The sequence below is a fragment of the Engystomops pustulosus genome, chromosome 1 (genome assembly GCF_040894005.1).
Source record: "Engystomops pustulosus chromosome 1, aEngPut4.maternal, whole genome shotgun sequence".
In the NCBI taxonomy this organism is placed as follows: domain Eukaryota; kingdom Metazoa; phylum Chordata; class Amphibia; order Anura; family Leptodactylidae; genus Engystomops; species Engystomops pustulosus.
In genome coordinates, this window is record NC_092411.1 from 250,973,339 (window position 1) to 251,217,131 (window position 243,793).

Here is a 243,793-nt window from a genome sequence, read left to right on the forward strand (position 1 = left end):
AGGCCAACAATTGATGCTGTACATATTTTGGTAACATTGTATTAAATTTTAATAAAACTTTAAAAAAACTTTAATGTGAAAAACAATAGGGCTTATTCACATCAATGTGCTTGGTCCATAAAACAGAAACTGTATGATGGACACTAGAGATGAGCGAGCACTAAAATGCTTGAGTGCTCGTTACTCGGGTCGAACTTTTCCCGATGCTCAAGTGCTCATATCGAATAACGAACCCCATTGAAGTCAATGGGAGACTCGAGCATTTTTCCCTGAAAGAACACATTGAAAGAACACTGAAGAAGAACACATTGCAGATGTTTGCAGATGTTTTCACTGAAAGAACACATTGAAAGAACACATTGCAGATGTTTTCACTGAAAGAACACATTGAAAGAACACAGTGAAGAACACATTGCAGATGTTCCGTACATCTGCTAACTTATCCGAAGACATGAGTGCCGAACGGTATGCTTCAGAATAGTATGTGAAGAACAATATGTGTGAAGAACACATTGCAGATGTTCCTTACATCTGCTAACTTATCCGAAGACATGAGTGCCGAACGGTATTCTTCAGAATAGTATGTGAAGAACAATATGTGTGAAGAACACATTGCAGATGTTCCTTACATCTGCTAACTTATCGGAAGACACGAGTGCAGAACGGTGTTCTTCACAATAGTATATGAAGAACAATATGTGCAGATGTGCAGATGTTTGCAGATGTTTCCACACACATGTTCTTCACATATTCTTCACACATAATGTTCTTCACATACCATTGTGAAGAACACCATTCGTGCCACTTATTTGGCAAGCTTTGTGTAACACTGCTTAATCTGTGAGCGCTATATAAATAAAAAGGAATTATAGGAAACAGGATGATGGTATACTAAGAAAAGCAGATGTGTGAATAAGCCCTGACTACGATATTTGAACTCCCGTCCTTGGAGCTTTGTTCATTTGGCGTTACATGGACCATACACATTCATGTGAATCTGCCCTGACAGTTTCAAAAACTGAACTGATATTGCCATCTCTGACCAAAGCAAAAAATTTTGACCTGTAAAAATGTGTTGATCATTGATACACTTTTTGTATTAAACCGCGACTAGGAATTGCTAAAAAGTATCCTGCTCCTAGGGGACACCTATCGCCATACAGAAGTCTGGAGAAGGGGTGGATGTAACATTCTAGTTTTTGTTCTATAAACATAAATTCTATGTTATTCTTATATTGATACAATTATTATTTTTTTCTGATCAGAAGCCATCTTCATTTAATTGGGGCACAGTAGCTACCCAGCTTAGAGGCTACGCACAGCGGCCGGCCGGCTGGCACAGGGCACAGCTGTGTCCTCAGGAAATGTCTCGGAAGCAGCTTAGTTATCTGCAGACAAGTACCTTTCTATGTCCTCTGCAGATTTATGATGCTCCTTCCACTTCCACTTTTACACATGTATAATAACATGAATGATTACAAATTGCCCGGGCCAGCAGACTGGTAAGGCCGAAGCGTGGGAAACCAAACTAGTGTGGTTTATGGTCATCTTCTCCGCAGCTTTTAAAAGCTTTAAAATCCAAACACTCCGACCAATGCAAACAGAAGAGCGATCCCTAATAAATATGTTCGGATGGAATTGCAACATTTCCCAAAACATTTCAGCCAGGAGATTTTATTAAAGGATATTATGGATGGTGATAAGATCATGTGGGTCACATAGAAAAGACAGATATATCTAAGGAATAGTCTAGAGAAATTCAAAGTGAAATAATTTTCAGAACAGACATTACACACAGTGGACTAATGGATCTGTACAACCAGGTCACAGAAAATATGAGCAGGGGTCCTACATTTGGGACTATCATGATGAATAGTGTGGGGCTCATGATCCCCATTCTCTTTCTTACCTGATAAGTAAGACCCCGACCCTGCTGCAGCATTAGAATTTCATGTAAGTGATGGAAATAGACAAAACTAAGAATTTTTTTCTAATTGAGAAAATTACATTTCAGGAGGGAACTCACAGGCACACACTTCCTGTTGGCAAACAACATATTGTGAGGAGAGCTACAAGCAACTGGCAGATAAGTTCTTTATCCGGGGAGGGGGAGTGAGGCACAGGAGATCTCATAGTGTGTGAACAGATATGTAACAGAGCTGACAGTGTGTAATATGCATTTCATGGATCTCAACATCTCTCATCTCTCTTTCTATGTGTCAGATACTAGTACAATGTTCAGAAACAAAATGAAAGTGTATATAAACCTGCTGCCTGATAATCTAACCACATTGTCAGCTCCCAGCACTAGATGGATCATAATGGGGGTCATTTATTAAGGGCCCGATTCGCGTTTTCCCGACGTGTTACCCGAATATTTCCGTTTTGCGCCGCTTGTACTTAAATTGCCCCAGGATTTTGGCGCACGCGATCGGATTGTGGCGCATCGGCGCTGGCATGCGCGCGACGGAAATCGGGGGGCGTGGCCGAACGAAAACCCGACGTATTCGGAAAAACCGCCGCATTTAAAACCCGAAAATGTGTCGCATAAGGACCGCTTACCTTCACCTGGTCCAGCTCGGTGCATTCCGGCGCGATGAGTTTACTTTCAGCGCAGCAGCGCCACCTGGTGGACGGCGGAAGAACTACCTTATTAAATCCCGGCCGGACCCGAATCCAGAGCGGAGAAGCCGCCGCTGGAACGCGAATGGACCGGGTAAGTAAATTTGCCCCAATGTGTCTGCTTAGAGAGCACGCTGGAATTTTGCACTGACCATCACTGACGGTCTTGAGATTTGAGAATTTTCTTTCATGGGAAAACCTCTTTCAGTCTAGCCACAAACATGAACTTTACATTTTTCACAGTCTTGCTGCTACTAACAACACACATAAAGGTGTGGTACCAAAGATCTCCAATGCTGTTACCCAGCACTGCCTGCAACTTTGTATGGACAAAACCGAGAACAGAATCTCTATAAACTGAAAAGCCAAAAGTAGCTCCAGCATATTGTTAGTGTAGCTACTCTCCATGGCCAGTAACAACTTAATTTTGCCGGTAATATTGAATTGTAAATCAATCTTCATTGTAAGAGTAAAAGGTGGACAGACTGGATGAAAGAGTTCATTCAACAATCCATGGCCTCCTTCCTTTTAATATCAACTTTTACAATTTTGTTAAAATGCTCTGACAGAGCGCCTCTGTGCTGTAGCTTCACAGGCTGTTACACAGTCTTCCCAAGCTCCCTGGCACTTTCCCGCTCCCTCTGTCTCTGTATACAGTGGTTAGGGGAAGGGATCCTGCACAGTGTAACAACCTTTAAAGAAAATCTACCGTTTGATTTGATGCAGTATGAACCAAACATACCTTGATAATGCTGTAGCTACACTGATGCAGAATCATATCTTATTTAATCTCTCTGCTGAGTGGTTTTGCCGAAACAACAGTTATAAAATTCAGGATAATGAGTCTCTGTGGCTCCTTTGCTGACAGGCAGAAGTAATCAATCGCTGCACCATCCCCCAGATGCTGTGTATGAGTGATCCAGCTTGATTAGTCCTGTCTGAAAAGTTCAGGAAGCTCTGTGTAATATGTTTATGTACTGCAAGAAGCATGCAATCCAGCTTTCCCAAGGTCCTGAATGTCATAATTGTTTTTTCAGCAAAACCACTCAACTCAAGGATTAAACAAGATATGATGCATCAGTGTAGCTACAGCATTCTCAAGGTATGTTTGCTTCATAATGCATCAAATCAAATGGTAGATTTTCTTCAAATCTGCAGCACGGAACGGTTCTGCGAACACCTCAGAGCCTTTCAGGGTCATTAGCATAATTTTAAAAGTTGATATTAGAAGAAAGGAGGCCATGGATAACAAATATAAGAAGATTACCACAGTCATGGTGCCTGGATCTATAAGTAGGTTCCCTGATTTATCATACTTGACTTTGACGGTAGATTTATTTTAATAAAGTTGTTTTAAGTATATTTTTACTTCATTTTTAAAGTTTTCTTAGCATATGCAAAAATTATAAAGGATATAATAGCAGTCAGAATATCAGTTACAAACATTTAGCTACTAGTTTCATGTTCCATATTGTATGACGTTTGATGTCTGACATTTGGCATTGCATAACATGTATGTTGGACAGTCAATAATATGAACTGTGTCCAGGTCAGGGAAGTAAATAACTTATATAGAGTCACTTATATTGATGTATCTGACACTATGGGGCACATTTAGTTACCTGGTCCTGTCGTGATCCCCGCTGTGCATTCCCTGACGATCATGGACTCCAGCGCGATTCACTGTGATCGTACGCCCGATATCCTGCATGTGTCGCTTCCCCGCTCAGGTCCGCCGGAGTTCACCTTCTTCTTCCTGGTGCATGTAAGTGCATTGTCTTGCGATACAATTTGAATGTTAAATCCCGCGCTCAGTCTGAATCCGTTGGATCGTCTGTCGGCCCGCTCCCCATTTTCTGTCGCATGAAAGCCGGCGCGTGCGCCACAATACCCTTTTAAATGTGGTGCAAAACGGTAATCGGCGGAATATCCAACGTTTGTGCGGTCCGCTGACCCTTAGGGTGCATTCACACGCGGTATGCCCGCCGTTGTCGTCTATGGAAACGTCTATGATTTGCGGCCGCATGTATGTCCCCGCAGTCGGCCGTGTGAATGAACCCTTAGTAAATGAGCCACTATTTCTCTAGAATCCCTCAAGGGAATAAATAGGTGGATATAGAATTAAAGAAGATATCGCCCTCTAGTGGAGAACACTGCACTTCACACTTGAATCTAATTCATGTAGGTAAGTGCAGTTTTGAGGCTAGCTCCCTATACCTGGCATCACACCCCCTGATGTATCAGTCATGTGTTTTTCCATGCAGTGCAATATCAGATCATCCATTTACTGTAATGTAAAAGTGAAGGAATATAAGTGAAAGCCTCCGGAGACAGAGACTGAAGTTGACTAATTGCTGTGAACTTTCAGTGAGCCGGTATCAGCTGATGTGATGATATTAGTTCCAAACCCTTCACAATGCTTTTTATCACAAAAACAATAAAGCAAATGCACAACATTAATCCTGCATGATAACATGACAAGCGCAGGAGATACGGCGGTGACCCCATAAACCTGGGAAACAAAGATTATTCCAATAATGATAACAGTGTTGGACAATTCATCCTTTACTCTAAATTGATGTTTTATATCCATCTGTTAAACGGGAACGTGTCTTATATAATTATGGCTTTTACCAGTACTGCATTGTAATATGAGAAGAAGAAGTGTCACAGGTCATCATTGTCAATGCTGCTTTACTCCTAATCTAAATATTCACGTGTGTTCATAGATATACCTTGTATATAGACATACAAAAAGCATGATAAACTGCTGCAAAATTGCAAATAATTGTGTAAATAACATATAAAAGCAGCCACTTAAAGGGCATCTACCACCAGGATAAAAGACTGTATGCAAATAAGCCCTAGGGGCTCCAGGCTCCATTAAAACATATGAAGCTTGGAGCCCCTTAGGCTCATTTGCATACAGTCCTTCATCCTGGTGGTAGATGCCTTTTAAAGGGCTTGTTCCAAGTTTTCAAGTTATTCCTTATAACCATTGGGGTAAAACTACACACAATATACCATAGTTAGGTATGATTCTAGGAGCCCCTGCATCCCTGAGGGAATATAATGATGTTAATAATCTTTATTTATATAGCTCCAGTGGCATCTGCTACGACCAGGCCCGGCGATGGACCTGGGCCTGCAGTCTGCGGGGTGCGTCACAGGTGAAGAGAATCAATTGTATATAAAGTGTAAAAGGAGTGTATATGTGTAGGATAGGTGGCAGTGAGGGTTCAGGTATAGTGCCATCAAATTCCATAGCGTTGACAGATTCTGGGAAACATGTACAAGTAAAATAAGACATTACAGAGTAACAACAGTCATATGGAACAATAGTAGTGAGGACCCTGCTTGCAAGAGCCTACAGTCTATGATGATGAGGGGGTCCAGCCATTTTAATAAGGGAATGGAATAAAAATGATGTTATAGCTAAAAATCTTCTGCTTGAACCAGCCATCAGCTGTCCAAAGTAAAGTCCAAAGTAAGCAGGACTGCAGAGAAGAGACAGGGGGAATACCCTGTATTGGTTAATAAAAAGGCTTGCCTAAATAAATGAGTTTTAAGAGCAAGTTTGAAACTTTGGGGGTGAGTATTAGTCCGATAGTCCAGGGTAGGGCATTCCAGAGAATTGAAGCAGCTCAAGAGAAGTCTTGGAGTTGTGAGTGGGGGGTTCGAAATTAAGGAAGAGAATAATCTGAGATCACAATCAAAAAGCGTGGGTTGAACGATAGAGTGAGATAAGAAAGGAGAGGTAGGGAGGTGCAGCATTGTAAAGAGCTTGCGTTGAGTATAAGTCCGATAGTCCAGGGTAGGGGAATTCAAAGAATTGAAGCAGCTCGGGAGAAGTCCTGGAGTTGTGAGTAGAAAGTTCGAAATAAGGAAGAGAATAATCTTAGACCACCAGCAGATCGAAGAGCATGGATTGGACTATAGAGTGAAATAAGAAAGCAGGGGTAGGGATGTGCATCATAATGAGGATCTTTGAGGCACCATACTTAAATCATGTTTTCAGTACAGTGCTATGTCCCACAGGGACTCTGTAGAGTCCCTTCTCTGAAGAAGTTTCTGGTCCATGAAATGAAGCAGCTGTTTCATGGACTAAATATTATCACGTGAAACAAAAGGTAAGGGAAAAGAAACTCATGCCAGTCTAACATGAGGCGATTTTGCTGTTTTGTCAGTATGGAGCAATATACCAGCTGGATGGACAAGGTGTTTCTGGTTTGGCTTGTTTGAAATAGATTTCTCTCTGTTTCCCATACTCACTCCTGAAGAGTGGCCTCTTCATTAAATGCAGAAGCTTGGCAATTTTGGAAGCCCAAGGTGCAGAATTGCCCGATGAGTGGCCACATTATATAACTTAGTTGAGGAAAGATACGGTAGGCTTTCCTCAATCTTTGATGATGGTAGGACATTGATAAGGTCTACAATACACTGATCCTTTATGACAAGGTCTACAATACACTGATCCTTTATGACAAGGTCTACAATACACTGCATGCTTGTAGACTTATTTTTCACTTAGGTGAACAAGAACACAGTCTCAAGTTTCCAAAAATGCATATGTGGGGAAAAAAACTTCAGTTTTTTTGTCATGCAGTGGCTTCTAAGAAAACAAGTTGTTGAACTTCTATATAGGAAATGCGGCAGCACATCCACCCTGTGTGTCCTCAGCCTTAATGTGGCTTAAAATGTATATCTTCATTCCTCCATGTCACAGGTGCTCCTGCGACCCATCGCCAGGGTCGCAGGCGCACCCGTGCCCCTCTCCACTGCCCTCGTCTCACAGTGAGTCACTCACCTTGCCGCAATCCAGCGCGCCACACGCCTCCTGGGGCAAGATCCCCACACTCAGTAAATTTAAAGGGCCAGCGCGCCATTAATTTTTAGAAAAAGTACTTAAGCCTGCCTCTTCCTGCCAGATCTTTGTGCTTATGCCATTGAGAAAGCTTCCTAGCGACAATTCTTGAAGATTCCTCCATTCCAGTGTGTTCCAGCTCCTGAGTCCTGTGTTGCCTTGTTCCTGTGTTACCAGAGTCCATCCGCGTTCCTGTGTTACCAGAGTTCCTACGTGTTACTGTGTTCCTGCGTTGCTGTGTTCCTGTGATCCTGTCTCCCTTGTGCCTGAATTCCCGTTCCCATCTGCTTGGACCTCCCGTTGCTGACCCCGGATTGGACTTGACCTTCATCTCTGCCGCCTGTCCTGACCCTGTGCCTGGACCTGACCATGAGACTGTCTTCCGTTAAGGTACCTCGACCTCGGCTGCCACCGGGGGCTAGTCGCACCTGTGGAACGACCTGGTGGTACCCTGCCGCAGCAAGTCCAACCCGCTTTGCGGCAGGCTCTGGTGAAGACCAGATGCCACTTAGGTGTCGGCTAATACCACCTCCTGCGGTGGTCCAGAGGATCCTCTGATCCCGAATCCTGACCCTCCACACACAGCTACTTCATGTAGACTCCCCTTTTAAGATGATCAAGGTAATTGAAAAATATCCCTCCAGACATTTAGATAAACCTAATAATAGTAAATGTAAGAAGACATCTGCCTTAGTGGGTTCCATAGGATTCTCTTGAGAGTTATGAATGTGAATTGCCGGGAATACTGACTAAACCATCTGCTCAGAAGTTACCTCCTACTCATCAGATCTTGTAAGATAATTCTGAACACTTGCTCAAGTCTTGCAGATGGTTGTAATTAATTATTTTAAGCCTAAATCTAATTTAATACATATGTAGTATCCTGCAAATAGTACAATAAATTTACTGATACATGAGGAAAAATACCAGATCTTGGAAGGTTCTGATGAAGTTTGCTACAATGGGATCTAACTTATCCACATCCATTGTTTATCTATAGCAGATGTAGATTAAAGTGTTTAGCCGCCATGGACCTGTTAACATCTATTCCACTGGGATGTACAGAAGCAGCTCACTGGATGGGATTTTGTCAATCTTATCCCAATGTTCAGTGTCCCAGCCATGTTTCCTGGGTGATGGAGAAGTTGTAGGCAAATATGTTTTCCAGGATGGGACAAGGAAACACTGCTTCTTTTAGCTACCTGGTCTTACTAACTTTACTGTACACAGTCTCTATGTGCTGAAGTTCCATTTAGCTACTGGTGTCCCTCGTTTGGCACCTTTGGTTAAAAGTGTTTCTCCTTCAAGCCAATACCCCCATGGATCCTGTAACTTTAGGCTGCATTGTGGCTCTTAAGCAGCCCTTTCTGGGTCCTTTTGCAGCTTTTACTGCTAGAGGATTCTCGCTGAAACGTAACATATGCTCACCTGGCCATAGTAGGGCGAGCTTGAGGCAGCACGCTGCGAAGGGTGTATAGCAAAGGGGTACGCATCTTGTCACCGCGCATACCGGTACATACCACTGCCGGGCGCCTAATGCCATCTATGGGGATGTATGTACGTCTCCACATGGTGAGTGTGAAAGGGACCTTAATGGAGGTCAAAGCACATGGACAAGGTATCTCATCAATTGTGGTGTCACTATTTGGTCCCAAAATTACTTTGGTGTTTTCTATAAGGGGGTAGCTGTATAGGCACTCCCTTTTTTTAGAACTCTACAACAAAAGTCTGGTCATATACAAAAGGGGATTGTGTATATGAGTTATCCCACCGGCAACATGAAGGACTGACCAATTAGGGAGAGAGATGTAAATAAAAAATGAAAAAAATGTTTTCCAGGATGTTTACTAAAACCATGCCTCTTTTAGATACCTTGTAAGGCAGCTCCCTCAACATCAAGCATGACTTTCAAGAAGCCTAAAGACTCTTACCCAACCATAGACAGTACTATTTTAATGTATTTGTCAGTATAGTGTAGGGAACTAGTGAGAGGCTTTTGATTAGGGTCAGGAAGTAAGAGTTCTCCTTCCAGAGACATTTCTAATTAAGGCCACTTTGCAAGCAAAGTAAGGAGAGCTCTTACTTCCCAACCCTAGTCAAAAGCCTCTCACTCAGTTAAACCAGTTCCGTACGCTGCACTGATGAGATGCAAAGATATACTGGCTTTTATCCGTATCAAGTCATTAGGCTTTTTGAAAATCATGCGTGATGTTAAGGGGGCTGCCTTACAAGTTTACTAAGAGGCAATGATTTCTTTATCCCATCCTGAAAAACCTATTTGTATATTTCCCACAATCGCCCAGTGGAGCATCAATGGCTGTAGGTCTCCACACACCTGCAAAGCAGCCTTTATTGGCAAAGTCTCTGTAAAGAGAGCTCTTACTTCCCGACCATAATTAAAAAAAAAAAAATTTAAAAACTCATTGAGGTTTGTATAAAATTGCTTCAGCTCAATTCAGCCGAACATAATATACACATGCAGATCTGGTCGCCAGCAGCTAACATTTTCCAAAAAGACCAATTACTATTCAGATGATTATTATTTTGTTATACTATTATGACTAGTATTACTAGATATCGAGTAGTGGTGGTTTCCATAGCACACATTTGCTTGCTGTGCTGTGTGTGTGTGTGTTGGGGGGTGGAGGGGTTGAGTGGTCAGTATACCCACCCCCCAGATTAGAAAGGATGTGTTTCATATTAGTGACTTTCTGAAGGGTCATACCCTCTGGGAAAGCTTTATTCCACAAACAGGCAGCGTGATTAATGGTTTATTTACAACACTGACATCCAGACTGTCAGAAGCCTTCAGCAGCCTTTGATGTAAAACACACTAAGATGCACAGGGTCATCCTTATCGGAGAGCAGGCCTGGAATCAGACATGAAGAATGACATGTTAGGATGAACCTTCTGCTGCTCTGATCCTTGGTGATGCCAAGAAATGGAGACAACAATGATCTTAGTATGAGGATCACACCTCTTCCACACACAATGTCACCAGCATCCATAGCATTAGGCACTGCCTTCCCTATTTACTATCTGGGAGTCAATAGAGCCCAGCGCTGAGGGTGACTTATAGGGGTCTTCAGATGTCATCGGTTTCACTATCTTATCTAAAAATAACAAATTCACTGCAGAACAAGGAGAGAAAGCAACACAAACAGTACTAATATTAGCAGGAAATAGGATTTGTTACTTCTCCTATTAGTTCTAGGGGTCACTTACGGCCGGGCAGTTTGTATAATCACTCTATACCTGTGCTTACATTACATTATATTAGATTACCACAGAATGAAAGATTTGTCTTCTGGTTAATTTTTTTTATATAATAAAAAATCAGCCTCTCAGTTTCGTGGCTAAAAGTTTTGCACATGTGCATGAAGGGTTTCAATTGCTACGTAATAATACTAATAATCTTATTAGTATTCTCTAATATTAGTATTCTGTATTCTCTGATATTAGTATTAGTATTCTCTAATATTAGTATTCTGTATTCTCTGATATTAGTATTAGTATTCTCTGATATTAGTATTCTCTAATATTAGTATTCTGTATTCTCTGATATTAGTATTAGTATTCTCTGATATTAGTATTCTGTATTCTCTGATATTAGTATTAGTATTCTCTAATATTAGTATTCTGTATTCTCTGATATTAGTATTAGTATTCTCTGATATTAGTATTCTGTATTCTCTAATATTAGTATTAGTATTCTTTAATATTAGTATTCTGAACTCTCTGATATTAGTATTAGTATTCTCTGATATTAGTATTCTGTATTCTCTGATATTAGTATTCTCTAATATTAGTATGCTGTATTCTCTGATATTAGTATTAGTATTCTCTGATATTAGTATTCTGTATTCTCTAATATTAGTATTCTCTAATATTAGTATTCTGTATTCTCTGATATGAGTATTCTCTAATATTAGTATTCTGTATTCTCTGATATTAGTATTCTCTGATATTAGTATTAGTATTCTTTAATATTAGTATTCTGTATTCTCTAATATTAGTATTAGTATTCTTTAATATTAGTATTCTGTATTCTCTGATATTAGTATTAGTATTCTCTAATATTAGTATTTTGTATTCTCTGATATTAGTATTAGTATTCTCTAATATTAGTATTCTGTATTCTCTAATATTATTATTCTGTATTCTCTAATATTATTATTCTGTATTCTCTAATATTCTGTAGCACTTTACAGATCAGTTAATTAAATATTATCATTACTGCTATAAGCACCTTTAATCAGTTTTCTGGTATTACATTATTAACATTTCACATCTTATGAGTAAAATTTTACAAACTCCTTGCCATGAAAGAATTCGTTACATTAATAAACTGTAATGACAAACATAGCCAGCCATGCTCAAAACTATAAAACATAGACAATGGTATTCAGCCAAGGTCATACAATGTCGTCCTGAAGTCAAGACTGATACTGCTGAAAATTTACAGCATTCACTCCAGGCTCAACAGTTTTGGACCAATGGTTCTGATCCAGCTCCCTTCTGATAATTACAAAAACAACCCCACTTTTTATCATTGTACAACACAGAGTTGGATTGGATATTTTGTACCTTGTTAGCCAATGGCAAAGTAGATTTTAAAAAAATGCCGTCAAACGGGAGATGGAGCTGTTTGGCACACTTGTGACCCGAGCACAGGGGCCAGAGCTACTGCTAACCCCTGGTTGGAAGGTGTTCATTTGAGCTCACAGAGCATGGACTTGTCACCAGGAATGTAATTTTTAACTGGTGACAGTTTCCAGTAGCCTGCTGATTTTAAAAAAGCCTTTGTCAGCATTTTGATTACTGTTACTACTTTTTAAAACTTTAGCTTACATTACCTGGTTCCCAGCCAGCAGTGGGGGATGGGGACAGCTGCAGCCTATGTGTGCCTGTGTCTCAGTCACTCTCTTCCTCTCCTTCACACCATTCCCCTCCATTCTCTGCTCAATGCACATGACAGGAAGAGGAGAGTGACAGAGTTAACTTGATGAGTGTGGATGAGAGGAAGAATGCATGAGGGGATTGAGACATGAGGAAATGTAAAAATGTTGGATTGTCATAAGAAGCAGGATTAACAATAAAGCTTAACTGCAGACACCTTTGATAATAACTATTATAGCTCTTTATTGAATCCTAAAGCTAAAGTACAGTAAATTACCAATTACCAGAGGTCTGTTTGTAACTAGGGGTTGCCTGTAAGTCGGGTGTTCTTAAATAGGGGACTGCCAGCACTTCAACACTGTAGTATTACAGTATATGGTAGGATCGACCAGACAATCTATGGTTAAAAGTACACTAGAGGGTCTAAAAGAAATAGCCTAAAAAAATTATAAAAATTTCAAATCTTCCCTTTTCCTATAACTGATATAAAAAAATAAACAGTAAAAATTACAAAATCCGTTCGGTATCGCTGCATACCAAAATGCCCAATCAAGAAAAAAAAAATGTTATTGCCGACAGTGAATCGCAGTCCCTTAAATGGTAGCAATGAAAACATCACCTCATCTCCCAAAAAATTACACCTCGCACAGCTCCGTACACCAAAGTATGAAAAGTTATTAGGATGCGAAACAATTTTTTTTTTGTACACATTGTTTTACTTTTTGAAAATGTATTAAAACACAATAAAACCCATGTACATTTTTAAAAAGATTACAAAGTGATCATGCTGAATCAAAGAATAAAGCAGAGCTGTTATTTGGAGCACATAGTGAAAGTTGTAAAAATGCATTTTTTCGCCAATTTCACCACATTTGGATTTTTTTCCCAGCTTCCCAGTGAGGCATGAAATAATGAATAATGTCACTGAGAAGTGAGATTTGTTATGCAGAAAATAAGCCCTCACACAGCTCTGTACACAAAAAATAAAAAAGGTATAGCTTTTTGAAATTAGGTAGCAAAAAGTTTACAAAAAATCACTGCCACGCTAAGGGGTTAATATAAATCTGCAAAATAAATTTTGAAAATATTTAGGAATTTTAATTTTTTGTGGCTTCTCATTTATACTGTAAATAAACATGATTGAACTAAAAGTGGAAAGCCATTGTTATACTACAAGGCAGGCCTTTAAGACTACTAACAGGGTCATATATGTGGCTGCAATCTACCACTATTCCTTTTTTCCTTTTTATTTATATAGCACACACAGATTACACAGAATTTGCCAAATCAGTCTCTGTCCCCATGGGGCTCACAATCTAATCAACCCACCAGTATCTTTTGGAGTGTGGAAGGAAACCGGAGGACTCGGAGAACATACAAACTCTTTGCAGATGTTGACCCTGAGACTATGGGGCAGATTTACTTACCCGGTCCATTCGCGATCCTGCGGTGGATTCGGGTCTTCCAGTGATTCACTAAGGCAGTTCCTCCGACGTCCACCAGGTGTCGCTGCTACGCTGAAGTCCGCCGAGGTCTGCCGGAGTCCACGATCCATTGCTGGGTGAAGGTAAGCGCGTGTCCAGCGACACTTTTTTTTTAAAATGCGGCGGTTTTTCAGAATCCGTCGGGTTTTCGTTCGGCCACGCCCCCAAATTCCGTCGCGTGCATGCCTGCGCCGATGCGGCACAATCCAATCACGTGCGCCAAAATCCCGGGGCAATTCAGGAAAAATCGGCGCAAATCGGAAATATTCGGGTAACACGTCGGGAAAACGCGAATCGGGCCCTTAGTAAATGACCCCCTACTGTCTATTTAATCAAATTTGTTATCTATAGATGTGATTTATCCATCATAAAAACGTTGTTGGCTATCTCCCCTAGATATGAACTTCTTTATCAAGTTTATGTATGGAAGAAATATTATCATGGGAATATCATTATATGGTTATATGGTTATATAGCAGTGGTGGCGAACCCATGGCACGGGTGCCAGAGGCGGCACTCAGAGCCCTTTCTGTGGGCACCCGGGCCATTGTCCAAGCACATCAGACAGGACTCAAAGAATCTTCCTGCAGTTCCAAGTAACTTGAAAGATGCTGCTTTCAGTCATATTTTGATACTTACTTTGTTACTAGGGACTGTAGGAAGAGGGAGAATGAGTAGACAAGAACGAATTATCTTTGGAGGACCTCCTGCTGGCCCCACGATTCTGTGTACAGAGGGACACTGGAAAGAAGCTAAAATGATGACATTTTTCCATCTTTCTACTGTGTTTCTCTCCTCATATGTTTGAATGTTGTTGAACAGGGAGCAATAAGTTACTGCTTTAATTTTTGGTTGGCACCTCACGATAAATAAGGGGGGTTTGGGTTGCATTTTGGGCACTTGGCGGCTAAAAGGTTCACCGTCACTGCCCTATAGGAACACCACTGGTGCCTGATAAAATGCTGTATGATACAGCAAGCTAAAAATATTCTGTGAGTGATACAGAAATCAGTTAGAGAGGAGGGAAATGTCTGGGGGTGGGGGGCAAGGCTAACAGGAGGTTCAAATGTTCATATGATGAATCTGTTTTTGAAATTTTTTTTCTATTATCTTTGCTAATAATAATCCTAACCATTGTCTTTAAATCCTCCAGACCTTCCTGTTTTGAAAGATTAATCGATAGTTTTATCACTTGGCAATATTACAAAATAAGCTTATAACTTACTGCTACGTAGCTGGAATCAAAAGCCTGTTCATGCCTTCACAGCAGAGGTCACTAGCCTATGAAAGATGTGATCTAGTGAGGAACATTCTTGGTTTAGAATTAAAAATAAAACAACTTTTGTTTCTACAACATCTATGTAAGGTGAAAGAAAGTACGATGGGAGGGTCAGACTACATAGGGTATGTTTGTAGTCTGTTACCATAGAGACACAGAAGCCTGCATAGTCACACTTTACAGGAAATATACCATCAATATCAAGTGTGAGAAATCAGGGACACTTACTCATAGATCCAGGCACCTTGGCTGTGGTAATCTTTGTATATTTGTTATCTATGCTTAATTATGCTAATGAGCTAGAAGGGCTATCCTAGTTCTTCTGTAATGTGACTTTACAGACTGTTAAACCGTCTCCCCCTCCCCCTACTCCTTCAACATCATTTCTTTTTTACTATTCTTACAAGGGCTATAGAGGGGAGGCTGAGACAGTGTAACAGTCTGTAAAGCCATATCACAGAGGGGCTATGGTAGCCATTAGCATGATGTTAAAAGTTGATTTTAGAAGGAAGGAGGACATGGATAACAAATATAAGAAGATTATCAAAGTCTCTATGATTGGATCTTTCAGTAAGTGTCCTAGGGTGCAGCTTCAGGGGCACAGTTATCTACTTCAAAGCAGGATCTGCCACTTGGGGCACATTTACTTACCCGGTCTAGCGCGTTCTCTGAAAGTGCATTCTCTGATCGAAATGCACTGTGCCACGATTCACTAAGATCGTGCGCCCAATATCCTGCATGTGTCGCTTCCCCGCTCAGGTCCGCCGGAGTTCACCTTCTTCTTCCTGGTGCATGTAAGTGCTTGGACATGCGACACAATTTGAATTTTAAATCCCATGCTTAGTCCGGATCAGTCGGATCGTCTGATGGCACACCTCCCGATTTCTGTTGCATGAAAGCAAGCGCAGCTGCAGCAAAATCCGATCTCATGCAACACAATCCCCTGCTAAATACCTGTCACGGCTGTGCAATCCCCGAAAATGTCAGAAAATCCGACTAAAGTGCGACAATGCATGGAGAACCCACTTACTAAAAGATAACCTGATTCGTTACTATTACATAGAGTGGAGAGGGCGCCATTTTATAGCTCACCTCAGGCAGCAGAGAGTTTAGGTTCACCCCTGAGTGGCTGATAGTTGACCCTTTCTATTAGTACAGAAACATAGTAATAAGACACTGTGCTGGGAATCTAGAATTTTTACTAAATCCAATACATGTTTTTGTTATGGATTGGGGAAAGTAGAAGCTGCACAGAAGAGGCCCAAGAGATGTTTGTATATTGGTGTAGAGAGAAGGAATATTCAGAAGCTCAAGTGATTTATGTAATATTAGGGAAGAAGATGCACAACTATAACAATGCAGTAAAATACTACAGTAGAAATTATAATATAGCAGAACTTTAACCCCGGAAACAATGTTTAGATAGACCGCTACTAGAACATTCACTGTGTGTTGTGTATAAATCAGCTGCTTCATCATTAACAAAATCAACTATTTACTCTTTCCATAAACAGGAATCCGACAAATAATTTCCCTCTAATGTCCACCTGCATAAATATAGACCTACAGTGTCTTTCTTCAGGAAGTCTTATTTTTCCTGCAGTATTCTGTATATAGTATATCTCCAAACATTTTCATTCTGTTTTGCTTTCTTCTCGTTTTCCAGCCTTGCGCTAAATAATCACCGTTAATTATACCACAAGTGTCCAGATGGTTGTCGTGTTTTCATTAAACAATTTGTGTAAAGAAGTTCCTAATACTGAACATTACCGTAATATGCGTTACGACGAATCCTTGTGGTAATAGGCAGGAAAGAGGAGTAGGCGTGGATGTAGTCATCATGGTCCATAACACATTAGAAGACATTTATATGTAGACTTTGTGAAACATCTGTGAGGTTCTTCTATTTTAGATCTCATTGAGGTATGTGTTTGTATAGAATGAGTATATTCAGTCATATCCAACGAGCCATGTATTTGATTGTTTGCTTAGGTGGCTTTTTGCACCCCTTGACCATTTGTATGTAAAAAGGTCATTCAGCCAAGTTACACATGGTCAACCTACCTACTGAGCCGACATATATCATGATGTGAAAGATGGCAAAAGACTGAAAATACTGAAATACTGTTCCCCTAACACTTCTGTTTTAATAAATCATATGATGGAATGTCTCTTTAAAGAGCATCTTTATATTAAAATGTTGTCCCATGCTTTTTGTGGAGTCTACCACCTCCATCAAGCCTCATTATCTGTTGGCAGCATGTTACAGAGAAATGTGCAGTGATTTCCAACATACTGTTATCATTTCAGTGCATTATGCTCAAAATATTCATAGTTTAAGCCATATGCTAATGAGCCATTTAGTGCACCAAGGTTTTGTCCTCTAGTGATGAGCAGACCCATTAGTATCCAGGTCCTGCGATTTTGCCTGAATCCAAACCCAAATCCAAACACATGAGATTGGTGCTGGCACTGGTCACTGGTGTTATCCTTTCATGTCGCAGGCAAAGCCAAATGCGTGTCGCACTTTTGGCAGCGATTTCTTGCTCCCTTGATGACATGGGAGCAATGGTCCTCAGGAAAATGGGGAAGGTCATGCTCACCACCATTTTAGCTGGGATTTGGCCAAGGCTTTGCTCACAGTATGGAAAGAATAACAACTGCCAGAACCGATAAGAAGTATAATCAGTGGGGATTGAACCGAACCAGGACTTATGACTGCATATTGCGGTTCTTCCAGTGTCACCCCATGATTCTCACAAGACAAATCTGTTTATCTGATGGATAGGGTAGAGGTAAATTTATTGTGCAAAATTAGCCATCTAAAATAAGAATACCTGCTTGTAGATTATCACTTAACTAACCTAGTAATGCCTTTTATACTTCTGTTCTCATTTGTTATATTCCTGAATATACATAGAGGAGGAGATTTATCAAGCTGCCTGTGCTACAATTCTGGAGTATTTTCTGCCAAAACATATCTAAAATGCCTTACTCCACACTCATAAAAGATTTTTTCATAGTTTTAGGCACTTTTCTGACTTGTCTGAAAAAGGGACGTGGCCTCGAAACAAAACGGTGTGACTTTGCTGAGAAAACTGCAAAAATCTATTAATTTGGCGCATTAAACTAGACCAATTAACCACCAAAGCACATCACCACAGTCTTAAACTACTCCAGATTTCTCAACCACCATCAGACACAGTGGTATATCTGGAGCAGCAGCTAACTGTCTAGGCCTATTCTGCATTGGTCTACTGTTTGATCTAACTTTGATAAATGTCTCCTAATGACTCAGAAGTGCTTCAGATATGCCTACCGCTTAATCACGACTGTCTGCTGATTCTGACGTCACCCTTAAATCTAGCACTTGCAGAATTCATCCATCTCTCTCCGGCAACTTCAGCGCATGTGGAATGTAGTCCAAGAATAAACTGGATACACCAACTTCCACCAACTGTGACAGATGTAATACCCAGAAGCAGGATTCCTCCTGAAACAGAGGAGTAACGTTGGCATCAGCAGGTAATTCTAATTAAACAGTGAGCATATATAAAGTGTGATGGTGGGGGTGTTGATTATGCCCTGAAACCTGGGTGGACTCTGATAAGGCCCTTCAGAGCACTTTAGAGTTATATGCATGTTTTCAAAAGCCGACTTTAGGAGGTATGCAAAAAGAGTTGGGAGGCCCCACTGCACAACTAAGCAACAAGACAAGTACATTAGAGTCTTTCGTTTGAGAAACCAACTCCTTACAGATCCTAAACTGGCAGATTCATTAAATATTACCTGACAAACACCAGTATAGACCTCTATAGTGAAGAGGCAACTTCAGGGCAGAGTTGCAAAGACAAAAAAAAAAAAGAAAAAGCCATATCTGAGACTGGCTAATAAAAGTTATTATCCCCTTAACGCTCTGCGCCGTAGCTCTACGGCGCAGAGGTATAAGGAATGTATGAAGAGGGCTCACGGGCTGAGTCCTCTTCATACAAAGGTGGGGGTTTTTGCATATTAACCCCCTAGTTGCCGCCGGCAAAGTCGCCGCCATCTTTTTTCGATCGCCGCGCCCCCGAACGTCATCGGGGGGGGCGGCGATCGGTTGCCATGGTAGCCTCGGGTCTTCGTTTGACCCGAGACTATCTGGCATCTGCAGATTCGTTACGATGAGCCAGTGGCTCATTGTAACGAATGTGCTGCAAAAATGCCATATATTGCAATACAGAAGTATTGCAGTATATGGTAGCAGCGATCTGACCATTTAGGGTTAATGTACCCTAGATGGTCTAAAAAATAGTGAAAAAAAAAAGAAAAAAAAAGTTTAAAAAATAAAAAAAATTTATAAAATATTAAAAATTCAAATCACCCCCCTTTCCCTAGAACTGATATGAAACATAATAAACAGTAAAAATCACAAACATATTAGGTATCGCCGCGTCCCAAAATGCCCGATCTATCAAAATATAAAAATGGTTACGGGCGGCGGTGACCTCCGAGGCGGGAAATGGCGCCCAAATGTCCGAAATGCGACTTTTACACCTTTTTACATAACATAAAAAATGAAATAAAAAATGATCAAAATGTCGCACAGACCTCAAAATGGTAGCAATGAAAACGTCGCCTCATTTTGCGAAAAATTACCCCTCACACATTTCCGTGCACCAAAGTATGAAAAAGTTATTAGCGTCAGAAGATGGCAAAAATTTTTTTTTCTTTTTTGTACACATTCGTTTAATTTTTGAAAATGTATTAAAACACAATAAAACCTGTATAAATTTGGTATCACCACGATCGCACCGAACCAAAGAATAAAGTAGGCGTGTTATTTGGAGCAAAGAGTGAAAGTCGTAAAAACTGAGCCCACAAGAACGTGACGCACGTGCGTTTTTTAAAATTTTTTTCCACATTTGGAATTTTTTTTCAGCTTCGCAGTACACAGCATGTTAAAATAAATAACATTACGGGAAATAAAATTTGTTACGCACAAAATAAGCCCTCACACAGGTCTGTACACGTAAAAATGAAAAAGTTATGGATTTTTGAAGTTGGAGAGCGAGGAATGAGCCGAAAAACCCTCCGTCCTTAAGGGGTTAATATAGGCAAAAGATCACAGACTTTAGACAGAGGAAGATTGGAAGAAAGTGTAGTGGACAGACGAATCTAAGTTTGAGGTGTTTGGATAACACAGAAGAAAATTTGTGAGACGCAGAACAACTGAAAAGAAGCTGGGAGATTCCTGACGCCATATGTCAAGCATGGTGGAGGTCCTGTGATGGTCTGGGGTTGCTTTGGTACTGGTAAAGAGGGAGATTTGTACAAGGTCAAAGGGATTTTGAATAAGGAAGTCTATCACTCCATTCTGCAATGTCATACCCTGTGGACAGAGCGTGATTGGAGCCAATTTAATCCTACAACAGGACATTGACCCAAAGCACAACTCCAAATTATTCCTGAACTATTTAGGGAAGAAGCAGCAGCTGGTATCTAACTGTAATGGAGAGACTGCCCAGTTACCAGATCTCATCCCCATTGAGCTGTTGTGGGAGCAGCTTGACCGTATTGTACGAAAAAGTACCCATCAACCCAATTCAACTTATGGGAGGGGCTTCTGGAAGCATGGGGGAAATTTCTCCAAATCATTTCAGCAAATTAAGGCTACATGCACACTGCCGTGAACCCGCCGCGCTGTAGCATGGCGGGCACATGGCAGCGCGGGGAGAGGAGGAGGAGGAGGTGAGCGCAGCTCACCCCAGCCCCTCTCCATAGCGATATATGGCCACGGCGCCGTAATACAGGAAAAGATAGGACATATCCTATCTTTTCCCGGGCTACGGAGCGGTACGGTGCCGCACGTGTGCTGCACCGTACCGCTCCCGTAGGGCGCAGTGAGCCCATAGAAGTGTATGGGGGACGTATATCGGCTGCATATACGTCGGCCGTATATGTACGTCCCCCATACTGTAGTGTGAATGTAGCCTAACAGCTACAATGCCAAAGCTCTACAATGTTAGAATTACAACAAAGGGAGTGATCTTTGATGAAAGCAAGGTTTGAAGAAGAAAATTATTATTTCTAATGAAAAAAATATATATTTCAAACCTTGTCAATGTCTGGACCATATTTTCTATTCATTTTGCAACTCACTTGAAAAATAAAACTAGGAGTTTTCATGGAAACACAAAATTATCTGTGTAACCCCACACTTTTTGAGTGGTAGTGTATATATACATATATTGTAATGTTTTTAGGTGTTTACAAATCATTTTATATGCTTTGTCAGATAAAGTATTTTAATACTGATAGCATAAGGACCTTGTTGGATCCTTGATACGTCTGTATACCGTAAAACAACTTTCACAGTAAATAGGCAGAACTGCACTGGTAAATAAACTTGGTAAGAGATTTGCAAGAAAATTGTCTTGTGGTGCCCTTTGACCTCACATCTGTCCTCGTAAGCCTGGTTAGACAGATTTATAGGCCAGGCTGGAAGCAATAGATGTGGGTTATGACTTGGTTACTTGTACAGTGAAAAATAATGTGGTGTTGCGTAAACCTGTAAAATCTATGTTAACATCACAAATCCTTAGACCACAAGAAACCTTTTAAAAGAAAATATTTCTTGCATACATTTTATGTATCTTATTAAAAATCCTTGTGCCATAAAATGGTTGTCAGTTGAGAGAAAAAAAATTCTAAAATGACCCATCAGGTTAAGCTAAATTTAATAAATCCATACACCCCTCCCTGTTCCCCCAATGCTTCCAACATTGTCCACTTCCCCCACATTCCAACACTACTTGGTACTGGTAGTGATGACATCTCAACACAAGGACTTGTTATCCCTACAGCCAATTACTGACAGTAGTCGTAGCTAAATTCAGTCTTCCGTCTATAGTCTACTAACTGCAACAACAAGATTGGGTAAAGGGAATTCTGTTTTTGAAATCTGCCCAAATGTGGCAGATATTTAAAACATATTGAGGTAACTTACTATGTCTTCTCTGCCAGAGAGAAGACATATAATAATCCCCTTTACCACTAGTTTCAGTGGTTTTCTGACCCGCACACTATTTTGGGCTTCACAGCGCGGGTGCGGGTGTGAACACCGAGCTGCCGTGATTACTATGGTGTCTGCCGGAAAACCAGCGGAGACTATAGCTGAAATCTCCATCATGTAAGACTTCCGGATATACTTAGTTGCCGGAGCCGACCAGCGGATGGGTAAATTAAGACTGGCATTCAAAATGGGGGGTGAGACAGTGTAATAGCCTTTGAATCTAGAACAAGTAAATGCTCTTTGAACCGCACTAGTAGCCTTTCAGAGTTATTAGCATAATTTAAAAAGTTGCTCCAGTGTCCCTGGTTTATCCATGCTTCATTTTGATGGTAGACTTCCTTAAAATATGACAGCTAAGGTCAAGACAGGTTACTTAAGGTCACCTTCCATTTATTTTAATGGGTGCTAATCTACAGTGACTCGATTCAACCACTAGAAGAAAAACTGAGCAGTATGCTAGGACTTATAACCTTTCCTATCACCTTTACCTTTACTGAGGCCTGACAACTACCGAAACAGGTTCAACCTTTCATATTTTGCCCTATTCTGGTCACGGGTTAGTGCCCCATCTACTGTATATCACTCATATAATCAATAGGTGGGTATCATTTATTACTGGGACTGGCCAGAAGTGGTATTCCCAGGGTATATAATGCTGTGACCTCCTTGATGTCTCCAGTGCACATCAGTATCTGTCGACACCTGGGCCATCCGTGAGCGTGGAGACATTGGATACAATGCATGCGAGCATAGACCTTTCTACATGCTGCATCACCTGGATGTCCTACACTACCTCTAGAGCTTTAATATCTGTGTAAATATTTAGGTAATACTAATAAGAGTAAGATAGTTTAGAGAACCGCCGCAGTGTTTACTCAGCGAGACAAGCATTAAGCAGTCTGCTCGAGTAATTGTGCGCACGGGAAGCAGCGCCTTTTACCACCTAGAATAAATATTTATTGCTTGTATAAACTGGAGATAAATCTGTCTTCCTTTAAAGCCTTGTACCACTTCCTCCTCTTCTTCTATTTGTCATATATTACGGCCATTAAGGTTTAGAGTAAATTATTTGAAGCGCCTACAACATTAATTTCTCCTATTATAAATCCTGTTTAATAGAGACAAGGAAAATACTGTACAGGAAATGGGCAAGATAAGAACAGGATGAAGATGAGTAGGGAGTACACTCAATAACATATAGGCATAACATGAAAATGTACAATATGGGCCCCAGCCTATCATGTGCAAGGTATAATAATGGTATCTTTTTCTAAAATAGTGGGGCCTTTTTACCACGAAAGTTGGGGACACATGTATTGGAATTGCTGTGGATAAAGTGAAGTAATGTACGCTGGCTGCACAGTGGATGGGATACATAGGGGTTGCGCATAAATAAGAAATATTACCAGGGTGATGCATATTGTACTTACCCAGGACATCTTCCCCCTCCTTCCCTTCAGATCCTTGGGTCATGTGATCTAACTGCATTTGTTTTTGTGACTTCCCCTGACTTCCCGTTTTCTGCAGTCTCTTGGTGCTTCACAGGATATCCCAAATGCAGCTCCAACATCACAAAAGGAAAATTTACCAGGGTAAGAACAATATATCTGACCCTATTAGGGTATTGAACTTAACCAATACATGCCCAACCCCTTTGACAAAAGTCCCATCCATTTGCGTTAAAAAACTGTAGTGCAAAGATTTTTTTTGATTATAGGGGTTGAAAGCCATGGGGGGGACACAGTGGGGCAGATTAAATCAGTCCAATGTCTTCAACTGCACCAAATTTATCACAGTGTCTAAATATGGAAAATATTAAGGGCTTATAATTGTGCTGAATTTACTTCTGTTTTTTGTTCAAAAAGCTACAGAAACATCTGTAGCATATAGGACGTGAGTGCTGTATCTGCTGCAATTCCACCCAATAAAATGGGACCCTATAAGCAATGTACAAATGGGACATGTTGTGCTATGTGCTGATACATAGGATATGTGTCAGTCTCTTGTGAAGGTGTATACTGGGTACTTTTCTCGGCATATATCTCAAACAAAGGCCATTATTATTATGTGAGCAGGATCCACCAGGATCCAGGATCCATTGAATAAAATTTTTTTGATTACTCCTGAATGTCCAATGATAATGATTCTGCGAGGTAGAGCTAAAAAAAATCAAATGCATTAAAGCTTCCAAAAATATATTTTTCACATAATCCAAATATAAATTGTATTAAGGCCAACACTTTTTGACTAATGTGACACACCTACCATTTGACGTATTTTTGTACTTTCTATGGCATTTCCTAGTTATAAATTGCACACAGATGGCCACAGTTTTTAGCAGTACAGAGTTGAGTGCCATCTGGTTAGAATTTTAATGCTATTTTCCACAAGAATCATAGTCATGTATAAAGAATGTCATATTCGGGGCCGTACTGATATTCATCTAGTTACAGTTTACATTTTAATTACATTTCTCAGAACGTTGGGTAATTGTAGATGGAAATTATATGCTGAGGGCAGAGGGGTTGTCATCTATAAGTGTTTTTACAGGTGTCAACATACCTCCTAGGAACCCTTGGGAATTGAGCGAGACTTTTAGGGGTTCTGTGAGTAAATTGACAAAATCTAAGGCTTTAGGGAATTTACAATGTCACAGAGAAAACTGGTCTAAATAAGAGATTGTCTTCTCTAAAAGGTGACGGTTTAGAGAATATTCAAATGCGTCTCAATAAATTATAATTTCATCAAAAAGTTTATTTTTTTTTAGTATTTCAATTCAAAATGTGAAACTCCTACATTATAAAGAGTTATTACAAACAGAGTGAACTTTTTCAAGGGTTTATTTCTGTTAATCTTGATGATTGTGGCTTACAACCAAGGAAAACCCAAAGTACATTATCTAAGAAAATTAGCATATTATATTGGCCAAATGAAAAGTTTGTACAGTAAATGCCCTCAATACTTTGTTGGGGCTCTCTTTTCATGAATGACTGCATCAATGTGGAGTGGATCAGCTGATGGCACTGCAGAGGTGTTACGGAAGCCCAGGTTGTATAATTGCTGGCTAATCAAGCACAGTGATACTGTGGTTATTAAACCAGGTACTGGAGCTTTTGGCAATGTGAACATGTGTCAAGTCCGGCTGGCAAATACAAATTTCATCTCCAAAAAACATGTCGGCAGAGGGAAGCATGAAGTGCTCCAACATTTCCTAGTAGACAGCTGCTCTGACTTTGGTCTTGATAAGACACTGTGGATCAGCAGATGACTCTGCACCCCAAATTTTTACTGATTGAGGCAACTTCACACTAGATCTCAATCATCTTGGATTGTGCCTCTCCACTCTTCCTCCAAACTCTGGGACCTTGATTTGCAAATGAAATGCAAAATTTACTTTCATCTGAAAACAATCAACAATCCGGTTCTTTTACTTTTCTTTTACTCCTCAACCCAGGCAAGACACTTCTGTCGTTGTCTATTGGTCAGGAGTGGCTTGACACATGGAATGTGACACTTGTAGCCCATGTCCTGGATACATCCGTGTGTGGTGGCTCTTGAAGGTCTGACTTCAGTAGCAGTCCACTCTCAAGCAAATTTGTGAATGGCCTTTTCTTAACAATGGCTGTGGTTATCCCAATTGTTCATGCAGTTTTTTCGTGCACACTTTTTCCTTCCACTCAACTTTCCATTAATATGATTCAATATGGCACGCTGTGAACAGTCAGCTTCTTTAGTAATGACTTGCGGCTTACCATCCTTGTGGAGTATGTTAATGACTGCCTTTTGGACATTTGTCAAGTCAGCAGTCTTCCGCATGATTGTGTCCCTTAGTAAACCAGACTAAGGGAACTTTTAGAATGCCTAGAAATCCTTTGCAGGTGTTTTGGGTTAATTATTAAAATTTTCTAAGATACTGTGGCACATTTACTAAAGGCTTTGCGTCAGTTTACTGTCAGACTTTCCACGTTCTTGGTATTTAAGAAGTGCCGTTTTGTGCCGCAGTTGCACTAGCCTCAATGCAACACAAATTAGGGGGCGTTCCGGTGCTCATTCGGACTGTGCACCATATTTAACATGCAAAGTCTGTCACACGCCCTATGTTTAAGGTGCACCACAAAAAGTTGGTGAACTCTGTCGGGCTAGTGTGGGGAAGCGACAGATTCATGATTTCTGGGGCACGATCTTAATGAATCTTGTGCACCAAGCATTATACACGGGCAGGGCACTTTTAGTGCACTTTCCTACAATTCTTAGTAAATGTTTAACATTCTGTCTAAAGACTGTATAAGATATGAGTTTCACTTTTGAATTGTATTACTGGAAAAAAAATCCTTTTTTTCTAATTTATTGAGAAGCACTTGTGTGTGTATACCTCAGTGCTTTATCTCTGTTAGAAACAATATTAAAGTCGAGGATTATACTTTCATCTTTTACCTAAAATCATCTTGTGACATTTCATATTAGTAATTGACGCCACCATCACTGCATTATAAGTCAGACCTAGTCTTGAGAGCCATATGTCTAGTATTAGGTAATCTGTGAATTCCTAGGCATGTGAAAGGCTCCATCCTCATAAACTGCACATTAGATGCAGTGAGAAGGTCCCTAGCCAGGGTTTCCTGTGTCTTCCTGGTTACTTCGAAAATTAAAAAATGCTTTGGATCCTATATAGCTTTTAACTCCTGCCAAAAAACATTGTATCCGTCAAATTTCTCTTATAGTTGTTCCAAGTGTTGAAATATTCAGAACACTAGAACACATGGTTAAATCTATGGGGTTGCTCATTGGAGTGATATAAAGAATGGAATTGACAAGCGTTGTATACTAAATCTTTTTATGAGAATGAGCTTTAAGATGGTGGTAGAAAATTATATAAGGTTAGGTTTTGTTTAGATCTCATTTTCATCTATGCAGAATATACTTTGTTGTTGCCCACATAGTATAATGCCCCACTTCCTTTAGCCCCCAACTTATATTTCCCTGCCACCACTTATAGTATATCTGCTCTGAATCCCCCTCACTCTGTTGGAGTCTCACTTACAATGTCCTTTTTCTGTAGGTCCAAAAGTTTATTCTCTTTTCTTTACCCCCCAAATTACAGGCAGTCCCCGGGTTACATACAAGATAGGGTCTGCAGGTTTGTTCTTAAGTTGGATTTGTATGTAAGTCGGAACTGTATATTTTATCATTGTAATCCCAGAGAGAACTTTTTTGGTCTCTGTGACAATTGGATTTTAAAAATGTTGGGTTGTCATAAGAATCAATATTAACACTAAAGCTTCATTACTGACACCTGTGATAACTGTTATAGCTGATCATTGTAGCCTAGGACTAAAGTACAGTAAGCTACCAATATCCAGAGGTCCGTTTGTAACTAGGGGTCGTATGTAAGTCGGGTGTTCTTAAGTAGGGGACCGCCTGTACACTGTTCTATCTACAGCTCCTCCAATTTATGCGTCCCTTTCTATAACCCCCCAACTTATGTTACCCTTTCTGTAGCCTCTAAATTCTGCTGTACTTTCTGTATACGTGCTCCCCAACTTATGTCCTCCTTTTTGTAGCCTCCTCAATCTTATGCCTCCCATTCCATACCATCCACCTTATTCCGACATTTAGGTGGCCCCTCCCCTTATGTTCCCATTTAGGTAAGTCGCCTACCTTTCCTTTACCCCCCTGGCTCATCATCCCACCATTTCTTGTCTTATTTGGTCAAATAAAAAGCATATACACACCTCTCCTCATTCCCTGTGCAAACCTTTGAAGTCGATAGGCACATTAATGTCTTCACACTGTACAGGCTCTGCTGTATGATGACATTTATGGGCCCAACGTGCTGAAAAGTTGTTATTTTGACATATATTTGGACAGTATGGGGCACATTTACTTACATTGCCGCTAGAGTTCCCAGAAAGTGCATTGTCCCTCCATAATGCACTGGGCCGCGATTCACCAAGATCCTGCGCCCAAAGTCATGAATGTGTCGCTTCCACGCTCAGGTTCGACAGAGTTCACCATCTTTTTAGTGGTGCATCTAATTGCTAGGGCTTACAACACAATTTAAAAGCTCATTCTGAATCAGTCAGACTTTCCGAACGCACGTCCCCTAATTTGTGTTGAATAGAAGCCAGCATGCACTAAATAGAAGGATCGCGTGCACTAAAATCCAAGCACAGACAGAGTCCGACAAAAGTGCGTGACCCTTGTGTCAAAATATGGTTTACAGTTTATCAATTTTGTCAACATACAATAAGTAGATGTAGAGATGAAGAGGTAAGTAGAGGTCTAAACACAGTTTTACTCTGGCTTTTTCAGTCCTTGAAATTGGGACCATATTCCCTGGATGGAACTCTGCCCATCAATTTATAGCATCACATTTATCTTTACCTGTCCCATCAAGTTCAATTATAACAAACTTCTTACAACACACAGCTCTAATTACTCTGTGTGATATAACGAGCCGTGGACCTGTGTGATATCACATGACCGGGACAGATTTCTATCCACTGAAAGTAAACAGAATGCCAGCAAGCAGAGATCAAGAAAACTGAGGAATTGATACAGAAAGTATATTAGAAAATTGTATAACTTTTCATTACACAAACAATATCAAATATATGCTGAAAGTGGACAATCGCTTTAAGGCTATACTCATACTTGCAACAAGATCCACAGATTCAATCATATGAGAAAGATAGAAAAGTGTAGTGTGCAGCACCATTTACTATGTGAAAATAATCCCTGTGTGCCGTGAGATTCTATGTGCTAACAATGTGCTTAGATTATCAGGGTAAAGGGTTAATCTACACTTTTATCTAGTATCTTACAAAAAGAGAGATGAAAAATCAGATTTATGAGATGGATACAACACACAATGACACACTCCAGCTCTGCTAACACCTAGTCAGCTCTTCTATAACTCTTTCCCCTCCCCCTCCCTAGGATAATAATAATAATAAGATAAATACCTTATCTTGTCTGCATGACATTGCTTGCAGACAGAAAGTGCTTGTGTCTGAGCTGGTCTTGCAATGAAGGGGGGAGGGGCAGAAGGCAGAGAGAACTGCAGCGTGCAGACAAGGGGAACTAATCATGAGAAGAATCCAACCATAGTTAGAAGATTTACGGTTGGATACAGGGACAACCAAAACTGAAAATACCAGGACTGATAGAGACAGGTTGGAATTAGATCTGTAAAATGCAGAATTTTTGTTAATAACAGTGAATAGGAGAATGTGTTATATTTTAAAGAATCTTGTTTTTGTGGGAATACCCCTTTAAAGACCAAACATAAGTTTACAATATCTTTCAAGCAAAGATGTGAACAAAACATTTATTCAAATATATGAAAGTAAAATAAAATTTCAAGCATGTTAGAGATATATTTCTCGACAGATGCCATTTTGTCCAGCCATGTCATGATTCAAACTTTATTTTGTGTGAACTGTTTAGAAATGACTTTGTCTTCACTATTGCTACCTTATCTTTTCTGCAGCTTCTCTGTTTGAAGGCCATGTTGTGACTAATACGGAGCTAACACAAGGACAATTAGTTTAAACATTCTGTTTATATGAGAACAAGGCCTCTGGAAGAAACTGTACATAGTTCATCGACATTTTGGAAGAATGACCTAAAGGGGATGTTCTGGTATATTCAATATGGCCATTGCAGTATTTTATCCCCTTTTCACGCCCTATGCAGATGATTTTATGTGTTTTATATATGTGGCTGCGGCTGCGCTAATAAAGATTGTGAGTCTGGTGTGTCTTGGTTTCTGCTCTCATCCTTGTACCATGAAGTACTTTTTGGCTAAAAGGGTTAATTTGAAAGTCACCTTACAACTGAACAGCTTTTACAAACATGTTTTTACACTCGTAAAGCTATTTTTATCAGATTTAATATTACAGATAATAAAATATAATACAATGGTTTCTTTTTTTGAGAACATGAGTCCCAAGATGTTCCACCCTAATGTTTCCTTCTAGGCTTACTGATAAGTCACTTCAGCTCAATTTAAAGCCATTTTTGCCTCAAACAAGAATATAATTACGGTACTTGATGTGGCCTATAATTAACACAGCAAGAGCCCTAAAAATAGTTTATTTTTTGACGGCATCCAGCCAAAACAGGCCATGATAGAAAATCATTTCTATAGAGAACAGTACACAACTTAAAGTAATGTGGTCTGTGTGTACAGATCCATCGACCACCAGTCTAAAAGGAGGCTAATGTGGCTGGTGTTCATCAGGGCTTCCCTACCGTTATGAGGGGGGGGACTATTTTGGGGGCAGAAAGTAGTCAGTAACTTGGGAACAACATTTTAAATTAAGATGTTCTTAGAAGGTTCCAGATCTGTTAACATTAATGCAGAATTATAGCTGTGCTAATGCTTGTGGTTGTTAATCACAGACCGTGCAGTGTCCATTAAAATTTAAATTACATTTCAGTGCTGCTAATTTGTGGGAAAGAAGGGACTCCTGTAATGATGTATGGAGTTTCAATGTAGTGGTTGGTCAATGAAACAGTACACGGCATGGCCTGTGATTCACAGACTAACCATGGCCATATATTTTAGAACTACCTCTTACCTCTACCTCTTAAAGCCACATCCATTTTACATGAAGCCATGGTGCATTACAAGGCAACACCCTCTTTATGGTAAAAATATCTAAAAACTGACTAAAATATTTGTTAAGACTCAAGGATATAAGGCAATTTTGGCGTAATCATATTCATAAAAATGCCTAATTTTATATGTCCCATCTAAGCATTTCAGGCCTTTCGAGGTCTGAATAACATACATCTCATGAAAGAATAAAAATAAAGTTTTAAAGTAATTCTATGGTTTTTGGTTGTGTAAGTTCCAAAACAAAATAGAGTAAGAACAAACCATTTATATATTAACCAGTTTATCTAATAGTGTCTATGACATAAACTATAGACTGACGTCCTCTTCTTCATGATATCCATCTTATAAAATATATTATTTATGACCAAATTTAAAGCATTGTCCAGCCATATAATCCATAGTTTCCCCTTCATGTATACAACCTATATGTGTAGTCTGGAGAGCCCCTTAGTGTGGTAAACACCAGTACAACAATCACATATCCTTCTCCAACTGCTTTTTTTTAAAATTATCTTTTATAGTTACATCCACTTTTTTATTATTACAATGTTTGCAGCTACTATTATTATGACGTTATCATGTGTAAAAAGTCCTGTACACTTTGGGACAGTGATTCCCAAATTTCAAATAGGAGGGATATGGGTGGTTTTTTAATTTGAAATAGATGCAGGACGGAACGGTTTCCCCATGGAGTGGGTCCTTACTGGCCACTCCCATGGGACACTGCTCTGCAGAGAGAAAGGTAAACTTTCATCTAACTTTTCTTTTTTATTGGAAAAAGACAGTTTTATTATAAAACACTTTGGCAATGGGCACACCATTTTCTATGGGGAAATGGGGGATCCAGAAAAAGGGCTCCTGATGACAGGTTCCCTTTAAGAAAATCATGAAATGAGTGGCTGTGCATAATGTATGGCTCTTTCCATTAACCCAAGCCAATCTCTTGCTAGGTGCAGGTCCTAGAGGTGAGACCTGTATTTATCACATATATTTGGTATAAGTTCTGAATATGCCATGAAAAATGGCAATACGTATTACTGGTGAGGTCAGTAATAATATATGCAGTGATATGTTTGTTTGTTGTTTCATATGAAGCAAATTTAGCAAAGAATAATTCACACTTGCTTCCATCTTCCACATTATAAGAAACTTTTTTCTCTCATTAACATCTCATATGCTAATATATTCTTTTCTTCTGAGAACCCGTTGAAGTGATTCTAGTCCTCTCCATCCTTGTGAGAATACGACTTCCCCCAGAGTAAACAAAGAGCCTTACAAGTTGCCTGTGTGCCTCTAACACTGCTAGATGAATGACTTATTTAGTGTGTCAATCTAATCCTTCCCTCAAAACTGAAAAGTAATTAATAAATCTGTAGAGGCCTCTGTGTTTTAATAGGAACTGTGAGGAACGGGGTCAGGACCGGCCAGGTGCAAGGTTTAAAGTGTGATCTCCAGGCTCCGTTCTCTCTTCTATCTGAAAACAAGTTGACTTTGAGAGAGAATACACAGAGGGCCTTCTTCATGACTGTGTAACCTTCTCAGATATTTCCTCCCCGCAACAGTGGGGCTTGTGTGAATAATACACAAGGCGCTATGTACATCAAAAATATACTTCCTGTTGATGTCTTAATCAGCATACTAGATCAAGATGTTGAATATTCAGTGTTGGATCTTTCAGGGATTCTACCGTAGAGTTGCATCTCAAATATCATCCGAATTGGCTGCAGACACAATATGTGATACATAAACATGACAAGCTTACATAAGAGCTGTGACCGGTCAGTATAAAGGCTGTGTTGTGTATAATACAGAGTGTAAATTCATTTAAGAAGGCCAGAGAACCGGGAGAGATAGAAAATTACCAAAAATACCTCATTCTGAATATAAGAATAAACAAACAAATATGGGTATGGTTAGAAGAGTTTTCCGGGATTGCAATATTGTTGACTTGTTAAAGGTAGGAGGTGATCTGATGCTTGTGGCTCCTAGCTATCAGCTTATTATAATAAAAACAATAGATGACTAAGTCACAAGTGGCCACCATGGGCATTGTAGCTCACCTCCTATTCAATAGAGATAGAGCTTAACTGCAGTACCTTGAGTCAGCCACTATGCAGACAATAAAGTTGAACTTCCATCCCCAATACTGGTTGCTATTCCAGCACCAAAGGCTGTTGAACTGTTTGGTAGGGGTCCGATGTGCCAGACTCCCACTGATATTTATGAACTATTCTGCAGATAATTAATCAGTGTTCAAATCTTGAAAAATTCCTTCAAAACTTGTATCTTACATATTGGGGCACATTTACTTACCAGGTCACCGGAGTTCACTGAAAGTGCATTGTCCGTCTATAATGCAGCATGTGGCGGCTTTTCACTAAGGTCATGCACCCGATATCCTGCATGTGTCGCTTCACCACTCAGGTCTGGCAGAGTTCACCTTCTTTTTTGTGGTGCATTTTAAACATAGGGCATGCGACACAATTTAAAAGTTAAATCCCGCTCTCAGTCCGAATCAGTCTGATTGTCCGACGGTACGCCCCCTTATTTGTGTTGCATGGAAGCCAGTGCAGCTGCACCACCGAAGGGTCGTGTGTGCCACAATCCCAGAGCAGACACTTCTTATATACTTGTGCATGCCGTTTTAGCCTTGAAAAAGGTGCACTAAAATGTCCAGCGCGACCCATAGTAAATGAGCCCCGTTGACTAAATTTGAGTTTAGTTCACTCTGAAAATGTCAAAATTTGAATAGATCAATAGTATGTAATTAACTTTGTAATTAAAGGGAACCTGTCATGTAAACTAACTCATAAATATCTTTGAAAATTACTGCCGGTATTATACAGCAGTAACACTATCCCTCTACTGTTCCTTCCTATGCCTGAAAATTCCATTTGTAAAGTTGAGTCATCATCCGTACTAATGACCCAATGTGAGTCTGATCATTATATTTTCTTTAAGCTGTGTCCGGTGTATTCAAGTCCTCTCTGCTGAACTGCACCTCCTTATTCCCCTCTCTGAAGAGAATTGCTGAGGGAGGGGTGAGCTGATTTCTCAGCAATCACTACAACCAGTGTCTCAACCCCCCACTTCAGCAGTCACACAGCCAGCACATGAATTATGTAGCAGACTCGAGTTCACAGATCTGAATAGAAAGCAGGCTCATTGTCCATATCAGGCGTGGAAAGAAAAACCTAGGACAAGTTGAATTGCCGTGTAATGCCTGTTTTAAAAGATATGTTTAGTTAGTGTGAGTTAATTTAACTGACATGTTTCATTTAACAGAGAAGTGCATCTTCCTTCACAAAACAGGCTCATTTTCCCCTTCTCCCCCTTACTAGCATTTATTCTGAAATACAAATACTCTACACTATGGGGGTTATTTATCCCCAGGAAGGCTCCTTGTTATAATTTTATGACTGTCTTTGGAACTCCGCTGCCCTTCAGATTTATTTAAAGGGAACTTGTGATAATTATTATTATTGTCCCCAATGCCCATTACAGCTGGATTGCAAATATGCCTTTGTGCTTTCCTCAAAGCATTCACATTACAATATAATTGTGTGTTATAACTTACCTTGCACCCTGACAGAATCCTCTGTGTAGCCCCAGGGTTGGGCTTTGGTTTGGATGCATTTCAGAGAACAACACGTGACTTGTCTGTGCTGCAGACTCTTCAGCTCTCAGCCCCCACCTTTGAGCTCCTTCACAGGAACATAAATATGGCTTTACACAGCGTTGCACTAGCAGTGGTTCTATGATTCAACCACTATTTATGACTTGTAGGAAAAGGCCCATGCAAAAAGAATTCCCTTTGCGATTGTTTTTACACTTTTTTACGCCAAAGATAAATAACCTCCTATGCCTTTGTCTAGAAAGACAGACTGCACCTGACAGAGTATCAGATGACATTGAATTTAAAGTAGTAGTGTTGGGAAAGTGTGAAGAATTGAAGTGGAACAGAATAGTTCGTATCTCACCTGAAGTGCTTTATTCACGTTTGCGTTGCTGGGTTCTTCTCTACAACGTCCTAAATGCTAGGACCACCAACTATGCTAGTCGTCACCAACAATTCACAAAGAACTGAAAATTAGAAATAGAGTAGGATGGTATTCCTTCATTACACAAATTATACCACTGATTTATGTAATGTTGGAATGCTTAGGGATACTTTTAAGCAAAATAGGCCATTCCCTATAATAGAAAATTACCTAGAATCCCTTAAAGGGGCTGTCATGGATTATAAAGAATAGCTGCTTTCTTGTTCGCAAGTTGTGTATGATGTTATAGCTTAGCTATTGCTACATTGCATTGCTACAAGACACAATCTTTGGACTATTTTAGCAATTTATTTTACTAATGCTGCCTACATTCCACAGTTCATATAACCATGGAAGAGAATCACTGGCCTCAGCATTGGTGTGTGTACAATGGCTGAATTATGTTAGCGACTGTCGTGGTCACATGATGATGGAAGTAGCAGGACACTAGGGACCATAAAAAATCAGACACCAGTTTACTGGTCGGGGAACAGAAGACAATGAAAACGTGAGTAAAGTTTATTTCTTCATTTAATTCATACAATTTATTGCTGTTACGTCATTTTATCTTTAATAAGTCAGAAAACCTTTTTCATTTTCCACAATTTTTTTTTTCTTTCAATTCACCGACAAATGGAAAAGTAATAAACATTTCTGTAAACAGGTGAAGTTTGGTTCCTAAAGTGTAGTCTCAATACACTGGATACACTCCCAATATAACCATGCAATAATGGTATAATAACTTCTATAATAAACTGTATCATTCTCAACTCACAAAAACATTGTTGCTACTCTGCCTATTGATATGCTAATGGTAGAGCGTGCTTGAAGTGCACCAGTCACGTCTCAGCTGTCACAGATACAATGCCGGCAGTTTTACCAATTAATTCCATTGACACACACTAGAAGTGATGCACCTGGGCCGAGAAGAAACAGACATCTCAGAAACGTCTTACCAAAAAAGTAGATGGTTCCTAGGCAGTACACTGCTGCATTTATCTCCCAAGCAGGAGTGAACCTAGCCTCGGCGAACCAATTAATACCTTTAAAACAAAATTTAAATCTTTTGAGAAAAAATTTCTGTTTCACCATATTCTGACAACGATATCATTACATACTTCTGTTTACAGGCGAGTAAGTTACTGAGTAAGGTGTTATTTTATGTGGGATGAGCTGAAATTTGTATATGGCTATCCTTCTGGGGGCTATACAAACTTTGAATCACTTTTGGCCAAATGTTGAAAAATTCGCAACTATTATGAAACGCGTCGATCGTTTAAGCTTTAAGTTGTACTATGTTCCTGAGATGCTAATACAGATGAAGACTTTTATCTACATTTATCAGGGTGGCCTTTCATGAGTGCTGAAATACTTCTTCTGTTTCGGGACTTCACGGTGGTCTCGTTCGTATTGTGCACCAAGGCTAACACCAAAGGACATAGGACCATCACATCGTGGGGTGAGCTGAACTTTTACCCGACGGGTTTTGTGTTTCAGATTTTATTACCTTTTTCTGTTAAAAAGTTAACCCTATAATTATTTATATATTTTAATAGATCTGGCATTGGACACTGTGAAAACTGAATTTTTTATGATTATAGGGCCGCACCTCTGCTTCTATCATATGGTATTAGATCATTTGTGTATAGTAACACTAAAAAATACATTTATGTGTAGCCTCATCTCTGCTACATCTGCCCCCCATGTTTCCTCTTTTCTCACACAGCCCCTCTTTGTCCCCCCTCTCCTCACACAGCCCCAGTGATTCCCAACAGATCCAAACAGAAGTAACCTGCGCCCCCCACCTAACCAATCCCTGCAAGTCCCATCCACAGACTAAACATCAAACTGCCGATCATTGCTTGTCTCTTTTTTGTCTTTTTATCCCCCTTTTCTTTTTGTTCATTTATCCCTAATATTATTGTTGTCATAGTTTGTACTTCACTCTCTGTACCCTCTCTGCTGCTGTAATGCTGTGAATTTCCCCACTGTGGGACTAAGAAAGGATTATCTTATCTTATATATTTCGACCATATGGCCGTGTGAATGTAGCCTAAGGCAAAGGTATCAGGGGACAAGTAAAACCAGCAAGGTGTAATGGAACTGGGCAGATATATAAAGGAGTTCCTGGACACCACCTGTCTGCTAGACAGAACTGAGCTGCAGAGGAACCAAGTGTGGTTCAATGAGTCCCAATACAGCAGCAACCTTAGCCACAGTTCACACACACAAAATACAGAAGAAAAATAACACCTTCTAATTGTCACGGGTGGTCCCGCGATCCCCGTTGCGGGCTCACCCGTGCCTTCGGTCCCCCGCCAGCGTGCCGCAAGCGCCACTCACGGGTCCCGGCTCCTGTCCCGCCGGCATCGGCTCCGTCCCCTCTGGCTGTGTGCCCGTGTCCCCGACAGCTAGGGTGCGCAGCAGGTTCTGCAAATTTAAAGGGCCAGGGCGCCACTAATTGGCGCTGGTCTTTCCCCCTTAAACTATTTAACCCTGCCTCTTCCTGTTACCCTTGCCGGATCTTTGTGCCTTGCGCCCTAGAGAAAGCTGTATTTGATGCCTTGTGCTGTTCTTGAGATTTCCTGTTGTGACCCCTGCTCCGTTTCTGACTACGCTCCTGTGCCGCCTGTCTTGACCTGTTGCTACGACTCTGACTACGAACCTGTGCTGCCCGTCCTGACCTCCTGCCTGACCCCGACTACGAGATTGCCTGCCGATTCTGTACCTCAACCTTGGCTGCCACTTCGGACAAGTCACGCCTGTGGAACGACCTGGTGGTACCACGCCGCAGCAAGTCCAACCCACTTTGCGGCGGGCTCTGGTGAAAACCGGGTGCCACTTAGACTCCGGTCCCAGGTAGTGGCTTGTGCCATCGTCCGCAGTGGCTCAGAGGATCCACAACCTCTAAGCCTGACACTAATTCACATTCTGGGAACAGGGGAAAATGATAGCTCGGATGATACACCAACAAACCCAAATCAGATAGGACAAAGTATTATAACAACAGAAGGACTTACACTTACACTTTTGCTTCTATACAGATCTTGGATTTGATATAGGAAAATCACAATGTGATAGAAATATTAATACTTGTCTATATACAATACTATATGTCTCTTACATTAATCATGTTATAACAACACCAAAGAAAGGAAGCCAAACTTATTCCAAACTGTATCGCTACAGCTCTCAAACAAAGAATACAATACACAACTCAAACAAAGAGAGCTGTAAAAAGCCGTCCATAAAAATGCATAATATATTTTATTAAAGTAATAATGTAAACAATACAAAATATATATCACGTGATAGGGAGGACAAGTGGCCCCTGATGGAAATGGGGCAACCATAGGAAATACAAGCACCCTCAGAAGACCCCCCAGAGCCTAAAAGTCAGTAAATAACAATGCAGACAAGTCTGACCATTGGTAAGATGCAGACAGGAATGTAAACAAATAGATGACCTATATCGGTCCTATGTAAAGTGGAGACCGGAGGTACCTTCCGGCTCCCACATACATATATATAATTAGTGCTTACCCGAAAGGCTTACCTGATAGGCTCAGTGGGGAGTCCTAAGGGGCCAGTAAACAACACCCTGACGCGCGTTTCGCTGATGCTTTGTCAGGAGGGGGACTTTTAGGCTCTGGGGGGTCTTCTGAGGGTGCATGGTTGCCCCATTTCCATCAGGGGCCACTTGTCCTCCCCTTTTTCCTCCCTATCACGTGATATATATTTTGTATTGTTTACATTATTACTTTAATAAAAAAATATTATGTATTTTTATGGATGGCTTTTTACAGCTCTCTTTGTTTGAGGTAATCATGTTATAAGCCTGTAAATAATATAATTAATTGGGGGAGTTGCATCTAATAAGTAAATTCAGGGGGTTTGTAGTGTATATCATTATAAAACTGGTGTGGGAAACTGTGTATAATTAAAGGGGTTGGTCTACTTTCAGCAAATAACTGATATTGTTTGTGTAATGTAAGTGATACAATTTACCAGTATACTTTCTCTATCAATTCCTCATGGTTTTCTAGATCACTGCTAGCTGTATTTCTATAGAAAGCTTCTGTGTTTACTTCCACTGGATACAAATCTGTCCATGGTCTGTGATCGACACTCAGGTGCACGGCTCATTAATATCACAGAAAATAATCAGAGCCGTGCACCTGCATTTCCATCACATGAACATGGGCATACTTCTATCCAATGGAAGTAAGCACAGAAGCTTTCTATAGAATGGCAGCAGGCAGAGATCTAGAAAACCATGAGGAATTGATGCAGAAAGTATATTGAAAAATTGTATCATTTTTTCCTGCACAAACCATATCAATTATTTGCTAAAAGTGGAAAATCCCTTTAATTAGAGGCACACTGTATATTATTAATTTAGGGGCATACTGTACATAATAAAATTATAGCAGGCTCCTGTGTAAGTACCAAGGCGGTTAGATGACTTCACTGCACCACCTGCGTTCTGGACATAACTTGCATTCTTAAGAGCTACCAACACTTTCATAATAAATTGTATCTGTGTGTCAAAGACACAGATACAATTGAATATTCCAGGAGCATTAGGAACTATATACTGCAGTGGCAGGGAGATGGCTTCTTGTCTAGTTTGCTCCCTCTGTCACCAGCCCTGCATACATTTTGGAGTTTAGATCTCCGTGTTGGAGAATCACAAGGGGAAGAATGTGCTTTTCATACTTGATGTTATTACCTTGTTTCACCGGGAAAACAAAATGTTCAGCCTGGGAATAAAACATTGCATTAGATAGCAAAATGATTTCATTATTTATATACAAACACTTTATAGATGCTTACAGATGTAATCCTGGCAGCCAGGAAATAAGACCTTGCGCTCTGTTTAATGAGAATTCATGCTGTGTATGAAGAACGAATAATTACCCACAACACGACAATCAGCACATGCACTAGAAATGCTATCACTGGGTAGATAAAAGCTGCAAATAGCCGCTTCTCCCATTCTGGATCAAGAGGCTTTGTAAGGTTGTGTTCACACTTTGTTTTTAAAGAAAAGCAATAATTAAAATCATAATCATGGTAAAATATTTAACTTTTTAACATCTCCAAAACGTAAAAAGGTTGATTCTATGGAGCAAAAACCTGCTCCTATAGCACCAGATCACAAAATAGCTTGTATTCATGAGCTGCAGACTTTGGAATGAAAACTGCTCTGTGATTGGTTAAAAAACCCAATTTTTATTTTAAAAAATTTAATTTCAGGCGTCCCTGCCCCCCCAGCACTGCTAAGGGAAATCCATATTCAGCATATACTGTATACTCTATGTACTCCGCATGAAGAATCTTCTGCCACTAATCTCCTTGTTTGTTTGCCTCTATACATCACTATTTATCTATATCTGCCACTTTACATAAAATCTATCCCTTCTATGTGATGACCAGCATTAATCATGGGGCCATTATTGATCACGCAGGCAGTAAGTGAAATGTTCAGCTCTCTCATAGATGGGATAGTTAATATGTAAAGTGATAGACACAGGAACATAGCAAGCTAAGGAGGTAGATCTTAGCAGCAATCTATTAGGCTCCAGGTTTTTGGGCCTAGTAGGCATCCTTACACGATTGAAGTCTGCTTTTAGGCCACTGGCTCCCATGGCACCCCCTTGACTTAGGCGGTGAAAGAAGAAGCCCTCCCCCCACTAATTCCATTAATGCCATGATCAGTAATTTTCTTGGATTCTTTCGCCATTCCCATGTGACCTCACAGCGTGAAGAGTAAAAATAAAAATGTCTGAATCGCCACCTTTTGTCATTTTTTTTCATAAAAATTGGAATAAAAAGTAATCAAAATATCATACAGTCCCCAAAATGTTCAAAATTGTAATGAACACTGTGTAAAATGCCAGTATTATTGCAGTATATGATAGAAACGATCAGACCACCTAGGGTTAATGTACCCTAGAGGGTCTAAAACAATAGTAAAAAAAAACATAATGATAAATGAAAAAACCTAAAAAGTTAAATCGCCTCCCCTTTCCCTAGAACTGATATGAAACATAATAAACAGTAAAAATCACAAACATGTTAGTTATCGTCGCGTCTTAAAATGCCCGCTCTATCAAAATATAAAACAGGTTATTGCCGGTGGTGAAGCGCATAACGGAAAATAGCACCCAAATGTCCAAAAACGCTACTTTTACCATTTTACATCACATAAAAACGGCAATAAAAAGTGATCGACAGATTGTGTAGTCCTCAAAATGGTAGCAATGAAAATGTCAGCTCATTTCGCAAAAACATGACACCTCACAAGGCTCCTTACACCATATTATGAAAAAGTTATTAACGTCACAAGATGTCAAAAAATTGTTTTCGTACATATTAGTTTCATTTTTAAAAATATTTTCAAACACAATAAAACCTGTATACATTTGGTATCACCCTGATTGTACCGAACCAAAGAATAAAGCAGAGGTGTTATTTGGACCGCACAGTGAAAGTCGTAAGAACTGAGCCCACGTTCTTACGCACATGCGGTTTTTTGACAATTTCAACACATTTGGAATTTTTTTCCAGCTTCCCAGTACACGGCATGGAATAATAAATTATTTTTAAAGGTGGAGAGCAAGAAATGAGCAAAAAGTCTGTATCTTTAAGGGGTTAACATACAAGTGAATGAAGCACTGCATCCTGACACTCCACCCATTCATGAGAATAGAATCCCCGTTCTATGGATTGCTGGGGGTCTGTTCTCTTGGTCGGCGGGAGTTCCAACAGTTGAACCCTTACCGGTCAGCTTAACATCCCCCAATCCTGTGGCTAGGGGATAACTTGTAAGCTTGGTACCACCCCTTTTAACTCTAGTGCTCTAGGTGTACAAGCCACGATAAATCAGCCCCTGTCTATATGTCCCGCAGCCATAAGCCGAAGCATCTCTGTAGTAAATCTTCAAATGAGCCAATTGTCAACTGCCAAGGATTTTGGGAGTCGGACCTGTAACCTATGAAAGTATTGCCACTATTGGTCCCATATGAAAGCTTATCCTTGATTACTAGAAACTATTAAGGTTCTAGTAATAGTTCACTGATTCGTTGCATAATTCTCTTCATCTACTGGAAAATTCCTTTAAATACAGGTGATGAATTGGCTGATGTAAGTAATGACATGTCAGATTAAGTTTTTATTGCTACTGTTATTATAGTATCATTACAATACACAAGTTATAGCTATTAATTGTAAAAGCTCCATCTGTTTTTACAACTCGTGTACAGAAAGCTGAGATCTATTCTAAGTATCCAGTATTTATGGCTGCATGTGGAGTTCTTATTGGGGATTGTGCAATGAGAAATTAGGTTACTTTCCAAATATAAAATGAATATATTGACAGCCCTGAGCTCACATGGAGCAGTGGGAGCTGCTAGATTTACATATTTTGCCCCTCGTTATTTCTCTGGCTTACTAAAGATAGTTCAGTATGGGAATAATATGACTCCATCACTTTTAAAGCTGCCAAGTAATAAGATATCCCAGTAAGTAAGATGTCACATTTATGACAGTATAAGTAGAGGAATTCTAATATTCAGTCACATATTAAAAAGCTTAATTGATGGTGAAAGGACCCCCCAAAGGGGGCTGACATTATATATAGTTATATATATATATATATATATATATAAACTCTTGTCTTAGAGATGAATAGAGAAGAATATGCAAAGCCCCCACTTCCTTCATCCTATCTAAAAGAAGCCTTATTACAGTGATTTGAAGGTAAGTATCCCCAGTTCTAGAAATGGGTCCGAGTGATGTGATTTCCACCAATAGGATATGTAAAACACAAGGATGCCAAGAAAGTTTTTGAAACCCCAGGAAGCAAACACCCAATTGAATATATAATGAAAAAATGATGGTGCAAAATAGTTATTACAAAGTATTATCAACAATTGTTATATTATGGATACAATAGTTTTTAAAGACCCATTCAGAGAGGGAAAAGATCCTCTTTGTAATTGTTTTTCTTGCAAACCATTGGCTTCTATGGAACTTTTAGGATGTCTTACAAAACGGCTCATGCCAGAAATCCTTTTTCTTTTCTCGGTAGGGGATCTTGTGATCCTCCATTCCGCTAAGCTCTGTGGGTACCAACAGTTGTACATTTAGCCCCTAAAACACACTGGTAGGTTGATTAGATTGTGATCCCCATTGGGGACAGAGACAGATTTGGCAAGCTCTGTGCAGTGCTGCGTAATCTGTGTGCGCTATATAAATAAAGGAACTATAATTATTGTTAACCTGTGGAAAGGGAGTAAATGTATTTATAGGAAACCTACCACTTGAAGTGATAGGTATAAGAAGGAAATACCGAGCACCAGCTGAGGGTGAGCTGGTGCCGGAGCTTATTTTTGTTAGTGTTTTAAACCGCTGTATCGCGGTTTAAAACACTTTTTAAACTTTATAGCCGAAGCTGCTTCGGCACAGGGAGGTACGCGCTCGGCGCACAATGCGTGCGGCTACATAGGAAGTGAAGGAGAGCCATACGCACGGTCGCGTGCATGATGCGCCGAGCGCGTACCTCCCTGCGCCGAAGCAGCTTCGGCCATAAAGTTTAAAAAGTGTTTTAAACCGCGATACAGCGGTTTAAAACACTAACAAAAATAAGCTCCGGCACCAGCTCACCCTGAGTTGGTGCTCGGTATTTCCATCTTATACCTGCCACTTCAAGTGGTAGGTTTCCTTTAAGAACAAATTTGCAAATTATCCCCTAGGACAAGCTGATTCCAATATTTAAAGGCATGGTACCAAATTTGCAAGTTATCCACTATCCACAGGATTGGGGGTATGTCATGCTGATTAGTGAGTGTCTAACTTGAGGGACGTCCAACGATCTAAAGAACAAGACCCCCAGTAATTCGGGTGGAACATACATCCTAACACTCTATTCGATAGTATTGGAGTACTGGGAATTGCTAAGAACAGCACTCAGGTATCTTTGGAACTCAATTACACAGTGAATGGGAGTACTGGAGATAGCCGAGCCGTGTGCTACAGTGTGACACAGTAGGAAGCAAAATCATCCTGACACTCCCCCCATTCATGAGAATAGCATCCCATTCTATTAATTGCCGGGGGTGTGTTTTCTTGGTTGGTGGAAGTTCTAACTGAAGGACCCTCACCGGTCCTGTGGATAGGGGATAACTTGTAAGCTTGGTACCAACCCTTTAAATATTACAACTCTAGTGCTCTGATGAAGCAGGATAGGCTCGCCATAGACCATACACATATTGTGGATAATGTTCTTCATTCTGCTCTTCATATTAGGGCTCTTCCCAAATTAAAACTGATAAATCCAATATGGTTTGAAACTTTAGATGTAAATTATGTAATACAGAGCAAACTAATTATATGCACCAACTGTTCAGTACAGAACCAGTTTAGCAACATTACTGTCAAAATGTGATTGAAACAGGTTAAAAATAGTTAGCGGCAATGCTTTCCATATTTCTGAAAGATACAGACAAAGCCAAAGTGGATGTGGTGAGTGTTTTTGCATCTTGATATGTTTTCATGCATTTTTACTGGAAACTGAAACCAGACTTCTGATCGGAAGATATTCAGGCTGTTTGAAAATCAGAGAAATTAATGCAAAAGGTAATTGTTGGGAAGAAGAATAACAATAAAACATAGAAAATCAATTTTTAAAAGAACCTCAACAGGAAAAATATTCTACGCATATGTGCGTGCAGCGGAGAAATGACATACATATGAGCAATAGGAGATCCAAATTGCACAATACATGTTACAGCCTGTTTATTGTTCATACATCCTTTGTATGTGGGTGGAAAGTAGAGGCAGCCAGAATAACAGCACATACAAAGCTATTCCCATGTGGAAACTGTAACAGAATGCAAATGATAGGAATTTACAGGATGGCTGATTCTTCAGCAAGTTATTTTACATAAACATTTTACTGTTTGCTGGCAGATTTTGCAGAAACTTCTGTCACAATCAAAAGAACAAAGCTGAAAGTGGTGAAGTGAATAAGTCATCCATGAGACCTGTTAATTAAAGAATCCCTATCACCCCTCTGCCAAGTAATAAGCAAAGGACACCGGACATGTTGGGGCCCTGATACATATTTGCATTGAGGCTAAGATGCATTTATACAGATGTCTTAGGTTTAGAGGTGTCTTGACTATTTTTTTACCAAATGGCTTTGCCATAAGGGGCATGATCTAAATTGCACCAAAAGTACACCAATCAACTAATAGGAGGTGCTAAGTTTACTACACAGTAACAATAAATTTCCCGCAACGGCAGTGTGAAAGTGCACTCAAAATCAGACCTCATTTGCTGTGAGCTAGTTGCACAAATGGGGCAAGCACATTTTGACTTCTACCAGCCGTTCATGGTGCATGAACCATGTCACATGGCCAAGCAACAAATTTGCAAATTGTGGTGCAGGTCCTATCCCTGTCCAGGTTTGTGGTACGGACAGTTATTTTCAATGGACATTGGGGGGATGATCACCGGTCACCTGCTGTTGTGCCGGCCATGAGCAACAGCAATGTTTGTGTACATGCAGCCTTACGTCATATTCACAAGGCCATTGGCCGTCGGATATATGTTCCCCATGGGCCGGCACCGTGCCGTTCCATAGCCGGGAGAAAGATAGGACATGTCCTTTCTTTCCTCAGAATACTGCGCCGTGACCCATGTTTCTCTATGGAGAGGGGCGAGGGTGAGCGGCGCTCATCCCCACCTCCTCTCCCCGGCGCTGACATGTGCCTGCCGTGCTATGGTACGGTGGGCATACGTTAGTGTGAATTTAGTCTTAATGTGACCAGCACTACCTGTCATTAAAATAATTTTTTACAGCTACTCATTAAGACATGATCAATGGGGCAAGGGATTATTTCACCACTGATGTGCACAATGAACCTGAAAGCACTTTTGGTCTCACAGGACTGGGAGCGATGGAGAATGGGAGACACTGCTCAATGCCTTGTGGCACTATGAAGAAATGTTTCTATTTTTGTTTTCCTGTTTTTTTTTTTTCAATTCTGGTACTGCACCTTTGAAGATCTCAACAGAAAATTGATTGTCCTGCAATCTCTTCTAAAGTCACTAGACCTAGCAATAGACGGATACTATTTCTGTAGGTGTTTTCTCTGCAGCAGTCATCTCACTTACATGACAGACAGGATCACAATAGAAAGTTGAAACTTCTATAGAAAACACCATCATTACATCATACTGACAAATAGATGATAACACAACATATCTACCTCTCATATCTACACATAACGTTCCTTATTTATCAAAAGTGAGGCAAACTAATAATCTCCAATTATCTTGCCAATTATCTGGCGCATCCTGCAATGCTTGGGAAAGTGTTCACCTTCAATTTTAGGTGCATATTTAACAAAGAGCGTGAGACACAATTCTGTTGAATCCCAGATTAAATGTGACACAAGCTGTGACTAAGCACACGACTAACACGTCCCTTTAGGGGCTCATAAGGGTCGCGCACTGCTAAGAGTCGCGTGCTGTACTTTTGTCGGACTGTTAACCTTTTTCGGGGCCATAACAGCTTGCGCACCCAACCCTTTTTGTGGCACAGCTGTTCTGCCTTCCATGGGACGTGCCGTTGGACGGTCCGACTGAATCGAACAGAGTGCGCTATTTAACTTTTAAATAGTGCTGCAAGCCCAAGTACTTACATGCACCACAAAAAAAGATGGTGAATAGTCGCACGCTCCATTATAGACGGACAGAGCACTTGTAGTGAACTCCGATGACTGTAAATGTAATGTAAATGTGTCCCAGTGCAGTCACAACATAAAACTGCCTGTTCTTTTCAGTGCAAAGCAGGACAGAAAATTGGCACAGTCAGAATAATAGATCTGGACCAACATGTCTAGAAATCTCTCCATAGACCTCAAGTCCATAGAATATAAAAACATTAAGAAAAAATTATATGTTTTGTTATCTTTTTGGGTCAGAACAGCAACACTTTCCCTTTAAGAGAGAGAAACTGCTGCAGCACCCTGTGTGCCTGTGTCTCAGTCTCCTTATGCTTTCTTCCTCACCACTAACCACCCGACTCCCTCTTCTGCCTGCTCAATGCACATGACAGGAAAAGGGGAGGGAGAGAGGGAGCTGCATGAGTGTGGAGTACAGGAACAATGCATGGGTAGACTGAGACATAGGCTGTCACAGATGCCCCGCCTCCACGACTCACCACAAACTTCGGGCAGGGAGTCAGGTTATGTGAAATAAAGTTTTATAAAGTAGTGGCAGTATTCAGAATACTGACAAAGACATTTTTAAAATCAGTATAGACTAGGCTATTGGAACCTGTCACAAGCTAAAAATGAAATTTATGGTGAGAGGTTCACTTTAATGTGTATAGAAGGCCTAATGTCTACAGTAAGCTCTACATCATCTGGTAAAGGACATACATTTTATTAATGATTTCTTGTTAACCTGGGACCTAGGCCATTCCCAGATTTGTCGAGATTTGGTCTTCTCCACTCTCCCAAGGATATAGATAGCTTCAGTAGCTGCGGTATATAAGGTGCATGGACCGTGATGATGCAATGTTCAATCCCATTTATACATTATCTTTAAGATAAGATCCAGCTTATTGTGCATTACATCAAGTAGTCATCGCACATTCCTATCTCCTTGGAAACAGAATAAATAGGCTCCGGTGTGTAATTGATTTGCATTAGTTTTTTCTTTATCTGTCCTCTCCATCAATTCATTCATCCATGTTCAAGTACACTAGAAGTGTTCATATACAGTATCGACACAATTCATTTGGCCTCATTTACAACAAGACTCTTATAAGGCAGGATGCATTCACAGCAGCTGTTTTGCTGCGTTTTTACTGAAAGCGATTTAATAAAATATTATTAATTAAAAAACACTTATTTTAAAAGAAAATTGTTTTTTTCTTCTTTTTTAATCATCTTTACCAAAGCGAATAATATTAGTCTGTGTAATGATTTTTGTGCAGCATAGATCAGACACTTACTTTGTGGCACTTGGTTCCTGGAGCTCTTCAAAGAAAATGAACCTGATGTCCTACTAGTACATTATGGGAACATGTCCTAAATGATACTGTTATCACTGTGCATGCAGCCATATCACTAATGCATTGTAACAGGTCATTTATCACTCTGTTCCAGATGAATTGTCCTCAGCTCTAAGTGATTGGTTCTTAGTAAACTGCAAAATTTTATTCCTGGACCATTAGTACCCATTATTATGTGACTAGCTTTGCCCTTGATCCACTTGTGCTAGTTCAGTCCTGGCTGCTTCCTTTCATTTTACTATTTTTAGTCACTTGCAGTTTTTAAAATTACCAGTAGTAGAAGACGTACCTTACTGTAAGAAATATTCCAGAATGAAACATAAAAAAGGAGAAATATATTTAACACCAATTAAAAATTCCATAGTAGTCACACACTGCTCTGCTACATACACGCAGCTTTGCTGCATATACACAAGAAAAGCTCTGCTACATACACACAAACACAGCTCTGCTGCACATACACAAGAACAGCTCTTCTACAAACACATGTAGCCCTGCTATATACACAATGCAGTAGTAGAAGACGTACCTTACTGTAAGAAATATTCCAGAATGAAACATAAAAAAGGAGAAATATATTTAACACCAATTAAAAATTCCATAGTAGTCACACACTGCTCTGCTACATACACGCAGCTTTGCTGCATATACACAAGAAAAGCTCTGCTACATACACACAAACACAGCTCTGCTGCACATACACAAGAACACCTCTTCTACAAACACATGTAGCCCTGCTATATACACAATGCAGAGGCAGGGAGAGAATGGTGCAGACACAATGTTCTCTTAGAGATCAGGTGAAATACTTAATCAGCGCTTCACCAATCTTCAAAAAAGTGGTAACTTGGGTCTGATACTGCTGGATTTACCAAACTTCAGACTATAAGATGCAAGTATATTGTAGCAATAAGTGAGCCTTATAGACTGAAAAATATTGTACTTTATCTGCAATGGCTAAGAAAAAAAACTCTAGACCCTGGATGAGACAAAAATATTTTAAGGGGTTCTCCAGCCTAAAAAATATTAATAACCTATCTATTGGATATCATCTGCATCCATAGTGCATGACAGCGGACTGGTGTGGGTTCTGTGTCTCACACCAGCACTGATCAACTACAGGCGGTCCCCTACTTAAGAACAGACGACTTACAGATGGCCCCTAGTTACAAACGGACCTCTGGATGTTGGTAATTTACTGTACTTTAGCCTTGGGCTACAATGATCAGCTGTAACAGTTATCACAGGTGTCTTTAATGAGGCTTTATTGTTAATCCTGGTTCTTATAACAATCCAAGATTTTTAAAATCCAATTGTCACAGAGACCAAAAATATTTGTCTGGGGCTACAATTATAAAATATACAGTTCCGACTTACATACAAATTCAACTTAAGAACAAACCTACAGAACCTATCTTATTCGTAACCCGGGGACTGCCTGTACTAATAACCTATCCATACTATAGGATAGCTTTGGGATGAAAAACACTTTTAAATGTTTTATCGCATAAGAATCACATTTCTTAGTCATAGCAAACTGAAGGAATCATCAAGGAAATATTACAAATGAAGCAGGAATGTTATCCCGAATACAATCCAATAACTAATAAAAAAACACATCTAATCCGTGCCAATATCCTTGGTGTGAACTGACCCCTAGGATAGTTATGTGCCTTTTTGGCAAATCTGTGCAATTCGATATCCTGGACATCCCTGGGTAGCACAGTCTGTGCTGTCCCTATAAAGTATTGCGGGTCTCATCTCCTCCTGTACATTAATTAAAATTAAGATGAAAGCTCAGGATATTTAAAAACATTAGTAAAAACATTTCAACGTCCACGGAAAATGCGAAAAATGATATAATTAGTGCTTGATTTGTTATGTAACATTCTATCCTTGCAATCAACTAATGAATTTTCTCCATTTTGCAGGCTGCTGGTAATCCTCCTGGCATCATACAATAAGTATAACTTTTGCATCGAGCAGGTTGTTGATTATTATCCAGTATCAGACTGTTTTTCCAACAATAACAGAAGAAGGTCCTCAACCTATAATATCAAATATGACGTCTTTTCATTACTTATATCCATCTGGCGAGAGCATCAAGTGACATCTGAAGTGCCTTATTTTGGAAATGTAGGAGGCAGAAATGTGTTTTATTTCAAGGATGAAAAATTTCATGCGAGCCGTGTCCTTGCGTTGAAGGTAAGACCTTCTGGTGTGGCTGACGTTCATGCATAGTCATTACGTGTCCTGTTCTTTCAGTGACTCAGTAGGTAACATCGTAGGGCAGCTACACTCTGCATCTGGAATGGGACTGAATGTTTGACAGATCTATAAAAAAAGCAGCTGTGGTTGCGTGTTTGATTGTGCACATTTGTATTCTAAAACATTGGATGATTTATCAAAGTCCTCAGTGCTGGTAATCTGATGCTGTTTCCTGTATGAGGTTCGTAGCCAGAAGACTCTCATGAACATGTTCCAAGAGATTTTAGCTACGTTTCCACTTAGCTATCTCATAATTAATAATTTTCTAAGCTTTCACCACAAGTGTTAGCCGTATACCGATGTATCCATAACTCTCACTATTCGATAACACTAACCTATGCCACAGCACTGTACAAAGAATCAATCCACACCCTGATGGATCTTAGAATGTATTGACTCTAAAGCCGTCACACAATCCAGAGCCAATGCTAGAAGATATACAGAGAAAGTGTTGGCAAAGATAGTGAGAACGTATAAACCCCATGCGGATGATGAGGTTGGATTGGATTCCAGGACCGCAGTGTACAGCCATTACATATAAAAAATTATAACTCATTCCCAATCAGCCATGTTTCCATATCTCAGCACTTACAAATACATGGAATTTTCTAGGTAAAACTCCCAGGACATGGGGTGTTTCACTAGAACTGGCTTTATGTTGTATGGCCTAGCAGTAGATACCATTGCCACTATCCCTTCCCCGTATAGTGTACTATTATACAGTGTATAGAAACCATACTGATGAGCATCTAATTATTAGCCAAATACAATATGGTGCCCTAATTACTACACAATTACAACTATGAATGAGCAATAATTTTCCGATCCATGCTGTATATTGCGGGTTCAGGTCCCCAACCAGAAGTTTGTGTTCACCATTCAGACTCACACCAACGATCGGTTCCAGTTTTATCAATGGCATATCAAGGGTTAACACCAGGGGTGTCCCAGGGTCAACTGTTTGTATGTTGTCTCTGTGTAAATAACAGTAAAACCCCATAAATTACCCCACTATATAAACTACACCCCTCAGCATATGTAAAAAAAATTCTATTAAGTCTATTAACCCTTTAAGTTTATCACATGGGTTAAAACAAAATGGAAGTGCAATTTAGAAACTTTTGACTTTTTTTGGAAAGTACATTCATTTAGGCCAAAAATGAAACCTTTATAATGACTAAAATGATGAAATGCTCTGCAAAGTTTGATTCACAATTTCTCCCGAGTGTACTGATACCCCACATGTGGTGGTAACCTGCTGTATGTGTGCACGGCCGGGCATAGGATCAAGGCAGCGCTATTCAGTACAGATTTATATTGTCACAATGTACAGGTAATGCAAATATATGAGGGTTTATAATTTGCGAGGTGAGATACAATGTATAGATATTTAATTAATGAGGGACTATAGTTTATTCATGAGATTTTATTAACTATCCATTTTTATTTTGGATATTTAGCACTTTTTTTCCACTGCTCGCCATAACATAAAAATAATATTTTATCTTTATTCTCTGGTTCACTACGATTATGGTGATACCTCATTTATATAGTTTTTCTTATCTTTGCTAAATTTTACTGAGCAAAACCAATATTGGAGAAAATCGCTAATCACTTTTAGGGGTATAACTTTGTATTTTTCTGTTGAAAGGTCTAGTTGAGGGCTTATTTTTTGCAAAAAGAGTTGTACTTTTCAGTCGTATCACATTAGGGCATGTAACCTTTTTTTGATTACTTTTTAGAACATTTTTTGTGATGGTATTTGATTAAAAATTGTATATTATGGGAAGTTTTTAATTTTTTTTTTACATCGTTCACTGAGCGGGTTCAATATTGTTTTAGATTTATTGTACAGATTGATACGGACGCGGTGATACCAAATATGTACATTTTTGTGTGGTTTTTTTGTGTTTTATATACTTCATTTGTTTTTTATAAGTAATTGGGCTGATTAGGGGACTTTTATTTTATTTAATTATTATAAAATGATTTTTACTTTTTTTTTTAACTTTTTTTTACATTTTTCACTTCTTGGCTTGAACAAGCGTTCATCTGATCGCATGTTCAAGCCATTACACTGTAATACAGTGCTGCACATGCTCAGTTACATAGTCGGGTCCTGCCAGGAGGCGGGGCCCCCACGCAGACAGGAGCCGGCAGACTCGGGGCACTTGCTGGACCCCGGGGCTGCGGCAGAATGGATCGGATCACCCGGTAAGCGCACCGGGTGGGTCCGATCCACGTGGGGACACACCTGCCACGGTCATACTTGACCACGGCGTGTAAGGGGTTAAACACCCAGGATTGGAGATTTTCCGAACTCGTGTGTTAGTGCTGGGTCTGGGCTGTGATTTCACAGTCAGACACCGGCACTTCCAGTACCCGATGGCCCAAATCCTCTTCTGACGCGCCGCCGTAGACAGGCGTCACGTTAGAACAAGTGTCCTTAATGACCAGCGTAGAATCCTGATAGGGTGGTCATTAAGGGGTTAAGGAAGCACTGGCAGTGTGGACATAGGATGGGATATATGACATATGCCTGTTAGCATTGGATCACTGTTGGCACAGATATGTTGTTAAAGAGGTAGCATAGACTTGAGATGATGTGCGAAGTTCTGTGATCATCATTTTTTCCAACTCCCGCCACCTCTGCCCTGTACTGCCCTACAGTAGAGCGTATGTGTCCAAATATTTTTTTTTTCTTTTACTTTGTAAACAATAAAATTTTATGTTCTTTGATGATAGAAACTGTGGTTAAAGCCTGGCTTTTTTCTATGTAGGATGTATATTTAAGTGCCAGTTTAGGTAATGCGATACTATGGAGGAATAATATACGTAATGGTGATGAATGTATATAGACAGATACACTTTATCCTCCATCTTGGGATCCTTCCAATTGTCTTGATTCCGGCACATTATAACAGATTTGCAGAAATGACAAAGCCTGGAGATTTATACAGACTCCAAACTTTCAAGGCGGCGGATCTTTGCGTCCTGGAGCAACAACCACAGCTAAGAGGACGGTGCCCCTGAGGCTTTTCCATAAACCCCGTGCCACATGCCAGTGTATTATTACATTGTGGCAAGGGGTTTAAAGATGAATCCAAATACTTGTATTTGCTTCAGTGCCTGAAAAATGGTAGATTCGTACCAAATCTACAAATCAACGATGAGATTTGCTGATCTGTAGTTCGCTGTTTTGGAAATTCATCAGTCATCATACACAAAGGAGCTTTCTGTAGTCTTTTTTCCCACTACTTAGTATGAGCAGGATTCTTGATTTTCATACCATTTGACAATACACTTTCCCGGCTGGATTCTCTTTTTGGTATAGTTATATTTTTATGATACAATGTATCGTTGAGCAGAGTTTTCTCATGGAAATGATTACATATTTTAATGTGTTTAAGATGTGACTGGATGTAAAGAACTCAGATTGCAAAATGTATTTTCGCCCCTCACAATTCACTGCAGCTTTTAGCCGTCTTCATGACACGTAAGCCTTATGCTGTTGTATCTCGCCAGCAAGAATTTCGAGATTGAGGTGAGTCATCTGTGTTATTTCTGCTGCTGGAGAAATTACACTTATTATGGTCATAGAAAAAAAAAATAAAAGGACATAGAAAATATAAAGTGAAAAAGCAGCAACACAATCTTCCCACTGGGTAATTGGCTCTGGACGGATCTGAAGGAATATTAAAATGTAAGCTGTCACAAATAATCATGTATACGTGATATTGGGGAAAATACAGTTATTTACTGGGTACAGAAATGTGTATATAGTCATTGTAACAGCAGATGACTTTCCCTTCACCCGGTTGTCATGGCTTTTAATAATAATAATTCTTTATTTATATAGCACCTACAGATTATGTAGCGCTGCACAAAGCATGACAAATTGGTTCATGTCCCTATGGGGCTCACAATCTAAACAACCTACGAGTATGTTTTTGGAGTGTGGGAGGAAACAGGAGGACCTGGGTGAAACCCACGCAAACTCTTTGCAGATGTTGACCTTGGTAGGACTAGAACCCAGGACTCCAGTGCTACCCACTCAGCCACCATGCTGCCCAGGTTGAAAAACATCTTCCAAAAACAGCTCCTCACCTGACCATGGTTTGTACTGGTATTGCAACTTATCTGTACAGACATGTATGGAGCTTAGTTTCAATGCCACATGTTACACATGGTCAGGAGATGAGGTTGAAGGTAGCCATGTTTTACAACTGGTGGAAAACCCCTTTAATCCCATTTTTGATAGATCCCTTTGATGCAATGGGTCCATCAGGTTTTAAGCAAATAATGAATGTTCTATAACCCTTTAAAGTAATGGAAATGTGAAACATCATCAAAAGTGTGAACAGTAGAAGTGCAAGATAAAGGGTCTACAAAAACCCACCATGCCCACTCGTGTTCGGTTGTCCCCCTGGTCAATCTGAGCCATGGCTAGTTACTACAGGCATTAATTTTCTAGATTGTCTGTTTGGCCGCCTCTCTGGCACTACGTCTGGGTCACACAGCCGAACCCCAAAGGGAATGTCAGATCCATTTATTTCCAGTTACAAGTGGATCCTAGTCATTTCTGTGGAAAAGACAATTTGTTGCAGGAACCTTCGTAAAGGGGATGTCTAGGATGTTGATAAATTGCTGGAGGTGCATTAAAACAATAAAAATCCTATTTACCTCTCTCCTCGCTCCTGTTCGCCAGCAGCACTGCCCCTTACTAGTAGTCTTTGTCTTTGGTGCATGTAAGTGCTTGATCTTGCGACACAATTTGAAAGTTGAATCGCGCGATCAGTCCGAATCAGTCGAATCTGGACATGCCCCCCCGAATTCTGTCGCATGAAATCCAGCGCAGCTGTGCTACAATACGATCCCGTGCGACACAATCCCCTGTTAAATACCTGTTACAGTGGCGCAAATCCCAAAAACATCGGAAAATCCGCCGAAAGTGCAGCCGCGGACCCTTAGTAAATAAGTAAGTAAGGTTAGTTAACACTTTCAGAAGTTTCTTCTCTTTTTGATGAAATGTGTTGGTAAACATCCCTCAAGTAGGGTGTAAAGTCACCCATAGGTGTCACCAGCGAGATCGTCTTGCGTACTTTGCATATGTCTCTTAACGACAGCCAATGGTTATTCATGCGGTTGCCAAGTAACCACATGATTTACTATTTAGTAACTATAATTTGAGTAGATGTAGTTACATTTACTGAAGTAATCACAGAATTCAGCACCCAGCAGGGTTACTCCAGAAAACAACATGCAAGACAAAGGAGGAAAGTGCAGGAACATGTAATTGTCCATATACTTTTATGTTAGATGGACAGCTCCTCCATTCTTATTGTCCTTTCTGGATTTTATTGTTGCTGGAGATCTGTTTATTTTTGTGGCCTTTCCATGAATAAAGAGATTTATTTAAAGCAGATAACCTCTTATACTGTACACATGGCTCTACCAGAATGTTTTGTTAAGAAGAGACATTTCTGTACAAAAGTTTATTCTACCTGCTCCAGCGGCTGCAGGTCTCACTTGTTACATGGAGAATCAGAGTTAGCATGGGTCCCAGCTGTTTAATCCCTCAGGGGCATATCAGGGCCCCATTGTAGACTTCTGAATTGGGCCCCCTTCCCCTTCAAAAAATTCACAATTCCACACATTTACACACACACCATATACATATAGTATACACCATATATACACACATACATATAGTACCATGTACATTCATAGAGCATAAACACACCATATACACACCTATAACAAATACAAACATACATACATTACCACATACAGATATACAGCATATACACACATACAGTATGTACACACACAGCATACACACACCATATACACACATACAAAATATATAAATCACATATATAGAGCATATACACATCACATATACACACATACAGTACCATATACAGACATAAAGACATATAGACACCATATATATAGACTCAAAAAGTATATATACACCATATACTATATACACATGAAAAATATAAACACACATATATACACATAGAGTAGAGTATCCTGTGGATATGTGAAAAAGAGTATGCATTAGCATACCTTTTTAAAGGTTTGTATGCTTTCCATATTTGCGTGGGTTTCTTCTATGTCCGCTGCGTAATTTGTGAGTACTATATAAATAAAGGAATTATTATTCAGGTTGCACCTGATTCATTATTTGCCGAGTACTGCTCTGACAACTTTTTTGGTGCACCTTTACCATAAGACATGCAACACTGTTCTGTTGGACTCTGCATGATAAATGTGGCACTTGGTCCGACGGTGCACCAGTACCCCAGTGCAGAATTTTGTGTTGCATCGGGTATAGTGCAGCCGTCACGGACACTTTATAAATACATGTGCAAGCAGTTTGCACCGAAAAGAATGTGCAAAGTCAGACAAAATACTGGTGCAGGGGCTTTAATAAATGTGGGTCACAAGAGGTATGTTTTCTTTTCAGTTACTGTATGACTCAATTCAACTCCATCATGTCTCCCTTCCTCAGGAATGAGGGAGTTGAGAGAGACGTTGGCTGTGTGTGTGACTTGATGAAGAGAATTCCCGAGGGAGGGGGAATGAGGGAGCTGATTTCTGTGTATTCCATCGTAATCTTTCATGTGATTGAAGGCAACATGGAGCTTGCTTTAGCAGTGCAGCCTGACCATTGTGTTTTAGGCATAGTGCAGTCCAATTTGTTATAACAAGTGAATCTGAATTAAATACATTAGTAGACTCAGCCCTGCATAGTGATAATGTACAAAACCTTTAGAGTCTAGAAATGCCAGTGCTGTATCACAGTGAATACGTTACTGCGCTCGGCTTCCAGGATTTCATATATTTTAAGCCATAGACCTTTCTATGATGACTGTATAAAAAGGCAAAGGCTCCCTGTAGAGATTTACTCGCCAGATACTAATCAGCCTTCAGTTAGGTGTCAGCTTCTATTACCCAGCACATTTGTCACCAGAACAGGAGGAAGGAGAAGCCTCTGCTTGTACATACTTTGCCCTTTTCCATACAATCAGGATAGAAGCAGCGGTAATTCTCCAGATCAGAAGCCGGTCACAGTTATCTGATCGTCTGGAATGTAGAAACTGATCTGCAGACAGCAACTAATAATATCACAAGCAGAAGAAACAAATCAAAAATGACTTCAATTTCCTCAAAAAAATAATGTTTTGCTTGCTGTAGTAAGACCGATAGATTTAAGACTCTTTCAACCCAGTCTACACAATAAGCTCGCGAATTATTCAAGAAGGAACCAGTCTTAAAGTGCATTTCAGATGATCACTGAAAAGGCTAAAGGATTTTTGAAACCGAAATGAATATTTCAATGTTTAAATTACATAAATTATGTAATTGAAATTTTTTGGAATTCTGCAACATAAATTTAAGGAACCTGAATTAAAGGGAACCCATCATCAGGATTTTGCATTTGACCCCATAACAGGTTCCCATAGATTGTACAATACTAATTATCAATCTATTTTTATAATAAATATTCTTAGTTCCATTCACTTTTAAAAGTATATAAAAGTTTAGCTGACTCCCTGCCCTGAGAATTGAGTGACACACAGGCTGAAAGTCAGTATGTCATCACTGCTCTCCTAGTTCTCCCTCCTCCCCCCTCCCTCATGCAGACGTGGGCTAATAATAATAATGATTCCTTTATTTATGTAGCTCACACAGATTACGCAGCGCTGCACAGAGCTTGCCAGATTGGTCCATGTCCCCAATGGGACTCACCATCTAATCAACCTGCCAGTATGTTTTGGTGTGCAGGAGGAAACCGGAGGAGCCAGAGGAAACCCATGCAAACAAGGAGATACCACACAAACTCTTTGCAGATGTTGACCTGGATGGGACCTGATAGGGATTTGCTGGTAGTACAGGGTCAGTTGAGGTTCGCATGAGGGAGAGGGGGAGCTAGAAGAATAGTGATGACACAGTGACTTGCAGCCTTAGGCTACATTCACACGAATGTATGGGAGACGTATATACGGCCGACGTATATAGGGCGTATATATACGTCCCCCATACACTTTTATGGGCTCACAGCCCTGTACGGGAGCGGTACGGTGCAGCACACGTGCAGCACCGTAGCGCTCCTTAGCCGGTAGAAAGATAGGACATGTCCTATCTTTTCCCGTGATACGGCGCCGTGCGCTGTATCTTCCTATGGAGAGGGGCGGGGGTGAGCTGCGCTCATCCCCTGCTTCTCTCCGCAGTGCCGATGTATGCCCACCGTATTACGGTGCGGCGGCCATACATCGTGTGAATGTAGCCTTACACAGATGCCCCCATGACTTGATCCTCTTTGCTGGCAAGAAACCAGGTAGATTTTTATATACTTTTCAAACTGTTTGGAGCTAAGAATGAGAGCTAAAAGAAATGTTATCAAAACATGTTGCGCAAAAACTACAACATAACTTAACATGTAAAATGGTGACAGTACCAAAACCAATCTTACTAGTTACTGAAGAGTGAGTACAAAGATACAGAACCAAGAAAACTACATAAAAACAGCATTGGAACCAAACCAGAACAGGAACAAAACCAAAATGACTACATAAATATCTTACCCAATTACTACACAGATAGGTTACCAGAAACAAGTTTACTACACAGCAATAGAATCAGGCTTACTACATAGACATGGTAACAGAACAAATATTATTGCATAGATACATTCCAAGAAACAAGGTTGCTAAATACATACATTATCAGAACCAAGCCTACTTCATAAAAGCACCAGCACCAAGATTACTACATAGACAAAGGACCAGAAACAGAGTGAGACAGACAACAATCAGACAGTGAGACATACAGCAGCAGATTTATCACAGTGTCTGATGCTGGATGATAAATCTGGTGTAGTATAACACTACTTCCATGTAGCTTACCCTAAAAGGAGAAAATAACAGTCACAGCACAGGGGAGATGCTAAAAATTGCGAGCTTGAGGGTAATGCCAGCACTTACTGGGAATCTGGTGACAGATGGAGCCTTTGATCGGAAGAGTTATTGTGAGCTCCTTCCAGGAACGATTCATTTCTGCAGATTTAGCACCGCAAAAATGTTACCAACTTCTTAACAAAATCTTAATATTATTCTGCTGCTCCCATAGAGATCACTGTTATACCCCCATAGTAGCTTATAAAGTAACTCTGCCCCCACAATAGCCAATATAGTCACAGTTCCTCCACAGTACCCAATAGTGTCCCCCACAGTAGCTAACATAGCAATATTTTCCCCAAAAGTAGCCAATACAGTTACAGTGCACCCACAGTAGCCAATATATTCATAATGCCCCCTCAGTTGCCATTATAGTAATAATGTCATGAACACCATGGCCCGCTGTATTCACTTTAGTCTCCACTGAAAAACTGGCAGAAACTATAGCAGAAATCTCCAACAGATCACACCTAGTCTTAGTTCTGACCTGGCAGAGATTGTGCCCGAATGTTCTGAGAGTCCAGAGCGGTTCAGCTCCTCTGACTTTATAGCATGCCGTCTGCAGACAGGACACTATGTACAATTTACTCAGGTATTCCTGCTCTAAAACATGATACCTGCAGATAGGACACTGCATGTAAGCTCCTCTTTCATTATAACATGCCACCTGTTGATTAGATATTATGGACAATATATTATCTGGACTTTCCCAGTGAAAACCCATCATGAAGTTGTTTAAAAAAGACAAATTAAAATTTCACTGCTTTATGTGGCTTGAAATTAAAACATTTTTCACGGAAAATCACCTCTCATTTAATATTGGTACAAGAAGTCAGCCCATGCCATTCGTGTTCAATGTAAAGTACTCATGTCTTATATATTAAAGGGGTTACAGGTCCTTCTGCAGACATATGTCTGAGGTTGCACTGCTCACCCTGTACCCCCTGTACCCTGCACCCCCTGTAGCTGTACCTTTGATATGAGGTTTTGTTGAATTTCTGGCCTATATAGATATAAATCCTGCTTAGTTTGATACATGACCTGTTCACCATAGCTTAGTCATTGGGTAGTAAATCTAATGGACCTGAACAGCAGATCTTATGCTGAAACTAATGTTACTATTAACACCCTGAGTAGTAGCATATTATGAGCTGACAGGTATAGGTTAATGATTCCCAACATTAACATGTGCAGAAAGTGCATAATGGCAACCTGAATTTGTATGTGGCACACACCTCATTAACCTTACATCATGATCAGGAATATGAACGTCTGACACAAAAACCCATGATGATATAAATAAATGAATACAACAATACACAATGTCATTAGTCACAAAACGGAGCTTAAATTATTTGATTTGATGATTTACAAAATTTTATGGCCTCTCTAAAGTAGGTGGAGTTATCACTAAGATGGCCGCCACTGGAAACTACAAGTTCCATGATCCTTTAGTTCTCAGTAACTCCTCCTCCCTCCTATGCTCTGCTCCCAGTGATGAAGTAACAGACTGTGCTGCTCTGTTACCATAGTAATGATGTGTAACTGCCATCACTACACATCACCACAACACTGACCATACTGGATGCGCTGCAACCAACCCACTACAGCCACACATAGTGGTGATCACATAACCTGCACAGGCAGGGGGAGGACATGTGATGTGGACATGTGACCAGCGGCCATCTTCTGTCCTGTGTATGCTCTGTAACTGACCGCTCGGAGGAAATTAACGGACTGATTAAAGGGCCAGTAGCATTTTAATTCTTCATTACAGTCTATGTCATGAGCATTTTTTGCTAAGCGGAGCAAAATTTTAAATAACAACTAATTACATATTAGCTTATATTTTGAGTGCCCATTTGTATATGAATTATGATGATTCCTGGAATACCCCATTAAGAAACAACAATGTTGCAAAAACAAATGTACTTGCAACCTCATCCAGGATCGGGAATCAAAATGTATTATTTTATTATATTAAGAAGTGGGCCACCATTAGAGCCACCATTCTTATAAAAAAATAATTGATACCCTCTGTTACTAAAGATCCAGTCATGGAGGTGGAGGGCTTCATCATAGAGTCAATCTTCTCCACCTCCTAACTGCTGCTGACACGGCCCGAACTGGAATGAGGGAGGAAGAGATAAAAGTTTTCTATGTATGACTCGCTTAAGAAAATTCCTGCAGAAGGGGGAAATGAGGGAGGTGAGAAGGACGTTGTCTGTGTGCGACTCGCTGAAGAGAAATCCACTCCCTCATTTTCTCCTCACTCAGGAATTCTCTTCAGAACATTAATAAAATAATGGGGGCTCTAATCCCATGGATTAGACAATATTCTTTAATATACTTAGGATAACAAAATAACACATTGGGGCTCATTAACTAAGGGTCCACGGAGGGCACTAGCTTCGTGAATCGCGCCGGACTTCTTCTTCGTCGGACTGTCTGAATCGGGGATCGTGACAGGACCAGGTAAGTAAATTCATATCATATTCATATCTAATTCACTGTTATTAACAAAAAACTGCATTTCCCAGATATAATTCCAACCTGTTTCTATCAGTCCTGCTGTATTGGTGTACAATTTTGGTTGCATTTACAACCATAAGTCTTCTGATTATGGTCGGAATCTTCTCATGAATAGCTTCTCTTGTCTGCATGATGAAATGTGCTCTTTGCGTACTGCACCTCCCTCCCTGTATTACAGACAAGGCACTTCTTGCCAGCAAGCAGCATCTGCAGAGATTGCTCTACTATCTACAGACAGATAGGGTCATTAAAGTAGAGCTGTTTTATAGGGGAGTTAGCAGAACTGAGAGTGTCTTTGTGGTCTGAGGTGTGAGAGTGTCTGAGGTCCAGAGCACTCTGGAAGAGGTTTTCATCCAGGATATTTCTGTACTTGGCTTCATTCATCTTTCCTTCAATTGCAACCAGTCATCCTGTCCCTGCAGCTGAAAAACATCCCCATAGCATGATGCTGCCACCACCATGTGTTAATGTTGGTATTGTATTTGGCAGGTTATGAGCAGTGCCTGGTTTTCTCCACATAGCACTTAGAATTAGCACCAAAAAGTTCAATCTTTATCTAATCAGACCAGAGAATCTTATTTCTCATAGTCTGGGAGTCGTTCATGTACTGAGGAGAGGCTTCCATCGGCACACTCTGCCATCAAGCCCGACTTGTGGAGGCTGTAGTGATAGGTGACTTTGTGGAACTTTCTCCCATCTCCCTAGTGCATCTCTGGAGCCCAACCTCAGTGATCTTGTGGTATATCTTTACCTCTCTTACCAGGGTTCTTCTCCCACAATTGCTTAGTTTGGTTGGACGGCCAGGTTGAGGAAAAGTTGTGTTCATCCCAAACCTTCGTTCAAGGATTATCGAGGCCACTGTACTTTTAGCAACCTTGAGTGCTGCAGAAATTCTTTTGTAATTTTTACCCGATCTGTGCCTTACCACAATTCTGTCTCTGGGCTCCTTGGGCAGTTCCTTAGACCTCGTGATTCTCATGTGCTCAGACATGCACTATGAGCTGTGATGTCTTAAATAGACAGGTGTGTAACTTTTCTAATCAAGTCCAATCAGTTTAATTAAACAAAGCTGGCCTTCAGTAAAGGAGTAGAACCATCTCAAGGAAGATCAGAAGGAAATTGACAGCATGTGAGTTAAATATGAGTGTCACAGCAGAGGGTCTGAATACTTATAACTCTCTTTTTCCATTATATCAAATTGTTATTTCAGTGCATAAAATTACACATTCTCAATGTAGTTTTCTACCATTCTGATAATGTATGTCAATGTATAATTTATTTTACCCTCCTGCTTCTGCTACTCCACACCTCCAACATGCAACTTTCTGTTTCTTTCCCATTCTTGCTATTTTTTGTGGGCTGTAATATAGTCAATGTATATAATTATAGTGTACCATTCTATGATTCATATTTCTGCCATGATTCATGCCATGGGATGTTGTATTGTGGAGAATATGCTATTCAAAGCCTTACAGTTCCTCTGTACAGGTGAAGCATAATGGATCTTACCACCAGTTAAGCTGCCCTTGTTACAATTAATAAAAACTCAACATGGAAGGTTATAGTGGTCCAGACAGTCTCTGTAGCTACACTGTGTGGCACTGCAAAGCCGCCTGCACACAGTTACCGCCATGAGTCTGGAACATATGAATAAGTGTTGTATTCACACATTGCATATATTATCAGTAACAATTCTTGTGAATAGATATTCTGTGGGTCTAACAAGTTGTGTATCACATGTGCAGGGAATTAATCTACTGGGCATTACTGGTGGGATAAAGTTTGGGTCTGGGGGAGCAGAACTGGCAAAGTCCGGTACAAACCTGAATTCTTTGATGCTTGGGTTCTTATCATTAACATAGCACAAAAATAATTTACCAGTACTGATGTGAATAAAAACACCAGGGGGGGGGGGGATTTATCATGGCTAGTACAAGTCTAGTTCAATTCCTAGTGCACAACAAGTAGTTAGGAGGGTGCGTAGGAGACAGGAAATAGACTAGGCTGGGGACACCTCTGACCAGCGTATTTGGCACGGGTCATATCATAATTTTGTGCCAAACAGAAGCTGACTTCGAATGAATTCAGGCTGCAGCCTCTTAGTGTATCAGATATACAAAAAAATGCAATGAAGCAGCACTCCGGTAAGTATAAAGGTGATCTTTAGTCACTCATGGCAAAATAAGGTGCAATGTTTTAGCTCATCCATAGAACCATTATCAGGCTTGGATGGATGAGCTCTATTGATGAGCTGAAACGTTGCACCTTATTTTGCCATGGGTGAATAAAGATCACCTTTATACTTACTGAAGTGCTGCTTCATTGCATTTTTTTTGGATATCTGACCTTACAAACCGGCGGGTGGATCGGGTATGTTGGAGGCGTGTACCCACCATTGAACTTGATCCATTATACTCAGTGTGCTTGCTCTTAGTGTATCAGGTACATCATGGATGGGTGGAGAGAGTATCATAATTGGTGCACATTGCCCCCAGTTGGGTTAAATACTCCCCCCCCCCCATGGAGGGAATTACAAAGTTTACTATTACCTGCAGCTATCTCTCTCCTCTCTCAGTAAGCTCCTGCTTACTACTCCTCCTTCTCTACTCATAGACATCAATGTAATCCGACATCTTTGCGACCATCTTTTTAAGAAAGACAGAATTCAGAGCTTTCAGAGTCAAAGTCAATTTACTGGAGGGGTAGTGCTGAAAAAAGGTCTGATATGATGTGGAGATTAGTGAAAATGACCCCTAGAGACTCCTAGAGGTCATTCACACCAGGTGTCTACAGGTGTCTGTGTCAGATTAGTCGGTGCAAGTAAAATTTTATATAAATGAGAACTTAGAGTGAGGGAAGATCCTTATTAGCCGTATTACCATAATTTTAATATATTCTGTGTTTTGGATAAGATGAGTCACACTCTGCAGTGACTCAGGGACTAAAAGTCCTCACATAATGTAGTCTGGTGCTCATTGTAGTTAGTCTGGTCCTTCAGGAAATTCAGGTTCGTCCAGCAAAACATGGTAATTAGTGGATAAGTCTGTTAATATATTTTAGGTAGATTGGAGCATGTGTTATTGTTATTCCAGACTTAGCATGCTGGACTGAGAGGTAAGTATATAAAAGGTATTGTGTAATGAAAATAACTTATGCAGGTAGTCCCCAATTTTAGAACACCTGACTTACATGTGACCCCTATATACAGATGCACGTCTCTCCCCACTGCGACCTGTGGGGAAGATCTCTGGATGCTGATAATTTACTACATTTTATCCTAAGGCTGCAATGATCAACACAAGAGTTATGGAAGGTGTCTGCTGTGAAGCTTTATTGTTAATACTTGTTCCCAAAATTATGACTATACTACTGTCACAGGGATGAAAAGATACTGGCGGGCATTTATTAATTTAGGTTCAGAGTGGTGCAAAAAATGTGCTAATATTTTCAGTGGCATGTAAGTTTATGGCGCTAGGGATTAATGATTTGGTGCACAAACAAAAAGGTTCAGAGCTGTCTCCCCATTCATGAAGGTGAAATAGGACTCCATGGACCAGCTTTTAGCTGGTTTAATTGTACGTCAAACATTGCTCCAAAAAACGAGTTGGAAAAATAGATGTGTCGGAAAAGTATTAGATTCCCAAGTGGTGGCAACATTTTCAGGCCAAAAAAGAACAGGTTGTGAGTGTCGGAAAACCACCAATATTGTGGTGCAGCCTTTTCAAAACAACAGGCCCAGCAAGGGGAAGAAGAAATTCAGCCAATTTTCCATTTGAAGGTTGATAATAAATGGCCCCCACTTTTTCTGGAGCTTTTTCGACTTGTATACAAATTCATCTTAAAGGGCACCTACCACCCCGATTCTACCTATAAAGGTAGAAGGGGTGGTAGGTGGATGGATGGGACGTGAGGATAGCCCTTACTCCGCCTACCAGGTAATCTTCGGCGCGCAGCTCCTGGTAGCTGCGCGCCCTCGTCCGAGTCCCCCGGCTACTGCGCATGCGCAGTAGTTCCGGCCTCGGAGCCACGGCCGCGCAGCCGAAGGCCTGCGTTCTGCGTGCCGGAGATTACCTGGTAGGCGGAGTAACGCGGCTACTGGGGCGTGGAGTAGCCGCGACTAGTAGCCTCATGTCCAACTACTCCACGCCCCAGTAGCCGCATAAAAAATTTTGCATATACCTGCTATAAAGTTTTCTAAAAGACACCCGGGACGTGGGGATTAGCCCAAAAAAGGGCTATCCTCACGTCCCATCCATCCACCTACCACCCCTTCTACCTTTATAGGTAGAATCGGGGTGGTAGGTTCCCTTTAAAAACCAACCTACAGGTCCTATATCCTTTAATTCTTTATTTATATAGCTCCTACAGTTTACGCAGCGCTGCACAGAGCTTGCCAAATTGGTCCCTGTCCCCATGGGGCTCACAATCTAAATAACCTACCAGCAGTGGCGTAACTTGAAGCCGATAGGCCCCAGTGCAAAGTCTGTGCCAGGGCCCGACTATAATGTATGGTTTATAGTACTAGTCTTCTCATTTGGGAAAGTGACACCTTATGGGCCCCCAAAGCCTCTTGGGCCCGGTTGCGACCGCACCCTCTGCACCCCCTCAAGTTACACCCCTGTTTTGGAGAGTGGGAGGAAACCGGAGGACCCGGATGAAACCCACGCAAACATGGAGAGAACATAGAAACTCTTTGCAGATGTTGACCTGGGTGGGACTTGAACCCAGGACACCAGTGCTGCAAGACAGAAGTGCTGCCCACTCAGCCACCATGTTGCCCCGGGGACTGCCTATACTCGATCCACCAGAGGATAAGGTACAGATCGCTTGGGCTCTGCCAAATGATACACAAGTGAATGGCAGAATGGCAGAGTCACTGCAGTTTCACTGTGAATAGGGTGCAAGTGTGGATGTGAATGCCCAACGTGAGTGTGAATACAAAAATCAAAAAGAACCACATTTACAGGGAGACTTACACCAAAATTCCAACTATTTGTTGACGGTTTCCCTCTTTAATCATTCTGATGTTTTTCAAGCAAATCACATACATTTCAAAATGATTTAAAGGGCTGGTTTTCCCCAGGATTGTATCTGATCCGGTCATTTTATAATTGGGATGGGTACTACCATTGAACCTCTCTGGTAAAAAAAAAAAATTCTACTAAATTAAAACTAATCTATAAATTTTGTTCCTCACTTGTATACACGCAGACCTCCCATGTAGTGACAAATGATCCTTTATCATCACAAATATCAATAATATTTATTGTCGGGGACATGCTGTTTGTTTGTCCTGTCATAGCCAGCAAGGTGGAAAGAGAAAGCTTCATTCAGCCATTCATAAGAAAGTATAATGTTCTTCTCTCAATAAAATAAACATGATCTGGACTTGACAGTGATTCATGCGAATGTCCATTACTCATGAAAGCAACTGGCAGGATACAGTGAAATCAGAAAAATTACATTTTCATGGTTGGCTAAAGTTGGATAAACTAAGCTATTTATAGTCAATTTTAGAAAATTTTAAAAAGTCAATGGGCCTTATCTGTCAACAAAATACTTCCCTGTTACAATAAAGTCCTGAAAGGCCCTAGTAAAGCAGGACTCTAACTTTGGTTGAAGAACCTATCTTTAGGTGGGCTAATAACAATTACCATAGATATGATAGGGCTAATTTATTAAGCTGCGGTGCGAGGTCTGTTTTCTGGCTGTCAGGATTCAAAAGTACAGTATTTTTTGGACTATAAAGCACACCGGATTATAAGGCGCACCATCATTAAATGCCTTCTAAAATGTCTAGGTTCATATATAAGGCGAACCGGATTATAAGGTGCACCTGATTAAAAGGATGAATGACCAGCAGGTGGCAGACCTGTGTTCAAGGCGTCTGTAAGTAGGTTCATATATAAGGCGCACTGGACTATAAGACACACCTTTGATTTCAAAATTAAAGGATTTTTTGTGCGCCTAATAGTCCGAAAAAATATGGTACTGGACCCACTGTTGTGTGTCCATCTTGCATGTAACATAGGAACCCTTCTTTGATATCACCTTCACAATTCTTGCATCCATTGAACTTGTGAGTTCTTGGAGAGTTTCTGCTTGAATTTCTTTACATGATGACAGAATAGCCTCCTAGAGCTGCTGTGTTGATGTGAACTGCCTCCCACCCTCATAGATCTTTTGCTTAATGATACTCAAAAGGTTCTCTGTTGGGTTGAGGTCAGGGGAAGATGGTGGCCACACACCATGATTTCGGCCAAAAACATGACTCCGCCACCTCCTTGCTGGCGTTGCAGCCTTGTTGGGACATGGTGACCATCCAACAACCATCCACTACTCCATCCATCTGGACCATCCAGGGTTGTACAACCATCATCAGTTAACAGCAGTGTTTGAAAATGTGTCTTTATGTATGTCTGGGCCCACAGCAACTGTTTCTGCTTGTGAGCACTGGTCAGGGGTGGCCGAATAGTAGGTTTATGCACCACAGCAATTCTTTGAAGCATCCTACGCCTTGAGGTTCACAGGACTCCAGAGGCACCAGCACCAGCTTTAAATAATGGTTTATAATGGAACTAATGCTGCAAATTTCTACAAATGACCATTTTCAGTTCTTTACAATCTCTAAAAGAATATGAAGAATATACTGTTATCATTGGGAGGTTTGTTTAATGAAATTCAATTTATACTCTAATGGGTGATTACTTTTATTATACTGTCATTTGCACTGACCATTCAGAAAAATCATAGATACAATACACAACCTGTGGGCAGTTGCTGTTCTGAATTCCATCCATCTTTCTAATCCTAGGTTACATCTTTAATGGGGTTTTCCCACAAAACAAGTAGATCATGTGGATAGGGCCTAACTTGCTGATCGGTGGTCTCATAATTGGAACCCCCGTAGATGATGAGAAGGGGCGTCCGATGGGGTCCGATGTACTGCACTTGGCAATCTTCGTCCGCTCCATAGAGATGAATGGGCTCATCTCGGGGATTGACAAGGGGTCTGACGGAGGTACATCGGACCTCATTGGACCCCCCTTTCTCGTGATCTGTGGAGGTCTCATCACTGAGATCCGAACCAATCAGCAATCCTGTGAATAGTGCCTAACTTGTTTTGTGGGAAAACCCCTTTAAAGGGGTTGACCCAAGTTTAAAGGTTAATGCCTATCCACTGAACAGAGAGTAACAAAGTAATTGTGAGTCCCCACAGATCTCATGAACGGGATTTCCAGCAGTGCAGAGAATGGATGTCCTGTTCTTACTAATCGGTGAAGAAAGCTCGTCTCCCCCGATCACCATCTTACCCTCTATCCTGTAGATAAGGGATAACTTATACACCTGGGACAAGCCACTTTAATTGATGTCCTGATCTATTATGAATTAGTGCAGCACCACTGCTCTACATGGAAGAACTTGAGAACAAGAACGATGGGGCATGTTGCATTTCAACATGTCCAATTCTTTGTTACCCAAGAGATAAGTGCTGGGTGTACCATAAATGTCAAGGAAACTAATTGCTAATAATATGTAAATAATACCTATTTGTAATTCAAGTCCATATCCAGGTAATGTAACATCACATACGGCACATATATTGTGTGTGTGTGTATGTATATATATATATATATACGCACACACATACATCTATACAAATGTAATACAAATGTAAGTTTACCAATGCACAGATGCAAACTGAACAGCTTGATTTATCATAGGAAATACTTCAGAGAAAACAATATTCAGCACAAACATAATATATTTATTTACATAGTTATAAACTACTGCTCGCAGGAAACACCGGAATAACAATCCACATCTCCCTCCTGTTTGTCTTCCATCTGGGGCTGAGTGGCCTAAATCTTTCAGGAAATACTAACAAATAAAGATGACCTGCTAATAAATTCCAAATTAAATGCTGAAGGAAAACATGACATTTCATTCCTAATCGCCATCTGTAATCTGCGCTGCTTACCACATAGGCTGAGCAAACACAGTATTTCATATTGACTGCTGTTAGGATTTAGCCACCAGTTCACATACCTATCTTTATTTCCATTATACTTTTCTGCTAACCAAGTTCTCCCACACTTTTCATGCTCCATTTTTTCCCCATTTCCTTCCTGTGCTATCTCATCACACGTCCATCAACTCCAACTTTTTGAAGCAGTTTTCACCATACAAAGCTGCAGACATTGTTAGCTATTGACCCTTTATATCCGTCTAGCCATAACTTTATGTATGTTATTAGTAGCAGGAAAACTGTTCAAAATGCATATATTCCAGGATAGTAGCTGGACTGTTTCACTGGGGTGAACCCGGTTTTGGTCTGTTTTTAAGCAGTCCGTTGAAAAACGCATCCGTTTTTTGAAAATGCATCCATTTTGACAGGTTTTACCAATTATCTTAACTAAAACTGGTCAAAAACAGATGCAATTTCAAAAAATGCATGAGTTTTTGGACAGACTGCTTAAAAACGGACCAAAACGGGTTCGAAACGCCATGTGTGGCATCCCCCAAACGAACAAATGAACCAGAGTGCTCCAAATCCAGCTGTAATCCTGGAATATAAATGCATTTTCATACACCTGCTGCTACTAACAACACGCACCCTCTTCAAATTTTGGATCCATGGAGTAATTTCAATATGTCCATACCCCTCTTTCAAAACTATGCACCATTTCACGAGGCCATGTCTCTTTTGTAGGCAGAGTCTGAAAAAGGCCAAAAAATTGGTCTAAAAGCCTTCATAAATTTTTTGGAAGGCATTTTAGTGTTTTTTTTACACAGATCCGTCAGTTTCTGGCGTAGGAGCAATAATGAATCCCTACCCTTTTTCTCAAATAACTATAATGCTTTTGCGATTTCAAATGCATTGAAAACGGATGCATTTATCGCACATGAGTTTTTCAAATGTTTGCTTGCTTTTGCGTTATCAAAAACGCAATGCTTGATGAGCGGTAATTGCACACAGCTGTGCCTCTTGGAATTTGTATAATCGCAGTCATCTTCTTCTCCCCGCTGTTTGTGCAAGTAATTGTATGCATTTAAAAAGCAGTCAACAAACGCATGCATTTTCAAAAATGCAACCACTTTGAAAAGCGCAACGAAAACCCAGACAAAAAAACGCAGACAAAAAAACGCAGGAGAGAAAATGGCAAGTTAAGACACTTAAACCTAAAACCCATTGAAAAAGCTATTATACAAATATGATACGTTTTTCAAGGATGCAAAACCGCAATAAAAAAAACACAGCAAAATCACCATGTGTGTCACTGATCTTAAGTCCATGAAATGTGACCAGCACACAGTCCATTAAGGCTGCGTTCACATGTGGCGTCTACAATGGGGGACATTTACTTAAAGTGTCGGTGTCTGCATTGGCTTTGTTACCGACCTGCTCTGGGAAAGAAGACACACATTTAATATTGTAGAGCTGTGCAGAGACATTTCTGTCCCCGAGACCATTTTCTGTCCCTGGGACCAAAATCTGTCCCGAGCACCAGAAATGTGTCCAACAGTCCCTGCTAGACCAGTTTTCTTTTGGTCTACTTTCCGCCAGTTTTCAGTGCCCAAAAATGGCTGCGACACATATTAATTCTGTCTGAGTTTCCACTCCGCCAAAGCCACGCCCCTTTTCGGAGAAGAGTCGGAGCAGACGGAAAAAGTCATTGGGGGACATTTACTTAGAGTGTCGCTGTCTGCATTGGCTTTGTTACCGACCTGCTCTCGGAAAGAAGATACACATTTAATATTGCAGAGCTGTGCAGAGACATTTCTGTCCCCGAGCCCATTTTCTGTCCCCGAGCCCATTTTCTGTCCCTGGGACCAAAATCTGTCCCAAGCACCAGAAATGTGTCCAACAGTCCCTGTTAGACCAGTTTTCTTTTGGTCTACTTTCCGCCAGTTTACAGCGCCCAAAAATGGCTGTGACACATATTAATTCTGTCTGAGTTTCCACTCCGCCAAAGCCACGCCCCTTTTCGGAGAAGAGTCGGAGCAGACGGAAAAAGTCATTTTTTCTGTCCCCGACAGCTAATAAATAGGTAGGAGAGCAGAACATGTGGTGAGAGCGCCACAAAACTGGTGGAAACACCATAGTAAATGTCCCACATTTTTTCTGTCCCCGACAGCTAATAAATAGGTAGGAGAGCAGAAGATGCCACAAAACTGGCGGAAACACCATAGTAAATGTCCCCCACTGTGTTTTAAAACACAATACAACAGCTGAAGAGAGGAGATTTGCCTAATTACATAGCTTTTAACATTTGTGTCTACAAAACGCAACCGTTTACACAATATTAACTTTTTGTAAATGCAAATGTTAACAGAAATACATCTCCTCAGCTGTTATATTGCGTTTCAAAAATGCTATTTAAATGCCACATGTGAACGCAGCCTCAACAAGTTTGTGTGAAACTAGATGATGCCGCGGTCACACGATCCGCTAGGCGTCCGTTCATAACGCGACGCTAGTGCACAGGGGGCGGATCAATCGCATGCGTTTCCCTGTTGACGCATGTGCGGTCGGGCCGAGGACCGCCCCCCTGTGCGCTAGCGTCACGTTATGAACGGACGCCTAGTGGATCGTGTGACCGCGGCCTGAGGGCGCGTTCACACGTTGCGTTTTGGTCGCGTTTTCATTTCGTTTGAAACGCATATACAACAGCTGATGAGAGGTGATTTGCCTAATTACATTACCGTTTACGTTTGTAAACGCAATGTTAACGCATGCGTTAACGGACATGTTAACAGTGATGTAATTAGGCAAATCACCTCTCCTCAGCTGTTGTAACGCATGCGTTTTGTTAACGCATGCGTTAACATTGCGTTTACAAGCGTAAATGGTAATGTAATTAGGCAAATCACCTCTCATCAGCTGTTGTATATGCGTTTCAAACGCAATGAAAACGCATCCAAAACGTTTTGATCGCGTTTGCCTAATTACTTTAGTGATTTGCCTAATTACTTTACCGTTTACATTTGTAAATGCAATATTAACACATGCGTTAACAAAAAGCATGCATTAACGCGTTGTTAACACATCGCGTTTACTATGCGTTTTGTGAACGGAAATGTTAACAGTGATGTAATTAGGCAAATCACCTCTCCTCAGTTGTTGTATATGTGTTTCAAACGCAATGAAAGCGCAACCAAAACGCAACGTGTGAACGTGCCCTGAACGTGGAAACACAGCAGTGATTAATGGCGAGCAAATATCCTGTGATTAGAATATATCATATATTATAGCTACTAGAATATTCTCAGGCACAGATACACATCAGAGGGGGGGTAAAGCTATTGTTAAAGGGATAGAGACGTATATCGGAATCCAGTGATTGTTGACAAGGATTTCCCTTCCTGGAGCCCTTTTACCATAGATCCAGGTGTATTCCCTGTCAGGTGCTGGCAGGACCTGATCTACATATGAATAGCATTCTCCTGCAAGGCTTTACCTGCCAGCTGGGGCGGGACTATGAGGTCACTGAAAGCTTCGTGTGAATAACCAACTAATTCATTTACAGGAAGAGTTTTCACCTTGTGACGGAACCCAACAACTTTATACTATGTAACAATGGCTGCCCTAATCCCAATGGACAACAGGCCTGGCGTCTGCCCCTGAAGGTAATAAGGAGCATTTACATGACATGTTATAAGAGTACAGAAGCTGTGGATCAGATATAGTTTGTCTCTAGAAAGTTGAATTGGGGTTTTGGAAAAGTAAAGTAAACCTGTGCGGGACTTCACTTTGTTGTACTGATAGTAAGACTTGTAAGGCAATTGTATATTTTTACTGTATGCTATAATGTACTCTACACTATACTGTATGCTGTAACGTATACTACACTATACTGTATGCTGTAACGTATACTACACTATGCTGTGTGCTGTAATGTATACTACACTATTCTGTATGCTGTAATGTATACTACACACTACTGTATGCTGTAACGTACACTACACTATACTGTATGCTGTAATGTATACTACACTATACTGTGTGCTGTAATGTATACTACACTACTGTATGCTGTAACGTATACTACACTATACTGTGTGCTGTAATATATACTACACTATACTGTGTGCTGTAATGTATACTACACTATACTGTATGCTGTAACGTATACTACACTATACTGTATGCTGTAACGTATACTACACTACACTATACTGTATGCTGTAATGTATACTACACTATGCTGTGTGCTGTAATGTATACTACACTACACTACACTGTATGCTGTAATGTACTCTACACTATACTGTATGCTGTAATGTATACTATAGTGTGTGCTGTAACGTATACTACACCACATTATACTGTATGCTGTAACATATACTAACTATACTGTATAGTAGATTGATAAACCATATATAACAATATGCTTGTATAGTGAACAGTCTTAAAGTTCAGTAAAAGTTTTGTAAAAATCCAAATGTTTAGTATATGTCAGCAAAGCTAAATTAGGCAGAAATGTTACCGTCTTATAAGCAATTTTTAAGTTCAGCAGAAGAAAGCGGGCTATTGACAGTCCCAGCATACCTGGCTTTGAACATGGGACTGCCGGAGCGCTGTATAATGTATACGATTGTGACCTCATTAGCAGTCATCAGTTTTGTTGCAGGAAATTGAGAATAGAGAAAGTCTACCTGAGTGTTTCTTATACACTGACAGATGGTAGTAAGGTCACAGAGCCGAGCGCTAACCAGACAGCATTAAAAATAGTTGTAAACACCTTCTGCTAAATTTACTGATCACAACAGCCGTAACATTGTGGGAAAGGTCAGAATACTGGCACTGTAATGGCACTGTCCTGTACTCACGGGCACAGACTGGTATGGGCGCTTCCATGGACCTTCTTCTTGAAAATAATTATCCCATAGAATTCCCTGCTTATGGTGTAGTGAACATCTTCTTGGGAAAGTGACTTACATTTTAACTTATAGTAACCCAAAAAATGTAGTTTTTAAGGCCATGTATGGTATTTTGTGGTCATTAAAGAATGATAGATGCCAACAGTCTAATATGTGTAAAAATATTTCTCTGCATTTTTTCAGTAGTTGGGTGCAGCCATTTAAACTCATTGGTATAGGGCTCATACCTAAAACTTTATTAATGTTTTTTGGGAATTAAAAACATAGTTGAAACCCAATCATAAAAAAATGATACTGAACCTCACCAATCCCAATCGGAGTCACCACTAGTCTCCTACTTCCTGGTACACACAGGAAATGCTTTCTATACCAATAAATGGATACAACGCTGACCAAAATTCCAAAGAATGTTTCTGCCTGTCAAGACACACAGTGTGGGGCATTTATCAATTGGAATGCTGGGTCCGTATTTTTGGTGCACAAATTGTGCTATAATTGTGATGTAAGATTGTGGCGCATGGGGTTAATGAATTTAACGCAGGACCCAAAAGGTTTAGAACTGTCTTCACATTCATGAGGGTGAATTCCAGGGGCAGAACTTGAGGGGGTGCAGAGGTTGCGATCGCACCCGGGCCCAAGAGGTTTAGGGGGCAGATAAGGTGTCACTTTCCCATATGAGAAGACTATTACTATATACCATACATTATAGTCGGGGCCATGGCACAGACTTTGCACTGGGGCCCATCAGCTTCTAGTTACGCCACTGGGGAATTCTGTAGACCAGCTTTCTGCAGCTCAAATTGTGTGTCGGAAAACTAGATTTGCAGTAAAGTGTCAGGATTTCCAAGTGGCGTACAAATTCTGCACCTAAAAAAAAAAAGAAATTCTTGAGTGCTGGAAAAGCACCAATATTGTGGCACCGACACTTCATAAATATAGGGCAGCAGGCGCAGCAAGGAATAAAACATCATCTAAAAGGCAATAATGAATGCCCCCCAGTTAAGTAAAAAACCAGGGATCTCTGTGACCAAATCAGTACCCGAGCACTGGGATTGGTAAAGGGTGAGAAGCAGCTTTTTTCTTGGGTACCCCAGCAGCGACCCTACACTACAAATATCCCATGTTGTGCAGTTTCATAAGTTATTACCCATAGTATATGGACAGATAAAACCAGATTTAACCAAAGTCATACAAAAAGTTCTGAAGAGGTTACAAAATAATAAAAGATAACATAAGCTATAGTTATAGATACATAAATAGGATTAGCAAGATGTTAATTAGATGACTAATACCTAGATAAACCTGATACAGTGCATGAATACCGCATACCTGCGTGGAACTTGTTTCCTAAAAATAAAAACCCATAGGAATGTGTAGCAACCTGTGAATCCATTATAATTGCGCTACATGGCGTGTGCTATACTGTATTCACAGTGTCACTTTATATCAGCTAAATAGTAGGATAAACCATGTCTCTCCTCATGTCTCTTAGAAATTACACAAAATTACACAACTGCTGGTATAAAGACAGTAATAACCACTGAATAGCTAATGGATATACTTAAGGAGATTTACATGGGGCTTTTCAGTGGTTTGACCCTACTGTAGGGATCCCACCGAGGGGTGTAACTAAGAGAGGATGGTCCCACTTAAGAATGAATATCACGTGCATTTACCTTCACAGAAAGGATGAATCTTATATAGGCATCTTAAGGGGTATCCACAATGTTGACTTCTTGACAACCCCCCCCCCCCTAACAAACGTTAATGCCAAAATAAGATTATGGAGCAAGCTATGTATATATAATAATTATATTTCACTCCCCACTATTGTCTGCTTGTTACACTGAGATGATGGGGCCCCCACCAGTGACAGCTTGGGCCCCATAGCTGCTGCTACAGTGGTAGTCACCACCATGCTATAGCCCCATGAAAGAACGTTTTGTGCGCTACCTCTCCAAACTCTGGATGTAGCCAAACTGCAAAGAGAACTCACCCAGACACATGAATATTTCTTTAGGTGCAGCAATGAAGGTGTTATTGTATGGTATGCGGCGTTACACAAGGCAAACATGGTCAGTATCTTGCTACGTTATAGAGGACTGGATGTTTATGGGGTCAGATACACATGTGGTAGGTGATTTACATTGTTATGGATCATAAATGAAAGCCCATTGCCCATGAACGAGTTTAGTCATGTGCTCCATGTGCTGCGAAATTTACTGTAACAAACCTAAAATCGCTGAACTGAACAGACATCCTGAGCTCAGTTCAGTGATTCTAGGTTCAGTCTGGTAAATCTCACAAATTTGTTGGCCCAAACTTGCTCATGGGAAACGAGCTGAGGGTGGTGGCACACGTGGCGTTTTGAATCCTTTTTTAGGCCGTTTTTAAGCAGCCCGTTAAAAACGCATTTTTTTTTTGAAAATGCATGTTTTTGACAGTTTTTTTCCCAATTATCTGAATTAGGATAATTGGAAAACGAATTAAAACGGTCAAAAAATGGATGCATTTTCAAAAATGCATTTTTTTACGGACTGCTTAAAAACGGCCTAAAACGGGTTCAAAACGCCACGTGCGCCACCACCCTCAAGGTCCAGGAGCAATAGGCTATAGGCAATGATCCTTTAGTATCAACCTGAAGTTTTAACCCCATATTGGGATCTTGTTAATGTTCTACTATTTAATGGCAGAGACATTTTAGCTGAGGATAGAAGTTCTCCCTTACACTTATTATCATACTGGATTTCATGTGCGGTGCAGGAAACATAATAGTTATAATTTATAAGATTATGTCATCTGAGTCTGAACGGTGGGAAATTTAGTCATTCATAGAAGAAAACATGAAGATGATTATCAAATTGAAGGAAAGCAGAAGGAGACAGACGCAGAACTCATTTGTCTCTATCTTCTGTGTTGTCAGCAGTGGTTCGTTTTGTCAGTCCCAGAGATGGAGTGGCTTAATCGTGTTTTATTATCATTGGGTCAAGGAGCAGAACTTGTAGAACTGACTTGGTTTGTTTGTCATTTTCAACCTGCCCTTTATGTAATGAAGAATTAGGAATCACAATTAAAAGTGAAATCTGCCAGTATTATATGTTATGTTGTATTGTATGTATGTGGTACTTTGATATCAGTAGTCTGTGCTACCCCACACTTGGTTATTGCTGCGGCTTCATGCTGTTTGAGCAGGTAATCTTTAGCATTATTAGATGTCATGCATGGATGGCTATGCACATTCTAGTACAGAGGAAATTCTTCTCTCTATAAAGCTTACAATATATATATATATATATAATCTAAAAGGCCAAAACTACACCAGAGAGTTATTCTCATAGAACTTTACTTCATATTAGTGCCCATAAAATATATACAGGCAAACTCCAAAGACCATGATAACTCCAAAGTGGTCTTTGGAGTGTGCCTGTAATCATTTTATGGACACTAATAATAATAATTTTTATTTTTAACCAACACTGTTGTGGAGATCCTTCCTTTGTTTATCCATTGAGTACAGCGCGGCGTCTGTGTGGATCCCCGACACGTGTGGAGTATCGGGTCAGTCTGCTGTATATACGTTTTTTCCCTGTTAGTTATTCTCAGAGACTGTAAGCTCTTGCGATCAGGGCCCTCACTCCTATTGTTCCATATGACTGTATTCTGTACTTTGTAATGTAATATTATATTTGTATATGTCCCCTATGGTTTGTAAAGCCCTACAGAATATAATGGCGCTATATACCGTAAGTAAAGATTATTATTATGCAGTACCAGGGAAAGATCTCATATCGCTGGATTATGTCATACTTTTGGTCCACCTTTCAATTATATTTGCAAAGCTAATTTATTTTCTATTCAAAAGAAAATAAACAATTTTTTTTGTTTCCACCAACCCTGCGGCCCGGTGAGTAGCTGCGTGAGTAGCACTTCTGCCTTGCAGCGCTGGGGTCCTGGGTTAGAATCCCACCCATGTCAACATCTTCAAAGAGTTTGTATGTTCTCTCCGTGTTTGCGTGGGTTTCCTCTGGGTACTCTTGTTCTCCCACACTCCAAAACATAGTGGTAGGTTGTTTAGATTGTGAGCCCCATAGGGGACAGGGACTGATTTGACATGCTTTGTGCATCGCTGCGTGATCTGCGTGCACTATATAAATAAAGAATTATTATTATTATTATTTATTACAAGAGTGGTCCAGTTAGCACAGAGCTCCTCAAAGGGACTATTTCACCATATTTTACCCCATTAAACTAAAAACCCAAGGGTAGGGTATAAAATGTCATTTCTAGAATTGTAAATGCAATGTAAACACCAATGTAATTAGGCAAATCTCCTCTTCTCAGCTGTTGTGATGCGTTTCGAAATGCATGCGTTAATGCCACGTGTGAACGCACCTTAAGTGCCTAGGTCTAAACGCATCTGCCTTAGTGAGTAACTCCCCGATGAGCTTGAATTGTGTTTCAAAGTGCAACGTGTGAGCGCCACCTTAAAGTGCTGTGAAGGTTTATTTGCTGAACTGTATAAAAGTTAATGTCAGATGTAGTCCGATATTATCTGTGTCAGAGGTCCACTACGTGATATGCACAGTGACGATAGAAACTCTACAGCCTCAGGCCAGTTTCATTGTCTGGGGATAGTGACAAGAAACCTTAGCTTGTACTGGCTTGTCTAAAAATGTACAACAGGACGATTAGCTACAACATGTTTACAAACCTCTCCCATGCATATTTGTGCTCTACCTGAGTGGAAATATGTGTCTACATATGTTATGGCAGATAGCACTGCTCATGTCAGTGTTTAATGGTCACGATTGCAAAGCACAGGGTACACGGGGTATTTAAAACAATTGGGGGAATTGAATATCATATATATACTTTTTGGGGGTAGATTTATCAGAAGTGTCTGAGAGCAGAACTTTTCTAGTTGCCCATTGCAACCAATCAGAGCCCGGTTTTCATTTTCCCACAGCTGTTTATAAAATGAAAGCTGAGCTCTGATTGGTTTCCATGGGCAACTAAACCAGTTTTACCTCAGACACTTGTGATAAATCTCCCCCTTTGTGACTATTTTTCTGAGTATCACTACAATAGCCTGCATAGACTGTTTCTAGTGAAGATGCATCTAGAAGAAACCTTATATGGAATAAACTCCTTGTCGCCCATGTGACTACTGCATATGTGACTCCTTGGACAATATTAAAGGGGCTGTCCACTTTCAGCAAATAATTCATATTGCTTGTGTAATGAAAAACGATACCATTTTCCAACAAACTTTCTGTGGGATTTCTAGATCTCTGCTATTGTTTACTTCCTGTGGATAAACAATGGCCCCTGGTCATGTGATGTCGCACAGGTGCGCAGCTCGTTATATCACACAGCTCTGATTTCTCTCTGTGATCTTTACATCTTTGTGACATCAAATGATCAAGGACTGGATTTTATACACAGATACCAAAGATGAATCCTGATGAAGGGCAGCAAGCAGAGATCTAGCAAACTGTGGGCAGTTGATAAAGAAAGTATATAAAAAATTTGTGTAGCTTTTCATAAAACAAAGAATATCAATTATTTACTGAATGTGGACAACCCCTTTAACTATCCTATATCTTATGAATAGTGTGTCAATTTTTATTTTACTTTCTTTGGAACATGACCTCATTACAAACAGCCATGTTATACACACTATAGAAGTATCAAGTGCTATAGACACCACTGTAATAATGCAAAAGTAATGTCCTTTCCATTGCCGCTCGTCTTGAGGCGGATTTGGGAGCCGGTAGGCTTCTATTAATAGGAAAGTCCTACATACAAATGGAAACTTATTTCGTGCATGTCCTGTCACAGTAGGTGAAGCATGTACGTTTTTGCAGTTATTTCCTTTGAGTCATAAAATAAACACAGCTTTAGTGTTTTCCACTTTCTAGGTCTTAGGTTGAATGAATGAATGAAAATATATAAATCCCTTTGTGATAATGATCTCAGATGTCAACATTTGCATTAGAACAATGGATGTAAGGATACTTGTACCTGTTTTTATTGTATGCTAAATTCAGGATCATCAACTTACAATTTTTTCCATTTTTTTCCACGAACATCCCATATTTTTACATTCTGATATTCAACATGACTAAAGCCATAAAGAAAGTACAGTAAACTTAGACGTTCGAGTGGTTGACTGTATGTGATCTCACCACATCTCCCAGCACAACTGATGATGGGAGATGCAGTCTGGAAAATGGAAAGTCTCGTTACCTAGACAACTACACAATTCCCGAAAATTGTGCAGCCGGACTATCTGCTCTTCATTCTGTGTCCTCTGAGGTCAAGAAGCTATATAAATTTAAAAAAAAAGTGCTAGGGTACAGCCAACTTTGGATCTTGTTATAGGAATACATGCAGAGTAGTAACTAGTAGATCTATTATTGACGCGTTTCGGGTCTTTCACCCTTCTTAAAAAGTACAGACAGAACAGAAGTACTGGTGTCTGTATTTTTAGGGGGTTTTATACCTGAGACATGTCAATAAAACATCTTCTAGCCATGACTCTGGACATATTCCTTATTAAGATCTACTGTTGGTTAGGACTTAGTACCTGAAACGCGTCAATAGCAGATCTTCTAGTTACTACTCTGGATCATATCGATCCACCTTCAGTTGGCGTCATACTAGAACTTTTTTCTTTTTCTGTTTATTGCTTCTCTGGCCAAGGTAGAACATACAATTTTTTTACTATACGCCTCTGTTTGTAGATGTGTTATAAGAGGCGCCCTCCTCCTGCTGGTTTTTCTTTGCGTTCCAGCTGATATCATGGAGGAGCACCCCACTATGGAGAAGCACCTCACTCAAAAGGACCAGCATTAGCTCCACTTATCAGTGGAGTATGACTTGGGATTGACATACTGGGGTTAATTTTAAGTTTATCTATATGAAATGTAATAGGTTTAAGACTTTTCACCAGTCTAGAATTACATTGAGTTACCCGAGAGAAGAAAAGATGATGACGTCATTGCTGGTAAAGTAATGAAAGACCAGGAAGAATGCCAGGTTATATTTAACTCCAGTCCAGGATCCCAGTCTCCTGTCAATAAAAACAATGACCTTTACGAGACACTTGTGCTCCCTACTGTAAAATCCTCTTTTGATTTGAGGACAGAAGAAATATTCACAGAGAGATTTGTATCCTTCTGTTTTGCCCCAGATTGATTCTCCTGCACAGGCCAAGCATAACGATGCTTTTCGTCTGTAGCACAAATCCCTGTGGTTATCATTAACGTCCTTTTCAGTAGCACGTTACTGCAGAAATGGGAACGATCCATTATTCTCACTGTTTGATATGACACAAAGGGTAAATCTTACGTTGGATAAAAACTACATCTGCCGTCCTTGTAGCCTGCGCTTAGATGCGCTGTTTATGTAATTTCTGAAAGCCAATTGCTTCAATAGCTGAGAGTAATGTCACTGAGTACAATGGGTGACTGTCATCATCTTTTATATTCTGAAAATTGACATATAATTAAGTCTTGTTTTTTTTTCACATTGCAAGCTATTAGAAGCACACTTTCTTCAGCTATATGCAAGTTGTAGCTGGTGTTATTGTTGCAAAAGGCAATATACGCTATGTACAGAACAAAAAGTTTAAAGGGAACCTGTCATCAGGGACGTAGCTTGTGCGCCCGATTTCCTGCATCTGTCGCTTCACCGCTAAAGTCCGCCGGAGTTCACCTTCTTCTTCCTGGTGCTTGTAAGTGCGCGTCTTGCAACACAATTTGAATTTTAAAACCCATGCGTAGTCCGAATCCATCGGGTTGTCCGACGGCCACCCTGGACAGTTCAGAAAGCTCCATATCATGCGTTTATGAACGGCATCCTGCATGCAACCCAGCGTTCCCAAGGTCCTGAATTTTATAATTGGTTTTTGAGCAAAACCACTTGAATCATGGAATAAACAAGATATGTTTCTGCATCAGTGTACCTACAGCATTCTCAAGATATGTTTGGTTCAAATCACAATGGTAGATTTCTTTTAACATCATTTTGAGGATAAGTAGTAGACCATAAAAACTCTAATATAAGGCCAGATCCTGAAACAGGGTGCAAAGTGGATTCGGTCAGTAACACTGTTTTATAAGAAGTGGATATGAAAAAGAATTTTGTCAATAGTCTCCTATTGAAATGTGCGCATATGGTGGCAAACAGTGTTGGGCTGGGTGTCTATGACCTACCTGCTTAATTCATACTGGGGACCCACTATAAAGCTACATGTAATCATTATCTGAGGACGTCAGAATACTGCATGCTACAGTGTGTACATGCACAGGTTATACAGGGGATAGGGGGACATAGGCTAACACTGGATCTCCTCAGTCAACATTAGAACTGTAGGTGGCAAATGATTGGAAAGTTTTAAGCATGGCTATTGGATTAGTGTCCCTTGTGAACCTTGAATTGAAAACCATATGACTACCACTACACCTCCTACAAAGGTCATAAACTGCTTTTATAGACTCCAAAATGACAGTGCTATATCCCAACTATGCATGTGATAGTAATGCTGTGTTACCCCTTTCTCTGATATATTTGTAAAGGTAGTAGGATGATGTAAAATAGTTTGTTGGAATTTAATACTTGTGTGCTTTGTCTATGACAGTTTGTTCCACTCCAGTCACCTTTGGACGTGCAAGAATCTGGATTTTGGCCATGGATAACAGTAATGAGATTGAAATGTTGGACAATGACGCCCCCGAATCTTTATGTTCTGTGTGTGGACAACAGCACTCTGCTGAAGAAAACCACTTTTACACCTACACCGAAGAGGTAGACGATGACCTTACCTGTCACATTTGTCTACATGCCCTGGTTGAACCATTGGACACTCCATGTGGTCATACATACTGTACCCTCTGCCTCACTAACTTTCTCCTCCATGAGAACTTTTGCCCTGTGGACCGGAAATTTATCATGTTGCAAACATGCAAAAAGTCTACTGTGCTGGTAAAGAACTTGCTGGATAAACTTCTGGTTATCTGTCCTTGTAAGGAGTATTGTCAAGATGTTGTTCAACGATGTGACCTGGAAGATCACCTACTAAATAGGTAGGTAGAGGTTTACCATACAGGATACTGCACATTTCCCTACTGTATCATCATTATTATTGTCCTGTCTAATGTGCTTGACAAATATTTATTTATGTGACTTCAAGGAAATGCTGAAAATGATATAAACCGTTTTAGAAAAACATTAACCGAGAGCCAATGATTTTTTTATGTTTGTATTTTTCATTGTTGTCCTCTAAAACTCCTAATATCTTTTTATTTTTTCTTACATATCCATATGAGGGCTTGTATATCATAGAAAATACATTTTTCCTATGTATCATTGTCCTAATGGAACCTATTCATTTTTCATTTGATAGTACTGCAAACTAGAAAAGTGAAGTAGAATGGGGGAAAAATATGCACAAAACGGTGTGAGGGTAAGGCCCCTTCCACACTAGCGAGTGTGATGCGATGAACTCGCATCACACTCGCAACGCAAGCTGCCGGGAACGCACGGCCCGAACCCTGCACCGCGGGAGTGAACTGACATGCTGAGTTCACTCCCGCGGTGCAGCGTTCGGGCCGTGCGTTCCCGGCAGCTTGCGTTGCGAGTGTGATGCGAGTTCATCGCATCACACTCGCTAGTGTGGAAGGGGCCTTAGGGAAAAAGTAAAACTGGTGGGGTGGGAGAGATTCATGTGCCTTCTCCACCAGAAAAAGAAGGCATAATTAATCTCAATATGTAAAAGCTGCTCTGGCACATGCAATGAGGCAATGAGGTTTGACACCCCTTAATAGCTATGCCTTCTGATAAAGGGTTACAAGTCCTCCCCATATCCCCTAAAATTAGCTGCCAGTGGGGCACTGAATTTTTTTTTTTATCTAAAAGTAGGGTGTCAGTCAGTTAATAGAGCTCTATAGGAACCTGTCACTGGCTGTATATGTGCAAACGTGGTGACAGGTTCCCTTTAATGACTATACAGTCTAGTAGGATGGCTCAATAGAAATCAACAGAAATTTCACAGAGAATATCCGATTCTGAAGGGAGAAGGCAGGACAGTAAGAGCCAAAATTAGAAGAAAGCAGTTTCTATTATTCACTTGTACTACTGATTTATGCAAAGTTGGATAAAAATGTAACGACCAGTTAAATAGAAAAGTTCCAGATGAAAGTGCTAGTGGTTTAGGCATATTAAGGGTGAGTGATAGGTCCATGAGCAATGCAGTGATAAACTTAGATACAGCATTTTAATTTTGGGTTTGGGCATGTACCCTGGTGACACAATGCAATGCTTTCAAGGGTTTCTACTTTGCTTTACAGAAACATAAGATTATTTTGGATTATTCGAGACATTAAAGAGTTTTTGCTCATGCTGTAAACTATCCATTCTTTGTGATGTGGTTTACATGTGGTTACCTTTGCGTGCGTTGCGGCACCTGCTTTGTGTTAGGTGTGTACAGCAGCTCATGTATTTTAGATCTAAAGAGCATTAAGAAATGCCATCACATGCTTAGTTTGTTGCAATATTCATACAGATGTAAAGCACCTTGATTTGCCATTTTTGTGATGCTACTGAGGCTGAATGTTCTGAATGTTCCAGACGCTCTACTGTTACATCGTATTGTTCTGTCCTTTTCAGCATCCTTACTTAACTGGAACATAAACTGGAAAAAATAAATGTTGAAATGTATTCAGTTACACTAATATCATAAATATTTCTAAATACATCAGGCTTTGATCTATTCTTAAAACAGTAACCTAGACATCTTTTTCTTAAAACTCTGAGCAATTGAACATTCTGGTTTGACGGCAACTCTCACAGATAGAAAGAAAGCTGTTGTGTTCTTTAGGAGGTTGCTTAGAGAGAAATGTCATGTCTTCAGAAGACAGGATCCTAGTGGTCTTGCCTCCAATACACAATGAGGGCCTGTACCATTCCCTTTCTGGAGTAGTACGATGTTAAATACTTGTGTAAAAACTACAAAAGTGCTTAAGGAATGATGTCTTTATTGGGTAACCTTTTGGAGTAGTGAAAGGCACAGTCCATTTGTTTGTGTCAGAGCCTAGTACCACCAGAGGATCCTGTAGTAGTCTGTGGCAATCTGAACCTACTATTGATGTTCTGTACTTGTACTTTCCTAAGATATGTTGAGTTAGGTCACTGTATAACAGTTCTGAAAACAAAATGGACAGGGAATTATCCCTCAAAAACAACTCCCCCACCCATCAAGAGAAATAGGTCCAGTTCTCACAAATTGATGAGGTGGCAGCTAGAGAATGCATCCTGTTGCTCAATTCAATACTATAAGCGTGCCTTAGGTAATCCCTTTAATAGCAATCCCATCTCCATATTCTGATCTTGAGTAGAGATGAGCAGACCAGAACTTTAGGTTCAGCATTCTCAGTTTGTGGGCTCTGCCTAACCCAGACATGTTGCACGATGGGCTGCAGAGCAGGCAATCAGGTGGCTTTATGCCCCTCACAACTAAGAATGGTTGTGATTGGCCAGGTGGGTACCTGGTGGAAACACCAGGCCAATCACAGCCTATCAAGGAACATCTCCAAGTTAGGCGGAGCTGCCGAACGCTATTTTGGAATACATCATAGTACACTTTATAGTTCAAATTGAATGTCAAAACCTTAAATGCACATGATGCCACTGATAGATGCCACTCACCCTCATTCATAATCTAAGAAATCTGCATTAAAAGAGAAGGGGGGGGGAATTAATTAACACTGGCGTAATCGACCTCTTAGTATATCTGATGGTGAGCACCGCTGCCGTGATAAAATCGCCAGATTAGACCTCCTCCGTTACATAGCTTTCTGGTGGAGACTGTAGGAAATACAGTGGGCTGGAACTTCAACATCCGCCTCCCCTACGTGGTCCGCCTAATTTAGGAGAAGGTGGTGTGCGGGTCAGGAAACCGAGAAGAAGTCGCAATTTATGCCCATGTGCCAAGAATTGTGACTTATCCCATCCCTTGTCTGCCAGCTTTCATAGGAAATGTCCCCCAACTTGTGTCTCCTAATATGTCCATTTTAATAAAGCCTTGTATAATGTGACTATTCTGGAGTATTGTGCTTTTTATTTTAACTCAAAATGTATAAATATATTGACAACTGAGAGTTACCAATTTTTCCTTTCTTTGCCTGCACTGATTGGACAATGTCAGATTGTCTAGAGACGTCCCCCTAACTGATAACACCCAGCTGTCAATTTATTCATAAATATCCCGAAAAAAAATAACACAATATAAAGTGCTTGGAAAATATGTTCCAAACTTTTAATTTCTTATGGAATATAAGTCATCAGTAAAGCTGATCTATCAGGAACACTGACATGTTCTCTTCAAAGTGTATTTTGCTCTCAATAAAAGAGGAGCTGTCATTCTGCCACGCATGATCTCCTTACATAAGCTTCTTTTATCTCCTTCCAGTTGTTATCATCCTACTAACACCTCCTTTTCCCCTGGCTCCTAGTTCAGTCAAAAGTGTTGTCTGATGGTTGAGCAGTCATGAATCTCATGGGTCTGTTATTTTACGTCAGATATGAGGTGATCTGCGCAAATATGGTGTCCGCATAGTACTAATTGCTTTGTATCTTTGATTGTTACACTATAATGTAGACCAGTTATATATGAAGCTCTACACTAAACCATCTTGGATACATTATATTTCTAATGTACATTATTTATAGCATCTAAATTGACTTTTATTTATTCCTGATTGTAATCTGGAATTCTAGCTCCAGAATCGCACACAGATTATAACATCTGTACTACACTCTTACTTAGAATATGAGGTAGGGGCAAGTTTGGGACAATGTGCAACAGCTGCTGATGTTGTATACATAACATAAGAAACATGTTTTGTATAGCTGAGATCAAAATCTGTGGATTAATGTATAACATATATGTCAGAAAATGATCATTAATGATTATGGCCATTATGGAAACACATCAGACCAATTATGACAGAGCTGCTCTCCCCACCCCCCATCCACCACTAAAAGGAGCTTTTTGTATAGAGAAAATTACAAACATGACTAAGTCCTGGCACACACATGTTAGGCAAAGAAGAAAGGGTATGGGTCATCAAAGGTAGAAATCTGCTCTGCTATCCTAAGATGACATTGCTTTAAGAATTGATGTAAGATACAAAGCATCGAGTTGTGTTTCCTCATCCTTCTAATTTATAGTCGGCCTTTAAGTATATGTACAAATATTAAGGAAGTCAGCAAGAAAATGTACAGCAGAAGAGAGGACAAAGTGGGGAACATTTACTATTGAAGATGTAGCAGAATTCTGGAACAACATGTGCAAAATAAGAACTAGACTACATGCCTTACATTACAAGTATCAGTTGTTTGGGATACTTTATGCATCCTGTTTGACAATGAGGCAGGAGCGACAAAAGGTTGGGGGCCAGATGTGTATTATTATATGGTAGAGTGATTTATGAATGTTATACTGAAAGGGAAACTTAGCTGTCACCATTACCTATTGGTCATGATGTGATCCAGTGTTACCCACCTCCATCTACCTTGCATTGTAATCTTGTCATCTGAACAGATAAAATGTCATTCTCCGGAAAGACACCAGAAGCAAGTGTGAAAATTCTACACAACTAATACATATATGCCAGTGATATCCAAAATCCATGTCATAATTGGATGTTTTAATCAGCCTTTCTTAGAGATCTGGCTTTGTGGAATCAGCATAGTGTTTTTCCACGTATAATTGTACATTACAAAAGCTGTTCTTACCATCCACACATCAGCATCAGAGAGAGAGGGAATCAAGAGTCGAGAAAGTTCGATCTGTATCTCTTTTGCGGATCAATGTGATTTTCTCTAATGTGATCACATATATTGCTGACTTTACAGCATTTTCATAATCAACTATCATTCGGTGCTCATTATATTAACAGCTAAAGTGGGCAGCGTTTTAGGCAATGTGTTTCAATACATTAAAGGGGTATTCCCATTTTGGCAAATTATTGTTTTTATGATAAAGAGTTATACAGTTTTCTAATATACTTTCTGCATTAATTTTTCATTTTTCACAGTGTGCTAGATCTCTGCTTGTTGTCCTCCTATAGCAAGCTTCTATGTTTACTACTTGTGGACAGAAATCTGACCATGGTCACACAAGTGCACGGCTCATTATATTACAGACACTAATAAGAGCTCTGTGAAATAATGAGCAGTGCACCTGTGTGACCATGGTCAGATATCTGTCGCATTGTTAGTAAACATAGAAGAACAGCAAGCAGAGATCTAGAAATCCGTGAGGATTTGATACAGAAAGTATATTGGAAAATTGTATATCTTTTTATCATAAAAAGAATGACATAAATTTACTGTAATGGGAATACCCCTTTAAGTTGGTCTAAAACCACCTTCTACCATATATAAACAATAGTATGTTGCTGAATTAGTGCATTTCTTTATATCAACTCAAAAGTTTTTGACTTTTAATGTAAATTAGCTACTTGGTGCCACCGGTGCATGGCTGGTTCCCAGAGCACAGTTCTTGATTATCTCCCTGTCCTACCCCTCTGCTTTTGCAAATGCTACCTCTCTTATGCAAATTAAATTACTTGGTATTGTGAATACAACGGCACATTGATCCTGCACCTGGAAGAGGGCAGGACCTGTCCAAACTATATACATTTGTCATAAAGGTCTGTTTAACTTCAGCAGAAGGTGCAATGTCGTATCATAGGATTGGTTATGTATAGATCAGGAAAGTTATAGATTCCCTAAAATGGCCAATTTTCACCATGAACATTCTTTGGGTGGATTTTGTTTTAATAGAATATTTATAGGTAGAACAGAAAGTGATATGCAGTGAGTTTCCAGAGAATCTTTAAAGGAAGACTTTAAGGATGCATGCTGGACTGCTGCTTCATCCTGGCACGGGGAATTGGGACTTCTACCCTTGTGGTTTGTAGGTTTCCCAAACCTTGTCTATAAGCACCAATGAGAAGGACTCATACATAATAAGACTGCTTTACAGTGATTTTACAAAGAGTATCATCAGCCAAACCTGTCTTATGATGACGACTTGCCGACCTGCCGTTCCCATTTCGGTTCCGCGTCATAACACGGATATTTCACCGTATTGGCCAATCTGGCTAATTTATGCCCATGACTATGACTGGCCAGTCCCCCTGAGCGCTATTGAATATCTGAGGGATCTTTTGTTCTTGTGCGATATGAGCCACTACCTGTCTGGCAGCATCTTAATTCACTTTCTCTATGCAGAACATAAGCATGCCAAGTGTGCATGTATGGGGTGTTTAGGATTGTAGGAATAGCTGTCATCTGAGCAAGCCTTCGTCTGCCAGTGTGCTTGTTTGTATGGTTGGCCTTAGCTGTGGCAAAGATCATTTCCATAATGGAGATAATGAAATGCACTAGGTGTGCCCTGCAGAGATTACAGGGCGATTGTTTGCCACGGTTAAGCCGCATTATATAAAATGTTTATCATGTGATGTTAATATTCCATTCCTAATGAGCAATACCTAAGGTTAGCATGAAGATCTAATCTAGAAAACGCGCTGCAAACACCAGTAACACGTGCAACTGAAAAAATATCCTGTAGCCTAAAGACATGACACATGACAATGAATTACTATCTATGAATAAAATCCATTCCCGAATCGGAGAACATGGCTGGGAAATGGCTATTTTTAGCCCCTGTCTGATTATTGTTACAAATGTTCGCCTGCAGTTCAGAATACACAAAGCCGGTCCCTGCAAATGTAATTACAGGACAGATGGGCATGTTACAAGAAGAGCTTCCCATCCCATAATACACATATCCCCCTGGAGTATCCACTTGGATCTTATAGTATGTGTTTGTTTTTATGTACACCACCATTGATACAATTCTTTTTTGTGCATAGGAGAATCCACTATGTACATATTACCAGCTCCTCTGGACCATTATATTTATGGCTTAGACATCTTAATATCTTACTCTGTGAAGAATATTCCCTAAAGAGTAGTGTTGAGGTCATGGCCAAGTCAATCCGACTGCCTGTGTTTTCCTTGAAGATAACAAAGGAATCTTGAGTAGCATCATGTCCTTGTGTATTAACGCGAACTCTTGGCGCACATTATTTTTGGGTTTTCTTTTACAAAATCATTGGACAAATATTTTCAATATTAAAGATTTGTATAATGTACAGTATACGAGAGCTTATATAATGTGTTTACATGATGTAATATTCATTGTGAGCCTACATAATGTGCTTGTACAACTGGAATATTATCCCTGGTTGTGTAGGAGCTGATGCCCGTCTCTGCCTGTGTAGTGATGTGTGTAGACCCTTATTGGATGCTGCTGATGTCATGACCTATTTACAGCATAGCATCACACTATACAGTCTCCAGTTGTCTCTCCAATTGAAAAATGTAGCCGCAGTCTATATAATGGCATAATCCAATGCCATAAATTTGGATGTAATACCACTGGATGTAGACATCAACTTGTTATTTTAGACTGCATTAATAACAACCAGTAATAACATTATCTGAGGGGTGAAAGATTAAAAATTCTTTTTAGTCAAAGTTTATTTGTTGTAGCTTTTGGGTAAAGGAGAACATGTATGCGGTTGATTAAGAAAGAAGACTAAGAACCATCTATCTGCCATATTATTTCTCCATTTATGAACAACACTTGTTTTTGGCTTCAAAAAGTTTTCCAAGTTCTAATTATGGTAGGTATGATTCTAACATCCCCCCCAGCCCCCCCCCTGCCGGTGATGACATGATGAAGGCTAGGAGTATGGTAATTACATCTTATAACTCAGGCATCCTATAAACTTGATCACACTTCCATCATACATACTAATCAAAATGATATCAGCACTAATATTTTGAGAGTTAAGTAATTGCTGAGGGGCCCGTGGGACCTAAGGTTTGCCTTTGACACAGTCACAGCAGAGAGGTGAATGGAATTATTAAGGAAAGGTATGTGGCCGAAACCTATATTATGCTACATATTGATTTGAGGTGTAAGGCAATAGGGGTTGTGACCTGGGAGATAGGGGCTACTACCTCTTGTTGACCTTGTTACTGAACATAGAGAGAATCTCATCCACACGCCATTAATTTTACAGTAAAATCTTGGACCTGGCTTTATAACCCCAGCATCCTGGTTTGGGTAAGAGGAATTCTAGAGGAATTTCGGAGAGGAAGGGGTGGCCTATCACTCTTAATTTTGAGATATCTCTATTTCTACTCTACAGACCACCATACACATAACATGGTCTTCTAGTCCTGCCAACCTAGGTAATTTTTACATGTTTGTGTGGACTTTCATGACAACTGGTGAAACCCAAAGCTTGATACTGCCCTGTAGAGATAATACAGACAGAGAGGCCTTATGTATGTGTTCTGGCTCTTGACACACATGTATACAAGAACCTTTTCAAGACCTTTTAAGATGATCCAAACATCCTTAAACTGCAGAAGCTGACAGAAACCTCCACCCTCCTTTCCCAAGAAGATTGGTTCTAGTACTGTCATACCATTAATAAATATTTGAATTTGGGGGGGGGGGGGGCAGTGTTGATCCATTTCTTCCTATGTCTCACTATGTTCCTGCAGGTAGAGTTCAGAGAAATGGATTCTCCACTATTCCATCATGGTGAGCCTTACTTTTCTCTCCATGTGATGGGTGGCTTCACCGTGTGCTCCAGAGTACTGTCTGAAGCCGACCTGGTTTCTGCTAAAGACAAAAGAGTGTTTTCTTTAGACACTACAACTACAGATTTTGACAACCAGAACCAGTAACTATATATACTTGGGTGACAAATATGTCAGACAGAATCATATCCCTTCCAATGACCAAAAATATATCTAATAGAGTATGCAGGATTCTATATATAGTCTTTGGTTGTTAAAGTTTTTGGGATATATAAGACAAAACCCATGAAAGTTATAAGGTGCATACTGAGCACCTGTGCATAAGACCTAGACAGAAGAACTTAAATCGCTTCATTGAAGATTGTCAAGGTGGGATGAAACATTTTTGATTTTGAAGTTGAAGTGTTGCAAGCAGGAAAACTGGGCAAACAGAATCTGAGCAATTTTGAGGTCCAAATTCTGATGGCAACAGTAGATCTTGTGAAGTGAAACATATAGGGGCAGATTTATCAAGCAGTCTGAAAGTCAGAATATTTCCAGTTGCCCATGGCAACCAATCACAGCTCAGCTTTAATTTCACCAGTGCTCATGAATATTTTAAAGGGGAGCTGTGATTGGTTGCCATGGGCAATTGGAAATATTCTGACTTTCAGACTGCTTGATAAATCTGCCCCATAGTGTCAAGAACCTACTAAACCATGGTGGAACAAAGAGACAATGGTGAACGGGCAACAGAATATATTACGGTATAAAGTTGGTCGTGGTTGATCAATGTACAGTTTGGAAAACTGGATTTTATGCAAAGATATCCATAAAGTTGACTTTAGTGCTTATTCATTCAGTTTTTATTAATGTGTTTGGTGTGTGGTTGAACCATTATACAGATTTTTCAAGAACTTTCTAAAACTTTAAAAAAAATGAGAGCACACTGGTGGCATCCATATGCAACATCCCCCACCGGGGCCTAGCCCTTGAGGTGAGGCCTGGAGACAGCCGGGGCCCGCTGTACCGGAGTGGCTGGCGGTTGCGGCCTAAGCACGCTATGGTCACGGTGCTTGGTACGGGGTAACCGGAGGGCTGTCCTACAGCCTGGCAGGTCTCCAGCAGGGTGGTGTTGACAAGAAAAGATGAGGGAGAGGCTGCTATAGCGGATCTCCCTGGGGCAACCCCTTAATGTCCCGAGTGTGAGTCTCTGGGTGATGGACAGGGTGCCGGTGATGAAGGCAGCCGTATTAGCAGGGACCAGATGGAGACAGAAGTTGAAGAAAACAACTTACAGTTCTTTATTTGAACCGGCAGGAACCGCAGCAACGTGCCTTTAACAGGTAGATGGAGTGCTGAGATGTGAGTTGGAGGGAGCCTCAGGAGATAGTTCACCAGCCTGGATGTAGAGGGCAGGCTGGGAGGCAGCTGTGTCCTGGTAGGAAGCTTCAGCTTGTCCTGTAGGGCTTCAGGTATCACCTTTAAAGGTAAGATAATACCCCTTTCCTCACTACACTAACCCTAGTCTATTAGCTCCACTCTTCAGAGGCAGGGGCTAGGCTCTTCCTGCTCTGGTATGGGCTAGACAGAGATTACTCACTCACTCACTGATCTCTAAGATTCTCCTCTTCTCATGAATCTCTCTGAGAGAACTCCAGAAAAGACTAACTCCAGAACATTCCTGGCCAGGGGGTTTTATTACCTCCCTTTGGTCAGGTGGTGGCTGCTCCTCCAATCACATCTCAGCTTACAAAGGACAGGATGTAACACATATCATTGGATAACAGCATCTTGCATTATACAAAATACTTAACCTCTGCCTTGCCAGGCAGGATTCACCACTGCAATACCCCTATGTCCTATCAGAACCATGTTGTGTAATGGGATTACATGCAGGTGGGACGTATTCGCAAACCCTCCCTCGCCATTGCATCGGCGAGGGTGTTGCACATACTTGGCAGACATTTTTTTAATTGACCCATATACAATTACATATACAATCTCAAGATTTAAAGGACACCGAGTTGAAGATAGTATATTTCTCTGTAAATTTTTTGCCATGTTTGAAAAAAGAAAAAAAAAAGATTCATGCAAACGATTTGTGTTCACCCATGTTGAATGTGGGTAACATCTTCATGTGGAATTTGTGTGGACAATATCAGGATTAGTCACAATTATCACTAGAACCTTTGCTTTTCTAGTCCAAAATATAAAAGCTAAAGTAAAGTTGTTGTGAATTCTACAATACCAGGCTTATTATTTGGCAGCTGTATGTTCTGTTTTTCAGTATCTCTCTTCTTTGTGACCACAAGCTCTTGTGTAGAGTGACATGGATTTCAATGGCTGAACTGAATTAACCAATTCATGTCTTGCTAGCCTAACGCTGCACATAACGATCCACTTTGACATTTCACGTCCCTCTGCGTGAACTCTGTGTCTTTAAAGGGATTGTATTGTGAGAGCAATATATGTAAATGACAGTCTAGGCATTGTACGGCATCAGAGTCAACCCTCTTTGGCTTCCTAAGCTCTCACAACCCATCTGCTTGTAGCCAGTGATGTAAATGTACCAGCTGTTTGTAAAGAGCCACTCTGTGTAGTGCAGGAGGCTGGTCCCTTTACCTTACATCAGCCTGTTTCCCAGCATAAGTCACTGTCTCGCCATCCATGCTGGCTGCATTGTCTCTAAACCTTCCACATCTCTACCAATCTGACATCCAAATGAACTAATCCTCTTACATTTCAATGATTTTTTTTTCTCTCCAGCATTTGCTTTAGTATGAAATTTCAATCAGATTCATGATGTGCTACATCTGATTTAACCAAGAAGCGAACCATCTGAAAAATAACACTTATCTATCATAGAAGCTGGAAGCCTTTCTTGTAATAGCAGCAAAGAAATTGGTTGAGGAGGAAGCCATATCCACGCTGTGCTCAAAATGAAGGCTCTTCTGTTATTGGTTCTACCTTGGCTAAGCCCTGCCAACTATATAGACAATATGGGCAATCTACATTTCCTCTATTCTGAACTGTGAGTACTCACAGTGAACCTGTATGTGTGTCTGTGTGTTCTGTCCACCTATGTGTTACTACTTGACGGAATCCTCGAAGGTAAAGTGTCTTTTATACTTTACGTACGTAGGTCATAAAGTAAAGACTTGCACACATTAAAGCGGAACCACCTGCAATAAAGTCTTACGTTGTGATTGTTGTGTGGGTTGTTGGGTGTTTTGTGCTTGTGCAGTGGCTAACAATGAGTTAAAACTCTAGGGACTGTGTTAGTTCTTGACGTGCAGCAGCCATACAGAGATCTGGGCTCAGATGAGTCAGGATACACTTGCTCCGACCTTCATTGAATGGCATTGCATTGCATGAGTATTCTTTTGTACGCTGAGATCTGACTGTCGTGCAGTATTTGTATTTCTTTTTGCTTTTGATTCATTTTATACCATTATTTTTAAATACACCCCTTTCCCTTTAAGAAGCCTCATTTGTATGCCTGGGAATTGTAATTAGCCTCCTTCCATTGCAGAATCTTAGCGTTTGCTCATGAATTAGCAATGAAAAAAAATTCATCTGTTTGCTGGCAGCGAGACGATCCATTTCTTTAGAGATTAACATGGATGAACTGTTAAGTGTCCGGGATTTGTATTTGTGTGAAATGCCTTTATGATAAATTCATCTCTCCGGTGACTTTTGTTTACTGCAAAAAGCATGAATAATGTAGGCCATAATTGTAATAACCTTTCATCCGGTGACTAAGCATCGAGATGATGGATTAGTCCTGCTGACTGCAACGACTGGGTTAAGATGTCATTACGGTACACTTGGAACCCAGATCACAACTTAAGAGCGAGCGCCTGGTCCTACCCATGAGCTTGTCGTAGATGTCTCGTGACGTCTATGCACCGGGTTAATCGTTAATTAATATCTCAGTAATTGCTGGTGACATGGCTGACTATGATACGGTACAAGCCTTGCCGCTCCTTTAATTAGCCTCCGCAAAGTCTGAATCAACAGATATTCCATGTCACGTGTCCTTATGTTTACATTTAGTGATCCACATTGGAGATAGTATGAGGCACAGGCACGTATAGGTGTAAACGTTGTAATAATCCCACATCCCAGACACAGATTAAAGATTATCCAGCACACAGTGGACTCCACTGTGTCAACAGATTAGTAAGTGAATGGCCTGTCAGGGGAATTATAATGGAATAATCAAATAGAAGAAATACTAAATCCCAAATCCACAGATCACATAGTTAATGATCTGCTGTTATGTAAAAGTTTTGATAGGAAGACATCTTTCTGCACTTGCTGTCGATCATCCCAAAAATACAGTTATCCCACACTTGACAACCTTGAAGGATTATCAGGAATGTAACAATAGAAAATCACTTCTCTTCTTGATTCTCAGAAGGGTAAAGGGAGTCTGGGATCTACTTAGCAGAAGATGAGATCTTGAAGAAGAAGGAGACCCATCAGGACATCCCTTTAATTATTCTCTAGATTGATTCTGTTGGTCATGTATATTTCATGCATGGTAGTAGTTTTTCACTATTGCATAAAAGACAAGTCATCTCATAGTAATAAAAGGATTTGGTTCAAAATGAGGAACTGTCCCTTCAAATCAAGGAACACATGATTGGTGGACATTTGCCAATTGCCTTTCCCCTGGAATGAAGACGTTGTGTGGCTGTTTTCCTTTCTTTATGGGGCACTTTGGTTGACACTGTTTATGGGGTACTCTCTGGCTGACGCTGCTTGTTGGTCACTCTCTGGCTGACGCTGCTTGCTGATAATTTTCTGGCTGTTTTTTGTTTTTGGTCATTCTCTGGCTGACGCTGCTTGTTGGTCACTCTCTGGCTGACGCTGCTTGCTGATAATTTTCTGGCTATTTTTTGTTTTTGGTCATTCTCTGGCTGACGCTGCTTGTTGGTCACTCTCTGGCTGACGCTGCTTGCTGATAATTTTCTGGCTGTTTTTTGTTTTTGGTCATTCTCTGGCTGACGCTGCTTGTTGGTCTTTCTCTGGCTGTTTTTTTCCTTTTGGTCATTCTTTGGCTGACACTGCTTTGTGGCCATTCTCTGGGGCACTCTTGTTTTTATTGGGAACTCTCCAGCATGCATCACCTAGGGTCAGTCTTTGGCTACCACTGTTTAAGCATCTTTGGTTCAATTAATTGCAACCATCATTATGTTGATATGCCATTGTTTATTTGTAGGGGGAATTGGAATTGCACCAGTTGCAAGAATGGAGGATTCTATTCCTTTATTCCCTACAGTTGGTTGCAAATGGGAAGAGGTTAATGGAACAGTAGCTGAATATGCATCAACCTTCCCATACAAAGGTGTGGGTTACACAATACCAAGTGATCCAATGTACCAGTCATCCTTGATATAAAAGCACATATTTGGTGCAATGTTCACGATCCCAATCGCAAACAAAGAACTCCTTCAATCTTTCAATCTGTACAATTTTACAGCAAATAAAGCAAATAAAGATAGCCATGACAGGACCTTTGGATCTTTGTTGAACCTTTGGAATAGGATTGTTGTTGATAAAATGGATGGGAGTGTGCGATATTAATGTATTATTATACCTACGGTATGTGGCCTTCTTTAAGATCATTTGTCCCAATTTTTTTACATCCTATTTTACAATGATTTATATAGGAATATAAGATAGATAGAATTAATAGAATGTAACCTTAGCCCCCACAGATTAGACAGGAATCTCAGATCCTGTGGGTTAAGTCCAAGGTTGGTTCACCTGTCTTAACCTTTAAACTGTGAGTGGGACTGCCGAAGAGATTCTGAGCACTGCACTTGACCATCTCTGGCAGTCTTATAGAGTCAATGGGATGTACTTATTATTAGGTCAGCTCCTTGGGACAGTTCTCTTTCTATTTTTAGAGCTCTGCTAAAAATCAGATTAGTGGCTTTGTCCCTTTAATAAATGTTCTTATGATATACTTTCTGTCTGGGATTTTTTGGGCGAGTTTACTGGAGTTACTGGAGACTTTTTTGAGACCTTTTGGAAAAAAGTCCCAAGTCACGAATCTGGCATTGAATGGTGCAATAGCAGTAGTTCTATGTTTTACGGCGGATTAATGAAGTGGCGCATATAGTCCTGTAAGACTTTTTAGTAGTGAAAACCTCAGTGCCACTCTTTTGAGACTTTTTTAATGCCAAAAAAGCCCAGGAAAACCAATGATAAATAACCCCCACCTGTGCATTCAGACAGGAATACAAGAGACCCTCTACTTCTGAGGACCTAATTTCTAAGGACCCTGGCAGTTGGACCTCCACCGATGAGGCACTTTAATGTGTGGAAAATCACATTAAATGATGTCTTTTTGTCTCACTGAGCCACTTCTCTGAGAATTGCAAGCACATGGGAATAACACCAGAGTCTTTAGACTATAGCACGAAGACTATTTACATACAGATTCTACCTGTCTCAGTCTCTGTTGCTGTGCAGAGATTTTCAGGTTACATGACGAGCCAAAGGCACGTGATTGGCCTCTATGTACTGCACATGTGCTAGACTTCTCTGTCCATTAGCTTTCAATGGAGGAAGATAATGGGGCTTATTTACTAGGGGTCCGCGGACGCACTTTCGTCAGACTTTCCAACATTTTCCGATTTTGCACGGCTGTGACAGGTATTTAACAGGGGATTGTGTGGCACACGATTGAATTTTGGCGCAGCTGCACTGGCTTTCAGGTGACAGAAATCAGGGGGTGGGCAGTCGGACGATCCAACTGATTCGGACTGATCGTGGGATTTAACTTTCAAATTGTGTCGCAGGAGCAAGCACTAACATGCACCAGGAAAAAGGTTGTGAACTCCGGTGGACCTGAGCGGGGAAGCGATGCATGCAGGATATCGAGTGCACAATCTTAGTGAATCGCGGCAGAGTGCATTATCGGCGGACAATGCACTTTTCTATGAACTCCTCCGGAAGGGTAAGTAACTGTGCCGCAATGTATAGGATAATGTCAAGAAGACATAACTTCCCAATTTAAGGGATCAGAACTGAACTTGTACGAAGATTATATTAGTAGACTGCACAAATGACGTTACCAACCCCCTTTAATTATCTAGTCAAAGGGTCAGACAGGGACAGGAACCATAATGAATATTCATGGGCAGCCATTCTGACTAATAAACATCGATAAGATGGATGACGGATAGATAGCGTGGAGTAAAATTAATTAAAGATGATATCCCTTCAGTTATTTCTTATGTCTGCTAAACGCATAGACCATTTATAATAAAGAACTACAAGCACAATCACTTGCCATTCCACCAGAAGATAAGTATTTCAATTTTTTTTACATGGACTTCATGCATTTTACCCATGCCTAATAAATTCAATGGTGCAGCGAGCACCTCTACAATTTCATCTATTCAATACATTGTATGGATATTAGAAAATAATTCTGAGAACATAATTGTTTAAGATTTAAAGTGTTGGTATTCACTATCATATCCAAATTTTATTTTATTAATTTAATTCATTTTATTCTAATTGTGTGGACCTACATGAAAGATTTAGAGCTATTTTCAAAGGTGTTGTATATCCCGATAGTCACCGGGAATTTTGACTTCTCTGCAAGGCAACCACCAGGTTGCTACCTCTTGTATTTGTCTTGATGTAGAGACAGTTGACCTCAAATTAACCAGCATAGGTCCAGTGGAAAGGATAGAATAATACCTAATAATACCCCTTAGAGGGGGCATGATGACAGATTATAAACTCTACAAACACTTAGTTCCGCCCACTTCCAGGCCTGTTCTGCAGGATGTCAATGGCTGGAAAAGATTGGTGAGACGTGGCACCTGATTATCATTTAATCATCAAATAAACAACTTCCGAGTAAATGTCGTAACTTGGCTTATGACTTAAAGGGTGCACGTACACACATACCACTAGCACTACGTTTACAGGGAGTGGGCCCCGGCTCAATCGCATATGCTTTGCTATGCACCTTGCATTAAAACAATGCAAGGCACCAGGTTTTGGTTACCGATCACTTGCGTTTCCGTTTGTAAACTCAGCGCTAGCTGTACACGTGAGGTACGTGTAAGGCTGCATTCACATGTTGGGTTTCAATTCAAATAATACAAGACACCTGGTCCTCGTTGCTAAGCAAAACACATATGCAATCGGGCCCAACACCCTCTGCATGTGAATTACATTTCCAAAAGCAATTGAAACACAAAGTGTTGTCGCAGCCCTAGTGACCTAGGCTCAAAACTCATGAGTCTGGTGTTCCTGATCAACTCCATGACTGGAATACTCCCAGGTCCTGTGGCTACAAAAGAATATCAAATTAACCTCCAGGCTCGACAGGTAGTATGCGATGATTTGCTGTAATTGTCATTTTGTACATCATGTCCAAATTCCTCCACTTTGGCATTGTCGGTCCAAAAAAATTGAAAAGTGCCATTGTAGCTGTGTTCTTTAAATGTACAGAACAGTGGTCTTAAAATTCTTACTAATCGTTCCATGTTGGCTTCTATAAAATCATCTTTAATAACTTGCACTAGGATCAGGGCACAGGCTGTAGTAAATTTAGTGGGCAGGGTCATCCTTGTACCCTGCTCCATCACGCCCACTTTTTCAAAAATTTACAAACAGGAGATCTGGTGTACAAAGCATGATAAATGACTCATCATTTTTTCTCTTTAGCATTGTGTTTAAGCACAACAGACTGGCAAACTGCCAAAACAACTGGTTTGGAGGTGGTCATACTTGCTGATAATCAATTAATGAAAGGCATTCAATGATTAGCACCTGTATGAACCTAAGGACCAGATGTTTCTGTCCTGATATGAGAAGCAATGTAATTTAAAGACTTTTTCTTATGACTGCATGTCAGCATTTAATTTATGTTTCTGAAGATGAAAGGTTGGTTAAGCTGTGATGGTAATTGATATTAATTAATACATTTCTGTAATCCTGTTTACACATTTAACCACTGACTTTGTAAAATTGCTAACTAGCCTCCCGTGAAAACCATCTGAAAAGTTGACATAAGATATTTCATATTTTCTCACTCCTTGCAGTAGAAGCACACGCGAGCCTAATTACCTTTTGGAAAGGAAGCCATTCCAGCTGCTAGTGTTGTGGCACATAGACTTCATTTGTGCACCTTTCACACAGTCCCTTATTAATTGCGTGGGTAGACTTTTACTTCAGCGCTTGTCTGGTACATTGATAAGCCCATGAATACGGGAATACTAAGTCTTCGTTTTGAAGTTGCCATATTAAATATAGAAGATTTCCTGCACTTTTATCCTGAGTCCGTGGGAGAGATCCTGCACATCTTTCCCTATAAAAACAAGCACTAGAAAAAAGCATCCTATCTAACTAGTTCATCTGAGTAACAGAATTGCTTTGAGTTCAAATGCACTATAATTTTTCACTCTGTTTTTATAGGAAAGTTCATAAATCAGATATGATGAAGCCAGACATGGGATGAAAAATGGCAGGGAAATTATTCACCTTAAAGAAAATCTACCACAAGGATTGTAAACCAAACACACTTACATACTGGTGTGTGCCCCCTCTGACAGGATCTGCTCTTTTTTAAACTCCTTATGCCCTTGTTTTTACGGAAAAAAAATTTCTTTCAAATTATGCAAATGAGCCTGAGGGGCTCTGGGTTCAATTAACAGCTATGGTGTCCAGAGCCTTTTAATACCTGTTTTTGTAGAAACAAGAGCATACAAAACTAAAAGAAGAGCGGAACCTGCCACAGGGGGGCCACACCAGCATGTAAGTGTGCTTGGGTTACAATACTTGATCCTGGTTGTATATTTCCTTTAAACAAAGAAGGACAAACAAATATTTCAATAATATTGAGGTAGGCTGAATGGCTTTAAAAAAATGCATGCAAAACTTATAGTAATACTATACTTATAGTACCTACATAGAAAACCTGCTCTCTCAGGCTTAAGTTAATAAAAAGAAATATAAAAATTGTAGATGCTCAACTCCTAAAACAGTCATCAAGATGAAGATGGTGCAGAAGATTATCACTTCTCACCACCCTTTGGATGGGAATAGTATCCTAGTATCCTATTTCCAAATTGAGCTGCAGACTCTGATCAACCTTCGTGTCTAAACGACATCAGGAGGACACAAAGCGCAGATGATACTGGTATAGAAATAATATACCCTTTATGATGGTACCTTTTATATTATATTCAAATGGAGATCTAAAAGCATACATTATTAAAAAAAAATAGTTGACCGGAGTCTGCAGATCCATTTGGATAAGGAGAATTAGACACTGGAAGGATACCCTGGTGAGAATTAATAGCACAGAAGGTTATCTCTAGTCTGTGTGGCTCAACTTCTTTTCCCATTTGGACAATTGTCCATGCTTCTATAAATATGTGAATCAAAGCCCCAAGTTAAAAGATCCAGAGAATTAATATTTTGCAATGTAATAATATATAGTATATAAAATATACCATTTAACTAAGTTCTGCTGAGTTGATGGGAAATTTGTTTTTAAAGGTGGTATTTTGCCATAATCCTTTGGATAGAAGATATCTATTGACTGTCCAACATCTCGCAACCCCACCAATCATCCGTATCATGTAGAAGTGACACTCTAGTGAGCACCACTTCTCATGTCAGTGGCCTCACATCCATTGATCACATGGCCTATTTACAGCTCAGTCCCATTCAAGTCGTTTAGAATCTACTCAGCTTCTCATGCTTCCTATAGATAGGACATTGGTCCACCATACAGTGGCAGGAGCCAAGCACCTTGTAAGCAATCTTTTTTTTCGTCCTGTTTTCACATTCCCTAATAGCTGAGCCCATTGATGGGTTGGTTCTCAAGCAAAAATTTGGAACAAGGGACAGCCATGAAGAAGATTTTCCCAAGAAAAGAGAAACCACATAATCCAGCTCTCCGACAATAAAAATTACTTCAAGTTGACAATTGGAGGAATATGAAATAAAGTCCATCCAGGTAAAATATTGGAGACCACAAGTCTGCTCATCACAAGGTCTTGCAGGACAAACACAGTAGTGTTTCATAATTTTAAGATGACTCTCTGCAACGTGCATTACTCAATGCACGGTGAAGACGCCTTGACTGCGATATCATCATGCAAAGCATTAGCTCCAGTTTACAAAAAGTGAACAGTGGAAGATTGGAAGATTGGTAATTGGAGCAATGAGATGAAAGTCAATAAATTGGGCTATAGTGGGTGCACATGGGTCTGGAAGAATCAAGGGAAAAGAGGATTAACAGATTGAGAACTAGAAGGCATTATCAAGTATGTACCAACATTGGGAACATGTACAAAAAACCTGGAACCAGACTTTTGTTGAAGCATGCTTTAGAGCATGCCCACAAGCATTCAGACGATGTTGAAATCAAATGTGGATTTACGAATGATTAATTTTAAAAAATTGTTAAAATTAAAATCTAGATTTTTAAAAAGCAAAGCTGTTACATTGTAGGTACGTCACAAGAATCTGCATAACTAAGCATATGCTAAATAGTTACAGGTCAATTTTGCGTATGAGATGGCCAAGATCTTTATCTACAAAATAATGGTAGTCTCATGTTCAAAGCTGTTGTGGATGGTGCGTTATGAAACTTTAAAGTCAAACAGCTCAATACACTTTTGCTTGTCAGTGTATATTATTTAGGAGCGAAGTGAGGCTCACAGTAGTTATTCAGGGGCAAAATATTGTATGTGACTGTGGTATTTTTAGAGTAACAGTGTGGAGTAAAATGAAAATTAAGCCTTTTCTAACCACTGATTTTAATAGTAATAATGTGATACGTGTCTTAATCATGTTGTTTAGTCTGACTCTTGCGGTTAAAAACATCCTGCCTTAAATCTTCCATTTCAAGTGGTTGTTTTCAATCTAGAATGAAAGGAATTTCCTACTGTAGCTGTAAGAATATTGCATTTTGGAAAGCTGGTCAGTTTAACTGGATTAGACATCTGCAAAGGCATGCTGTTCCCGTCATATGTAAAGAGAGGGAACTGGATTTGTTTTCAATATGTCTGGATCCAGTCTGTCAGCACATTTTATACTAACTATTTGTTGCAACATGCAGGACACAAGCACCAAAGTCCCTCAAGACGCCATCATGTTTACTACTGATGGCCTAAGGTCACCAATGACTCCTTAGATGATGTGTGTGATTTCTTCAGAGGATAACAAATACAGTAAATGGTTTTGAAGGGAGAGCAAAACAGAAATTTGAATAGTTTTGGCCCAGTATTTTCCTTTGTTGCTTATGAAAAAGTACTTGTAGGAGATGTTTACTCCTAGATGTTTTGTGGCAGTGTAGTCTGTAAGATTAGTCATCTACACTGATACACTGTGTACCAACCCATTTCCTCATTCCTTTTTTATATTTAATTTTAGCTATGATGAGATTGAAACAGACTAGGACAACCTGAGGTCATGTAGATCTTTTTTAATTTTGTGCAAATTTTCAGTTGAGACAATTGTACACCAGAAAACTGATGGAGCTACAATAGTAAATCCCCCCTAAATGGTCTTCCACATGTCTATAGACTGGACAAAATAAAGCCACCACTTTACTAATCGGGGTTAAGAAAACCTAGCAATTAGATCATATTATCTATGGGTAGTTGGGCATGTCTTGTGATGGGTGATGATGTTAGGAAGGTTTATGGGGTGTTTGGATGCCATATAATACTACTATTTATTCTCATGAATTGCAGTACAGGCCGTCCCTGGGTTACGTACAAGATAGGTTCCGTTGGTTTGTTCTTAACTTGAAGTCGAAACTGTATATTTAATAATTGTAGATCCAGACAAAAAATTTTTTTGTCCCAGTGACAATTGGAGTTTCAAAATTTTTTGCTGTAATGGGACCAGGGATTATCAATAAAGCTTCATTATAGACACCTTACAGCTGATCATTGCAGTCTGGGGCTGTAGTAAAGCATCGAGAGAGCTTCACCAGAGGTTACAGTGGGCAGAGGGGTCCGTCTTTAATTAGGGGTCGTCTGTAAGTCGGGTGTTCTTAAGTAGGTGACTGCCTGTACTGTACATATACAGGCGGTCCCCTACTTAAGGACAACCTACTTACAGACAACTCATAGTTACAGACGGACCCCTCTGCCCACTGTGACCTCTGGTGAAGCTCTCTGGATGCTTTACTATAGTCCCAGGCGGTAAGGTGTCTGTAATGAAGCTTTATTGATAATCCTTGGTCCAATTACAGCAAAAATTTTGAAACTACAATTGTCAAAGGGACAAAAGAAAAAAATTTGTCTAGAACTTCAATTATAAAATATACAGTTTCGACTTACATACAAATTCAACTTAAGAACAAACCTCCGGACCCTATCTTGTATGTAACCCGGGGACTGCCTGTACATGGTATGACTTTCACTGTGGCAATTGTTCATGTTTGATACATTGACTGCTGGTTATATGTAGATGGTAGCTTTAGGTTATAGTCCAAAATCATTGACTATTTCCTGTCTATATCATTTTTAACTATTAAAAATTTGGGTTTTCTTTGTTTTGTAGGCTTCAATAAAAATTGGTGACCATATTTTGCATAAAATAAAATGGTTTGCATTTATACTTTCTGTGCTATATTGTAAAGTTATGAGTAAAATATCTCTCTCTAGGCATAGGATGCATAGGGTGCATTCACAGACAAACGAGGGAATCCAGCATCCATGCAAAAATCGTGTCAAAAATTTAATAAAAACATTTCCTTTAATAATTCAGGTTAAAAACATCCAAATGGCACTAAGGGCACATTCACAACGGGATCAGGATCCTCAAGGGGCCTGTAAGGTGCTTTGTTTCTATTCAAAAAGAGCAGAGCTATAAACTATCCATTGTACTTAAGGGCTGATACAGGTTTATGGCAGCAATGCTGAGTCTTATATCGTATTAAAAAATTAGATTTTAATAAAATCTAAAAGCTAATAGTTCCAGTGTAAAGTCTTCATAGATATAAGCCATTGGTTGATCCCGATAGTTTCTTCACTAGAGATGAGCGAACACTAAAATGCTCGGGTACTCGTTATTCGAGACGAACTTTTCCCGATGCTCGAGTGCTCGTCTCGAATAACGAACCCCATTGAAGTCAATGGGAGACTCGAGCATTTTTCAAGGGGACCAAGGCTCTGCACAGGGAAGCTTGGCCAAACACCTGGGAACCTCAGAAAAGGATGGAAACACCACGGAAATGGACAGGAAACAGCAGGGGCAGCATGCATGGATGCCTCTGAGGCTGCATAATCGCACCATTATGCCAAAATTATGGGCAACAGCATGGCCATGACAGAGTGACAGAATGAAGCTAGATAGCATCTAAAACATCCAATAATTGACCCTGACACTATAGGGGACGGCATGCAGAGGCAGCGGCAGCAGGCTAGAGAGTGTCATGGCGACATACCCTAAATGGACTCAGGCTTCAAACCAATGGGTGGCAGAGAGGAACCAAAGGAGGTGAGCAAGAAGCGCTCAAATAATATCGGTACATGATAAAAGTTTGCCAGTATATTTTGTGGATTACACAGCAGGGTGGCGACAAAGTTAACATGGAAGCCATGAAAACAACCCAAAATTCTGCCTGACACAGCTCGTTTGATAAGGGGACCATGTATGGAGGCAGTGAACTAGTAGTAGATTAAAGGTGCTGCAGTTAAAACTATGTTAGTTGGATCTTGGCATGGAGCTGGCGCTCCGCTGCCAGGCGAGCTTTCGCCAATCCAAGCCCCTGTCTCTAGGCTACTCCCCAAACAGCACTTCTAAGAACCTTTTGTATAAGATCAAGTGTAGTAGCGTTCTTATAAGTTTAGGATATGCCGGGTGAGGGGAATGTAAACAGATGCGCAAGAAGCGCTGAAATAATATCCCTAAATGGTAAAAGTTTGCAAGTATATTTTGGGGATTACACAGCAGGGTGGCGACAAAGTTAACAACTTTGATGTGGAATGCCCTGTAATAGCTCTTGGGCGGTGTGCCTTTTATCGCCTAGGCTCAGCAGTTTCAGCACCGCCTGCTGTCGCTTAGCGACGGCACTGCTGCTGTGCCTAGAGCTACCGACTGATGGCGCCATGCCCACGGATGGTAATTCGGAGGAGGAGGAGGTGGAGGAGGGGTGGGAGGAGGTATAGTAGGCCTTTGAGACCTGGACCGAGGTAGGCCCCGCAATTCTCTGCGTCGGCAGTATATGACCAGCCCCAGGGTCAGACTCGGTCCCAGCCTGCACCAAGTTAAGTGTAGTAGCGTTCTCATAAGTTTGGGATATGGCGGGTGAGGGGAATGTAAACAGATGCGCAAGAAGCGCATGATGCGCATGGAGCTGGCGTTCCGCTGCCAGGCGAGCTTTCGCCAATCCAAGCCCCTGTCTCTAGGCTACTCCCCAAACAGCACTTCTAAGAACCTTTTGTATAAGATCAAGTGTAGTAGCGTTCTTATAAGTTTAGGATATGCCGGGTGAGGGGAATGTAAACAGATGCGCAAGAAGCGCTGAAATAATATCCCTAAATGGTAAAAGTTTGCCAGTATATTTTGTGGATAACACAGCAGGGTGGCGACAAAGTTAACAACTTTGATGTGGAATCCATGAAAACAACCCAAATTTCTGCCTGACACACCTCGTTTGATAAAGGGACGATGTATGGAGGCAGCTATATGGACGACTTTTGGAGGTAGCAATGGAGACAACGTGTGGAGGCTGCTATGGAGACAATTTAATTTGGATAGTGCCTGTATGTGGCAGTCCCAAACATTTTTCAAACCAGAGGAGCAGGTAGGTGGCCCTCCAGTAAAATGGGATAGATTGAGTGCCTGTATGTGGCAGTCCCAAAAATGTTTCAAACCAGAGGAGCAGGTAGGTGGCCCTCCAGTAAAATGGAATAGATTGAGTGCCTGTATGTGGCAGTCCCAAAAATTGTTCAAACCAGAGGAGCAGGTAGGTGGCCCTGCAGTAAAATGGAATAGATTGAGTGCCTGTATGTGGCAGTCCCAAAAATTGTTCAAACCAGAGGAGCAGGTAGGTGGCCCTGCAGTAAAATGGAATAGATTGAGTGCCTGTATGTGGCAGTCCCAAAAATGTTTCAAACCAGAGGAGCAGGTAGGTGGCCCTCCAGTAAAATGGAATAGATTGAGTGCCTGTATGTGGCAGTCCCAAAAATTGTTCAAACCAGAGGAGCAGGTAGGTGGCCCTCCAGTAAAATGGAATAGATTGAGTGCCTGTATGTGGCAGTCCCAAAAATTGTTCAAACCAGAGGAGCAGGTAGGTGGCCCTGCAGTAAAATGGAATAGATTGAGTGCCTGTATGTGGCAGTCCCAAAAATTGTTCAAACCAGAGGAGCAGGTAGGTGGCCCTGCAGTAAAATGGAATAGATTGAGTGCCTGTATGTGGCAGTCCCAAAAATGTTTCAAACCAGAGGAGCAGGTAGGTGGCCCTGCAGTAAAATGGAATAGATTGAGTGCCTGTATGTGGCAGTCCCAAAAATTGTTCAAACCAGAGGAGCAGGTAGGTGGCCCTGCAGTAAAATGGAATAGATTGAGTGCCTGTATGTGGCAGTCCCAAAAATGTTTCAAACCAGAGGAGCAGGTAGGTGGCCCTCCAGTAAAATGGAATAGATTGAGTGCCTGTATGTGGCAGTCCCAAAAATGTTTCAAACCAGAGGAGCAGGTAGGTGGCCCTCCAGTAAAATGGAATAGATTGAGTGCCTGTATGTGGCAGTCCCAAAAATTGTTCAAACCAGAGGAGCAGGTAGGTGGCCCTGCAGTAAAATGGAATAGATTGAGTGCATGTATGTGGCACTCACAAAAATTGTTTCAAACAGAGGACCGGGTAGGTGGCCCTCCAGAAAAATTAAATGCATGAAGTACTATAGCAAGAGCCAGTGGGCCCTGTCAAAAAATAGCCAGTTTCCTCTGCTTTACTGTACAAAGAGGAGGAGAAGGAGGAAAATGAGGAGGAGGAGGAGGAGTGGATCAATTATTCAGGTTGAGCTTCCTTCACCTGGTGGAGATTGGAAATTCTGAGAAATCCAGCCTTTATTCATTTTAATAAGCGTCAGCCTGTCAGCGCTGTCAGTCGACAGGCGTGTACGCTTATCGGTGATGATGCCACCAGCTGCACTGAAAACCCGCTCGGACAAGACGCTAGCGGCAGGGCAGGCAAGAACCTCCAAGGCGTACAGCGCCAGTTCGTGCCACATGTCCAGCTTTGAAACCCAGTAGTTGTAGGGAGCTGTGTGATCATTTAGGACGATGGTATGGTCAGCTACGTACTCCCTCACCATCTTTCTGTAAAGATCAGCCCTACTCTGCCGAGACTGGGGACAGGTGACAGTGTCTTGCTGGGGTGACATAAAGCTGGCAAAAGCCTTGTAAAGCGTACCCTTGCCAGTGCTGGACAAGCTGCCTGCTCGCCTACTCTCCCTCGCTACTTGTCCCGCAGAACTACGCACTCTGCCGCTAGCGCTGTCAGAAGGGAAATACTGTTTCAGCTTGTGCACCAGGGCCTGCTGGTATTCATGCATTCTCACACTCCTTTCCTCTCCAGGGATGAGAGTGGGAAGATTTTGCTTGTACCGTGGGTCCAGGAGAGTGAACACCCAGTAATCGGTGCTGGAATAAATTCTTTGAACGCGAGGGTCACGGGATAGGCAGCCTAGCATGAAATCTGCCATATGCGCCAGAGTACCAACGCGTAAGAATTCACTCCCCTCACTGGCCTGACTGTCCATTTCCTCCTCCTCCAACTCCTCCAACTCCTCTTCTTCTGCCCATACACGCTGAACAGTGAAGGACTCAACAATGGTCCCCTCTTGTGTCTCGCCAACATTCTCCTCCTCTTCCTCCTCATCCTCCTCCACCTCCACCTCCTCCGATATGCGCTGAGAAACAGACCTCAGGGTGCTTTGGCTATCAACAAGGGAATATTCTTCCCCCGTCTCTTGTGACGAGCGCAAAGCTTCCGACTTCATGCTGACCAGAGAGTTTTTCAACAGGCCAAGCAGCGGGATGGTGAGGCTGATGATGGCGGCATCGCCACTGACCATCTGTGTTGACTCCTCAAAGTTACTCAGCACCTGACAGATATCAGACATCCACGTCCACTCCTCATTGTAGACTTGAGGAAGCTGACTGACCTGACTACCAGTTCTGGTGGAAGTTGACATCTGGCAGTCTACAATCGCTCTGCGCTGCTGGTAAACTCTGGATAACATGGTCAGTGTTGAATTCCACCTCGTGGGCACGTCGCACAACAGTCGGTGAGCGGGCAGTTGGAGGCGGCGCTGCGCTGCCCTGAGAGTGGCAGCATCTGGGCTGGACTTCCTGAAATGCGCACAGATGCGGCGCACCTTCGTGAGCAAATCAGACAGATTGGGGTATGTCTTGAGGAAACGCTGCACTATCAGATTTAACACATGGGCCAGGCATGGCACATGTGTCAGTCTGCCGAGTTGCAGAGCCGCCACCAGGTTACGGCCGTTGTCACACACAACCATTCCCGGCTTGAGGTTCAGCGGTGCCAGCCACAGATCAGTCTGCGCCGTGATGCCCTGTAATAGCTCTTGGGCGGTGTGCCTTTTGTCGCCTAGGCTCAGCAGTTTGAGCACCGCCTGCTGTCGCTTAGCGACGGCACTGCTGCTGTGCCTAGAGCTACCGACTGATGGCGCCGTGCCCACGGATGGTAGTTCGGAGGAGGAGGTGGAGGAGGGGTGGGAGGAGGAGGAGGCATAGTAGGCCTGAAACACCTGGACCGAGGTAGGCCCCGCAATCCTCGGCGTCGGCAGTATATGAGCAGCCCCAGGGTCAGACTCGGTCCCAGCCTCCACCAAGTTAACCCAATGTGCCGTCAGCGATATATAGTGGCCCTGCCCGGCAGCACTCGTCCACGTGTCCGTGGTCAGGTGGACCTTGTCAGAAACGGCGTTGGTCAGGGCACGGATGATGTTGTCTGACACGTGCTGGTGCAGGGCTGGGACGGCACATCGGGAAAAGTAGTGGCGGCTGGGGACCGAATACCGAGGGGCGGCCGCCGCCATGAGGTTGCGAAAGGCCTCGGTCTCTACTAGCCTATAGGGCAGCATCTCCAGGCTAAGCAATCTGGAGATGTGCACATTAAGGGCTTGGGCGTGCGGGTGGGTTGCACTATATTTGCGTTTCCGCTCCAGCGTCTGGGGAATGGAGAGCTGAACGCTGGTGGATGCTGTGGAGGATCGTGGAGGCGACGATGGGGTTTTTGTGGCAGGGTCCTGGGCAGGGGGCTGACTAGCAGCTGACACAGGGGAAGGAGCAGTGGTGTGCACGGCCGGAGGTGAACGGGCTTGTTGCCACTGAGTGGGGTGCTTAGCATTCATATGCCTGCGCATACTGGTGGTAGTTAAGCTAGTAGTGGTGGAACCCCTGCTGAGCCTGGTTTGGCAAATGTTGCACACCACAGTCCGTCGGTCATCCGGTGTTTCCTTAAAGAACCTCCACACTTCTGAAGATCTAGCCCTCGCCGCAAGAGCCCTCACCACGGGAGCTTCACTAGTTGACAGTGGCGCTGATGCACCAGCTCTGGCCCTGCCTCTCCGTCTGGCCCCACCACTGCCTCTTCCAACCTGTTCAGGTCGAGGACTCTCCTCCGTCTCAGAAGCACTGTGTTCACCCGGCCTCTCAACCCAGCTTGGGTCTGTCACCTCATCATCCTCCGATCCCTCAGTCTGCTCCCCCCTCGGACTTCCTGCCCTGACAACAACTTCCCCACTGTCTGACAACCGTGTCTCCTCATCGTCGGACACCTCTTTACACACTTCCACTACGTCAAGAAGGTCATCATCACCCACAGACTGTGACTGGTGGAAAACCTGGGCATCGGAAAATTGCTCAGCAGCAACCGGACAAGTGGTTTGTGACTGTGGGAAGGGTCCAGAAAACAGTTCCTCAGAGTATGCCGGTTCAAATGCCAAATTTTCCTGGGAGGGGGCAGACTGGGGGGGAGGAGGCTGAGGTGCAGGAGCTGGAGGAGTGGCGATTTCGGTGACATGGGTGGACTGCGTGGAAGACTGACTGGTGGTGGACAAATTGCTCGAAGCATTGTCAGCAATCCACGACATCACCTGTTCGCACTGTTCTGGCCTCAACAGTGCTCTACCACGAGTCCCAGTAACTTCAGACATGAACCTAGGGAGTGTAGCTCTGCGGCGTTCCCCTGCTCCCTCATCAGCAGGTGGTGTCTCACCCCGCCCAGGACCACGGCCTCTGACCCCTGCAGTAGTTGGACGCCCACGTCCCCGCCCTCGTCCTCTACCCCTAGCCCTCGGGTTAAACATTTTTAAAATGAGAGTTATAACTTTATTTTTTTTTTTACTTTTTTTTGTTTTTTTTTGTGTTTTTTTTTTTTTTTTGTGTTTTTTTTTTTTTTTTGAGTTTTTAAAACCAAACAATGCTATCCTATTGCTATGGCTATTTTCTAGCCAAGTATCAAAGGAAGCACAGTACTATGCCAGATGAGATGACACTGAGTTATTGCCTAATAGAAATCCAACCCCTACTGAATTTTGCCACTTCGGCCTTTGCTATGGATATGTGCGCCACTAAGCGCAGAACACAGCGGTCGCAAGTCCCACTACAAATTGCTCAGAATTGGCAAGTACATGCACTGCAGAAACTACAGCCACCAGCAGATCAACCAGAAATCAAATATATAGAACGCTACTGTAGGCTTCAAGATCAAGAAGCTGTTTGTATTCTCCTATGGCTATTTTCTAGCCAAGTATCAAAGGAAGCACAGTACTATGCCGGATGAGATGACACTGAGTTATTGCCTAATAGAAATCCAACCCCTACTGAATTTTGCCACTTCGGCCTTTGCTATGGATATGTGCGCCACTAAGCGCAGAACACAGCGGTCGCAAGTCTCACTACAAATTGCTCAGAATTGGCAAGTACATGCACTGCAGAAACTACAGCCACCAGCAGATCAACCAGAAATCAAATATATAGAACGCTACTGTAGGCTTCAAGATCAAGAAGCTGTTTGTATTCTCCTATGGCTATTTTCTAGCCAAGTATCAAAGGAAGCACAGTACTATGCCGGATGAGATGACACTGAGTTATTGCCTAATAGAAATCCAACCCCTACTGAATTTTGCCACTTCGGCCTTTGCTATGGATATGTGCGCCACTAAGCGCAGAACACAGCGGTCGCAAGTCCCACTACAAATTGCTCAGAATTGGCAAGTACATGCACTGCAGAAACTACAGCCACCAGCAGATCAACCAGAAATCAAATATATAGAACGCTACTGTAGGCTTCAAGATCAAGAAGCTGTTTGTATTCTCCTATGGCTATTTTCTAGCCAAGTATCAAAGGAAGCACAGTACTATGCCGGATGAGATGACACTGAGTTATTGCCTAATAGAAATCCAACCCCTACTGAATTTTGCCACTTCGGCCTTTGCTATGGATATGTGCGCCACTAAGCGCAGAACACAGCGGTCGCAAGTCCCACTACAAATTGCTCAGAATTGGCAAGTACATGCACTGCAGAAACTACAGCCACCAGCAGATCAACCAGAAATCAAATATATAGAACGCTACTGTAGGCTTCAAGAAGCTGTTTGTATTCTCCTATGGCTATTTTCTAGCCAAGTATCAAAGGAAGCACAGTACTATGCCGGATGAGATGACACTGAGTTATTGCCTAATAGAAATCCAACCCCTACTGAATTTTGCCACTTCGGCCTTTGCTATGGATATGTGCGCCACTAAGCGCAGAACACAGCGGTCGCAAGTCCCACTACAAATTGCTCAGAATTGGCAAGTACATGCACTGCAGAAACTACAGCCACCAGCAGATCAACCAGAAATCAAATATATAGAACGCTACTGTAGGCTTCAAGAAGCTGTTTGTATTCTCCTATGGCTATTTTCTAGCCAAGTATCAAAGGAAGCACAGTACTATGCCAGATGAGATGACACTGAGTTATTGCCTAATAGAAATCCAACCCCTACTGAATTTTGCCACTTCGGCCTTTGCTATGGATATGTGCGCCACTAAGCGCAGAACACAGCGGTCGCAAGTCTCACTACAAATTGCTCAGAATTGGCAAGTACATGCACTGCAGAAACTACAGCCACCAGCAGATCAACCAGAAATCAAATATATAGAACGCTACTGTAGGCTTCAAGAAGCTGTTTGTATTCTCCTATGGCTATTTTCTAGCCAAGTATCAAAGGAAGCACAGTACTATGCCAGATGAGATGACACTGAGTTATTGCCTAATAGAAATCCAACCCCTACTTAATTTTGCCACTTCAGCCTTTGCTATGGATATGTGCGCCACTAAGCGCAGAACACAGCGGTCGCAAGTCTCACTACAAATTGCTCAGAATTGGCAAGTACATGCACTGCAGAAACTACAGCCACCAGCAGATCAACCAGAAATCAAATATATAGAACGCTACTGTAGGCTTCAAGAAGCTGTTTGTATTCTCCTATGGCTATTTTCTAGCCAAGTATCAAAGGAAGCACAGTACTATGCCAGATGAGATGACACTGAGTTATTGCCTAATAGAAATCCAACCCCTACTGAATTTTGCCACTTCAGCCTTTGCTATGGATATGTGCGCCACTAAGCGCAGAACACAGCGGTCGCAAGTCTCACTACAAATTGCTCAGAATTGGCAAGTACATGCACTGCAGAAACTACAGCCACCAGCAGATCAACCAGAAATCAAATATATAGAACGCTACTGTAGGCTTCAAGAAGCTGTTTGTATTCTCCTATGGCTATTTTCTAGCCAAGTATCAAAGGAAGCACACTACTATGCCAGATGAGATGACACTGAGTTATTGCCTAATAGAAATCCAACCCCTACTGAATTTTCCCACTTCGGTCTTTGCTATGGATATGTGTGCCACTAAGAGCTAAACACAACGGTAGCAAGTCCCCCTGCTAATTCCTCACAAAATGGTAAAAGATGCAAATTAAAATAAAAAAAGTAGAACGTTATTGTAGCCCTAAGAAGGGCTGTTGGGTTCTTTGAGAATCACTCCTGCCTAACAGTAAGCTAATAGAACACCCTAACGCTTTCCCTGAGCAGCAGCAGCTCTCTCCCTAGCAGCATCCAGAGACAGAATGATCCGAGCAGCGCGGCCAGCGGCTAGTCTATCCCAGGGTCACCTGATCTGGCCAGCCAACCACTGCTATCGACGTGTAAGGGTACCACGTCATGCTGGGTGGAGTGCAGAGTCTCCTGGCTTGTGATTGGCTCTGTTTCTGGCCGCCAAAAAGCAAAACGGCGGGAGCTGCCATTTTCTCGAGCGGGCGAAGTATTCGTCCGAGTAACGAGCAGTTTCGAGTACCCTAATGCTCGACCGAGCATCAAGCTCGGACGAGCATGTTCGCTCATCTCTATTCTTCACCTTTGAAATAAGTGGATCATTTACATTACAATTTACTTGAACTATGTAGGTTTGTGAAGTTTTGCTTCAAGACAATAATTATGTGATTTTATTATATACTCTGTATATGTAATCTCTTATCCCATGGAGTAATAAAGTAATGGAGCTCTGTTTTGTCAGATCATTGACCGCTTGTAAGACCTTGAAAAGATCATGTTGCCTTTCCCTGTTGTACATATTTGGGACGTTTCATGAAGGTCCAGACTAATTGGAGCCTTGAAATGAATTGTGATCTTTAGAGGAAGTGCTTGCTGTCTAACATCTCTGTCACTCTGTATACATTCTGACGCTATACGCTACATGAATTGCCTCCAGCCACAGACATAACTTGTAGGGAAAACTGTGGCCGCTTGTTTAGCTCATTAACTATCCCAAAGGCATCCATCCTAAATTGTATAGGTATTATACACCGCAGTGACCTGTATGTCCCTGAAGTAGTGTTGTTTTAGCCAGTGTCTCGGTGTATTTAATGACATATTATGTGACAATTTCATGACCTTTTGTGTCGCGATCTGTCATGTGATACATCATTACTGCTGACTTTCTTGCTGGATAAAAATATACCACTTGACCAAAGGAAAAGTGATCCCCTATGCCAAGTATTATGGGTTAAACGAAAATTATTTGGCTATCTCTACTGTTAAGGACACTGATCTGGGGCATCCTCCTGTATTAAGTTCCCTCTATATCTCAATGCCTCCAGTATTAATGAAATTCCCTCTATATCTCAATGCACCTTGATTTGTAGTTATTTACAGTAATTAGTAGAAATCTATAACCTCAAAGGTTCCGCTAGACATAAAGAACTAAGCAATAAGAAAGTGTTTGGGAAAGAATTGGCCATTAATAATACAATAAATGATAACAATCTTGCATGAATAATGACATATGATTTATTAAATGGCAAAATAAATGAATACATGCTCTACGACAAACTTGCGCTTATGATAATTCTACTAATAAAAGCAAAAAAAAGAGTAAAAAAAGAGTAACTCTAACAAAAAACTACTCCTGTGACAACTAACGCTTCACTTTTAATTGCTGCTGTGATAATTACATCCTTTTATTATCCAAATGAACCTAATTACAGTAATTGTTCTAATAAATTGAAATTAGAGAGAATATAAAGTGCGATAAAATGGTATTTCAGTATGAAAGTCCTTAAAATATGCAACATTAAATTTCATGTGTTTAGCCAATTGACAGTTACTAACCTAAAGGGGTAAAGGGATTTTCTAGTCCCCCACTATTAATTGCAAATGGGCCCCACAAGTACATGTACAGGCAGTCCCTGACTTAAGGACACCTAACTAACAGACGACTCCTAGTTACAGACAGACCTCTCTACCTACTGTGACCTCTGGAGAAGCTCTCTGGATACTGGTAAGCAAACCAGGACCGAGCTTCTAATTCATTTCTGGGTAGGGTCTGGGGAACCTGAACCTGCAAAAAATCTGTTCCAACTTCCATACAAATTCAACTTAAGAACAAACCTACAGAGCCTATATAGTATGTAACCCAGTATGTAACTAGTAATGGGTGTAAGAATTAGAAAATAGTGCTCCACAACTGAAAATATAAGCGCTCAAGAGAATTTAAAGGAAATCAACAGCTTGCAAAAAAAAACAAACAAATATATATACACACAGTATATATATACTCTCCTAGACTCCTCTTCATCTTGATCCCTTGACACGCCGACTGTTAATTATGCACACACCCACACCTCCCTCTCCCAGTATGGACTTGAGGTCACCTCCCTCTACCAGCATGGGAGAAGGAGGTGGCAAGGGTGTGCATAATTAGCAGTCTGGAGTGCTGGACATCTTGTCCTTTCACTGTGTACTGCTAATTATAAATTTGTAAAGACTAGCAAAGGACAACGCCGGGATCAAAATGAAGAGGAGCGGAGGAGAGTATTTCTAGGTTTTTTTGTGTTTTTGCAAGTGGTTGATTTCCTTTAAGAAATTAGAAGACCAAGAGTTTTAGATGTTTCATAGACTAGAAGATATTGGTTAACCCCTAGGCGCACCAGGACGTTATCGTACGTCCCTAAGGCTACATTCAGACAAACGTGTGTCCACCGCGCTGTTGCCCAGCACACGTCAGCACACGGGAGAAGAGGAGGGGGTAAGCGCTGCTCCCCTCTGCCCCTCTCCATAGAGTTATATAGCGCACAGCGCCATATTACGGGGAAAGATAGGACATGTCGCTGCATCGTGTGCTGTACCATACCGGTCTGTGTGCCCATTGCCAGCCAATGGGGCACGTATATTCGACACATATACGGCGGACGTATATACGTCCCACAACGACCGTGTGAATGTAGCCTAATATGAACGGACAAAGGTAGAACCTCTGAAGAGAATTCTGGAGCAGCTATATTTTTTTTTAATTTGCTGGTAATTTACGAGAATGAATTTATTAGGATCAGTTTTTTTGAAGACCATAACATACACGTTTTATATGAAGAAAATGGCTTTCACGTAGCAAAGAGTTATTTCATTACATAATGTGAATGTGATTTCAGTGAAAATACAGAAAAAGAGCAATTTGGTGGCAGATGGAATATCTTTTTAATTACATCTTGCAGGTTCAGGTTCCAATGCTTTTGCGAAGCAAGCAGGAATGAGTCCATACTGAACAGTAATCACTAGTCGTCAGTTAATTTCCAGCCCACGTAGGTTTCTAGCTGTGAAGCTAAACCTGAGCACATGACAGACGGTGAATGCAGAGACGTGTGAATTGTCAGGTACATATAGACAGATGCAGTGCAATCGATGGATGTGTGATTGCTGCAGTAACATTATATAATGCCCCAATGAACTAATAATCTGTAATACCTGTAAATTCCTAATAAAGTAATTGGGGGACATTAATCATTTTGAGTCTTTCTACTTGTTGTTTGTCTTGTTTCATTGATTTTTCTCTTCTATTGGGTGACTTGTGGTGTTTTTAAACAAGGTGAAAGTTTGCGTTATTCTTTACTTTATCGTAAAAATCATATGAAAGGTCCATGTGACTTATGCAGTGGAGTGGATTTCAGCAGAAATCTTTGTGCAATTTTTAGAATATGTGCAATATGTAATACATAGCCAAGCAGTGTGGTTATCTAGATCATTGAAAGGCAGCACCCTCTCCTCTGTATTAATTAGCGTTCTACATGGTGAGCTACTCTATTTAACAATATTCCTCTGTCTGTTTTTGTTGATGAGCATACCAGTTAAAATTCTGCCAAACCTGAATTTAAAAATCTGTTCCCGAACCGGGACCACCACCAGTAGCACCCATCTTCAGTGCTGGCACAAATCAAAGGTGTTAACTATTCAAATGTAACAGTCAGGATGTAATCCACTACAGTGCAGGTGCAGAGTAAGATTCCAAAATTGCTTTATTGATGGGGGACCCAATGGTAGAGAAAAAAATTGAATGGAAATTTAATTTAAATTTCATCTAGAAAGCCAAAAGGACACAATCTGCCCCAGTGTGTACATGTGGTTACTGAATACTGTCACATATTGTTAAACTTGGCTCCCAGTGCATTTCCCTAAAAAGAAAATTATGCTAAACATCAAAAAGACCCTAGATATAAAGGCTTCATAAAAGTTTGCAGGTGAGAGGGTCAATTTGAGGCTCAACTCCATGCCCCAATCGCCGCGCCCTCCCAAAAATGGCAGAATGCACACGGCCAAAGCAGTTTCTAAGCCACTGAAGCGGCATTTAAACTGTTAACACCCACAATCGGTGGCAGCATCGTGCATGGGTGTTATTGGCTTTAGTCCAGGTTCGGTATCTGAAAAGAAATTTACATTTTGGAATTGGGTTCAATTTTAAGGGGTCCGCTCATCACTAGGAGGATGATTCTTTTAACTGAGGCTGGAATCCAAACATCTAATAGTCTGGACGAAAGGCAAACACATATCTTATGTGGACAGAAAAAAAATGCTACTAAAAATCTGTTCTGGCTGCTTTCCAAGATCATCTCATAACTAATTTCATGAAAGTGTAATCTGTATTTCATCAGCTTGTAGTGATATTTCACAGATACGATGGCTTCACTGCGTGGATGACAATTCAATACAGAGAGCCCTGCAGTGATTTACTAAGCATCAGCCTCCTGGAGGTAGAAGGAAAACAGATGTTTAGGAGTGACTGCAGACCACGGGGTGCGGTAATACTTTCTAGGGTTCCTCTTACATATACAAGGACGTAGACTTTTACTATCGCAAATTTTATGTCACCACTTGGTTTAGTCAACTTTATCAACTGGTACCAAACAATTAGGAGGGGAGTTATTATCATTAGGTAGGCTCCGTACATCAGTACTTCGGAACTCTTCTGCCACCAGAATTAATATTAGGGGCTTACACTACATGATACATTTCATATATGCCACAGAATAACAATGGCCGGAGGGAATTTGTACAAGAAAATGTGCAACTTTTTCAATAGTCGCACTTCATAAATCTAACTTGTTCATCTGCATTGCCTTGATATATCTGCCATTAGGAGAAAAAGTTGAAAAGTGTAGTAGGTTTTCAAAAGTTGCAGAAAAGGCATAAATATTGCACAAAACAACCAATCCTTTGACATTTATTTGCCAGAAAACTACCCACGATAATAATAATCTGGGCTGCACGGTGGCTGAGCGGGTAGAACTTCTGCCTTGCAGCGCTGCAGTCCTGAATTTCAAGTCCCACCCAGGTCAACATCTGCAAAGAGTTTGTATGTTCTCTCCGTGTTTGCATGGGTTTCCTCCAGGTCCTCCGGTTTCCACCCACATTTCAAAACATACTAGTAGGTTGTTGAGATTGTGAGCCCCATAGGGGACAGGAACAAATTTGTCATGCTTTGTGCAGCGCTGCGTAATCTGTATAAATAAAGAAATATCATTATTATTATATTATACCCGCTCCTAATATATTGATGATACAATGAGCAAACAGTCTCCCTGTTTCTTCTCAGTGCACAACCATAATGTGGAGGAGAGGTGGTAGAGGATGGTGCCATCATCTTCTACCATTTACACTGAATGTGACTTATATTGGGAGTTATGTTTAAAATATAACACACAAGAGATGAAGAAGCCAATCTGGGAATGTTTTATTTTTTAACTTGCTGACAAAAAGAACAGCAATCTTATTAGTTACTATTGTTTTTCAAGTTTTTTATGTTAAAGATATACAATATTGGAGGAATTTAGTGTGATTCTAATTTTATGTTTCATATTTAAAAAATCCTAAATCCAAAATTTATTTCAATGGTCACTAAACCTAATAATTACACTTACATAAAGTACCAAAAGTAGAGAAAATAAAAACAGATTAAAAAACAATATGCAATTCCTTGTTGAGCTTCGGGTAGACTTCGTAGCAGCCACCATTAAAGTTTGAATTGCTTTTTATGGCGCAAATATTGCATCTGTCAAAATGATGGAAACGTCAACGAGGCCCAGTCTGACCTTTCTCTAATGAGGTCATTTAGCCACCATAATCACCCATTGCATAATGTATCCAGCACAGCACCAAATTATAAAGAGAAGCCATGATTTTGGTTTTAAATCCCTGCAGGTCTATTCGTCGAACCCCCATGATTTACATACTGATGACCTATCCTGAGGAACAGTAATCAGCAATAGTGGTAGCCTGGGGCCCAAGCCCTGGAGGGGACCCATGGACACCAGAACCACTCACAATACTAGTCATACTAGCCCTGATATAAATGCACCCCCCCCCCCCCCCCCATGTGCTCATGTTTGGAGAGAATTCACAAATGTTTTTGAATGTAGCAAAATCAGATTTCACAATTTTGGAGATGAGTCGTTTTGATTTGCAATAATACATCCCCCAACAGCAAATAGCCAATATAACAATTCTATCTCTTACCGAAGTAAAACTATTTAACAAAGGTAAGTAAAGTAGAAAATGGAATCATCAGTCTGCTCGCCTTTAATTCTTCATAGTTTGTAGTCTGAGACTTGTCACCTTGTAAAGGCTGCAATAAACTGCGTTCACTTTCATATGACCAGCTGCGCTCACAATTCTGATCTCATCCTAGTACATCACTTTTACTTTACTTTTAACCATCATATAAATAACCTATTAAAAGACATATGGTAGGTTGCGTGACCAAAAACGTATAAACCCTGATAATATATAGCTCTCTGCAGGAGAGGGACACTAGAATGTGGAGAACGGCTCAGTTCAGCTACCGGAGGTAGAAGATGAACTAATACTGCTCCACAACTTACTCCATTCCAGGTGAGGCAGAGGATCTCTACAAAGTCTTCCCTTTTCACTTTGACAACTACATTCATTTTATGTTTTACAAAGAAAAGAAATGTGGTTATATAATCAGAATTATTAATGTCTTTCACCTGCATAATATTCCTGTCTCCAAACTCTCCTCTGATATGTGTGCAAGTCCATTTGAGATATAATATATTTTAGGATTGAAGAGACTGGTGGTAACTCCATGAAATATTCGTACATGCTCATATTATTTCTGTACTTACATAACCATATAATAGTCATAACACTAAAATGCATTGGGCATTGTACTAAACTATATTTATCTAAATATTTGCAAACAGTATTTTTCTTTTTCAAGTTACAATCTTGGTTACGGTTTGTTTTTCCCTATAATATCCGATTTGCCTCCTCTTCGTTATTTACATAATTGATTATAATTCACGTTAGAGCTGTCTCTAGAGTTTATACGTGCAGAACTTTTTTTTTTTCCTAGTTAGTAATGTGCCAGATGTTGATACCCATTAAGGAAAGATCGTCCGAAAGCGACATGGAAAATTTACAATGCAGATCCAGCATTTACGAAATTCTCAGCTACGCAGTAAAGGCCAATCAAGAAAATTATTGTGACAACCTTAAGCAGCCAAGAGCTCTATCCCCTAAGAATCTATAATTCGCTAAAAGAAGCTGTCCATTGCCCGGGCCACTTGATGCATGGTTGGCTTCTACTAGCTTGGAGGCGTCTACAGTTCATTAGTAGATTATGTACAGGAGAAAACCATTTTCACAGTGGAAACGCGTGACAAGATATGACATAAGTCACTGTAAGAAACTTTCACAAAAAGGCAAAAACAACAAAGCAAAAAATGCACCAAACCGCAAGATTACAAACAATCGGTATAAATAATGACTGTTAGATAATACATTTTTGAGTTTTAAGATTTAATCTAAATTTATCATCTTTAAGGCTTCTAAGTACATGTCCTTATGTAGCATTCTCTTCCTATGGGCAAGAGACACCTTATGGACCACCTAAGGCTCCTGAGCCTTGGTGTGAAACCCAGGCTTTCCGCTTAGTAGAAAGACGATATGTTGAAACAAGTGGAATGAGATGACCAACTTTAAGCAATGTTTTGCATCATTCACTTCAGTTCGTCCATGCTTTTTTTCCAAAGCTAGGTTTTGTTTATCCAAAAGAAAACGTAAAGAAGGACACATCTTGTATGCTATAGAGTTAGAGTTCATGCACATATCTAATATATGTTGTAACTTTTGGAGCATGATCTGAGCCTAAGGCAGGGGTGTAACTTGAGGGGGTGCAGAGGTTGCGATCGCACCTGGGCCCAAGAGGTTTAGGGGACCCATAAGGTGTCACTTCCCCATATGAGAAGACTATTACTATAAACCATACATTATAGTCAGGGGCCTGGCACAGACTTTGCACTGGGGCCCATCAGCTTCTAGTTACGCCACTGGCCTAAGATTTTAGCTTCACACAACCTCTGATTTTTATTCAGCTGCAGTTTTACCCATTGGTTCTTGAGGGGCTCTATATCATCTCAAATGCATCTAATTTCATGTATTCCCCATCCCTTGCTTGTTTCTCAGTCGCATTGTCCATTTCAGAGACACCCTATGGCAACACACAGGACTCCATAATGAATTTACTGATATATAGTACAACATAAGTTTTACTTTTAGGATTTCTAACCAGAGTTTCACCCTTCTCCGTTATTTATACTGTACAAGACCATGGATACTATATTTGACCACCGCATATGCACTTCTCAGCAAAATGTACAGATGACTGTTTCCCATTGAGGTGACGAACCCACAAAAGCAATTCACTGGCCGCCTACATGTAGATAAACAGTACTTTATCGAATAAGAAATACTGTAACGCAAACAGGGATGTGCCCTATTCCAGTGCTATAGAGGGACGTGTCCTGATGAATTATATCTGAAGTTCAAGTTCCCAGATCTGTACACTGGGGAACGAAACTGCCGAAATTTTCTTACAACACAGGAAGATAAATGCATTTCCTGACCCAGTTAACTTACCTTCAGTGTGTGACCTCTGCTGCACTAAAATAGAGGCTTTCACAGCCAAAGCAGAAATAGAATATAGCAAAAGAAGGGTTTTATCAAGTTTTTATTGCTATTATATTAGACAATACATTAAGTGTTTGCATAATTTGTATTACAAAGAGTGAACACTGGCATAGTGTAAGGCTATTGTCTACAATGGCAGGAGATGTCCTTTGGGAAGTCTATCGGGATGCTGCCATGTTGTTACACAATGTAGAAACAAATGCAATTAAAAAAAATATCACAAAGCTTACAATTATTACTGTCAGAAACCACATAGTTATGGAATATGAATCTAAAATATTAAAGGTAAATAGAGAAGTAGCTCATAACTTTCAGAAAGTGTACTGGGGAAGAAGTGGAAACTGTTAATGCCTTAAACCACTCCGCTTATCTGCCCCTAACCTCACCCCATAATGTGCCCGCACAGTATAATATCCCCTTAATAGCCTCCACACTTCCTTTGGCAACAAACACTGTATAATGTGTCCTTCCATGGTGGACTGCTCACTTACAATGTCCTCCATATATCCCTTTTCGTGTAGCCCCCACTTGTAATACCCTCAATTTCTTTGGGCCCAGATATATAATTCACACACCTATAGCAGGACTCCAAAATCCAGCATCGCCCTGCTGAATTGGGGGTTGGGAAGTATAATTGAATATTTTCATTGTAAACCACAATATTCACGGTTACTGGTATTTATAAAGATTGTTAATCCTGGGTTCTGGATCTCCTGTAGGGGAAGAATTTTTATTTATTTTAATAGCACTTTATGGTAAAGTGGGTGTCTTAAGGGATTGTCCTGACTTAAGGACACGCAATTTACAGACGACCCCTAGTTACAGGTGGACCTCTCTACCCACTGTGACCTCTGGTGAAGCTCTCTGGATGTTACTATAGTCCCAGACTGCAATGATCAGCTGTAAGGTGTCTGTAATGAAACTTTATTGATAATACTTTTTCCCATGACATCAAGAAATTCTGATAATCCAATTGTCCCAGGGGGACAAAAATGTTTTGTCTGGAGCTTCATTTATAAAATATACCAGTTCTGACTTGCATACAAATTCAACTTAACTACAAACCTAAAGTACCTATCCTGTATGAAACCCAGGGAATGCTTGTACTAAGTCTTTTTTAACCCATAAGCTATCCATAAATGATGTACACGACGTAACTTAGACTTTTATGGAACAGAATAACTGGTGCTTCCATATCACCTATTAATTCTAAGGTCCATTGTGAATACACAGCCAATGGTTTGGGCACTAGTCAGCTATTGAGTTAACGCTCACACAAGTTTATAAATTATAGAGGTAAAAATCTATTTGGTTCCCCCAGGGAGGTATCCAAGGTTCCTCTGTTGAATAAGAAGAAACAATTATAAGACCAGACATTGTTTCAACAGCTAAAACACAAATTTATGTATTTCAATGGCCTCATACACAGCCACTCACCTGGACCACGAATTATAGAGAAGGTCCTATTCCTGCCTGAGTTTGCTACACTAATACACACAGGCCACAGGTCTGTTGCAGGTAACCTTAAAATATAGCTCCATGCAGGTAGAGAACCCTGTTACAGATCTTGGAATGGGCCCAGAAGCTCACAAAGATGTTACTACTGTATATTCTTAAAGATGACCATGTATCTGTTCAGTGTTGTTTTAGAGCTCCAATATGACATTTGATCATCTACACTTGTGTATTAAGTCTTTTTTATTAAATTTTGTTTGAACATTTGCACTCTTAGTTGTTGGAACGTGGGTCGCGGGGCCACCTGTGACAGTGAGCAATGTCAAACACCCAAGACCCCTATGTAATAGGTTCCAAATTGTAGTTTTATCCTCTATTTGCATATGTTTCATATTATTGTTGTGTTACTGTATATTCCCCCAATGGACTTCACCAGTTTTCTAAAATCATTCTGGTATTCTGTGTCACATTCCTGCCTGTGGTAGACATATACAATACAATACAATACATGTACAGCCGGTCCCCTACTTAAGAACACCTGACTTACAGACGACCCCTAGTTGGAGAAATGGACCTCTGGATGTTGGTAATTTACTGTATTTTAGTCCTATGGTACAATGAGCAGCTGTAACAGTTATCAAAGGTGTCTGCAATTAAGCTTTTTCATTAATACTGTTTCTTATGACAATCCAAAAATTTTAAAATCCAATTGTCACAGAGACCAAAAACATTTTGGCTGGGGTTACACTTATTAAATATACAGTTCCGACATACAAATTCAACTTCAGCACAAACCTGCAGAACCTCGTACGTAACCCGGGGATTGCCTGTACATACATTTACGAAAGGGACAAGGTGTTCTTTTATATCTGAGCACTTGTGTTCCAGGTGTATTCATAGATTTTATTGTAGATCAATTTGCATAAGAATATTGCAGAGAGGCCGCTCCTGCAGGGACACTTTAAGATATAATAAGATAAATGAATATTGCTCAACCAGGTAGAGCCAGAATATCAATGAGTAGAACTGTGTCTGCCGGCTAATCTGTCATGTGTAGTTTAAGTTGTACTTTCTCCCAACAGATAAAAATACCTTGTGCATATTGCTAAAAACTTGCCGAAAATGTTAGCGTTTTATCATGGATTTCTTTTACTTTATTCACTTGTTAGTCACATCATGCATGATTTACATAACTATAAGCTATATTCTTTTTTGGCTCACCATCTCTTCCACAATGGAAGGTTCAAAACTAAATAAAAATCTACCCTCCCCCGAGAAAAAGACACATACCTCCGCTTGCTGTCGTTAACATTTCCTTTGTTGCACATACAAGTATTAAACTGGTTTACTTTCCTCCTCTGTCCCCCTCCTTTTGTTGATTTTTGGAACCTTCTACCATGAGACCAAGAAGCCTTGTTTAATCTTCTATTTTATTATTGTAGCTTACCCAGATTGCATGACACGGACAGCTTGTGGCTCCCAGATTGTCTGATTGAATTTATAAGACTTTGTGTGCACAGTGTACATCTTGTTATTGTCAGCTGGCTAAATAAATGATAGAAGTTTTTTTTAAAGAAATCAAGTGTACATTAAATTAAGCTAACAAAAATACAGTCCTAGCGGATACTGGATGTGGGATATTTGAAGGAAAGCTACCACCTGGATAAAGTATTGTAAACCAAGCACACTTGCATGCGGCTGTATGCCCCCTCTGTATGCCCCTCAGTATAATTTGCATGAATTTTTTGGTAAAACAATGTTATAAGAAGCTAAAAGGAGAGCAGATCCTGCCAGAGCAGCACACACCAGTATGTCAGTGTGCTTGGTTTACAGTCCTTCATCCCGGCGGTAAGTTTACTTTAGCTGTTGGACCCTCTTTCCTAATGTGTGGCCTGGTAATCCTTGTTTAGGAAGGATATTGATCTCCTGTCTTCAGAAGTCCATTCAAACTTCTATAACTACATAGTACCAATGGGCTGTTCACCAGCATATTATATTTTAGAATCTGTCCTGTAGTATTACCAGTAATGCATGGTGTTAGTATTGCACATCTACTGAAAAGACACGTTCTTTTGATGTCTGTAAAAGCCTTTTGAAATAAAGTGTCATTATCGACTAGTCACACAACCCGTGTGGTTCCTGCTGGCACCTAGCTAATATCTACAATAGTCATTAGATCTTCTAGTCAACAAGTCCCAAAGCAGTTAACCAAGCATACTTGGATCAGTGATTTGCTATCACTATAGCAACAACATCATCATACTCCTCTGCTACCTCTACTGTACATCTATAGCATTCCAACAATGCCACTATCAGGATATCACTGAGCCAACACTACAAATAGATCATTATCACTGAGCTGACATGACATCACTGAACCACCTAGCGGATTCTAAAATGTACTTTAAAATCTGCAGGTCACACTTCAGCTCATTTCATCCAGAACTTTTTTGATGGCGAATCACTGCCGAAATCCACGCACCATAGACTATGTACATAAAGATGGCGGCTTGTGACTGCTTGTGCAGCATTTTATTCCTTCATTTCTCCTGATACCTGATAAAGAGTGAGTTGACCATTGTAAAGTACAAGCACTATCACCTCCTGTGTCACCTCTTATGTCACCCCTTCCTCTTTATAAACTGTAAGCCCTTATGAGCAGGGCCCTCATTCCTATTGTTTCAAGTGACCATGTTATTACTCTGAAATGTCTTATTTTGTCTGTATATGTCCCCCATGATCTGTAAATGAGCTGTGGAATATTATGGTGGCGTAGAAATCATTATCTATTATTATTATTATGGTAGTAGGGTATTTGAATAGGGTTCATGTAAACCACATGCATTTTCCACATGAAAAAGATAATCTTATAGCAGGTCAGGACCAGATAACCTTTATAGAGCAGACCCTTATATAAGACTCATGACTAGAGATCATCCAAGATTCGATTAGTGGAAGCTACACCAGAGATTCAATTCAGGTCTATATTGGTCCGAACCAATGTTGCTCCGATTCTCCTGGAAATTGGTAAATATCTACCTCTAGTCCACTAAAAAACAGTTATTTTTTTCAGAAATGGCTGCCAACTAATTTTGTTAAATTTTTACAAATGTTATAATTTTCCCTTGTCCTTCCCCCTCTCTAAGGCCGAATTCACACAGCCATGCACGGGACGTATGTACAACCGCGCCGTAATACATCCCCATAGACGGCAATAGCCGCATGGGATAGACCAGTGAGCAAATCACATGCTCATCGTACCGTTCCATAGCCGCAAAAAGATAGTGCATCTTCTATCTTCGGCCGTATTTATGGCTGTGCGGCAATTTTGTTAATAGAGAGGGGAGGCGTCACCCCTCCTTTTTCCCAGCACGGCTCACGTATACCTGTCTGGCAGGCATAGGTTTGTGTAAATGTAACCTTAGTCTGCCATGAATGACTGTATTACCTAAACGCCATTTCAAAAGATTCCTATTTCAGAAAGGATTGGATTTGCTTCCATTCTTTAAAAATGGAGATTGGTACCGAGTCTACGAACAAGCAACCAGATTCACTCCTGTCTACTCGGACCAAATAAAACATGGACGAAAAACCTTTATATAAAGACACGCAGGACCGGATAAAACATGTAGAGCAGAGCTTTCTATAAAGACACCCTGAAATAGATGAAGACAGAAGGAGACTTTTAATACGTGAAACATTTCTATAAATGTCACTAAGAAGCCGAGCTATGATCCTAATACAAATCTGTCTGTCCTAGTTCTTCTCTGCCATGTGCTAACAGTGGGTAGCTCGAATCTGTATTTAAAGACAGCTGCTTGTGGCTGAAACGTCCTATTATAATAATACACTTCAGCTCCGTTTAATACATGGTTACAACGATGTGACAAAGACTGGAGATTTGTAAAACAAAATCAATGATCAAAGTCGTGTTGCCATAATTACAAAATATTGCGCTGCCTCCTCTCCTATTTATGTGGCGGAGCGCCTGCATGGTAGTACGTTACTCTTGTGACACGTCTTTTATGTTGTAAAGACAGTGCTACCTTATATAGAAATGAATATTGTCATAATAGGCAAAATGAGACTGTACAGACTGAAAGAATTAGCTGTGAATGTAACTGGGGAGCTGAAAATTTCTAGTCTCTGCTTATTGAGGCTTTGACGTACAACTCAAAATGTGATATAAATGAGCGCAGAATTCAGGGCTAATAGCTGTTGCTTTGATAGTTCACAACTGGTGAACACGTGTTAACTGTAAAAGGATCCCTCGGACTATGTATAATCAATCATCTGACAGTAACCAGCTCTGTTTGTTATTAGTAGGTTACAATCCTATAGGACGCCTCCTTTCTGTGCACAATGTTCCTTTATAGAATTTACCTGAACAAAGAAGAAACAGACCACAATTGTATTTTCTTATATCCATCAGTTGATAGTTGATGATCCTCCATAACACTGTTTTAGAGACACATTGTTAGGGTATAATGTGATTTTAATGCACTGATTTAAGGTAAAGCCGGAAGGAGCTCATATGAGCTGCATTTTCATCAGTCTGTATATAAATAAACATATAGAAAACATTTGTGTATGTATATAACAGCTGAATCAAATATAATGTATGTGGGGAAATGTTAAGACCAAAGTGGTTGTCCATTCAGGAGCTAAAAACTATGTAAAGCTCAATTATCTGCTGTGTATTTTCCCATTGCTTATAGATTTATATTTGTATCATCTCCATTAGGGTAGAGTTGCGATATGTGACTACAATGGGGCAGATTTATCAAGTGTCTGAAAATCAGAATATTTCTAGTTGCCCATGGCAACCAATCACAGCTCAGCTTTCATTTTACCAGTGCTCATTAATATTTTAAAGGAGAGTTGTGATTGGTTGCCATGGGCAACTGGAAATATTCTGACTTTCAGACACTTGATAAATCTGCCCCAATGTGTCTACAGGGTTCATACTGGCTGTTCTGTGTAACACAAATCCAGGGGCTTAACTAAACGAGGCTGGGCCCTATAGCAGTCATCTGCATGGGGCCCTCAATTCCCCTTAAAAAAAATATAAGCATATTTGTACACATATGTTTATACAATCACTCACAATTATACATTCATACATATACACATTTATATACTTATATACACACACTCATTCATACTCCTACACAGTTAAGCAGCCTGCTTAGCTGTTTACTGGGGATTATATGTACTTTTACTCTATATACATATTATGCTTAACAGTGTGTAATGGTGCACATTCTCCATAGTGTGGCAAATCGAGAGACCGGGCCCCCTGACACTGCGGGCCCCAAAACAGCTGCTATGACTGCTATTCCTGCACAAGTCTATGACATGTTCACAAAGATGAGCATATATGCACAGTACACAATATACACTATTCATAAGGGTTTATTATTAGGTTGTTGCTACAGATATAGTATATGGAGGGAAATAAAATTTAGAAAATGAACCAGAATTTTGTCACTGATTTCTATCGTAAACCAAGCCCTCAAAGTTACACTAGACACCAGATTTATCATCTAGCATCAGACACTGTGTGATAAATATGCTGCAGTATAAGTTGGTCTAGTCTGACTTTGTTGAAGCTAGGAGTCCCCAGTAGAGAAGATGAGGAGACAAAGAAAGTGCACTTGCTTCAAGGGTAGCGTACTCTAAAGGTCATGTGACCAATAGTAAGATAGACTGATGAATGAAATAGGTATTTTCACACGATCTTTATGTCCATAGGACTAGTATGCCGTCTAGAGCTATCACAATGTTCAAAGAACAAAGAACATTCCACTGCATACATGTGGAAGTTGTATAAACTGGTTTGTTTTATTGCACAATACGTTTCAACTCAGTACCTGGGTCTTCCTCAGGTGCATACATCCATGGGTTTCCATAGGTTTCGACCCATACCTGGTTTTTCCTCAGGTGCATACATCCATGGGTTTCGCCCCATACCTGGGTTTTCCTCAGGTGCATACATCTTTGCACCCACAGTGCAAAGGTTGAAACACGGTACACAGGTACTGGGTTGAAACACGTCATGCAATAAAACAAACCAGTTTATACAACTTCCACATTTATGCAGCGCCTATTTCTTCACATTCACTAGGATTGAGCCTTCTTTGAACTGTCTTACTCTGAGACACTTTTGATAAATCTGCCCCACTGTATAGTTTAATTGAGGTCCATTCACACAGGAGACATATTTGTAAATATCACACGTAAACACATTGCAAGAAATATTTGTTTATACCCTAAATTTTAGCATATGAATTTTACCTAGTACACATATGCCTTAGACAAGTCATCATTATGTATTTGAGATGCAGTCAGAACGTACAATTCTAATAAGTTCATTATTTCCTTACTCTGTGTTGCTGCGATATATGTTAGAACTGCATTAACATAGTATCAAATAATAATTATAGGCTCTTTCCAACAAAACACCACATTTGCAAGTCTCTCCATTATGCACTTCAGATAAAACATTGCTCTTCACTGCAGTTCTGATCTGATCTGGTTACATTAATTACACTGGTTGTGTGATAAAACAAACACAATGAATCATAACTTGGCGTGATGCGCCATGAGAAAACATGTTTGATGTGCTTTGTATTTTGTGCAGACTTCTACGCTGTCTGATATCCCAGCTTTATCTGACCAGGAGCCACAGTGATGAAGTTTCTCATAATAAGTATTATTCAGCGTATACTGAGGATATAGAACAGACCCTAACAATGCTCATTTGGAAAAGTAATATATACAACAAGCCATAAACATCTTATATTCACTGTACTTATATAATTACAATGACTCCCCAGTACTACAAGATAGATGCAATATATGACCATATTTACACAAAGTTATTACACAAAGTTTACACAAAGTTATACAAAGTTGTTGTAGGCAGGATTAATATATGTAAGGAATGGGCTAAGGGAGGGTAAACATAGCTTGTTAATGTTTTCCAATGTTTCATTTTGTAAGCACAGACCTAAACAGATTGTCATGCAAAAATATAGACGCTGAGATGCTGAGAGTAAGACCCCAAGGGGCCCACAGAGGCTGTCGCCAAGGGACCTACTGAAACCTAGAGCCGACCCTGGGTAGGGTCACAGAATTTGCGGCACAATGTGCTCACCCCGCCTTCGGGCCATGTGTACGAAGCCTAAAACAGGTTTTCTGGGCTGGTATTTTATAACCTATCCATAGGATGGGCTATTACATTGAGGCTTTAGTGGACCATTGAAAAAATTATAAGTGACATCCACTAATCACATCTATAAACCAGAGAGCGCCTCTACAAACATATATAACTGGCCTAAATTTTCCATGTATTTTTGTAATGACTAAAGGAATTCTTTTTAAACTGGTAGTGGATGAAGAATTATCCACTCTTCTCTCACTCTACACCAAACAAAAATGGCCAAATCACTTGCTTGCTCTATATAGCAAAAATTCTTTATTTACCTCTAAGACCTGTTTCAAATCCGTTATAATAATTAAGGATATCCTTAATAATAGTCCAGGTTTCCAAGTGGAACGTGATGACTTCTGAAAGTGACTGTCCTATACCCAATAAATATGCATTGTAAATTCAAAAAAATATCTTCCGGCACCATAAATCCTGGAGAAATGTATCTTTATTTGGAGCTTTAAAATCCACATGTGCGTTCGTATACCACAAATAAAAACGACTATAAATATGCATTCAGTGTTGGGCTATAATGCAAATTTTTAACTAAATTAATCAAACTTTGAACATGCAGCAAATAGGGCAGTGATGGGAAACCTATAGCATGGGTGCCATAGGTGGCTCTCGTAGCACTCTCTGTGGGCACCCAAGCTGTCACCCCATCAGAGTTTGGGCTACATGAAACTGCATGGGAAGCAAGGAAGTATGGGCAGGGCTGGACACAAATAGCATTGCAGCTATTGCCCCACATTTTACTTTTCAAGGGGACCCTGGAGGGAAGCTACAATGATAAACCTATTTCCCCTCCTTCTTTAAACTGTATTGGTGTCCTCAAGATGCCAATATGATTGATAGCTGTGATAGAGCAGGGAGCAATAAGTTGCTGATTAAATTTCATGTTGTGATAAATAAGTTTTTTTTTTACTGTAGTTTGGACACTCAATCTGTTAAAAGTTCACTGTTATGGGGAATTTAAAGGAAACCTACCATAAGGAATCTACCATCAGAAGTAGATGTGATGGTAGATTCCTCCTGCCTCTTCCCTAATCTGTAATTTAATAATCCTGAAACCTAACTTGTTAAAAACTATATTTTAGTAATATGTAAATTACCTGCAGAGGCTTCTGGGGTGTGTACTAGCCTGGCAGGGCACTGGGAGCTAAGCCTACTTCACACCCCAGTAGCCTCTGCAGTTACTTTACATATTACTAAAATAAAGTTTTTTTAACAAGTTAGGTTCATTTCCAGGATTATTAAATTACAGATTAGGACAGAGGCAGGTATAAGGAATCTACCATTAGATCTACTTATGATGATAAATTTCTCATGGTAGGTTTTCTTTAAGTCTCTGAATATTGTGCTTTTGCCTCTGTTTCACCTCTGCTAGAAATTGAATTCTTTCCTTGTATGTCATGGAATCTTGTACAGAAAATCTGGAAATGTTGACATCCCTTCCTTACATAACCCATATACAGGCAGTCCCCGCTTACGATCAGGATAGGTTCTGTAGGTTTGTTCTTAAGTTGAAATTGTATGTGAATCGTAACTGTATGTTTCATTATTGTAACTCCAAACTATTTTTTTTGTCTCTGTGACAATTGGACTTTAAAAATGTTGGATTAACAATAAAGCTTCATTACAGACACCTCTGATAACTGTTATAGCTGTTTATTGTAGCCTAGGGCTAAAGTACAGTACATTACCAACATCCAGAGGTTCGTTTGTAACTAGGGGTCGTCTGTAAGTCGGGTATTATTAAAGGACACCTGTCATCAGGTCTGTGTCACTTGTCTTGTCACTACTACCTGTTGGAGCAGCTCACAAGGATCCCATCCCAGCCTTTATCTAGTTATTTCATACATTATTCATTGTAAAAGCATCTGTGTCTGTGTGTAATGTATAGTAAAGCATGGCTAGTGTGTGTGCTGCATCTGCTGACATGCTGCATCCTCCTAATATACAGGTGAGAGACACAGACATCAGCTACACATGAATCTGACATGTTCTGCTGTAACATGGCTGCCTGGAGCTGCTGTATCTCTCCTATACACACACACATGCACACACAGGCTGCAGGGGGCGTGGCCACCAGCACCAGGAAGCACATCATTATACAGCCTCACATCATTATACAGCCTCACACCATTATACAGGCTGTCAGTCAAGCACTGGGGGTGTGTCTGTGCCTCCCACTCATGAATAGAGTGGACAGCTTGAATATGCTAATGCTTCATTGGACATTTCACAGGTCATTTGCATACAGCTTTAGGACCTCATTGCTTAGGTTTACAGGCTTTTAGAGGGACAACGAAGGGATAGAGGCAATGCTCTCTAATGCCAGTTTATGAAAATATATTTAGTTTAGGGGGTTATTTTGCATGACAGGTTCTCTTTTGATAGCCAAAGAAATATCTGCTTACTATAAGTTATAATCTCAAGGCGTTAATTTTGACCAGAGGTTAAGGTGCAAGGTAAAAGCTATAAAATGTCGCAAAAAGTAGTAGATATGCAGACTGTCCACTACACATTGATGCCATCTTTCAGCTATTCTAATTATTGTTCTCATATATACCTAATATTGTCTATTAGTGGCTATACAAATATATCATCCAAATCATCAACTGTATAAACTCTGGGTACCAGGCATTGTATCCCTTTAATACGCCACACATCTCTTTTCTAGCATTGCTTACCTGTCCTCTAATAGGTACTTACTCTGTGGATACTCTAATGGGTACTAATAAATAGTTACTCCTCTGGGTATTTATGTACCTTTATGTATTTATGTAGCTTCCCAAAAACTACTAAAGCAAAACTCCAGGAAAATATTTACACTTTATTACATAAAGTCAGGTTACTTGTTACAAAATTACTCTGAAAATGAAAATGTTCTCGTTATTTTGCTTCTCTTACATATGTATCTCCACTTTTCATAGAAATTGAGTTTAATCCCAATTTGTGTTTCCACTTCACAGGTGTAAAGGTGCATCACACTATGGCCTTACTAAAGAGCGCAAAAGACGTTCACAAGACGGCTCCCCGGACTGCAGCTCGTCTCTAGACTTAACCGTAGCAGCGGTGTCTTCTGACTTATCTGCTGCCTCTGGTGCAGCCCTACTGCCTGATGAAACGGGTCAGGATAACCCTGTATACAGCTCACCCACAGGAGACAGCCATTTGGGAAGCGGATCTGATGAACATTGCAGAATTAACCGGAATAGGAGTAAGTCAACCTACACTTTATAGCAATAATTTATTATTCATTCCACCTCTGTAGTCATTTTGCATTAACAGCTATTTACTAGACTGTGAATAATGTTATCTCAGCTGAGACTTTCTTAGTGAAAAAAAATAATTTCCTTTCCAAATAGTGAGACATACAAGATCAACCCTTATAAAAAGAAAAAACTGTTGCTACATCAGGTGATATTATTGCTTTTAACATCCAGACATCCAGGCCCTTATTTATGAACAAAGTATCAACCATCACAATACCCTGTAGGGGAGAGTTCCATATTCTTACTGCTTTATGGCTAGGGTCCTGCTCCAGTTTTCTATATCCATATATTCCATATATCAAACTTATAAGAGCCAATATAGAAAAAATATAGATACATCCATGTATGTGTGCATCAAATATTAAGTAAATGGAAATTCAGTGGGGAACCCTATTATTAAAAATAAATGTATGCAGAATTTTCACTTATTGCCACAGAACAGTCACTAAAATTTTGAAAGGTGGGTAGAATAGTGTTGCTGCTATGCTAAACATTAAAAAAAATCATAAAAATTCCTGTAACAAGCAGCATTTGTGAGTTGGGTAACCTTTCCAGTGTTAGAATTTTAAAAGGTCACTAACTTTTAACAACCTTTGAATGAATCAGAAGTCCATACACAAAAGTATAATGTTATTATAAATTATTCTTATAAAATTGCTTCCTTCACTTACTTCGGTGCTTATCATCTTGTGCTCTGAACAGTTTTTCAGTTGTAAATTTCTGATGCATTCTGTCTAGTTAGCAACGAGACAGCAGTACATTTAGGAATACATCTTAACTCAGAGGAAAGGGAATTAAAAGCAGTGAGTTTAAGATGGCTTTCCAACCAGCAGTTCAGAACTTACCTCAAACTAAACCCCCAACTGATGAGATGAGAGCAGACACATAGGGGATCATGCGGTGGCATATGATAAAATCCACGCCACCCCTGTGTCTCGCCGGATACATCGAGAGGCGTAGGCAGTGCAACCAGGGCAAAACTATGCCCTATCCAACCTGTTGTAGTTTTGCCTAAAAACATGCAAAGAAAAGTTAGCAGGTTTTTAAAAAGTACCCAGGTCCGGGGCAGGAACACCCTGTATCCGCCCACTTCGTTGGCCAAGCCCCTTTATGCCCCCTCCACACCCACATGGTGTAGTTGCTATTATAATCGCTAATTCTTTCAGTACGTGTAGCATGGTGTAAATGGTATAAATGGTGTAGAAGCAACAATAAATCTCCCCCACAGTGCCCAAAAACAGTGTTATTTCTCATTTACACATGCTCGACTTCTGATTTCTGCAAATCTTGTGAAAAATTTATAGCTGTACCAAATCCGTGAAACATAATGTGACTGTTGACAAAATTAGGAGCAAATGACAGCATTGGAGGTTCCAAAAAAACAGACTTTAGAAATTGCCAGTGAAATATGTCACACCATTTTGAAAAATAAGTGACCTTTGGTGTCGTGGTCCTCAATTATGATTAAATCTGTAATATTTTAGGAGACTTTGCAGATAAGCCAGAAGCCTCATACACTACAACCTATTAAAGGCAGAAAAGGGTATTGTAGAATGTTCACAATTAGTCATCATGAAAGTGAAGCATATTTTCCTCTTGCAGGTCGTAACTTTGAGCGTTCCACTGTCAGGAGTCTGTCATTTAAGAAACTCAACCGAGCACTCAGCGTACTGCGGAGAACAAAGAGCGGAAGCGCTGTTATGCATTCCGCGGAGAGGGAGCGAGGAATCCTGCAAAATGCAAATGTCACTGAAGATTGTATAGGTTGGTTTATCTACGGTCTGTTATGTGCACAATAGGAACTCATTATGAGTAGACAGAAACAGGCCATCTAAAATACATTATGAGCTATTTACCTAATTATGTTTCTTCGCCAGGAACTGTGGTTGGAAATTACACTGACACAAAAGGTCTTATTTATCAGGTCTTTTGCGCCACAAAAGTGAAATAATTGCAAATGCTAGCGTATTGGTAGCACTTGAGATTATTTTCTCCTTTCAACGTGGAGGGTGTGTAGGGTACACGGCCATCAGGCTTGTGGGCCAGCGTGTGGCATTCTGTCCTCATGCCGGTGCACTCGCTGAAGCCAGCGATTTCTCAAACGTGACAAATCACCGGCTGCTAAGTAGGATCTGGCATAGAAATAAAATGCTGCATAGGCCCCTGCTGGATTCATCAAGAGGTCAAAGCCTCTTGATGTATCTGGCTGTGCCTGTGGGTCTTCAGGGCTATTAGAGGCCTGCACATACTGGCGCCTGATAAATACCCCCGAAAGTCCTTGTCATATCCAGGTAATGAGGACAATGGAGAGATTTATCAGAGGTGTCTGAGGTAAAACTGTTCTAGTTGCACATGGCCACCAATCTGACCTCAGCTTTTAATTTAAAAACAGCTATGAGAAAACGAAAGCTGACCTCTGATTGGTTGCCATGTACAACTAGAACAGCTCTCAGATACTTGGTAGAAATCTCCCCCAATGCATTTAGATAAACTGTATCTAAAGCCTCAAAGGGTTAAAGGGTTTTATGGAAATGTGGGGTAAGGGGAGAAAAAGAAAGTGTACTTGCCTTGCTTCGGTTCCAGTGTTGCTCCAGTATTTCCGCTCTATGGACAGAAGGTCTAGGGGCAAAGGTCACACTTCTGGCAATGAGTGGCTTTTTTCATTGTCAGTTGACCGTGACCTTCTGGCTGGTCAAAGAGCAGAAGTACCAAAGTAGTGAAGTAACCGGAAGCCAGAGCAGGGGTAAGTATACTTTCTTCTTTTTTCTATTTTATTACACCCCCAGCTTTATCAGCTTTAAACAGTCTTATGGTCCAAGAAGGTCCACTTTTGTTCCAACACAGCAGAGAGCTTCTGTGACATGGACAAGCCCTTTAATAATTGTTTCTGGCTGGATGTTTGAACCTTACTCCTAAGATCAACTCCACTAATGTATTAGACATGCTCAGGTGAAAACTTGTAGGAATAATAGCTGAAATTGTCCATCTGCTAAACATTTCAACATTACAGTTATAAACTTAGAACCTACGTTCTAGGCTGCTAAAAGTTCCTGGCATATTCTTTTGAAGAATAAAGCTTATATTTGTCATTACACAGATAAATATATAAGTAATGACATAACCACACGTGGTTCATATTTCAAATGAGAACTGGTAAGTCTTATGGCAACATCAATTTTTATTGCTTAGATGTAACTTGGGAGGGTAAATGGAAAGAACCAACAACCCGAGAGGTCAGGTGGATCCTGGAGGGGATATCTAGCTCATAGCTTAGACAATTATTTAAAAGGAATCCCTCACTTTCTTTCTGAGGAGAACCTAAGATGTAAACTCTCATTCTTTACTTTATTGTTATATAAAGATAACATTATGAATATGGTTACATAGCTAAAAATATTCCTAAAATTGATGATCATTTTATTTATTTTCAGTACTGCCAAGTTTGTCCCACCTTATTCCAGATGGAGAAATCACTTGTATTAAAATCAATCGCTCAGATCCAAGTGAATGTCTTGGCGTCAGGATTGTGGGTGGGAATGAGACTCCTCTGACCCAGATCATCATACAACACATCTACCAAGATGGGGTCATTGCTCGAGATGGGAGACTTCTTCCAGGAGACATGATCTTGAAGGTAAACTATATTTGTAGGTTCAATTTCCAAGTAACAACAGAAAGTTGTTGTACTGGCCACAGGTCATAACTAGGAGAGGCTGGGCCGCATAGCAGATTTCTGAATTGGGCCCCCCTTCCCACTTAAAACAATATAAATTATATCCTCACATAAACACACATTAATATATTTATAACAAACCACACATACATGCATACAGCATATACACACATGTAGCATATACACATAACATATACACACATAAATACAATACCATATACAGACATACAGCATAAACACCCACATACAGAATACACTTAAAACACACCTAATATCCCAGATGCCGGGGCTCCCTCGCACTGTGGGCACCATAAGGCTGCTACCACTGTCTTCCTGCATGAACCTCTGAGCCATAGTAAAAATATGCCTAAGGCCACCACTTTATAACATTATTGCTTTCAATTTCTTAAGACACGTACAGTAATATTGGGGAACATGAATGAATAAATTTGTAGTTAGAGGACTGTAGAAGTCAGTAGAGAAAAGAAACTATGGGACATGTGGTTAAAAAGCACATACTTTTCCTAATAAATACCTGGAATTACTTTCGAGTAAAATTCCACTCATGGCCTCTTGATACATTTGTTTTCCTTTTTTCTTTTTCCGTTTCTTAATGTTTTGGTTGCTCTCAACTGCTACACCTGGGGAGATTCCCCTAGGCCAGTGGTGGCAAACCTTTTAGAGACCGAGTGCCCAAACTACAACAAAGACCCGCTTATTTATCGCAAAGTGCCAACACAGAAATTTAATTTGTGATTTATACTCCCTTCTCTGTCACAGTTTTCATTGATACCAGCACTCTGAGGACACCAATAAAGCAGAAAATAGTCCCAGGTAGAGCTGTCACTTTAAAATAGCTCTGTGCACAGCAAGTCCTGGGCTGTCTGGGACTGCAGGAAGATACCTGGAGTCCTCTCTGGTGATGGCCTGAGTGCCCACAGAAAAGGCTCTGAGTGCCACCTCTGGCACCAGTGCCATAGGTTCGCCATCACTGCCCTAGGCCGTACTTTAGTTACTTATTTACTGGATTTACATATACTCATCCCAGTTTCCCTATTTTGTGGCAAGATTTAGAACATCAATTTTTAGAAACATTTGGGTAAGCCTAAAAGTAAGAATCATGATTTTAGATCATATGTATAAAAGATTCCATCAAGGTTTTGGGGTTGTTTTGACAACAAGAATATTATTTTTGGAATAAAATGGCTAACTGGAAGGTGTAGATCCTATTAAAGTGAGTGGTACGGTATTTGTCAGTCCCCTTTAGAATCATCATAAAAAAAGGCACAGCCAACTTCTATCTATCTTTTAGGGGACCCCAAAATGATAACTTACTAATGATATGGGGCAGATTAGACCAATTTAGAGTTGGTCTAAAGTTTTACATGACATATATTTGGTGTATAAGAAAAGGTTTTGGCATATTCTATAAACAGTATAAACACCAATAAAATCTGAAGACTCACTGCATGTATCCTCCTGCATATTTGGTGCATTTAAAGATTGTCTAAGCTTGTGCTAAATAAATTGGCACCATTGATACATCTAGGTTTCCATTCCAGATCAATTAATAACACCTATACAAAAAAAAAATATCTGGTACCTTTGTATCTTGGTGTCATTTCTCCATTATGTTTAGACATTTCTGGTTAATAAGATTCCAGGCTTCAGTTTTAATGTACTATTCTTTGAAGTTAATGAACAATTTCTACATTATGGACACATCCAGATTAACATATTGGTTCTCTATAGCCAACATCATGTCCTTTATTGTGTGCTTCTGTTTTGACCTGTTTTGGACATGCCCAAATGTAATGTAATTTAAAAATCTGAAGATTTTGTACTTTATAGAGGATTAGGAACAGTTGTGTTATATATTGAGGACCGTAAAATGCTGACGGTGTATCTTTACAGTGTTCCTCTCCTGTGGTATATGGTGTACTGGTTTTTGGCTATGTATCTGGAATTAGGGGGATATGTCTGTGTAGTGTTATACATTGTATGAGACTTCAGTGTCTGCATCTACAAGGAACAATGTTAGCTTCATTTTTATTGCTATTAGATCCAGACACTCTTTCTCCACGTGCCTGGGGTTTCTTGTCTTAAATATTGAAAAGATCATCTATCTGTGAACCAGAATGTCTGGTACTATCTGCCCTTTTATCCAACTTTTTAAAATTACTCTTGTAAAAATGGGCATCCAAAATGTTACAATAGATTAGCATGAGTTTTTTGTTTTTCCTAAGTGCAAATAATATTCAATAAATGCCTGTATATACCGTACAAATATTTCATACCACCTTCTGATAACTGCTTACGCGAAAAAAGCCAGATCAAAACCTAATATCACAAGTTCATATAATACCGCTATACTTATCATAAAAATATTATACTTAGGGCTCTCTCACACTGACATTGTCTTTCTCATCTGTGAGTCTGTGATTTTCATCAAAGCCCTTCTGACCCTTTATTTTTTATTGGTGTTTTAACATTTCCGGTTTTTTTTTCAAATGTTGTCCGTGAAAAAAAAAATTTGGAACCTATCCTATTTTTTTTTCCATTCTTGCTGATCACAGAAGCCAATAGAAGTATGTGGGTCTGCAAAAAAAAAATACTGATGACAGTCCACTGATGCTGGGGAACCAGGTGTTATGTTTTCTAACCAATGTTAATAAAAATGGAACAAGTGAAGCATAATGGACGTAAAAATAAAACGGATGCGCTCATAAAACAGCAGCAGAACGGAAAACAAAATGCATCAGACACACAACACGCCAGTGTGACTCCAGCCTAAGATCAATATTTCAACCAATGACAATAGTAGTGGAAGATACTAATTCTATATGAGACTCCTACACCCACATTTTACATGCCCAAATTAATAAATAATATAATGTTCATTTAAAAATTCTTGAACAAACTTAAACAAGGCACATGCAATAAAAAATGGTGGTTATTCCAAATATTAAAGCTTAAGGGTTCCTGTTATATGGGGAAAATGGCTGTTTACGTGTATCACTTTCCATTTGGGTTTGGGATTCGGGTGCCCCCGGCATGACATGGGGTATATTGCTGTATTTGCTACTAACCAGCCAATCCGGTATATTTACACCGCTAGCAACAAACTATGACTTTGATTGGCCAGTGGTGTCCACTTCGCATATCACAGCCATGGCTAGTTGCTATGGGTGTTAATTTGCTAGATTGGCTGTTCGACAGCGAGGCACACCCAAACCTGAAATGTACAGGTCTGCTCATCTTTAATCACAGAACATAATCAGAAAATATAATTATTGTTAAAAAAATATAGTGGTGCAGTCTCATCCATTGCCATTATTATGCCAAGTGTTCTCTATAGGATGAGCGTTTATCCTTTCATGCCCGATCCTTCTTTCCCCATTCATAGTCTAACGTGTATAGCTACCTGCAATAATCATGCCACTGACTGTTCTCTTTTCCTCCATTACAATGAACTACTATCACTGCAATGTATCATACACCAGGGGATCAGACCAATAACAATCCCACTAGACAATGAGAAGTGAGTAGGAGGGATGAATAGACCAAGAAATATCCCAATCATCTTACGTCAACCACACGATGTATATTTTTACAGAAAATATTCCGTTTTGGGAGTCATTTTTGTGGTTCCAGATCAAGCTTGGAGGCAAGAACACCTGGAGATCCACACAATATATTATATTCTAAACTCATCTGAATTTATTATATTAAATCATCCAAGAAAATTCTGGGCACAGGGCTCATGTAGAACACAGCTTCCCTGAAAATCAAAGTAAGGTTCACTTTGGGTTTTCTGATAGCTTCCATGTTTTAGGATATTTCATCATTTTTTCTGTGGGATTTAAAAGCCCTATAAAAGTTATTTAATCATTCGAGTATGTGAGACATGAGCGGCTTTATATCTTTACCAAATTTGCAGACTGTTGAGATTTTCTGATACATAAGTGAGTTATAAGTGAGAGAATGACCTTGGTAATCTGCAAGTTGAACACATATGGAAAGTATGACAGCACAGGGGCAGGTGAGTGTAACATCGGGGGCTGCGAGACTTAACTGGTTAGTGTCAACTAAATATCCATGTACGTAATTAAGGTCCCTCGGCATTCACCAATCACATATTTTACAATCCTTATCAATCTATACCAAGCATCCAAAGAACTTCACCAAAGCTCACAGTGGTCAGAGGGGTCCCTCTGTAATTAAGGGTTGTCTGTAAGTTGGGTGTCCTTAGGTCGGGGACCGCCTATATAAGAATATGTACTAAAAATAATGAGATTGTAATTAGTAGTACATTCTCTGTTTATTTTGGTGTTTTGGAGTCAAGTGAGAGATCGAAATGTGTCACCGTAACAATGATGACATCATAGAGGTACCATGCCCATTGCAAAGCTCATGATTTTTCATAATCTTCCAGGTAAATGGCATGGACATCAGCAATGTGCCTCACAGCTATGCACTGAACATCCTCAGACAGCCCTGCCAGGTGCTGAAGCTTACCGTTCTCAGGGAACAGAGGTACAGATGTAGGAGCAATGGTGTCACCATAGACTCGTACTCCCCTCGGGATGACAGCATACATGTCGTGCTAAGTAAAAGCAGCCAAGATGTACAACTTGGGATAAAGCTGGTACGCAAGCGGGATGAGCCTGGAATATATATATTTAATTTACTGGAAGGAGGAGTCGCAGCTCGAGATGGTTATTTGCAGGAAAATGATCGAGTTTTGTCAATTAACGGTCATGATGTCCGAAACGGAACCCCAGAAATGGCAGCTCAACTTATACAGGTAAAGAGTCAAATATTGTAGCGTCTCGGCTATTAGATGAATAAATGTTTCATTATGTTGTTGACCAAGAAAGTGTTTTGAATTATTGAATGCAGCTTATAAGTAAAAATACTCAAGGATAAATCACTAAAAAAATACTCCAAACTCTAGCACCATTTTGCTTTTAGTTACATAATACCAATATATTGTGCAGCATCCAAACACCCGAATCTCAAGCCTCGAAATGTAACTGAGCTTTTAGTACTTGTAATAGATCTGTTCCATCTTTCAGGTCATGGCGATAAACAACGGGGAGGGAATCTTTTAAGATTAGCGTTTTGAACGCCAGTCATAATATTCTCCCCTGCACACGGTGTGCCGGATCTACAGTAGGCACAATCCCCGTCAGGTCAGACCTGTTTGGATCAGGTCTGATCTAGCAGAGTTTTCAGCTATAGGCTTTGTTCTTCTTGCAGCATGGAAGTGGGATTTTTTTTAAATTACCATTCACACGGCTGCGTAAGTTAAGCCAAATTTACAACTACACCTCTATAAGGCCATTGTAGGGTTCAAGTCTTTTAGACAAAGAAAGTCATTCTTACAGAATAGTGTCTGAAATATAAGGGACTTTTATATAACATTGAGATTCCAATGAAAGTATGACCAGGTCACTCAGGGAGCAGGGGAGAAGCTAAGGGAGTGTGGGAGGGAGGGCCATGAGTGAGCAGGGATTGGGGAGAAGATGACTTGTGCCGCTTTAACTTCCCACCCCAAGCACTACAATAATTATATTACTAACAAAGGCATTTTTTACATAAACACGCCATAGACTATTGGAACCTGCCTTTTGGTAAAAAGTAACTCCCTGGTGACAGGTTCCCTTTAAAACATGGTACATGAAACTAGGAAAAGCCCTATAAACATTGCCTTTTTTTGTCTATTTCATTGCATTTTGTTTTTCATTTTCTTGGATTTTTTTTTAAAATGCATCTTACACTGGGTCTGTATATAACATTGGAAATCTTTTTAAAGGGATATTCCCATTTGAGCAAATAAATATTTTTGTTTGAATAATAAAAAGTTATACAATTTTCCAAATCTGACCATGGTCACACAGGTGCACGGCTCGTTATAACACACAGATCTGACTCTCTATGATACTAACGAGCCGTGCACCTGGGTGACCGTGGTCAGATTTCTGTCCACTGGAAGTAAACTTTAGAAGCTTTGACAGAATGACAGCAAGCAGAGATCTAGAAAACCATGAGGAATCGATACAGAAAGTATATTTGAAAATTGTGTAGCTTTACATGCTACAAACAATAACATAAATTTGCTAAATTGGGAATACCCTTTTAAGGCCCTTTCAATATAAAAAATGTAATTCAAAGACTATTGGGCACTGGTTCAGGAGTGTCTCAAAATTTTATTTCAGCAATGTTGCACATCTCTCGGACAAATAATAATAAATCTTTGTTTATATAGTGTTGTCACCGTTTGCAGTTCTGTACAGATCATGGGGGACATATACAAATAAAATAAGAAATTACAGAGAAATAACATGGTCAGATGGAACAATAGGAATGAGGGTCTTGCTCGCAAGAGCTTACAATCTACGAGACCACTTTACTTCTACTCAAACATAGTGAAGCTAACACAAGACCCCCTACAATTTGCAGTTTGCAAAAATTGTGTCTGCCTCCAGAACACTCCACATTGCTGGTGTATATCTATCCATGTTTTCCCCCCTATTTTCTCAAGATGGACAATATTTTTGCTCTGCATGTACCGTATACAGCTAATGGAGAGCTTCTAACTGGTGCCATTGTATAGTATTATTGCATTTATCACTCGGTGATGATGGTTATACCCCCTGCTTAAAATGCAGAAGCACGAAACCAATATCTGTGCATTGTACAAAGCTTCATGTCTCATTGTGTTAATGTATCACAGATCTCTTATGTTACCCCCTCAGTGTTAAGAAATCTGCAGTGAATCATCCTGCGTGTGATGTAACCATCTGGTCATCTCTACTACTCCAGCATGTACTCCATTATAAAGACAGAGTTAGATTTATTTCTTCCATTTTACTAACCATTTAATAGCTATCAATTGTGACTCTGCCCTGTGTATTATGTGCAGCTTGTAGTTTAGTTTGTGTTTTTTGCCTTGTGTCATTTAGCGACTTAGTTTGTGTTATGGCCATTTTTAGCTAGTGTTTTTTTGCCCTTTTTTTGTTTTGGTAGTTTATTTTGTATTGCACCCTACTTTAGTCTGCGCTGTAGGTGTTGTGCAGTCTAGATGTTTAGTTTGTAGTGTTTGCTTTGTAGTTTAGGCTTGCGTTGTGTTTCATGGTGGCTTAGTTTTTGTTTCGGCTTAATGTTGCACTGTAGTAGATTAGTGAATGTTATTTGCCATGTGTCATGCAATTTGTGTTGTGGGATTTATGTTGTATAGAAGTTTGCGTTGTGGGCTGTTTTTTTTGTTTAATAGTTTGTGTCTTGTGCTTTGTGTTGTGCAGTAGTTTGTGTCTTGGGCTTTCTGTTGTGCAGTAGTTTGTGTCTTGGGCTTTGTGTTGTTTAATAGTTTGTGTCTTGAACTTTGTTTTGTATAGTAGTTTGTGTCTTGAAGTTTGTTTTGTATAGTAGTTTGAGTCTTGAGCTTTGTGTTGTGTCCTATGAAAGTTTTTGTCGCAAGGTTTGTTTTATATGACACTTTTGTGTTCAGGGTTTTGTGTTGTATGGTATATTTTTTTGTCCCGTGCTTTGTGTATTCAGTTCTTGGATTGTTTTAGTGATTTCTGTTGTTTGTATATTGTGCTGTTATCTGTAGTATATTAATTATAATATAACATGTTATTCAGCTGAACAGCTGTGACTCTTTTCGCATCTCTTCCTACATAACAAAAGCTAATCTCACTGTTATCCAAGCTCCAGGCTCCAGACTTCTTGTTTAATGCAGGATGCTTAAAGCTTTACTCCCGCCAAGGACAGGAGAGAAATGAAAGCTGGAAAACCATTGGGATCTGGTCTTCTGACACATACTCAGCAATGCAATTATAAAATTCCTTCTCTCATGAAAGCTGTCCAGAGCCAGTGACATAAAGCAGGGCCAGTGGGGCTCTCATGTAATATCTATCACTGCCATCACAACCATTCATTCTGCTCACCACTGACTCCGGCAATCTCTGACAAGTTGCCAAGAAGGCATTTGTAATTTGTTGAGCACAACACCTGAAAGTGATTATACAGCTTATATGTGGTGCCTCCTCGCAGAGTCACCGAGGTTAAGGAGGGGACAATGAGAAGATGCAGTCCTAAGAAAAAGTTTATATTGAAATGTGAATGACTTTCAGGTTTATGAGGATGTATAAACTCTACTTTATTGTTTCTTGCATATATAAAATAAATTTCCTTGTAAAAAAAAAATAAAAAATCTATTAAGGTTGCGAAACTTCAAGGAGGAACTCTCTAAGGAACGGCACGTATCACAAGATATGTCATCCTCCCAGCTGCTTTATTATGCCCCAACTGCATTTACAACTCTACAAATTTAGTCCGACTCAGCATATACTAGACAGGGGAAATTAAAATTAAAGGGGCTGTCCACATTCAGCAAAAATTTGATATGGTTGTGTAATGAGAAGGTACAAAATTTTCCAAAATACTTTTTGCATCGAGTCAACAGGGTTTCCTAGATCTCTGCTTGCTGACATTCTACAGGAAGCTTTAATGTTTACTAGTGGATATGAACCGGTCCCTGATCATGTGATGTCACACAGCTGCACGTTACTGTAACGAGCCATGCACCTGTGTGACGTCACATGACATGGATCATTTATGTATCCACAGGAAGTAAACAATGAAGCTTCCTGCAGAGATATAGAAAACAGTGAGGAATTGATACAGAAAGTATATTGGAAAATTTTACAACTTTTTATTGCAGAAACAATATCAATTTTTGCTGAATGTAGACAACCCCTTTAAGTTCTGTGCACAGACATCAGAACAACACGTAATAGATCAATAGGTTTCTTACCATGTTTACTTATGTATCTTTAGATCATGTAGTAAAAACTGTTATCCTACTTTATTAACATCTTTATTTTGGCGTTTAACATTTAATATCCGATGTGCTAGGACATGCATGCTTGTCTTCTGTGATCACTGTAGGAGGAAGGGTATTTGATTTTGCCACACTCAACAAGCATCAATAATGCTGAAATTTCAAAGTACATGCAACCCTTCTTTTCCCCAACATTTGCCATCATGTGAGCATCAAGACAACCCCATACACAGAATATCAGTCCTTCCTGCCATGGACGGCTCAAGGTTTTAGTAGGCCCCTGGGCGACAGAGCCTCATTGGGCCCCTTTTCAGTAAACTCATCTGACGACATTATAAATTCATAAAGTATTATTTTATATACAGTCCCCCCTCACCAGACACTGCCAGGCTGCTGGGGACTAAGATTCAGCCATTTGGACCCCCCTAGCAGCTCTGGACCCTGCCACTTGCCCAGGTATGCCTGGTGCTTGCACCAGCCCTGCTTCTTGCCATAATGTACTGTATATGGCCTACTTACATTTATTCCTTTTAATAGGTCAAATAAAATAACCTTCTTATGGTCGTGATACCTTTAAATGGCTAACACAGTTCATTGTCACTGTAAAAGGGATTGTCCGAGAATTGGTAAATAAAGGGATGTGGGATGCCAGGTTACCATGTTTATAAGATTATAAATAGAACTTCTTTAATACTGTCCCACAAGATCCCTAAACACCATGTGAACCAACCAAATATTTTCACAATGTCTATAATAACTATAATAATCTCCCAATGAATCTTAGATTATTCATTTACAGAGAGCCAGTAAGACTAGGAGTAACAGGTGGGGTCCAATGTGCTACTACAGGCGGTCCCCTACTTAAGAACACTCGACTTACATACGACCCCTAGTTACAAACGGACCACTGGATATTGGTAATTTATTGTACTTTAATCCTAGGCTACAATAAACAGCTGTAACAGTTATCACAGGTGTCTGTAATGAAGCTTTAATGTTAATCCTGGTTCTTATGACAATCCAACATTTTTAAAATCCAATTGTCACAGAGACCAAAAAAGTTCTGGCTGGGATTACAATGATAAAATATACAGTTCCGACTTACATACAAATTCAACTTAAGAACAAACCTACAGACCCTATCTAGTACGTAACCCGGGGATTGCCTGTACTATCAATAAAGTTGTATCACTATCTGTTCTACAAGGACTTACAACTCTTTGGTTACACATTTTCATTAGTGTTACCGTTTCTATTCAGATCATAATGTGTCATCAAATTAACATTAATATTACACAGCTGGGGTTCATTGTATCAGTGGGTTTTAATACTCTTCATTTATACCATAAAACACAACAATGCAGAACGTGACTCATAATACAATGTCACGTCCTCAACCATTCGAAATAGTCACTGTCTCACTCCAATAGGAAACATGTTTGAATAATTAACATATAATTTTTTTTTTACGGTCATTATTTTTGCAGCGGGTTGAAGCATTTTTGACCCACACATAAATCAATAATATATGGTATGGAGAGTTTTTCTTACCAGCTGATAAATCAAGAGGGGCCAGGTCTATTATATACAGATGTCTCTACATCACAACTGTAATCTCACTCTGTGGATAGGATTGAGAATATCTAAAGCACACCTACTATCATAGGATAAGGTAAAGAGATTAGGGTTTAGAAGGGAACCTACCATCAGATCTACCTTAATAGGTATATTTCTTATGGTGGGTGTTCTTTAAACAGTAAATCCATAATGAAGAGGGATGCTATATTCTGGAAATTGAGAGCAAAGTATAAGGAATGACCTAGCCAGCCATTACAAAGTAAGCCAGGCATCTCGGTACAAACGTAAGAATATATTTTATCTGCATCTTTAAGATGCATATACGATTGGTTAAGAGATGCAAGGTTCTCAGAAACATTGCACTGTGTTAAGCGTAGCTTTTCTGTGCAGCATAATACAATGCATATCCACTGCAAATGTTGATTTTGTAGCATGTCAAATTTTTGACAGGCTTCAGAGCTAAACTCTCCCAGAATTCCCTGCCCTATGTTCAGAGCAGGTTCAGAGTAGGAACTGTATAGTAATCTGATGATGTGTTAAATTATTTAACTAATGGATGGATGCAATAAATTAGGGCATTTCTAACATACCTGTTATATTGTTTGTCATCGAAGAAAAACAACAGCCCTTGAACTGGTAACCATTAATCATAGCTATTCAGTACAGAACTGTGACTAACATCCAGATTGCATAAAGAGCGTGACATGCTTTACATGATAGGCGCCGTGTGGGATTCCTATGCTATAGCTTTAGTCTTAGTAAAGTCAGACACAATGGAGGCTCTCTTTATGCTATTGTTTTCTTTTTCGTTACCCTCACTTGACCCGTCCTAGTAATCTATGCAGCTAATACTTGTTTACATTGCTTTTATGTGGTCATTAAGGAAGGGATCTGTTCCAATAATATGTGCACAGTAATATGGAGTGACATCAGGAACAGACTATAAAGCAATATAAAAACAGCACAAACCCATTATATGAAATGAATTACTTTATTGTTGTGTGATAATAATTACTTTATTTATATAGCGCACACAGATTACGCAGCACTACACAGAGTTTTGCCAAATTGCTCCCTGTCCCCAATGGGGCTCACAATCTAATCAACCTACCAGTATGTTTTAGAAACTATATCGCAAATCACTGGACATGGAACAGAAACAATCCCGGCACTTATCCACAGATTCAGAAAGCGTGGCTTTATAAAATCTTCTTATTGAAAGTAGAAAATTAAAAATAGAACACGTATCCAAAGAGAGCAACAGACGGACCTGTTACGCCTTATTCATGGTCTCAATATGTTTTAGAGTGAGGGAGTAAACCGGAGGACCCGGAGGAAACCCACGCAAACACGGAGAGAACATACAAACTCTTTGCAGATGTTTTCCCTGGGACTTGAACCCAGGTTCCCAGTACTGCAAGGCTATAATTCTAACCACTAAGCCACCAACATATTTACTTATTATGAAATGTAAATATGTAAGTAATGTATGAGTAAAATAATTTTATGTGCTCAGTATAGATCTAACAAGCCCATATGATGAAGGTGTTTTCTGTCTATTATCAATTCTGGTGGCCATAGTAAAAATAGTGTTTATTACTAATATATATGACATGCAAAGTTCTTTTACAAAGTTTAAAAAATCTTAAAACATATGTTCAACGTAAAACTATGTAATTTTCCTTTAATATATAGATATATAGTCTGTTCCAGAAGTTACTATGTACTACAGAACTATTAGAGCAAATTTCTTCCCTAGTGACCACATAAAAGCAATATAAACAGACAATAGCTGCATATACTAATATGACAAGTCAACTGAGGCTAATAAAAAGAAAACCATAGCAGAAGAGATAATAATAATAATAATAATCTTTATATAGCACCATTATATTCTGTAGCGCTTCACAAATCATAGGGGACATATACAAATATAATATTACATTACAAAGAACAAAGTGTCATATGGAAAAATAGGAGTGAGGGCCCTGATCACAAGAGCTTACACTCTATGTTTTATGATGGACGTTACCATATTCTGTGAAGATGGCCACATTGAACAAGCTGTTATATACCTTTGTATTTGACAGTCCAACTGAACCACCCAGTGGACCCCAGTTTATCACAATTTACACTATTCTACAAGCATATCTGCGATGTGGAAATTAGATTATTGACCCCCATTGGGGACGAGGACTAATCTAAGTAATAGTAACCAGCCTACAGAACTACGGTACAAAAAATGATTGTCGCCCACTTCTGTGTTACTTCTTTTCTTATTACAATCAGAAACGTTTTTTTTTAAAAAGGAGGCCAAGACAGTAGCGAATAAATAAATGTAATAAATTTGAGCAAATTATACAGTATTATCTTGTGTAATTACACTTAAACCTTACGTCCTATTAATAGCCAGCAATTTGATATAGTTTCATATTTCATCTAGTTGCCATGGGGAGTCACCTTCTGTATAACCTACTATTTTGTATTGGACACTAAAGCCTGTGTGGTTCTCTGAATCTATTGATCTCTGCTCTAAATCAGATTAGTATAATGCATGCGCCTGAAGAATCACACAGACACCCACAGTCTTTATGGAGATTTTTGTAACTGACTATGCTGGGTTGTGATTGGCTCATCCTTATATGGTCATGTTTCCTCAGGTGCGCATTCACACCACATATCATGTGTAATGATGAGAAGACCCGAGCTAGCAATGATCAGACCCATGTCGAACACTGCAGTCAGAAGCCTAGGTTAGGGGTAGGGTTTGGCTCATCCCCTTCTACACACACCATTTAAAACCAAAGTCACTGGGGGCATTTAAATGTAGACAGGACATGAGCACCACCCACATGGCGTCTTCTCAGTTTTGCCAGCAGAAAAAGTCAATAACCCAGCACCAATTGTGGGTGTTAAAGGAAATGTACTATTAAAAAATCCTGGCTGTGTTTTTTGCTAAGCTTGAGACGCCGGGATCACCTAGAAAAGAGAGATATAAAAGGCAGCACAGAGTGCGGGAACAAGATGTCCGGGGCTCCGGGCTGCTTACTATGCACATCCCCTTCGTAACATCACATTTACTCTCCAACATAGGAGAGGGAGGCATCTATCACATTTGAGGCGTGAATTCATGCCTCTCGCGTGACATCACCATGCTGGGAGAGGGAGGTGCCGGGGCATGCATAATTAGCAGCCCGGAACAGCAGACATCTTGTCCCCACTCTTCGAGCTGCTCATCATAGGTTTCTTTTCTAGGTGATCCCAGTGTTTCGAGCTTAAAGCAAAAACACCAGGATCAAGATGAAGTGGAGCGTAGTTGGTGTATGTAGGATTTTTTAAAATTTTTTTAAATGGTTGATTTCCTTTAATTAGCTGGGTTGGAGTTCGGTCCATTGGAGACCCAACTATATGATATGTGCACATCTGTTTTACATGGTGGTTGACAAAGAGATTACACTATCCAAGATACTTGAAGAGATGGTGTCTCTCCAAGGTCATTACAAAGTTACAACCCCTTCTTGAATAGCTTAATTAGAAAATCAATTCATATCCATAACACTATTATGACACAATAAATAGAGTAGTGATCCTAGTTACTATAAAAAACCCCTTTATACCTTCCATACTTCACACACTGGACAAACATGGTATTTCCCATCACTTTTAAAAGGCCTTTTACCCTTCGCCATCTTTATGAAGGATGAGCTGTCATTTTGATCAACCAGGTGCTGTGGAAATCTCCAGCCGCTCCTACCATATTAAATTACAACTTGATGATTTCCTTGAAGCTTTATGTATTTTTACTAGATGAGAGTCTGGCAGGAGATATGTAACATGAGTCGGTCTCCTTGCAGCTAAGTCATAGAAGCTCTTAATCACCGATAGGTTAAAGTTCCCCATCACTACGGATTGCCTGTACAGCCTAGGTAATAGCCGACACAAAATGGACCGATAAATCACCTGCTTATGGTGTCACTATACTTGGTCAATGATTCAAGGTCTGTGAACATGATTGAATAATCCACTGATCTTATTTCATATGTAAAAGTCTACATTTTACTGAATTATTTAATAATTAAATCCATTGGAAAGACAATTTGTCAGATCATATTTCAGACATAAAAGTAAAAAAAACTACTTGATCGTTATTTAGGATTTACATATGGCACAATGCATCCATACCTCTTATTGTTATAGTATATTGTACACTGTAGCAGCTTGTCTCAATGACCTATGTTTTCTCACCAACACTTTTAGACTTCACCTCCTTAAGACATTTTCATATATTTTTACTCTACATCTTAAGTACATCTACATGTTTGTCAGCCTGACCATGGGTCTGCTTTCCCAAACTCATAGATTGCTAGATGAGGTCAGTAGAATCACAGTCAGGTCAGGACACTCATCTGTAACGTGGATGCAAAATTACACCTGTCATACCTTAGGACTCAATCAGTTGAACGTTGTCATTCCATGGATTGCTGACCATTCAATTGCTGGATTTCGCAGAACAACCACAGTTCCAAAGTAAAGACTCAAAGCATCAGAGTGACACATGATGCAAGGAGTCCCTTGCACCCTCCGAAACAGCAGCTCCAAAGTAAAGACTCAAAGCATCAGAGTGACACATGATGCAAGGAGTCCCTTCCTCCCTCCAGAACAGCAGCTCCAAAGTGTAATCGTGTTGGGATTCCTTGAAATCGTCTCCTGTTCATGGCATTGTGGTCAGTCCATGAAATTCAACCGGTGTGTGGTGCCTGATTCATGGACCAACCAAAGCAGTGTGTTTTTTTTAAAACTAAAACTGGCCTAAGGTGTTGTTCAATGAATAAAACTTCCTACCCATCCACCTGATCAGTCCTATATACTTTAGGGCTGACTGGTTGAGAGCTGTAATATCTCCTATAATTTAAGAGCAGAATGCATAGGCAACCATCACTACATTCAAAGCAGGACATGAGATCAGACTCTTATCACCTATACTGTGAATGGCTGACAAGCTGTAATAAAATAAAAATATACAGCAAATATAAGAACAATTTTTGAACAAACAGTCACCCATGCAAAATAGCGCCACTGAACCGTCGTTCTGACAATAATTTAGTCCAGAGACCAGAAGTTTGGTTTAAGTTTCTTCGCAAAATATTTAATTTCTGAAATTGGATAAGAACGAATTGCACTCTTTTAAGTCAGACTAAACTTATTCAAATGTTGTTTTTTGGCTCAGTGGCTGTAGTTTTCCCTCTTTGTGATCCTCAAGAGACATCTTAAATTATGGGCTAGATGTTTGAAAAACTGACTAAAAATATAAACTCTGCTACGGGGCAGTGCACCTTAAAGTCGGCCACCGGGCTGAGACACAGATTGCCTTTGAATCTGCTTGTTTGTCTAAACTTTTAGGGTCAGCTCATGATAGATTGCTTACATTCACATCACTTTGCTTACGCCAGAGTGCATTAGTGTATGGAGTGGGCACACTTTAGTCAGATGTGGCCGATTATATCACAGGGATTGTGAAGAGTCAACTATTGGACAGAAGACATTTGTTTTCTGACAAATAAACGCACTTCATTTCACAACAGTCCTCAACAAGTTATCACGTACAGTCCTCACGTCAAACTCACTCAGGTTTAGATGTATAAATCCATTTTAGACACAATGTAAATATGTGAGATCAGATATACACATCTATATCCATATCCTTCATCTTTAATAGAATCTGTCTCCATATTCAGAAGTTTATGGAGAGAGAAGGGGTGGGGGAGCACACTGCAGGTTACTTGGTGATTTATTGCTTTGTGCTAGAGAATTATGTTACAAAACACATAAGAACATGTTATTTACTAAGTAAGGCTACATTCACACTACAGTATGGGGGACGTATATACGGCCGACGTATATACGGCCGATATACGTCCCCCATACACTTCTATGGGCTCACGGCCCTGTATGGGAGCGGTACGGTGCAGCACACGTGCGGCACCGTACCGCTCCGTAGCCCGGCGGAAAGATAGGACATGTCCTATCTTTCCCCGTATTACGGCGCCGTGCGCCATTAATTCCTATGGAGAGGGGCGGGGGTGAGCTGCGCTCACCTCCTCCTCCTCTCCCCGCGCTGCCGTGTGCCCGCCGTACTACGGTGCGGCGGGCTCACGGCAGTGTGAATTTAGCCTAAAGCAGAGTTTGCCAGTTGCAGTAGATGTGTCTCTTCCAGCTCCTCCTGAACATGTTATTTACTAAGTAAAGCAGAGTTTGCCAGTTGCAGTAGATGTGCCTCTTCCAGCTCCTCCTCCTCTCCCTACACTTCTATATTAGGAGCAACTGTTAAGGAAAGAAAAAGAAAAGGGCACAAAAATACTCCTAGAAACAAAACTTCTTTCACCATTTGTCAGGTCCCTGACTTGTATATTTGTTAATTAATACTTTTTCTCTTATGTACAATAATAATAACAAATCTTTATATATAGCGCCTTCATATTCCGTAGCGCTTTACTCAATGGGGACATATATAATAACCTGGTCAGATGTAACAATAAGAGTTTACATGATAGATAGGTAGATATGGGGGTATGCTTTAAGGGGGCGATTTATCATTAGTCCTATGTAGCTTCTTGGTGTATAATTGTTGCCAATTTTGCGCAAACATCATTTTTGTGGGTTTTTTTAGCGAGAAAAAAACGCAACTCTAAAGTCAGGCAATGGTGGAAAAAATAAGAGTGTGCAATACCGCATTTATCAACTGAGAATTTTCAAAAGAACGCAAATTTAATTGCAAAACTTCACCACATGGGAGGGGGTGTATGTGGATACATTGCTACTACAAGGGGAAGTTTTTGCTCAATTTTATGTCCTGTGCAAAAACATCGCAAAAAGGAAGAAATTGAGCAGATGTTAAACATACATGCGACTGGTGCAGTCTATTTGTACACACAGCTGATTGTTCCATATGACTGTTTGTGCTCAGCTCCTTCCTTCTAAAATCAACTTTAAAAATGATGCTATTGAACCTGAAGGGCTCCTGGGGGTTCCAGATTCACATGCTGTTACACTGTGCCAGAGGGCTTCTCCCCTCCCACTGTGTGCTGAAATGTCCTCTGCTGCTGTGATATTACATCAGGCAGAAGGAGAGGGAAGTACTTAGCTTAAAAGTTGATTTTAGTAGGAAAGAGGCCATGGTTTACAAATATAAGATGATTACCAAGTAAGTGCCCCTGGTTTATCATGATTGATTTTGATGGTAGATTTCCTTTATGCGTGCATATACATCATATTTTTATCTAAAAAAAAATGTATCTTACAAAACCCCTTTTAAGGTTATATCCAATACACATTAAAGTCATAATGCTCATTTTGCTTGTTTTCTTGATCAACAATATATTCATACTGCTATCCCCATGTTCCATATTCTGCTGCGCATGTGTTGTAAAGATCTACTTTCCTGTTTTTGCTTTGGCTTCCAAAACCAATCATATTTAGTTTTGCTTGCTAATGAATGAAGAAGTATGTTTTCCTTTATGCAAATTTGCTAAAGAAATGAGGTACTTATAGTAGATGTTGTCATGCCAACTAAATTATTTAATGTATGCTCGATCTTGTGTGTGGGGTACTGGTAAATGAATGCCATTAGATAGATGGTTACAGAGTGGCAGAACTGTATGTTAACCCTTACACGGTACTGACATTGCTGCAGTCTGATTTTCTGTGTATTTGATCTAGGTACTAAATACACGTAACAAAATTCCCAAAAATATGTATCTGATCCCTTTCCCTCCTTCCATTTAGGAATTCTTTATTTACATGTTCAATTATTGTGAGTAGAATATGAGATTCTCATATTCTCATAATCATATAATGGGATTTGGTTCTTCTTTATTCAGATGACAATAGTCATCATTTTCATGATCAATGTGGCCATTACTAATCCTTTTGTATCTCATAATATATAATTGAGCGAGACGAGAAAAGTATTATGAAACATACAAAAATGTTGCACTCCGAGGGTTTGGCTACTAAAACAAACCTATACCAGCATGATGACCATAACATCCTAATAAACCACTGGCAGCAGGACTCAAAACTTCCTGTAAAGTCCTGTGTCCTGCTGACATCCGCTGGTTAGAGATGTAGTCATTACAGTCATAACCGTTATAACTCCCATATGATTGGTCGGAGCGTGTGTGAATGTCCATCTAATCACTGACAGTAGTTATCACAGAGGGGTGTACACACAGTAATGTCTTCACAGCCGCCCATCAGCCAGATGCCAGCAGGGCATGGAGCGGATCAGGTGACCTTATTGTCTCGGCTACTACACAGAGGTTTTGTTAATGTTTTGGATAAGTGGAAACCCCTTTTAAAAGCAAATAATTTACCAAATTATTTCCTATCATATAACAAATCTGGATGATCTTTTCTTAGAACATTACATTGGTCCATTCACAAGTCCTTAAAATGAATACATTAAAAGACAATTGGGTGTTACCAGCTGGGGATCTGTCCTATACAGTGTCACTGTCCAATCAGTGCTGACAATGGGGACACACCTGTAACAGTATTGTCCAGTTGTAAATTTGTTTTAAGGACAAATATGAGAAATATGAGGAATGGCATAGAAAAAGAGCCTCAGAATTGTAATTTTGGAAATTTGTTAAAACACACCCGTCAGGAAAGATGATCTTCTTAAAGGAAACCTACCATGAGATCTACTTCTGATGGTAGATTCCTCCTGCCTCTGCCCTAATCTGTAATTTAATAATCCTGGAACATAACCTAACTTGTTAAAAACTTTATTCAGTAATATGTAAATTACCTGCAGAGGCTTCTGGGGTGTGTACTAGCCTGGCCTGGCACTAGGGGGTAAGGCTACTCCACGCCCCAGTAGCCTCTGCAGTTAATTTACATATTACTAAAATACAGTTTTTAACAAGTTAGGTTCCGGGATTATTAAATTACAGATTAGGACAGAGGCAGGAGGAATCTATCATCACATCTAATTCTATTGGTGGTTTCCTTTAAAATTGTATATCTACCTCAGCCCATCTGTTGTTGCCAGATGGAAACATTTTGATGGTTTTGGTGTAGCCTGACTAGACTAGAGCCCCCACAGATGTGCCTTATGTACCGCTGTGAAGGAAGCTTTGGAATATAGAGAACACATATGTATTTCATATATTGGTCATTTTGCTATGTATATGTCAGCATGATACATGACAGCCAAAAATGGTCACTTCATCGTAATTTAGAGAACCAAAAACCAAAGATTCACATTCAATATTTTTCTGAATTGATGAACCTGAAGTTCTTTGCTGCCAAATAAAACCCCAAGAGAAATGTCATCAACCAACCAGGAGATGGGAGATCTTGAAGTGTACTGAAATATAACTATTAATACAAAGATATTCTCAATTATACATAATGATCATTAATTGCCATGACACTGTCCTTTTTTTCTTTTTTTTTTTGACTTTGAGCGCAGGATCATTGATATGTTAACCCCTTCCCTCCTACAGCGATGCCTAATGTGTAGATGAATTGAGCTAAATCATAACTTCTCTGATCTTGTTGCTGTCTGGAGCAGCAAAACAGCATTGACCTCTGTCTTTCATCACACAGGCCAGCGAGGAAGGGGTTTACTTTGTTGTTTCACGACAGACCAGACACCAGACCCCTGATATCTTACAGGAGGCAGGATGGCATAACAACAGCAGCCCTCCATCATGCCCCAGTGAGAGAAACCAGTTTAACAAGGTATTTCATTCATACTTCTGGAAATATATCCATCTCATGTTATCATGTTTATCAGAATACAGTGCTGTCTATGTACGTAGCATGGCAATGTGATGGTTAACATGAAGTGTCACAATCATAATGTCTGCATTGATGGCTGGAAGGAGTATACAGGCTGGAAGGAGAAATGAAAGAGTTGTAGTTTTTTGAAAGAGCACCACTCTTGTGTATAGGTTGGGTCTGGTATTGCAGCTCTGGTGCTTTCTGATCACATTCTTTTACTTTAATATTCATGACAATGTTACCAAGGAATTCTTTAGGAAGTGTAACCATGGAAATTTGAATCAGACTTTAGTGGATGAGGGCAGAACCTCAATGATATCACTGTCTACCAAGCAGAATATATTGACTGCCTCCTGAAAGTTCACCTACAATAGTCCTCTATCATATGCCGGAGTACTACATAATGTTTTATTAGCATTTCACAGATTGGGAAAGTTTGAAAACAGGAATATTGTGGGATGGCACAATGACAGGGGTAACAGGATACGTGCAGATAAGAGATGAGCAAATCTATTTGGTGACTTGTAGATAGACAGAGATGAATCCAAATCTTTTCTGATTTGCTTTAGATGAATCTTTCAAAGTGGCAGCTAAACTAATACTATAATTCATCCCAGAGCTTAGGGAGGGAGGACAGGCAAAGGATTTTTTTAAAGAATTGTACACAAATTAACTAAACAAGATGGATACTTTTATATTTTTAAAACAAGTTGTGTTTTAGATAATGACAATTAGAACAGTATTGGTTCTGATCTATTTGATTCTGACCCAAACCGATTCTTTTGAAAAACATGAAAAACCTTCTACGAAATGATTTGCTCATCTCTAGTGTTGGATAGAGGATACATTATAGTTAAGTGCCCTCATATACATTTTACACATTTTGGATCCAGCATCTGCAGCTTATGTCTCTGCTTAATGAACTTTCCTAATAATACTTTTTCATATGTAGAAAGTCATTAGGAAAAATGATCCCTTTAGTAGCGATAGCATTCCCATAATAAATGTCAATGGCCTTATGGCTTCCTGTATGGCCTGTCAGCAGACACAGCCTGTTTTACAACCATGTCTGCAACTCCGGTGACAGAAACCAGGCTGCATTCTGCAGTTTGGACCTACAGGGCATCTACAGCGGATCTAAATCTCCAGAGCACTGCAGTATTGTGAGGTCACAGCTACGAAGAGGAGAAAGTCCAACAATAACGTTCTACTAATATTATAGAATTACTATTAATTCAATTTCCCAATACACAGCGAGAACAAACTTAGGTGCATTGCCTGTTAATGCAATGCACACCATAGTCTAAGAGCAGAATTTCCCATTTTCTCTTAAATTCCCTTAAAATATCAGACTACCGCAATACACTGTAGTCAGATGAAGCCTTTTAATATTAGTGGGACACCCAACCATCTAACAAGTAGGATGGCATCATGTGATAAATGGATGGGGCATGCCCCATCCATTTGTATCCAGAAGAGATAAACCACTGGTCTGGTCTGGTATTGGCATGTTCTCCTCTCTCCATTCTAAAGATATACACATATGAGCGTCAATTACACTTTACATATTCTAGATCGCTAGCGCCATCTAGTCTTTTTCAGTATCTTCAGTATAGTTCTGTAGGGTGACAAATCCTGAAAATAACTCTGGCTTTATACAACTCATTTACACCTCCCACTTCCTGCTGAAGTTCTAACAACCTAAACTTACCAATCTATTTTTATTGTCCGAGTTTGTGCCCTAAGTATCTGAAGACCAATATTCCTTATTCACCGATGGTAGCAGAATAAATTTGGGCAGAAATGGAACACCAGGCATGGGTCCAACCCAACTTATCATGGAACCATTTACCACTCAAACCTGAAATAATGTGTCATGGTAATAACATGTAACATGTATGTACATTTTCCATGTAACATGTATGTACTGTAATGTGAAATATCTTATGCTGTATGATAACACTATCTTGAAGGAAAGTTCTGTTACACTTATACTAACACAAGTGTTTGTTTATTTAGTAATTAATATTTCTTCCTAGGCTTTCCCTATTCTTGGTAAGTATGGAGTTATATCCTGTGTGATGGATGCTTCTACCCTCTAACTTGTTATGCTTGGCAGAGAACTAAAACACAGATAAAATACAATCTATACTAGTCAGTCAACATAACAGCACATGTTAAATGAATGCCGTAAGTGCTCTGCACGATCTATATCTATGGGTTCTGTTATTTTAGCAGAACCCAAGACCATTTACTTGGTGAATGGTGGTTTTCCAGACTGCGTAGTGTTAAAGTCATGGAATATACTCAATGGAGCACATGTATCAAACATTTGGGTTGTCTTTTACTTACATTTTTGAGACTTTTCATGGTTCTTGTGCTCATTTGCGGGTTTTTTTTTTTTGCACCTAAAGCAGTCTCCCTTCAAAGTTCATCTTTGTCCACTTTTCTGCAGTGTTCCCTGAGTTATTACCTGAATCAAGATGCAAAAGGTGCAACTTTTTTTAAAAAGTAGCTTATACCTGATTGCAACTTGTGTTTCAATAAAGTCACAAATCCACCACATGTATCAATAAGGAAAAACTGCTAAGATACATCTGACCAGTAGAAAAACTAAGTCCCAAAAAATTGACTGACAAAGCCAGACTTATGATACATGTGACCCATTGAGTTCAGGAAATAAACTTGCTTTGATATATGAGCAGAATACAAATAAATTACCCAATGGTAAAGGTTTAATGGAAACATCGAGGAGTGTTGTTCTTTTACATTAAGATTTGGATTCCATATAAAACCACTCTAGAGGTGTGGAGGGTTTTGTGCTACCTCAGTGTCCTATGTCAGTGTCCTATGAAAATTTTTTTATTGGTGTCTCAACAGCTCAACGCGTTTCAGAATCTCAAAGGTTTTCTTTTTCAAGTGGAAAAAGGAAACCGAAACGCGTTGTGCTGTTGAGACACCAACAAAAAAATTTTCCTTTGTAGACCTCTACCGACTCTGTTCATCACCAGTGTACGCCATATCGACAACAACTCCCCTACTGACTATACTTGATCCAGACTGGTGTTGCTACTGTGTTCTAAAGATCCAGTCGACTGGCCGCACCATATGCTACCCCGCCCCTGCGCATTTTGGTCTCTCCCTGTCTGCCTTTTCTATGAGTGTCCTATGAAAGCATGCAGATGCTTTCAAACTAAGATGTTATTCTGAGAAGTCTTATTACGGTGTTGGCCCCTCTTCAAATTGTTACATTTCTTCAACGATCATCAAAGTGGAAAGCGGGGTGGGAACACCCAGCCCCCCCCCTCCCACAGAGACTATAGTCTCTGCTGGAAAACCTGCGGATACTGTAGCAGGATAATTCCTCCAGTTCAGACCTGGTATACAGGACTGAAGTTGCGGAGCCTGCATCCAATATGGATGCAGAACAGCCAGCAGGGGGGGGGTTCATTAATTCCCTCCAATGTGATGATAAGTCCCCCTATAATTTTTAGAGGTGCCATTTTTTATGCCAAAACTTAAACTACTTCCCTTTTTTTTTTTTTTTTTGAATCGCCAGGGGGCTTTAGGTCAAAAACTGATTTTAGCATTTCACTGAATACTGAAATACTATTGAATAATAATAACTATTCCTCTATGATAATGAACAAGTTTCTATATAAAGTAAATCATTATTGGCGTGAAGCCCCTGAATTCAAAGCAGCCAAATATTACCAGTGTAGTGTATTGTAATCTCCTAATTCTACATCATGAGCAGCTTTCTTACAGAATGGAGCAACAATCCAGTAGCCTCAAATTGTCAACTCCACCAACAGCATATAATTAAGGAACCACGGAGGGCAATAAGGGATATAATTGATTTACACAATCATTGCGGGACAATGTGAAGTTTTTCTCTGCCTCAGACTGCCAAAATATGACCCAAACTGTATACTCAACCCAATCTCTTATAGCACAATGTAACTTGTTAGGATAACAGCTGTCAGACTTAACTTCTCTGCTATGTCTGGATTAAAGCGTAGATCAAGAACCCTGTGACCACATCCCAGCATCTGGTTCCTACCACCCCGACTCCTCATACTATCATTCATCTTTACATATAAGATGATTGGTTCTTGTAGGAACAAATGTTAGAGCACGGCAGTGATTTGCATGCTGAGATCTGGAGTGCACAGCTGGGTCACCAATCTGTCTGGACAGGAGGAAGAAATGTCTTTCCCTAATGACGTGTTTAAGCAGCCACTCTTTAAACAAAGATACATCTGGGCAAACTGTTGATAGAAGCGAATGTTACACTTGTATTAAACTGACCTCAATAAAGCATCCATGTAATCAATGTGGTAAGGGAGATATAAACAGGACGGTTGTAAGCGGAGAAAAGGCTAAACTACAAAATAAAATAGGATAGAAAACAATGAGCTTCAAAATTGTGCAATTTCCATTAATATACATTAGGGATATAAGAGCCTAATTGGATGAACGCCTTTGATTTATAGTTTATGCCAGAAACTTTGGTAAAATTTGACCCATCCAAATCAACAATACTCCTTTTCTGTGCTAGTTTTGCAAGGCTCTAAAAAGTATATAAACACTTAGATTATGTGGTATAAGGAATATTAGGGGGGGGGCAAACGGGGTAAGTGTGTTAGGTAAACCATGGTTGATGTGTATTCCAGCTTATTATTTAAACTCAATGCACAGAGTATAAACATAGCTAAGATGTAGTGCCTGGAATTATTTGGACTCACAGCCCACAATAATAATAATTCCGATTTCTTTTAGATTTATATATTTTTTCTGGATTACATTGCACCATGTTCTGCCTATTTAATTGGAGTTTTCTGGATTTCAGGGTCCGCATTGCCTCTTTGTGCAGGTTATTGGTCCATCCCTGGATGGATACTAACCTAATTACATAAGTTCAGTGCTACATTTTTGTTTGGAAAAAGGGACTTCTTGCCTCATATATCACTATGGTGCTCGGAGTCCTATCTTTGGCATTATGGTCAGTCTGTAAAATCTGGTCAGCACACATTCTGTTATTCATGGACTAACCACAATCGTGTTCTTTTAGCCATAGACATCCACAAGATTCTATAATCCTTATCATAGATGTATAACCCCAGCTTAATACAACTGCTGAATGACAACTGGTATAAAAGCCAGTGACAAATATTTGGGAGTTGTAATAATCTAATAATAGATATTGTCTATTGTTCTGTGTATTGTTAAATGTAATTTGATACAAATAACTACACTTGGTGTCAAAGTGATTATTCCCAAAATACGTCACTCAGGACACCAGAAGGACTCGATGATACTTATAAAAAGTCTCCTTTATTGGCGTCATCCAGGTTGCAGAATACAGGATACCAGATACTTGCGCAGATTATCAGTCACGTGTCCATGTCAGTCAGTGTATCAGTGAGGATATGTTCTGTAATGGCCGGGAGGTTCCATCTCTTCCCGTAGCTCTTCATATGTCGTGGTACATTACACCTGTTGTATCTTCTTCATGTGTCGTCCGAGATGTGAGAGCAGTAGTTTCAGTTGTGAGCGTTGTCCAGCTGTTGTAGCCTTGATGTATCAGCCCCGATGTCTGTCTATCTGTCATATATAGTCCTAGTAGAGCTGTGTCCTGTAGTGTTGGACGTTCTGTGTCCCTATATATGGTATTCATATATATTTAGGCTTTATGTAATGTACAGTAGCTCATCCCATACACTATATGTCACAGCTCGTGTACATCTCGTGTACAGCTTGTGTATTGCTATCAGTTTAACTCTTAATGGTCTAGTACAAGTGAATATTGTGATATATACTTTTTAACAGAAGTTCGGGATACAGCAGAATTCCATGTGATGCAGGATCTGGCAGTGAATTCACCCAGGCACCCAGGGCTTCCACGGTTGGATTAAGACTGCCATGGGCCCTGGGCTGTATGAATATTATAGACCCTACACGTCTGAATTCACTTCCTACATATGTACTATAATCAAGTTTCTTAGGAAATGGAGGATGCGTACCTTCTTCTGCTTTTAATTTGTGGTTTCAGGACCTTAGGAGGACCAACAAATGTCCTGAAATGGATCTTGTGTACTTGTGCATTGAGAGCATGAACAGATATATGAGTGAAGGTCCTTTACAGTGTAAAATTTACTGGATGGTTTGGTGGCCATGGCACCCCTAGATTGGTAAGGCCTCGGCCTACTGCCCAAACCGTCTAAATTATGATCCACTACTGATGATCTCTGTTTGGCCCATCGTGCAACCGGGAAGAGGGGGATATCACAACTGGAGCATAATGTACCCAGTCCTGATAAATCCTCCCCAAAGAATTGGAGTTGGATTAGGTGGTACAAGATTCCCTTTAAAGCTCTTAATGTTTGATGAGAGACTATCTTAGAGAAATTTAGTAATGAAATTGAGCAATGACTTTAGTCAGACAGTAATGCATTGTTAAAAGCTCATTACATGGAATATGACAGAAGTAGGTCAACAGCATCAGCAAAGATTTTTCTTTTTTGGATCCTTTACCAAATCCCTGTGATTTGCTGAATGAATAAGCGAGTGAGATGTAGCCCGGTGCTGTAGTATGTTCTGTGGCTCTCACGTGTTCTGTCAGCCCGGCAGCTGGAAGGAGCGGTCCGATCTGCGCACATGCAGCTGGGGCTTGTGTGTCAGACACGTGTTACTACTTCCAATCTGATGGAAACATTCATCTGGCAGTAAACATGAAATCTAGGCGCAGGCTGTATGGTGTTGTGTGTCAGGCCTTGAAAGGGTCATTTTAGAAGGGCAGCTGAGCTGCAATGTAAATGTAGCCATAATGTAAACTGATGATAATGTTTATATCGCAGAGGATGTGTCATCTCTGGTGACTTCTATTTTTCTAGACCTTTGATGTCTTTAAGGCCATTATGTACAGACCTATGATAGTTGGCAAATTAACTTTTAGAAATAACTTTTTTGTTGTAGAGGGGGTTTCTGCCCCTTTTTTAGTGGCCTAGCCTCTTCCATCTATACCTGATGAGTTAAGGAACAAAGTCCCTATCTGTTTTGTAATGGGACAGAAGAGCTAATTCCCTGTCACCTTCCCTATAGTATCCATGTCTACTATTATATAACTTTTACATCACTGCCTAAATACACAGCGACATCATTACTGCATGCGAAAACAAGTTTTTCAGTACTGTGTTGTTGTTAAAGTGTAAAGTTTTCCTTCTTCTCTGTATTATCCCTGTACTGTGACACCACTACTTGTAGTATCCCTGTACTGTGACATCACTGTGTGTATTAATTCTGTACTGTGACATCGCTGTGTGTATTATCCCTTTACTGAGACATTACTGTGTGTATTATCTCTGTACTGTGACATCACTGTGTGTATTATCCCTGTACTGTGACATCACTGGGTGTATTATCTCTGTACTGTGGCATTGCTGTGTGTATTATCCCTTTACTGAGACATTACTGTGTGTATTATCTCTGTACTGTGACATCACTGTGTGTATTATCCCTGTACTTTGACATCATTGTGTGTATTATCTCTGTACTGTGACATCACTGCTTGTATTATCTCTGTACTGTGACATCACTGTGTGTATTATCCCTGTACTGTGACATCACTGCTTGTATTATCCCTGTACTGTGACATCACTGTGTGTATTATCCCTGTACTGTGACATCACTGCTTGTATTATCCCTGTACTGTGACATCACTGTGTGTATTATCCCTGTACTGTGACATCACTGCTTGTATTATCCCTGAACTGTGACATCACTGTGTGTATCTCTGTACTGTGACACCACTGCTTGTATTATCCCTGTACTGTGACATCACTGTGTGTATCTCTGTACTGTGACATCACTGTGTGTATTATCTCTGTACTGTGACATCACTGCTTGTATTATCCCTGTACTGTGACATCACTGCTTGTAATGTCCCTGTACTGTGACATCCCTGCTTGTATTATCTCTGCACTGTGACATCACTGTGTGTATTATCCCTGTACTGTGACATCACTGTGTGTATTATCCCTGTACTGTGACATTACTGTGTGTTTTATCTTTGTATTGTGATACCACTGTGAATATTATCCCTGCTCATTTACTTACCCGGTCCATTTGCGATCCAGCGGCGCGTTCTCCGATTCCATCGATTCACTAAGGTCGTGCGCCCAATATCCACCAGGTGTCGCTACTGCATCGAGGTCCGCCGAGGTCCGCCGGAGTTCACCATCCTCTTCCTGGTGCATGTAAGTGTGGGTCAAGCGACACTTTTTTTTTAAATAGCGATTTTTCCGTATCCATAGGGTTTTCCGACGGCCACGCCCCCCGTTTTTCGCCGCATGCAAGCCGGCGCCAATGCGAAACAATCCGATCGCGTGCACCAGAAACCCATGGCAATTCGGCGCAAAGCGGAAAAATTCGGAAGATCCGACGGAAAAACGTGATTTGGACCCTTAGTAAATGTTCCACATTATGTGCTTTATTCTTTCTGTACTGTGACAGCACTGTGTGCATTATCTCTGTATTGTGATATCATTGTGAATATTATCCCTTTAATGAGATATCATTATGTGCATTATCTCTGTACTGTGACGTCAATTTGTGCATTATCCCACTGTTGGGACATCAATGTGTGTATTATCGGTGTACTATGAGAGCCCTGTCCACATTCTCCCTGCATTGTGACATCACTGAGTTAATTCCCTGCGCATTGTGACACCAGCTGATCATTATTCCTGTATTGAGACAACATTGTGCATGTTGTCCCTGTACGGTGACACCACATTGTCCATTTTTTTTTTACTGTGAATTCCCTCTTCTTCTGTATTGTGACATCATTGTGCATATTTTTCTTATGCAGCGAAAATTTCTATTTATCTCTTTTCTATTTTTGTGACGCGGTGTCATATTTTTTTCTGTACTGTGACATCACTGTGACCATTTTATGGTTTTGTATTTCGAATTGAAGGCGTTTATGGTTAAATGGGGCACCATGAATACTTATTTTGACTTTTCCTAGACCTTGTTTGGTTGAAAAGTAGCTGTAGAAATAGTTACTTTCCATTTAAGTTTAAAGTAGTTAATTATATACCATAGGATAATTTTAAACATACTCTGTATTAACACTTATAAAATCATTATACATTATAATGTAATATATCATTCCCTCCACCTTCTTGTGTCCACCTATATCCAGAAATGGACACGCATGAAATCTTTCTTAGTTCATCACCTCATCCTTGGTGGTAACGAGGTCTTATATAACGGTAACGTGTGTCTGCTCTACTTGTCGGAGGAGAAATCCATCGAGCATATCAGGTTAAAACACAATTAAATGTTGGATAAACCAGGTCTGGATATAGGCATATTAAGTATTCATTGGGCCCCACTTGACCATGACCACCTTCAGGTTAGAACCTAAAAAAGCAACACCAACCTGTATTTTATATAACATCAGATTGATTTGCCATACTATTGCTTTATGGGTAAATTATCTACATTTCATGTTTTTAATGTTTATTATTTCTTACTCTTGAGTTTTTGTTCGCCCTTCCTAAGCTTCGGAACCTTTTCTTTGAATCCGTGTTTGACAATGGCAATCTTCTTCAATGACTATATTTTCTTTAATATGTATTTTATATGGTTAGACACAAATATGATTTGTAACCAATGTTTTTCTACTGGCAGTATTATAAAGTGCAGTATACAGTCGTAGGGACGTTTATGTGCAATTGGTTTGTGGTGGCTTATTTAGAGCCAGCAATCAATAAAATAACTAGTATTGGTCTGCCACAAATTACAGGGACTTCCGAAGAGTAAATCTTAATGTTACTATCTGATGCTACACAGATTATAAAAGTGTGTTTTGCTTGGATTTTCCTTCAAAATATCAGGCAGCATAGACAGGGGAGATTTATCAGAAGTGTATCAGAGAGCAAAACATTTCTGGTTGATCATGGCAACCAATCATAGCTCAGCTTTCATTTTATAAAGAGCTGTAGGAAAATGAAAGCTGAACTCTGATTGGTTGCCATGAGCAGCTATAACAGTTTTGCTCTCACACTTTACCCGCCAAGCAGGGGAAGGGAGGGGGAGGGGGGGTGTTGGGAGGTCTTTGGTTTATACTGTTAAATGTTAAAAAATGGAAAACTATATTGCTGGTTTTCAATAAAAATTTTATTTGATCCAAAAAAATAACAGTTTTGCTCTCAGACACTTCTGATAAATTTTCCCCATATATGACTAATTCATAGTAACATAACACAGTACATAAGGTGGGAAAAAGAAGCCCATCAAGTCCAATCTACAAGTGATAATCCAGAGGAAGGCAAAAAAAAAATTCTACAAGGCTGATGCCCATTGGCCAAAAGTAGAGAAAAATTCTTTCATTACCCCCAATATGGCAGTTATTGGACACATTGCAGTTCAGGACCGAGCCCGAATCCCAGCTAATTACAACACCCGTGATCAGTGTGTCCTCTTTAAATGGCAAAGTCAAGAGTATTTACATGGGTGGCGGTGCCTGCACACCGTCATTTTCTTGAGGGTCGTTGCTCCCCATGATGAACTCACGTAAAATGGAAACACGCAAGTGCGGTCTGTATTTGATGCCCCCTCCCCCAACTTTGTCAGGGGGCATTTAAGAGTTAACACATGTGATTGGTGCCATCACCGATTGTGGGTGTTAGATGGTGGGGGAAGAGCCATACCCCAACAAATGTTTGGGTTCACCGGTTTCGAACCCATGATGTTTAGCACAGATCCGAACATTTGTGGGTTCGTGTCCACTCCTCCCTCCTTCCTGGATCAATATCAATGAATATCTGTATGTTAAATATATAATTGGTTTCTAGTTTTGTGAATAATAAAATAATTCAGGCCGATGTAAGTATGTTAGTTCTAGCCATTAGAAATGCTACAGTTGCCATAAGTATTTAGAGATGAACCAATATTCCCTTTTTTTTGGTTATCAAGATGACACATATCTATAATATATAATGGAATATTACAACAAACTGCTACTTAGTTCTTATATCTCACTAAAATAACTATATCACTTTCTTACCAGAATTCTAATCGAACTGTACTATGTGTGGAGAAAGTTGTGAACATTGTAAAGGACCATACGGAGTCATTGGGAATGACAGTGGCAGGTGGAGTATCGAACTGGGAGTGGGACCTGCCTATTTTTGTCACAAGTGTAGACCCTGATGGAGTCATTGGAAGAGATGGGAGAATAAAAACAGGTAATCTACTTTATGAAGCCATATATGTTTACATGGAAATTATGATGTGCGGAGTAATCAAAAATTTATTCAGAAACTAAATGGAATATATATCAATACCCCTGCAAGTAAAGGATGAGGGGGCCTATGTTTTAGGATATGTCCAGGACATGACATCATCTGGAAAGCCGCCTTATTGGATCAAGGGCAACTTTTTATAATAGAAGGTGGTCATGTAACATATAAAAGATTAGACTTGTCTCAGAAATTGATTTCTATAATCAAATTTCTTGTTGTTTATGAGTTGTCCAATAGTTAGGAAACCGCATAGGAATGTATGGAGAATCTTTTTCTTAAGAACTTTTAATATTCTCTCCCATTACTTTCCTGGGTTTTTAGATATGTAATAATTCCTTTTGTTTCTGAAATGAAAGGGTGTCCTGGGATTTTGACTCCCTGTATATTACTTTTAGGTGAAACCAAATGTTTAAAAATATTTAGAGAAAACATTATAATCGTCATACAGGTGTAGTCATTACAAATGGAAACACCCACTTATTATTCATACATTTCTAGAAGGAAAAACCCAACAGAAACAGAAAAATACAGAGTTTTATGTTAGTAATATGTACAATATGCTCTGCAATGGTGAGACTATGGGAAGAGATGACAGGTCCTCCTTAAAGTGTCTGTTTATAGCTTGTTCTGTAGGTAGCACTTGTGTAGTTGAAATATATAGGAACATAGGGAAATAAAAGTGATGAAAAGATTGTCTCTCCCGAGTTCTCTTCCTTTCCAGGCTTTCTTTTTGACATTTCGGTTCCAATTAGAATCATTGTCAGATTCCTCTGGCTTAGTGGCTGCTGGCTTCCATCAGTGAGCAGTACATTGCCGGGTAAAGTATGTGTGATGGGGTCCTGAGTCACTCACTTATCTGTGTTGTGTGCACATTCCAGATTTCCCACGACAGGCCCAGTTCTGAGTACAGTCTCCCACTTTCCTGTAAACTCTGTCAAACAAGATGTATCATCACACAAGTGACACGACTTTTTTTGTTACTGGAAGGGTCATGCATGCTCCGCAGTAACTACTTTGTTGCTCCTTTCGTGTGCTGCTTGCAGATTTGGGGGGTGGATGTTTTGTTTGCGGTCTTTGTGGAATGTTTACATGTAGCACAGAGCTGCTTCCCGCTGTCATAAGGCAATGACACGTGTTCTGACACTTATGAGTCTGGCAAGAGTACAAATCTATGGAATAAGCTTCCGTTACAGAACAGTATATTGGGACATGTATCTGAATAATATGAATAATAATATGTGACAAAAAACAGGCTGCTGGCATGCGATGCACTGGTTACATTGAAGCTAGCAATGAGTTTCATGAAATGTTTACTATGAATCTTTTGGCACCTCCACATTGCAGTTCATACAGGTTATGGGAGAGCACATTGGGTTCCCCCAGTGTTGTTCAGTTTTACATGAAAGGTCAGTGTTCCGTAAAAAGACAATGCGGAATGTAATCTGTTGGGATACGTGACCCCAGGTCCCTACTTACATCCTGCTTTGCATAGACCATGTACAGACAGCAAAGCAGTGTGTGTGCTTTATGGTAGCTGAACCCAATAGAAGGTCATTTACCAAGAAAGATCATAGTATATTACAGCTTACAGAAAATATTAGGAGTGCAGACCCCTCCTCCCCTAATGGAGACCATGCACTAATATGAATGAAAAGTGTTACTATCCATGCATCCAGCTAAATGCTACCATCTGCATTTACTTATTCTTCCCCAGTCTACACAGCAAAGCTAAGGCAAGAGACTGTGGCATGACTGTGGCCAGTATGTGAATCCTGGAGCATGATGTCTGGATTTCACAAACACAGTGCTGAATGCTGAATACTGAACAACCACGCTAAACTGTTAACACGATACCAGTGTGGTGCTGCTGATTTTGGGGGGAAGAAGGGACTTCACTATCACTTTAAAATATCACTATGACCCTTGATTGATCAAAGAAATCTGCCACTTCACAGTCCAGGATCAACGTATACCCACCATGGTGGTATGTCTCTGGCCTTACAAGTGCACTGAAGAAAATAGATCAAACTACCGTTCAGCTCTAGTAGACATTTTACTTCAATATATCAGGATACTTCAGATGCATTATTATTTAGGTGATTTGAATTAACATGCCCTAAAACAAAAAAAACGACCCCTAACACTCCTGTTCTGGGCACTGGGCGAACCTGGGCAAGTGCTGCAGGGGGGGGGGGCCACATAAGAAATCCATTTGGGTGAGGGGGTTTTGTCTATTGAATCCATAGGGCTTGAGGTGGGTTTATATAAAATAAGCATAAAGGGGGCTGTTTGGCATGAAAAACTATGAAATATTTTAGGGAACAGGAAACTGTTTTAGTTTCTAAATTTTGAATGCTGCCACCTGAGTTAACTGCAAAGGGGCTCTGTCACCCAGGGGTCTACTGAAACCTGGAGCCGACCCTACCTGCATCCCACAACAATTCTGTCTATCCTGGCTTCTAGTGATGATGGTTTGACATGGTCAAGTGGGCACATGACTATTTCTCTGTAAATAGACGTTAGCTACAGGCCAGGATAAAGAGACTAGAGGAGATCCAGCAAGTAGTGGCACTGGAGTAATGGAGTTAGGAGTATGAAATAATTTTTTACTTTACAGAATTTTAAAATGTTATCTTAATGGATTGTTTTGTACATTTAGTTTAACTGCCTATGTTAAGATGTGTTTTGTTTCCTTGATTCATAGGTGACATTTTATTAAATGTCAATGGTGTAGATCTAACAGGAGTCAGTCGTAGTGAAGCCGTGTCACTACTAAAAAACTCTTCCTCCACGTGCGTGGTTCTGAGAGCCCTAGAAACAAAAGAGTACGAGCCAGAGGAAGACATTAACAGCGACTCCCTGCTCATGGAGCCGGTCCAAAATGGCTTTGAAAACGGAGAATGGTCGCCAGTCTGGGTCATGTGGCTGAAGCTGCCTCGGTAGGTTTTGACATCTCCTCTTCTACTAGAGAGTGGGTGGAAAAATGTATGTTTCTTGGGCTGATCCCTCCTCTGGGTTATTATTCACTATGTTGATGTCTCCTAATTGATGCCAGATTTGGCTTTAGAACTTTGCATAACAGCGTGTTTTCTTTTTCTAATTGGATGTGTATTGGGCTGTAGCTACAACTCTGCACAGGAAGCACCGGGGATGATGAAAAAATATTCCCATTCGCGAGGTCTTGCTCATATTCTGCTGCCATTCCTCTGTGGCTGTGCATTTGTCAATTGATCTAAATGCGCCTGCAGCAGCAAATTTGTAGCCTGCCAATAGAGTATTATTTTATTGTAGCTAGATTTATTTGACAGACAAATGCTACAAAAGCATGCTGGAAGATTCTTCTAATACACTGGAAATGAAGTAATAAAAAGATGGTGAGAAAAAAAACTTGTGAAAGAACTGATGATGGGTAATACAAAATTCAACATGATCCGTTGACAGATCCGTCGTGATACATTTCTTTTAAAGAGAATTTGTCTCTCCTGACACGTTTCAGTGAACACTTATGTTTTTCATGAAGTTTTCATCCTAGAACACTGCTTACTGAACTTCAGTGTTTCTAGCTTGTACAGGCAGTTTACATACAAGATAAGTTCTGTAGGTTTGTCCTTAAAGGGAACCTGTCACCAGGGACCTCATTTTCACTAAAGACAGGAGACAGGAGCCCATTACAGCTGCAGTGGACATATGCCTTTCTGCTTTCTCTAAGCATTTGCATTACAATATAATTATGTGTTGTAACTTACCCTGAACCCTGACAGAATCCTCTGTGTAGTCACAGGGGTTGGGCTTTGGTTTGGATGCATTTCTAAAAACATGTGACTTATTTTGACTGATCAGTTCTTGGAACCCACCTTTGTACTCCTATACAGGTCTTTCTTCTCCTACTGATCTCAGCTCAACAGGCTGTGAGCTCTGTGAAGAAGCAGGAGGGAGGAGTTGTACAGGAGCACAAAGGTGGGGGATAAGAGCTGAGCAGTCTGCAGCACAAACAAGTCACATGTCATTTTTTTAAATGCATCCAAACCAAAGCCAACCCCTGTGACTACAAAGAGGATTTAGTAAAAATGAGGTCCCTGGTGACAGGTTCCCTTTAAATTGAGTTTCTATGTAAGTTGGAACTGGTATATTTTTCAATTATAACCACAGACAAAGTCCCTGTGACAACAGAAATTTCGAGCCATCATGGGTACAAGGATTAACAATGAGGCTCCATTGCAGATATATTTGATAATGTGGACTACTTTAAGTCTGGGGCTAAAGTACAGTAAATACAGGGGTCGTCTGTAAGTTGGGTGTCCTTAAGTTGGGGACTGCCTGTATATGGCATAAGTGATGTCATCATATTCAGGTGGTGTCATGTGGGTCTAGATTACAAATGAGGGAATCTATTTCTTGGCTTGTAGATTTGGTAAGAATCTGGCATTTTTCAGGCACCAAATGAAATCCAACTCTTCATCATGGCTTTAATAATGGCAGCTAGGTGATACTGTCATTCATTCCAATGCTTAGGGACGAGTGAGGTAGAATGAAAAAATTTATGAAATTAAATAGGAGCTTTTTAGAGCACTAGAGGGGGTTATATATCAATTTCAATTACCAGGACAATTGGAGCAATGTAGATTCAGACCATGATACCCTTTTTATTCTCTAGCCATGCTCTGTTCATTATTCTATGCCCGATACTCCCCTACATTCTTTAAAGAAGTTCTAGTCTATCCGGGAAGGCCCCATACATCCAGCACAGAAAGGGTTTCCTACTAATTGCCTGACACAGCCCAGATGTTCCAGGAGAATTCCGGTAAGGAACTTGCTGTGTTCTTAGAACCCTTGGTTTTTATTCTTTCTCTCTGTATATGTATTTTTTTTGCTCAGGAAGCAGCTGTGTGTTTGTAAATCAGATCCCACTCCAGTGTATTGTAAAACTAAGCAGTGAATTCATGGACTGACTGCATTGGGAGTGAAGCAGCTTGAATCCCTTTTTCGTATTGTTATTGTTTTAAAAGTACAAAATCTTCAAAATGTGCCCCTTTATGAGCCAATGATCAAAGGATCTGAGTGTGATGTGTATATTATTTATGTTGTGTTGGGGGGGAAAAAAGTGTAAAAGTTTTGTAAGCTTATTGTTAAAAAACCTGAAAATGTCATTTGTTTCAAACATTGGGCAATTCTGCATTTTATATGTGTTTTTTATGGTACTCACTTTCACAGTAAAGGTTATTGGTTTCTTGTTACCAGGATCTTTATGCAGTTTAGTTGACAGTGACACAGTGAGACTATGAAAGTCATTATCCGTCAGCAAAGTAGAAATAGACTGTTGTCTGTTCCAATCACAGGTGGCAGCAGGTAGGGGGAGAAAGAGAGGGTCCCCTTCTTTTTTTTTGTTTGGGTGGGATATGAGGGGGTGTTGGGTGTGGTATTGTGGGAATAGATCTTTGTATACATTTTCTGCCCATTATGGAAATAAGGAAGCGGAACCGGGTAATTCATGGATAGAAAATGTTTAAGACTTCCCAATTTTTTGGGGTGTAGAGTTCTTCTGATATTTGTGGAATAATGTAGAAACAAAAGTTTTATATTGCATGGTTTGTATGTCTTGTTTGATTGACCAATAAAACATTTAAAAAAGGGAAGGAAAAAAATGAAACATTTTAAACCATAAAAATCTACTGAGAGTATAACACCCCTTTAAATTTTGTTGAAAAGGTAGAGCTCTGCTTTAAGAAATGGCTAGAAGAAACACCAATGCGGACTTCAAGTAAGTGAAACATCAAGTTCCAAAACAACAGTGAAGAGACTTTCATGACTTGGTTGGGCAGAGATATCAGATACATAGAGAAGTCGGAATAGTATCAGCCATAGTCTTTGGTTTGGATCTCCGCCTTGTTGGGATTTGTTTCCAGACAGTGTCACTGGCAGAACAACACAAGAAACAACTCCGCGTCCCGTCATCCAAGAAAGTGTTTATTGACACTCTGAAGATGATTGAATGAGAATGGCAGAAATGATGCTGGAGACAAATATTGTTACAGCTTTCCTTCTTCTCAGGTTCATAGCAGTGGGGAGCAGGGGAGCCTCACCGCCGACCTACATCAGTCCTACTTATGTGTTTGTGGAAGGAAATGACCCAGCTTCACTTGTACACACACGTTATTACCAGGGCAGCACGGTCCTGTCATGTCACTGTAGTGGAGATTACTTGTGACTGTCCATGCGGTTTCCTTCTGTTATAGCTAGTGTTTATTGTCAAAGGCCCAGTTCTACTCACAATTACCTCCATTATAGTGTTACTGATATTGCTATATTATATTACTGAGGTTTTATGCTCCAAATAGGGAAAACAACTCCTATAGAGCATGATGATAGATAGAAGAGGTGTAACTAGGAGAGGCAGGGCCCCATAGCAGACTCCTGACTTCATAATATATATATTACACTCATATATCATACCTCCCAACATTTGGGAAAAGGAAAGAGGGACAAAATGGTGGCACGCGTAGCGTGCCGCGGCGAACCCCCTAAGCCACACCCCCAATCACTCCCTGGCCACGCCCCAAATTTTAGCCATATTAAAAATAATAAAAATCATAATTTAAAAAAAAAAAAAATATTATCCTCATTGGGATTTGAACCCAGAACCTGCAGTGTCCATGTACAATAATAACACAGCGCCTCAACCCACTGAGCTATAACCTCTGTGATTAACAAGTGGAGAATTTTGGTAACTAAGAACTATATACTGCCTTGGTATATAGGGAGGGATCTTCTCAGATTATTGTAATTATTGAGACTATTATTATTATTATTATTATTATTATTATTATTATTATTATTGAGATGATTATTATTATTTTTACCATTATTAATAATCATCTCCATAATAATAAAATTTATAATAATAATAATAATAATAGTCTCAATAATTACAATAATAATCTCTGAGAAGATCCCTCTCTATATATCAGTGCATTAGTCTGTGTCACAGTGTAAATGGCAGATAACACTTCTTAGTTACCAGAAATCCTCAGCTCTCTATCACTGGGCTTATAGCTCAGTTAGTTAAACTTCTGTCTATGGTGCAGAGGGTCCCAGGTTCGAATCTCAGCCTGGCCAAAACTTTATTTAATTTAATTATATAAAGAGCTTGTGTCTGGGGAAGACCTGGAGACCATATATGGACAGATGCTGATCTGACCTGATGACGTGGTCCCTGCTCTGCGCTAAGCCGACACTTCTCTGAAAAGGATTCCCTGCCCGATGTCTGCTCTGGGGAACCCTAGGAGATGCAGTGACCATATATGGACAGATCTGAAGCTGATGACGTGGTCCCTGCTCTGCGCTAAGCCCGACACTTCTCTGAAAAGGATTCCCTCCCGATGTCTGTAGAAGCCATTCTGTACTGTGATTTCAGACTTTCAAAGTATTTACTATGCGGACACAGCGGGACCTGGGGGGAGAATCCGTGACAATATCATAGCTGCCCGTGACGCGGGGCAGAGGTACGAAAAACGGGAAAGTCCCGTCAAAATCGGGACGGTTGGGAGCTATGATATATACACACGCATGTATATCCCCTACTTAAGAACACCCAACTTACAGACAACCCTAAGTTACAAACAGACCTCTGGATGTTGGTAATTTACTGCACTTTAGCCCCAGTCTTCAATAAACAGCTATAACAGTTATCACAGGTGTCTGCAATTAAACTTTGTTAATCCTGTTTCTGATGACAACTCAACATTTTTAAAAATTCAATTGTCACAGAGACCAAAAAAAATTTGGCTGGGGTTACCATTATAAGTATACAGTTCCAACTTGCATACAAATTCAACATAAGAACAAACTTACAGAACCTATATTGTACAAAACCTGGGGACTGCCTGTATACATAAACATACATTTTTTCACTCATACACACACATTTATAAACTCTTACACATATACACACACATACAGTGCTATATACAGATGTATACAGATATATACACACATATTCACATACAGTATATAGACATCAGATATAAACATACACAACAGACATGCATATTAAATATCATACAGCATGTTATATACATATTATCCTGTACAATGTGCAGTATAATATGCATATAACAGTGCACATCCTTCATTCTTTAGTGTGTTAGGTCAGATGGACCCCCTGACACTGCAGGCCCCATAGCAACTGCCACTGTAGTTATGCCCCTGATAGACATTACAAACTATAATCATTAAATAGTTAAATGTGGGGAGACTAAAATCCAATTCTAGGTATCTGAGCATGAGTTATACATTTTATACATAGCTGGGTTTATATAAAAAATAATATTTGTTTACGAAAGGCAAGTAGTTTTTAACAATTCAATTTTGGGTGTTTTCGGTTTTAGCCAAAAATGTACTTTTCCCAGTACAACTAAACATTGATGTAGTCCTTCTCATATGTTTATGAATAGACCGTCCTCATGTATCTATTTGGGATGTTTTGGTTTTGAAGCATTTTGATTACAAATTATAATGCTTAATTTTAAAGGGGTGGTCTACTTTCAGCAATAAGACCCATTCCCTGGTCATGTGATGTCACACAGGTGCATGACTCGTTACATCAGATAAAGTAATCAGAGCTGGATGTTATAACCGTGCACCTGTGTGACATCACATGACCATGAAAAGATTTTTAACCATAGAATGACCACAAGCAGAGATCTGGAAAACAGCGAGGAATTGAGACTGAAAATATATTAGAAAATTGGATAACTTTATATGACACAAACATTATCTTTTTTTTTTTTTTTTTTACGTAATAGCCATGTGTGATGGGAATATGTGGTACAACAGCGGAAACCTCTGATATTGTCCTTGGTCTTATTTTAAAACCCAGTATCCCAATGCTGCAAACCAATTGTGCTATAGTGCTAATCCCTGTTAAAGGGGTTGTGCCACTAAATACAGGTATTGCCTATCTCAATAATAAGGGTCTGCAAGTTCCCTAAAAAGGCCCAAAAGGAATGGAGTGCAAGTGTGAATGCCTGACCCTGCACACCATTTACTTCTATAGGGAAGCTGTTTCCCGAAACTTTATAGAAGAGTATGTTGAGCAATACACTGGTGCCATTCCTTATAAGGGGGCAAAGCAATGGATCCCCAGTGATCAGATATTTATTCTCTATCCTGTGGATATATAATATGTGTCCTTACTGACACATCCTTCTATGGCCCCCCAACTATTCACATTTTTCATGTCAAGGTTTAAAACACTTGTTTCTGATAGTTGTTTACTATAGAATAATTAGTACAATTTATAAAGAAATTATAACTTTTTCTCATAATTGTATATATGTATATAAGTTATATTTATAATTGAACAGATTTGGCATTATGTTATTGTTAAAGGGGTTGTCCACTTTCAACAATTTGTGTAATGAAAAGTTATACAATTTTCCAATATACTTTCTGTATCAACTCCTCATGGTTTTCCAGATCTCTGCTTGCTGTCCTTCTATAGAAAGCTTCTATGTTTACTTCGGGGGAATAGAAATCTGTCCATGTGATGTGATGGACATGCAGGTGCACCAGCCGTTATTATCACTGAGCTCTGATTACTCTGTGATAATAACGGCTCTTGTACCTGTCTGTCCATCACATCACCATGGACAGATTTCTATTCCCTGGAGTAAACATGGAAGCTTTCTATAGAAGAACAGCAAGCAGAGATCTAAAAAACTGCGAGGAATTGATACAGAAAGTATACTGGAAAATTGTACAACTTTTCATTCAACAAATAATTGATATTGCTTGTGTAAAGTGGACAACCCCTTTAGGTATCCAGACTTGGTTCACACGTCCTATGAAGTCATTTGAACAATTTTAAAGAAAAGCTTTAATTTTCTATCTTTATGTTTCTTAGGGGACACAACAGATCAATTGAATGCAAGTAATCCATTGCAGATTTGCCATGCAGATTGAGTTGTTGTGGATTTCGTTCTTTGCTTTGTAAAATATGTAATCTGTAGTGCAAGTACACAACAGAAATTAACATACTTTGGGTTTAGAGTTTTCACTGGATGTGAATTTGTTCATGGATTTATATCCTGTAATGTGTACATGACATGAACAAAACACATTCATATGAATGGAACAGATGTGTTACAGAAATTGTGCATATGCCCTAAGGGGATTTCTATAATGGCAAATGTATTATTTTTTTCATCTTTAATGAGGAGATATTCAATGTTATTTTCTCTGGAAGAATAACATTGGTAACGCCTAGATAGTGAGTAATAGGATCATGGTTTGTCTAGAGGAGAGGTGGATCTACCATCACCATATACAGGGGCATCCTCTGTACATAGAGGAGAGGCGATTTTACCATCACCATAGACAAGAGCATCTTCTACACCTAGAGGAGAGGTGGTTCTACCATCACCATAGACAGGGGGCATCCTCTACACCTAGAGGAGAGGAGGTTCTACCATCACCATAGACAAGGGGCATCCTCTACACCTAGAGGAGAGGGAGCTCTACCATCACCATAGACAGGGGGCATCCTCTACACCTAGAGGAGAGGCGGTTCTACCATCACCATAGACAGGGGGCATCCTCTACACCTAGAGGAGAGGCAGATCTACCATCACCATAGACAGGGGCATCCTCTACACCTAGAGGAGAGGTGGTTCTACCATCACCATAGACAGGGGCATCCTCAACACCTAGAGGAGAGGAGGTTCTACCATCACCATAGACAGGGGGCATCCTCTACACCTAGAGGAGAGGCGGTTCTACCATCACCATAGACAGGGGCATCCTCTACACCTAGAGGAGAGGTGGTTCTACCATCACCATAGACAGGGGGCATCCTCTACACCTAGAGGAGAGGGAGCTCTACCATCACCATAGACAGGGGGCATCCTCTACACCTAGAGGAGAGGCGGTTCTACCATCACCATAGACAGGGGGCATCCTCTACACCTAGAGGAGAGGCAGATCTACCATCACCATAGACAGGGGCATCCTCTACACCTAGAGGAGAGGCGGTTCTACCATCACCATAGACAGGGGCATCCTCTACACCTAGAGGAGAGGAGGTTCTACCATCACCATAGACAGGGGGAATCCTCTACACCTAGAGGAGAGGTGGTTCTACCATCACCATAGACAGGGGGCATCCTCTACACCTAGAGGAAAGGAGGTTCTACCATCACCATAGACAGGGGGAATCCTCTACACCTAGAGGAGAGGTGGTTCTACCATCACCATAGACAGGGGGCATCCTCTACACCTAGAGGAAAGGAGGTTCTACCATCACCATAGACAGGGGGCATCCTCTACACCTAGAGGAAAGGCGGTTCTACATGCACGGACCTGTCACTGCAAGGGATCGGCTGGCTATACACTAGGGCAGTGGTGGCGAACCTATGGCACTGGTGCCAGAGGTGGCACTCGGAGCCCTCTTTATGGGCACCCTTGCCATCAGCCCAGGATAGAGTTTGCCAGACAGAACTCAAGGCCTCTTGCAGTCCCAGGCAGCCCACGACCCCAGAAGGAAGCTACAAAGATAATCCAAACTTCTTCTCCTTCTTTCTTCTACTGTATTGGGGTCCTCAGGAGCCTATACAATTTAAACATGTGACAGAGCAGGGAGTAATAAGTTACTGCTTAAATTGTCGCATTGGCACTTTGTGAAAAATATGTGAGTTTTGGTGGTAGTTTGGGCACTCAGCACCTAAAAGGTTTGCCATCACTGCACTAGGGGCTGGCTGGCTATATACAGGGAACTGGCTGGCTATATACTGTGGGCTGGCTGGGTGTATACATAGTACTTGCTGGCTATATACAGGGGCTGGCAGTCTATATACAGGGGACTGGCAGGGTATATAAAGGGTCTGGCTCGGCAGGGAGCTGGCTATATACTGGGGCAGAGGGCTAGCTATATCCTGGGGCTGGCCATATACTGGGGGCAGGGGACCGGCTGGCTATATACTAGAGACAGGGGATTTTCCCCGTTTTTTTTTTTTGTGGTAAAATTAGGGGATGCACTTATATTCAGGTCGGCTTATACTCAAGTGTATACGGTTGTTGGCACTTTGCAATGTAGATTTTGGTTGTAGTCTGAGAACTTTCTTAAAGGTTCGCCATCATTGGTTAATTGTAATTTCATGCAAACCTAGACTCCCACAAAAGCATTGGTGACCTCTGCTGTATTTTATCCGTGGTATATTTTCAGATTTTTTTGATTCTTTTAATATAGCTCTTTCTGAGTAGAGTACCTGTGGTGCAGAATCACTAGTGAAAGGCAACACTAGTAGCTGCTATGAAACCAAAACATGCAATCTATTTATCCATGAAGCCAATTAGGAAACCATGTCTTACTGTTTCACTCGGGGAAGTGACCTGAAGTGAATGCAGGACTTGTACGTTTTAGCCCCTTTTGCTTCCAATGGGAATTAACTTCCATTGAAGTTGGTAAAACTCTAGTACTTTGTTGTACCATGAAGGTCAGAGATGGGGATATTCTACTTGTTTTCTACACTACTTTTCATCACTATTGTTATGAATGGTCTTATTATTTTGAGCTTAAGGTACAATATTTTTATGAAAGCTATTTTATTATAATTCTGAAACTTTGAGCCTGTACAGAAGCCAAATGTATAAACCTATGCTGACTTTCAAGAAGTGCGGAGAGTATTTAAAAACTTACCCATTACCAGTCAGTGATTATAGGCTGAAGGAACAACTCATTTTTACCAGAGCCATGGATATCACAATAGTTTTTTCAGTTTAAGTTTTTTTTACCATTATGAACAGAATTGAAGATGATGAGAAATGTCTTACATGATAGAATAGTGACCCATGAGACTATTACGTCCTATGTGTACAGTGCTCTTTCATTGTTTTTGCATCTCTGCAGTAGAGTGTAGGGAACTGATTTGGTCACGTGGCAGTCTGTGGACTAGGTTAGAGAAGTAAGAAGAAAATAGCAAATCTTAGTTTTTAGAAGGGGAAAGATTCGTCGGAGGAGCAATTAGACAGAGAACACTCTTACGTGTGCTCACAAATGCATGGAGAAAAAGTCAAATGTTCCACTCCTTATCGGAAAAAAGACTGTTCCGTCCTGTTAGAAGTCACTCTCACCACTAAAGAAATAGAAGACTCTTAGTGATCCTTCCAACGATAGCCGATAGCGAAGAAGGAGTAAAAAATTCACTGTTATTAACATAAATGCAGCATTCACTGTTATTAATAAAAATGCAGCATTTCACAGATACAAGTCCTACCTGTCTCTATTAGTCCTGGTGTACACAATTTCAGTTGCCCCTAGACACTACCCTATACCTTCTGATCTTTAGTGTGTTGACATCGCTAGGGGATAGAAATGTGAGAATTTTCTTTTGTGTGAAAACCCCTTTAATGACCCTACCCTGTGCTAAACGGATGCAAACACATTGCAATAGTGCTGTCTACAGTTGGGAGTTTGTTCCTTATGGAACTGGTTTAAGCATTATCCTGCATCATGACATTAAGCTTTCAGACAAACTCATGTTTGATGTATAGGGGGCTGCCTTACAAGCTAGCTACAGAGGCAATGTTTTCCCTATCCCATCCTAGAAAACTTATATGCATATTTAATTTCCCAGAATCCCCAGTGGACCCTCAATGACTGTAAGTCTCCACGTGCCTGCAGAGGTGGCTGTAATGGCAAAGTCTCCTTTAGGAGTCTTCTAACTTCCCTTACCCCATCGTATGCCATTTTAATGCGCTAGAACTATAGTGATCCATAATCATGGCAGATGTCCTACACTAATACAAGATGTAGATGTAGGCTTGAACGCCATTTATACGTTATCTGTGGCATTTTTTTTCTTAGTCTACTGTATGTTAAATTTTAAATTTCCTTCATTCCATTTTCTTCCTTTTCATTGTTTCCATTATGGCTCCATTAATGGTCTTCTACTGTTGTAGAGCTTCACAGAACTTCGGATTATTGCCATATACTCATTATGCACAGTATTCAGAGTTTCATTTCATAATTAGAAAATTTCATAAGGGATTGTTAGTACTTATGAACTGTTAAGTTATTAGACATGTCTGTTCCTATGAAAAATGACTCCAATCTTCTAGTTACTAATGAGCTCCTAAAGTATAATATACTGTACATGGTGTTTATATCCCTGCTTTATATCCTTTAGAATTTCCTTTGAGTGCACACATTTCAGCTGGTATACGGGTGTCTGAAATGTTCTCCCCCTATATTAAAGGGGTTGGCCACTTTTCAATAAACCTGTTCAATAAACAAGCAGACTTCAGAGATGTAAACAAATAAACATGGGGGATCTACAGAAAGTACAAAAGTAAGTAGCAGGAATGCTGAGTCACTTGATAAAAAACATTCAGGGATTATCCAAAAGGCAGATCGCAAACCAAAATCAACAGGAAGACAAGCTCCTAGCTCCACTGAGCATCACTTTTCATTGCAAGTCTCCCCCCCTAACTGGACACAAGTGTCATATGTTGCCCACTGATAAGTCCTAATGGACAAAACCTGTAAGGGTTGCAGTCTGTTAGGGTTTACTAGCATAATCTTGCAAAGGAAAGTATATGCCTTGGTACTGCCCTTGTAAGGGTGGGAGTCATTTACAGTGGGGTACAGGAGTGAGCCCTAGGGTGTATTTGTCTGTGAAAGTTGCCCATATAGACTCTGGCCAGACTCCGCACCTTCCAACAATCAGTTTCAGTCTACTGTGTACATGACGAATAACATTGTTGCTTGTATTTTGCGACTTGCAATCTTTGTTTTGCCTCATATATTTTATATATGTCTGTGTGAAAAGTTGCAGTCCCCCTGTTGGTGGGTGGAGAAGTAGCTGCTGTGACTCACTCATCCCCCTCCCCTCTGCATAGAGCTTCTAGGTAATCTGAAAACGCAGTAGAGTCTTCTGTCCATCTTGCTAGCAAGACCAAATTCTTCAGAAATTTAAGTGATTAGGAAGAAGGAAGGATGATGACAGCTGAAGTAAGTGAGGAGGGAGCATACTGTTCTGATTATATATTGCAAAGTTTCTTCTATTCTTTTGTACCACTGATCTATACAAAGATTGTTCTATAAGGAGATGACATGCAATCATTAGGTAAGTGCAATGCTCACGCTCAACGAATTAACTAACACAAACCTTATACTGTGTGAATTGTTGTCATCTTTTTTTTTTTTTATTTTATCGTCACCAAATGTTCCTGACTCATTCTGGTGCCTGGTGACCTTGAGTGTTAACTTGTGTGACCTTGCCGGCCTCAGATTCCACATCTGGAATTCCTTTCAGTATTCCTGCCAAGAAGCGCATTACAGACTGAAAACAAGTCATTTTTCCAAAATCCAAACTCCTAATCCCTCCCATTTACATACGGTACATTCTTTAGGGACCTTTTATTATGGTTTCCAGGCTGTGAATTTGATGTCCCAAATTTATAAGAAGTTGTTTTTGCTGGAATGATTTTAACCCACGTGATACATTTATCATCTGTACATTGCTTGGCTTGATGCTTGGATAAACAATGGCTTAGCCCCTCTGTGAGCCATAACATACAGAGGAGCCTGTTCCTATAGGGATGTCCTCCAGCCATAAGCCTCAGAGCTCATTTATGCTCCTTGCTGCCCCAGCCAGCTTCTTCTGGAAAATAGTTTGTGTATTAAGTAGGGAACATGAAACTTTTTATTGTGTATCAGGTCATAATTATAACCGTTGAAAATTTTCACTTTTTCCAGATTTGCATGTCTTTAACTATCCCTTAAAAATGAAAAATGTGATCCAAAGAGCAAAAAATATTAAAATGATTTGCCTATTATCTATTATAGTGGCATCATATCCCACAATTATATTCAGTGTAATGTAATGATATATGTTGTTTACTTCTATTGGTTGCCCCAGGGGGGATACAAAAAGAGTTTTGGTTTGCAAAACAAAATATAGATAATAAAACGTATAATTTATAATAATAATAATAATTTTATATGTATATAGCGCCATCATATCCCGTAGCGCATTACAAGTCATGGAGTACACATACAAACATACTGAGTAATAACATGTTCATATGAAACGGTAATAATAATAATTAGTTCATTTATATTGCGCACACAGATTACGCAGCTCTACACAGAGCTTGCCAAAGTGGTCCTAAGACCTTGCTCGCCAGAACTTACAGTCTCTGGTACTAAATTTTGGTAGTGACTACCGTATGTAGGCACTAGGAGCTGCTGCATACTGATATTGTTTAATTATGAAAGCTTAATTATTGTCTTCATGCTACTGATATACATGGGGGATGTCTAAGCTACTGAACCAAGTCCTCCCTTTTTATAACTGCACCAATGCCAGGGAAGCTTCCTGCACAAATCCATATGCAGGTTCAACTTTATAAATAAATGATGTTGTTATATTATATGTCATTGTACAACTCATTCTGACAGTTTGTTGCTGTGTAAAGAAGGGGCATGGATCCAGAAGTCATTAATTAGATTTTTTTTTTGTATAAGTCCAGGTTCTCACCACGTTTTATGTATACGTTCAGTGTAAACATACATTAATATTGACAAATGAGGGCTTCGTTTTTGCCTCCCCCTGTCCAGTATACATTGCATACTTTGCAAAAAGCAGGATTGAAAAAAGCAGTACAGATGCTTATTTCTATCCTGCTGCCTCCTCCTGAGCAACGTGTATACTCAGCAGAGGCCATTGAAGTTTTTGGGGGGCGGATGTAGGAGTACTGCATCTTCCTCCGGCCTCTGCTGAGCGTACACCACTGTCCGTACAAGGCTTGTGAAATCTCTGTGGAAATATGTATGAATGTACAGTGGGATACGTTTGTGCCATACGTTGTATTAAACTTTTTTCCTGAAAATATTATCAATATTTTTATTTCCCCTTTTTATAAAATTATCATATCTAAATCTAATTCGGATGCTTTACTCATACACATATTTCTGAAGGTGCCGCAGCACAATTTCTGTGTAGCCGATAAAAGGTTTCTTTTTAAGGTGCCTTTGCCTGGAGTCAGACCTCACTTTGCCATTAATATTCATCTCCAGTTTCATATCTCCAGAGTCCATGGATAGAGCAACGTTCCCTTCCACTGGCCCCAAGCTGTCAGGAGTCATTATCACTGCACTGTAAATGAGATTTCTAGGGTACTCACCTCACACACATACATATTCAGACCATAAACATTTTGATATGTTGGGTTAAGATCAGGCAAGAAACTGCAGGGAACATTCATCATTGGATTTTTACCCTGTAGAATCATATCTGACTATTCTTTTACCATTTTAAGAGCTCATTCACAAGCCGCTGTTACAGCATTATCCTATCATACTTATCACTTCTATGTGACAACCATATCCCGAGACCAACAGCACCAAGGATATATATATACACACTTTGGCGATACCCAATAGGCGCTGGTAACCTGCAGTAAGGGCACTTGGCTGGCCATAGGATGGAATGAGCGCCATCCAGAGCAGATTTGCATTGTCACATTTTATTATTTCGGCTGTTCACTATACCATAAAAATAATACGTTCATCTTTATTCTATGGGCATAACAATTACGGTAATTCTGACTTACGACAGTCCCTGACTTACGAACGACCCCTACATACAAACAGGGTCCTCACCGGCGCATGCGCTGCCGAGGACCCTGTTTGTATCTAGGGGTGGCCCGTTACTCGCATGTCCTATGCCCTATTTATGAAATGCATACTGTGCCCGGTAGAAGCGTTTCCTGTAGCGCTTCTTTGTGTCACTGTTATTGTGATCTTGGTGGAGGTAACTAAGGAAGCAGTCACACAAAACCAGCGGCTTGTTCTTTATGTGCACAGAAGACCTGTACAAGCCGCTGGCATCGCGCAACTGCGTCCTTAGTGATACCAGCGGAGGACGGATACAGTGTTTTTTTTTTTATGGTTGACTTGTTTTGCAGAATACAGAACTCTTTTAGTGAGAAATGTACTTGTTTTTGCACTGCCCTGTTCTAAGAAGCATAACATTTACATTTTTTGTTTTTGGTAGCTACACTTTTTTTGGTATTATTTAATATTTTTTTCACCGGGTAAATGTTGCTTTTTGATCACTTTGTATCCTATTAGATTTTTTTTTTCTTTCACCGTACGGGTTCAGTAACAATTTTATTTTATTGTATGGGTTGTTACAGCTGCGGTCATGCCCATTATGTAATGTTTTTGATGTTGTATATGTTTTTCTACAAAGGATGGGGGCTTTAGGGAACTTGTATTCTTTTTTAATAATTTTATTTCTTTGCACTTTTTTGTTTGCTTTTATATTATCCCAATGTAGGACATGAACATGTGATCATTTGATCACTTGTTCAGTTTAATACACTGCAATACTAATATAAGATTGGTCAGCATATAAGATTGGTCAGCCAATGCATTCTGCATAGCCTAGCAGGCACACTGTTAGGTCGTGCTGAAAGCACGATCTAACAGACATGTTCTGAAGGTAGCCCTGGGGTTCTTCAGCAGTTTCCGTTGCAGCCCTGGGGTCCATCAACAACCTCCATGCCTGGCGCGGAGGGTGGGGATTGGCCGGTACTGCCCTGTAGATGCCGCTGTTACCATGACCATGGCGTCTATAGGGTTAAACATCCAGGATTGTAACTCGATCCAAGCTGTAGCTGCAGGAGCCCTGTTAAAGGTTTTTTTTAAAAAATGATTAACAAAAATTAACAAAATGCAAAAAAAATGCCCTTTTTCCCTTACTTACTTTTTGTAAACAGGAAAAACATGGGTATCTCCAAATAAGGGTATCTCCAAATAAGGTAAAGAAGAAGAATTGTTCTTTTACCCTTACTGTGATGAAAAATAAAAATAAAAAACAATGCCAAAATATTTTTTCATCCTGTTCCCCAAAATAATGGAATAAAATGCAATCACTCAGTGCCAGGTTTAGTGTTCCTATAAAATGGAAAGAACTGATAATTTGTTGCACACATGTATCTAATCTCGCCTTCTTATGGTATTCCTGCTCTTTAATATCTGCGATCCTCACTATAAATTACTATTGATGGTTCCAAGAAGCAGTAGGTGTGCCACCCTCCATGCAACCTGAGAGGGCCCTGTGTGTTAGTTTAGTACCAGCGTTCAAGAAGACCACAGGGGGGAAGAGGTGGGAGGTCAGGCCCCTTGTTCTGCCTTAACACAGAGCACATGTAGCATACATATTGCACAGATAATAAAATGCACTATGAAACATATAGAAGTAATGTCTGATGTCATAAGGCTGCAGCTGATACTTGTTGCTACTTGAGGTTTGGGGATAATATTCCATAAAATTTCCATTCTCAGTTATTAAGATCAAACTCTGACAGACCTGATCATCATTCACACAAACGTGAGATTTCTCCAGTCCTGTATTTCCATGCCGTATCAGCCCGTATCTACGTGACGTTTTTCCATCTGTATGTACTTTATACGTCCCCATAGACTTCTAGGGCATACGGAAATGAAATATGGAAGAAAATAGGACATGCTCTATATTTTTATACAGCTTGTATACAGTACGGTATTAACAATGGCGATATAAATGGTTGGACGTATTGTTCATTGAAATGAAGGTGGCGTATGTAACCCGTAAAAAAAAAAACGCTGCGGTACGTGTAGCATGCGGCCATTTTCATACAGTCGTGTGAATGCAGGCTTAGGCTACATACATCGGCGCTGCGGAGAGGAGCAGGGGATGAGCGCAGCTCCACCCCGCCCCTCTCCATAGGCATATACAGCGCACTGCGCCGTATCACATAGAAAGATAGGACATGTACCGTACCGCTCCTGTATGGTGCCGTGAGCTCATAGAAGTGTATGGGGGGGGGGGCGTATTTTGGCCGTATATACGTCGGCCGTATATATGTCCCTCATACATTTGTGTGAATGTAGCCTTAGCCTGGCCTATATATGTCCCCTTAGACGGCATTGGGCGCACAGCTCCATATGGGAGCAGTGAGGTGCAGCACACGTGCAGCACCTTACTGCTCCATGCCCGATGAAAAGATAGGACATGTCCTATCATTTCTCGGTGTACGGCGCCTCCTCTATGGAGCGCTCACCTCCTCTTCCTCTCCCCAGCACCGCTGTGTGACCGCCATACTATGATACGGTGGGCAATGGCAATGTGAATGTAACCTTAGGACGTATTTGCACCTTTTTGTAAGTAACTTTTCTCGCTTCTGTGGATGTACCGGTATTTTTATAATCGTTGAATGAACATTTCTGTGTAATAAGTTCGTTCACCAATATGGTTTCGGAATATACAGTGAGCGCGTCTTGAAAGATTTTCATCCTTGGAATGACAACTTAAGTCTGCCACCTAGTCCTACGAGGACCATGTTCTCCTGTATTGCCTATCTCTGCTCTGCTGTCCAGTGTTGGCTACGTGTAAGATTCTTTATAGTATTACCGCTAACAGTAGAGAAGGAATTGATACTAATTCTGTTAATATTACTTATATATTTTCTTATTCTAGAAATAAAATCAACTTTTAAAATACTTTGCTTTTTACTTAGATCATGATTTGGATGATGGTTCTTTGGCCCACCAGATTAAAATGGTTCAGGCCCAGCTTCTATCAACCCCTAGGAAAAAGATTCTATGGGGGACCATAGGAAATAATCCCTGTACCCACTCGGCTTCCTGATATGTCTGGTGGGGGTCTGCACATGTACAATCATGGGGCTGGACAGTAACATCGGCCTACTCTGCCGCCAGTGACACCCCCTTTCACACCCATTAGAAATTGGCCAATTTCAAGGCTCTTAGGTCAGTTTTCAGGCATGCAAGCCCTGATAGATCTTACCCCAATGATCTCGAAATTGGGTTGTGTATTATTGTGTTTGAGCTTGGGTCCACCAGAAGACTCTGTAAACATGCTAAATATTTATATAACATATAAATTGATATGGTGTGTGTAAGGAAAAGTTATACAATTTTCCAATATACTTTCTTCATCAATTCCTCACTGTTTCAGCCGCACTAGATCCCTGCTTGCTGTCCTGCTATAGAAAGCTTCTTTGTTTACTTCGACTGGATATAAATCTGTCTATCTGTGGTGGACAAGCAGGTACACGACCCGTTATATCACACAACTCCTATTATTCTCTGATAATAACTGCACCTGCAAGATCCATCACATGACCATGGATAGATTTCTATCTACTGGAAGTAACCAGCAAGCAGAGATCTAGAAAACCATGAGGAACTTATAGAGAAAGTATATTGGAAAATTGTACACAAACCATATCAGTTAATTGCTAAAAGTGTACAACCCCTTTAAATGTCTGATCGTTGTGGTGGGCCCTATCGATCAACAGAATGGGGGTTCCAAACTTTCCTTCCTTTTACCTTATTGTCATTGTAAGAAATGTGAATAAAGCAGAGGTTGAGCAGATGTCCTTGGGGCTGAAGAAAGCCACATCCATGTTTTGGAACCATTCCTATCAGGAAGGAGTGTCAGAAAATCTCCATGTGAGATACAGGACTCAATGTCAATTAAAGACTGATCCTTATGTGAAAAAGACCTGGGAAAAGATCGTAAATAAATATTTTTTACCACAATAAATAACTATTGTTTTTCTGTATATCAGATTATCAGTAATATATTTGTGAATATGTGAAGTTGATTGATTTTCTCTTCAGGCTATAATGTGTGCTTTCTTCTATAAAAATATATCTATTTTTTCAATTCTAAATTTAAAATCGAATTATAATTTACGCCCAGAATTCTATGTTACGCCCAGAATAAATCAGATACTGGCCTAAATACCCAAGCCAAGGGTTTATATTTTCTCCAGACAATTTGAAAAAGTAACCACCCACATGTCTTTACGGACTGATAGTTTAGTTTTCCAAACTACCTAATGTACTCAGTCCATTGCTTTTGGGGCCTGCGCAATCATTCATCGAAGCTACTGGTGTACACAGCGGCTTCACTGCACATGTGCCTTAACTATGGTAAACAAGGACCTGTAGATGGTTTAAGGTCCGAAATTGCCCTGATTGCTGCTCTTTAAAAGGAACGTGTCACCAGGAATTTGTTTTTTAACTGGTGTCAGGTTCCTATAACCTATGTTATGCTGATTTTAAAAATGCCTTTGACAGCATTCTGAATCATTTCATTAGGTTATAAAAGTTTATTTCACATTACTTGACTTCCTGCCAGCGGTGTGTAGTGAGTCCCTGGGGAGAAGCCGCTGCAGCCTATGTGTGCATGTGTCAGTCTCCTCTCCTCCACACTCATCCAGCTCCCTCACCCCTCCCAACTTCCTGTCATATGCATTGAGAGGAGGAAGGGGGATAGTGTGATGGAGCAGAAGAATGTACGAGGAGATACAGGCACACACAGGCTGCATCTGCCCCTCCCCTGAGTCTCACTACAGGCTGCTGGCAGGGAGGCAGGTAATGTAAATCAAGCTATTACAAACTACTAAAATCATTCAGAATGATGATAAAGGCATTTTTAAATCTGCAAAGTAAAGGCTATTGGCACCTGTCGCCTGCTAAAAATTACATTTATGGTGACAGGTTCACTTTAAGTTATATTGGAGCCGACTGAGGAATCTCACTTTTTTAAGCAAAATTGAGCTGACAGCAGATCTGATGTGTAATAGAGGAAGACAAAGTCATTAAACAAGTGAAAGCACTTAATATTAAGACGTGTGTGATCCAAAGCAAACAATAAGACAATTGAAGAGGGTTTAGGAGATGTATAAACACTTCCATTTCTCTGTGTTTAGGTATTTATACAGCTGCAGAGAAATAGTGCTGAGGAGGAATACAGCGGGGAGCCTGGGCTTCAGCTTTGTAGGAGGTTCAGAGGATTGCAACCGGAACAAGCCATTCTTTATTAAATCCATACTAGAGGGCACCCCAGCTTACCATGACGGCAGGATAAGGTAAGTCACTTTACATGTGATATCAATGCACTAGTCGATTTTTTATTTATTGACTTCTCAAAAAACCCTTATAAGTGGAACTTTAGATATATTATGTAGAGCTCTCCAAAGATTTCCAATAGTCCTCAGATCTGGTTGATATTTTTTTTTGGGGGGGGGGGGGGGGATAGGGAATTTATGATTCTTAAAGTGCAAAAATGAAAGTGTTTAAAGTTCACTAAAATTTTTGTCTTTATTGTAATAAATGTCACATCCTACATAAACATAGGGAAGATTGTCAGCTCACCGGAGATTCACCTAGGTGCAGCCTACAAGCACGGACAACCTTGGCCACAGCTAGAAAAATTTACTTGGTGCAAACAATCACATCCAGTTCCAGGAAAAGCTTCAATAGTGATAACCTTTATTCGACTGATCTATAATAATCCATGGTCCTGAGAGGATAAAAAAGACATACGAGGCAGACAGAGTCTACTTATTTTGGAATATATCGCTATACTTGGCAAATCATATAATATCGCTAATCAATCTTTAAGCACACACCCGGGGTGCCATGTGATTTGGGTTGTCGATGATATTGTATTTGCATTGGCATGAATAAGAACAGACATTCAAAACACATAGGATAAGTCCTTGTATTGCCTACTTTCAAGTGGTATGAAATAAAAGAAATCATTTTTATATGGAAGTGCAGTAGCAATATTTTCCTTTCTTCTGTCATTGGGAGACAATGTTGTGCACAATCATGTAAGTTTCCCATGAATCCAGATACACCCATTACATCCTACCCAATGCAACATCAAAATTGCAATGATTTTTTTTATCAATTGCAGACACTAGATCCCTAGCCTTACATTCACCAGACAATGGGGGAGATTTATCATACACCGTTACTTGTATGTGGCTTATACCTCCTGATGTATCCGGCAGGCGGTTGTTTTGTGCAGAAATCATGTGAACATTGAAGGTGCGTTCACACATTCAGTTCTTCAGATGCAGTTTTTGATGCCCAAACCAGGAGAAGAGTGAAAATAGAGGAGGAGCAGCACTTAATGATATGTTCTCATCCTTTGTGATCCATACCTTCTTTTGGCTTCAAAAAATGCATCTGAAAAACTGAATGTGTGGCTGCATCATCAAGGTGAATATTGCAGACACTGAAAAGGAAGGAACACCCAGCACCAGCCCACTCTGCCACGGTGTGATGTCTATATAAGATGATCAATTTCTAAATATATATCCTGACATATGGGAATAAAAGTACCCTTTTTTTGTTTTTTGAATTTTGGAGTGCTGACATTTATCTTTATATTTATACATATATAAAATATATATACTTTCTGCATATACAAATAAGTCTGGTCGAGACCCTAAGGCTACATTCACACAGCCGTTGGGGGTTGTATATATATGTCCACTATATGTACGTCCCCCATGGGCTGTCAATGGGTGCAATGAGCAGTACGGAGCGGTGCGGTGGTGCATACGTGCAGCATCGCACCGTTTCGTACTCGGGAAAAGATAGGTCATGTATCTCTATGGAGAGGGGGGGGCGAGCAATGGCAGGCACACGTTAGCCTAAATTTGTATTTATACACAGCAGCCAATCTGAGTTTACAGAACTTCAGGGGGAGGGTAATAAGACATAAGACAGGGGGGGGGGTGTGTCTCAGACTACTTGTAGCTAAGATGTAGTCATAGATTACAGGATTACATCTCTGCCCCATCTAAGAAATATAAATAGCAGGTAGTCATTACTTGTAGCTACTACATTTTTGAGCTTCTGATTAAATAATTTCTTTGTTATACTATTTCCATGAATAGATTGTATGCCATAAAATATAACATATACTGTGTCTTTCTACAGATGTGGTGATATAATCTTGGCTGTAAATGGGAGAAGCACGTCTGGTATTCCCTACAACCTCCTAGTAAGGATGCTAAAAGAACTGAAAGGAAGAGTGGTACTCACCATTGTGTCATGGCCAGGGTCCTTCTTGTAGAGCGTGACTGTCACTTATCTTACATTCCACATGACGTTCCTCTTCTCACGTGTTCTTAATACCGGTATTAGATTTTTTTTTAACCACTTGTTTGTCATTTTTGGGTGTAAATGACCACAGATGTGTTTCTCATGCATGCAAAAAAATGTGTTCTTAAATCTCCAGAGATCAAGCACTTTTCCACCATCCTCAAGAGGAATCTAACTGTTTAGATGTTTGTTGTCTGTTACGTGACAGATGTTACCTGTGTGTTACTCCCGGTATCTGTGTGTTACATTAACATACTGTATACATCATTCAGCCACCAGTGCTGATGTGATCACACATAGCGGAAACCGATACAGTCCTAGAGCCATTTTTTGTGGAACCATCTTGAAAGTCCATTTGTTACCCTGTTCTTCATCATTGACCTATCTCTTATCTGGAAGGCAACACAAATTTCCTTCAGTTTCCTTCAGTTCCCAAAGCCATTATTACCTAACTGATCAGTCTGATAAGTCAAACTCAAGATTGATGACCTTTGCCGAACTGTTGGAGGCCTCTGTGTTATACCGTTTTCTGCCTATTTGCCAAATAACCAGAGATAACCAATTTGGGCCAAAGTGTTTATCTTCATATTGAACATACACCGCACTTTATATGTCATTTTAGAAAGAAAATGCATGAACTGAATGAGGATGGTGAAATCTACAAGCTCAGTATAGGCACAATATGTGAATGGTAATGTCTCATATGGGTGATCCAACTCACTGACCAGTGTCTGGACGTTGGATATGATGAAGCTGTTAAATTGTAAGACATTAAGTAATGCAAATATGGTGCAGTTTTCACATCTAAATTCGGTTAATCCAGTCAACTTTTTCATTGGTCTTAGCCAAGCGTTTGTCTTGTCATGTATTGGGGAAGTGTTGGGAAGCCATTTACACATAAGAGTCCCAACAAATTCAGTGGGTTTATACTAAATTTGCTGATTCAGTCCCATGAAAATTGGGGCATGTCCCTTTCTGAAAAGATCTTTTGTACATCTGCTGTACTTATGTATCCACATTGTAAAAGGTGTACATTGTCTTCATGGATCCCAACTCAACGGCATGCTGCAATAATGTACCGAAAACCTTCTCAACTGCTTCATTGTATTCAACTCCAAGTACACAGGTTTCACTGCCAGAGACTTGCGCTGTGCTAACCAGGAAGCCAAACATTCGGTTTATAGTACGGTCTAATAATAATAATTTATTGGCTTAGAATTATACAATATTGTGTTGCAAATCATCTCCATTCAGTTTAGCTTTTCTCTTAAGAAATATAAAGCATTCCTTGGTGAATTACACTTTACCTTTCAGGGATTTCTATAGGACCAAACGATGACCACTCCCGGGTGATGGAGATTATACATGTTGTGTGCGTATGTGTCCATCATTCATATAACCCAGAGGAAATATGGTTGCATATGGAAGAACACCAGCATATTGTTTGTTTTTCTTTTGCATATTTTTAGACTTTTTTTTTAGGATAATGACAGTGACCAAAGTAATGAACAATAATTACATACAATAAGGCTAAATTAAGGAGCAAAGACCTCTGCAGAATTATAGTATTTCAATGTTAAACGCTGCTCCGTATATACTGTATTCAGTATTACATGATGGTCTTATTCTAGACTGGTTGTAGCCAGTGTACAGCAACCACTTTGTCATGGGTTACATATGGTAAGGGCGGTCTCTGAAGATGTTGTGGAACCTGAACACATCATGCCCTCTCTAGAAGTGTAACTAAGGAAAAAACAGTCTACTGCGGCAGAACTTTGTGCATAACCCTGTGTTCCTCTGTAACAGTGCCTGGCCTGGCACTAGCGAAAGAAAAAGCTCAGACTGCTAGCTTTTAAAAAAAAAAAAAAAAGGTTTTTAGCCTACAAGTGAGGAACAAGACATATCTACCATTAAGTAGGTCTGGGCGAAAGAAACTGTATATAAATGTATTTTTATGCCCCAAGAATCAGGGACCTCAGGAGTTCTCGATGAATGACAGGTTAGTTAAATACGCATGAATAAACTGATAACATATAAAATTATAAAGACACTTATTTTTGTATGCAATTTTTTTTTAGTATAATATTCTTTGAATTAGTGGAGGAACCAGCAAGTGTTTTACCCACCCTATACTGCCCTTATCATCTGCTGCATCAAGTAATGACTTTCCCAATGGTGCCCCTCACTAAGCTTTCTGTTGCTTTAAAAGCCTTCAAAACCTTAGATTAGCATATGTACGTTTACTGTAAAGGGGTATTCCCATTTCAGCAGTTTGATGTTATTGCTTGTATGATGAACAGTTATACAATTTTCCAATATACTTTCTGTATAAATGCCTCACTGTTTTCTAGATCTATGCTTGCTGTCTTGCTAAAGAAAGCTTCTGTATTTGTTTCTTGAGGACAGAAATCTATCCCTGGTCATGTGATGTCACACAGGTGCAGGCTCGTCATATCACACAGCTCGGATTACACTGGCGTGAAGGTGGCGGATTGGGGAAAATAATCGCAAAAGCTAGCAATAAGCTAGCATTTGCGATTATTTCAGGGCCTCTGCGCCACTGGCGGTGCGCAGAGGTCCTGATAAATATGCCCCAATGACTGGAAGAGGTTGTGACTAGTTAAGGTAAATTTGCATATATAACATAACATTTCAGAAGCAAAAACCTTTCTGAGGGGCACCAAGGGAAAGGTCATTACTTGATGTTGGATATATACTGTGGACTGTTTGGGGTCGTAAAACCACCACTTAATTTTTCTCCTAGATAATAAACAATGGGGTTTTTTCTTTGATAATTTGGTGAAAAAGGCAAATGTTCATATATGCCACAGTAAAGAATAATAAAATTGTACAGTATAATTCAGGAAGATGTTCTAGTACCATGACTATGGATGTGCAATATATAAGATGATATAGAATTATTGCTTATACTAGTGTATTAGTGGTTATCAGTGATCGGATTGTAGATAAATAAGATTAGGGTTTGTGAGTATAAATCTGCTTAAATGGACATGGCAAATTTTAACACACTACACAAGAATGGAAGACACATGAATAAAGGATAGAAAATGCAGCACCAGACCAAGCAATGGATGTTCAGGCTTATATCAAACTGTGTATAAGGAAGTTAGAAAAAATGAAAAGGCTGAAACTTCATTTGTACTTTACCTCATGGAAATTATATAACTTTTGGCTGCAATGCACAATTTATTGATATTTTTATTAAGCGTCATGTCATTGCCGAAAACAGTAATTATCCTTTAGCCAGAGAACTATTCTCATGTATGAACAAATGGATTTGGCATGCTGAAATACAGTGGCCCCATCTTTTCTACATCTGCCAATTATTTCGTACAACTTAGATGGTTGGCCAGTCATGCCAAAATTCTCCACTTTGGCAAAAACCTAATGGCCCACTTTTTTGTGTTTTCACCAGTTTTCTGTCTGACTTTGCACTAGAAAGAATGTGCAAACTGCTTGAGCATGTATTTATAAAGTGTCTGCACCAGTTTTGTGTCGCGGCTGCACTGTGTCTGACAAGACAGAAAAAATTTGCACCTAAAGGGGCTTGGTACTGTTTAGTCGGACCCTGCGCAAGAATTCTTCAGCATGAAAGTGCACAAAAAAAAAACATGGTGCATCTTCCCACAGCAGTGCAGGGAGCGCCAGATTCTTGAACAACGTTCGTCGCAATGCATGAATCTCATGCACCCTGCACACTACACAGGAAAACTGTACTTTTTTTGTAAATGTGGGCCAATGTGTATTGTCCAATTCATCTGAAACTTGTCTCTAGTAAAAATTATAGATCAAATAGATTTTAGGGTTTTAAAGTATTTTAAAGGATTGTGTCTGGAGGAGAGCGATCTATTATAGAACATTTGCCGGCCTTCAGGTCCACATCATGGCACTTAGAAAAAGGATCTCAAAACTGGAGAGGTCATACTGAGATAATATGAACCCACATATTAGGTGCTATAAAAAGAATAAAGAACACCAGCTGCTTGGAATCATTAGAATTGGTTCTTCTCAGTACTGACCATTGATAAACCTACAGTAACTTGGCTTATTATTGTGAGCCACCAATTAATCAAACCAGGAACACCAAAGATATATAATATTTAGCTCATGGTACAGGTTTACAATGGATGCTGCTATCACATTAAATAGGTAAGAAATAGATATGTTGGTGGGTTCATGATAGTTGTATATAGCTGCTGACACTAACTTGGAAATTACAAGAAATAACACCTCCACCCCGCCTGTGCCGCTCTCATTTCCCATAATACTGCTTTCTAAACACATGTGATGCTTTTGTATGATGAATATTGGAATAATTCCATTAGGGGCATTTCTGAATATGTGGCTTGGAAGGTGATTTATGTAACAACCAACATATCCAAGTTTTATCGGAATATCTTCAAATATATTTAACTATGACCAATAAAAACCAATGAAATGGTGCACCATACAGTCACTGCCAGCTTCAAGTGCACTGCATGGAATAGGCCACGTTTCATAAATTATCTATAGGGATCGTGTATATATTCAGTCTGGGAAAACAGGGTTCATGAAGACAGGTATCTGTCCTGAATCAAAGTTATGAGGCTGCTAGTTCACGCCTCAGCACGGGACTGTAAGATGTCCAGAGTATCACATTGTAGTGCAGTCCCTTACAGAATAAAAAACTGTGATGAAAAGAGTTTCGGTCAGGAATCTGTCTTCAGTCTGGTCAGAAAAACTGATATATGCACCATTTTTCCCTACTGAATGCGGCTTGTTAAGAAGCCCCGGCAATCGTTGAGCATTCTCCACCATTGATGAGGCTTTAGGTAGAATCCACTGCAATCGGTCATGTTTCGAGGGACTCTTCACATGCTGTTATGATCAATTTTTCAGGAACAGCCACAGGCTCTCTTTCAATGGGATAATCCTTTTCTTGTGACCTACTATGGGCGCATTCAGACGTTTTGGTAAAAATCACATTAAAAACAGCTCAGAAAAAGTCCACAGCATCTACAACTAATGCGGATTTTGCTGCCCAGTCTGAATGCACCACTACCCCTAGTAGTACTGGAGTAACTCTTCTCTGAGGCTTTTGATGAAATCAGTAAATTTTTGCGCAACTTGGCCATAAAATTGTATTTTAAAAAATTCAACTTGAAGTTTACATCCTATATATTGATGTTTCTCTGCACTGTAGTTATGTTTTAGACTAGGGTTACACAAAGATTGTGGTCGCATAAAGATCACAAGGTTGCAATGTGGCACTGCAGCTAATGTTTGCAGTGACGTAATAGATGTGAAAAATGTAATCTGCTGGATTTTTGAATGCACATTTTTAGTAAAATGAGAGGACCTAATGTTCAAGTTTGCATTCAGCCGCCTGACCTGAACATATTGCTGGATTGGCGGCCGAACAGCCGATCAGGAGGCCAAGCCTGCACTTGAGCGCTGGGTCTGTCAAGGGTGGCTACAGACTTTATTGGGTGTTGCAAATCCCAAACAGAATGTAATTACCCACCAGATTTCATGCTAAAATACCATTGTCTGCAGATAAATCTAATCTTCTTTTGTCCTGTCCTGGAGTTGTGACCCAAATCACTGTGTAGCCCTATCTCTATAGTTATGAAACAAAGAAAAAACAAAGAAAATACTAAGAAAATGGGTATTAGTTGACATTCTCGTTCTAGGAGTTGCGGCAATGGATGTCTGCATACCTTTGCAACTATTTTTGGGCAAGTTGTTTGTGCCCACAGCTCCAATGCAGAAATATGTTGCCATGCCAACAGACTACAAATAAATGTGGTGTAGTCTGTTCTCAGTCGTCATTCATCTGTCTCTTACTTTTTGTTAACTTTATGAGGTGTATGTAAGAATTTCCGCCTGCTTAGGATCTGAAAACACAAAATAATAGAAGATTGGCTCATTTTAGAAGCTTTGGAACAATAAAAAACAGATCGACCAAAAACGCAAGAATAATCCTCTCTTGTGGACACGGCCCTAGTATCTGCCTTGTAGTAAGGTTTTAATTCTGGACTGCCATATAACCCAATGTAGGTGTGAATGTATCTATGTATGGGATATGCGGATAATTTACTTGGGACTGCCTAATATCATGCATTACTCTGACATCACAATGACATAAACCCGACCCATATTACTTATAATCCAGTATCCTAGCTAGAAATGACACTGACATGTCCCTATATCACAAGATGTGCCTGACAATAGTCTTTTCAATACAGATCTATAGGAAACTCCTTCCTGTCTTCTTTCTACCACTTTTGTCTTTGCTGTTGTATTTATAAGGGTCAGTCATTGCTATTTACAGATGAACCGTTTTGTATTTGTGAAGTGTAAATTAATAAAAGTGATTTTTTTTTTCTTTGGACTGGTTATTGCATGTCATGAACCATTTAAAATATTTTTCTAATCTAGATAATGGGTTTCTACAAATGTAACTGTTTAAATATTTTTTCTCATGTGTCAATGAAATTATTTTTTGTAAAAGTATTGTTTCTAAAAATGTGTAAAAGTGAAAACAGATTATATTTGCTGTCAATAAAAGTCAACTTCATTTATATTCTACAACCTCTTCTGACTCTTATTTTTTTTAAAGGACATCTACCATCAGGATGCAGGATTGTAAACCAAGCACAATGATATACTGGTGCGCACCCCCTCTGGCAGGATCTGCTCTTCTTTTAGCTTTTTATGCCCTTGTTTTTAAGAAAAAAATTCTTTAAAAGTATGCAAATGATCCTGAGGGGCTCCTGGCTTCATAGATGTCAATGGATTCTAGAGCTCTTCAGGCTCCATGCCTAATTTTTAAAACCTTTTTTTGTAAAAACAAGGGCTTAAAAAGCTAAAAGAAGAATGGATTCTGACAGGGACAGGGGTCACACACCTATATGTAAGTGTTCTTGTTTTACAATCCTTCATCCTGGTGGTAGATTTCATATAATAAAAGAAACATTTTTTTTTTTTCTAACAAAACAGGCTCCATTTTAGAATACATGAAAAAATGTTTAGGAATGATACTGCCATGGGGAATCTACCACTGTATCCACTTCGGTAGATTGGTAGATTTCCTTTAAGCAGTTGTTTCCCAAGCAGCGATGTCCAAGCTATAGCTTTCTGGCTGTTTTCAAACTGGCTTCCATAAGCCAGAAAGGTTAGAGACTACTGCTCTGAAGGACATAATGGTGCCCATATAGGAAACCTTTATCTTTTAGCAAAACTAGATGATTGGGTTCAGTCAATGAGAGAAGTGAGCACCTATCATCTCCTTTAAAGGGGTATTTCAGATGATCAATTTCAGATCAGCAGGGGCTCGACCTCTAGTACTTTGGTCAATTGACTGGTAGAAGTGGTCATGGCGCTCTGGAAAATATTACAATACTTTCCTGTTAAAATATAGAGTTTAAGATATATTCGCCGTATAAGACTACCCCTTTTCCAATGCATACAAAACACCGGTAAAAAAAAAAAAAAAAAACTGATTTGAATTTAACATGGTCCTTTTTTAATTTAAATTCTTATGACATGCAGGTATATAGCAGGAAAACTGCAATAAAACTACAACAACAACATTACCATCGTCCATTTTACTGTAAATGTTACCATACTGTACCTTAAATTTTTATTTTATTAAAAATTCCAAATGCAATGAAAATGGGGAAAAAACGCATTTGCGCCATTTTCTTGTAGGATTGGATATTACGTCTTTCACTGAGCGCCCCAAATGACATGTCTACTTTATTCTTTGGGTCGGTACGATTAAGGGGATACCAAAGTTGTATAGGTTTTATAATGTTTTCATACATTTACAAAAATGAAAACCTCCTGTACAAAAATAATTTTTTTGATTTTGCCAAATTCTGGCGCTAATAACTTTTTTATACTTTGGTGTACGGAGTTGTGGGTGGTGTCATTTTTTGCGAAATTTGATAATATTTTCAATGATATCATTTTTAGGACTGTACCTTTTGATCACTTTTTATAGATTTTTTTATATTTTTCAAAATGGCAAAAAAGTGCCATTTTCGACTTTGGGCGTTATTTTCAGTTACGGGGTTAAACGCATTGAAAAAACGTTATCATATTTTGATAGATCGGGCATTTTCGGACGCGTCAATACCTGATGTGTTTATGATTTTTACTGTTTATTTATATTTATGTCAGTTCTAGGGAAAGGGGGGTGATTTGAAATTTTAGGGGTTTTTTTATTATATATTTTTTTTTTTTTACTATTTTTCAGACTCCCTAGGGTACTTTAACCCTAGGTTGTCTGATCGATCCTATCATATACTGCCATACTACAGTATGGCAGTATATGGGGATTTTCCTCCTCATTCATTACAATGTGCTATCAGCACATTGTAACGAAGGGGTTAAAAAGAAATAGCCTCGGGTCTTCGGAAGACCCGAGGCTACCATGGAGACGGATCGCCGCCCCCGATGACGTCACGGGGAGCGGCGATCCCAGGTAAGATGGCGGCGCCCATGCGCCGCTATCTTTTTGAGGCTGCCGGCAAAGCTGTAAAATTGATGGAAAGTAAAATAATCCCGACAGGTTTTGGAGAAGTGCAAGCGCCAGTTATAAGTGTTCATTCCTTCTTCTGCCTTGAGGACCTAGTCCTCGGAGCCCAATCTGTGGTACCTCTACAGTCGGTGGCCGATATTGAAAGCAGCATCTCCATTTCGATGTGCTTTCCGGCACAACAAAATAAGGTGATCAGTATTGAAAGTATCCTTCTGCCATACTGAAAGGTAACCTGCACTAGGGAGAGCGACGTGTCACATCTATCTGACACATGGCACCAGGGCCGGATTATAGGCGGGGCTCCCGGGGCTCGAGCCCCGGGGCCCCCACCATCTTGCCCCCCCCCCCTAGGGGGGGCATAGGTGAGCGCCTCCCCGGCGATCCAGCCCCTGCATAAACTGCCCGCCCACTCATCCTGCTGCATGGGGAGCCGCCCCCCGCCACTCCGCCCCCCTCCGGCAGAGGTGACAAGCAACCCCGCTCGCTCCCCGCTGCGCTCAATCCCAGCTTAACACCGCCCCCGGCTCCCCGCCCCCTGCTCCGCTTCGCTCAATCCCGGCTTAACATCGCCTCCGTCTCCCCGCCCCGCTCTCACCCCGCTCAACACCGCCTTCCCTTACCCTCGCTCCCCGCTCCTCTCGCTCACCGCTCCTCTCGCTCACCGCTCCGCTCGCTCCCCCCCCCACTCCTCTCGCTTACAAACCCCCCGCTCCTTTCGCTCATCACCCCCCCGCTCGTATATACAGTGTATATACAGTGTATATATGTATATACTGTGTATTTATGCATCTACTGTGTAGATATGTATATACTGTATATACATTCATCTACTGTGTAAATGTGTATATATGTATATGCTGTGCATATATGCATCTACTGTGTATATATGTATATACTGTATATATGCATCTACTGTGTGTATATGTATATACTGTGTATTTATGCATCTACTGTGTATATATGTATATACTGTGTATTTATGCATCTACTGTGTATATATGTATATACTGTGTATTTATGCATCTACTGTGTATATATGTATATACTGTGTATTTATGCATCTACTGTGTATATACTGTGTATAGATGCATATACTGTGTTTATACACGCATATATTTATATAAGCATATATGTGTGTACATTTATATATATGTGAATGATGTGGTTTTTGTATATACTGTGTATATGGAATGTATGTATATACTATATATATATATATATATATATATATATATATATACACATATGTACATATATATATATGTTTCGTGCTGTCGCCGCTGTATGTAGCTGTGTTACTGGGGGCGAGGCGGCTGTATGTAGCTGTGTTACTGGGGATGAGGCGGCTGTATGTAGCTGTGTTACTGGGGATGAGGCGGCTGTATGTAGCGGTGTTACTGGGGGCAAGGCGGCTGTATGTAGCGTTGTTACTGGGGGCGAGGCGGCTGTATGTAGCTGTGTTACTGGGGGCGAGGCGGCTGTATGTAGCAGTGTTACTGGGGGCGAGGCGGCTGTATGTAACTGTGTTACTGGGGATGAGGCGGCTGTATGTAGCGGTGTTACTGGGGGCAAGGCGGCTGTATGTAGCTGTGTTACTGGGGGCGAGGCGGCTGTATGTAGCTGTGTTACTGGGGACGAGGCAGCTGTATGTAGCTGTGTTACTGGGGACGAGGCGGCTGTATGTAGCTGTGTTACTGGTGTGAGGCGGCTGTATGTAGCTGTGTTACTGGTGTGAGGCGGCTGTATGTAGCTGTGTTACTGCTGGGATAGTGGAAAGGAAGCAGGAGGACGTGTGTGTGTGTACGCTACACTTAGTGGGGGCCTCCACCAGATTTTGCGCCCAAGGGTCCCCACCAACCTTAATCCGGCCCTGCATGGCACCAGTGTAGCTCAGTTTCCCTTTAAAAGAATAGGACTATGTATAATGCCGTGCGTTATACATAGTCCTATTGTGAAAAAGTGAAAAAGCCACAGCCAATCCCTTTATAATAAAAAGTTTAGTGTGGATTCACTATGTGAATGTGTTGCAGGTCCGTTGCGCGCTTGCTTCATTTCCGCATTTTTTCCACGTGTGTTATGCTTCCGTTTTTTTCACGTCTGCAAAAAATAAAACTGAAGGTTTAACATCCCCATCCTCAGTAGTGAAAAAAAATTGACTTTAGCTGTAAGGAGACATAACAAGGACTGGTCGCCGGCAAACTGTATACTCACAGCCTCAATAACGCAATCATTGATTTTCTTGTAGACCCTTTATTGATTCATTAAATTGATAATCTGCCATTTGGGTTGTCTCCGGCGATTTACTATTAGTGCTACGTCGTGCCATTGATGCAGAAGTGCACAGCTATCAGCACCAAAGCTACAGGCACTAACTAAACGGTACAAAAAATACTACTAACTACATGGAGCTTCACTGATGTGAGGTGCGGACAGATAGAACAGAAAATAATGGCCATATTTCTATGCCTAGAACAAAGGACTGACTCAACATTGTAAAAGTTAATTATAGGAGATACATGCATTGTATGTTAGGTCAACCCCTTATGGCCCAATGTACATGGTTATTTATATTGCACATTATTATAAACAGATGGAAAAACTTGTAAACATGAAAAACTCTCTAGTAACTCTTTAGTTTTCCTATACAACAGTTCTGGGGCCACGGTATGGAATATTTTCATCAGCCTGTGTCATACAACCTCATTAAAATAACATAATGACCCATAGAGGAAACTGCTTGCACATGTATTTATAAAGTGTCTGCGTCAGTATTGGGTCACGGTTGCCCTGTGTCCGACAAGACATTAAAAATTTGCACTACTTTTGATAAATGTTTCTTAGTTTACATTGCATTATCCATGACTTTGGTTGACTCAATTGTTTCACATATGCAGCTGAAGATTTTTTTTCTATATACCTTACATTTAAAGGGGTTGTCTGAGTTTTCAAAAAAAAAACTATATGTGGCCGGGAGCGGGCTGACTAAAATAATAAAGCTGTACTTACCTCCCGGTGCCCTCCCGTATCCAGCGCTGCTGTCGTTCCGGTCCGGGCACCATGTAAACAAACATGGCCGCCGGAGCAGCGCTGGACTGCAGCGCTGTTTGTTTACATGGCGCCCGGACCGGAGCGACAGCAGCGCTGGATACCGGAGGGCACCGGAGGTAAGTACAGCTTTATTATTTTAGGCAGCCCGCTCCCGGCCACCTATAGTTTTTTTTTTTTTTTAACTCGGACAACCCCTTTAAATGTGCGGCTACCAATGCATTGCCAATGCTCTCCAAGTCTGTGGTATTGAAGCACATACTAACACATGTCTGTCTTTTTCATAGAGTGCATGTCATTTGTATATACAAGCACTTCCCTATTAATGGGAAAATTAGATGAGGTTCTTCTCATGATGCCTGTAGGAGTCTGATGCTGGATGATAAATCTGTTGTAGTGTAACACTGTCTGCTTGTACTTTGCACCTCCCATAAGATTGGCTTATTTTATGTCAGAACACTGGGATAAAATTCAGCTGGGTTACCATTACTTTTGGCCCTTTTCATAGATATATTGTTGACTCCGTCCTTTATTTTCCATTCCTTTATTTTTATATAGCGCACAGAGATTACGCAGCACTACACATAGCTTACCAAATCAGTCCCCCTGAAGACAATATTAAAATTTAAAAAATTCTCCCAAACAAAAAATAGTTATTTTCTTGTCATAAAAAAAACCATAACTATCAGAAGAGAAAACGATATGTATGCGGGGGATGATTTATCATATTTACTTCCAGTTTCTGCCATATAAATGTATGATGAAAGGCTGAGATCATAACTCCTGCATCATAAAAATGGAGGAAATTAGAAGACAACTGATCCACAGCTTACTATGTACAGGTGGTCCCTTACTTAAAGCAAACCTACCACTTTCAAATTGTACTTCTAAGCATCACATACCGTGCACCAGCTCAGGGAGAGCATAGCTTCGTTATTCTCATAAACCGCTGTAATGCTTTTAAACACTTTTGTAATCTTTATATGCGAAGCAGCTTGGGCGCACCATGCACGCGAAACGTCACCGGCTCTCCGGCACTTCCTGTTCAGGCGCACACAGTCGCGTGCATGGTGCGCCGAGTGCGTACTACCGAGCACCGAAGCTGCTTCGCATATAAAGATTACAAAAGTGTTTAAAAGCATTACAGCGGTTTATGAGAATAACGAAGCTATGCTCTCCCTGAGCTGGTGCACGGTATGTGATGCTTAGAAGTACAATTTGAAGGTGGTAGGATTCCTTTAAGGACACCCAACTTACAGACAACCCCTAGTTACAGACGGACCCCTCTGGCCACTCTGACCTCTGGTGCAGCTCTCTAGATGCTTTACTATGGTCCCAGACTGCAATGATCAGCTGTAAGGTGTCTGTGATGAAGATCTATTGATAATCCTTGATCACATTACAGCACAACATTTTGAAAATCCAATTGTCACGGACAAAAAAATTTTTTGTTTTTGAGCTACAATTATAAAATATACAGTTCTGACTTGCATACAAATTCAACTTAAGTACAAACCAAAGTAACCTGTCTTGTACATAACCCAGGGACTGCCTGTAGTTTGTATTGTGTGTGGTGGCTAGTAATGTGATGCTAAACGTCAGCCATTCGTGTTAAGGTCAGGGCCACCAAAATTATGGCGGCCACCAAGATCTCAGCGACTGCAGAAGAGGAGATTGACTTGTTTCTTAAAACCTGACAACTGTGTAGGGATTACATCAATCTTCATCATCCTGAGGCCTTGATCTCTCACAAGTTACTTTCCATCTTCACCGATAACTACAGCCTGCATTATGTTACATGACTTTCAGCTTGTGTAAAAACACTCAATACAATAAAAGACCAATTGATTACTGGATCGGCTAGATGAACACGTAAGTTCTTAGCAACACTAAGTTTAAGGGGTTTCTAAGGAGCAACTTCAAATGACTTAAAAAAAAAAAAAAAAAAATCACTTTATACATATTGTATACCCTGTGATTCAATGAGCCTTGCCATTGATTGGGTCTTTCAGTAGGAATCCTGCAGTTGTCGAACCATCGAGCCCTGGTCAAGGTCGCTAAAGTTCCTCCTCCTAATTAATCAACTTCAAAACCATCTACTCACTTGTCTCCTAAAACATAGCACCCCCTGACGATAGGTGACGTGTATGATATGGATTTTAGAATTACCCTGGAGTCCATCAATGTACACAAACACACCGATTGAGTCTAAAAATCAACAAAATATGAAAAAAAAAATCACTTTATTTTCCCCAGAAACCAGAAAAATACAAAAGAAATCGTGAACCTTGTCATGCTAACACACAAATGTTAAGATTTATCATTTTTGTTTTAATACCCTGAAGAAAATACTTGTTATTCTAACAACGACATCCTGTCCCGTGAATCACTTTTGGTAAAATGAAGTAGTAGTAGATTTGCGTTGGGCGTGTGTCTGGCAGGTTCAGTCAGCGGACGCCTCGACGCTCTCTGGCTCTGGGGCGGGCTCACTTCCCGTGTCTTTGCCTTCTTTGCTTCGTTTGGATTTTTTGTGTTTGTGTCTTCTATGACTGTCACCTTCTTCACTGTCATGACGGCGCCTGCTGCTGCTGGGGAAAGAAGCATCGACAAACGCTGCGGTTATAAGGTCCAGAGCTCACATTATCTCCTGCTACAGAAGCACAACCTAAGTCACATCTGTAACTGGTGTCTTAAGTGGTAGGGATACCTTATGGTCCTTTTAGGATTTAGGCTTGGGTGCTACCCAGTCACACAAAACAAAAACTTTAAAAAAAATAACAAAAAAATATGACCTTGCAAGCTTGTTCAGTAAGAGATTCTCATCTGACCCATGTGAATTAAAAGGGTTGTCCACTCTGCACAAACTATTTATCTATTTGCTGAATGAAAAGTTATACAATTTTCCAATATACTTCCTGTATCAATTCCTCACGGTTTCTAGATCTCTGCTTGCTGTAATTCAACACGAAGCTTCGTTGTTTACTTCCTGTGATGTCACACAGGTGCACAGCTTGTTATATCACACAGCTCTGATTTCTCTATTATATAACGAGCCGTGCACCTGTGTGACATCACATGACCAGGGTTATTATCCACAGGAAGTAAACAATGAAGCTTCCTGTTCAATTACAGCAAGCAGAGATCTAGAAACCGCAAGTAACGAATACAGAAAGCATATTGGGAAATTAGATAGATTTTACGCAAACTATAATTTGTTTGCTGAAGGTGGACAACCCCTTTAAGCCCGAATGTAATAGCATTTTCTGCAAGTGAAAATCAGGTTCATTCATGTGAATGAGGTAGTTCCTGCAGAATGTGCATAAACCTCTGTATGTTCCATTAAAATGAATGAGGTAGAACCTACAAGCAATCTGCCGTGTGTGAATATACCCAATGATACCCAAAGTCCATTTGATTCAATTAAAGTGAAGAGTAAGGGAATCAGTCTGCATTGTTTCTAACAACAAAGAATAAAAAACATAAAACCATAAAATCATATAAAAAAAGTATTTCCTTGTTCCAATAACAATATCCCAAACCAGAGATGAAAGAAAACTCCAAATCCCGTGAGGAACAAAATTATATATAATTCTCTAAATGTATATTTGTAACATTTATTACACCAGCACAAGCTATAGAACAAATCTGAGACATTAATCAAAAAAAATGACTGGGAACATAATGAAACCATTGTACAGCATACTATGTGGGAAAAACTCCAGGTGGACCTGAAACCTACTGGAAAGAGCTGCAGGTGACATGTGTCTGACTACTCTACCCAAAAACTTGCAAAAAAAAGATTTGTGGCAACATTTCAATTTCTCTACCTTTTGCCCAAAGACGGCAAAAAAAATGTGTGGACAAAAGGCTTCATGGGGGTGACATGTTGTTTGGATATTAGGGTTTAAAAAAAAAATCAACTTTCAAACTACGGCCATGGATCCACCCTGACATTTTGTACAGAAATCCAAAAGTGTCACAATTCAGACATCAGGGATATGCAATAAAAAAGACCTATAACGAGTACCTAACCAGCGCTGGCCTATAGCAGCTCAGCCTCACGGTGGCCATGACATAAATGTTGCAGCTTTGTATACACAGGTATCAACAAAGCCCAAGGAGAACAGTGGACCAGTCATAAGCAGTGGGAATTGTCTTGTTATCACATATCTCTTTCTAGGTTCTATTATAGAGAACCCGTCACACAATTTGGGACACTAAACAACCCACAGGTCCTTATGGACCGAAGGTTTAGTGCCCCAAAACACCCTTTAGCTAGTCACTCCATGGGTGCTATCAAGAAAAAAACCAAACATTTACCCATCTTTTGTGCTCCCACCCCCTGACAGTACTTCAGTCATGCTGGAGCTGTACACCCTGGGTTCATTGCACAAGCGCCATAACCACGCATGCGCAGTGAAGCCGGGGTGAAGTACCAGGTAAGTATTCATGGTTTTTTTATTTCAATATGGATGTTCTAAAGGGTGATTTGTCCATTCTATATAAATTAAAAATTATTATTATAAGGAACTTTGGGTGCTTTAGTGTCCCAAAACGTGCTGACAGATCCTCTTCAAAGGGATTGTACCGTAAATTATTGCCGTACCAATAACATAGTGTATAACAATCTAACTGGTAACCATGTAGAAGCGGTACCGGCACTACCCCCACTCGTATTCACACCATCAGGATGATATGTGCAGGGAGCATCAGTTGTGAGCATTCGTACCTCCGGGGTGCTCAGCACAAGCACAAGTCCAGGTAGCGGTAAAGCGTCCAGGGAGAAGAAGGTGCGGCACTCTCCAGTGTGGTACTACAAACTTTGTTTTTATTCGGTGCAGGTGCAGTTACAGGACGCCGACATGCGGCAGGGCAACGGGCCGTTTCAGAGGCTTGAGAAAGCGCTTCATAGCGTGAAACGGCCCATTTCCCTGCCGCATGTCGGCGTCCTGTAACTGCACCGAATAAAAACGAAGTTTGTAGTACCACACTGGAGAGTGCCGCACCTTCTTCTCCCTGATCGCATAACAATCTAACTGGTGAAGGCCCGACTCCTGGGACCCTCACCAATCAAATAAAAGAGAACACCCCACTGAACAGGGGCTCCCATCACTAACTGAATAAAGCAGCAGGTTGAGTATTTCTCCTGTGACTTCATTCAACACTACAGTATCAGCAAAAATGGCTGAGCACAGCGCTCAGACAGCCACGAAAGAGAATACAAGTGCAACATATCGGTTGCTCCCATTGTATTTACTGGATCAACAGAAACCCCATTCTTGTGACCTAAGGGGACCATTCCCTACGATCAGTACATGTTATACACTCTCCTGGGTATAATAATGCTTGGCACAAGCCTTGAAGTCTGGTCCCACACACAAATAAGAAAACTCATTGGATGGTGTCTTGGTTAGCGTTGTGTTGGATCTTGGGCAAGAAAGTACTTTGCCTAGTGATAATTGGGATGTAAACCAGTAATTGATATTACCTTCTGGATGATTTGTGGCGTGAGGACTCTTCCTTCTCTCGATGCCTCCTCTCTCTATGCCGCTCTTCCTTCTCTCGGCTTATTCTCTCCCTGTGCCTCTCGTAGCCCCTCTCGGTTCTGTCAGAATACTCTTTGTATCTGTATCGCTCCTCTTCACTGTGGAAAAAGGAAAGTTCACAATGAGTAACACGGAAATCTTGACATCAGGTGGTTACAGAAATGGCCATATAAAAGAAACTCTTCATTGGATGGAATCTGTTCCTTCTGGAATAGATATACTAGTTTGGTTTTAATCCTGCACCATGTCATTAGGCTTCCTGGAAGTGATGCTTGATGGCAAGTGGCTTCATTACAAGTTAGAAAAGAGGCGTAGTGTTCCTTTTCCCGTCCTGGAAAACTTATTTGCATATGTTCTCCTATATAAGCAAAACGCTTTATAATTCTTTTTGTTACACAGGCAGAAGTGGGCTCAAAGAGGAACAGAATATATATGGATTTTGGTATAGTTAGGTATAATTGGCTTTTTGGTGAAATTTATAAAAATGGTTGACACTACAGGGATTTATATCACGAAAATAGAAGGCGATTTCCTCATCTCAAACATTTAGTGAAACAAAAGCCAACACCAGCACTAAGTCACATACAGGTCATCATCTAACCAACTCAGCCTTGAGCATCAATTACACATGACGTTGCCGTCTCCTGCTGTTCACAAGTCTACTAATTGCCTGCTGTGGCGGCGTCCCATTCAGCGTATAGGGTGTCCCTCAGGTCATTGAGATTCTGGGGTATAAAGGCACATTTTCATCCATGACGATGAGATTAGGCCTGTGTCGTTCATGCAGTGGCACAATGACCGAAATGATATAAATCAAGTAATATGGGCCTATAACTGTACCATTCACAAAGTGCCACGAGGCCACACTAAACAACACACTAGCTCCTTTAGTGATGACAGTAGCTGAAGCGTAGCGCTCTCAGGTCCTGTGAATGTATTGTCTTAAGCAATAAAGTGTATTTGCCATTTGTCTTCAAACAGTAACTAACAAGAAGATAGGAAAACACTGGTAGCACTGGGTTGTTAGTAGGGGGCGATGCCCATACCCTTAGCTGTTCTTTGTTTCTTACTGGCTTCAACATTGTTGGAAACCATCAGTTCTGCTCAGTGTAAGTAGCTTGAAGCTTAGCAATGGCAAGGGCTAAAGATTATCAATTGTTAGGTGTCTTGGTCTCATGATGTCAAAATGTGAACAGCATGATGAGGAGGACTGTTTAAATATGAATTCTAGTGGAGCCACAAATCACCCAATACATTTCCAGTTTGGCATTTTGCAGTAATAGGAAAACTAAAATTGGATTCACTGCGGATTTCAAACAGTATTAAAAACTGCAGTCGTTGTGTGTACCCACTAGAGCAAAAAAAAAAAGTTCAAGAAGAGCAGAGCAGATGGGTTACAACTATTTTCCTGAACCACAGTCAAACATATTATCAAGGAGCTATAGATCAAATCCCTCAGAATCTGCTGTAGTTGTGTCCGCTGGTAAAAACAAGATGTAATACATAGATCACACTGACTGAGGAGGCCTAAAGATGGTATCACAAAAGAGAAGGAGCAGATGTGAGCAGGGGGTATCTTGCTTCCCTTGATCTACTGACGTTCCTACAATTAGAGTCTTCCATTGTGCCAAATCAGTTCAGAAACAGATAATCATTTTCCATCTTACAGGAAAACATTAGTAATAAATCATGATAAAACTTCAATAACCTCTGCCTTATATGGCCTGAACCAACTATATGTTATGCAAGTGCTTTCAGCATCACAGGGGGGAGACCAAGAAGTAGCAAATGGCTCAGGGTGAGAAGGTTACCTTTACAAAATATTCAATATTAATAATTCCTTTATTTATATAGCGCACACAAATTACCACCTCCTCCTCCTCCTCTCCAGCACACGGCGGGCATACCACGTGTGAATGCACCCTTAGGCGACCAAAAGAAAGTGCAGACATATTCTGGACTAAACTGTTGAAACCGTAACTTTTCTAATAATAATAATTCCTTTATCTATATAGCGCACACAGATTACGCAGCGCTGCACAGAACTTGCTGTCCCCATGGGGCTTACAATCTAATCAACCTACCAGTATGTTTTGGACTGTGGGAGGAAACCGGAGAGAACATACAAACTCTTTGCAGATGTTGACCCTGGGACATGAATCCAGGTCCCCAGCACTGCAAGGCTGTAGTGCTAACCACTGAGCCACTGTGCTGCTCTCATGCTGGTGGCATAACCATTACATTTATTAGAGAGAAGTTTATAAAAAGGTGAAAATGGCCATGACCATAATTCTTAAAAGGAACACTCCAGTCACAGCTAATTCATTGTATAATACATGGTGCAGGGTCTGAACGGTGGAGCAGGACTCATATTCATTGTTCATTCATTCTTAGAACCTTGCAGGAAACCTGGACTCATGTTCCTCCCTTCAGGCATGGGAAAAGGTATAATTCAATCAATCAGCTGTGACTGGAAAGTTCCTTTTAGCCTGTTGCCTGTGAGTGGGTATGGTCCAACAAACTTGCTCCATGCACTCATGTGCAGCAATATATTGGGATCAATCGCAGCAGCTTTAATACAGCAGACACCTGCCCTGTATGGAGAGATATGAACCCTTTCTGTACACAAGAGGGAACCAGTCATCAGGTTTTGAGGCATCAACCCGATAACAGCTTAATATAGTATACAATATGTAGGAATTGCATATATATATATTATATATATATATATTTTTTTTTTTTATTGTTTTATTTTTTTAAAGCCTTTATAATGGATCTAGAGAAAATAAGGTTTTAAATGTTTACCTGGCTGCAAGAGTCATGGGGGCAGTGCAAGAGAGACATTTACATGAATCCTCATAGCATCTTCCTTCTCTCCTTCTCCTTTCCAGTGAAGTCCACACCAAACGCTGTTCAAATCTGACGGCAGACAGTGCAGCTGCACCCAGGCCAGATTGGAGTGGCGTTTGCTGCGGTAGTCAGGTAAACTTAAATACTTTATTTTCTCTGCACTAGAGCAGGCACCTACCTGTTATATGCTATAGGAACCTATCATCAGTTTGATAACACAAAACCTGAAGATGGGATCCCTTTAACCTTATGGTGGTATAAGTCTACTATGTGTGGTCACAAGAAGGTAAACTTGCAGGTTTCTTGGCACTTGCCCCTATATAAAGCATAACTGGGCAGGGTGAGGCATCTTAAATCAGATAAACTTTCAAAACCAATTTTTCAGACGACTTTGTATGGATAAGAAAAACTAGTGACTGTTCAGACACCTCCTGGTCTCCCGCGAGGACTCGGAATTACACATGAAGTCTTTGGCTCCCATCCCGAGTCCATCCTGCATACGGCTAATGATGAACACTTTGTACTGAATCTTCCTGAACCTGTCACATCCTGGAAAATGCATTACTGCCTACAGGGCACATACACTGCACAGCCGTAAAGACCTGGAGCTGGAGATTGAAATCTTCGCTTTATTTTGACTCCTGCAGTTTACACAAATTTGGCTGCTGATATGAATCAGTGCACTACGTAATGCTGTCTCGCTGTACTGAATCAGAGGCTTCTGGCACCGGCCACGTGTACTGGTTAGCCACGTCTGAGGAGCACACCACACCGTGTCTGACAACTGCAGGGTGTCTGCAGCAGCTGGGGGGAGGGGGGATGAAGGCATCCCGTACCGCTCACAGGGGAGTAAAGTGCATATACACAGACAAATACAGCATGCCACTACCTTACTAAAAGGAGTCCTCTGCTGCAAAGACAATGAGAGCCAATGAGGATCCCCCCACTAGGGTTCAGCCTTTTTGTTTTATCCCTTCGTCAGTGTTATGAGTAGTTACTCGGGTGGGTGTAACCACAACAATTTAAACTTTCAGCGACCGATTGGTCGGTTTCAGACAATGCAGAGACACACCCACAAACGTTAACTGTCAAAACGATAAAGGAGCATAAAGTAGTCATAAGAGATGCTACAAGATTGTTATATTATGTGTAACAATCTACTAAAACAGAAAAGTGAAAAAAAGATTGGCCAGACCTCAAGACAAATCATTTTTGAGCAAATCAGAAATTTTAAGGCGTCATTTATGGTTACAAAGCCACTTGTGTGTATTGGGTTTCCTGCATCTTCAACTGCAGATGTAGGTGAAATGAAGGATCATAACGCATTTCTTTTTTGACTGATCCTTTGTTCATAAGATTATACTATCATACTAATGAGTCAGAAGGACTGTGGGTGATGGTACTGTAGCTTCACAGGCTGCTACACTGTCTCACCCACCCCCTTCCCTCTTCCTGATGTAATCTCACCACAGAAGAGGAAGCTTCAGCCCATAGTGGGAGCCTGTAAGTCTGCAGTACGGAGGGGCTCTGGTAACTCCCACCCACAGGCCTTGTTGATCATTAGCAGGATTTAAGAAGTTGATTTTAGAAGGAAGGAAGCCATGGATAACAAGTATAAGAAAATCATCAGTCACACTGCCTGGATCTATGAGTAAGTGTCCCTGGTTTATCCATGCTCGAATATAATGGTAGATTTCCTATGTAAAAAGCCTGCCTAGTGTGCATGTGTGTGAGGTGTAGGGACACCCTGCAGCACATCTTTATATCTGACACTAGATAATGACCTGGAGCACATAGACTTCTTCATGATACAAACCTTAGTCCTGCTCCTAAAATAAAGTCATTGATGTGGAAAATCCATGTATGTAGCTGAATGGTAAGACCTAACTAAAGTTCCTGTAGCCCACAACTTCATGGCCGTCTTTAATCATGACAAGGAAAAGTGGTAGGGAGAGCGGACAACTTAAACACAGAGAAAGGGGAGAAAAGGGGAAAAAAAAAGTGCGGAGGCCTCCTGTAAGATGCCGGAGTGTTTTCATAGCTGGCTGCAGCTCAGAGAATTGGCTTTGTCTGGAAGCTATTAAGCGGGTTAACTCATGGAGACCGCATTTCGGGGAGCAGAACTCAGCGATCTGAAAGGGTTAAGACGTAATGTTCCTTTACATTTTGGAACGGAATCAAGGTGTCTGTTTAACATATGTGGATAAGGCTCCGAAACTCCAAAACAGTCACCCTGTAATTTGTAACACAAGACACAGGCCATTTACAGCACCATAACACAGCGGCCGAGGAGGGAAACAGAAATGTCCTGGTCCTTCTCAGTGTTTACCCGATACCACAAACTATCCAGGGAGGGGGCGACCCGGGCAAGACGAAGCAACTAAACATCTAGCGAAAGCAACTGACTCCTAGTCAGGTAATGACTACCACAGACAAGAACGCAGATGGGGAGCATGTTAGTTTCCTCATATCAGGAATAGGGGGGTTGAACGATGCATGGAAATCTCGGTACTTAGACGATACTTTCAAAACCAGAACAGTTCAATACCAGGTTTGTTACATGCAGTACTGAGTGACTTCCATAGACTCCTTGTATCTGCAGACATCGGGCAGGAATCCTTTTGAGAGATGTGTCGAATTAGCAGCAGAGCAGGGACCACATCATCAGGGAGATATCACCACCAGTCCATATATGGCATCTACACCTCCCAGGGCTTCCCCAGACACAAGGTCTCTATTTAATTCAATTAAATAATTTTTTTGCCCAGCCCGGGATTTGAACCCACAACCTCCACACTCCACCTGCAATAGAGAGACCACCTGCACTGGTATATAGAGAGGGATCTTCTCAGAGATTTTTATTATTCAGGAGATTATTATTATTGAGATGATGATTATTTAATATTATGGAGATTATAATATTTAAAGAATATTATTCAGTTATATGACAAAGACAAAATAAGGAGTCATTCAGACGGCGTGTCGCTGCTCATCTTCAAAAAAAAAAAATATATAAATATGCGGACGCCATCTGTTTTTTTCACATATGCAAAAAAACCCGATGGGTTTCTAATCTACTTCTTAACCTGCCCAGAAAAAAACACCCTGCTACGGATGTACGAGGTCCACATGCGAGACAAAATAATGCATGTTGCAATTTTTTTCCCCATTGTCTGCGTATCCGTGAAAAAAATGGACATGTAAACAGACCCTTAGGAAACAGTGGGTCCGTTTGCCATCTGCAAAAAAAGGATTGCATACAGACATCAAAAACGCCCGTCTACATGAGCCCTAAATTATACTATTTGAGAATTTGCCTTCTTTCAAAATCTTTAATTCTTGTTTATTTTGCTTGAACAGTACATTTATTTTTTAGATTTTCTGCACCGAATTCCTGCAGTATTTCAGTCATATAGAAACTTCCCCTAATAAGGCCTTATTCACACAACCGGACTGCTGTTCCTGTCTGGGCACAGCAAACTTGTCTTCTGTTGAAGGAAACCTACCATCATCGATCTACCTAATAAGGTTGATCCGATGGTAGGTCCCAGCTGCAATTCTCACCCCCATAGTGTTTTTATTTGACCATGACATCCTGTAATTTCACACAAAATCAAAATCTTTGATATATGTTAATGATCAGCAGAAGCTACTGGGTAGCCCCAGTAGCCAAAGTTGATTCCACCAACCAGCACGTCTTCAGCTTCAGCTGCGTGGCCTCGTCCCAAAGCCAGTGATATGCACATGTGCCAGATTCATTCTCTTCTACTGCGCATATATCTGACTTCGGGGCGAAGCTGCATAGGTGGGGGCTGGACCAACTCATGCTATTGGGGCGTGGAGAAGCCTTTACCCCCACGCTCCACGGCACGCCCCAGTAACCTCTGCTGATCAATTACATGTATCAAAGAGAATAACTTTTTTGTGAAATTACGGAAGGTCATGGGTTATAGAAGAACACTCGGGGTGAGGAATATAGCCGGGACCTACCATTGGATTTACCTTATTAGGTAGATCCGTGACGATAGGTTTCCTTTATGCATAAGGTTAAACAGAGCAAGAGGGGAGCGATTTAGGTGTGAATATCCGTGCTCCATATGCTGCTAACAATATCTTGGCACACCAACTGCTTCATTAGCATACGGATTAAAATGGGAATCTCTTGTAAATACCAAATTAGGCATTCATGTTAATAAAAATGCGACTCACCTGTTGTAAGCTCCCACGCTGGGACTGTGATCACGTTCCCGATCTCTCTCCCTGTCTCGATCTCTCTCTCTTGGACGATCACGTTCTCTGTCCCTGTCCCTTTCTCTGTCACGGTCCCTTTCCCTATCTCGATCTCTGTCCTTTTCTCTTCGAGGATAGTAATCCCAAGGTTTGGAGGGTTCTACCAAACTAGACCATGGGCCTCCAGATCCAGGCATGTGTGGGAAGGATACTGTAACAAGACAAAGAGACAAAAAATACTCATTTACAAAAAGTGCAAGTGTAAATCGGTTTTTAGCCCAGTTCACACCTGCCGTTTAGGTGCCATTCATTAATATCTTGGTTACTTATAGTAATGAAGGTCTGAAATAAGCCTTTTAAAAAGTTGCCTTTAGACTGAACAACATGGCCGCCATCTATCAAAAACCGCTCCACTGCTGACTGTGGGTAGTGTGTGGTACTGCAACTAATCTCTATACAGTGCAAATGCAATACCAACTCTATCCATTGTCATGCGTGGTGCTGTTTTTGGAAAAAGCAGCCATGTTTTCATTCCCCAGACAATCCCTTTAAATATAAGGATTTTTAGCTACAAATCTGTCATGTGTTAATATACCCAATCGGGGACAATAGAAGAAAGTACAAAATTCCTATTCATAAAATTCCTTAATGTAAAACATTGAAATGCAAGTTTAATGTGTGAACAAGATTGCATAGAAAAAAAAAACCTGCTAGCCATTATCAAAAGTCGTCGTCAATTCAAGAGGAGCCTTGCCAAATCAATCGGGAGACCATCCAAAAATGCCATTAGACCCGCAAGTACTAATCTGTCAGATAAATGATTCTACAGTATACTGTTCATGATGAGGCAATGCTGCTCCCTACCAATAGTTTGCATTCACTTTATTCACACTCAAGCTACAGACACCGGAGGGTTCAAAGGGTCTTAAAGGGTCCAAGCAGTCTGAGCTGTGAAGTAAACATGACCCATAAAAGTAAAGAAAGTGGACAAATTCCAAATCGTACGGGTTATATAACACATCAGCAGAGGCAGGCAGATAGTCAGAGGCTCCTGCATCCAGATACAACATACTATACACTACATCTCTATTTATGGAGAGAAAGAGCCCTCTGTTTAATCTGCCATACTAGAAGGTACACAACACTAGACGGCAACCATCTTAAAGGGGTTGTCCACTTACAGCAAATTATTGATATGGTTATGGTTGTATATTGTTATAGGATTGTGTAAGGAAAACGTATACAATTTTCAAATATACTTTCTGTATCAATTCCTCACTGTTGTCTAGAACTCTGCTTGCTGTCCTTTATTCCACATAGGCATCAGAAAAACTCCCAGCATATATATCTATAGCCCTTATTTACTTTGCAAGTGGCAAAAAGCATCCTTTTATTAAAAAAAAGGACCACTATCTGCCCCTATAAACTATATCCCCTGTAAGTGAGTTCTGGTGATACCAGAGTGCTGTGCTCTGCAATTTTCATCAATCCCATACATCTGAATGGAGTGGCAGGACATATACTCAACCTGCCACTCCTGGAAATTGTGAGAACAGGACCCCTGTTTTCTGAATTGTGGGGGTCCCATCAATCAGCTTGTTGATCTCTGTCCTGTGGATAAGGGTTAACTTGCTAAGTTGGTACAACCCCTTTCAGCTCCTGTTTTGCCACCGCCCAGATCCTAATCATTGCCGGTGGTGAGTCACTAGCAGTCACTTTCAAGGAGAGCAAAACAAAAAAGATCAGTGAAGTGAGGATTACAGTTTATATTTTAACATCTTAGCTAAATTTTATTTCCTGTTCCTGAACGTCACCAAATTTAACCCCACCAAAATAGCAGCTCCCCCAGGTGGGGTATGAAATGTCCTTGTTTAAATATAAAAAACTTCCTCCAAAGGAGGAGCAGAAGAGTCATATTTGTTGGAGATGAATCAAATTTTGAGGCTGCAGGGGGAGAGTCAATTTAGACCCGTACGGTGACAGGGAAATTTTGTACCTCCCCCCATTACTTCACAGGGGCCGGCGACCAAATCCAAGATGCAGCAAGCACCCACCTTGTATGGCTCAGCCCTCTCCATACAGCGGGTGCCGACATTACACAACGCTAAGGGGGTTAATATAGCACAAGGATAGGGGCATGTGACATGCAACCTCAACTTTACTCATCTCAGACAAAATATGACTCATTTTAACATGACTTAGGAGGACATTGTTTTTATGGGTTAACAGCTGAGATTTCACATTACAGAAATTATAGAAAGGACATTTCATAATCTTCAAAAAGGGGCTGCTAGTTTAATGTGGTAAAATGTGGAATGACGGGTTCCCTACAAGATTTGCAATTATTAAACTAAATAATTAAAGTTTTCAAGGAAAATAAAAGATTGTTTCTATAATGAAAGACGAGACAATTTTTCAATATGTCTTCTGTATCAATTCCTTCAAGTTTTCTAGACCTCCGCTTGCTGTCATTCTATAGGAAGCTTCACTGTTTACTTCCTGGAGATAACAATCTTTCCCTGATCATGTGTTAGTATCACAGAGAGTAATTAGAGCCGTTTGATATAACGAGCCATGCACCTGTGTGACATCACATGACCAGGGACACATTTCTATCTACTTGGAAGTAAACAATGAAGCTTCCTATAGAATGACAGCAAGCAGAGATGTAGAAAACAGTGAGGAATTGATACAGAAAGTATATTGGCTATATTACAATTTAGATCCCTTTCATAAACTTTTTGTAGTGAGTGTAGCGAGTCGGATGATGTATGCATAAAATTAAGGCTGGCATCAACAACAGGCACATATCAGGGGTTAGTACATGCTGCATGTTTGGTGAGCAGAAGGCGGCAAACAAGGGGCCCATAAGACCGCGCTCGAACAAGGGGCCCATAAGACCGCGCTCGAACAAGGGGCCCATAAGACCGCGCTCGAACAAGGGGCCCATAAGACCGCGCTCGAACAAGGGGCCCATAAGACCGCGCTCGAACAAGGGGCCCATAAGACCGCGCTCGAACAAGGGGCCCATAAGACCGCGCTCGAACAAGGGGCCCATAAGACCGCGCTCGAACAAGGGGCCCATAAGACCGCGCTCGAACAAGGGGCCCATAAGACCGCGCTCGAACAAGGGGCCCATAAGACCGCGCTCGAACAAGGGGCCCATAAGACCGCGCTCGAACAAGGGGCCCATAAGACCGCGCTCGAACAAGGGGCCCATAAGACCGCGCTCGAACAAGGGGCCCATAAGACCGCGCTCGAACAAGGGGCCCATAAGACCGCGCTCGAACAAGGGGCCCATAAGACCGCGCTCGAACAAGGGGCCCATAAGACCGCGCTCGAACAAGGGGCCCATAAGACCGCGCTCGAACAAGGGGCCCATAAGACCGCGCTCGAACAAGGGGCCCATAAGACCGCGCTCGAACAAGGGGCCCATAAGACCGCGCTGGAACAAGGAGGCTTGTTCTACGGCATGTTCCCGCAGTAGAGGCGTCAGCCAAATCAGTTTTTCTTGTTTCACTTCATAATCCCATTCTCTGAGGATGGGAAGAGGGGGGTGAAGTTTTGGCTGCATAGGTACATTTTTCTGGGAAGTTCCTATTTATAGTAGATAAAAGACAAATGTGGAACGTACAACTCATACCTACCAGATACAACCTGATCTTGGCTTTATATACTGCATGTATACTACAGCAAACTAGAACAGTGACTACAGGGTTAAAGTGGAGAAGTGTAATATCCTATAAGTGCACATCTGCCAATAGCCAAATTCCCCAAACAGGGAAAGCAGCCAGAAATAGCAAGAAGCAGCTGGATTTGCTGGCCCACTAATTTCCTTCACTTGTCATGATGTCAACAAGATGTGTAGTGTCCTTTGGGGATTTACATGTAAAATGAAATCCTATAGATTTGTTTCATTCTAGGAGATTGCTTGTATAGGATGGCAATGAACACTCTCACCTGAAACATCCGGGAAGACATTTCACTTGTCTGGAAACAAGGTCAGAGGCTGAAGTTTCATGACATAACTAGATGAAACCATGTATTGGCAGAAACCTATTGCAGAATCATATCCGTATAGGAAGCCGGCCTGTAAAGTAACTTATAAGGGATCTACCAAGTTTTTGAATTTTATTAATTCACAGTATTAGGATGCATTTACATGAGTGTATGGTGGACGTCATCCATAAACCGCAATGGGTGCACAGAGTGATACGGGTGCCACACGTGTCCCATCCCATGTACACGGCCCATACGCTGTGCTTCACCCCTCCTCCTCTCCAGTGTGCCGGACATATGCCCACCCAACCATAGTGTCGGGAAAGCATACATTCGTGTAAATGCGGCCTACGGGATGACAATCTGATTAGTGAGAGTCCAACTGCAGGGACCCCCATCAATCATAACGTTGGCAGCTTTTCTCAACCACTTCGGCACAGCACAGAGTTCACCAGACAGGACTCAGAGCCTCCTCCTGCGGTCCCAGGCCACCCAGGACAAGCCGTAGTCCGTACTATTTTAAAGCTACACATCCCTGGCCGCTTGGGACTGCAGGGGGTATAAAGAGGTGTGGACAGGGCTAGTTTATGACTGGACCTCCTACCCCAAGATTCGTGTTCAGGGAGCGAAGCTATAATAATAATAATTCAAAATTCTCCTCCTTTATACTGTCCTCAAGACGCCAACACGATTGAAAGCTGTGACAAAGCAGTGATAATTAAATAACTGCTTAAATTGTCACAGACCTTGGACAGTCTGTCATCACTGATATAGGGGGTTATAAACTCTATAATGATAAGATTCTGCACCAACCCCCCCCCCCCCTCCCCCGCCCATTGGAAAGAAGGATCCCATGAAGTTTAAGATCAATAGAAACAACCGAAAAGGGTAAGAATGTAATAGATCTATTATATGTATTCAGGAAAAATCTACAAGAAACAAATATATTACTTGAGAGTTGCTTTAACATTATTGGAAGAATAATGGTACACTTACCACTACCATATGGGAACGCTGGTGCTGACCGCCCGTCGTATCCAGAAGAATGCCCACTAGAAGCAGAATACATTGATAAGTATCCATAATACCACTAGATAAAACAAGGTCATTCATTCTGTTTCCTGCTTTTTCCCACTTAAATGTCATCAAGGAGTGAAAAGATTGTGACCCGAGACCTACCCCTTTTCGTCCAACATATCAGTGTTATGGCTTTGTTCCCATGTGCTGAACACACCAAATGTGTGTTACAAGACCAAGTGTGCTGTGTACACATGTAAACATAAAAGAACAGGCTCTGAACATGGGGCCACTTATCACAAATCTTCAGTTTGGTGTATTTTTATCTATCTTTGGAAAAATAAAAAGTGGTGAGAGCATGAAAGGACTAATATTTCCTTGCATATGGTCTGCAGGAGTCATGCACCTCGTTATAAATTACTGTAGGTGCATATGAAGACTGGAGAAGCCAAACACCAATGTGTCCTGATCAATGCACCCCGAGTAGTGTATTCATGCCAAGGCCCTGGGATGCAGAGAGTTCTCCAAGATGTAAATCTACATCAGGTTTGAAAGAAAAGCAAGATGTCATTAACCATGTGGTTTATGTACATAAAGAACACAAATCACATGAAGTGCTGTCGACAAACACTCCAAACCCTGGCCTGTTACCACATATTCCAGCGAGTCTTATTATTTCCACAACACGTTGCATCATACAAGAGTCTTCCACTTCCATGGGAGTTTCCATTCTCTGCCAATACAGATCGCTGTGCAGTACTTACTTCCCAATCTAGAGCTAAAAACTTCTATAAAATACAGGATCAGCAATTGATATCCGTCTGCTACTTGACTGCTTTTTAGCTCCTTTATGACTGTGAGGTGAGAGTATCACTTCGCTACATTACAAACACAGAGCTGGTATCAATCATACCTCTTTTCATCCAACATACCAGTCGCCTACAAATAGATAATTACAACCGCCATATGGTTAGGTAACTGCAGACCCCCATATTCAGTCCATAGAAACAGACCCTAAATTGGTCCAATCCCACGGACCGAACATATTGTACAGAGTTCAACATCACACAGAAATATGATGCAAGGACTCCCAGTCTGACAGCCGTACTGCAGCACTGGTACTGTAACAGTATCTACAGTACAGGTGCAATGTGTTCATGTGTCCGTGGGCTCGGGGCCAACATAGGAGTCCGTTTCCATGGGACGAACACGTTCATGTGCAACCAGCGTTACAATGAGGACGCTTACACAGATATATTTGAAAAACAACTATCAAAGTAGGGGCCATGATGGATGATAGCAGTTGCTCCAAGTCGAGGGTCCGGCTTGAGACACTAGATGGGTTTTGGTAGCCACCAGAAATCTTTAGCATGTCTCTGAGAAATGGGTGATAAAAAAGAACATACCTTTCTATTGTTGGTATAAGAGATGGTGGTGGCCCGCCATGGGGAGGAGGGAAACCTGAAAGGATAACATAGCAAAGTTACCGCATATCATTTACCATAAACTTCAGTAAAGTGACAATTAATGGACCTGAAGTTATGATGTCTAACAAAGAAGTGAAAAAGCAATATTATCCAATATTAATAATGGGTAGTTCCACCAAAGACACTTTTCCCCTAGAAGGCTTATTCAGACAGTGTTTTTGAGGTCAGTATGTTATCTTTTTTTGGGGGGGATGGCAAACTGACCCATTGATTCCTATTGGTCTGTGTTCTTTTACATGGAAGTGCAGACAGTAAAACAAGTGGCATTTTTTTTCCCCACCCACGGACCACAGACCTCCGTAGAAGTCAATGGATCCCCGCAAAAAAACTGATTTCAAACAGTTGACATTCGTATGTGGTGTGTTAAGCAACCAACTGGGCAGGGCAAAAAGTACATTAGAAACCCATCCATTTTTCTTCCATTAGACAAACAAGAAAAAAAAAACATGCAAATACAATATGGACTGCACACAGACATTGCACGTCTGCACAGTGCACAGTCAGAATTAGCCCTTATTCAGAGATCATTAGAGGGAACTATCACCATATATCACAAATGAGAAACTGCAAGTGCACATGGGTAACTGGTGCCCTATTCATCCCCACCACCCTGTATCAACTCATCTTCCCAATGGAAGAGAATGAAGCACCAATCCCTCATGTCACACCATTCAAAAAGTGGACCCGAGAAGACTTTTTTTTTTTTTTTTTTTTTTAAATCAAACTTATTTTTATTAATTTTATAACATAAACAATTACATACAATAACTTTGCATTACAATCATCCCAAGATGACTTTTAAACATCTCGTTTTCCCAATACCTGCATCTCACAGCCTCTTAATAACTGAGACTTATTCCCTAAGCTACGGATAAGAGTCTTTAGTGGAACAACCCCTTGAATAACGTTTTCATTGTTTGGGTTGGGCTTACAGAACATCACCATGTGGACACACACTTACCTGGTGGTGGCACTGTGATGGGTATCCCTAGGAAAAGAATAGACAAAAATCATTATTTCATCAGAAATCAATTTCTTCCTCTGGGCTGCACTCACACATGCAGTTTTATCATCAGTATTAGGAGGTTTTAACTCTAAAAACTTCAGTAAAAACTGTATATGTGAGTGCGGCCCTCCCATGATTCCCATGAAGTTCTGGGAAACTGAAAGACTAGAGACATCCAATCTCTGCACAGATAACAATCTGGTCAGTTGAAAAGGAAAGGAAAAAAAGTTTAAGAAACTCCAGTTTAAGAAAGTCCAGATACGACACAGCTACACCAAGTGCTACTAGTGGCACACGTAGTCATTGATTGGCCTCTGATTTCTACTGGTCATGCACATGCCACATAACTTATCCAAAATCAATGTAAAATCATTCAGGTATCATTAGGCATCGAAAATGAAAAAAATTTGTTTCCAAGCAACATAAGTTTACCAGAACTTTAGTTCAATCTTTCCAATAGGTCATAATAAATGTCATGGATATGAAACATTAATCAAAAAGAATTATCTAATGAAAGATGGCAGCCGATTGCCTCAGGCCTGCACCGGGCACCCCCTGGCATATCGCTGACGTCTGGTGGGAGCATAGTAATTCATTTAGATGAGCCGCAAAAATAATACAATGGGGTGTACAGAACCGTTCTGTCATAAGACAAGAAACACAAAAATATAAAACCTTTATGAAAACATTCAGCCACAAAATATAGTTGTATACTGAACAGTGAATTATTACAGTACAGGTGGGATATGGGGAGCACTGTATAGAAGGGGTCCCTCTTAAAGGGGTCACCCACTTTACCTCATGTTTTTTGTAGTGTGTGTAAGTGTGGGGGTCAGCATATTAGGTAATTTACCAATATACATCTATAACTAGTTCTGCTCTGCTTTCCTGATATGTAAAGTGAAGTCTCCTGTCTTTTACCTCATCACCCGGACATTTCTGTTCTTACAATGGCTTCGGATGGAGGGTCAAGTGATCTCCAACTGTCCATGAACAATCACCCTGCCAGGACCTTATGATATTATTCATGAATATGAGATCAAGGTCCTGGCAGGGTGATTGCTCATGGACAGATAGAGATCACATGATCCATCTGCGGCCATTGTATGGTCAGGAATATCTGGCTGATGAGGTAAAAGACAGGAGACTTCACGTTACATATGAAGAAAGTGGAGCAAAACTATTTATAGGTGTATATTAGTGAATTACCTATTATCTGCCCCCACCCACATTACAAAATACATTAAGGTAAAGTGGCCAACCCCCTTTATGCTCCCATCATGATGCTTGTAAATTACCGTCATATAAACCACAGTAGAGTAAGGAAAAGTGGCCAATGCACAGAACACTGTAGAGTCACAGGCCTCTTACCAAATCAATATGCTCACTATTCACAGAGAAGGACTCCACACACTGGACTCCTGAACTTATAATGAACACAGAATGAAAGGAAAAAGGACTCCTGCTACATTGCGTCTGCCCTATAGTGTAATGCCCACAGGTTTGGACTGGTTATTAACTACGCCTCCCGCCATGTTTCTGGTATTTACACTCTTGCATCCAGAGACATCATAACCTGCTCTCCAGAAGTCAGAAGCGTGATGTGAATCACAGCACAAGGACCGAAATGGGGAGAGCTTGACTTCAGTGTTTAACTCTCCACTTCCATTAGTTAATACAATCAATTTACAACTCACTTCTAAGTCCAAATTCTGGATGATGCAAAGACTCCATGCCCGGAAGAAACACAATCTGGGGGGGTGTTAATCTGCTTGACAACATGATGGTAGTGGTTTGTTTGGGCAATTTCTTTAAATTTACCCAAAGAATGATAAGGGTGTTGGGGGTCACACTTAACACTTTAACTCAGTTAAAAGTGTTTAAATTACATCTAAACATATGCGGTCGTGTCCCCGCCTGATTTCTATGGAAATGCATATAATCTGTAACCAGCATCCAGCGTTTTGCATTTAAACAATACAGGAAACCGGGTGATCGTTACTGAGCGCATGAGTTTCCATAGAAAACAGAAATTTTTAATTTCTAAACTGAGTCAAAGTGGTAAGTGTGACCCCACCATATAAGAGGACAGTATTGTCTTTCACCATGTTGCATGAGCTATCATGGTATTTAAGAAAGTCTCCTGCTGCATCCAGGAGGGTGACTGGAGGACAGACAACAGGCAGGTGTGTGGTTCAGTCTATGCACTTCTAAGGGAGTCACAAGTGAATGGGGAACCCACAGGCAGCTACCCTCTGTGCCCAGATGTGGTGGGCATGTGGTTTCTGAATTTCGGATTGGCACAACCTTTAGAAAGAACACAAAACACCAGAATTCACATAGAAGCATCTCTCCGCACACACACAGTAACTACACTTGGTACTGGGATAACACATAAGTCAGCTATAAAGATTGCACACATTATAGCGGCAGAAACTACAGGTTTATTCAACAATGATCACAAGCAGCTCTGAACAACAAGATTACATCCAGACTAACAATATTTCACTACGAATGTGTGCTACACCAAGTAAAACCTGGCTGCATAGAGGCTGATGCTAGTCTGTTTTATCACTGCACATGACTTCATACATGTACGTGGGGTCCTAATCCAAGATAAAGACTTCCATATTCAACGCCTGCCAAAAGCAGCATCAAGATAACATACAAATATGCTCTATGATGGAGAATCCTTTCACAACTGCAATTCACATTCCAAAATAGCTTTAAAAATGCATAATAGTCCACCATATCACATCCCAAACCCTTGTGTTCACAAGAGGCAGGTTAGGTTATTAGGATAGATGATCACCGCTCTCCATAACAAGTGTGAATGCCTCAAACTAGTGAACTTTGAAAAAAGTTCCGAGATATTGAACCTTAAAACTTTTTTTTCAGTTACAATTTCACCTGTTGCGGGCGATTTTCTTTAAGGCGAGAAACACACGTAGTGAGTAATGTAGCAATGTCTATTCATATTAAAAGTTGTGGCTGTACTGTTGGGACACTGATAAAGCTACAAGTACTTATTAAACACTGGTTCAGTGATCCAAATATCAAATAAAAAAAAAAAAATAAAAAAAAATAAAATATATATTATATAATATATATATAAAATATATATAATATATATATATATATATATATATATATATATAATATATATTATATAATATATATATTATATAATATATATATATGCGTGTGCATGTAGGAGTGCGTGCATGCATGCATGCAGGAGTGTATGTATGTATGCATGCATGTAGGAGTGTATGTATGTATGCATGCATGTATGTAGGAGTGTATGTATGTATGAGTATCTATGCATGTATGTATGTAGGTAGGAGTGTATGCATGTATGTATGTGTCAGGAATGAAGGGGAAGAAAGAAAAAAAATCTTTTGTTCTTCCCTTCACCTGAGATAGGTCTTGCAATGAAGCAGGAACAGTACAGATGGGACTCACTACACATGCTCCAGATCTCCGGTTCACACAGTGCAGTCATTTTACATATTTTCATATTATACTAATTTTAGAGTTCAAATATACAAGCCACAGAAGTATACAAGGCAAAGAAGTTGAAAAACAAGAATACCCAAAGACAAACAAAAAGTGGTGGAGATGATGGCCCCCATAGAATATAAACGTCAGGGGGAGAAGAGATAAACAAAATAATCAGAAAAAAAGAAAGATGAATAGAAGAAAGGGCCCAAGAAACAAGCCCAAAGAACATCAATAAAGCCCCTTAATCATTGCATGTATCATATTTAAAGGAAATCTACCACACTTAAACACTGGTGTGTCCCGTCTGGCAGGATCTGCTCTTCTTTTAGCTTTGTATGCCCTTATTTTTACAAAAAAAAAAAAAAAAAACTTTAAAAATGATGCAAATGAACCAGAGGGGCTCTGGACTTAATTAACAGCTATGAAGCCCAGAGCCCCTCAGGTTCATTTGCCTTATTTATAAAGCATTTTTCTGTAAACACAAAGGCATAAGAAGTTATAATAAGAGCAGGTCCTACCAGAGGGGGTGCACACCAGCAGGTCAGTGTTCTTGGTTTACAGACCTTAATCCTGGTGGTAGATGCCCCTAAGGTGACCCAGTAGAAACATATCTTCCATAACTGTCAAAGTCACTTGTGCGAGAATTTGAGTAGGACATATTACAATTCAACATTTGTTTGATCTCTAAGTAAGACACTCGGGTTTAGGTAAACTAATGATACTTGGAATTTTGATTGGTTTAAGCTTCTACAACACACACATTCACCACACACCACAGACGCCAATACACCTTATGGATTTAATCATCAACACCCACGGCTACGCCCGTCTCAAAGCAAAACAATCTAGAAGTCATGAGTAGTAGAAAGCCACTATACCATATCTAGATGGTTTTTGCATGGAGAAAGATAACTGCAATCCAGATCCTAGAAAAAGGGGAAATAATGGTATGATTTATTCAGAAATTTGCATTAATTGTTGGCAAGATAACAGAGCTATGACTATTGGAAGACGGATACCAGGGCATATTTAAAAGGTTTTACTAAGTATACAAGTTATCATTTATCCCCAAAAATCACAAGAACAGGACCTCCCTGCTCAATGAATGGTGCAGTGGCAGAACAAGCAGGTCTCCCTGTCGGCAATTTGCATTCAAGTGAAAGAAGCAGTAAGGCAAAGGCTTGCCCTGATGGTCCACCCATTATAAGAACGGGTCCCCCACTCTCTTAAGAGCAAGGAGTTCCAGCACTCAGACCCACACAATCCCTATTCACAGGATAGGGAATAACTGTTACTACGGACAACCCCTTTGCTGTGCCTATGCAGGAATGCCAGCGTATGATGAACAGGGCGCGCTTTGATGAGTATAAAATGACTACAAGTTATTAAGATGCCATCAAGTTCCTGAACGGATGCCACATCTGGAACTAACTTGGAAACAATTAGGTAAGACAAAGCAGCCTGGGAACCCTAAGCAATGCAGAAGACAACCACACAGGATTAAACTAAAACTCCATACAAGACCAAGCAATCTCCCCCCACCTTAACATCTGTACACGGCAGTAAAGGAGTTAAATAAAACCAGGGTCACCTATACAGAGAAACTAAAGCATTGATTTTCCTCCTCGAGCCCTGACAAAGAGAATACAGTGTATGAAACAGACATCAATGTGGCTTCTGCTCTCCAAAAGAGCTTCAACAGGATGTTTTATATTTGCAATTCTTAATATTTTGGCCCACTTGCCTAGTTACTATGAGGTAACAAATGGCTCGTTTTTTATTTTTCTCCCCAATTGAACCAGGGAGGTATGGCACATGCTATTTTTGTAACAGCTTTGAAGATAAAGCGCTGGCTACAGCACAAATAGAAAGGGGCCTATTGGGTGCCAAAGCCACAGGCCTGCATGGTTTGCTGCAGATGTACAGAGAGTATTGATTTCCACGGTTAGGGGAAAATCAGAAACTTGCTTATGGAGCAGACATTGTAGAAGTGCAAGCTACGTAGCTCTGGAATCATTCACATGAACTCAAATTGAAAAACTTACACTACACACATTAACGTCCATCCTGAAAAACACTACAGTAGGTCTTGACTTAAAGGGGTTGTCCAGACACACAGGTGAAAAATTAAGTTCCTGTGGACAGGGGATAACATGCTGATTGGTGTGGGACCCCCAAGGATTATAAGAATGGGTGTCCATTGTTCCCCAAATGAACAGAGCAGCCAGTTGCACAGCTGCTCTATTCATCTCTATGGCATTGACGGACATTGGCGAATGTCGTACTCGCCTGTCTTCATCAGTTCCATAGACAGCGAATAGAGTGGCAGCATGCACGTCCAACCTGACAATCAAATTCATTTAGTGTGCAAACGACCCTCGATCTTGTGATTCCCGAGGGTCCCACCACTGGGGAGAGTCACCAATTCCAAGTTCAAGGACAACTACCACCACTGATTTACTGATAGTACAATGTCAAAACTTACACGCAGAAAAGTCGCTTCCCCCATTGTTTTTTTTTTAAAGGAAATTCCATTTTTGGATTCTTCTTAGAAACACTTCAGAAGAATATAGTGAGGAGTCGGAGGTGCCCGGCTGCATTATTGGAGCTCCACTTGGTTCCCCCGAGTGATTAGATATGCGCGCCCCCTCTCTCGTCAGGTTAGCTTGGTCCTGTCACAATCCGCGGGGGGGACCAGCCCAACCTGAAGAGAGAGGGTGCGTGCATATCTAATCACTCAGCGGAGCCAAGGAGCGCCTCTTGCATCAATTATTACCATGATGTGCAGAGTCCAGTCCTCGGCACTGTGATAAGTGCACAAAATTTAGTCACTTCAGGTTCAAGATTTACACACTGACTTCAGTTGTTTGATAGAGCCCTAAAAAGGAAACCTATCAGCAGCGTTGTCTACACAATAACCTTGAGCTAGGCATTAAATTTCACTTCAACATTCTCTCTTTTATATTAAAAACAGCCCTCTTGGCTACTTGAAAAACTTTTCATGTGATATACAAATGAGCTTAGACATGTCAGACATCTGAGGAAATAAATTACACTAAGAAACTGGAGGGGAATGTCAGACGCCTCCATTTTAGACAATATAGAACCATTATGATATTATTTTAAAAATGAAAATCTCAGCTTTAAAAACACACCAGGGATACAGGGTGTGAAAGACAACAACACCGTCTGTAACTAGCTCAGAGCACATCTTCAAAGGAGAGAATTTACATTCAATGTATGGAGCTGTGGTGCGGGAGCAATACCCTACAGATGATATAGGTTTAATATGGTGGGGGGTCTGACACCTCATATCCATCCGCTGAAAGATTAATCAACCTTCCTCCGGAAAGGCGATTCATAATGAAACCCCTGAGGCGTAACTTTGTAGCACAAATTTCTGAAGCTAAGAAACGTAATTGTATAAATCTGAATGTGGTTGTTTTTCATAGACCCCTTTCAGATACACAGTAAGGATATCCAAGTTTCAAAAATTAGTGTTAACAAGCTTTGTTTGCGTCCCTTTTCGGACGATGGACATCATCGTGCCGGGGGGAATCAGGGAGCTCAGAGTGCTCTGTGATCATGCAGAATAGAAGACTATGGGGGCAGCTCTCAGGCTCTGCATGAAGCCTCAATAGAATACAATTTAAAGCACATGATATAAAGAAGCGTCTCCTCGTATTATCAGTGACAACACAGAGCTACAGAGAACTACAGACATCCGTACCTTGAGCAAAAAGATCACTCTTGATACTTTACAAAGTCTTTGCATCTCATGGGTTGCTAAACGTTAGGAAAATTAAGAAGTTTTGCCAAACTCCTTGACAAATTCTTTTGAAGAAAAGCAACTTACTTGAAGATAATGAGAAAACTTATGACAAGTAATCCTTATACAAAGAGCTAAGATATGAGAAAGTATAAATATATTATAGTAAAATAAATAAAATAAAACATGAAACACATGAACAATACCTTCCAAGCTTACCTGGAGGGGGTATAAGAGGAGGGGCTGTACTGACATTTGGAGGAGGAGGAAATAATGGAGGTGGAGGGAGGTGAGTTGGAGGAGCTCCGGGGGGAAAAAATGGCGGCGGTGGCTTGATAAAATTATTATCCACCTCTGATGGAGACTGTTCTGTTACTACCTATAATTTAATAAGCACAAAAAGCATTAAAAAAAAAACCTTCAACAATTTTACATTGTTACATATATATAACTTAACTACCAGCAATACAAAACGCAGCACATATAAACTATTAAGATTATAGAGTGCTATCAGTGTATCCAAAAGATCACAGAATTCTTTAATGGTCATTTATATTCTGAATATCATTGGCTGCTTTGGTTTTGGAATTTGCCTCGTCATTAAAGGCTAAGCACAAAGCACACAAAGGCCCTTGTACTTCTAACAGCAAATGTGCTGCAACCCCACAAAGAGGAGGTCACTTCACTTTAAGCAAAAGCTGGAGACCTGCCAGAAGAAACAAGTTCTGTAGTATCAAAATTCACAAATGCTAGCAGTTCTTTCTCCCTCTACAAGATTAACACAGAACAAGGAAATTCTGATGCAGGGGGAAGAAACTATTTCCTACTTTGTCGAGTTGTATAAAAAATGTTTTCGTTGCAAATGCTTCTTGGTGAAATCAATAGAATGCATCTATTACGTTTTCTTGTTTGTTACCTTGAAAACATTGCTGCATTTCTATAGTATCGACCTTAAGTTATTGAACAAGTTAAGTTATCTCATCCTAGACGAGCATCATTTCTTGCAGAGATAAGGAGTATAATCCAGTCACATTGTTGGTGGTGATCACGCTTTAGAAATAGCAAACCAATTTAATTGCATTTCAGTCAATGCAAATTAGTTTGCGGGTGGAGAAATAAAGCCAAGTAATGCCACAGTGCAAGCTGACCACAAAATGAATCTGGCGGGAGAGGCCACGAGAGACAAGATTTTGCAGGAGTATGTAAACCTGGAGCAAACTGTAACTGTACTGCAATAAAAATTGTATTCGGGAAATGCTGCACACCCTGGCATACCTGGATATTGCTTTCATTTGCACCTCTTCGACGCCCCTCCACGCGTGTGATTGTGGTGGTTTGCCCAATGACGTCAATTGTGCCCGAGAGCTTCCTACTGTACAAAATTACAACAGAGAACAATTAAAACCCAACTTGTCTGAAAGCACAGAAACAACTCTGGCTGTGAACATAGGGTTCAGATTCAGAGAGACATTCCTCTGCAACTAATGACCACATTTACTTTCATTAGGTGCAGGCACTCCAAAACTACAGTCACTGCTCCTCTTATGTGAGCTGGAGACACCGTCACCATTGGATTCCTACTCAATATTATACATTTTTTTCAAACAAAACTGTAGCAGATGGCAGACATGATTCTTAAAACCTTACCTCGGAGGTGGAGCACCAGACTTAAATAAGGATGTAGGGGATGCAAACTCTGGCTTGGTTGTCTGTAGAACAGCATCTTTCTCTGGATTCCCAGTTCTACCCTGTTGTACCTATGTATAACAAAACCAAACCAAACCTAATAAGGAAAATTGGTATAACAAAGGGATGCCCACCCATCGGCATAATGCAAGTCCATGCTCTCTGAAGATTGACAAACAAATGGACATAACTGTAAAGTATTTGGGGGATGTAGACCTATTGCTAAATCCGGCAAAACTACTTTTCTACGTACCGTAATTTTATTTGTTGTCGATGAGACTGGAAGTGCTTCCAGGCCCATCCTAAGTCTCTTCTGTTTCTCACAGTACGCTTTCCAGGTATCTTCATTAAATCCATAATTGAAATAATCTGATAGATCAGCACCTAGAGGAGAGAAACAACATTATAACATGATAATACACACAGGGGGACCAGCATAGACATGTGGTAGATAAACCACAAATTTTTACGCCTACTGTTAATGGATAGAAATCTGGTCCACAACGTTACCTGGCTTTCTCCAAGGTTTGTCTTCAAAAGAATCCAAATCCACCTCCACCAGAGGAACTCCATTAATACTGCCAGGGGCGTCCAAATCAACCCCTTTCACTTTTCCTCCTGTGATAATAAAAGAGTAAATAAGTTATTTGTTAATAATGTTTATACATGAGTAAGACAAGTAATGGGATGTAGCTTACCAGCAGCTCCATAGATTCTGCCTCCAGTTTTAATGTTCAGGTTAACTGGGGTTGTCCCATAGCTCCTGGGATATGAAACATTTACATGTTCAGCAAATGAATTGTACACAAGATGTACCTAGTATTAAAGCCATAGAAACATACCCGTACTGAGGAGCTCCAGTTTTTATATCTCCTATTGTCACATGGACATCATCGTCATCATCATCACTGTCGCTATCGCTGTCATCTTCAGTTTCAGTCACCTTACACAGGAAGAAAAATATGCATAAGATGATAGTGTGAGAAATGTTAAGCTGTGAGGCGATTTCCACTTCCTCAAGAGTAGGATATGATAATATATAGGTAAATATGATATACTACTTGTGCTCATATAATGTGGAGCAGAATTTGACAAGACTCCTCAGAGACAAAGTCCTACATTCCCCATTTACTGTAGATGCCGAACTCAGAACTCTTCCAGTCCCCCCTCAGTAGTCCTGCCAGTTTATATATTCTTTCACAATAAGCAGCCTCCCTTCACAACAGCATATTCCTCATTCTAACACCAAAGGATAAATGATGAGGCAAATTTACACCAAATTCAGGAATCTATGCACAAGACCCAATATGAAGTGGAGTGGAGAAGCATGGTAGTACGTCACATGTCGGCTGCAGGTTATTGGGGGGGTGGGGGCTCACGGGCTGAGCCCTCTCCAGAGCCAGTGGGTGTTTGCTGCATATTGCAGCAAACACCCACAACTAGTGCTAGCATCGATCACGTGTGTTAACCCTGGCCAGTGCCACATGGGCGCCGCTATCTTGTCTTTGATCATTGCTTCCTGTGATATCATCGAGGAGTAGTGATCAGTTATACAAAGACCCGAGGCGGTCTGATTTTAGCCAATCTGTTACAAAGTGCAATTTGCACATTATAACAGATGATGCAGAAAATTCCCATATACAGGCGGTCCCCTACTTAAGAACACCCGACTTACAGATGACCCCTAGTTATAAACGGACCTCTGGATTTGGTAATTTACTGCACTTTAGCCTTAGGCTACAATAAACAGCTATAACAGTTATCAATGGTTTCTGCAATTAAGGTTTATTGTTAAACCTGGTTCTTATGACAATCCAACATTTCTAAAATCTGATTGTCACAGAGACCCAAAAAAATTTGTCTGGATTATAAAATATACAGTTTCGACTTACATACAAATTCAACTTAAGAACCTATCCTGTACGTAACCCGGGGCTTGCCTGTACTGCCTGTAGTATGGAAGTATATGGTAGGATGAATCAGAAACCCTCAGGTTAAAGTACCCTAGGGGTCTGATAAATCCTGCGTTTAACCCCGTAACAGAAAACTAAAAATTTTATGAAAAGTAATCAAAGGCAGTACAGTCCTCAAATTGGAAGCATTAAAAATGGCATCAATAGTTGCAAAAAAAAAAAAAATAAATTACACCACCCACAGCTCCGTACACCAAAGTATACAGAACGTGGCAAAATGAAAAATTAATTTTATGAAGAATTATTTTTGTTATTTATACAGGCAGTCCCCGGGTTACATACAAGATAGGGTCTGTAGGTTTGTTCTTAAGTTGAATTTGTATGTAAGTCGGAACTGGATATTTTATCATTGTAATCCCAGCCAGAACTTTTTTGGGCTCTGTGACAATTGGATTTTAAAAATGTTGGGTTGTCATAAGAACCAGGATTAACAATAAAGCTTCATTACAGACACCTGTGATAACTGTTATAGCTGTTTATTGTAGCCTAGGACTAAAGTACAATAAATAACCAATATCGAGTGGTCCGTTTGTAACTAGGGGTCGTATGTAAGTCGAGTGTTCTTAAGTAGGGGGCCGCCTGTAATATGAAAACATAAAACCAATATAAATTTTGTATTCCCGTGATCGTACTAGGAAGTAGACACGTCATTTGGGGCCGTAAAATCCAAGCCCACAAGAAGTGGGGCAAATTCGTTTTTTAACCGGTTTCATTGCATTTGGAATTTTTTTTCCCCCGATTCCCAGTACATGGCATGGAATATTAAACACTGTCACTATGCAAGTGCAATTTGTTACACAGAAAACAAACCCGCACACAGCACTTTGCATGGAAAAATAAAAGAAGTTATAGATTTTTGAAGGTGGGGAGTAAAAAATGGAAACGCAAAAACTAAAAAGGGTCTCAGCGTTAAGGGCCTGGTTTCCTAAAATAATATGATAATGTGATAAACTTAAATTACAGAAAGCAAAGCATAAAGAAAGTTATTTCAACATTATAGGTGGATGAAATTAATGTAACAATTTCTTTAATGCTTATGTCATCCATAAGAAACCAAACAAAAAAATGTGAAAACTGCCTAAAGAAAAAAATAAAGAAATAACCTCACCGTTTTGCCGACGCCATTCTCTGTAGTTTCTGGTTCAGCAACAGGTAATGGATGAGAGCTACTGCACAAATGAGAAAATGTAGGATAATGTAAGAGAAGGCTCCTGACTGGTATGACTATATACACTTGGAACAATATTCATGTTCAATAAGAACTAGTGTACACCTGCATCAGCATAAAAAGAGCATAACAAAAACTAAAAACAGAATCTGTACACCATTGATATGAATGCACCTTCCATTACGTATCAGATATCAGTAGTGCAAAAAAACAAAACAACAACTGCTCCTCTACATTTCAGCTACTAATAACCGGACCTGCAGCTAACTGAGGCTTCTAACAACCGGACCTGTGAACAATAAAAATGACAACGCTATTGGTAAGTTTACACAATTTTTTATTGATTCGACTCCTAAATGGAACTTTTAAGGGTGATGCCACACATCACATTTTTTACCGTTTTAAAGCATGCGTTTTTGAATGTTTACCGTGCGTTTGGCTGCTTTGAACCAGTTTATCTTCATTTCTAGAAGTGTAGCAGCTGTGAAACAGATTAAAACCAGCCAAACACATGGTAAACTTTGAAAAACATTCAACGCATGCATTTTAAAAACGCCTGAAATTGCACGCTTCGTTACTGTCCAAAAACGCGAAGTGTGGCATCCCCCTAAGAACTGGGCTGGAGTTACTCAGACCGGCTCATACATAGTAATTGCAGTACCAGCATCCGCTGATAGGTGGGGGTCCAAAGAGTTGGACATCAACCCTCTGATATCTTTAATTCAGTATAGTATGTGTAATTACCATCAAAATATAGCAGGGGCACTTACTCATACATCCAGGCACTGTGATTGTGGTTATCTTCTTATATTTGTTATCCATAGCCTGCCTAAAAATCAAATTTTTAAATTATGCTATTGAGTCAGAAGGGCTCTGAGGACATTACCAAAGCCTATCCATGCTCCAGCTTCACAGGCTGCTACACTGTGCACTTCCCCACCTCCCAGTGTGCAACATTACAGCAGGCAGAGGGAGTGGGAAGTTTTGATGAAACCAGGGGTGAGGAAGGCAGGTTTACATTCAGGCAGCCTGTGAATATACACGGCACCATTGACCACCCTCCTGACTGATTAGCATAATTTTGCAATGGGATTTTGTAAGGAAGAAGGCGATGGATAACAAACATAAGAATATTACCACAGTCGCAGTGCCGGGATCTATAAGTATGTGATAGATTTTCTTTAAAGCTGATTGTTCTGCTTCATCTGGCGATTCTATACATCAGAAGTCCATTCACAAAAATCTATTTTCAGGCACAAATTTAGCTTACAATTCTGCCTTATGTGAACATGAAAGGAAATTAAATTCAACTGCAATTGGACGCATTAGGGTCCTCACCTTGTGATGTCTTCTTCATCATCTTCTGGTCCAGCAGCCTCATTTTCCTCTATATAAAGACACAAAGAAAACAACTTTACAGACAGATCCCCCGTAGCAGCGCCAAGCAATAGAAAAGGTTAACTTTTAATTCATTATCTTTCTGTTCTTTAGGTTACCTGCACATGAATATGTGCAACATAGGGCAGAAAAAAATTCATCTGGTGTCATTGGTGTGTGACGTCTGCTCACACGTTGATGATGGTAGAAAACGGCCAAAACATTCGCAGCTTGGGCAGTCGGCTCACTTACTGGATCATGGAAACAACTGCTGTGTGTATGTGTGTGTGTAAACGTAGCATTAGGCTAGGGACACGGCACAAAAATGTCAAAGAGAGGGACCCCACTCCCACATGGAACATATATAGCGGAATAGAGTGTATAGGCATCATATGGATGTTCTTTCTTCTGAAGTTCACCAGTGCTTGCCACAGCAACATGAGCTGCTTAATAGTAGGTCTCAGGTGCCCAACAGCCCCCCCCCCATCATAAAAGGCGCCATCAGCAACGGACTATTCTAAAGGGTCAACATCTGCAAAGATTGTATGTTCTCTACGTGTTTGTGTGGGTTTCCTCCAGATCCTCCAACACTCCAAAACATACTGGTAGGTTGATTAGATTGTGAGCCACATTGGGGATAGGGACCAATTTGGCAATCTCTGTGCAGTGCTGTGGAATCTGTGTGCGCTATATAAATAAATTATTAAAGGGGATGCAGAAACTAACACTCCAGCCCTGTCACCTGGTGCTGCGTATTTCAAAGACTAAATGATCTCATGAAAAGGAAAGTAATTACGGATTTATAAATCTATAACATAATACAGCTCCAGCTAAGTAGATCTGATTTATAAAATCCAATGTACACAGTTGCTGCACAATGTGACCTCCGCAGTCAGTTCTATCACCTTAGACATCTTTTATAAGATATAGAGATTAAACCCTACAAAACACATAAACAATGGAGTTGAATAGCAGCAAAATGTGCTGTGAAATTCCACATAAACATTCTTGTGTCCAAGCAGCTACACTAAAGTACCAACCTATGACTTTCGGTTGGTACTTTAGTGTAGCTGCCTCAAAAACAAATCTTTTGGTACCTAAATTAAATGGGGTTTCGGTTCCCCACCCCCTACAAGTCTTCATAATAGGGACATCAGTATATGATTGTTGGGGCCAGCCGTACTGTATAGGTTATATATAGGAACGCTGAGTAGGGGACTACAAAACGCCTTTAAGAGAGGTTTCTAAACCACAGGATAGGTCTGCTGATGTCTAGAAACACTTTTAGGATGTGGGTTTGAGAAAAGGGGCTGCCAAAATCCATCCCATTGCGCCGGTGGTAACAGCGAGTACACACTTGTAGTGCGGAGGGATGAAGGGCATTGATTCTATGGAAATCAGATCCATAAGAGATTACAATGGGGACAGGCGGCTTTATAACTAGCAGTACAGTGGCTGAAAACAGGGAACAATAGCCTTACAGTCAAAAATAAACTTCTCTAGGGGTTTCAAGTGGCTCATTAATTGGACGTGCGACAGGACAGGGGGTGCACAGGGAGTCATCTCCTTTCCCTCACTGCTGTATGACGGGTACAGAGAGCTAAGCATCAGTGCACACGCTGCGGTTCCTCGGCACAGGCCGCACTATTACAGGACACACACAGTAAGCCTCGTACCCCCGTACAGCCACTCTTCCTCCTCATCCCCGCCTCCTCCGCTGCCCGCAGTCACTGTGGTGGGGGTGACCGTGCTCGCTGCTGTGGGAGAGGTGGTTGAGGAAGGAGCAGCGGCCGTGTTAGAGGCGCTAATCTCCGACGTAACCACCATCCGCTCCAGCAGCTCCCCGCTGGCGGACATCTTTCCTGTGCAAAGAGGGAAAAAAGCCGCTATCGCGAGAGCTTGCGCCTCCAGTCACGAGCAGTCCCGGAATTCGTCGGCAACCAATGGGAGGGAAGTGTCATTGTCACGTGACACCGCTCGTGCCGTAACGGCGGCCATTTTACTTTTGGGCTCAGTTTGCCCCTTTTTAAAAAAAAAAAAGAAAACTTTATTAATAGCGATTTAGTACAACTATCTGTAAGACATAATTATTACTAATTATGTTTAAACATTTTAGGATCTAGGGTGCATTCACACATGGCGTCTTGGAGGCGTCTAAATGCATGTGTTTTTTAAATGTTGCAATGTGTTTTGCTAGGCTGCAAGTGTTTTTCTTCATTGCTGCAAGTGTAAGCAGCTGTGTAAGTGGAGGGGTGTGAAGGGGTTCGAGGGTGTCAGAGTAATAATAATAATAATTCTTTATTTATATAGCGCACACAGATTACA

The 243,793-nt window shown here is 40.4% G+C and overlaps 2 protein-coding genes across 10 annotated transcripts; one reads left to right on the forward strand and one right to left on the reverse strand.

Annotated features, from left to right (window-relative positions):
* The first annotated feature begins 49,923 nt into the window (after positions 1-49,923).
* On the forward strand, positions 49,924-202,857 carry LNX1 (ligand of numb-protein X 1). Of its 5 annotated transcripts, XM_072124313.1 has the most exons (12): positions 50,149-50,167; positions 73,263-73,362; positions 83,261-83,705; positions 135,776-136,023; positions 137,681-137,842; positions 139,510-139,712; positions 144,187-144,558; positions 159,793-159,927; positions 171,050-171,227; positions 173,989-174,223; positions 194,073-194,231; positions 196,099-202,857. In XM_072124313.1, the coding sequence occupies exons 3-12, from the start codon at positions 83,311-83,313 to the stop codon at positions 196,232-196,234; spliced, it is 2,223 nt and encodes a 740-aa protein (XP_071980414.1). In that variant the 5' UTR covers positions 50,149-50,167; positions 73,263-73,362; positions 83,261-83,310; the 3' UTR covers positions 196,235-202,857. The 5 variants fall into 5 exon arrangements, with proteins under 5 accessions (XP_071980421.1, XP_071980414.1, XP_071980427.1 ...); XM_072124320.1 differs by lacking the exon at positions 73,263-73,362 and having other exon boundaries at positions 49,924-50,167; XM_072124304.1 differs by lacking the exon at positions 50,149-50,167 and having other exon boundaries at positions 73,088-73,362.
* Positions 202,858-210,082: 7,225 nt separating this feature from the next.
* Positions 210,083-243,421, reverse strand: FIP1L1 (factor interacting with PAPOLA and CPSF1). 5 transcript variants are annotated; one of them, XM_072124367.1, is made up of 17 exons: positions 243,145-243,420; positions 241,430-241,478; positions 240,032-240,092; positions 237,793-237,893; positions 237,649-237,713; positions 237,461-237,568; positions 237,204-237,334; positions 236,912-237,021; positions 236,540-236,633; positions 235,484-235,643; positions 232,374-232,421; positions 227,947-227,973; positions 226,905-226,959; positions 225,478-225,533; positions 220,462-220,693; positions 213,345-213,500; positions 210,083-210,444 (listed from the first exon to the last, which is right to left on the reverse strand). In XM_072124367.1, the coding sequence occupies exons 1-17, from the start codon at positions 243,323-243,325 to the stop codon at positions 210,300-210,302; spliced, it is 1,779 nt and encodes a 592-aa protein (XP_071980468.1). In that variant the 5' UTR covers positions 243,326-243,420; the 3' UTR covers positions 210,083-210,299. The 5 variants fall into 5 exon arrangements, with proteins under 5 accessions (XP_071980468.1, XP_071980459.1, XP_071980449.1 ...); XM_072124358.1 differs by having other exon boundaries at positions 210,083-210,441; positions 236,540-236,636; positions 243,145-243,419; XM_072124348.1 differs by having other exon boundaries at positions 236,540-236,636; positions 243,145-243,419.
* Between the last annotated feature and the right edge of the window lie 372 nt (positions 243,422-243,793).

What these genes read in the sequence shown, in the direction of transcription:
- LNX1 (XM_072124320.1), top strand. Translation starts at nt 83,311, where the DNA reads ATGGATAACAGTAATGAGATTGAAATGTTGGACAATGACGCCCCCGAA. An exon ending in TGGCAGCTCAACTTATACAG is followed by an intron (nt 144,559 to 159,792) that starts GTAAAGAGTCAA and finishes TTCATCACACAG; the next exon opens with GCCAGCGAGGAAGGGGTTTA. An exon ending in AGAGAAACCAGTTTAACAAG is followed by an intron (nt 159,928 to 171,049) that starts GTATTTCATTCA and finishes CTTTCTTACCAG; the next exon opens with AATTCTAATCGAACTGTACT.
- FIP1L1 (XM_072124348.1), bottom strand. Translation starts at nt 243,325, where the DNA reads ATGTCCGCCAGCGGGGAGCTGCTGGAGCGGATGGTGGTTACGTCGGAG. An exon ending in GATGAAGAAGACATCACAAG is followed by an intron (nt 240,093 to 241,429) that starts GTGAGGACCCTA and finishes TCATTTGTGCAG; the next exon opens with TAGCTCTCATCCATTACCTG. An exon ending in TCTGGTGCTCCACCTCCGAG is followed by an intron (nt 236,637 to 236,911) that starts GTAAGGTTTTAA and finishes AATTTTGTACAG; the next exon opens with TAGGAAGCTCTCGGGCACAA.